The following is a 288,358-nucleotide window of genomic DNA, read 5'->3' as shown; positions in this document are numbered from 1 at the left end:
ACTGTTGATATCGTGATCATAGTGCAGTACCTCCAGGTTTAGGAGACTGTTGATATCGTGATCATAGTGCGGTACCTCCAGGTTTAGAAGACTGTTGATATCGTGATCATAACACGGGACCTCCCGGTGTAGGCAATGCCTTTATTGGGGAAACTAAATCATGGTTTGCGGTGTATAAGAGCAGCATGACCAGTATAGTGGAATTCCAGAAATATTTCACGGAGAAATTCTGGAGTGAATTTATACCAAGTGGGGATAGAGAACGCATTGTCTTTGGGAAATTTAGACCACACGAAGTGTTTTCTTTGACAGAATATTTTCTGGCCCACGTTATGATTTGTAAAAACGTAGATGGGATGTCAGCGGAGAGAGATATTCTGAAATTATTACTCAGACTTTGTTTCGTCCTCTTAGAAAGTTTATACAGAGCGCGCTCTTGTCCGTGTCTCTATTGAGTGACCAGAATGCATCTGGTTTCCGGCAACGAGAGAAGACATTAGAAACGACAACATGTCGGCGAGACATGCATTCACGGCCACATGGCCTCCAACTTAATCAATAGACATCCAGGCATTTCAGTTTATTGTTTAATGTGTAAATAGTTTCTATGCATTTTGTTAATCATGTACAATTGTAATAGAAGTTTTATTACGTGTAATATTGGTGAATGACTCGGCCCTATGGTCTTATCACGTGCTTAACCAAACTACAGTCCACTACCAGAGTAATCATCGCTGTTTAGTAATACAACATGTGTGCTACAGCATTCAATTCGTCATTCCAACATTTTTTGGTCCATTTCCGGGCCCGATATTACACTGTAAAAGTGAAACGCGTGTGAAATATCCGCAGGATTGAAAACATCATACAATGCAACGTGGGACTCTTCAGTTTACAAGGTCAGATTCCTTTTAATTACCTTTTCCTTGCATTATATACATTTGTGTGAGCCAGTGCTTTACGATGGATGAGAACGAAATCGCAAAGCTGATCAAGCAACGAGTTTGTCTGAAAGGTAGAATCACAAAAATCAAAACTTTCGTCGAAAAGTACGACACTACTCAAAACCTAGCAGACATTAGGGTTAGATATGATGCACTTATTGATTTAGAAAGCAAATACGATTTAGTTCAATCGCAGCTTGAGGTGGAGGATAGTAAACGAGATCGTGGTGTAGATAGAGATGAAGTAGATGACAATGTGTACAGTTTGAAGGCAATAATGCAGGTATTATTGTCGCCAGACCAACACGAAAATGCCGGTAGTACCATAAGTAACACTTCTAATTCGTCGCATGAAAATATCAACATCAAATTACCCGCGATTAAACTACCCATGTTTAGTGGTAACTATGAAGATTGGATGTCGTTTGAAGATAATTTCAAACTATTCGTGCATGAAAATTCCAGTCTAGCATCCATTCAGAAATTTCACTACTTACTAGGAGCAGTTCAGGGTTCAGCTAAAGCATTAATTCAGAACCTTCCAACTACTGAAACAAACTGTACGGTTGCTTGGAACCTATTATGTGAACGGTTTCAAAACAAGAGACTAATAGCAGCAAAGCATGTTAGAGAAATCTTAAACATTGCAACAGTGGAGAATGAAACCGCTGAATACCTCAGGCAGTTCATCGGCACATTCTCAAGCAACTTACAAGTACTTAAGGCATTGAAATTAGATACTCCTCTCGAAGAAGTAATATTGTCACAACTGTTGTAACCAAGGTTGAGATTTACAAAACACAACTTTATTATTCGCTTCAAATGCAAAATACACTATTTACACAAATAAAACTGAAATTTAACTTGAAGCAAAATGAATTAGGAATCTTGAGAAAGAGTCTATCTTTTGTACACTATATACAAGTTTGCAGTATTTACATCCACTACTATCTCGAAAAGATAATCCTTGATATGAAAAGTCGACAGTCGAAAACTATCAGAAGTACTGACATAAATGTTTTGGAAAGTCCTTCCTTGCTGAGTTCATAAAAGCAAATTCAATGTTGGAATAATTCTTACTTAGCGAAACTAAGGGAGCTTGCATTAATTAGGGAAATATGTAATAGTATGACTGGATATGGGCAGCGGAATAGGCAGAGGAGCGGTGACCAGAGGTGAGACCTCGTACTGCCAGAAATTCAGTCCACCTGGTCGAAGCACATTTTCAAGAGGAGTAGCCTCCGCGCTCGACGTAGGGTGTATTCTGGAGCTGGACACCGGGGCAAGTGGGCATCAGGACAGGCTGGGAGTTCCTCTTTATAGTACACACACGACTGTTCAGGCACGCGCACTGAGGGCTGCGCGTCGAAGCTAGAAGAATGACACCTGGCGCGCGTGTAGCTGGCTGGCGGAGCGAGAATGGAGCGCCGGACATACAACACCCTCCCCTCCTAAATACGCCGGTACGGCGTGAAACGGCGGCGGCGCTGGCGGCGGCTGCGATGCTGGGCCGGAGCTGCTGATGTCTCTGTTGGATTGTCCGGAGCTGGGACCGGGCGGAGTGGCGCTGTCTCGTCCTGAAAGGAACCCATGGTTATTAAATGGTCTAAAGCTCGTTCAGCAATAGATTTATCTGGCTGAGCAATAGAATCAATAGCTGGACATGGGCGGTAGCGCAGACGTATCTGGTCTTGATGGCGGCAGATACGTTTCTCCGTAGTCTGTATTTCGTAGAGACGATGACCCAAAGATCTGCAGATGACTCCAGGTATCCAGAGTGGGTTTGACCTGAATGTCCGGGTGTAGACCTTGTCGTTGACTGAGAACTTCGTTGGTGAGGTCTGAGATTGGGCCGGAAGAGGCTGCAACAGAGAAAGTAAAGTTCTGTGAGGTCGTCCATGGAGCTTCTGTGCAGGAGTGATATTATCAGCGCCGGGCAGAGTTCTGTAGTTGCTTAAGAGTTGGAGCAATGCTTGGTCTTTAGTTAAGCCTGAAGAGACAGCTTTTTTCATACTTCTCTTAAATGTTTGTACAAAGCGTTCAGCTTCACCATTAGATTGAGGGTGAAAAGGCGGTGCTAGGATATGACGAATGCCATTATATGTACAAAAGTTCTTAAAAGCAGTAGCTGTAAATTGAGGTCCGTTGTCCGAAATGAGTACTTGAGGTAAGCCTTCTGTAGTAAATATTTTCTGTAGAGCACGAATGGTAGCTTCGGTCGTAGTAGTCGAATGCATATCCACTACATATGGAAAGTGCGATAGTGAATCGATGACTATTAACCACATGGAATTGAGGAAAGGACCTGCGAAATCGATGTGAACTCGTTCCCATGGAGTAGTAGCAGGAGGCCATGAAGCTAGATCAGAAGACGGGGCATTCTGATTCAGTTGACATTGTTCACAATGACGGATGAGCTTTCCGATGGCGGCATCAATACCGGGCCAGTAGCAGTGTTGACGTGCTAGTTGCTTCGTTCGGGATATACCCCAATGGCTTTGGTGTAATAATTCGAGAACTTGTTTGTGTAGGCTAAGTGGGATAACCACTCGGAAGATGGTGCCTGCTTCTAGGAGTACGACTCCAGCACGAGTCGTGAGACGATGCTGCATACGATGATAAGGTGCAAGGTGGGCGGGAAGATTGCTCTGAAGAGGCCAACCGTTGCGGATGTAAGTACGCACAGTAGCAAGTGTACTGTCCTTATCCGTAGCTTTAGCTATGCAGGTAGCATCAATAGGAAAACTGGAGACAGTATCTTCAAGTTCTATGTCCAACTGAAGACATTCAGATTCTTGAGAATCGAAGGCAGTATCAGGACCAACTGGTAAGCGTGAGAGGGCATCAGCATTACAATGCTGGGATGTGGCTCGATAGACAATCTGATAGGAATAATCAGAAAGGAACATGGACCATCTTTGAAGCTTTCTGAGGGAATTCTCAGGGATCTTATTACCAGGATGGAATAAGTGTACGAGAGGCTTATGATCAGTAATGATCAGGAAATGGTTGCCATAGAGATATTCATTGAAACGGCGAATACCAAAGATGATGGCTAAAGCTTCTTTCTCTATCTGTGAGTATCGACGTTGATGGTCATTAAGTGTTTTCGAAGCGAAAGCGATGGGGCGTTCCCGTCCATGACGATCCTTCTGGGAGAGAACGGCACCGACACCGTAGTCTGAAGCGTCAGTAGCTAGCGTGATGAGCTTGTCGGGCTGAAAATGAGTGAGTTGTATAGCTTGAATTAAGGCGTTGTTGATGGTTTTCCATGCCTGTTGGCATTGCGGAGTCCATTGAAATTTAACAACTTTTTTACGCTTTGCCTATGAAGGACTGAAGCTGCTTGAGGTTCTGAGGTGCTGGCATGTTGACGATAGCTGAGACATTCTGTGCACTAGGGTGAATTCCAGTCTTATCAAGTATATGTCCTAGGTAGTGAACTTGAGGCTGAAAGAATGTACATTTAGCGAGATTCGCTCGTAGGCCATTGTCTTTCAATTTCTGGAGAAGGAGGCGTAGATTGTTTAGATGTTCCTGATGATCTTTTCCAGTAACAATAATATCATCCAGGTAGTTAGCACAACCGGGAATGGAGGCAGTGAGTTGAGCTAAATAGCGCTGAAAAATAGCCGCTGAGGATGAAACACCGAATGGGAGCCGCTGGAGCTGGAGCAGTCCGAGAGGAGTGTTGAGTGTTAGAAATTTCTTAGAGTCTTCGTCTAAAAGTAGCTGGAGATATGCTTCTTTAAGATCAACTCGAGAGAAGAATTGTCCACCAGCGAGACGACGGAATAAGTCTTCTGGACGTGGAATAGGAAAGATATCTGTGTCGAGTTGTGCGTTGACTGTAGATCGAAAATCGCCACAAAGTCGAACATTACCATCAGGTTTCTTGATTACCACTAGTGGAGTAGCCCATTGACTAGAAGTAACTGGTACCACAATGCCAGTTTGTATCCATCTTTCTAATTCTTTCGTGACCGGGTCTTGAAGTGCTAGGGGTACTGGACGTGCTTTGAGGAAGCGAGGCTTAGCTCCGGATTTCAGCTGTATGTGAGCTGTATAGTCTTTTGCTGTTCCGAGCTGAGAGTCGAAGACTTCAGGAAACTGCTTTAGGAGATCGGTAACGTCAGAAGTAGGATGCAATGTAGATACAACGTTAATGTTGTCATGTATCTGGAAACCAAATAAGTTAAATAGATCCATGCCCATAATGTTGGATGCAGTGTAGTTGTTAACTACGAGAAGAGGAATGGCCTTCTGAATTCCTTTATAACTAGCCTGAAGCTGGATTTGACCTTTAATGTCAATTTTCCTTTTGTTAAACGTCACAAGCTGGATGTCAGCTGGAGAGCATGAAGGGGAACCTAAGTCATGGTAGGTAGCCAAGTTAATAATAGAGACAGGTGATCCAGTGTCTAATTGAAAATCGACAGATCGAGTAGAGAATGAGAGAGGAACGATGATCTTGTGAGAATTCCTTGTGGGAAGAATAAGATTTATCTGATCAACTTCCATGTCTTGGCGGGGCTGTATATGCTTCGGGCGTGCTGCAGGAGTGTTAGCAGGGCGGAGCGAACTCTGACATACAGTCTTAATGTGTCCAAGTTTATTACATCGTTCACAAGTGGCTTTGAAAAAACGACAGTCACGACGTTCATGATGCTTGAAACAGCCTCGGCAGGAAGGCAGGAGTTTCGAGGTGCTTTTAGAAGTGGGCTTCCTTGTAGCATTACGAGAGAGAACCTGGCGAGAATGCTTGGTAGAGAGCGCCTTATCTGGACGGTTCACTGTAGCAGAGGACTTGCGGGCCTGAGTCGAGACTTGAGCAACTTCGTGTGGAGAAGCTATGGCTGCGGCAGTCTTGGTAGTAAGCTCATAAACCGTAGCAATACGCTGGACGTCTTCTAAAGAAGGGTTACTCTGCTTTACAGCGTCAAAACGTATCTTGTCCTCAGGAGTATGTAAAATTACCATGTCCCGAATGAGAGAATCAGTGTAGGGTGAACCACAACCGTCCTTGGAGCATATGAACTGGCAGGGTTTAGCTAGACCACGCAATTCAGTTATCCATTCAGTATGTGTCTGATGGGGTTGCTTTCTGCTCTGAAAAAATTTATAGCGAGCAGCCACTATGTGAGGAGCTTTGGCATAATGTTCAGTGAGACGGGCCAGGAGCTGTGCGAATGGTACCTCAGAAAGGTTTTCTTCTGGACCTAATTTACGTAGTAATTCACACGCAGCATTGCCAACTGAACTAAGAAATAGTGCGCGGCGGCGTTGATCATCTGTGACAGAATGGCAGATGAAATGCTGTTGTAAGCGTGCTAAATAAACTGACCAGTCTTCCTTAGCCGGATCAAAAGCAGAGAACGGAGGAATAGCTGATGGCTGTGTAGAGACAGAAATAGCTTGAATAGCCTGAATTAATGCTGCCTGTTGTTGTTGCATAAACTGTTGTTGTTGCTGCTGTAAGGCTTGGAATACCGTAGCGAGTTGCTCAGCTGTAGCCATGGCGAGATGCGGGCAATAAAGAGCAAGGAGAGCTGTGTGTCAGAACTGGTTGTAGGCGCGACCTTGACCGGTATATGCTGGGAGTGAGAGAGAGAGCAAGCAAACACGCTGGAGCGTGCCACACAGGTGGAGCGCACGACAGAGAGCTGTGGAATGTCTGTTGAGTGGGCGACACACTGAGCACTGATTGACTTCGTCGCCAATGTCTAAGTGTATGAGGGCACTGAGTTTGCTGTACCTCGTTGTGAAGGAGTGGATGAATTGCAAGTTATTATCCTGTCGCCACAGAGTTGGTAACTGGGGCCGATGAATTGGAGTGTTTGTTGCGTTCTGTTTTTTTTTTTTTACCTCGTCGCCATAGAGTTGTGTTGTAACCAAGGTTGAGATTTACAAAACACAACTTTATTATTCGCTTCAAATGCAAAATACACTATTTACACAAATAAAACTGAAATTTAACTTGAAGCAAAATGAATTAGGAATCTTGAGAAAGAGTCTATCTTTTGTACACTATATACAAGTTTGCAGTATTTACATCCACTACTATCTCGAAAAGATAGTCCTTGATATGAAAAGTCGACAGTCGAAAACTATCAGAAGTACTGACATAAATGTTTTGGAAAGTCCTTCCTTGCTGAGTTCATAAAAGCAAATTCAATGTTGGAATAATTCTTACTTAGCGAAACTAAGGGAGCTTGCATTAATTAGGGAAATATGTAATAGTATGACTGGATATGGGCAGCGGAATAGGCAGAGGAGCGGTGACCAGAGGTGAGACCTCGTACTGCCAGAAATTCAGTCCACCTGGTCGAAGCACATTTTCAAGAGGAGTAGCCTCCGTGCTCGACGTAGGGTGTATTCTGGAGCTGGACACCGGGGCAAGTGGGCATCAGGACAGGCTGGGAGTTCCTCTTTATAGTACACACACGACTGTTCAGGCACGCGCACTGAGGGCTGCGCGTCGAAGCTAGAAGAATGACACCTGGCGCGCGTGTAGCTGGCTGGCGGAGCGAGAAGGGAGCACCGGACATACAACAACAACATATTGGTGATCATCTTGATTATGAAACCAGGAGGGGCTGGGAACTAGAAGCAAACGCCAACAAAAATTCCTCCCTCAAACAATTAACATCTTACATTGAACATCTCTGCCAAGTCCTTGAAAGCATGCAAACATCTGTCAGCCACGTCAAGGTGCGCGGTAGTAAAGAAAGCTCACACAAGAAAAAAACCATCGTCCTATACACATGTTGCATGCATTAACAATCAGTGCTCTTATTGTAAACAAGGTCATACACCAGGACTTTTTGCATGTGAAGCATTTCTTAAGTTAACAGTGTCAAATCGCATTCAATATGCTCGTGACAACAAACTCTGTTTAAATTGTCTTAAAGGATCACAGAAAACGTCAGAGTGTACATCCAGTCACTGTCGCAAATGCAACAAGGCCCACAACACATTACTACATCTTGAAAATCACAAGTCTAGTGCAACTAACGAAACTACTTCTAACAACAAGGTGGTATTTTCCAGCGTTCACACAACCACCAAGAATGAACATTCATGCTCGAAACAAACCATATGTGTTGTTATCCACAGTTATTGTCAAAATCAAGGATCATAGTGGTAAATTTCGTAAGGTTCGAGGACTCTTGGACAGTGGCAGTCAAACTCATCCCATCACTAAAGACACTGTCAACAGACTAAATTTAAAATGTAAAGAAGACACCACTTCTATTGTAGGCATTAACAATTCTTCATCAACTCTGAAACACAATGTGGATATTCACCTCCAGTCCACAGCATCAGATTTTAACACTAACGTAAATTGTTTAGCGGTTCCTGCCATCACAGGAGAAATGCCTTCCATGGAGTTAGATTACAAATCGTGAAACCTACCTAATGACATCACACTAGCAGATCCTAAATTCTACAGTCCAGGCAAGGTAGATTTAATCATTGGTGCAGAGATGTTCTTTAACACTTTAAAGACAGATGGAAAAAAAGTGCAGGTGATTACCCGGTATTGCAGGACACTCATCTGGGTTGGATCATTTCTGGTAAATGTCCTCAGTCAAACAGCCATCCTGCATGCAACACAGTCACTTCTCTCTTTGTCAAAAAGGAAGATCAACTCAACATGCAACTTCGTAAATTTTGGGAAATAGAAGAATTGCACACCAAACCTAAAACTCAGGATGAACAACAGTGTTTACAGCACTTCAAGGAAAACACCACACGCACTCCTGAAGGAAGATTCGTTGTCAGGTTACCTCGTAAGGAAACTCGATCACCCTTGGGCAATTCTCGTGATATGGCAACACAACGATTTCAACAACTGGAAGCAAAATTCAAGAAAAATCCAGTATTGCATGAACAGTATGCGAACTTCATGTCCGAGTATGAACAGTTATCTCACATGAGGGAGGTAGGCCTACATGTAACAAATGATTCTGAACATTGTTACCACACCATGCAATATTTGAACAAAGCACAACTACATCAGTCAGAGTAGTTTTTGACGCATCAGCCAAAACCACTACTGGAGTGTCGCTTAATGATACATTGTTAGTAGGGCCTACTATACAACAAGAACTTTATTCCACTGTATTGAGATTCAGGACACACAGCATTGCATTTACGGGAGACATCACGAAAATATACAGACAACTTCAGGTTCATGAAAATGACACGCGGTTGCAAAGAATTATTTGGAGGGAATCGCCACAAACAGCTATCAAGATTTACGAATTATTGACTGTCATGTATGGCACAGCTTCAGCTCCATATTTGGCAACACAGTGCCTCAAACAATTGGCAGAAGATGAAGCAACTTCATTTCCACTGGCATCAACGGTTTTACAAAGGGATTTTTATGTTGACGATGCCCTGTGTGGTGCGTCCAACATCGCTGAAGCATTACAGTTGCAAAGTGAAATCATTGCCTTACTCAATAAAGGTGGTTTTCCCATCAGGAAATGGTGCTAAAGTCATTAAGCTATACTTGCCGCTGTTCCACCTGAAGACAGAGAAATTAACTTACCTTTCCAGTTTGATAATGATGACACCATACAAGTTCTAGGATTATCATGGCATCCTACGTCAGACTAATTCTTAGTAGCAAACAGAATCAAACACATTCCAGGGAACAGTAACATTACTAAACGCACAACTACGTCAACAGTAGCTTCAATTTTTGATCCATTAGGACTCATCAGCCCATTAGTAATGACCTACAAAAAGTTTCTCCAGAAATTGTGGTTACACAAACTTGATTGGGATCAACCATTACTTGAAGGCTTAGCCGCAGAATGGAAGGTGCTTCAGAACCATTTGATGCACATTGAAAAAATTCAGGTAGATAGACATGTCTTAGGAGCAGGTGTGTGTTGTAACATTCAAGTGCATGGTTTTTCAGACGCCTCTCAAACAGCATACGGAGCTTGCATCTACTTTCGGTCTGTAAATCAGCAGGGGGAAATAAGTGTCAAGTTGTTGTGCTCAACATCCATAGTGGCTCCAGTCAAACGAGTTACACTCCCTCGTCCTGAATTGCTTGCAGCCGCATTGCTGGCTCAATTACTTCAAAAATCCATTCCAATTTTAAATCTTGAAGTTAACGAAACTCATTTGTGGACAGATTCTACCAATGTTTTATCATGGTTGGCTTCTCTTTCATCGCGTTGGAAAACATTTGTAGCCAAAAGGGTGGCAGAAATTCAGCAGTTAACTAATGTCAAAGACTGGCATCATGTTTCATCTCATCAAAACCCTGCAGATTTAATTTCTCGAGGAGCTGAACCTCAAGAGTTACAACAGTCCACATTGTGGTGGTCAGGTCCATTGTGGTTGTCAGCACCTCGGCTCAACCTGCCGCAGCCCCTCGTCATCGATGAAAGTTGTCACACCACACTGGAACAGCGAACAGTAGCAACATTATTTGTCACTAAAGGCAATGACATCATCGAAAGATTTTCTTCGCTGACAAAACTACAAAGAGTTCTGGCATATTGCAGCAGATTCATTCACAACTCCAAACAGCCAAACAATAAACGATTGGGACCGTTATCAGTTCAAGAACTTCAGTCATCATTAATGTCATGCATTCACATAGCGCAGGCGGAGTTATTCAGTGAAGAAATCAAGGAATTGCAAAAGGAAGGCATTGTATCAAAGAAAGGTCAGCTGAAAAATCTCTGTCCATTTCTACATGATAATATACTTAGAGTCGGTGGTAGATTAAAGAACACGTCGCTCCCATTCTCAACAAAACACCAAATTTTATTATCATCAAAACATCACCTGACGACTCTAATTGTCAAACATGAACACTTACAACAAGCTCATGCAGGACCAGAATTGATGTTAGCAACCCTCCGTCAACGTTTTTGGATTCTGAATGGCAGAAATGTAGCCAGACAGCAAGTGCACAAATGCGTAACATGTTACAAATTGAAAGGCGTAACTAGTCATCAACTCATGGCTGACTATCCTGAGCATAGAGTTCAACCAGCACGCCCATTCAGTGTTTGTGGCATTGATTATGGAGGTCCTATTCTACTTTGCCCAGTTAACAAGAGGAGCAATGTACGCATCAAGGCATACATCGCACTATTTGTTTGCTTCAAGACAAAGGCTGTACATTTGGAAGTAGTCAGCAGTCTTACCACAGATGCCTTCTTAGCCGCACTTCGCCGTTTCATAGCCAGAAGAGGAAAGCCCGTAGATATATACAGTGACAATGCTACTACGTTTATTGGAGCCGATAGAGAATTAAAAGTTCTTCACCAATTCATGGCATCACAGCAGCATCAAGAGGAAGTTGTAAGCAATCCGGCAAACAAAGGTATCAACTGACATTACATTCCACCTCGTTCACCTCATTTTGGAGGATTATGGGAAGCTGGCATCAAGTCAGTTAAATATCATTTGCATCGAGTTGTTGGAAACTCATCGTTAACATTTGAAGAGCTTAGTACTGTGCTCACACAAATTGAAGCCTGTTTAAATTCTCGTCCACTTACAGTCCTATCCTCAGATCTGACTGACCCTCAACCCTTAACTCCAGGTCATTTTCTTACTGGAAACAGTTTGAATTCTATTCCTGAATCCAATCTGACACTTATACCCAGCAATAAACTTTCAGCATGGAAACGGTTGCAGCAAATGGTTCAATACTTTTAGTCCAGATTACATAAGGAATACTTAACCCAACTACAAAACAGGCCAGAGTGGGCCTCCCAGCAACCCAGTATACAACTTGGAGCAGTGGTGGTTATCAAGGAGGACAATTTACCCCCGCTTCAGTGGAGACTAGGTGTGGTTGAGGAACTTCACCCAGGTTTCGATGGACTTGTGCGAGCAGTCACCATAAAAACTGCTTATGGAAAACTCAAGAGACCAATAGTGAAGTTGTGTCCCCTTCCCATAGAGTAATGTTTGTTTAATGACAATATGATTCCTTACAGTGTCAGTGAGTTGATTGGTGTATAAAGTTGTATTTGTATTTATGTTGTACAGTCATTAAACAAGATGAACAATTCAAAAACTTTCATTGTGCAGCTATGAACAAAACAATCCATCAACCTGCACACCAGTGTACAGTTCTGCTTCATTTTATATATGTTAATTAGTGATTGAAGTTCATTTAAGTGCAACATTTATTACTATGTATTTGTATTCTGATGACATTTTTGTTTTATGTTATTTTCATTGAAACTGTATTTTGTCTTGATTGAATGCAATCGACAGAGGGGAGAATGTTTCGTCCTCTTAGAAAATTTATACAGAGCGCGCTCTTGTCCGTGTCTCTATTGAGTGACCAGAATGCATCTGGTTTCCGGCAACGAGAGAAGACATTAGAAACGACAACATGTCGGCGAGACATGCATTCTCGGCCACATGGCTTCCAACTTAATCAATAGACAACCAGGCATTTCAGTTTATTGTTTAACGTGTAAATAGTTTCTATGCATTTTGTTAATCATGTACAATTGTAATAAAAGTTTTATTACGTGTAATATTGGTGAATGACTCGGCCCTATTGTTTTATCGCGTGCTTAACCAAACTACAGTCCACTATCAGAGTAATCATCGCTGTTTAGTAATGCAACATGTGTGCTACAGCATTCAATTCGTCATTCCAACAGACTTTTTCCCCACAAAATCCGCGAAGCTAGCTGTATGCAACAGATAGAGTCTATTCAAGGAATGGAAAGATTTCTAGCAAGTATTGATGCGTTAGGAAATAGTAGTAGTACACGAGAGTACACAAACAATCAAACACCACCCAGAAGACAAGAACACGATCACCGTGGTCAATTTCAAGCGAGACAACAAAATATAAATAATCAGTCACACCAGCAAAATAGGAATGTTCAGAGGGAACGAAATGTTGAGGAAGGTACAAGCCTAAATCAGGATACAAGGGGACAGAGTAATTTGAACTGATAGTAGAGGGTAATGAGATATCAGATTATCAGTCTTCGGTACATGTTGCGAGAAATTGTGTAATGACGCACATAAATTATGATCTCGATGTCAGAGATGAGTTATTATGGGAGGTGGTAGTGGATCAAGTTGAAGTTGCTAGTAAAAGTGATAACCCCATCGTTACGATCGAAGTATGGAGGGCGCATTATCAGGCTTTACTAGATTCATGCAGTCAAAGGTCATGATAAGTTCGAAGTGGTATGAGGACAGAAAAAGGAGAATATTGAGATTGAATAAATGCCTGTGAAATACAAAATATATCGTCACTGCTGTAAGTAACCGATCCAAGCAAATATGTAAACAAGTTGCCATACCTATTTGTATCAACGAGAAGTCGAAAATTCAGATATGTCTTGTTATTCCGAAACTTATATTTGATGCTATCTTGGGATCCGACTGGCTAAGTTTATACTCAGCTCGGTTAGATTACAATGAGGCGATAGTATATTTAAGGTGGGATAATGAGGATATTTAAAGTCACGTGGGATGCCGAAGTTCGGACGAAAGTGGAGGTTTGTAACGTGTGGTGTGTCAATGAGGTTTCAAACGATGAAGAAGAAAGAACAAATTTTAAGTTATGTGAAGTGTGGTTAGAGGAGAACCAAGATGATGCTTTGAGAGAAGCAGTAGATAGTAGCAATTTGGAAGAAGGTCAGAGGGACCAATTGTATGTGTTGAGAAAACACAAGGAAGTATTTTCATTGAAACCTGGTAAAACACATGTGTATGGACATTCATTTTCAGTGCTGGATCAAAGTATATTCGCTGGACCGAGATAACCGATACCACATAAATATGCTAAAACAGTAGACAACCAAATAGAAGCCATGTTAGAGGATGTTATTATTGAAGTTTCGAGTAGTCGGTGTGTAGAGAAAATATTGAATGCAAAAAGGCCCAGGAATATAAAAGAATTCTTCTTCTTGCTAGTTGCTTTACGTCGCACCGACACAGATAGGTCTTATGGCGACGATGGGACGGGAAAGGCCTAGGAGTGGGAAGGGAGCGGCCCTGGCCTTAATTAAGGTACAGCCCCAGCATTTGCCTGGTTTGAAAATGGGAAACCACGGAAAACCATTTTCAGGGCTGCCGACAGTGGGGTTCGAACCTAATGTCTCCCGAATACTGGCTACTGGCCACACTTAAGCGACTGCAGCTATCGAGCACGGTATAAAAAATTGAGATCATACATTGGAGTATGTAACTTTTATAGAAGATTTGTAGTAAGATTTTCCTACTTATTAGAGCCATTTAGAGATATGCTGAAAGCTGGCAATAAGTGGAAGTGGGTAGAATACCATGAGAATTTGATTAAAGCGGCTGAGATGCGTAGCAAACAGCAGAAACGTCAGGTGTTAGACGAATTTCAGGTAGGAGATTCTGTTACGTGTTCCCATGCTCTCGTCCAGTGAAGAGACGGTGACGAAGAAATTCTTTTTTTTTTTGTATCAGGGTCCATTCGAGATTCATTGTCGGATTGGTCCTTGTGCATACAGATTGAAAGATGGTGATCGTGTCATGTTGGGCACTTATAATATTCGCTCTCTAAAACGGTATATTTTGGAGAATTAAGCGTAATGTCTCCCAGGTGTTGTTTTGATAACACTAAATGTACTTGAGTTAGAAAACGTGAATTCATGAATAGGTTGTGAACCTAGGCCTGACACTATTGTAGAAGCCATGAATAACTTGGGAATTTTTTGAAACTGCAGAAGAAAATTAATGCAATAATTTTCTAAGTAGTAATTTTTTGCAATGAAAACAAGAAATTGCTTGCTGCCATCTAAGAGAGGTAAGCCACGTGTGATGACGTGTGTGTGATGTATATAATTATAATAACCTGGCACTGCAGAACACTTTGACGGTGAAGTGCAAAGATAGTGTTATTTACCTGTTGTTATGTTGTAAATATTATGAGTGTTGCTGACAAACTTTCGGAAAATAATCGGCAGGAATTATTACTAATGTTATATGGTATCATTGAAACAGACACTCCAAAGTGAGATACAAGATTTGATTATGTATGTTTTATTAAGTGTTTGTAAGATGATGTATATATCAGCCGTATTGGTGTAGTGTGTTATTTTCATATATGTTATATCTGTAAATAACAGGAGGGCGTATGTAACCGTCCAGGCTTCTCCAGCCATACTTTTATGCAATATCACTTGATATCAAGATTATCCGCTATCGGCAATTATTTATATGACATATTTATTTTAACTTCAATCTTTTGTAAATAAGGCTTTTGGAATCATATTGTATATATTAGAACATCATTTATTGTTTAAATTTTTATATTACATAGGATAGGAATTCATTATGTATTGTAAATATGGTCAATGTTGAGACAGAGTTGTTATCATTTCATCTCATACTTGTGTACACGGAAAAGTTATTCTTGAAGCAGGAAAGTTGGGTGAGTCATTGGGTTAAACTCATGAGCAAAGGTATTACATAGCGCCCCGCGTGCAGATTTACTAATTTTAGGGATTTTAAAGGAGATCTTGATAATTACGATGGTTAGGAATTTACTGTTGGTTCAACATAACATATTATAAATATGTATCTTGGTGGAGATCATTACTATATAAGACTTGAATATTTAACTAAAATACGTGAATGTTCTATTTTAATATACCTTATTTCTCTTATCACTCTTAGAAAAAATATTTCGCAATTTTATTATATATAAAAGGATGAAAAATATACATTTTTGATAGATCTAATTGCTTGAGATACGATAAAAGAAAAGAATGAATTATCAGAAGATTTTATAAGAAAATTTCAAGATAAAGTTGATTTGAGAAAAATTTCTGAATATCAAAAACTATCAGAAAACTTTATAAGAGAATTTAAAAATGAATTTAATTGGAAAGTAATTTCTGAATATCAAAAATTATTAGAAAATTGTATAAGAGAGCATAATGATAACATGAATTGGAAATAATATCGATAAACAGTTGATTGGAGAATAATTTCTGAATATCAAAACTATCAGAAGGTTTTATAAGAGAATTTCAATATATGGCTAATTGGAGAAACATTTCTGAATATCAAAAGTTATCAGAAGATTTTATAGAAGAATATAAAGGTGAAATTGATTAGAGAATAATTTCTGAATATCGAGAAATATCAGAAGATTGTATAAGAAAATTTCAAGATAAAGTTGATTGGAGAAATATTTCTGAATATCAAAAATTATCAGTAGGTTTTATAAGAGAATTTAAAGATAAATTGAATTGGAAAATAATTTCTGATTATCAAACACTATCAGAAGTTTTTAAAAAATTGCTATGAGTTATTCACTTTTTATATTGATAATATGTAAATGGAAGCTGAACTGGACAAAATAACTGTTCCCGAATAGAGAAAGGATGAATGAATTATTCTAATACTAAAAAATTTAATCAAACAGAAGACAAATTAAGCGATAAAATAGGAGAATTAAGATGTTTGAGAGGTAAGTATATATTAAAAATTATTATGATATGAAAAATCTGATCTTATTGCAATAGAAGGGAAAATGAAAGAACCACCACAAATAGAACAAGAATAACATCCGGAAGTTCTATAAATATGTAATATCTGTAGAAACAATATTAAATTAAATAAAAGATGTTATATTTGTGATCGAGATTTAATGAATAGTAAGCATAATACAAAATTTTAGACTAAATCGTTTCCGTAAAATTTATTAAATTTATTCGAGGATGCTAACAATGGACATTAACTTGATCGAATATGTTCAACTTTTATTAATAATTATATGGGTAAATCTGTACCTTATAAATTTGTGATTAAAAAGATCGCCGAGTGTACAAAAATAATGAATAATATTGAATTTAAGGAACTAAAAGAAATTTTAAAATATGGAATAATTTTATACATAAAATTGAAATGGAGAGACGATTTCATGAAAATATTTTGAGACAGAAGAAATATATAAAAATCATTCTTCATAAATGGATAACGATTTTCAGTATTGACAGATCTATGGGAACTCCTGTATATTAGATAATTGTTATCCACCGAAAGGTAAACCCTCATAATAAGTATAACTATATACAGAAAGGTTTTCAAAAATACTTGGTACAGTTAATAGATAATCCTTATGATAGAATTAAAATTGAAGAAGTATTTGAAATTTTCAATGCTATTTGTAAGAAAAACTTTACCTCATACGTTTTTATTACAAAGAAGGCTCATTTATTAAATATTGAACATACTATTAATGTTATTAACTTTCAAGGGAGTATTAATTTATGGAATGATTTTTAGAGATGAAACGTTTTGAGAGAATTGAAAAGAAAAATCTCTTTAAGGAATATAATTATTTTAAATCAATTTCAATGAGACTACTGAATTTAGTAGAAATTATATTAAGACATTTTTAAATTTTATAATGGAAAAATGTACAGGATTTTAAAAATTTCGTTCCTAATGAATGGAGGTTGAAGTGAGAAATAAATCTGAAAAGTACTCTCAACTTAAGAAAGTTGATTTGATTAAAATCATAATACATAATTTCATTTTATAAAATAAAAAATGATAAACAAATACATGAAGAATATGAAAAGACATCTTTAATTTACGAAAGCTGATTTCATCGAATTCATTTTAGATAAAAATGGAACAAAACCTTCATTTTGAAAATTAATAATGAACAATCTACGGTACATTAGAAGGTAAGCAAGAACAAGAGAGAGAGTTTTAAAACGTTCAGGAATATAATTTCAGTAATAGGCACATAAAACATAATATAAAAGATACAGCATTCGAATCAAGAATACAAACATTTGAAATTAGTAATAATGATAATATTGTAGAACCGAGATTACTTTTAAATTAAATTAAAGATCTTGTTATTAATAAAATGATAAATACGTTAATACAAGATAAAAAAATGTAAAGTCTATATTGGATTTTATTGTAGTTCTATAAGACATGAAGAAACACTAAGGTTTAAAATTTAAAACAAAAAACGAAGTTATATTGCGATCAACTGTTTTAGAAGAATATTATCGTCGAAGATCTACAGATAAATTATTAATTTAAATGCAAGAATTTCAAGGAAAACAATCTGGATGGGATTAATATTCTATAAGTAATTTAGAACTATGTATTAATGAGCATACCCCAATTTATGGTTCTTCATATATTGATTTACCTAAAAGAATTAAGAATAAGAAAGTTATAAATAATGTTAAAAGTAAAGATCACAATGTTTTCTATATGCAGTAATGACTGCTTTAGATCAACCAAAAGATCATGTTAATAATTATAAAAATAAATTTTCAGAATTAGATGTCATTTGTGAAAAATTAACCATTGAGATTCCTGTAGAAATAACAAAACAGTGGAAAACATTGGAAATAGGCAAAATATTAAAATAATAACTAATCCAGTAATATATACAAATATGTTTCTAAACCGAATTATAATCATACAACAATATTTTCTAAAAATTTAGTTGCTGTTCATATAAAAAAATTGATAAACCAATTTATATTGGAATGAATAGTTTAGATATTTCAAAGATAAAAATGTATGATATTTGTGTTATATGAATACCGATTCATTTATATATAATATAAGAACTGATGATTTTACAGCGATATGAAAACAATTTTAATGAAATTGATGCAAGCGAATATAAAAAATATATTATTTATGGATTACCGCAAGTTAACAAAAAGGTTTTAGGAAAAATGAAAGATGAAAGATGAAAACTGTGGTAAGATAATGACGGAACACATTAGTTTGAAATCAAAATTGTACACTTATAGAGTAGAAGACAAAGAATATAAAAATCAAAAGGAGTTAAAAAATCAGTAGTTGAAAATGAAATTACTTTTGGTGATTATAAAAATGTTTAGACGAAACAATAAAATATTATAGAACGATGAATTTAATTACATCTTATAAACACGAATTATATTATGTTGGATGTAATAAAAATAGTTCTAAGTTCTGATGATGATAAGAGATATACATTAGAAAATGAAATGATACATTACCTTGTGGTCATTATAAATTAAAACAAATTGAATCTAAATAATAAAGAATATAGTTTTATTGTATAAAATGAGCCATCAATGTATTGAAAATCTAAAAGACAAACTTATTAAATTCATATAGGTAGGAGAAGCACCTCGCTATGCTTTCAACCACCCCAATTTCAACTACCTCAATTTTTGCAGGTGAATAAAAATATAATAGTCAAGAAAACAATTTTGTATTACTTCTTAGATTTTTATTTTATTTTTGTTATTTTTAATTTTATAGAAATATTAATTTTTGATATATTTTATTAACAATAAGGCTTTTTTGTCTTTTTTCAATTTTATTTAGTTTTGTAGAAATATTAACTTTTGATATTTTTCCCTAAATATGGGAGATTCTGAGAAAAAGTATGCAAAATTATGAAAAAGTTTAAAAAGTGGGGTTTGGTCCAGAGTCGGCAAATGGCATCTACTAGCTAGCCCGTTATGTATTAACTTAGCGTATGGCTTTTAGTATCGAGAGTGTCCGCCCATGAGTGGCCGCCGTTCTAGATGTGAGATGATCAAGATAATGAGTTAAGGAGAGGGCGGAATCCGGAATCGGCACATACCCTACGCTTACCGAATAATACCAAGGAATCTGCTCAAGGCTTAACGTCATCCGCCGACGAAGAGATCACCAGTAAAAATACATACCCCTTACTCTATAAAAATACTGCGGAGAGATTTTGAATGGTATCCAGGATTTTGGCACGCAATCTAGTAATTGTGTACCTTAAAATAATGTCCACTTCCCTCAGGAAGCATCCCAAGAAACAAAAAAACCTGGAGGTCCCCCATTGAATCCATTGGCGAATTTCAGATAAATCATGTAGGTATCTCATATCCGCTACAGAAAGACGTACACGATGTACAAGTGAGAAGACGAGTTAACATCGACTGTGATCACTGTCTGACAAGAGTTAAAGTAAAATTTACTCCAATAAAATACCACACAAAGAAAATCCAATAACAGAAATTTGACATAAAAAAGGATTCCTGTTAGCGATCTAAAGGAAGCATGGGAAAATCAACCAGCAAAAACATGGCAAGAATTCCACACCCAAATCACACAGAAGGCAAGAGAAGTGACACCCTTAAAAAGGAATACAAAACACCTCTCCTGAAACTCAACATGCGACCAAGCTCTAGAGATAAGAAAACCTGCATTTCAGAAATACAACAGCAGAAAATCCCAGAAAATTCAACAAGAATTTTATGAGACCAGAAAACAAATACCCCAAAACCATCAGGTAAGAAAACAGAAATCACCTGAAAGAACAACTGGACTCAATTGAAGAAAACTTTAGAAACCACAACACAAGGGATTTCTACAGAATATTCTCAGAAAATATATATTTCACAGAACAAAATACAGGAAACAAAACAAAAATTGAGGATTAATATTAAAGAAAACTGCCAAGATGTTGCACGATACTTCTCAGAACTTCTTAATTGCCCCGAACCCACTGACAGATTTCTTGAGGAAGCATCCAATTTCACTCACCCAGAATCACATCCACCAAACCAGGAAGAAATTCAGAGCTACATTAAAATAATGAAAAACAGAACCTCAGGAAGATACGGGATTGTTGCAGAATTACTTAAGAATCCTGGTCCAAATTCACTCAAGGAACTTACAGAAATCATAGACAATCCGGAAAAGCTAAAAACTCCCCGAAGACTTGAAATGTGCCTCGATTCACCCACTTCACAAAAAAGGAGACAAAACTGATGTCAACAACTATAGGTGAATCTCCCTCCTTGAAGTCGTCAACAAAATTTTCTCTGCATGCCTGTTGAAAATAATACAAGAACAACTCGAGCATCTTCTTCTTCTTCTTTTCTTCATGGGGCCTCTAAATATTAGTTCCTAATTAGCGTCGACCTCTAAGATCTTTTGATACCATGTTTTTCCTTCATTCCCATCTAGATATACCTACTCCCTTCATAAAACTTCAGGTTCACCTGGTAGTCCTAGAGTGGAGAGTCTGATTCTACCCAGCGCCTCACATTCGAAGAGTATGTGTTCAGCTGATTCCTCTGCTTCATTGCATTTCCTACATATGTTGTCTCTAATTACTCCAATTCTATGTAGGTGTTTTTTTCAGATGGCAGTGTCCTGTCAACAGTCCTACTACCCATCGTATCTTTCCTCTGCTGAGTTTCAACAGTTCTTTAGTATGCTTCTGTTTGGTACTTTTATCAGTTCCCTTGCAATCCTGCATCCTGGAGTATTTTTACAGATTTCCATTTGTTTCTTTTATCCCCATTTTTCTATGTAGTGTCGGGCTTGTCCATAGGAAATCCCGCTTACAGGTTTTGGGCCTGCAAAATGTGTTTCTTCCCCTTTCCTGGCCATTTTATTTGCCTTTTCATTTCCTTCTATACCTGCATGCCCTGATACCTATATTATTTTGACAATGTTGTACTTTGAGAGCTTCAGGAGATGTGAGTGGCAGTACCAGACAATTCTGGATATTATCCGGACTGCCTCTAGTGCCTTAATGGCTGCTTGGCTGTCCGTAAAAATGAAAATGTTTTTATTCCTATAGTTCATTTTCAGATGTTCTTCAAGACATGTTGTTATAGCTATCATTTTAGCTTGAAAGACTGTAGTGTTCTGCCCAGGCTCATCTGGATTGATCTCTCCGTTGATCCCTCCTCCTGTACCATCCACAGTCTTTGAGCCATCAGTCCATCACACTATATCTTCTTTTTCGGTATTCCATTTTTATATCCCAGTCTCTTTTTATTATCTTGGTCCCAAACGCTTCTTCAAAGTTGTACTTTGGTTTCGTATGATCAGAAGGCATGTGTAGAACTTCCTCTGTTATTACTCTGTTAATTTTACAGTGTCCTAAATTGGAACTTTGTGCATTCCAGCACTCTGTTTGTGCCAATCTACATGAACGTACTCTAGCCTGTCTTTTTAAGAAATTGCTTAATGGGAGGTCTAGTAAAGTATTCAAGGCTTCTGTCGGCGTAGTTCTCATAGCCCCAGTTATGGCTATGTATGCCATTCTCTGTAGGCTATCCAATCTACTGCCGACTTTTCCTTGACTTACTTTTCGCCACCAGATAATTGCAGCATAGGCCATCAACGGTCTAATGACCATTGTGTACATCCACAGTACCAATGATAGTCTTATATCCCATGTCTTCCCAACGGTTCTTTTACATGCATACAGCAAGTTCTTGGCCCACGTTATGTTCCTTTCTGTATGTGGATTCCAGGTTGGATTTTTATCTAACACTACACCTAGGTGCAGTGCCTGTTCTTCAATATATATACACATATCTTGCCCAAAGAGATTCAGTGATCTCTTTCCCTCTAATTTTCTCCTTCTTGTAAAAGGGACCAGAGTCATCTTGTTCGGGTCGACTGATAGTTGTTCTTCACGACACCAGTTCTCCACAAGGTTGAGTGATCTTTGCATGAAGTCCTGGATAACACCCATCACTTTAACTCGTACCACAATCACTAGGTCATCTGCGTATCCTTGTGTATAGAAACCGTGTTCGTTGAGCATAGTTATGATTTTATTCACCACAAGGTTCCACAGCAGAGGCGAAAGAACTCCTCCTCAGCCTCGGATGACCCTAACCGTCAGCGTTTCTTCAAACAGGGTTGCTTTTATCTTCCATCCGTCTAACATGGATTTAATCCATTTGACGGCGGTTTTACTCACCTTGCTCTTTTCCAATGCTTTGATCATAGAGTCATAGGTTGTATTGAGAAGGCTCCTTCTATATCTAAAAATGCCGCCAATGCAATTTCTTTATACTCTAGGCTTTCCTCTAGTTTACAAACTAACTGGTGGAGTACTACTACAGTGGATCTGCCAGGTCTATATGCAAACTGATTTTCATGTAACGTTGAGTTCAGTTGCACCGTTCTTCTGATATACTTATTCAGAATTTTCTCCATTGCTTTCAGCATGAAGGAGGTTAAACATAATGGTTTGTATGCTTTGGCTTGGGCATAGTTTGCCCTTCCAGGCTTAGGTATGAATACTGCTTTAGCCTCAGACCGTTTTTACGGCACGTACCCTAAAGCTAGACTAGTTCTAAAGAGGTCCGTCAGGGCATTGATGAGTATCTCCCGCCTTTCTTGCAGGAGTATCGGAAGTATCTCATCTGACCCCGGAGCCTTTACAAAGCGAAACGTGCCGATTGCCCATTTTACATGGTTGTGTTTTATTATTTTGTTGGCACAGTTACAGTCTGCTCTTCGAGCTCCGGTCACTGTTCCAACCATTTCTTCTTCTGGTCATCTCCTCAGCCTCAGGAAAGTGACATGCCATTAGCATCTCCACTTGTCCTTCCCCGCCTGAGTTTACGACCCATCTGGTTTCTCCAGTGTTCCCACCTGATTTATATGTGTTGCTTTAAGAACCTTCTGGAGCTTTGCTGTTTCAGTGTGTGATTCCACTTTCTCACAGAGCATTCTCCAAGATTTTATTTTTGCTTTCCGTATCTTTAGGCTATACTCCGTGAGTTTCCTATGATATACGTCCCACATAACATTGCTAGATGATATTCTATACAACATCCTAATCTCTTTTATTATCTTGGCTAGTTTGTTGTTCCACCACCTTACTTTTTTGGTGTTATTCTTTTCTTTGAGAAGACATTTGTGAAATAGGGAGGACGAAAGCGAGGAGACATGCACAAGTATTATTTGTCTGTCACAGATCTATGAAAATGAAACCACTTTCATAAATGAAGTTTAAACAAAGATGGATCGAGTGTAGATCTACTCTATGGTAGAGTGTTCAGCGTGTGTTAGCCACACGCTGTTGAACACGTGATTACTAAACAAGGAGCTTACTTTAATGAAGATTGTTTCTGGTTGGCTTGGCTCTAAAGCGAGAAATAGGATCATTATATCTCTTAATTATTTTAATCATGGAGCGGTAAATTTGAGTAAGGATATCACATATCCCCTGATCCTGAACCAGCTCATCTTCCCGTTTTGAGAGACGACAGAGAGCCGGAATTTTGCTCTGAAAATGCATTCTTTATAATGCCAATAATTCTGCATACATATTTTTAATTTTATATATTTAATCCGTACACCATCCATGGCTGGCCTTTCTCCTGTCTCAGCGACCGATCTTTACTGCCTCAAGGACAGTGTCCTGGAAGTTGAAACATTTAGTCGGGAATAAAATTGGGAGGGAGGACCAGTACCTCGCCCAGGCGGCCTCAACTGCTATGCTGAACAGTGGCCTTGGGGGGCGGGTATTGGAAGGGAAGAAAGCGGCCGTGGTTTAAGTTAGATACCATCTCGGCATTTGCCTGGAGAAGAAGTGGGAAAGCACGGAAAACCACTTCGAGGATGGCTCTACCCCTCTACTCAGTTGACCTCCTAAAGTCGAATGGACTCCGTTCCAGTTCTCGTACTACGTTTCAATTTTGTCGGCAGAGCCGGGAATCAAATTCGGGCCTCCGCAGGTGGCAGCTATTCACATTAACCACTACACCACACAGGCAAACTTCTATTGATATAACTTAACTGATAAAATGAATTGAAATAGATTTAATTTCCTCCTTACAATGACGGAATTGGAATATTTTTATGTTATTCATTTTACTCCATTGACTATTTTTTCACTTTTTCTGAGACGCCGAGGTAACGAATTTTTGTCCCGCAGGAGTTGCTTTGTGTGCTAGTAAATCTGGCAACAAGAAGCTGGTGAGAACCTTAAAATACCATCAGAGTGAGCAAAGATGGAATTGGTCAACTTGAACTCAGAAGGCCAGTGCTCTAACCTCTGAACTACTCAGGCCGGCGAAGGAATTTGATCTCGCGAATTACAGCATTGGAGACGAACACTTCATCAGCCGAACACCGAGTCAATCTATACAAAATTAATCATAGCTTTTAGTGGCGGTTCCTAGTACAATTTATAGGTGGTGGTAGTTTGTTTTATATATATATATAAGCGTACTTCTTAAACTCTGAAAATGAGATAAAGGAAGTTCCTCTAAAAATGAAATCGAGAATAGAACAACTGTCTAAAGGATAAAATGCATATACACTGACTTTCTCTATTCACTGTCCAACCGTTTATTAGTGTTCGATTTCCCAAACAATGTTAGGCTTAAAATATCTATCAAACTACCTGACTCAAAAGTAATTGTAGTTAATGTGCCACCCAGGTATGACCTTTTAGAGGACTCGTGTGTGAACAAAGCTGTACATTATGTAAATACAAAAATCAAGAGATTATGTAAGAGTTTTAGAAATGTCTATGTAGTAGATACTTTAGGTCTTGGCAGGCAAATGTTCACTAGGCATGGGTTACATCTGAATGGTAATGAAAAGGCAACTCTCTGTAGACAAATTGCTACAATTATCAACAGAGATTTGCAAACTAATATGCTCTTAAGAAAACCCATACCACTAAACTGGCATATACAGGGAAACTTGCCAGAAAACTCAGGTCCTTAAATCAAGATCTATGTACAAGGATCTAGGTTCCAGGGACGTTCTCAACTCATGAGTCAAATGTTACCCAATTGCAACAGTCAAGTTTTAGGGAGGAACGGGGTCTGAGATTGCTCTCGGTAAACTGTCAGAGTGTAGTAAATAAACAATTAAAATTCGGTACATTGATGGAATCTTATGAGACTGGTGTGGTGATAGGAGTGGAATCGTGGTTGATAGAAGGGGTGGGTAATACAGAAGTATTTCCAGAAGGGTATACAGTCTATTGAAGAGACCGAGGAGATAAAAATGGAGGGGGGGTGTTTATTCTGGTGAAGAAAACTTATTGTTCACATGAATAGTTTACCGATGAAAGGGATGAAATATTAGGGATAAAATTAGTTTGTGATAATATGAAGGAGGTGGGAATTATAGGAACATATAGGCCTGGAAGAGAGGAAAGAGACATGGAAATATTTGAGAAAATAATAGATTATACTCATAAAAACAATAATAATGATATGGTAATAATTGGGGGAGATCTCAACTTGCCTGAAGTTGAATGGAATGGAGCTGCAAGTGAAGCCCATGAACAGAAACTGGCAAATAAGTTAATTTGGGAGGGAGGATTTACACAAGTAGTACAAGAACTGACTCGTCTCAATAACTTGCTAGATGTATTCTTGATTAAACCATGGGAAATTGTTGATAAAACTGAGGTAATTGAAGGAATAGGTGACCATAAGGCTGTAATAATGGATGTAGGACTCTTACCAAAAATTCTTAATAAGAGGGTCACACAAGACAAGGAATTATACAGAAAAACTAAAGTTGATGAATTTGGGACTTACGTTAAATCACAATTCAGTTGTTGGATAAGTGAAGGGAGTAATGTGGATACACTTTGGGCTAAATTTAAAGGAATCATTTGGGAAGGAGAGAAGAGATTTGTACCTGTTAAGAAGGGTAAAATTACCTCAGACTCTGTTTATTTTACAAGGGAAATAAGAAAATTAAAATGAAAATGTATAATAGTAAACAGGAAAATCAAAGAGGGTAGGGAGAATAAATAAACTAGAAAACAGCTAATGAGGGAACTGAATAGAGTGAAAAGGGGGCAAAAGAGAAATATATGAATGGCATACTTCAAGAGGGTAATGACCACAAAGGGAAACGGAAAACTAGATGGACGAAAGTTACAAAGGTTACAAATATGAAACGATTACAAAGACATAATCACCTCAAAATCAAGTTGAGAGGGAATACAAGAGCGAAACGCACTCTCTATTCCCTAATTTCAGCTCAGTTCTTTTCGGCTAGTTTGAAATTTACATTAAAAGTAGAAATTTACATTTTTGGATATTAAAGGTTAGATTATTAAAGACTGGAAATCTTCCCCCTTTCAGAGGCTATCACGTAGTTATAAAATGGCTGCCATTACCTTAAGCTGAAGGAATACTCGATGATGGGCGAGACGCCCCCGCCTCCTCAATTAACACACACTCAGTAGACTGGACGATCAGTAAGACAGCCTGATCGAAAAATGTGCCAGCTTTTGTACCCGAAAGGAAGGTTCCAGAGAGCTCTGGGCTAAGGCCCGACACACCCCCAATTTTCATTGGGTATTTAAATAACTACAAGACGGATCTCTTTGGTTAAAAAATAAACATACAAAATTTTCTATTGGCCAGCCTCCAAAATTGGCGGGAAGAGGTCGAAATATTGGCAACTTTAACATACCAAAAACAAAGAATAATCAACTCACTGCAGTAAACCTTAAAATAAAAAATAACTTTAGGATTTTAATGGTTCCTCTTCACACTAGAAGGCATAACGTAAGTTGTAGTACAGACATCTGTTGACCAAAGTTCAAATTCCTTGCGCGAGTTGTTACAAGTTTTATAATGAAGATGGCATTCTTCAGGGCGCTTCATTTGAATGAACGGGGCAGGTGTACCTCGAGGTACACTATCAAACTGAAATAAAGGGAAGAAGTATTCACTGTTTGGAAGGACGTCACAAACACAAGTCAAAACAATCAACATACCCGAAAAATGATTAAATAAACGAGTGTATGTAGACTTCGGTATCCGGCTGTATTTTATGGCGAAGGGCATATGTCAGCCTATACAATGTTCACAGTGAAATTTGGCGGAGGTGGGTTGACAGTGTGGAGGAACTGTAGGCAGGTAGATAGACAGATCTATGAAAGAAACAAAGTTGCTCTAGCCTATACCAGAAGACATAGTGCACTGTGCACTGCTGTAAACACTAGGACCCGCCAGCAAAGGTCATTTTTTACATATTTCGGTGCATAATACATATTTTGCTAAATGTTACATATTTTAAATATTTTGAAGGATATTGCGCCTTTGAAAGAAAAGTTTTCTTTTCACTCATTTTACATCGATTTAAGTTTTTTGATTGAACACTTGGAAATAGTTCAAAAAGCCTGTAATTTAAACTGAAATGTTCCGTCAAAGAATCGTATCCCTTAGCTATATTGTTGGTTTGCACATCCCTTAAGTAGTAACGGTACAGTGCGAAGGGTTGATGAATGGCATGTCGCTGCTATTATGGAGAAAGATACAAAGTGAAAGTTACCCTGCAGTGGGACGACCGCTTGGTAAAAACAACCCCTGATAGAAAACACTTGTTCGAACCATATTCTGAGTTACAATTAGTGAACTGCTATGGCACCAGTCATAACCAAACTAACGTGAAAGTTAAAAGATTGGATTTCGATTGATGAAGCCTTTACAAGTGACGGTAAAACAGTGCTATGCAGAGTGTACGTCAAACGTAATGGGTGCTCCATGAAGTCATAATTAAAACAGCATTTAAACACTGATCCTCAGGTGAGAAATTAAAAAAATGTTCCGTCGAAGAAACAAGTTCTTCTTACACAGGGGTTGCTGGAACAGTCTTCGTCTTCTAGTAGTTTGTTGTTGTTGTGTGTGTGTGTGTGTGTGTGTGTGTGTGTGTGTGTGTGTGTGTGTGTGTGTGTGTGTGTGTGTGTGTGTGTGTGTGTGTGTGTGTGTGTGTGTGTGTGTGTGTGTGACAATGGTCGCTGCAAACATACCATGAATACTGCAACTTCAATATTCTGGATGAATCAACACTCCGGAAAAACTGTTTGAACTCCTGGTGCATTGACACGATTGGAACGATTAGAGCTGAACTTTGCGATTCATACATGTAGATTGCCGTTGACGAGTCGACCGGTGGCTTGGGTTGTTTCATTACAAATCTCGTAGCAAGTACATTGAATCCAGAGGCTCCGTATATGTCTTATTTCATTTACTGCAAACCACTGGAACAGTGAGATCATGATACAGTTTTGCGATTCATCAAACATGGACTTAAAGAGCTAGAGATTAAAGAAGAAATAGTGTTGGTGTTCTACTCAGATGCTGCATCCTGTATGCTAGAAGCTGCGGTTGCGTTGTCTGTGTTTCCACTTCACATGTTTGGCACATGGATTACATCGAGTAGCTGAGACCATATGAGAAAAATTTACTGAAGTGAATGGTTTAATATCAGCAACAAGAAAAGTTTTCCGAAAATCTCCCCATCTCGTGAAGTGCTACAATAAATTGTTACAAGATGTGCCTTTACCTCCACATCCTGTGGAGGAAACGTGGATAGAAGCTGTGAATTTCTTTAATGAACAATTTGAAGTAGTGAAGTCAGTGAAGTGCAGCGTCTGTGCGTGAGTGTACGAGTGCCTTTCAAGATTAGAAGGTGGCTTCATCGAGTGCATACAGCACAAGACATTATAGTTGGATTCCGAACAGCAATACAAAGCTGGAAACTTCTGGAGTGTCCCTCCATGAATCTATGTCTGTAGTGGAAGATGCAGTGAGTAAATTGAGTGTTGTGCTGGGAGCAATCGGTGAATGTGTTTCAGTAAAATTAAATGATAAGTTGAAAAAGAACCCAGGATACAAATTTTTTCAGTTGTATGCCAAATACGTAACGGTCAGTCCGTGCAGCTCCCTGAGAACGAGAACGTATATTCCAGTATCATTCCTCTTTTGAAATACGCGCCATTGATTTCATGTGAAGTTGAAAGGTCTCTTTCTATAATTTGTATAAGAACATCTTAACAGACAGAAGGCATTCGATGACCTCAGAAAATTTGGAAAAATTGTTTGTTATTAATTGGGCCTCCAAATGAAAATTTGAGGTTGAATAAAGTTCTGCACTTTTAACTTTTTCGGTTTTGTTTCATTTTCTGTGTACAAGAATACATCAAATAAAGCTTAGGTATAAGTTACATATTTTTTTTTTTGATTACATATTTGACTACATATTCTGTCAATTTTAGCTGCATATTTCTAAATTTTTATTACATATAATCCGGGCTCTAATGATGAGATGAGGCCTCTTTGATAACAGAGCCTTCTCTATGTCTCTGAGTATGGTCATCCATCAATAATTCACATCACACCCTTCAAGATCACTCTTTGATAACATGTCTCTCATGTAGAGCCATCGATAAATGCTTCACATCACATCCTGCAAGAGCATATCGATCATCAGTCATCTAACGCTCCTATTTAATAACATGTCTCCTAGTCATGAGCACCCATCAATATACTTCGCATCACAGTCTGCACGGTTGCTAGGTAACATTGCGTCACACACTATTATCGATAATTTCGTATCGCAAATTTTCAGGCCGTAGACTGTAGTAGTTCAACAACACATCAGCCAACAAAGATTAGCCATTAGATACTGGACTATAGACAACCCATCAACAATGTATAGCAGACAACTGATAATAGTCCGCAGACGATATACACCTGTCAACAGACAATAGTCGACTCATAACAGACAATAGATACTGTACAGTGGACAATATATACTGTACACTGGACAATAGATAGATAATGGACTCCGGATGAAGAACCCTTGCCAATGAACCCTTCATAACGGATCGTGAATCGCGTCCAACGCACTGTTAAATGAGTATCCAACTTCCCCGTCCAACTTGTCATGACGTACCCAACATGGATAAGGGCAGTCCATTGTCGAGAGAGAGAGAAAGAGAGAGAGACCCTGCACTTACAGATGACTCGCTATGGAGACAACATCCACCGACTTGCAAAGCACAAGATTCAGCGAATGGTTGCATTTTCCCCGATTATTCATGCAACTCACCATTTTATTAATATGTCCGATTTTCCCAAATACTGTACATAGACACGCAATATATACTATGAACAACTTTCCAGCTTCTATATTTAACATACAAAATTAATCATTTTATTCAACTTATGTCCGACTACTTGGCTGAACGGTCAGCGTTGAGGCCTTCGGTTCAGAGGGTCCCAGGTTCGATTTCCGAACGGATCGGAGATTTTAATCACGTCTGATTAATTCTTCAGGCTCGGGAGCTGTGTATTTGTGTTAGCTCAATCATTCTTATCTTCAGACGAGAAAACACACGACAACCACCACACAAACACGCAATAATTATTGCAACCCTCCACAACAAAGAATAAATTATGGGTGTGCCTGAGAAGTACAAGAACAATCATTTTACAACATGCCTGGCTGTTCGGGGATTGGTCAGCGCCGCGGTGATCGGTTCAGAGGGTCCCGTGTTTGATTCCCAGCCAGGTCGAGGGTTTTCAGTGTCTGGGTTAATTCATCTGGCTCGGAGACTGGGACTGTGTATTTGTGATAGCCTTATCACACACAACTCTTACTGCATAATACAACTAATTCGGTAGAAAAGTCTGCTACAGGACTGATAGTAATTTGACTGTTATTCATTCATTCAGCTGCTTTCAAAACGAATATTTTGCACTCTTCTGTCTTACATCGGAGCAACTACTATTAAGCAGTGCCATATAATAAACGCCAAAATAAATATACATTTACTAGCAAATTACGATATTCCTAAAATACTTCAAGCACAAGCATCCTTAGCTGTAGATAGTACATGTTTTGTATACCAGCCCGAAGATTTATCAGTATTGGTTCTTAGAGACGAGTGAAGCAACAGAGTGGAACCAATGACCATTGTTTCAAAAAGGAAGTAGATCTGGAACGAACATTATCTAAACACTAAGCGAGGAAAGAACAGAAAAATAGGGTAGATACAAGTGAGAAGAGTCTGACATAAGCAAGTGGAAGTAATGCCAGAGTCAGCTGGTGACCCCGTTGTTACGAACTACTTTCACGGGGTGAGGGTCCTTGAAAAATCCCATTTCAGTCCCACGGTATACCCTGCCAGTCGTAAGAGGCGACTGAATGGGAATAGTGGTGGCGGTGTCGGTGGTGGTGGCGGTGGTAGTGGTGATTATTGATTTAAGATGAAGTACAACCATCCTATTTTAATACGAATAAGAATAATAACAAGGGCAACGAATGGCGTGAAAATAAAAGACTCTCTAAGCCCCAATACTTTATACCATCGGGGTCGGAAAAGAACAAGAGTTGACCAAGAGAGGTCGGATAGGATAGATGAAACTGAGAAGCCTGGCACAGGTACAGTAAGTGCCATAACTCAGTTAATGGTCACTGTGATCATCAACCCACGCTCCCAGGTCAAGAGCTATTGAAACCTCTTTTATTCTCCTCTTACGACAGGCAAGGGATACTATGAGTGTTATTCTACCGCCCCCACCCACCTCTTAACTCGGGGGCGTGCGTCGGCGACCACGGGGCCCCCAGATGAGTCCTGGTATTGCTTCCACATACTTTTACCGATCTCGACAGTTTGGTTCACATAACTATCGCCTTGAATTCGGGAGGTTGGAATCCCACTGTCGGCAGGCCTGAAGATGGTTTTCCGTGATTTCCCATTTTCACTCCAGGCAAATGCTGGGGTTGTACTTTAATTAAAGCCACTGTCGCTTCTTCCCACTCCTAGCCCATTCCTATCCTGTCCTCACCATAAGACCTATCTGTGTCGCTGCGGTGTAAGGCACCTCTAGTCACTGGTTTCTCGCCGAAATGGCCGCATTTCAAATTCTGTGATGAAGCACATCTGGGCGAACATCTTCTAAACACCAATCAGAGAAAAGGAAAGAAAAGCGATTCTGATTCCACGTAAAGATGGGCGTCCTGTGGCTGTGATAGTGACATCGACAGTGATGTAAATCCAAGCTTATTCCTGTCTTCTTCTTCTTCTTCCCAGAGATTCATCTCAGTGCCCTGTTGTAATGTCAGTTGCGGGGTTCTGATCGCCATGTGTGTAAACATTGTTAAGGGGGGACGGGATGTGCTAAAGCTTTCTCTGAAGGAGTGGGAGAGTGTTCTGGCAAGGAGGGGGGCCTCACCTCGTACAAGAGAAGCTAGCACCTGGCTGCGGCGCTCAGTTGTGGTGGACACTTACTCCAGAGAGGATGATACGACACACGACGGCGTCTCTGCTGCTGGTGCTAGCCTTCACAGCATGTGAGTACCTGCCTTCGCCGCTTTAAACCGGTAGACTGCAAAAACGTTTCAGAGCGAACAGTCACATGGTTTGAAAAGATTTAGTTGAAAATATAACATTTGAAAAAATTCGTGTAATAGTTAAAAAAAATTAAGCTCAAATTGATAGCAATTAATTTATTTTCACCTAACGAATCGTTTTTTAGAGATACCTTATGGGATTTTGAGTCGACAAGTTAGGATTCAGTGTATCGAAGGGGCCTTATAAAATTACCATAATGAAAAAATAATTTCTCGATAGTATGATGAGATGTGGCCGAAGCCTCTTTGATATAAGAGCCTTCTATTATGTCTCTTAGTCATCTCAGCCTGCAAAATCACATCGACCATTTATTCTCTAACGCTCCTCTTCGGTAATTTGTCTCTCAGTCATGGTCATCCATCAACACTTCACATCACAGCCTGCATGGTTGCTAGGTAACATCGCTTTGTATCGCTAGTTCCATACGACCCCCAGTCAAAACGTGAATATGGATGTTTATTTCTCGCTCAATGACAGCTGAATTACTGGAATAGTTGAGTTCAGATATTCAGTTCAAGTACGTACAAGCCTGTTCTTATTTTTCAGTAATGAATCATTTCAAAATGGTGTTCATTAATATGTAGATATATACTACTGGGCTTGCACATATTTTATACGCTGCAGACCAAAATAATGGACAAATTATTACGGCGATAACAAAATAAAACCCAGCGTGTGCACTTAAAATTAAGTTATGTACGAAAATGATCACATGCATTTTCTTTGTAATTATAATGGTTTTCTAGAAATCACAATTTTATCTGTTAAAGCACGGGATTTAGAGACCTAAAAGTAACCAACAATAACACTGTCCTCGCTTATTGCTACCGCTCATCTCCGTTAGACGACAAAACTGCTGCAAGTGTAGAAAATTCGCCCGTCAGCCATATGTACAGCAGCTAATTATTAAACAGTTCTCAACTTTATGCATGGATGGTCATGCGGCAAAGAGAATGAAGTGACAGTAATATGATTAGAAAACTGAGAAAACTTTAGGGCATTCCTACAACTGAACCCATTGAAAGGCATTGGTGTAAACGATTTATTTACTTATCTTTTACACATAAAAGACGTTGTGGAACACCTAACTAATCTATATCGATACTCAACATCAAAAGTTCAAGAATGGTTTCCACTTTTCCCTTTGCGAAAATCAAATGATCATACATGTGTCTCCCGATCATGGCCACTCATCAACGGCTGCTAATTTCAGATTGCAATCAGCCAAAAGACATAACCTGCACGGTTGCTAGGTAACACTGTCTGACCATTCATCCATACCTTACATCACAGCCTACACGGTTGTTATGGTTACACTTCCGTCACACATTTTGTCGCGTTACGTTGCACAGATTTTCGGATCACCCCCAGCCATAAGACATATGTATGTCAAAAAGTATATGATAAAATAGGTCAGAAAATGCATAATTGCAGAGTAATCCAACCTCTTGGTTAGTTCGCCATCAACAGCAGTCAAATGCACAATAGACTTTACGTATTCCCAAAAGGAATGTAAGTGTGGTGAGGAGACTGTGGTAGCCAAGCAATTGATCCACCTGTTCCGTTCCAGAGTCTAGTACCTATAATACGCATTAAGGTATCTGCGGGCAAAAAGACTGAAATGTGCTGGAACACCATCATGCAAGAAGTACGGCTGTCGACGGGACACTAGTGCCAAGTATTCCGGCAATGTACTACACAAGAAATCTATGTAGTTCTCCCCAGTAAGCCAGCCCGAAAGAACGCAGGGTCCCAACTTGCAATCACCAAACACTGGAGAGGACAGCATATCATGTGCCGGGGCCTGAAGACAATATTAAATGTATTCACTACGTAATTAGTTGCGTAACAATTGTAAACGGTATCTGGCATTTTATTCTGGCAATCAGGACGTGTCGCCATGCACTCAGTAAATACACGCTCGGACAACTCTGTAATTAGGCATTTCCGGATCCACGTTGTCATACCACAATTATTATTATATTATTATATTATTATATTATTATTATTTAATCCGTTTATCATCCAAGGTTGATTTCTCCCTCGGACTCAGCGAGAGATCCTACCTCTACCGCCTCAAGGGCAGTGTCTTGGAGCGTGAGACTTTGGGTCGGGATACAACTAGAAAGGAGGACCAGTGCCCCGCCCAGGCGGCCTCTCTTGCTATGCTGAACAGAGCCTTATGGGGGAATGGGAATAGTAGGAGGGATAGACAAGGAAGGGGGAAGGAATTGGCTGTCGCTTTAAGTTAGGTACCATTTCGGCATTTGCCTGGAGGAGAAGTGGGAAACCAAGGAAAACCAGTTAACCTCCCAAGGCTGAGTAGACCCCGTTCCAGTCCTCGTACCACTCTTGAAATTTCGTGGCAGAGTCGGGAATCGAATCCGAGCCTGCAGCTCATCACACTAACCACTATACTACAGAGACACTTTTTATATATTTATGTAATCCATCAAACGGGTTTCCACTGTTCTATGGAGCAAGGTTTGAGTGCATGGAACATTAATCTACTCAGAAAAGAAGTGAAAGAAGTCAAAGAAGAAGTGGTCTTTCAAATGATCCCTTGACTTCCACTAACAATAGACCCCAAATATGTGTGAAATAATTGTCGAGGATAAAAAAAATGTATAAAAGTATCCCCGACAGTGCGCACTTATCTGTAAAGTGTAGCCCGGAATAAACGCTTTTGTGTTATAGTTTTCAGCAAAATATCGAACAAAGCTAGAAACCATATTTTCAGATTAATCACGTAAATCCTTTTCAAAATCAATTGTTTACTAACCTCAATAGCCTTACGTCCGTCTCTGTAGCGTAATGGTTAGCGCTATTAGTTGCTGTCCTCGGGTTCGATTCCCGGTAATGTCTGGGATTTAAGAATGACGGGTATGTTAAAGAAACAAATGCAGCTCGCCTCCATGTGCCTGAAAACAGCTGCAGCACCCCGGGACGAGGACACGAGTTTTGTTAATGAACAGTGCATTGCACGAATGGTGCAGCTGTTATCGTCCATTTAGTGAAAACGCAGAAGTCGTTTAAATATCGTATGGGAAGGAAGGACCGAGGGAACAGGTAGAAAAACGCCGCACTAATGTAGTCTGTCACCATAAATTCAAAACTGCTCCCGAGGGAAAACAGGCCGGGTCCTTAGTATCTGAAATAAAGTTTGCTTTTAATTATTTTATGGTGAATATATTAATGGGTTTAGACGTCAGCATTTCATATTTCTAACATGCAGTAGAGTAACCTCATATTAATAACGCTTTTAAGTGGAAAATGCGTGTTGATGCTGTTCTCATATCAATAAAATCAAACAATCCCCATGGTACTGTAGCCCGGATGGACCTTGGCCTATCAAGCGACTGCTGCTCAACCGAAGGCCTGCCGATTACGAGATGTCATATGGTCAGTTCGACGAATTCTCTCGGCCGTTATTCTTGTTTTTCTACACCAGGATCGTCATCGCATTGTCACAGACATGCCAAATTGTAATCACGTAGGTTGAGTGGACTGTGAACCATCCCTCACATACCTAACCTGGCCGGGAATCGAACCCGGAGCCTTCAGGTGAGTGATAGGCACACAAGCCTTCGATCGCGGGACCAGCACCTACATAAATGTGAAGAATAATTCAAATGATTACTGTTCAATTAACACATTAGCATTAGAGAATTTAGTCAGGCTTCATGACTAAATGGTTAGCGTGTTGGCCTTTGATCACCGGGATCCCAATTTTGAATCTAGGCAGGGTCGAGAATTTTAACCATAATTGGCTAATTCCGCTGGCACGGGGGGCTGGGTGCATGTGTCATCCTTATAATCATTTCACTTCTCTTCACGACGCGCGGGTCGCCTGCGGGTGTCAAATCAAAAGTCCTGTATTTGGCGAGCCGAACTTATCATCGGACATTCCTGGCACTAAAAGCCAAATACCGTTTCTTTAGAAAATTATGTTATGTGTTGTCACTGAACATAGTAAAAAAATACACTTCAGTTACACAACCTTAGGATAATTCTCATTACTGCCGCAATGTTCTTCCTTCTTTAATTCGCTTCTTTCTGGTGGAGTAAAAATACCGCGTGTTCCTCGCTGGCATGAGCACGCTATAAGCTGTCGTTCGGTGCCATTAGTTCTTTTAAGTCGACCTCCATGGCTAAATGCATCTTACCCGGAGGACCCGGGTTCGATTCCCGGCCAGGTCAGGGATTTTTACCTTTACCTGAGGGCTGGTTCGAGGTCCACTCAGCCTACGTGATTAGAATTGAGGAGCTATCTGACGGTGAGATAGCGGCCCCGGTCTAGAAAGCCAAGAATAACGGCCGAGAGTATTCGTCGTGCTGACCACACGACACCTCGTAATCTGCAGGCCTTCGGGCTGAGCAGCGGTCGCTTGGTAGGCCAAGACCCTTCAAGGGCTGTACTGCAATGGGGTTTGGTTCCATGGCTAAATGGTTAGTATGCTGGCCTTTTGGTCCAAGGATATCTCTGGTTCGATTCCCTGCGGGGTCCGTGATTTTAACTCTCATTAGTTAATTCCTTTGGATCGGGGGCTGGACGTTTGTGTCTTCTTCTGCATTAGAAATCATATTAAGTAGGACCCATCCTCAGAGACGCGCAGGTTGCCTGTAAGGTGTCAACTTCAGAGAACTTCACCAGAGCACACGTCATTCGAAAATACATTTATAACGCACACTTTCTCCGCTACACAGAAAAGTATAGAATCATGGATATGTTTGAGCGAACGAGAACAGATTCACAATATTATGTTTCCCCGTGTAAAGGAGAAAATTTACGAGTGTCTGTAATAGAGTGCAGGAGTGTAAAGGTTCAATTAAGTATTTTTCACGAAGAAAAAAGTAAAATACTGATGGAATGAAACATTGGACGATGATAGGAAAATAACTAAACGTACTATTGAGTTGTTAACTGGGGCCGGCAGATGCAGAGTGGGTCTCGGCTCATAAGGGGCTACGGCTGGTCCGTGGTGCAACAGCTCTGCACTCTGACCGGCAACCGAGCAGAGGAGGGGTGGCTCTACGCCTCTGCATTCGGGAGACGGGACAGGGCTGGACCTCACGGCTGGCCTCAACCGTCGGCTGTCCTGAGAATGGTTTTCCGTGGATTTCCATTCTCCTGCACTAAGGCGAATGCCGGAACAGTTCCTAGTATAGGTCAGCGTCGCCAACCCCCTCACCTTCTCCGACCATCTCTTTGACCGTAAGAAATCTTCCGGCCTGAGAGACGGCGTCACCGTATAAGAGGCCCGCCTCCCCCTTCAGGGGAGCAATGAAAACATTTCAGTTTTAGTAGTGTTAACTGGTTTGAGTGGCTACTGATCACCTACTACTTGTAGAAGTGGCTGGGCCATTGTTTAATTCGAGGGCGAACGTATTATGCATGAAGGAGAGAAACTCTTGACCGGGTGTTGACTACTGATCGATGTTCAAAAGACCACCAAGTACGACAACTAAATGGTACTCGTTCTTACGAAGCTTAGGATCTTATAGCAACTTATACAGGGTGGTCGGAAACAACGTGAACCGTGTGCATCAGCGTTAGAGTGTTGGTCCTGCTGATAAATAATTTGAAAAAAAAAGTAATTCGATATGTGGCATCTGCGTCATTTTATCAGCTGCTGAAGTTAGCAAATCAGATCAGTTCGCGGTCGAATTAAAACGGGTTTTGCGCTGCGGTGTTGCTAAATTGTGCGTGGCTTAAGACCGGGATGAGAGCTCCAGTCGAAGAATAAAACTTCGCAAGGAGAGGGGTCTGAACACGGACCTCCGAGCTGTCAGGATCGCGCCACGACAAGTACGTGACGGTGACACTGGCTGAAACCCACAAGTCTGATGGCTCTCAAGTCTCGTGCAGATTTAGCAACACTGCAGCGCAAAACCCATTTGAATTCGCCCGCGAAGCGATCTGATTGGCTAACTTCAGCAGCTGATTAAATGACAACGGTGCCAGATATCCAATTACAGTCGAACCTCGATATCTCGAATCTCTATTACTCGAATCTTGAGTATCTCGAAGTAACTTAAATTTCCCGGCCGTCTGTCTTATTCGAAGCAAACATTTCCTCCCTTGAAGCAAAACAATACTCTGCAACTCAAATTTTATGCAATATTAATATTAATAATAATCGTATGGCCTCAGCTACAGTGTGCAGACATTTCAATTTGACGCCATCTGGCTGTCTGCTCGTCAATTTCGACGTTCCGTTTTACTCTAGGTCCGCTAGATGGCAGACAGAGTAAACCGGATCTCTCTTGGGCGTCTATGGCTGAGATTTAATTAATTTCGTCGGGTAAACACCAAATGTATCATCAGAGATCGTTTTCATGCCGACATCGTACGACATGGAGTGTCGAATGGACTTTTTTCCGCCCTCCAAAAATCCGACTACCTCTGTAGGGTTTGAACCCGCTATCTTGGGATTCGGAGGCCGATACTCTACTACGGATCCACTGAGGCAGCTTATGCAACATTAACTGTGCAGTACTGCATTTGTGGTTTGTGAGGAACAGTTAACAAGTAAAGAAAGGGTTACAGTGATGCTGGGAGCTAATATGACGGGAACCGAAAAACTAAAACTTCCAGTGATCGAAAAATCGGTGAAGCTGTGCTGTTTCTCAGGTTTCAATTAATTTCCAGTCACGTACGAAAGCAACCCCCGAAGTCTAGGATGACAAGCTCCATTTATGAATCTCGACGAAAAGTTTCAACGTAAAGGACATGAGTGTCAGGCCCTTGGTACTGTTCAAACATGTTCCTCATGATCGTGGAATTTCGAGACGCATAAAATAATTTGAATGTTCTCTTAAACTCTCATCTTCGCCTATTGAAGTGTTCTCTGACAAACCCAAAATGTGAACTTGACGGTGCTTACTGCACAGTAACTTGATTTATTACCCGCTCTAGAGTATCCACTTTCTAGGCCGAGTTTGACGGATTCGATCTCGGCGCAGTCCAGTGGTCTTTGAAGGTACACAAATACCCCGGTCTCGTGCGATGAAAATCCCTACAACTAAACTTCTTAGAAAACCTTTACAATAATAAGTGAGACGTGAATCTTACATTATCATTATTATTATTGCCAGTGGTTCGACGTCACACTCATAGTGTTTGGCGACGATGAGTTAGGAAAATTCTATAACTGGGAGTGAGATATCTGACGCCTTCACATTTTTTTACAATTGGATTTATGCGGCACCGACAAAGATACACCTTATTGCAACGATGGGATAGGAAAGGGTAGGGGTGGGAAGGAAGAGGCCATGGCCTTAATTAAGGCACAATCCCAGCATTTTCCTGGTGTGAAAATGGGATACCACGAAGAAACACTCTCCAAGCTGTCAATAGAGGGGCACGAATCGAATCCAGTGTCTCATTCGTAATCTCGGCACTTGGTGGGGTAGAGTGCTTAGCTCTACGCCCAGCAGCGTGTGCCCACATGAATTAACCTCAGGTCCATTTGTCTGTGTTAAAGTTGATTGTGGCAACCGAAGAATGTCCACGAGAATGAAGCATTCTTCGCCCACTAATGGATCAAAGTACTATCTACATTTTAACAAATTATTTCATACTTAATAGGACAATCAGCACAGGGTGCTACAGGGTGTGAATATACAAAAATTACTGATTGCGAAAGAAGGAAAGTTACTGTCATAAATGTTATGTTTCCGAACACAAACCAGCCAGCTTTGTCATCTAAACATAACTGAACACATGAAGAATGGAGCAGGTGGGGTGCTTGATAGCTGAGTAGCCTTGTCACTGAATTCTCACCAGCATGATTGTAGCCTGAATCCCAGCAAATGCATGTAGGATTTTAGAAATGAAAATTTACGTACCTATAGTTCGCATTCGACGTAAAACAGGATATCCCGTGGGGTTTTTTATTTCACATCCAAACCCCTTTTACGCATAATGGAGGTAAGGTGCATGCACAATTTTAACCACATACCATCCTTCCTGCCATTCATAAATATCTGGCAATACCGGCAATCGAATCCGAGCCACCGAGGACGGCAGCCAATAGTTGCTAACCGTTGCGCTACGGAGGAACTCGGTGATAAACGTGAACTATTTTAGAACCAGAACAATTCTCTAAGTAGAAAGATGGCAATGAGATAAGCTCACAAAAGAGTATGCAGCAGCAGATGTTAGAACATCGGTTGTGAAAGTGTAGTACCTTCAATATCTGGATGTGCGCTATAATTTCTCCAGTGGACAAAAGAGACTATTCACAATATACAGTACCTAGTACGCCTTAAGGACAGATGGTTTTGAATGCAAAATGAAATTTTGCTGGAACTACAACAGCATTTCTCATTGCCATAATACTAAATATAGAAATGCACAAATTGTATTAAATGAAGCCTTACTGATTCCAATTAATTCATTGCCTTCAGACTTCTCGTTTACTCTAAGCACTTTTTAAATTGTGTATTTATTTTTTCTATTTGATAAAACATGTCAACACATAGGCACACACTCCTACTGAAGAGTTAGTTACCACTCATTAAATATATTCATAGCTACATGAAATTCGAGAATTTTGTCATTTGATAAATATTTACTACTTCACTTATTCATTAAAATTGTATATCAAATTGCATAATGTTTTTGAAAGAGCACAGTTAAAAAGATAATTGTGGAATTTTAGAGTTACAGTATAGTCATCAATGATTGCCCACACATTAATATTATTAAATAGAAAAGCACGCAGTGTGCAAGAATATAAACTTATTTACAACAAATTTTGTCAGAGAACAAGGCCTCTTCGGGCACTCCAGGGCGTAGTAACGACCACAAAACTTTTCACACCATCGCGCACACAAAATCATGGTTCGGTTCGTGAAAACTAAGTACAACTCATGTCTTATAATGGAAACCAAGGACCGCCGCACGAATCACTGTATGCCTGAGGTCGAATCAACTTTCGACCAATTGCCTGGTTGTCATTGCATCCGTTATATAAAAGTCACCCCATATTTCTGTCTTCATTGATTTTGATTCATATAAGAGCTCTTGATATTATTTTGAAGATGTATTAGTTCACCTCCCTAAATGAACCAACAGGTAGAAAAATGAATTGTTGGGAAACTACAATTAAATTTGTGTTACATCACCCATCTCAGTCCAAGGATTCATATTTGTTAAATTCCTTTGTGATATAGCATAACACTATTTGTAAATTAATATGCTCTTGTTTGAATTAGCAATTTTGTCTTAAAATAAACATTTACACTGTGGGTGAGTTTTCTTTCAGATAAATCATTTCGTCTCAGTCATTCCTTCAGTAGGCCTCTACAGTATAGTACGACACTTGGTTTCTTCTGGCGTAGTTGAATAACTCATCGAATGATGTTATATTTAGAACGTACATGCCGGTAGGCCTACGTGAATATTTTCCTCTCGCTGCCCACCTCTTGTAATGTTTATCATTGATCTCAAGTCCTTCTTCGTAGCATAACGGGTAGTGACATAAGCTACTGTCCTCGTGAGCCCGGTTTTGATTCCCGGTACTGCCAGGAATTTAAGAATGACAGGAGGAATGGCATGTGGTTGAAATGGTACGTGCAGCTCACCGCCTGAAAAGGTCTGCCCCACCTCGGGATGAGGACACGAGTTTATTATGCTATTGATCTCAAGACAAGTAGTTCTTCCAAGCTTGGAGTCCCAGTATCCACGCCCCTAGTAGAGTCATTTGTGGAGAGTTGATTGCAATTTTGTATTTCAGAAATAGATTTAATGTTTTACATTTCTTGATAGCTTGAAATATGTCATGAAGATTTTAATTAATGAGCTAAAAAAAAAAGTCGTATGGCTTTTAGTGCCGGCAGTGTCGGAGGACATGTTCGGCTCGCCAGGTGCAGGTCTTTCGATTTGACACCTGTAGGTGACCTGCGCGTCGTGATGAGGATGAAATGATGATGAAGACGACACATACACCCAGCCCCAGTGCCAGCGAAATTAACCAATGATGGTCAAAATTCCCGACCCTGCCGGGAATAGAACCCGGGACCCCTGTGACCAAAGGCCAGCACGCTAACCATTTAGCCATGGAGCCGGACAATTAATGAGCTGAAGTCCAGGGAGTCATTTTTAATAAGAAGTGCGCTATTATATAGTAGATAGTGCATGCTCTGTAGAGAGCACAATTCGCATGAGCAGATGTTCAAAATTTCTCGGTTTGAAATTTTAACTTTCTTCTACTATTGACCTTAGAAACTTCAAATTTTAAGATTATACGAAATCAGAGAAGTGGAATCCCTCGTTGAGTCCGCGGGAAAAGACAACCCTTCAGGGTAAACGGATTAAGAAAGAAAGAATTTTACGAAATCAGAATGATCAATTATCACACCATTTACAATTCTGTTCAGAAATGGCATGGCAATACCAAGTAACGTGAACATGCCTAAGAAGAAAAGCATGTCCGGCTTTCCGAAGAATTAGATGCGAATTTAACCCCGTAATCCATGAAAGAGCTAAGCTAGGAAAGCGAGGAGAGAACAATTTTCTGAAGTCAGACAAGCCAGCTCAACATAATGTTTGGCCATTGCCGGGCGTGTCCAAGGCCAACTGCTGCAGGTCTGCTTGCGGTGATCTGCATAGAGCGGTCTCGTCAGCGCACATTTAATATGAGCTTGACTCTGGTTTGCTTTCCCAGAAAACACGGAGCCCCAGAGAGTCGTCACTAACTGTAACTACGAATGATTCCAGTTATGTTCCTGGCTTCATTTTTCTTCTAGCAGGTCTTTTCTAGCGTATAACAACAGTCCATTAGTACACTCTTGAATATCAAACAATATTCTGAAGAATGAAGGTAACTTAAGATGCGCTGTTAATAAAGCCATCTTAGCTCGGAACTGATACACTTAGTTCTCAGTTAACTGAACAAGTGTTCATGTATGAATGATACGCGATTCAATTTGATACTGATAATTGAGTTATATGTACAATACAAAGGTATGCATTCTGGAGGCAGATAAAGACATATGTTAGTTAAGTGAAAACTAAGTAATGGGCATGTGAGCTTTAACTTGGATTTTTAAAAAATACGGTGGGTTATGAATAAGAAAGGGGTTACAATTCTTTTACCCATAGAAAGTAGATGCCTTTGCTGGCAGGACCTAGTGTTTACAGTGCACTATGTCTTCTGGTATAGGTTAGAGCAATTTTGTTACTTTCATAGATCTGTCGCTTCTTCCCACACCTGTGGGGTTGCGGGTGCGAACTGCGTCGCACATGTGGATCTGGCCCTGTTTTACGGCCGGATGTCCTTCCTGACGCCAACCCTAGATGGAGGGATGTAATCAATATTGCTTTTTTTCCTGTGGTGGTTGGTAGTGTGGTATGTTGTCTGAACATGATGAGGAGAGTGTTGGTACAGACAAATACACCCAGTCCCCAAGTCAGAAGAATTAATCAGAAGTGATTAAAATCCCTGAACAGGCCGGAAATGGAACCCGGGACCCTCTGAACCGAAGGCCAGTACGCCAAAGAGTCGGACGTAGCACTGACTGAGGTAACTGACAGAAATGTAAAGAAGAGAGGTAGTGGTCGTCAGGAAGATATGTGATCACCTGTAGCGACTGTAGGTGCACTGCAAAGATTTAAGTTAACGTCATATTTATCTAAGAACTGTATACTTCTGAAGCTCATCCCTGAAACTATATTTTTCCGCGAAACAATAAATGCTGATCGATATATAGACCTCATTCTCAGGCCATTCTTTCAAGAGCTGACGGAAGAAGAAAGGAGTAATGGTTACTTTATGCAAGATAATGCGACCGCACGCACTGCTAATCGGTCTATGGAGGTAATACGGGAAGTTTTCGAAGATCGTGTGGTTAATTGTCCCCATAGATCTCCTAATTTTAATCCCTGTGATTATTACCTGTGGGGGATGCTGAAGGGAAAAGCGTACAGTGACTCGCATAATTATTCGGACAGACATTTTCCTTTGTATTAGTGATTTCAGTAATAATAAATCACTGATATAAATTGAATACAAGTTTCTGTAAGGAATATAAAAACTAAACATCCATCATTCTTCTAATGAACACCGTCAATGACAAATGACTCGTGTCTTGCAGAAATGAGCATCATACACTCTAATGACTACCTGAATGAATTAATAAAGAGAAATGGGGTATTTTGTATCTGCTCACTGTGTCCTCGAGGTGATACAGCTCCTTTCAGTCATACCCCTACAAGCTAGCCCTCTTGCCAATCCTAAATCTATCGCCGTACCGAGAATCGAACCCGGGTTTCTAAGGACGCCGGCTAATATCTAACCGTTACGCTACGGAGGTGAACTTTGAGTAGGTTAGTTGGGACTTAACGTCTATCATTCATCATTCGTGCGCGTGACTTTGTCATTTACTTTCAAATAATGAAAGTTGATCTATCGAAGTGTAGAGGAGATGGTCTCATTTTAAAAATTAGAAATCAACAACAAGAAGAAGAGAAACTAATGGAGACAGGACAGAGGTCACTTCGCTAAAACACGGAGCCTTGTAATTTGAGTTCAATAGACCATACTCCAAGTGACATTAACGCACGAGTGGAACAGCTGCTGTAATGACATGTCGTGAGCTCGGTTTTCTCCTCATGCTCGTCTTGACCTCACGCCTTGTGTTATATAAAGCCGAAATCTACTCGTGGCTAAGTGAATCCCACTTCCCAGTACCGCACGTGTTTACGCTATTGTAGCCTTTCATTGGGATTGTATAGAGAAAATTTGATTATACATTCTAACAGTAGAGTCCCCATCTCCATTAGTTACGGCAGTTTTATGTACGTTTCCCTCGTAGCTTTATTTAGGGACAATTTAAGAGGCAGTAAAGCCGTGTCCTGTTCGGTGTATCGACATTTCGTTCCACTTGACTTTCTGGACATCTCGACCACCTAGGTCGTTAACTACCTGCGAAGAGTTCTCCCGTAATCCGTAAATATTTATGCGCGGTCAATCCGTACGTAACTTCTCCGGCTCGATGGCTAAATTGTTAGCGCCTTGGCCTTTGGTCACATGGGTCCCGGGTTCGATTCCCGGCAGGGTCGGGGATTTTAACCTTAATTGGTTAATTCCAATGGCTCAGGGGCTGGGTATGTATGGCGTATTCAACATTAGAAATCATCCTAGGCAGGTCCCTCATCTTTACAGACATGCAGGTCGCCTAATAGGCTGTCTACTAGAAAAAGACCTGCACTAGGCCTCTCCGGAGGCTATACGCCATTATTATTATTATTATTATTATTATTATTATTATTATTATTATTATTATTATTATTATTATTATTATTATTATTATTATTATTATTATTACAAATACAAAAGAGTTTCGCTAACACTCAACTAAATGTAACAGTATTTCTGTCCATTTCCGTGACCTCGGCAACGGTGAATCGTAATCGCACTCACTATGATGTATACTGTAGAATATTTTATCATGGAAATGACTATCGTAATGTGTATAAGCGCATGTTTAAGACCTAAATACGACCGCAAGGCACCCGCAATATTTATCATTATCTCAAGTGCTGGCTCGGTGCGACGTCAAGCAGGTTATAAAAAAGCAAAAAAAAATGAAGTATGAAGAACTTTCCGATGTGGTATTCTAAAATCAAAATTCTCTTGATGTTTGCATTAGTTAGTTCATATATCTGGACATTGTAGTAATTGCCTTATATTTCTGGCGTGAACCGTTTCAGAAATAGAATATTTTTACAGTTGGCTTTACAGTAGAACTGGCTGAGTCAGCAAAGAGGATGCATCTGGATGTGCTAGGAGTAAGTGATATTCGGATAAGGGGAGATAACGAGGAAGAGATAGGAGATTATAAAGTGTACTTGACGGGTGTTAGAAAGGGAAGGGCAGAGTCTGGGGTAGGGATTTTTATCAGCAATACCATTGCACGCAACGAATTATATGGGTAGATTTGTCAGTTGGAGGAATTAAGATTAGAATTGTCTCCGTGTATTCACCATGTGAGGGTGCAGATGACGATGAAGTTGACAAGCATTAAGTGACATCATGGTCAGGGTCAATAGCAAGGATAGAATAGTGCTAATAGGCGATTTCAATGCGAGAGTTGGGAATAGAACTGAAGGATACGAAAGGGTGATTGGTAAATGTGGGGAAGATACGGAAGCTAATGGGAATGGGAAGCGCTTGCTGGACTTCTGTGCTATTATGGGATTAGCAGTTACGAATACATTCTTCAAGCATAAGGCTATTCACCGCTACACATGGGAGGGTGGGGGTACCAGATCCATAATAGACTATATCTTAACTGACTTAAAATTCAGGAAATCTGTTAGGAATGTACGAATTTTCCAGGGATTTTTCGATGATGCAGACCACTATCTTATCTGTAGTGAAATAAGTATCTCTAGGCCTAGGATGGAGAAAGTAAAATCTGTCTGCAAACGTATAAGGGTAGAAAATCTCCAGGTGGAGGAAATTAGACAGAAGTACATGGATATGATTAGTGAGAAGTTTCAAACAGTAGACAGTAAGCAGGTTCAGGATATAGAAAGTGAATGGGTGGAATACAGGGATGCTGTAGTAGAAACAGGAAGGGAATGCCTAGGAACGACTGCGTGTAAAGATGGGAAAAGTGGCGAACATCTTGGTGGAATGATGAAGTGAGAGGAGCTTGTAAACGTAAAAAAAGGCTTATCAGAAATAGCTCCAAACAAGGCCCGAGTCAGACAGGGATTTGTACGTAGATGAAAGAAACAGAGCGAAACAAACAGTTGTTGAATCCAAAAATAAGTCATGGGAAGATTTTGGTAATAACCTGGAATGGCTAGGTCAAGCAGCAGGGAAACCTTTCTGGACAGTAATAAAGATTCTTAGGAAGGGAGGGAAAAAGGAAATGAACAGTGTTTTGAGTAATTCAGGTGAACTCATAATAGATCCCAGGGAATCACTGGAGAGGTGGAGGGATTATTTTGAACATCTTCTCAATGTAAAAGGAAATCATACTGGTGGTGTTGCGAACAGCCAAGCTCATGCGAAGGAGGAAAATTATATTGGTGAAATTACGCTTGAGGAAGTGGAAAGGATGGTAAATAAGCTCCATTGTATAAAGCAGTAGGAATAGATGAAATTAGACCTGAAATGGTGAAGTATAGTGGGAAGGCAGGGATGAAATTGCTTCATAGATTAGTAAGATTAGCAGGGAGTGTTGGTAAGGTACCTTCAGATTGGACAAAAGCAGTAATTGCACCTATCTATAAGCAAGGGAACAGGAAGGATTGCAACAACTATCGAGGTATCCAATTGATTAGTATACCAGGCAAAGTATTCACTGGCATCTTGGAAGGGAGGGTACGATCAGTCGTTAAGAGGAAGTTGGATGAAAACCAGTGTGGTTTCAGACCACAGAGAGGCTATCAGGATCAGATTTTCAGTATGCACCAATGCTACGAGAGGAATAGGCAGTTGTGTTTATGTTTCGTAGATCTAGAGAAAGCATATGGCAGGGTACCGAGGAAAAACATGTTCACTATTCTGGGGGACTATGGAATAAAAGGTAGATTATTAAAATCAATCAAAGGCATTTATGTTGACAATTGGGCTTCAGTGAGAATTGATGGTAGAATGAGTTCTTGGTTCAGGGTACTTAAAGGGGTTAAGGCTGTAATCTTTCACCTTTGCTGTTCGTTGTTTACATGGATCATCTGCTGAAAGGTGTAACATGGCAGGGAGGGATTCAGTTAGGTGGAAATGTAGTAAGCAGTTTGGCCTATGCTGACGACTTTGTCTTAATGGCAGACTGTGCCGAAAGCCTGCAGTTTAATATCTTGGAACTTGAAAATAGGTGCAATGAGTATGGTATGAAAATTAGCCTCTCGAAGACTAAATTGATGTCAGTAGGTAAGAAATTCAACAGAATTTAATGTCAGATTGGTGATAAAAAGCTAGAACAGGTTGATAATTTCAAGTATTTAGGTTGTGTGTTCTCCCAGAATGGTAATATAGTAAGTGAGATTGAATCAAGGTGTAGTAAAGCTAATGCAGTGAGCTCGCAGTTGCGATCAACAGTATTCTGTAAGAAGGAAGTCAGCTCCCGGACGATACTATCTTTACATTAGTCTGTTTTCAGACCAACTTAGCTTTACGGTAGTGAAAGCTGGGTGGACTCAGGATATCTTATTCATAAGTTAGAAGTAACAGACACGAAAGTAGCAAGAATGATTGCTGGTACAAACAGGTGGGAACAATGGAATGAGGGTACTCGGAATGAGGAGATAAAGGCTAATTTAGGGATGAACACGATGGATGAAATTGTGCCCATAAACCGGCTTCGGTGGTGGGGTCATGTGAGGCGAATGGAGGAGGATAGGTTACCTAGGCGAATAATGGACTCTGTTATAGGGGGTAAGAGAAGCAGAGGTAGACCAAGACGACAATGATTAGACACAGTTTCTAACGATTGAAAGATAAGAGGTATAGAACTAAATGATGCCACAACACTAGTAGCAAATCGAGGATTGTGGCGACGTTTAGTAAATTCACAGAGGCTTGCAGACTGAACGCTGAAAGGCATAACAGTCTATAATGATAATGTATGTATGTATGTATGTATGTATGTATGTATGTATGTATGTATGTATGTATGTATGTTGGCTTTACGTCGCACCGACAGAGATAGGTTTATGGCAACGATGGGATAGGAAAGGACTAGAAGTGTTAAGGAAGCGGTCGTGGCCTTAATTAAGGTACAGATCCAGCATTTGTCAGGTGTACAAAGGGAAAACTACGGGAAAGCATTTTCAGGGGTGCCATCTCCCGAATGCAGGTTGATAGCAACGCGACCCAAACCGTGCAGCCAACTTACTCGGTATAAATAGAATACCTGGCATTGATGGTGGTTATTCTGTCAACTGGAATTTCAACAAGGCAACCCTCTTCCCTTTACACTAATCAACAGAAAAATGGGAGAATTTCTACCCTTCAAAAAAGAAGTGTATTGGAGAAAAAGGGAAGGGCTGCGAAGGTGTGAAAATAAAAGACTCCCTAGACTTGGCAAACCTAATATATTTGGAGTCGGAGGAGAACAAGGGTTGACCAAGAGAGGTCGGGTAGGGAAGTTCAAAGTGAGGAGACTGACAAAAATAGAAGCAATGGTAGACTCAGCTAGAAGACCCGTGACCACCAATCCACTCTCGAGCGTTGAGAGCCAAGGGAGGTACCACTTGTAGTCGCAACAGATGACAATCAGGGGATACCGCCTCCAGCCGCACGAGAGAACACAGTGGTGTTACCTAGCAACAAATTACAGGAACGCCCTGAGTTGCTGAGAAATTTAGGAACTATTTCGATAGATCAAGTGAAAGGAATGTTGAGAAGTTTTGGAGAGCTGACGAGTAGATGTAGGTGATGTATCACTCCGTAGGTTCCGTTTGCTGCTCATGGTATCTGGACCGCTTTCATCTGCACGCGAGACGAGACCACAAGGAAAGCTGCGGCGTTCCAACATCAGGACATGTGGTACATCCACGGCCGAGAAAGTGTGGACGCTAAGTGGAAAATAAAATGTTTGCCTGCTTGCATGAACCTTTAATAACATTCCATTTAAGCGTTCGTCTTGACCAACATCACGATATTTCATTCCGGAAATAATTTGCGAATAACGCCGTGTGTAATTTATAATCTTCCTTGTGATTTAATACGCGGAGTATTTCCTGCATCGCTCAGGTCTGTATGTTACAAGCCTGTTTTAAGTTACCGACTTGAACGAAGAATTTTATTGCAGAATTCCTGTCGACAGGTTGGATGACCTAGGAGTAGAATTCTGAAAATAGCAGCTCCGGACTATAGCCCTTGATTACCAGGAAGTTTTGTAGAACCATAATAACTGGTAACAGAAAAACAGAGGTTGATGTTTCACAGCGATGTATCTGATAATATTAATAATTATAAATAATTAATTTCGTGTGGCTATTTCTAGCCGAATCGGTACCCTCCGAACCGAAGGCCAGTACAGTGACCATTCAGTCAACGAGTCGGACATAATAATAATAATAATAATAATAATAATAATAATAATAATAATGAAATATTTCAGAACACAGAAAATATAACAGAAACAATAAGTAAAATGAGATTGTGTATTTTCTTGGCCATATCTATAGAATACATGATAAAAGATCGACAAAACAGATATTCAAGTACCTCTGAGAGCAAAAGTCAACAACGAAAAGGATACAACAGGTCGAGAAAGATTTAGAGAGAATTAAAATAAGAGAAGAGGAAACTATAGAAAGAGAGATTTTAAAAAAGAAAGGTAGAATGACGAGGAAACCCGGTCCAAAGTGGTCTGAGAAGAGAAAAAATAAGCATAGTGCAATGATGAAGTAATACTGGAAAGAACGGAACAGGAAACAACAAGCAAGGATGAATGAAATTGACGTGTGGCCCCTAGCAGGTCTCCTGCTAAATAATGATACCGTATTTACGCGAATAATCCCCGCACCCTAACTTTAGGAAGGCTGATTTTGAAAAAAATGCCAACATTGACTCAAATAAAATCCGCGCCCCAATTTCATGCCTCAATTTTTTTTTTAAATATGCGGGTATTATTCGCGTAAATGCGGTAATAATATTGACAATAATAATAATAATAATTACAAGTTTAATTTATTTTAAGTGTTAATATGGTAATAATACTTCTTCTTCTTCTTAATCTGCTTACAGTCCAGGGTTGGTTTTCCCCTCGGACTCAGCAAGGGATCCCACCTCTACCGCCTCAAGGGCAGTGTCCTGGAGCGTGAAACATTGGGTCAGAGGATACAACTGGAATGAATGACCAGTACCTCGCCCAGGTGGCTTCAAGTGCTATGCTGAACAGGGGACTTGCGGGAGGATGGGAACATTGGAAAGGATAAACAAGGAAGAGGGAAGGAAGCGCCCATGGGCTTAAGTTAGGTAGCATTTGCCTGGAAGAGAAGTGGGAAACCACGGAAAACTACTTCCAGGATGTTTGAGGTGGGAATCGCACCCGCCTCTACTCATTTGACCTCCCGAGGCTAAGTGGACCCCGTTCCAGCCCCCGTACCACTTTTCAAATTTCGTGGCAGAGCAGGGAATCGAACCCGGTCTTCCAGGGGTGGCAGCTAATCACACTAACCACTACACCACAGAGGCGGACGGCAATAATACTATTACGCTAATATTTGGAAGAGTTAGTAACAAGATTTTTTTTCAGTATTAATATTATTAGAAGAGTTATGTATATAAGAAACAGAGTCCCGTAAATACCGTATGTAAACAACGTAATGAGTGAATAAATACTAATACTATTAATAATAATAATAATCTACAAGAGTCCGACCCCATGGCTGAATGGTCAGCGTTGAGGCCTTCGGTTTAAAGGTTTCCGAGTCCGATTCACGGTCGGGTCGAGAATTTTAATCGCGTCTGATTAATTCTTCTGGCTCGGGAACTGGTTGTTTGTGTTTGTCCCACCACTCCCCTCTTCGCATTCAGACAATACACCACACTACCAACCACCACAGAAACAGGCAATAGTTACTACGGCACATCCCTACACATACGGTTGGCGCCTGGAAGGGCATCCGACCGTAAAACAGGGCCAAATACACATGTGCAACACAATTCACATCTACCCCCCCCCCCACGGGCGTGGGAAAAATCGGTAGAAGAAGAAGCGTGATCTACAAGTAATTGGTATTACCGAATAAATCATTCAAGTTAGAACAAAATTTAGAAGCTTGGTTAGCAAATATAAATTTGCAGAGAAACCTGAAAGAAAATGTACAGGATGGACAGAAGAACACATAAACGCAGTGTGAACGAATGAAAAGATTTTGGGAAGGCAAGAAGGAACACTGCGCTAAATAAGTTCAAACGCGCCGCTTAGCGGGGCATAACGAATCAAAATCGTGATCGTATGGCCTGACCTACGGTGTGCCATTTAGGCCGCCTTTGTATCAATTTCTACTTTCCATTTTACTGCACCAGATGGAATAGTAAGCTGTGCTTTAACCAATTGTGTCATCAGAGGTATTTTACACGCAGACATCGTATGACATGATGTGACGTATCGACTTTATAACGCCTTTCAAAAATCCCACTACCTCTGCCGGGGTTGAACCTACGTTCTTGCGATCGAGTTGCCGACAGAAGGAACTCCATTATTTCAGTCACTGCTTCTACATTTGGGGAAGTCGTCCAGGTGGTTGTTTACCTAGTCCTTCCTTAAATAAGTGCAAAGAATTAGGAAATTTCTTAAACATCTCCCCTGGTAAATTATTCTAATCCCTAGCTCCTCTTCCTATAAACGACTATTTGCCCCAATTTGTCCTCTTGAATTCAAACTTTATTTTCATATCACTTACACGTATTCGTCTCTTAATATCATCTCTCCACTGACAGCTTGGAACATACCACTTAGTCGAGCTGCTTGTCTCTTTTCTTCCAAGCCTTCCCAGCCCAAACTTTGCAACATTTCCGTAATGCTACTCTTTTGTCGGAAAACACATGAAACAAATCGATGTGCCTTCCTTTGGACTTTTTCCAGTTCTCGATTCAAGTAATTCTAGTGAGGGTCCCGGACATCGGAACCATACTCTAGATTTCCATGCCCTCACTCCTAAATACGCCCATGACCAAGTGCAGAAATCTGTACCCTTTATTTACAATTCCATTTGTGTGATTATGCTAATGAAGTTCTTTCCTTGTGGTAACACCTAGGTACCACTAGCCTAACCAAAATGTGCTGCTGAACGACTGACCGTATACAGTAACATGAGCACTGCTCTTCACCATGCAGGCGCCTCACTGGATAAAAACTGCTAATGAAGCTGCTATATATCATGTATTCCTGTATCATGGACTGTGGCATGTGGACAAAATGTAAACAGAAACAAGTTATCTTGTTGGGAGGATTGTCCGCTCCATTTTCGGCTGTTGTCTACTGGGCTTTATAACAAAGCTTCACGCTTGCGCGGGCCAAGGGGGGCGTACTCGCACGCTCTGCATCTCAAGCATGTAAACTAGCCTAGTGGTCACTACAAGTACAGTTCGACACAAAACTCCCAGCATCATCAGCTTCATTATTGTCAGTTTCCTTCACCGAAACACTTACCAAACTTATTGTGCCATCATGACATTATCTAGAAACGTGAGAACCGCTCGAAATATTATTACCTTCAAGTGGATTTCATTAGGAATATTTTACTTGATTCTTAACATATTTTGAGCACAAATTTTATTTATAACGTTTATGTTGGCATGCATTATAGAATGTATTAATTACATCAGGAAATGTTACAATAACGCACGTTTTAATTAGAATTCTTGGGTACATATTTTTCAGAAAGAATTTCACTAAGCAGAAACCTGATTTCGCACTTTATACCACTGTGTGAACATCAGTTCGCTCCAACACTTTGATTGATTTAAAAGCATAAGTACCGGGCGAGTTGGCCGTACGGTTAGGAGCGCGCAGCTGTGAGCTCGCATCCGGAAGGTAGTGGGTTCGAACCCCACTGTCGGCAGTCCTGAAGATGGTTTTTCGTAGTTTCCCATTTTCACACCAGGGACTGTACCTTAATTAAGGCCACGGCCGCTCCCTTCCCATTACTAGACCTTTCCTATCCCATCGTCGCCATAAGACCTATCTGTGTCGGAGCGACGTAAAGCAACTAGCAAAAAAAAAAAAAAAAATGTAATGAAAATAGTTCGTTAAAATATTGCAATGTTGTTTGATAATATTTACAATATAATGTAATATATTCAACTAAATCAATTCATAAAATAGAAAATACCAATGTAAACCTCCCTGGAAAATTGTAGCAATTAATCAGGATGGTGTCACATAAAAATGCCTCAACACAGCAGCTGAGCCCGTACGATTATTATTATTATTATTATTATTATTATTATTATTATTATTATTATTATTATTATTATTATTATTATTATTATTATTATTATTATATGCCCTTGCTGGCAGGACCTAGTGTCTACAGTGCACTATGTCTGGTATGGGCTAGAGTAATTTTGTTACTTTCATAGATCTGTCTAAGTCTTATCTTTTTCTTTGATAATATGAAAGTGACTGAGGTATGAGCGATGTTAGTAATACCATTCCTTGTGCAGCCAATTCCTGCTATAAATGGTGTGAAAATGTTGCGCATAGGGTCAGTTGGTGCATGCACTTCAGTGGGCTTGGCAAACTGATATGTAATAGCAACTTCTGGATCGGTGAGGAAAGCAACGGGAAACTACCTGACTCCTCATTTCCCTAGTACGCCTCTTCAGTGATGCCTAGAGCATGTATGACAACTGATGTCAGAGTTGTTGAGGATCCAACCAGCCTTAGGTCTGAAAACTGAATATACATTATTATTATTATTATTATTATTATTATTATTATTATTATTATTATTATTATTATTATTGTTACGGAGATATCCGTGGTAGGTAGAGGTGAAAGAAGGTGCGGGTGTGAATGGGTTTCAAGCTACGAAATTAACGTGCAAAGTAAAATTAATTTAAAATTTAACTAGGTTATATTTTCTTTTCAAAAACAAGAGATAACAATCATAACAGGTACAGAGTAGCAAAAATGTAGGTACAATATTACTGGATTCGGGCTCAGTGCCCTTACTTCATAACTCTTGGGCAATCAGCCCCGCCTTACTCCAAAAAAAAATTTTAGCCAAGGGGCAGAAAACCCCATTCATGCCCAGGAGCACTGGCTCCAAACATTACACATAAAGCCTGCACGAGGCATACAGAAACAAATTTCAAAGAGCGATCCGCTCTCAAAATTGTAAGCCTATCACAAGGCCACACCAAACTCTACCTTCAAGCTGTCCTCTAAGGACGTATTCACAGGGGTAAAATACCCAACCTACGGAGGTCTATTACATGAAAAGAAGGTTGATTACATGACCTCTAAAATAACAATTTGAGAGGAGGCGATCTTGCACTCCTAATACACTTTGTTTTTAAAACCTAATCTGGCTCTGGGCCGCTAACGCAAGGGCTAATCCCATACTACAGAGGTGACTTAGAGAAGAACACTTTACATTACATAAACGAAGAATAGTTTGAGAAAATAAGTTCACCTCAAAACAAATGTGAGTGGGAGCTCGAGAGGGTTAGCACTCTCTATCCCAATATGTAGCTTTACAAGAAAAAGATGAAAAGAGTAATTACATTTTAGGAAAAGGTTACATGATGGAAATGCTTCGAACCCGCCGCGAGTGTTAAACTGCCGACCTAGCAAGAAAAGAAGTTATTAATAGGCCATTACCTGGTGTTGAACGGCTGAAGAAGAAAGAGGCGCTTCCCGCCTCCTGCTATGTACTTAATACACTGAAAGATGGAACAGAAGTGGCCTGGAGACCCTAAAATCAGCAGTTTATATCCTCTCGCGGAAGATTCTAGGCGTTAGGGGAAATAAAACACCCTCTCTCAAAGTTTTTATTGGCTAGGGAAAAGAAACCCCTACATAGAGGAGGAAGAAACACATAATTGGTGGAAAATTAATTAAAGAAATTCGGGATTGGCTAGATCCAAAATAAGGGGAAAAAGAGGGGTATACAGCCAACTTAAACCATGACAGAAAGAAATTTAACAAAGAACAAACTCTTGAAATAAAAATTTCTCCAACAAAATAGTTCTTTGACTCCGCACTAGGGTGCGCTATTGTTGATCTTCAGTAGTGTCCTCTAGAAGAGAAAGTTCACACTTCTTACTTCAAGCGAAACAAAAACACATCAAAAGTGACACAGTTCAAAAACTCAAAATTTTCCACGTGGAGACATCTTCTGAGAAAGTAGAGAATTAATAGAATAGATAAAGTTCAACCTTCCTCCAGAAGAGGAGTTTCAACTGGCGCAACTTTTAAATAAACGGTGTAGAGGTGTACCGCCCGGTACAGACCTCCCCCCCCAAAAGTTCCTCCAGGGGTGACACATGAAATCAGTTGGAAACAAAGTCCAAGTAATGATGTTGATACGAAGATAGATAGCAGAAGCATTTACAAGATTTCTTAATTCAGTTTCAAAATGTTGTTGTTGCAGGTGAATGAAAGTCTTTATGTTTGTAGAAGTTGAATTTCTGAAGATAAACTTTTAATACTTGAAAGTTATGAAAAATTTGGCAATGTCCACCAAATATTGTTGTTGAATTCCCAAGTGTAGTTATTGCTTATGGTGACTGTCCATGTAGTTGATGTAGATTGAGTCGGATGGCCAGACCGGCCGTTGCAGCTTGCGTCCAACGGAGGCCGCTCGGACCCCTCAAGTACCCTGAGATACCGCTCGCCCGCACTATGAGGGGAGCAGAGGTGTTGAAGTACGCCGCGCCCGCGGTGAACAGATACAGGCTGCGGGCATGTAGCAGGTCGTGCGCCGCACATCAGCCTTGGCCGGGAGGAGAGCTCCGGCTCGCCGTGCACATGTCGTCCTCGCTGGAGAGGAGGGGGCCCATCCCCCTCCCCAGTCGCTGCACGGCGCTGCGCGGCTGCGGGGGCGCTGAAACATTAAAGCTAGGCGGCAGAATTGTGTTGGAAAATCATCTTCTTTGAGGGTACAGGCTTGTGGAGAGGTTGAGGGGCCAGCGGCGTGTAGATATCCATGGCATTTACTATTATGAAGCCACAGTGTAAGGTGGAGCAGGAGACGGGAGCGTGGTAATGGCCGTGGCAAGAACAGGATGGCAGTTTAACGGGTCGGGGCAGGTTTTACACAAGGCTTACATCTAAAACCAAAATATTACAGAAGGGGCAGAATGCCTTAAAAGTGAAACTCAAAAAAAATATAACCTTCATATCCTTTCAAAATAATATGAAGCAAGTTAACACAGAAATTACACCGGTTTCACCTGGGACAGGTGAACTCTAAATATCCTCTCGGTGGCTGGATTACTTAGCAATAAGGTAACCGGCGTAAGAAAATCGAGAATGATACAAGGCCCATGAAATCTGGGGGCAAGCTTGCCCGCGGGAACAAAATTTTTGACCATAACCTGGTCACCTACCTTCATAGTGGTGGGTCTCCGTCCACGATCATACCTTTCCCTAACCTTTTCATGAGATACTTTAAGATTAGCTTTAGCCTTCTTCCAAAGATCTTTAATGTTGTCCGGATCTATTGTCTCGGGCAGAATGTCATTCAGAGACCAGAGGTTAGAGAGCGGCGTGTTGGGAACGAACTTAAACATCAAAGAAGCTGGAGTAAATTTGTGTGATTCATGAACCGCCGAATTCAAAGCAAAAGCTAACCAATGCAGGGACGTGTCCCACCTGGAAGGATCTTCATGATGATAGGCAATGAGTGCGGACCTGAGATTACGGTTAACCCGTTCAGCCAGAGATGGTTGAGGGTAATAAGCAGAAGTAGTTACATGAGAGATGGACAAGTCAAAACAGAATTTACGAAATAAATTTGATGTGAACGCCTTAGCATTATCAGATACAATATATTGGCACGGACCAAAAGAAGCAAAAATAGAATGTAGGCAAGTAATGGTGGACTGAGCGGTAGCCAGCTTAGTCGGAAATAACCAAGAAAATCTAGTAAAGCCATCTACGCACACAAAGATGAACTTGTTAGCATTACCCTTTGACTGGGGGAAGGGTCCTACATAATCGATATACAGGCGTTCCATGGGGCGCGACGCTTGATGCGAAGACAAAAGGCCTACCTTGGTGGACATGGTGGGTTTACTAAGCAAACAAGATTTACAAGCTTTTACAAGTTCACGGATTTCACCGTCCATACCTTTCCAAATGAACATTTCACGAATTTTTTCTCGGGTTTTAAAGATTCCAAGGTGCCCTCCTAATGGGGTCTCATGATAATACTTGAAGATCATAGGCACAAGAACCGCTGGCACGACAACCTTCATCATCTTATCATGCCTCGATGGGCAACATAAAACACCATTCCTCAGAACATAAGGGACGACATGTTCCCCAGAAGAAAGGGTTTCCATTATCGGACCCAGCGTCGGATCTTCACGTTGGTATTTCTCGATATCCCTAAAGAGCATGGGAGCATCTGTTAGGATGGCATTAACCTCAGATAGTATGGACTCGGAAGGTGATGAACTGTCGACAGGTTCATGGGTCTCGACGTCGTTAGAAAACATACGGCTGAGTCCATCAGCAACAACATTTTCAGTACCTCTGATATGTCGTACATCGAATTGGAAGGCAGAAATACGGATGGCCCAACGGGCTATACGACCAGTACGACGCGGCCTACCTAAGACCCAGCTTAAGGCTTGATTATCTGTCTCCAGGTCGAATTTAACGTGTTCCAGATAGAGACGGAACTTTTCTAAGGCAAATAAGACTGCCAAACCTTCGAGCTCATAGATGGAATACTTGGCTTCTTGAGCCGACAATGTCCTAGACGCATAGGCGATGGGTCGCCTCCCTAGTTCAGTCTCTTGAAGAAGGACTGCAGCTACAGCTGACGACGACGCATCCGTTTGGACGATGAATTTCTTCGAGAAATCAGGCATAGCGAGTACAGGGGCATTACAGAGAGCTAATTTAAGATCTTCGAAAGCGGCTTGTTGAGAAGGTCCCCACTCGAATTTGATGCCTTTCCTACGGAGAAGGTTTAAGGGCGCCGCTCTATTAGCAAAATTAGGAATGAACTTCCTGAAGAAATTCACCATGCCAATGAACCTGGCGATACCTTTAATGTCCTTGGGAGGTTTAAAATCACGGATGGCCTGTGTTCTAGAATGATCGACTGCTACACCATCAGGTGACACAATATGCCCTAGGAATGACATAGAGGGCTTAGCGAAGGCAACCTTGGACAACTTAACAGTTAACCCAGCCTTACGAAGGCGATTGAGAACTTCTCGCAAATGATCTAGATGTTCTTCAAAGGTTTCGGAAAATACGACGACATCATCCAAGTAGTGATATAAGTACTCAAATTTGATGTCGGAAAAGACCCTATCTAGTAGCCTAGTGAGCACAGCTGCCCCCGTGGGGAGCCCGAAAGGCACGCGGTTGTATTCATATAAATTCCAGTCCGTGGCAAACGCTGTAAGATGTTTAGACTCTTCGGCAAGGGGAATTTGATTATAGGCCTGATTCAAATCCAAGATCGTGAAGAACTTGGCCTTACGAAACCATGAAAAACAAGAATGAAGGTCGGGAAGGGGCACAGATTGCAACACCACCTTCCGATTGAGAGCCCTGTAATCAATGACAGGCCTGAAGCCTCCTTGGGGTTTCGGGACTAGAAAAATAGGCGAAGAATACGCTGACTTAGAGGGCCTAATAATACCATCCTTCAACATCTGATCGATGATTTCTTTCAGAGCCTTCATTTTAGGTGGAGATAGCCTATACGGTGGAAAACGGACAGGAATCGAATCCGTGACCTCAATTTTGTATTCAATAAGGTCAGTAACACCAAGAGTATCAGAGAACACCTCGGGAAACGACTGACACAGTTTCCGAATACTATCAGCCTGCTCCTCAGGTAGATGTCTAAGGTCTAACAACATCTCATCCTGGGTAGGCGAAATAGATGAACATGATACGGAATTACACTTTAACAAGGGAATTCTACAATTGGACGCAAATTTGAATGTGCACGACCTACTCTGGAGATCGAGCACAAGACCAGTGTGAGAAATGAAGTCCGCTCCCAATATGATGGGGCAAGACAAACGCTTGGCCACAAACAATTTGATCTTCCATGTAAATTTAAAAACCCGAATTTTGACATGTAAGGAACCTAGAATTTCTAATGGAGATGAATTAGCCGAAACATATTTAACAGGAGATGAGTCATAGTCAGGGAGTTTACAAACAGATTTCAATTTAGAATACCAATCAGCCGAAATAATGGAACAAACACTGCCTGAATCTAAGAGGGCTGTTATAGGCTCGTTATTTAACTCAATCTTAAGAAAAGGGACAGATGCGGGGGTATCCGCCGCAATCCTAAGACACTCTTTAGGGCATTCAAAAGATGAATTTGAAGGCTGGTCGTTCTCTGCATTTACAACCTGTTTATTAGGGGCTGAGTCTCGGGAAGATGGATTAGTCGGCTCAGCCGACGCCACTAGTCACTTTTTATTATTGGCATAGCTGGAATTTGCACCAGAAGTTGAGCAGGAGGGGGTGCTATTTGAGTTTGGGCAATTCTTGGCGATATGTGAGAAGGCCCCACACTTAAAACAGCCTTGTGATGACCCTGCTCCATTCCTTGTCCCACTTGACTTGATCAGAGGACACTTATTCCGCAGATGGTCAGGCGACCCGCAAGCATAACATTTACGGGGATTGACTGGTCGGCGAGGTGGAGGCCGAGTGTTACTAAAGGAAGGCGGGGGTTCTTTCGCGACACGCAAAGAATCGGCGTATCTAACTCCTTCCGCTGAGACGGCCAATGCTTCAAGTTCAGAGAAGGTTTGCGGACACGCCGCGAAACACAAATATGACCTGTAGGATGGCGAAATACCTTCTACAATAGCCTGCACAATCTGATCTTCAGGAAAGTGCAGAGCAAACACCCTAGTGTAGAATTTGATATCTTGAATGAAATCAGCCAAGTTTTCATCCAAGCGCTGTACACGGTAATAGTACTTCTGAATCAGGGAGGACCTGGCCCTAGCCAGGATGAAGTTAGCTAGCAAATGGGCATGGAAATCCTCAATAGATGATTGCTCGGCAATGGCTCTTACGATTTTATCAGAGAGAATACCAATAGCATACGGATAGATAATTTGCAAAATTTGACATGGCGAAAGAGAAAAAACCAGAGCATGATCCTGAAATTCCACTAGAAATCTTAAAAATGAAATTACATCACTGGTGGTGTTGACGGAAAACTTAGAGATACCTCTAAGCAACATTGCCAATGGATGAGGCAAGCTACTGAACCCAGGTGACATAGTCGTTAAAGGTTTCAATGGCAAAGAAGTTAATTCCGAGCGGATGTTACCCAATGACGCACGGCGTTCAGATTCGTTGTTCAATGGGGCAGAGATAGTTTGAGCAGCAACGGTTATCCTATTGACTTCTCCCTGAGGAGGCTCTTCATCACTACCTACGTTCACTGTGGCGGGTTGATCAGTTTTGGGAGGAACTTCGCCGGTTAGCAATTGAGTGACCTTATTAGACAATTCAGAAATAGTTTCAAGGAGCGTATTAGCGTCCTTCCTCTGAACGTCATTCACCTTTAGAGACAACAGATCATTAACTCTATTTGCAAAGTGATACAGCCTGCCTTGCACACGCTTAATTTGATTAGGAGACGGATCGTTTTCATCAAAAAAGCTGACTACAGATGCTAGCCCAGTAATATTCTCGACGATCGTGGAAAGAGAGTCATCAATTTCTTTCTCTCCCAAATTGGGGATGGAAATGGGCAAATCAAGGGACTCTCTAAGCTTGTTGGTGTCGATTGCAACCGTGCCTCCAGATTGCACATTTCTGATAGTTAACTCGTATATCAACTCCTCTTTGCGCAAGTAGTTAAGGAGGAGAACATCGCGAGGGCCGGGCATGATGACAGAACAATTTTGAAAAACTCAAAAAATTCCAGCAACTGATAAAATTGTTAGAGTTCGAATCAAAGCAATGTTTAGCCGTCAAAAGGGGCTAAATTGAGACCCATTCAACCACGCTCTGCTACCACTTGTTACGGAGATATCCGTGGTAGGTAGAGGTGAAAGAAGGTGCGGGTGTGAATGGGTTTCAAGCTACGAAATTAACGTGCAAAGTAAAATTAATTTAAAATTTAACTAGGTTATATTTTCTTTTCAAAAACAAGAGATAACAATCATAACAGGTACAGAGTAGCAAAAATGTAGGTACAATATTACTGGATTCGGGCTCAGTGCCCTTACTTCATAACTCTTGGGCAATCAGCCCCGCCTTACTCCAAAAAAAAATTTTAGCCAAGGGGCAGAAAACCCCATTCATGCCCAGGAGCACTGGCTCCAAACATTACACATAAAGCCTGCACGAGGCATACAGAAACAAATTTCAAAGAGCGATCCGCTCTCAAAATTGTAAGCCTATCACAAGGCCACACCAAACTCTACCTTCAAGCTGTCCTCTAAGGACGTATTCACAGGGGTAAAATACCCAACCTACGGAGGTCTATTACATGAAAAGAAGGTTGATTACATGACCTCTAAAATAACAATTTGAGAGGAGGCGATCTTGCACTCCTAATACACTTTGTTTTTAAAACCTAATCTGGCTCTGGGCCGCTAACGCAAGGGCTAATCCCATACTACAGAGGTGACTTAGAGAAGAACACTTTACATTACATAAACGAAGAATAGTTTGAGAAAATAAGTTCACCTCAAAACAAATGTGAGTGGGAGCTCGAGAGGGTTAGCACTCTCTATCCCAATATGTAGCTTTACAAGAAAAAGATGAAAAGAGTAATTACATTTTAGGAAAAGGTTACATGATGGAAATGCTTCGAACCCGCCGCGAGTGTTAAACTGCCGACCTAGCAAGAAAAGAAGTTATTAATAGGCCATTACCTGGTGTTGAACGGCTGAAGAAGAAAGAGGCGCTTCCCGCCTCCTGCTATGTACTTAATACACTGAAAGATGGAACAGAAGTGGCCTGGAGACCCTAAAATCAGCAGTTTATATCCTCTCGCGGAAGATTCTAGGCGTTAGGGGAAATAAAACACCCTCTCTCAAAGTTTTTATTGGCTAGGGAAAAGAAACCCCTACATAGAGGAGGAAGAAACACATAATTGGTGGAAAATTAATTAAAGAAATTCGGGATTGGCTAGATCCAAAATAAGGGGAAAAAGAGGGGTATACAGCCAACTTAAACCATGACAGAAAGAAATTTAACAAAGAACAAACTCTTGAAATAAAAATTTCTCCAACAAAATAGTTCTTTGACTCCGCACTAGGGTGCGCTATTGTTGATCTTCAGTAGTGTCCTCTAGAAGAGAAAGTTCACACTTCTTACTTCAAGCGAAACAAAAACACATCAAAAGTGACACAGTTCAAAAACTCAAAATTTTCCACGTGGAGACATCTTCTGAGAAAGTAGAGAATTAATAGAATAGATAAAGTTCAACCTTCCTCCAGAAGAGGAGTTTCAACTGGCGCAACTTTTAAATAAACGGTGTAGAGGTGTACCGCCCGGTACAATTATTATTAATGCGAAGTCATCTCCGTACAGGCCGCGAAGGCCCCCGGAGGAGTGGAAGGTAAAGGCTTCCACTATCCGTAACCTCGGCACTTGGTGGGGTAGAGTGGTTACCTCTACGCCCGGCCGCCTTTGCCCCCAGTAATTAACCTGGTACTCATTTTTGGTGTAGGCTGAGTGAACCTTAGGGCCACGTGCACCTCCGGAAGTGGAAATGTCGTTTCTTAAATGTTTCCACTTCCTGACGGGGAATCGAATGTACGTCCTTCCGAGTGAACCGAGCACGCCTTTGCGACCTAGCCTAGGCAGTTTCTTTATTATTATTATTATTATTATTATTATTATTATTATTATTATTATTATTATTATTATTATTATTATTATTATAAAATACTCCCTAGGCCTTGGATGATAGTGAGGAGGCTGACACAAGTAACTCGAAACAATCCCATACTCAGCAGGAGGACCCGTGGTATCCTCCTTTCAGTCCCCTGTTACGATAGGAGGAAATACCAGGGATGTATTCTCCCTCATCCAAGATGTCAGCACACGTTTACAGTAGTTTATGTTCTGGTCGTATCAAACGTAATAATAAACTTCCTTATTCCTTCTTCCGCTCACAACTACTACAAACTGGTAAAACAACATTAAATCGTGGAAAGTAACAGTAAGTCAACAGGGAAGTGATAATCATTTGACCTAGTCCGGATATGAACTTCTTACGCTCGAGAACTTTCACACCAGCTGGGCTCAGCTCTCGGCTCTAGATCTACCGTTCATATTCGCAGTTTTACGGGTAAACTTTGTACCCTTCCTTAAGTTGTGCCTCCCGCCATCACTAGCGGCACCAAGCGTTTTGCGGGACAGTCTCGAAATTGTGTAGAACCCCTAGCCACGGTATCCCCTGCTCAGTCCGGTGGTATCTGGAGGTGCTCAAAGACACCAAAAATTTCAGTATGTTTACTGGCGCGTAAAAGAACTGCCAGGGGACAAAAATCCCAGCACTTCTGCATTTCCGAAAACCGTAAAAAGTTATTTACGCAACAGCGACGGGAAGTAAATAAATGGCGTATGGCTTTTAGGGCCGGGAGTGTCGGAGGACATGTTCGGCTCGCTAGGTGCAGGTCTTTTGATTTGACTCCCTTAGGCGACCTGCGCGTCGTGATGAAGATGAAATGATGATGAAGACGACACACACAACCAGCCCCTGTGCCAGCGAAATTAACCAATTAAGGTTAAAATTCCCGACCGTGCCGGGAATCGAGCCGGACAGCGACGGAAAGTGATCTTTTACTTTACTTTACAACTGAGATGTTTACAGGGCCGGACAGAAACGAGTGGCGGAATCTTAATGTAGTGGAAGTTGTGTACTACATTTTATTTCATAATATGGAAAATGTATAAATTAAATATTGTTTCTTTCCTTCTTTCTTTCTTTCTTTCTTTCTTTCTTTCTTAATCCGTTCACCATCCAGGATTGCTTTTTCCCTCGGACTCAGCGAGGCATCACACCTCTACCGTCTCCGCGATAGTGTCCTGGAGGTGACACTTTGGGTCAGGAGGATACAATTGGAGAGGAGGATCAATACCTCCCCCAGGTGGCCTTACCTGCTATGCTGAACAGTTGTTTTGTGGAGATATCGGAAGGTTGGAAGGGATAGACAAAGAGGCAAAGAAGTGGGAAGAAAGCGACCGTGCCATCCCGGCAATGGAGGAGAATTTGGAAACCACGGAAAACCAGCCCTCGTACCACTTTTCAAATTTCATGGTAGAGGCGGGAATCGAACCCGGGCCTCTGGGAGCGGCAGCTTAAACTAAATATTAAATTATAAATAATGTTTACACATCATCACGCAAATGCCAACGGCCATAGCCGTGTTGAAACAGCGGATCCCGCAAGATCTCCGAAGTTAAGCAACATTGCGCGTGGTCAAGATTTGGATGGGATGCCACGCTTTGTTGTTGTTGTTGTTGTTGTTGTTGGTGGTGGTGGTGGTGGTGGGGGGGGGGGTAAGGGAATGGAGCAGCGGAAAGGAACTGGCCACCCTACCGTACGTCAACTCCGGCTCAGGCACACCTCTACAGAGGTTCGGACCTGCCTTCGGGCAGAATACACCCTTACTTTTATCACGCAAATCAAATATGTTTGTCTCGTGAAGTGACCTTTTTTTGTTTTGTTTTGTTTTGTTTTGTTTTGGGTGTGTGTTGCTATCAAAAAATAACGGGCGTGTATATGGAGTTATTTGGTAATTAAACATCAAAATTAATGTCATATAAATCAGTGAACAGTCCACTAAGCTACCAGAGTCGTAAACATGGTCATCGGTCCTAGATTAATGAAGGTAATACGAACTTTACCATATACTATGATATGTGCGGTATTTGTCTGCTGGAAATAAATTGGCCTATACATTAGTGATGAGAGCAGACAGTTTGGTGCACATGGGCACGAAACCACAGCGCTACAGTCAGACGGAGTAACAACTCAAGAAGGTTCAATTGATGTTCGCTAATTCATAATCTCTCTCACTATCCGTGTTTACATTAATGTGATGCCGACTTCTACCAAACGTTTAATAAAACAGTGGGGAATTAATTACCATACGGGAAAGGAGAGTACGGGAAGGAGGCAATTACGTCATAGTATGAAATAAGGAGCGGTTGGAGCCACGAATGTACCGTAGTCAACCGCTAATTACTCGAGGGGCAGGATTAATCAACAGTTGTTGAATGAATACTGCCAAGTTGTTCGTTAACACCGAGTTAAAAATTAAACAAAGTGGTAAGATTGTTGCGTTTCTCCAAACTTTTGCGAAGAAGTGTTGTTAACTCTCGCGAGAGTTTCCAACAATGGGAATCTAGGAGTCAGTGGGAGAACCAAGAGATGTTTGAGCGCGCTCCGATGCGATTTTGTTTGAATACAGCTGTAAAACTTGGCGCGTGAAGTCAACACAAACAGGTTGTCTGGCATTTGAGTCACAATCCCCAGCTAAGAACAAGAAACTGTCTTTCCCAGACTTTCATTATCCTTTCCATGTTGTTCTCTGTCCTGATGTGTGATATATTATGACGGTTTTGAAGTTTTCAGGATGAAAATATGGGGTTTAAATATACCTTCCTAAAAGGTAGCCGCAATCACCCGTCAGGATCCCTTCCTAACTTGTCACCAATTTAAACCGTGCTCTGATGTGGAAGTTATTAAATATCCTACTGTCTAGTAACTACATCCCTTATCTGGAGGCATTCCTTCCGATTGCGGGATATTTGAGCTCTATTGCCCCCATCGCCTGGCGGTAAAGGCGTGCTCGGTTCGCTCGGAAGAAGTGGGTTCGAATCCCCGCCAGGAAGTCGTAAAATTTAAAGAAAACGAGATTTCCACTTCCGAAGGTGCATATGGCCCTGAGGTTCACTCAGCCTACACGAAAAATGAGTACCAGGTTAATTCCTGGGGGCAAAGGCGACCGGGCGTAGAGCTAGCCACTCTACCACATCACGTGCCGAGGTTAACAATGGTGGGAGCCTTTACCTTCTACTCCTCCAAGGGCCTTCATGTCCTGTACGGAGGTGACTTTGCTTTGCTATTGCCTCCATGTGACTGGATTCTTGTTGCTTAAAACAACAGCCAAACGTCACATTTCATAGAGGTCGCGGATAATCTGCTGTCATTTTTCTACTGCAGGAAATGTTGCGTGCCGTCTTCTCATGCTGCAAAAACTCTGCTAACAATCCTACTACGGTAACTGTAGTTTTTAAAATTCTAGCATTGTCTCCAAACATTACATGAAAAGAGACAGTAGCATAAAATCTTAAAATGATCACATAGCTATCAGCTTGCATTCTGGAGATAGTGGGTTCGAACCCCGTGTTAGATACCCTAAAATAGTTTTCCTTGCTTTGTCATTTTACACCAGGCAAATGCTGTGGATGTACCTTAATTAAGGCCACTGTCTCTTCCTTCCGACTCCTGGCCCTTTCCTATCCCATCGTCGCGATAAGACCTACCTGTCTCAGTACGAAGTAAAGCACATTGTAAAAAAAACAGTAGTAATAATTAAATTATCAGTATATGAAGCAACTAACATACAAACGCGTGTTTTGGATAACCTCTATCTTTCTAGAAACTCTGCATTTATCATATCTTCAAAATCAAAAACACTCCTCTATTAGGCAAGCTGTTGAAAGATCTAGATACACATATTTCTTATCCAAAGCGCGATTCACACTAGTCATTTTGGAATAGTTTTTAGCGTTTTTTTTTACAATTTGCTTTACGTCGCACCGACACAGATAGGTCTAATGGCGACGATGGGATAGGAAAGGGCTAGGAGTTGGAAGGAAGCGGTCGTGGCCTTAATTAAGGTACAGCCCCAGCATTTGCCTGGTGTGAAAATGGAAAACTACGCAAAACCATCTTCTGGTCTCTCGACGGTGCAACCTAAGAACTACGTGACCCTAACCATACGGCCAACTCACTCGGTATTTTGGAATAGATACGAAATGTTAGACATTTAACACGAGGAGAACAGGATGTTAACACGTAGTTCAATTTTTTTTAAACATTAACGTTTGTTGGTGAAACGCATTCAGTACTTTCTAAATTCGAATGTTAAAACGATTTCGTAACTTGTAAAGTATTAACAAATATAAATATAACTGGGTCCAAGGGCGAGTGAAAGGAAGAAGGTTTGTTACACACATTAACGCGCACCGCTCAAGAATACGGAGAACAAGATATAAGGGGACCCAACTGTGGGAACTATACATCCACTATAGACAGGTCGTGGTGAGGTAAGGGATGCAGAATCTTCTGATCATTGAGTTCAGAGTGGATTACGCCAGGATCTTGAAAATCTGCAGGTAACATACTGAAGTGGCCGGGAACTCCAACGTTACGGTCGACGGCGTCGTACGTCACGCGTGTCCTAGTCACGAGCACGCACTTGGCACATTCGTGATCCCATCAGTTTTAATCTGCTGCGTTATTCAACACTGGGCTACTGAGGGAAAGGGAGATCACTGGCCGACCAAGGACGAAGCATTCTCTCTCACATCTTCATGCATCACCTCCCTAACAGACTTGATCTTAAAACGAAGACTTTCAAGACCACTATACGACATTATAGTATTTTGGGGATTTAGGTCGTGAACACACTATTGTAGGCTGACGCGTTTCCTTCTTAGTACCAAGATCGTCTTCAGAGCAATAAGAATGAAAAATGAAACCACTCAATGACAATTGTCACTTCATAGTAAAGGAGAAAGGTGTTGAAGACTTAACTATGCAGGGTAGCCATGATCTACTTAGTATATAACCGTCACCGTTCTTAAAATTATTCGCGTCTTTATCAGTTTTTATCGTTCCATGAATGTTGGCAATTTTTATCGCCTCCCGAATGATTCCAGGTGGGAAAGCATTTCTCCTTAAATAACAGACCTATCTGTGTCCGTGCGACGTAAAACAATTTGTAAAGGATGGTGATAATAATAATAATAATAATAATAATAATAATAATAATAATAATAATAATAATAATAATAATAATAATAATAATAATAATAATAATAACAACAGAAAGCAGCGACAGCAGCAGAAACCCACATCATCAAAAATAGATACAGTATACGAAGTTCTGAATAATCAACGTGTAGGTACAATAGGACCCAAGTTCAAAGGGGAGAACAAATTTTCTGAAGGATACCAAGAAGGTTTGAATTTTTCTTATCTCAAAGTATGTGAAATGTCTCCATTAATTTTTCTCAGCGTTCCCGCGTCTCAGAGCCAAGCATGGTTTCCGCACGTCACTAACGACTTCCTCGAAAATCGTTGCTTTAAAGAATGGAATGTTTATTCCAAATACGAATCATAGGCACTTAAGGTGTGCACTTCCTTTCCCATGTTCCATCCTTCTGAAGGAGTAAATTTGCGACTGACACTTACCTAACGACCGATAATGAGGTGTGTTAAAAACGCTCCGTTTTTCAGAGAACGGAGTATATTAAGCTTGACACAGCACCGTTTCCACTCTACCAATGTCGAGATTCGAACGTCAGATTGGATCTTCTCAGAGAGCAACGCGCCAAGCCTATGTCACAAATTAAGGAGAGTGAGTAAGCGTGATGTATTCTAGGAGTCAGAGAAACACTTTCCTGCCGTGGACTTCACCAAGGTTTGTTGTTACCAAGTAGGCTACTTCAGGCTATGAAACCTAACAGATGGAAAAAGCCTGAACATTTGAACAATAACATTCGACGTCATTGAGTAAATGTTTACAACCAGCGGTGGGGAAAGTACAAAATTAAAGCAATCGGGCTGAATTAGAGAAATATTTTATTCATTTATAATTACAAATTAATACTTCAACAAGTAATCTGTAAAATTATGATTATAATCAATTAACATATGGTATGTCAGTCTTAAGGTTCACTGACTTTTGTTATTGATATAAATATGTCTTAAAGCTGCGGACCATCCGAAAGTTTGTGTAACGAAATAGTGTGATGTGATGTTACCTAGCAACAGTACCTTGAGAGTGCTCACTCCGTGGATCCGTATGTCATGGCCATCCATCAGTACTTCACATCACAACCGGCACGGTTGCTAGGTAACAGTACCTTGAGAGTTGCACAGGCTATGAATCTGTATAGAGCTGCACAGGCCATGGATCTGTATAAAGAGAGCTGCACAGGCCAGGGATCTGTATAAAGAGAGCTGCACAGGCCAGGGATCTGTACATCATGGCCATCAATCAATACTTCACATCACAATCTGCACGGTTGCTAGGTAACATCGCGCCACACATTTTATTGAAATGCATATTTATGACCATTAAAACGGCCACCCAAGTGCGTCTTTCTTTTCCCCTGCCTAAACCGTTGACTATACAGTAGAGCGGGCTCTAAGGGCAGTGACGGTAACATCTGATGTGCACACGGAGAAATGCTCCGACTATAATCCCACCATTCCTGACTGCAAGTCAAAGTACCACCAACATGAAAATATTGATGATCGGTGCATGAGATGTGATTGCAGGCTTCTTAGCAAAGTTCTGATGGGACTTCAATCTGAACAATGCTTTTCTTCTAAGAATATTTCAATTAGTGCTCTAAAAGACTCAATTGCAATATTACGCAATCATTTCAACGGACTGTAAACTACAGTATTTTATTTCTAATTTTCCAAACTCTCTCATGAAATCATAGAGCATATTAACTTGTAATTATAACTTGTATCTTATAGCAGTCCTTCCATGGGGAAAGCATATCCTATAAAGCAAGCAATCCTAGAAAACAATACAAATAAAATAACACTGAATACTCTTATTAAAATTAAAATACTTCGCAGTTTGCAGTACCTACAGTATATCATTTTCATGAATAGCTTAGGAGTTATCAACGTTTTAGTTAAAGTGCTGGTGTTGTGGTTATTATTGCTTTAAAAGAAAAAACATCCTCTAATAAAACACATTGGTGACGTAAAACACATTGGTGACGTAAAACACATTGGTGACGTAAAACACATTGGTGACGTAAAACACATTGGTGACGTAAAACACATTGGTGACGTAAAACACATTGGTGACGTAAAACACATTGGTGACGTAAAACACATTGGTGACGTAAAACACATTGGTGACGTAAAAACACATTGGTGACGTAAAAACACATTGGTGACGTAAAACACATTGGTGACGAAAAAACACATTGGTGACGTAAAACACATTGGTGACGTAAAACACATTGGTGACGTAAAAACACATTGGTGACGTAAAACACATTGGTGACGTAAAACACATTGGTGACGTAAAACACATTGGTGACGTAAAACACATTGGTGACGTAAAACACATTGGTGACGTAAAACACATTGGTGACGTAAAACACATTGGTGACGTAAAACACATTGGTGACGTAAAACACATTGGTGACGTAAAACACATTGGTGACGTAAAACACATTGGTGACGTAAAACACATTGGTGACGTAAAACACATTGGTGACGTAAAACACATTGGTGACGTAAAACACATTGGTGACGTAAAACACATTGGTGACGTAAAACACATTGGTGACGTAAAAACACATTGGTGACGTAAAACACATTGGTGACGTAAAACACATTGGTGACGTAAAACACATTGGTGACGTAAAACACATTGGTGACGTAAAACACATTGGTGACGTAAAACACATTGGTGACGGGCTACGAGAATTCTCTTTTCTATAGATCTCGTGTTTCTGTGATCGCTGCTACAATCTGGTGGCGAAATTATAAGTTTCAAACGGTGTACTCATGGAATAAATAGTATAAGACAGCTATTGCTATATCATCTTATTTTCTTTAAACCTTCATCTAGTTAACAAAATAATATCGGTAATGTCGAGCTATTCCTTGGACTTTCAGGGCAGCTGTCAACATAGCGCGGCACATGCAGTAATTAATAGATATGGATATCTGTGATTAATTATGTGCCGACTGGTTATCAGCTGTACTTAGATACAGTGATTAGATATTTCTAATTACGTGAGTGATTCTTACAATGATTCTGTTCTATGTCAAAACGTAGGCAACAATCTCATGTTTTGGTATACTGCAGTGACTCAGATACACATAAGTCGAGTACAGATAGCACTTTTAGTATGTACAGATACAGTCGGCAGTTCCTCAAAAGATAATCCAGTTCGTAATATTGAAATTTGAGGTCGATATCTAGAATACTTTGCGCGCTACATGAGTTTTGAGTGTAGCAATGTAATTTTGTTCTTGCATGCTTGAACTATCCGGTCAACGGGGGTAGCAGCCTCCGGTCGGACCCGGTTACCAATATGTTTTTAACATTAGCCAGAAATGAAATGGAAGAGGTCCACCATTTCGAAAAATGAAGGTATCCGGCAAAGAAAGACAAGGGCCACGAAGAGTGTGAAAATGAAAGACTCCCTAGTTCTCGAGAATCTTCTACCGTCGAGGTCGGAAGAGAAGAAGAATTATCCAAGGCAGGTCGGAGAGGATAGGTGAAGATGAGGAGCTTGGCACAATTAAATGGAAGCGATGCCAGGACTCAGTTAAGAGCCCCGTAATCAACAACGCACGCTCCCAAGTGTCCCATTGGATCTTGTTTCATTGAAAGCACAGGAATGGTTTCAATATCTCATGCAAAGAAAGGAGCGAGCTAACAGATAGTGGTGGTGGTGGTGATTACTGTTTTAAGATGGAGTACAACAGGGCAACCATTCTCTATTAACACTAATCAGGGAGAATAAATGGATGGGATCCAACAATTCGAAAAATGAAGCTATCGGCGAAAGCAAGACAAGGGCCACGAAGGGCATGAACATGAAAAACTCCCTAGACCTCGAAAACTCTAATATCGTCAGGGACAGAAAAGAACAATAGTTGACCAAGGGAGGTCCGACAGGAAGGATGGAAGTGAGGAGCTTGACACGAGTAAGCGGAAGCAATGCCAGACTCAGCTAGGAGCCCCGTGGTCACCAACCCATGCTCCCAAGTTGAAATCTCTCCTCTGTTTAGTCACCTCTTACGACACGCAGGGGTGTATTCTATCTCCCCGACCTACAAGAGGTCCACTTGCAAGTTTTATTTACAGTATCCTTAAACATTCGTTTGAAATTGCCAAGTGGAGCGTAGCTCGTATACCATAAACATTGTCTTACTAATGAACATGTCGCTGCTCTCTTGAGAACGGCTGTGGAGGCAGATGGGCATTGACTGCTTCTCTGAAGACAAACCAGGCCAAGAAGTGGCCTCGTTAGAGTAGAATCACTCCACTCCTCCAAAGAATTCGACCAACATTTTGTTGATGACTTGGCCTCTGAGTGGGAGTTTGATCTCCTAGTAAACAAAGATGTACAGTTACGTAAACGTGACGTTGTCATTTGAACGGCTCCTTAAGATGTGAACGTAAGGATGAGACTGAAACTATTTATGAAATTAAACTTGTAATATAGGGTAAAGACGTCCGGGTCCTTACTTGAGTGGTCAGAGTTGGTTCTCTTTTTGGCTGAAGTTTATGAGAATCTGAGACAGAGGCTTCATTACATTATTGAGTGAGTCTCCTATATCAAGGAGATCCCATTGTCTGTATATTCCTACAGAACAGTTGTGAATTCACGAGATTCTAAGATTTTTCGTAAGCACTTTGACCTGTTATTGCACAAAAGTGATAATACAGGTGCGCTAAATGACACTGTAATGTTTGCAGATAGTTTAGAAAGTTTACAATATCTCATTGAAAGAGTAGCATTCACTAGCCATGAATACGGTCTTGACGTTAATATAAAGGAAACCAAATTTATGGTCATATGTAAAAACGTTATCCCTGCATGTCACCTAGTAATTGACCATAAACCTGTTGAACAAGTCCTGAAATAGACTTATTTCGGCACCATCGTTAATGATCAATGGGATAATTCGGTTCAAGTGAAGTCCCGCATTGGAAAAGCTAGTATTGTGCTCAAAAAAATGGGAAAACTGTTTAAAAGTCGTGACTGAACACTAGTTACAAAAATGAGACGCCTTCGCTGCTATGTATTTCCTGTTCTCTACTACGGTGATGAAACATTAACGAAGTCGCTCAGTAAAATATTAGAGGCCTTTGAGATGTGACTATACTGAAGGATGCTAAGAGTGTCATGGACAGATCATGTCACAGATACAGAGATCCTTCAAAGAATGAGAAAAGATAAAGAAGTGCTGACCACTGTAAAAACGAGAAAGCTACATTACCTCGGCTCACATCATGAGGAACAGAAGCAGGTACCATCCACTGCAAGTAATCCTGCAAGAATAGATACCTGGAAAGAGAGGTGTTGCCAGGAGACGAATCTCCTGGCTAAAACACCTCAGAGACTGGGCTCTGAAGACTTCGGAGGAGTTACTCCAAGCAGCTCACAACACAGATGACACCGCCAAGATGGTTGCCGACATCCTGAACGGTAGGGACTAGAAGAAGAGGAAGAAGAAGAAAGGAGTACGTCGAATCCTTGTGCCATGCAAATCACATGTGGAGAAGCCACCCAGCGGCACCATTGCACCTTACCGATTTTGCCAGCCCCTTCACAGTTCTAAAAGACTTGAATGTTCTATCAATCATTAATGATCTGCATTTAGGACAATCAGGTAGCAGATTCCCTGTCAATTTTTAACTAGTTTTTTATATGAATATGTCTTAGAGCTGGAGGTCATCCGAAAATTTGTCTGAAGTGACGTGACAAAATGTGTAACAGAAGTGACGTCACAAAATGTTACCTAGGAACAGTGACCTTGAGAGGTGCACGGGCTGTAGATTTGTATACTGTGTGTTGAAATACAGTAGAAGATACGTAGTGTAACACCACGGCCAACTAGATCTACGCTGCATCAAGTCAGCCGTGGTCTTACTGTACACACTGCAGAACTAATACGTCTGTCTAGGCTATGTCTTATGGTTGGCGGTCATCTGAGATTAGCAGCTGTTGAAAGATGGCCATGACCGAAAGTCATATTCATGATCATTTGGTTTTCACAAAGGGAAAGGTGTAGTACATTTTTATTTATTTCTCACATGATCGCAAAGAACTTGGAAATGCATCGAACATTTCCCTAATTCCTCTTCGTTTCCAGCTTTATCTCCCTACCTTTACAAGGTCCACTCAAGCTTATTCCTCTATTCATTTCACTCCAAGCAATTTCTCCACTGACAGCTCGGAACATCCCGCTCAGTCGAGCAGTTCGTATCCTTACTCCACCCAGTCAAAAATTTACAACATTTTCGGAAATCACCCAGAACAAACCGTGCTGCTTTTCGTTACATCTTTTCCACTCCTCATAACAATTAATCCTGGTGTGGGTCCCATACACTAGCCCGTACGCTAACTGGCGCCTTACCAGAGACTTACACACCTCCCCTTTACATCCTTAGTACAATCGCTAAACATCGCATAGCCATACGAACATCGTTAATGTGACTACCCCAGTGATGAGCACTTGTGTACTCAATATGATCTCCGTGAGATATTTTCACCCCATCAATACAATAATTAAAACTGGGAGGACTTCTCTTTTCTGTGAAATTTACAACCTGACATTTTACCCCGTTTAGCATCGTATCATTGTTTGCTGTCATCTCACAACATTGGCGAAGTCCTTTTGCAGTTGCTCACACTCATTTAACTTATTCTTACTCTGCACAGTGTATCGTCATCCACAAACAGCGTTATCCGTGATTCAAGTTCTTTATTCATATCATCTATATATAGGAAGGGGAGTTAGGGATTGGAATAACTTACCAAGGGAGATGTTCAATAAGTTTCCAATTTCTTTGCAATCATTTAAGAAAAGGCTAGGAAAACAACAGATAGGGAATGTGCCACGGGAGCGAGTGCCCTAAATGCGGAGCAGTATTGATTGATTGATTGATTGATTGATTGATTGATTGATTGATTGATTGATTGATTGATTGATTGGTTGATTGATTGATTGATTGATTGATTGATTGATTGATTGATCGATTGATTGATTGATTGATTGATTGATTGATTGATTGATTGATTGATTGATTGATTGATTGATTGATTGATTGATTGATTGATTGATTGATTGATTGATTGATTGATTGATTGATTGATTGATTGATTGATTGATTGATTGATTGATTGATTGATTGATTGATTGATTGATTGATTGATTGATTGATTGATTGATTGATTGATTGATTGATTGATTGATTGATTGATTGATTGATTGATTGATTGATATAAGAAAACATAAACGTCCAAGCACTGCCGTGTGCACACACTTCCTCCTTTGCACTGTACATTATCATTAGTGTCGTATAATAACGTTCATGGTGGCGATAAAACATTGCAAATAAGGCCTACCTTAAAAGGAGAAACGTTATAATGAAGCAAGTTAACCAGACCTTACGACCAAACCTACTCGTGTGTTAATATGAATATGTTCTGTGTAAATTGGGGCTGGGAACTTTACCCTATATCTTTTCTTTTCCTTCATCCTCGTGCAGTTGCAGGTGCAAACAGTATCGTAAATGTAGACATGCCCCTGTTTTACGGCCGGATGCCAGTGGTGATGGTAGTTATTTTTTAAAGAAGATGTACAACTAGCAACCATCCTCTATTAACACTAATCAGACGGAAAAATGGAAGGGGTCCGAAACTTCGAAAAATGAAGATATCGGCCAAAGAAAGGCAGGGGTCACCAAGGGCGTGAAAACGAAAAGATTTCCTAGGATTCGTGAACATAATTTTTAATACAAGTTGGTTTACGTCGCACCGTCACAGATTGGTCTTATAGTGACGATGGGATACGAAAGGGCTAGGAGTGGGAAGGAAGTGGCCGTGGCCTTAATTAAGGTACAGCCCCAGCATTTTCCTGCTGTAAAAATGGAAAACCATCTTCAGGGCTGCCGTCAGTGGGGATCGAACCCACTATCTCCCGAATACGAAACTGCTGCTACGTGCTCGGTCGCGAACTTAATACCGCCGGGGTCGGAAGAGAACAAGAATTGACCAAGTGAGGTCGGATAGGAAAGAAGAAAGTGAGGAGACTGGCACAAGTAAGTGAAAGTAATGCCAGGACTCAGGTAAGGGCCCTGTGGTCACGAACCTACGGTCCTTAGTTAAGAGCCCCTGGAGGTCCTCTCAGACGCCTCTTACGACAGGCAGGGGATACCGTGGGTGTTATTCTACTTCCCCAATGACAAGATGTTTTTAGGCAGCGGCCATGGCGTTAATTAAGGTACAACCCAGCATTTACTTGGTGTGCAAATGGAAAACCATCTTCAGGGCGTCCGACAGCGGGATTCCAACCCACCATCTCTTGAATGCAAAGTCACAGCTACGGAACTCTAACCGCACGGACAACTCCATCAGTTGTATTATTATTATTATTATTATTATTATTATTATTATTATTATTATTATTATTATTATTATTATTTGTACGAAAAGAAGTCAATTTAACCAGTCTTATGCAATATCACTCACAGGATCTCGAGTCCACAACATTAAATGCTGTCGTTAGTGGTTCTATTTATTTTCAAACACATTTCTGAGCCGAGGAAAGGAAGTGAATGTTTACGCGATTAAACATTTATGAGGGTTGCCAACTGCCAGGAGGTTGTGAAACACAGCGCTGTAGAGGAAGGATGTGTATCTCGGTCGGAAGGGACAGGCACATTAAGGGCAAAGCCCTCTGGCCACCAACTCAAGGTTTGCCCTGCGGTCAGGCTGCGAGTGGTACAAAATATTGCACACTGAATGTGAGGAAACGACTTTCTCCCCATTTGCTATTGTATTTAGACGAAAACACTATATTAACTTACATTGTGTAAAGTGATTACTTTCTAACTGCATGTTCCGGAGCTCGCCAAGGCCATCTCCATCTCGAAGGATCATGGTAGTTGAGTGGCATTTCGATTGTGTTAGGGAAAGCCGGGATGAGTAGCTCGGAGGATAGAGCGCTGGCCTTCTGAGCACAACTCGGCAGGTTCGATCCTGGCTCAGTTCGGTGGTATTTAAAGGTGCTTAAATACATCAGCATTGTGTCAGTAGATTAGCGGCTGCCTGGCCGAGGCTGTAAAGGCGTGCTCGATTCGTGGGTTCAAATCCCCGTCAGCAAGTCGTAAAATTTAAGAAACGAGATTTTCACTTCCGGAGGTGCATATGGCCCTGATGTTCACTCAGCCTACACCAAAAATGAGTACCAGATTAATTCCTGGGGGCAAAGACGGCCGGGCGTAGAGCTAACCACTCTACCCCATCACGTGCCGAGGTTAACAATAGTGGAAGCCTTTAACTTCCACTCCTCCAAGGGCCTTCATGGCCTGTATGGAGGTGACTTTGCTTTGCTTTTTTTCGCTTGTGTAGGTAGATTTACTGGCACGTTAAAGACCTAATGTGGGCAACGTTTCGGCACCTCGGCGTTTCCGAAAAGTAGTTAGTGAAAGGTAAATGCATTATTATTATTATTATTATTATTATTATTATTATTATTATTATTATTATTCTTTTCCTGCCGCTTTTCCCACACCTGTGGGGTCGCGGGTACGAATTGCGTCGCACATGTGGATTTGGCCCTGTTTTACGGCCGGATGCCCTTCCTGACGCCAACCCTCTATGGAGGGATGTAAGCACTATTGCGTGTTTCTGTGGTGGTTGGTAGTGTAGTATGTTGTGTGAATATGATGAGGAGAGTGTTGGGACGGACATATATACCCAGTCCCCGAGCCAGAAGAATTAATCAGAAGCGATTAAAATCCCCGACCCGGCCGGGAATCGAACCCGGGACCCTCTGAACCGAAGGCCAGTACGCTGACCATTCAGCCAACGAGTCGGACTATTATTATTATTATTATTATTATTATTATTATTATTATTATTATTCGATAAATTGGTACCTACTTTTATCAAAAAAAGCTTATATTTTCTGAAAATTAATGTTTTTTAAAATAAGCACTTATAACATTATTCTCTTTTTTACCTAAAATTTAGTTGTTTAAGGACATGATACAGTTTCCCGTCTGGTGGTCATGATCGCTAAGGCTGACACCGTGCTTAGCCGGTTCGAGTACCGTTGGTCGAAAGAATTGTCACCATCAGAATGTTGGCCGGTACAGTAGTGTAGGAGAGGTTGTGGCATACAATTTCTAATCACTAGATTGCGAACCAAAAGGATGGATTAAACCCCAAACCTCTCCGCAGTGCTCATATGGAGTGAGAGCATTTGACGCTGTTGATGGTGATTCGTTCGTCGGATGGGGACGTAAAGCCATGAACAGGCCCCGAGGTGCTGTTCGACAAAAGTAGGCTATGTGCCAGCACCGGGTTTCATCCTCTTCCTTCCTACTATCATAATATGGCACACCATTCATTTCATCTCGTTAACTCCCTTGATGAGGTTAACGTCAGGAAGGGCATCCGGTCGTAAAAACTCGCTACTTAGATTCATGTCACTTCATACCCTACCCCGTAGAGAAACGGGACAAGGGTTGGACAAACAACACAAGGACATGACACAATTATACTGCTCAAGTCTACAAAAAAAATATTCAAATGACCTCAAATCGAGAATTCCGCAACTTTGAACTTTTCCAATGGAATGTTTGCTTTTGCAAGGAAGTCATACTTCTCAACGTCGACTGTTAAATGTAACTTAAAAGCTTTTAGTCTGTTGAACAGACATGATCAATATAAATATTAAATTGTAACATACCTGTAAAAAAATACTATTAAGCAACGAATAATAATATACAATATTAAACAAAAAATTACATGTTTCCAAATATTGAGCAAACAGGCGTTTGGACACAATAAACATAAATATTTCTGAGTGTGACTTCATAGAACCTGATGATGCTCTTTCAAGAACGAAACATGTCATTGTTTAATAATGTGTTTTTTACAGGTATGTTATAGTGTAATATTTATATTGAAATTGTCTATTCGATAGACTAAAGAGCTTTTATTTTGCAAACACTTTAACTATTTTTTTTTTGGTGTGCTTTGTGAAATTTTCTGGCGGTTTGCAGTTGTCCAGCCGCTCCATGATAGAATTCTGTTTTGTTCGAAATGGAGGTTGATGAGGACCCCCGCCAACAGCGCACCGGCCTCTCACCGCTGGTTTTCGTGGTTCAAATCCCGGTCACTCCATGTGAGATGTAATTTTAAGCAACAACACATCTTGTATTGAAAAGGTGGATCTTGTACAATTTAACTTATTGTTTTGTAATCTCTATTCAATACGGAAACATGAAATGCTTGACTTTAAACAGATGTATGCTGGACAAAACAGAGACGGACAGGTTTTCGCTGTCACCATTCATTCCAGCAACACTCTCTAGTATCATTTCATTTTATCTGTCAGTAATTAACCATTGCCGCAGAGGAGTACGACAGGCTTCGGCAGCCGGCGGAGTTCTTATCCTCGCCGTTAGATGGGGCTTCATTCATTCCATTCCTGACCCGTTCAAATGACTGGAAACAGGCTATAGATTGTGGACCAGCGTCAGAGGTAGAATTTTCCCATCGCATCGTCAAGTGTTATTCATTCTTAAGATGTTTTACAATACTACTCTTCTTTTCCTGCACAACTCTACAATTTCAAAATTAGCAGTACACTATCATTGTATCCTTGGCATGTAATCCTTCATTTGAATATTGTCGATTACCTTTCACGGGCTTTTATAGCCGTGAGCACCATAACCTCAACGTTTTATGTAGATTTATTCTTTTCACCTTGCGCACAATAAAGGTCAAACTGGAATGAAGGGAAAAGAAAACACACATCTCACGTCTTGTCTCGTGCTGATCTCGTTTTTCATCAATAATCGATTTTAAAAAGCGTATGGATTACGCGTAAAACTGTACGTCCCGTAGTTTGAGATCAATCTATTTATTCATAAAAACGTTCAAGCTAGTTTCTTCTTTCTCTCTCCCGAACTTCGCTTTGAAGATTTTGGTTAACAAAAGAGTTGTGGAGGATAAATGACCATTTGGAGTCCACGTATATTTCCACTCGCACCCTCTGCAGGTCTTATTTAAAATCAAGCGAAAGTGCAGAAAATGTACAGACATTTATTTTATACCATTCATAATTTGAAATCAAATTTGTTTGTATTTTTCCCATGACGCAACAGCCCCGAAGGACTACAGATTATGAGGCGTTGTGTAGCACGGCGAGACCTCGCCGTTATTCTTGGCTTTCTAGAGCGGGGTCGCCATCTCACTGCAAATGGCTCCTCAACTGTAATCACGTAGGCTGAGTAGACCTCGAACCAGCCTTCAGATCCAGGTAAACATTCGTGACCTGGTCGGGAATCGAACCCGAGGGCTCTGGGTAAGAGTCAGGCACGCTACCCTTACACCGCGGGGCCAGCAAAAGCAAATATGTACATAATTTTATATTATCAACCATGCAACAACACTATTAGTAATATATTTTCATCGTTTGGTTCGGATGGAGTCCTAGGTTCCTTGGACAGGTATCGCAGAAAAATGACGTCTACCAGCCTTCATTTTGATGTCTGGACTTACAGCACAATCCTTTGTTTTCTTGTCTTCTCGGGCATCAGAGATGTGTGCTTTCGCTTGGAGAAGAAAAATCAAAGTAAAAATCACAAGTATCACATAATTGGTCGCCGGTTCATATCGTGGCCAGTAGGCCTAGATGCCGTATTGCTGCAGAACGTTGCTGCATAGACGATTCATTTCTGAAGATAACACTTCTAAAGCGAAACGAATGAACACAGGAATAGCTGTGCTATATAAAAAGTAAAGCATTCCGCCATTGTTCTGCTAATATACGAAAAACCTTAACCTTAAAGACCTGAACTGCATATCAGCAATGTTGGACTGAGCCCTGCATTGGACCCTAAAGTGTTGGAGGTTGGGGTGGGAGTGGGGTAGGGCGGAAAATACTGGAAAAATTTCTCCGCTACACAGAAAAGTACAAATTTATGGATATATTCTGGGGCTTAGAAGACGAGAGAGCGAGTGTAAGATCTTAGGACATGAAAGGGGGCGCAGATAATGCATCTTTTCACTCCAATCACTGAGGAGAAAAAGACTGTGTCAGTTCCTTGCTTAGTCATGTCAAAACTACTGAAGAAATTGAGCTGTAATGTTGTACAGATAGCTCTATATGTGGCTGGCTCCACAGCCTAGGGCAAGCAAGCATGTTGAAATATATAGCGTCAAGATCTAGTACGTCCAACAATATGTCAGTTGGTCAGAACACAACATTCCCGTACCATGACACAAGATAGCACCACCTATCAACATCTACGTCTAACAAAATGGCCGCTGATTTAGCACACGATTTAATGGCCATAAATATCCGCAAAATACGTATCATGAGAAAAATTCTGCTGCCTTCGGTGACGTTACTGTGTGTAAGGGGCTTTGCTGTGACCTAGACGAAACGCCAGCCGTTTAAAACACGGCGCCATTTGTATCTACTGTATATAGAAGGCAGTGTTCTGTCACGCGATAAAAACGTGAGAAAGAAGATGACAAAGTCTTAGTTTAGAGGGATCACGAATGCAAATTAGCTGGTTATTAGATATGCCCCAGCCCAAAAAGAAACTACTTTTCTCTTTGGAAAAATCAAATGATCATAAATATGTCTCCCGGTCATGGCCACCCATCAACTAGTTGTACTTCTTCTTAAAACAATAATCACCACCACCACCACCACCACCCATCAACGGCTGCTAATTTCAGACGGCCACCAGCCGTGTGCACAGTTGCTAGGTAACATTGTCTGACTATTCATCCATTCCTTTCATCACTGCCCACACGGTTGCTAGGTAACATTGTCTGACTATTCATCCATTCCTTTCATCACTGCCCGCACGGTTGCTAGGTAACATTGTCTGACTATTCATCCATTACTTACATCACTGCCCACACGGTTGCTAGGTAACGTTGTCTGACCATCCATTCATTCCTTACATCACTGCCCGTACGGTTGCTAGGTAACATTGTCTGACCATTCATCCATTCCTCACATCACTGCCCGCACGCTTGCTAGGTAACATTGTCTGACCATCCATACATACCTCACATCACTGCCCGCACGGTTGCTACGTAACATTGTCTAACCATTCATCCATTCCTTACATCACTGCCCGCACGATTGCTAGGGTTACACTTCCGATACACATTTTTTCCGGTTACGTTAGACAAATTTTCGGGTGACCCCCAGCTATAAGACATATTTTTGTCAAAACATGTCCATGTTACTACTCCAAATAAACAGCGTTGCTACATTTCCGCAAAGCTGTGAAGAGAGAGTTTTAGGACAGCCTGTACGTACATCTTCCTAGGTTGAGAGCTTTCACTACTCATATTATGCCATTGTAACCAAGGTGAACTCCACACTATGAGCAGAGGCTAGCTAACCCATGTAAAGGTCACAAGGAAGAGAATGTATGTCCCACACACGGAAGAAAAGGCAAAGTGTTATTCAAATAGAAGTGAAAGTTATTTAAATCTTGGCGCTATGTTACCAGAAGAAGAGCATCGGTGCACTCAATGACGTAACCGAGTCATTCATTGGAACGGACGAGTGCGACTGCCACTTACCTTCGTGTTACGTTGATTAATTTAAGGACCCAGGCTTTCACGACCTGGAATACCAGATGAGGTATTCGGAAGGGTTCATGTCAAATAACAGTTCAATTTTTACTTCGTTATTTATTAACTTAATGTCTGGATCATTGGATGAATGGTCATCACAGCGTCCAACGGTTCACACAGCGTTGGGTTTGATTCCCGGCCGGGACCGAGATTTTCACTTTTTTCGTACTTGTTTAACGTTGCACTAACACATCGAAGGTTTTTCGATCACGGAAGGATGGTAAAGGGCTATGATTGGAAAGGTAACGACCGTGGCCTTAATTAAGGTACAGCCCCAATATTTGCCACGTGCCAAAATGAGAAACCACTGTAAACCATCTTCAATCTGCCGACGGTGGGATTCGAACCTACTGCCTCCCGAATGCAAGCTGACAGGTACGTAAGGCAAACCGCGCGGCCAACTCACTCGGTGTACTAAACTTAATTCTGCATGAAACTAGACTACTGAGGGTAATGGAGTTGATACGAACAATAATAAGAGCAAGAACCTTTATAATATAACATGTACCATTTGTAGCAGACTCATTATCCGCATTACTTACTGCGTCGTATAACAATTATTATATAATTAATGAGAATACTTAAGTACTTCGTCATTTATTCTCACATTCACTCATGCATTCATACCGGCTGGCTACTGTCTTAGGAGGAAATCCCGGAAAGATCGCTTTTAAAAAAGGCTGATGTGAAGTTTCTAACATTCAGTGGGAGAGAATTCCAGCAGCAGCAGCAAACACGAAAAATGGACAGGCGAGGACTTAGATCGGGTATAACGCTCATGAGTAAAGAAGAGATAGCTAAGATCTGGGGAAAGGTATTACAGTGTTGCTTCATTCAAAGTGATGGTAGCAGTGTGTAAAAATATCTCATCTGCTATATCTTTAACCAGCCTAATGTCTCTTAATAGCAAGTGACATGAGTTGTATACTTATGAAAAGATAAAACGGGTGCAAGAGATCGTTGCCTTCATAATTAATTTTATTTTCTTATTGCGTGGAAGAAGTGATTGGTGAGTTTTGAGGGGGTGGAGCGAAGCATATGCTTTTCTGCAAGAATGTTACTTTTTTTAAATCTAAAGCATTTATAATCACTGAAGGATTTTCACAGACTTTTGTAATTATATTGCTAATCCGTTGATCTTGAGTGAAGTTGGAGGTCTCTTTTTCAGAATAGCTACAGTTTTTGCCTGTTCTGGCTTGTGTCTTAATTGGATTAATTGAAATAAAGTTCTCACTGCATAGTAGTTGATTAGGCTTATTTCGATACTCATTTGTTGAATAGCAGCATAAATATCTTGAATTTTGAAGTGGTTGTGGATATTTAGGTCATATGAATAAATGTTGGTAAGTAGGCGTAATTAGCTGTACCATTAAAATAATGATTAACTAGAAGAAGTCCAAGTACGGAACCTTGTGGACGCCTGTAATTTTAGTTTCTTTTACTGTGATTTTCTATCGCCCAGTATTTCATGACGACGTCTATTAACGGCAAATGAGAAGAAAATTCGTAGAGGAGATGAACTGAGATGAAGTTCTTGTAACTTAGATAATAACTTAATAATAATAACTTAGATAATAAGATGCTGAATTGTAGAGGGTTTATAAGAGTCGGTTTCCGTTCGTGCAAGGATTTTCTAACTAAGGTTATCGCTATGCTGTATTCTTTCCTAAAATATGTTCGAAGGGGATCTTATAGAGAATAATTCTCCAAAAATGGTACCAGTTCTTTATGGATTAGTTTTTCTCTGGCTCTAGTGAGGGCTGAAATTACGGATACAGGGCGATAATCTGATACAGATTTTTCAGGAGGTTTCTTTCGAATAGGAATAATAAGGACATCTTTCCATTTAACAGGAAAATGGTCTGTGGTAAGACAGACGTTAAATACATCTGTTATTATTGGTAATATATCAATGATATTGATCACTGAGCCATCATCGGCTGCCTCAACTGGAGACTTCATCGACATTGTCTCTTTCCTGACTTCGTATTCTGCAACAGTTAGAAATTTGAAAGAGGGGCGATCCGAAAGCTGTTTCCTTAGCAAACAATTGATGGTATTTTCCACTGATCGCTTTTCGGTTCTTATAATTTCCAAAGGAAAGTGATCGTTTATCTTATAAAGAGGAATTTCGGGACCGTCATGTCGTTCACGGGTTTCACCAATACCTGAAGATCGACATTATTTCCAAGTCATTCATTCATTTGTTTAAGTTATTGCTCAAAAGTCGGAAATTTTGAAATTTCTTGTTACGGATCAGTTTTTGATTCTATTTCGATAGTTCGATACTGTTCATACGCATCTGTCGGTGAGGTTTGTTTATAAAATTGATACTACGTATCGTGTTGCGCCATCATAGATTTAAGTTCAATTGTCAACCAAGGACAGGTTGGCCGGGAGAGCTTCACTCCTCTCTTAGGGGCATGTATGTCGTAAAGTCGATGGATAATAGCATTCTGTCAGAATTACAATATCCCCCGTTAAAAACATCGTATTTCAGTTGCTGTCAGTCAGGACTTTTAAAAAACTCTCTGTAAATCACGTATTTCGGTCGCAATTTAATAAAACGTAGCTAGTGAGCTAAGAAAATAAGGTCATGTGTAGAAATGTCAGGAACGAGTACTTGGTCATGTTTCAGCATTTTCTGTAGATGCTTGTTATCATGAAATCAACCAAAGTATTTACGTTAGTTGTTCAAGAGGACATGAAAGGGTTTATTAATTTTTCTTTATCAGTGGTCTGCACTGGAAAGACGTATTTTTAATTATTTCTTTATTTATATATAATTCGTTGGGGCCATCAAGGATCACGTTAAGTCTTGTTGCATTTGACACTGAACTTGGCCTTCTTTAGAGCCCAAATTTCCCTCATTCTTTGTGAGTGGGCCTGCTTACGCTCCTCTGTCCAAGGGGCACCGTGTCTTCTCTTCGGTTGCTCGTCTCGGTTTCGCCCGTTCGTCAATATTTTCTTGCGGAAGGGCGTCTTCAGCTGAGATATGTAGCATTTATTTATTTATTTATTTATTTATTTATTTATTTATTTATTTATTTATTTATTTATTTATTTATTTATTTATTTATTTATTTATTCATTCTTGTTTCGTTGAGACCCCTTGGACTACGTGGTTCCTAACTCCTAGCTCAGTATTCCTTCATCTTTGCGATGTGGTTGCTTTCTTTTCCTGAGTCCACTTCACCCCCACTCCAGGACACAGTATTTTCGCTGTCTCTGACTGGAGAATGTCGGATTTTCTGATCAGCATTCTAAATTTATCCCTGTTGAACATATCTTTCGGATCAATTTTTAAAATTCTAGGTCTTTTAGAACCATTTGTTCCCTTCCCTCTAGAAAAGGTGCTGAAGATTCTTGAGGTCCATTCTGACTCTGTCACTGTAGAAGATAGGTCTCTTCTTTCTCATGGCTGATATTGTGCTCTCTAAATGTTGGTAAAGCTCGTTATTATGCCTAATTCTGTATTCACCTCCTTCTTTAATGGGGCCCATGATTTTTCTCAGAATCTTTCCTTCTTTCAGTCCCAAATTTCTTATTTATTTATTTATTTATTTATTTATTTATTTATTTATTTATTTATTTATTTATTTATTTATTTATTTATTTATTTATTTATTTATTTATTTATTTATTTATTTATTTATTTATTTATTTATTTCATTTTTGGATATGTATTGTAAGCCGACTTCCTACCAATTCGCTCTCTCCACAGCTTCGTTCTACATATCTAAAAAGAGACAGGAGTCGCCACTGGTAAAAATTAATGAATTATCAAATATTAATATTTACTTTTGATAAAGTTTATCTTTATAGACCACCGGGCGAGTTGGCCGTGTGGTAAGGGTCGCGCGGCTGTGAGCTTGCATACGGGAGAAAGTGTGTTCGAATCCCACTGTCGGCAGCCCTAAAGATGGTTTCCTTGGTTTCCCATTTTCACACCAGACAAATGCTGGGGCTGTACCTACATTAAGGCCACGGCTGCTTCCTTCCAACTCCTAGGCTTTTCCTGTCCCATCGTCACCTTAAGACGTACCTGTGTCGGCGCGACGTAAAGCCACTAGCAAAAGAAATCTTTATAGGCCATAGTTTCCGCTCCTTCAATATAATTTCACCGTTTGAAACTACCCGGAACTTCAGTTTATTGACACTCCAGAATGGTCTCCTCAAGCAACAATGTTGTTCCTCCAACCTTCTCCCATCATTACCTAGCAACTTGGTCACGTTCTATGCAAGTAGTTCTTAGTAACATTACAACTAAGTAGCCGATATCCTGTTATTCAACCTCACTCCAATATACATCATCGGAAACGCGAGTTCGCTGCAGCTCTTGTGACGCAGGCGCACATACCTTCTTTCTGCAAGATACTACAGTATTTGCATTTACCTAGGTCACGCAACCAGCTACAATTGTGCTCTACAAACGAAACTTGTCATTAAATGGAGTGGGCTTTGATTCTTCCTGGACTGAGCATAACTAGAAAAGTTACTTTGTATCTAGAGAGGGTGGCCTCTGACATCATTAATGACTGGGAACTCTTGAATCTTACTAACTAAGGCAGAATTTCCATTTCAGTTTTATTTAAGCTTATTTCCGTGGAATAATATATAGAAAATATTTGTATTAGTATCACGCCATCCTTAGAAATCCTAACCTTTTCCAAAACTTAATTTTCTTAAAGTGAGTTACCTAAAAAATCCAATTCGTACCCAATTAATACACATTTTTGACATAATTATGACTTTCGGCTGTTGGTCATCTGAAAATTTGAGTTACGGAAGTTAGCGCGACGGATGTGTAGCCCTAGCAACAGTGCAGACTATGTCTTATGTCATCTGAAATTAGCAGTCGTAGATGGATGGTCATGAGCGGGAGACATATATATGGTCATTTAATTTTCGCAAAGTGAAAATTGGTTTCTTTTTTTTTTATCAATGAAATTTTTGAAAGCAATATGTATCTCCTTGAAAAGTTCTGGTAGTTAACAAATTCGAAGGGTAAAAAAATCAATCTGTAAGTTACAGATACAGTATGATTTATGATTTATCGAACCTTATAGGCCTTCGCCCAATACAGCGATCAAATCCATAACAGCCTAAGTAAGTACAAAATGTATAAACTCCCTTCATTAAGCACAATGACAAAAATAATTCAATTAGTAATTGGAAACAAATGGCTCACGGTCAACTTACTACCGGAAAGGCCCTAGCTCTGTAAATAAATCTAAACTACAGTTATTTGTAATGAACAAGCTATGACAAGTATAGTGGGCCTTCCCCGCAATGATCACCGCGCGTAGGAATCTGGTGATTACCAGATGTACTTACAGAGACAGTAACTCCCTTAAATCTCTCATCGCCCAGTATCATATAGGTACTTAAAGTTTACATTTAATGCAGTTCTGTTTTCACTGGCAGAGTGTTCTGAAGACATTTTCTTTCTTCTAATTATGACGGCAAACAAACTGATTTTCCCTTCATACTACGTCTAGAAACATACTTAGAATCTCCACACTGAGTGGCTCAGAACGGTTCAGGCGCTGGTCTTCTGAAGCGAACTTGGCAGGTTCGATCCTGGCTCAGTCTGGTGGTATTTGAAGGTGCGCAAATACGTCAGCCTCTTGTCGGTAGATCTACTGGCACGTAAAACACTGCTGTGGGACTAAATTCCGGCATCACGCGTCTCCAAAATACACTGACTGACAGTGACAATGCAACACCAAGGAGGAGTGGTTCGAAAGGGATGAAAGTTGGGGGAAAAACAGAGACGGCACGGACGAATAATTGATGTTTATTTCAAACCGATATGCAGGTTACACAATGCGCACGGCATCGACTCAGTAGGATGTAGGACCACCGCGAGCGGCGATGCACGCAGAAACACGTCGAGGTACAGAGTCAATAAGAGTGCGGATGGTGTCCTGAGGGATGGTTCTCCATTCTCTGTCAACCATTTGCCACAGTTGGTCGTCCGTACGAGGCTGGGGCAGAGTTTGCTAACGGCGTCCAATGAGATCCCACACGTGTTCGATTGGTGAGAGATCCGGAGAGTACGCTGGGCACGGAAGCATTTGTACACCTCGTAGAGCCTGTTGGGAGATGCGAGCAGTGTGTGGGCGGGCATTATCCTGCTGAAACAGAGCATTGGGCAGCCCCTGAAGGTACGGGAGGGGAGTGCCACCGGCCGCAGCACATGCTGCACGTAGCGCTGGGCATTTAACGTGCCTTGAATACGCACTAGAGGTGACGTGGAATCATACGCAATAGCGCCCCAAACCATGATGCCGCGTTGTCTAGCGGTAGGGCGCTCCACAGTTACTGCCGGATTTGACCTTTCTCCACGCCGACGCCACACTCGTCTGCGGTGACTATCACTGACAGAACAGAAGCGTGACTCATCGGAGAACACGACGTTCCGCCATTCCCTCATCCAAGTCGCTCTAGCCCGGCACCATGCCAGGCGTGCACGTCTATGCTGTGGAGTCAATGGTAGTCTTCTGAGCGGACGCCGGGAGTGCAGGCCTCCTTCAACCAATCGACGGGAAATTGTTCTGGTCGATATTGGAACAGCCAGGGTGTCTTGCACATGCTTAGAATGGCGGTTGACGTGGCGTGCGGGGCTGCCACCGCTTGGCGGCGGATGCGCCGATCCTCGCGTGCTGACGTCACTCGGGCTGCGCCTGGACCCCTCGCACGTGCCACATGTCCCTGCGCCAACCATCTTCGCCACAGGTGCTGCACCGTGGACACATCCCTATGGGTATCGGCTGCGATATGACGAAGCGACCAACCTGCCCTTTACCCCTCGTAAAGTCGTCTGTCTGCTGGAAATGCCTCCGTTGACGGCGGGCTGGCATTCTTAGCTATACACGTGTCCTGTGGCACACGACAACACGTTCTACAATGACTGTCGGCTGAGAAATCACGGTACGAAGTGGGCCATTCGCCAACGCCGTGTCCCATTTATCGTTCGCTACGTGCGCAGCACAGCGGCGCATTTCACATCATGAGCATACCTCAGTGACGTCAGTCTACCCTGCAATTGGCATAAAGTTCTGACCACTCCTTCTTGGTGTTGCATTTGCTCTGTCAGTCAGTGTACGTTAAAAATGTAGTTAGTGGTACGAAAAGCCAATAACATTATTATTACTAAACTTAGAATCATCCAAGGTTGGTCCCTAAAAAGCAAATATGACTGCCTTAAGTATAGCTCATCACTGCTGTCTACTAGCTACATTATTATTATTCCCGGCCAGGTCAGTGATTTTTACCTGGATCTCAGGGCTGTATCGAGGTCTACTTACCTTACATCATTACAATTGACGAGCCATCTGACGGAGAGATAGCACCCCCGGTCTAGAAGGCCAAGAATAATGACCGAGAGGATTCGTCATGTTGACCATATGACACCTCGCATTCAGTAGGCCTTCGGGCTGATCAGTCTCGTAGGCAATGACCTCTCGGAGCTATTACGCTATGGGGTTTAGTTTGAAACATTACGAAAACAAACTAACCTCAATATAAAACCGTTATAATGTAGATTCAATTACCTGTGCATGTCGTACATAAAGTTTATGATGTAGCAGTGGTCTTCATTTTGATATATGAAATAAATCACAATATTCATAATCAAGTCCTTTTTCAAGCTTATTGAGGAATTAAGAAAATAACACATAATTTCTCCCCCTCGCTCTTCCTGCAAACAGAACCATTATTGAGTCAAAAACAACACTTTAGCAATGTGCTAATCTTAAGTTAGGTTGATCATAAAATTTTAAATTTTCTTCAAATTCACATGGTTCTCATTATGTCAGAAATAATATTAAAATAAATTCTCGCCCTCGCTAAGTTATCAATTTAATATCATTGCTGTATCACTGCGGTTCACATCTTCCACTGTCCGACTCGTTCGCTGAATGGTCAGCGTACTGGCCTTCGGTTCAGAGGGTCCCGGGTTCGAATCCCGGCCGGGTCGCACATTTTAACTTTCATTGGTTAATTCCAATGGCCCGGGGGCTGGGTGTTCGTGCTGTCCTCAACATTCCTGCAACTCACACACCGCATATAACACTATCCTCCACCACAATAACACGCAGAGTCCCACAAATGGCAGATGCCGCCCACCCTTGTCGGAGGGTCTGCCTTACAAGGGCTGCACTCGGCTAGAAATAGCCACACGAAATTAAATTATTACATCTTCTACTTGGTCTTCCTGTTTCTATTCCTCGTACACGTTTACTATTGAGTTTTGCAGCGAACTTTACAGAGCAGATGACTTCGATTACCCTCTAGGAGTTCTTATGATTTATTTTTCTTGCATCCTACTGTAGATATCGCATTTAAAGTCTACGTAAGAAGTGGGCGAAATAAGACCATCGTTATGAAACTGCTCTTTCTGATGGAATTTACTACCCAATTCGAGCCCGAATCTCGATATGCCTGGTGTTCGGCAGAATATCTATATTATTATTATTATTATTATTATTATTATTATTATTATTATTATTATTATTATTATTTGCTAGTTGATTTACGTCGTACCGACACAGATAGGTTTTATGGCGACGATGGGACAGGGAAGGGCTAGGAATGGGAAGGAAGCAGCCGTGGCCTTAATTAAGGTAAAGCCCCAGCATTTGCCTGATGTGAAAATGGGAAACCACGGAAAACCATTTTCAGGACTGCCGACAGTGGGGTTCGAACATACTATCTCCCGAATACTGGATACTCTCCGCACTTAAGCGACTGCAGCTATCGAGCTTGCTATTATTATTATTATGATTATTATTATTATTTGGACATCTTATGAGAACACCTGACACAGGAATTAACAGAAGAAGAATTGAAAAAAATTATGGAATAGAAAGATCAAGATTAAATAGATTACGGAAATTAAGGATTATATTAAAAAAGTGTAAATAACAATAGATCATCTTAAGAACAAAACAGACGGAATTAAGATACGTCAAGACGCACACATCAGGCTACAGATCAAAATCAATTAAAGGTCTAATGGGAGGCTGTTTTCAGTTGAAGAAAGGAACGCAGTATCTCTCAATGAATAAATATCGGACTGATAGGAAATAAAAAATCCTTTGTATAATTGACTAGATTAGTCCAATGTAAACCATAAAATGTCAAATAAATGATATTATTATTATTATTATTATTATTATTATTATTATTATTATTATTATTAGCCGGCCCCGTGGTGTAGGGGTAGCGTGCCTGCCTCTTACCCGGAGGCCCCAAGTTCGATTCCCGGCAGGTCAGGGAGTTTTACCTGGACCTGAGGGCTGATTCGAGATCCACTCAGCCTACGTGGTTAGGACTAAGGAGCTGTCTGACGGTGAGATGGCGGCTCCGGTCTAGAAAGCCAAGAATAACGGCCGAGAGGATTCGTCGTGCTGACCACACGACACCTCGTATTCTGCAGGTCTTCAGGCTGAGCAGCGGTCGCTTTGTAGGCCAAGGCCCTACAAGGGCTGTAGTTCCATGAGGTTTGGTTTGGATTATTATTATTATTATTATTATTATTATTATTATTATTATTATTATTATTATTATTATTATTATTATCCCCAACCAAGGAACGCGTTCAGACTTATTAACACTGTTTTGGTTTTCCTTTTCTCTTCGCAAGATCTCATCCTCTCGCTGTGTTCCTTTTTACGTTGTTCAGTACATCCAGTGTTTAGTCGGATGGGCTTTAGAGAAAATTTGTGTTTGTGAATTAAGGTTGTGAATTTTATTCTGTCTCGATTGCTTTCTTCATTAATGCCAATTTCATTTAGGTCTTCACTGATTTCTTTTAGTCAATAATTATGATTTTCTTTGTGAGCCTATTATTATCCATTTTATATAAGAAACCACAAAATTGTAGTCGCCGCTTCCTAATTGTTTCCTGTAACTTGATAGATTTCATGTAATTTATTTTTCATCCAAATTCTATTTTCGCATTTTGGTCTTAAGATTTTCATGATGATTTTTCTTTTTTGTTTTTCGATCATCTTTATTCGGGACTTGCCACCAATTATAATAATTTCAGATGCATAAAATACTTCTGTTTTAACTATTATTAATATTATTAGTTTACCAAGAGCTAGGCTCTTTCAAACTCTGTCAAATTTACCTCTATCTTTTGCTACAAAAATGAAGATGTAGTTCTATTGCGTGTCTGTAAGTCTGTTGTTGGAAGTTTGAAGCAAAATGACCTATTTAGAGCAGTCCTCTTGCAACGGAAAATTAAGGATTTCTACGTACGTAATTGATATTTCACCCGTAATTGGCCTCGAAAAGTAACTACCAGCTGGCACTGAAACTCGTCTTACATTTGTACAGCTCAGATAAGTAGACCATAACTGAGAGATTTACTACATCTTCTTGCTACGGGTCGTATATCAACAGCTACAGTGCATCGTTACGTAACTCAAACACCCATCAGTACCACTAGCCGAATACAGCAATCAGTGAACTCATATTACATTACTTTATGAACCGTACTGGTCACATTTCAATAAATCCAGTGTTGAGCCTCGCTGATGGGTTGATTTTCGTACTATTGCAGTAGTACTGTCATCTAGCAGAAGCGAGTTACTCCAGTAGAGACAGAGACCATTTCAGCCAGAACCTGGACTAATAGGCAGGAATAGATTAGACTGCTAAGTAATTTGGTAAGTAGGAAATGTTGTCTAGCCTGTCCTTAGATAATGTAGCGTGGGTAACATACATACTAGGGGTTCTAGTGGGCTATACTCCTAAAGTTATGCAAATCTCATAACATAACCGTTGTGCGGCCTAGAGGATACTCGTTGCTCCCTTCAGTAAATTTGTATTCCAACATAGTACAGCCTACAAGTCCGGCTCCATGGCTAAATGGTTAGTGTGCCGGCCTTTGCTCACAGGGGTCCCGGGCTCGATTCCCGGCAGCGTCGGGAATTTTAACCTTCATTGGTTAATTTTGCTGGCACGGGGGCTGGGTGTATGTGTTGTCTTCATCATAATTTCATCCTTATTAGGACGCGCAGGTCGCCTACAGGAGTCAAGTCGAAAGACCTGCACCTGGCAAGCCAAACATGTCCTCGGACACTCCCGGCACTAAAAGCCATACGCCATTTCATTTCATCGTCCACAAATCCGGGCTCTGACGGAACCATCAACAGTCGGATTGTTGATTACCCTCACCAGTTAACTGAAGTTTGTTAAGAGAGTACTATCTCCGTTAGTATTCTTTGTACGGCAAAAACACATCAAACATAAAAAGCTCGGAAATTTTATTTTGCAAAAATGATATCATATATACTTTTTTTCACGCAGCTGATATTGAGAGGGAAATTTCACGCTTCGTGTCTTGCTCCCTTAAACATTGCTACGCCACAGCACAACACGACTGTGTCGAGTGTCGAGAAATTCTATTAAAACATCTTTTGAAGTTGTGATATCAACCAACCTAACAAACAAACAAACAAACGTAACATTTTTTTTTTATGTACAAAATCTGAGATAAAACTAAAATAGAGGCAAACATATGAACTGTACAGACAAAATTATAATTTTATTTAGATCGGTGGTCTTATGTAATAACATGAGTGTCCAATAAAATGATAATACGCGTTTCTTTATGAATTTTTCCTTGCATGAACACTGTTTCAGTCTCGATCATAAAGAACTAAGGTGGTAAAAATATGATTATCATATCGTGGAAGTGGATGACGATCATTCTTTCAAACTCCATCAACGATTTTTAAACACTTTACAGAAGAACGAGAAATGAATTCTTCCCCATTGTATTTACAGTGTAATTCGCTTTCATAATATCAGCATTCTTAAAGGAAATATATGTTTTAAGGTTTGGGTTTTCAGGACTTCCTAAAAATTTCTTCCTCTTCTTCTTCATGCTCGCTTTATTCCCGTTCAACAAGGGTGAACTTTCCTAATCAGGAGGCACAATTTATGTCAGTTCATTGCCATTAGTCCAAGATTATTCATTTTCCTCTGTACAGTCATCAATTAAGTAGCCAGCGGTCTTCCAGGGCGTCTTTTATTTGTAGTGAGAGAGTGGTACTTCTTGACTATGTAATCTGTTGACCGCCGTACCACATGCCCATACCACCTCATCTTGTGCCCAGCTAATTTTTCTATAATGGGCCTAAGTTTGAAACTTCCTCTTATCTACTGATTTTGCACTCATTCTTTCAGTGAAATTCCCCCTGACTACAGCAGCATCTGTATCTCCGTTTCTGATTATGAACGTTCTTGGGAACGCACCATTCACTGCAATAGAGCATGGCCAGTCAAATAAGAGTCTTGTACATCTTTCCCTTTGCTCTTCTATGACACAACACCCCACTAAAATTTATATGTTAAAAGAAAAGCCGGGCCCTCACCATGAAGACCCTTAGTTATTAGCCCAGTTTTCATTATTATTTTACGCTAAGTAAATCTCACAGCCGAGGGCCGTGCCAGAAGCGGGAATCTCGTTTCTTAATTTTTCAAACCCCTAACAAGGAATCGAACACACGCCTATCCAGATGAACTGCCTACAGCTAGGCAATCTGTTTAAAATATACTGCATCTGCAGTATTTGTAAGAAAGCTCTTGTTCCATAAAGGTGCACGATAATTAAACATTATGGGTGCACCATCAACAGTCTCAGGTTAGCAATTAAATTGACCAGTGAAGTATTTATAGGAACCTATATTTTGAGTGAGAAGGTAGTTAAGTGAGTGGTTGTCCGATATTTCTCAGTGCTCAATGCAAAACCATATCCGAAGGGCGATCTCCAGTATGATATTATTTAGAAAAGCAGTGTTAGTAGGCGAGGTCGCGGTTCCCCCGTTATGTTGGCATGCTGTGACCTGGCTCAGTCTTCGTTGGCCAGTAACACGGGAGGGAGATGCTCACAATAACTACTACTATCCTTCCCTTGACAGGTTCCTCACTTTCACATTGTTATTTTCCCACTCCGAACGTCCTTCATTTTCAAGCCATTCATAAGTAATAATGTCGTAAAAAAAATCTTCTTGTCCCTCTTCTTCTAGCGCTTTTATCACATTGATGAGATCGTGGATGTGAACTGTGTCGCACATGTGGATCTGATCCTGTTTTACAGCCGGGTGCTCTTCCTGACGCCAACCGTATGCGGAGGAGTGTATTCACTATTGCGTGATTCTGTGGTGTGTTGTCTGGATATAAAGGGAGAGAGTTGGGACTAAAACAAACCCCTAGTCTCAGAGCCGTAGGTATTAACCACACAGAATTAAAATCTCCGGCCCGGCCAGGAATCGAACTCGGGGCCTTCTCAAACGAAGGCCATTCATGCAAGGAGCTGGACTGTGGTGTTAATAGTTGTATGTCTCTCTAATGACTTTTACGGTTTTAAAGACAATGAAGTGCCAGTATTTTGTCCTGCAGGAGGTTTTTTGTTTCCTTTTTTTTTCACATGTTAGCGAGAAGGTGATGAATTTGAAAACCTTCAAATATCACCGAACTGAGCTGTGATTGAACCTACCAAGTGGTTTTTGTTTTAGGAGGAAGTGCACATGAGCATTCATCCTCCCTGAACGGCCCATTTTATTTCCATTTTAGCATGGTCTCCCTAGAGGCCTGGTGCAGGTCTTTCAGTTCGATACCTGTGTGTACGAAGATGAATTATAATGTTGAAGAAGACACTCATATACAGTCCCCGAGCCAGAGGAATTAACCAATTGAAGTCAAATTCTTCGACCCAGCCGAGAATCGAACTGGAAACCCCTTGGACCAGCAATCTAACCATTTAGTTAGAGCTGAACCCCTTAACAGTAATCAGAGGGGAAAACTGAAAGGCGCAATGCTTCAAAGAACGGAAATATCGACAATGGGTGGGAAAGTGAACTCTCTAAGTCTCGAATGTCGGGGTTGGAAAAGAACAAGAGGTCAGCTGAGAAAGGTGAAAATGAGCAGCCTAGCTCAAGCAGGTAGAAACAAAACTAGGCTTAGGTAGAGAATCCGTGATCACCAAACCACGCTCTGCAGATTACTCGTTTCATTCGTATCGTACGACAGGCAGGGGATACCGTGGTTGTATTCTACCACTCCCACCCACAGGGGGTACCTCAGTAGATTTCCCCAAATTGTTATTTTCTTACCTTCTCATCTCAATTTACATCCGATATACTCATTTCATTCCCCTGTGGATGAGGAGGTAGAATTTTATATCCCTGCCTCTCGTAAGAGAAGGCAGGACCACAGTTCTCGTGGCTGATTCTGGCATTACTTCCACTTACTTGTGTCACGCTCCTCACCTTCATATTTCCTATCGGACCTTACTTGGTCACTTCTTGTTCTCTTCCAACCCCCACGGTATTAGGTTTGCGAGGCCTTCGTGGTCCTTCCTTGTCTTAATTTCCTTACCTACCTTCTTCGAAATGACTTCCATTTTCCTCTTGGTTAACGTTAAAAGAAGATGGTTTTCACTTTTACTTCTTCTTAAAACAATAATCATCACCAACACCACTCACCTCATTTCGAGTTTATCTCAGACGGTATAGTTCAATTTAGTGGATTCGAACACAGCTCATTCCGATGATACTTGAAGGTGCTCAAATACGCCAGCCTGGTGTCACTATATTTATTGACCTGTAAAACACTCCTATGGGACAACATTCCGGCATCTCAGCGTCTCCTAAATCCATAACATGGATAGTGAACCGTAAAATCAATAACAGTATTTATTGCTGTCTCTGTCGACTGTTATTTCTTTATTTTTAAAAGGACTCTTTAACATAACTATTTAAAAGAAGATGAGGTGATAGTACCAGACTTGTCTCTGATATTTGAATCCCTTCTCTCTACGTCCTAGTTGTAAGTCGTTTCAGAATACAGAAACTTCACACACGAATCGTAGTGAGCTGATGAGCAGAGCGATCGTAATACATTCCAAAACAATTCAGTAATATATATATTTTCTCTTCTCCTATATGGATGTGAAAGCTGGACTCTGGATCCAATCACAGAAAAACGTATTGATGCCTTCGAAATGTTCCTGTATCGCCGTCTCTTGCGGATATCTTGGGTAATGAAAATCTCAAATGCCGAGGTCCTTCGTCGGATGAAAAAGCAAAAAGAATTACTGCTCACCATAAAACAGAGGAAAACGCAATATCTAGGACATATCATGAGAGGTGAGAGGTATCAGTTATTACAGCTTATTATCGAAGGGAAGATACAGGGGAAGAGATCTGTTGGGAGAAGAAGAAATTCATGGCTGAAAGACCTTCGAAGATGGCACTGCTGTACTTCAGAAATGGCATTCCATTCTGCGCTGTCAAGATCAGAGCTAGTTACGTGGATCGCCAACCTCCGCTCGGAGACGGCGTCTTTAGAAGAAGAAGAAGAAGAAGAAGAATACATCTTCAGAATAGTGAAGTGTCCCTCCTTAGAATAAATTACGTGCATCTCAAATGTTACTTCCTTCCAATGTACCACGGCATGGACGTCAGACATGTCTAGTAAATCGCATTTCAGCGTGACAATATAGAAATATTGCGAGTACATGGACGAACCATCTGGTTGTGATGTTGAAACCCTCCCCCTCCTATTTCATCATCCTTTCATGGCTCGTTTCCATTTTCTCTTCACCGCTACATTGAGGATGATATTTCGGTATCCTCTTGAAATTCTTATTTCCTTTTACTCAGTAAATTTACTTTACTTAGCTTAACTTACCGGCTCTGTGGTGTAGGAGCAGCATGGCTGCTTCTTACCCGGAAGACCCGGTTTCGATTCCCGACCAGGTCAGGATTTTTTACCTGGACCTGGGGGCTGCTTCTTGATCCACTCAGTCTACGGGATTAGAATTGAGGGACAATCTGGCGGTAAGATGGTGGGCCTGGTCTAGAAAGCCAAGAAAAACGGCCGAGAGGATTCCTCGTGCTGACCTTACGACACCTCGCAATCTGCAGACCTTCGGAATGAGCATCAGTCGCTTTGTAGGCCAAAGCCCTTCAGGACTGTAGTGTCATGGGGTTAGGTTATATTAACTTATTTTAGCATTACGACCATGTTTATCCCCCCTCTCCGTGATGCATGCCGGAGCGACAAATTCTCTCGCCCGTTGTTACTGTCTGACCGTGGCCGCTACCTCACCGTCAGATATCTCCTCAATTGATCTCATGTAGGTTGAGTGGAATTAAACCCAGCCCTCAGATTCCGATTATTTAAAACACTGATCTAGCCGGCAATCGAACCCAGAGCTTCCCAGTAACAGGAAGGCTCCCAATCCCAAGACCGCGGGGACAAGTAGATGTTGGCTCTGATTTAATATGATATATATATATATAGGGTGGGTACAAATTATACTGACAGGCAAAGAGGCGGATTTTTTCGTATCAGGGCAAAAAAAGAAGTATCGTTGCCGAGAAAATGAGACTGCAGGCCGTCTGATCCATTCCCTGGGAGCATGCTTCGAAATTGTATGATTCAACACGAACACAAAATACAATATGCTTGCTTTGTGACAGTGCAATATGCAACTCTATTTTTTCTTTCTTATCTTATCCCAGTTACCTGGAGTCGGCACTGTGTATCGATACAGCCTAGTTTTACGTGCGGATGCTTTTCCTGACGCTAACCATGTGTTGAGGTATGTATTCACTTCTGCGTGTTTATGTGGTAGTTTGAAGAGTAATATATTATGTGTAGATGAAGAAGTTTATTGAGACAAACGCGAACACAAACACCCAGTCCCTAAGCCAGAGGAATTAAACTTATGAGGTTAAAATCCCCAACCCGGTCTGTAGAGAACGCTGGTCCAAAGAACCAGTACGCTGACCATTCAGGCAAGGAGCTAGACCATTTGTAACTCTATCAAGGGTTACACGCTTATGGCTTTCGGAGACGCTGAGGTGCCGAAATTTTGCCCCGCATGAGTTCTTTTTCGCGCCAGTAAATCTATCGACAACCGAGCGAGCTGGCCGTGCGGTTAAGGTCGCGCAGCTCTAAACTTGCATTCAGGAGATAGTGGGGTGTGAAGCTCAGTGTCGGCAGCTCTAAAAAAGGTTTCCCGTGGATTCCCATTTTCACAGCTGCCAAATTCTGAGACTGTACCTTAATTAAGGCCACGACCACTTCCTTTCCTATCCCCATAAGACCTATCTTTGTCACTGCGACGTAAATCAAATCGTAAAAAAAGGTCAACTGACACGAGGCTGACATTTTAGCACCTTCAAATACCACTGGACGGAGCCAGAACCGAACCTGCCAAGTTGTACTCAGAAGGCCAGCGCTCTACGCCTGAGCTATTCAGGCCGGCCCAAGGGCTTCTAAATCATGAAAACATTGAGAGGATCATACCATGACTGCAGGTGATGTGTGGAAGGAATGAGTCAGAAGTTACTAAATTAACCAGTGTAACCGTTGACAGCACTAAGGCTGAAGTGTTGCTCTTTGCCTTGAGGTAATCTCTCCATGAAGCTGACCATACTCTGAGTTGCTATGATTTTTGGTCGCGGAGGAACATGAACAGCTGGTGACGAGCTCGCCTAATGCTATGGTGACAGCGTAGTACTGCCCAAACGGAAAACATCGCTCAAATGTTCACAAACAACACGCCGTACACCTGAACTCACTTCAAAACGTCATCCTTCTGAGTGAGTTGTAGATATAGACGTGACTCATAAAGTTCCAAATATTATCAGCAGGTCTGTAAATACAGTAGGTCTGCATTGTCCAAGTAGCCTACTGTACAAAATAAATTTCGTACATGATCCAGTATGGAGACCGTTCAAATTTTATACTTTACCATACAATTAAATGAATACACAAATAAAGAGAAAAATACAATGCGTTGTTCTAAATACAGTCCGGGATGAAAACCACTATGGTTTGCTAATGGCATCGCCAGAGCATTACGACAAGACATTACAATCATTATCTGCCTGTATATTGCTAGTGAAGACTGCATGGTAACCACGATGTCAAGAACTACTCATGTATTTTAATGAAGAACCCTAATATCCCGATGTCTCATTTATCACCCACGGAAAAGTATTAAGGAGTTAGTGCGCCACAGCGGTGACTTCAACGTAGGATAAAGACATAAGCTAATTTCAGGTGAGGTTATATAAAATACTGCTGTATTGTACCAATTCCAGTCAGTCACCACTTCTCAGACTTGAGTAGATTTTCTACATAGGAACTGTTTGGCAGTGGTCTTGGCATATATTTCAGTTAGTAAGGTGATTCAGCTAGGAATACCCAGCAGAAAAATAGAAACTAGACGATCTACAGTGAGATGGGAAGAACCAATGACAGATGGCACAGGGTCACGTGCCCTCCCAATAAATAGCCATACTTTATTTTTTACTTCTCACATTATACACAGTAGGATACAGGTTGTAAACTTATAAGGAAAGTAACTGTTACTTCTAAAGTGCGAAATCTAGCTTGATGCTAGAGCGTAAAATCCTATATATCAGTTCCTGGTCACAACTCTCGTGTGACCGTAGAGGACACGTTTAAAGCACAAAGTCTCCAAACGTTGCCACTGGCTATGTTTCATGGGTAAAATACCTGCTGTAATGAGACAGCCTCGGTCACAAGCAAATAATGAGCGGCTACACAGTTCACTGACTTGTAATTCCGAATATGCTATTGTTGGAAATAATGCTTCAACCACACCAATAACTACTGTGGAAAGAGAAATGTATTTCTCCATATTAGATAGAATACAGAGAGCCTCCGTGGCTCAGACGGCAGCGCGTCGGCCTCTCACCGCTGGATACCGTGGTTCAAATCCCGGTCACTCCATGTGAGATTTGTGCTGGACAAAGCGGAGGCGGGACAGGTTTTTCTCCGGGTACTCCGGTTTTCCCTGTCATCTTTCATTCCAGCAACACTCTCCATTCTCATTTCATAGCATATATCATTCATTAATAAATCACTTTGGGAGTGGCTAACAGCCACTAACAGCGTACTAACAGCCTATATCTGCTTCATTCATTACATCCCTGACCCAGTCAATGACTGGAAAACAGGTTGTAGGTTATCATTATCAGATAGAATACTGATATTCCTGAGAAGCACAACGACGACTGAGAGGTGAAGATGCGTGGAATATGATCGAGAGATTTGCTACAGCTAAAGAAAGGAAGGTGGATCTGATATAAGAATTATGGTAAAGTAAATCTAGATGTGTTTTGGCATATAATCTGTCATTGCGTATAGATGCATGTGTAAATATGTGTGTGTATTATAGTCTTATATTATCTGTGTCTCTACTTAAACCATAACGTGACCATCCTATATGAAATTTCACGAGCCGCCACTGGGAAGAAGCGAACAGCTACTCCACGTTTCTAGCCACAATCTGTTTTTTTTTTATGTCGTATGGCTTTTAGTGCCGGGATATCCCAGGACGGGTTCGGCTCGCCAGGTGCAGGTCTTTCTATTTGACACCCGTAGGTGACCTGCGCGTCGTGATGAGGATGAAATGATGATGAAGACAACACATACACCCAGCCCCCGTGCCATTGGAATTAACCAATTAAGGTTAAAATCCCCGACCCGGCCGGGAATCGAACCCGGGACCCTCTGAACCGAAGGCCAGTACGCTGACCGTTCAGCCAACGAGTCGGGCTCAATCTGTTTTTAGATATAGTAAACTTCATTTTATTATACCATCCAAATTGTAGATTTGGTTGAAGACTTATGACCATTCAGCGACAGTAATATATGTACCTCCTAATGGTCTAGGCAAATGAAAGCGAATGTCTCATTTCACCCATGGAAAAGTATCAAGGATTTGATACGACACAGTGGTGACTTCAACGTAGGATTAAGACATAAGCTAATGTCAGGTGAGTTTAAATCAAATGCTGCTGTATGGTACCAATTTCAGTCAATCACCGGTTCTCACACGTGTACAATGACCTTTGAGATTTGCCACATAGGAACTGTTCGGCTGTGGTCGTAGCATATATTTCAATTGTTAAGGCGATTCAGCTAGGAAGGTCACAGAGTTACGTGACCTCCCAATGAACATTCGTATTTTAATTTTTTACGTCTCACACAATAGGGTACGGTTGTAAACTCATCAGGAAAGTGTCTATTACTTATAAAGTGCAAAATATGGCTTCAGGATAGAGCGTAAAATCGTATATATCAGCTCCTGGTCAAAACCCCAGTGTGACCACTCTCACCAAGGTGGCTGTAGTTCGAATCGCCGCCAACGAATGTTTCTTTTTTTTAATCTCTCACACCTGTGGTTCGGACTGTGCGTAAAACCGAAGAACTGAAGGTTTTGATCAAAATATCGACAGTCAAAAGCTTAGTTTCTTCCTTACTTATTTTGTTTATAAATACAAGGGACCGGGTGTAGCTCCTTCGCATTTGGGTGCATCACAATACTCTTAACCCTATGCAGATGATCGTCTGCCATATCGCGACATCGTATCGTACTTCCCCGTGTGGCCGTTTGTCGGGATATACCCGTTTCTAACTGTGTACCTAGCGAGATGGCCGTGCTGTTATGGGTGCGCAGCCGTGAGCTTTTATTCGGGACATAGTGGGTTTGAGTCCTACTGTCGGCAGCCCTCAAGATGGTGTTCCGTATTTTCCCATTTTCACACCAGGCAAATGCTGGGCATGTAACTTAATTAACGGCACGGCCGCTTCCTTACCACTCCTAGCTTTTTCCTATCCCATCGTCGCCATAAGACCCATCAGTGTCATGCGACGAAAATCGATTTGCAAATATACCACGGACTGCAAGAATCACCAATAAGGCAGTTTTAGAGCGCATCAAGCCACGTTTTTCTTTGGTTGGTGTGATTATGAAGCTTATACTAAACATACTTTGGGCACGTTATGCGATCAGATGCATTGTGAAAAGCAATTATGCTAGGAATGATCAGCGCTACAAGAAGACCAGGTGGCCAGAGGTCTCACTGGTCAGACACCATTAAAATAGACACCACCCTCACTCTGGAACAACTAAAGGAGGCAGTGTGGAACAGGATAACTTGGAGAGCGCTAATTCATAGAATCGCCGATGGTCGGATAGGATTCGACAGAATGGATGACATCATCATCATCATATAGAAGACTGGCGGGAGAAATGGTCGGAGTTGTTTGAAACAGAAATGTTGACGAGAGAGTTCAACCGTCAGCAATAACGGAAACGAACGGCTAAAGGGGAAGAAACGCTTCACATGCTCCAACCACAATGGAAACAAAGATTGTGCTGTGTGTAGCAACAGGTACACAAATGTTGGAAGAAAAGAAACAGTGTATTTTTAGAACACCCGTGCCTGGAAAACTTAACTACGTCCTAGGATTTGTTTTGAAACCTACCACATTCTCTGTATTCACAAGATCGCTGCCGAATAGTTCCTATGTGGCAAATTTCAAAAGCCATTGTTCAAGTCTGAGAACGGGCGACTGACTTGAATTGGTACCATACAGCAACATTTGATTTAAATTTACCAGAAATTAAGCTAATGTTTCATCCTACGTGTCACATCAACCCCTTGATACTTTTCCGCGGGAGATAAATGAAATGCAAACAGGAAATTGACAGATTGACAATAGAACTAGCATAGTTGTTCCCTACAAAGTGCATATTCACAATGAACACAAATCATTCCGTTGTAGATCAACCTTCGTACGTCTATATCCTGTTCTCTGTAAACACAATCCATGTTATATACAAATCAGTAGAATAGTACTGGATGTCGTGAACGAAAAGTGTAACCACAGAGGATTAAATAAGTTGATTGTGAACCAGGATCCATCCCTCGACCATACCTTATTATTCAGGTCAAACATAATGAAGATGGAATGTTGTAGTAGCTAAGGCGCCACCGACAGATGAACCACTTACTCTTCCCAGAAATGCATTTGATAAATTTCAACCTTGAGAATGGGCTCAAGGTTGCAAGGACGTACAGTTAGAGAGAAAGACGTCTTGGCGGAGCTCCAGAGCCGCCGCCTGTCATGGACCACGCATGCCTTCTTCGTCCAGGTTCTGCTCACACACTTCTAGATACTGTAGCTCTTACACTATTTTGGTTCGCGGCACACTGTCTCACCTTGTGAAATATTGCGCGACATCATACCTACTTTCTTAACACCCCGCCTATTTGAACATTACACCAAATTGTTTAGAAAGAACATCTGTATTGTTACTGATAAATAGAACCCGAACTTTTAGCATGCAAACTTACCGAAGCCTGTAACAGTCAGCCTGTATAACGGTTATGCTATGAGTTTTGCATAAATGCTAGGGGTACGACCCTTTAGAACCCTCGCTACATCTTGGAAGACCCTGCTAGACGGCACTTGCTAATAACTAAATCAGTTTGCATCCTAATTTATTATTGCTGAAGAATCCGAAGTCCACTGATAGGGAATAAAACCAGCTAAGATCCTATTTTACTAAGAAAACAAATTTTCTGGAAAATTTAAGTCGAAGCGTGTTACAATTTTTCAGATTCAAACCTATGAGGATTACCTAATAAATTTACGCACTTACCTAAGTATGATATTATAGAATGTCTTATAATGTCGATTCGTAGTCAGATGTAAAAATCCGGGTTATTTCCTTATTACTACACACAGTGCAGCGTAAGTCCCGGAAGTTTTTCCAGTAGTGCTCTCAAAATATTCGGACTGTCGGATGTTGTGCTTTTCTGATATCCACAGTAGTAAATAAGTTACAGGATTGCGAGTGACTGAAAAAAGGCAAAGATATGAGATGGGCAGCAGACAATGGTATGGTGGTACACGGGGTAAAATGCCAGGCTGTAGGTTTCCCCAAGAGGAAAAGTCCTTTCACTGTTATTTATTGTGTTGATGGTGTTGAAAGTACCTCATGGGGGATCAATGTATATACCTAGATTTTAATTTGTGTCTCTTTTTACAATTGACTTTACGTCGCACCGACACAGATAGGTCTTACGGCGACGATAGGATAGGAAAGGGCTAGTTGTGGGAAGAAAACGGCCCTGTCATGAATAAATGTACAGCACCAGCATTTTCCTGGTGTGAACATGGGAAACCACGGGAAAAACACTTCAGGTCAGCCGATAATGGTGTTTGAACCCACTATCTCCCGAATGCATACTCACAGCTGTGTGGCCCTAACCGAAGTTTTAATATAAAGAAAGGTCTTCGATGGGGTAATCACATTAACGTAGTTTTAAATAAAGGATACAGATCTCTTTATTCGGTTTCGATGGCGTATAAGGGCGTATAAGTGACTAGTACGTAAGACCTTACTTAGAAAACAGTTCGAGTATATTCGACCCTCACCAGGATTACTCGATTCAACATCTGGAAAAGATCCTAGTGAAAGCAACACGATTTGGTCTTCACGATTTCCGACAAAAGAGTAGTGTTACGAAAATCCGGCAGCTCCGGTTACTAGCAGATCTACGGATAAAAGTTGTCTTTGAAAGAAAGAGCACAATTTTTGGTAGGCTAAGGACTTAACCAAAACAATCCCGCTGGGAGAAGCACGTATAAGATTTTATCTGAATACGTCACATTTCTTAATTTCCTTACTTAATGTATTTCACAACAATAACATGTTCTTCTTTCAGTGTATTCTAAGCCTTGGAATTGTTATGCTTCTACTTATAACTCATGGTTTCTTTTCCAGATGGCGCCCTGGGAGCACAAAGTAACTACTATGGTAAATACATCGGTAAGCTGAAGACCCTTCACCATGGAGTGACTGGAGAGGTCTACGCAGTAGATGCTCGAACTTTACACATACGGGACTTCAGCTACGACGGCGAGGGTCCAGGTGAGTTCATTTGTTCAAATATAATCCACCAAGTTCAATATATCAGTCATGGGACCAGGAAAGAACAGACGAAAATGACACAAAAGCAGACCGAAAGAGCAACTGAGTCTCAATGAGTTCCATGTTTTTGATGTTACCAAAAAATCCACAGTTATAGGCCTTCAGGCAAGAAACTCAATGTTGAAAATATCCTGGGGATATGAGCTACGATTTTAGGTAAATAAAATATAATAAAGCATGAGAACATATTCGTTATTTAGTCCTAAAATTAAAATAGTTTCTTAGTTAACATTGGCAGTTTGCAGTTTTCTACCACTACGAGCGTTAATGAGAGTCAATTCAGAGTTTCACTTAAGCCCTTATAACTAGAGCATTGCTCGGATATGCAAAATATTATCTGCACTCGCACTCCCTTCGTTCGCACCGCATCTGTGAATGGCTACCCGCATGCGCGAATATTATAAATATTTAACTATAGTATATTACACCCAAGGTATTGAAACGGATAGATCTGTTAGCATAATAAAATAGTTCTGATACCTGGCAACAAACCCCCTACACTGACAGGTTTACGAAAGATTTTCTCATGTGACAACTACCGACGTATTGACCTTTGTTCCTGCTTTCCATTAATTGCTAGAAGGAGCCAGTTAGTCTTAGGTCATATTTACGGCTCAAGGCACTTGCCACTGTTGCCACTGTCAAGGGTCACCCAACCACAAGTAAAAATAAGAGTACACCTCAGTGAAAATCATTAAACTTCATATTTTAGAAACTATCAGCAAAATTATCCACACTGCCATACAGTTTGCATCCGCCAAGACAGTAACTTCGCGGATATCCGCATCCGGGCAGGGCTATACTTATAACTATATTCGATGTGAACATTTAAAAAAATCAAACAAGGCCTCAGGGTATTGAACCAACTAACGCATTACAGAAATAATTACATAAATAATTTAATTTGGCTAGAATTGCATGAAAAAGAAATCGAGTAAAGAAACAAGTGTTTTCCCGAAACTTCGTTTAGGCCGAAAGTGATTTTCCAATTTTTTATTTTGATAGAGCTATCCAACGCACGCAATTTCAAACCTTTTCGGGCCCTCTACTCCTTCAATTTTCGGTACATTTGAGGAAATTGCTTAATTTTACGTTTTTCGTAGTATGGGGACCTCACATTATCTGCTGAGAAATGTTTCCACTCAGCCGTTGTTGAACCAGTCATTGACATATTATTGGTCCAGACCGAATGAACGAAATTCATTCAAAATCTCATTTACGGTTATTAAGTGTTGTATTATTATTATTATTATTATCATGTGTTTTTTCATTTCATGTCACTTTAAAGTAGTTAATTTTTACAGAGCATACGCCATCATTAACTAAGTGCTCCGAGGTTCCCCCTTCAGCGGTTATAACACTACCGTTGGTTTTACTGTAAGATAATTATCACTACAGACGAAATTTTGATGACATGTCTTCTTTTAACTGGTGCATCAGCCCTTCCTAACTTATATACAAATTCTCATCATGTGCAATGATTACGGAAATACGTATTATCTTTCATTCTGAATACGTTTACCGTCCAGAGTTGGTTTCTCACTCACTCCCACCTCTACTGCCTCAAGGGCAGTATCCTGTAGCTTAACACTTTGAGTCGGGGGATAAAACTGGGGAGGAGGACCAGTACCTCGCCCAGGCAGCTTCACCTGCTATGCTGAACAGGGGCCGTGTGGAGGGATGGGAAGATCGAAAGGGATAGACAAGGAGGAAGGAAGAGAGGAAGTGGCAGTATCATCCCGGCATTTGCCTGGAGGAGAAATGGGAAACCACGGAAAATCACTTCGAGGATGGCTGAGGTGGGAATCTAACATTTCTGTACTCAGTGGACCTCCCGAGGCTGACTGGATGTCGTTCCAGACATCATACCCCTTTTCAAATTTCGTGGCAGAACCGGGAATCGAACCCGGAGCTCCGCGGTGGCAGCTAATGACACTAACAACTACACCACAGAGGCCGACACAATTAATATTTCAGCCGACTAAATAGGAAAGAATATTGTAATTTTGTAATTTTTAATAAGTACAGTATAAATCCTCCGGCACACGTATTTAAATATATGATTTTATTACCATTCTATTTCATTGAATTTAAGTTCGGAAACGGGATAGATTCAGTATCATTTATTCAACCTTTCATACAGACGTATTTTTCTCGGTTCCCTAGAACAGAACATACATTTAAAACGCAACAGCATCACAAGAAGTTAAAAAATGGGGCCGATGACCGTAGATGTTGGGTCCCATTAAACAACAAGCAAGAAGTAAAAATGAACGAAAGAGCTTTGAAGCGAGCGATTTCTTTCAAGAAACAGGTCTGAATATTTTGGGAAACCAGTAGTTCCAGGTTTCTGTCTCCAAGGTTGTTGGCAATGAAGAAAACAGCTGAAGGTCGCTTAAATGGAAACTGGACGGAAATAAAACTAGATGTTGAAAGCATTAATTGTTTTCATGTCCGAGAACAGCCTGTAGCATTCTTTATATAATCAAGCAAAATCTTGAGTGACATAAATGATAGGGATGGCTTATTTTGACTACGCAACGTACATATTATTATTATTATTATTATTATTATTATTATTATTATTATTATTATTATTATTATTATTATTATTATTATTATTATTATTGCCCGGGTGTTTCGGCTTTTGTAGATTCATTTCCAACCTTACTAAAGCGAGTAGCAAGTTTACTCTAGCACGGACAATAGTTCTGCTATGAGATTTGCATAAACATTAGGGGTCAGGCGTATTAGAACCCCTAAATTTTATGTTACTCTTGCTACACTACGGAAGAGCGGGTAGCCGACACTTCATGCTAAGCAAATTGGTTCACATTCTAACCTGTTACAGCCTGAACATCGAGACATTAATAATTATTGTTATTGTGTCCAACTTTATGGCTGACTCGTCGGCGTCTTGTTCTTCAGACCGCGGCATCCCAAGTTCGATTTCTGACTGTTTTGAGAGATCTTAATTGTAAAACTTGGCTCGCAGACTGGATGCTTGTGCCGTCGACAAGATTACTGCAACTCCTACACAACAGCATCCTCTACCACCACACCAACACGCAGTTTCTCTTACACGGCAGATGCTGCCCACCGTCTTGGGAGGGTCTGTTTTACAAGGGCTTCACCGGGCTAGAAATAGTCATTTATTATTATTATTATTATTATTATTATTATTATTATTATTATTATTATTATTATTATTATTATTATTATTATTATTATTATTATTATTATTATTATTCGTAGTAATAGTAGTAGCATAGCTCCGTTTATAGATCAGTGAGAGAATTTCAGCCTCTGGACCTCAAGATCACAGGTTGATGCCCAGTAAGCCCGTAGTCCGATATTTTCAAAGGAAGGCAATGTCCAAAACTATTCTATTTAAAAATGATAAGTGCAGTTTTTGACATACAAAACCTCCGTCTTTCGTATTCAGATATATGATTTAATTCCTTTTCTCTTTCTTAATCAGTTTAAACTCCAGGGTTGGTGGTATTTCCCTCGGACTCAGCGAGAGATCCCACCTCTACCACCTCAAGGGCAGTGACCTAGTGCGTGCGACATTTGGGACGGGGGATACAACTGGGAAAGGGAACCAGTTCCGCGCCCAGGCGGCGTCACCTGCTATGCTGAACTGGGCCTTAATGGGGGATGGGAAAATTTGAAGGGATAGACAAGGAAGAGGGAAGGAAGCGGCCGTGGCCTTAAGTTAGGTATCATCCCGGCATTTGCCTGGAGGAGAAGTGGGAAAACATGGAAAACTACTTCGAGAATGGCTGAGGTGAGAATGGAACCCCCACTCTACTCAATTGACTTCCCTAGGCTGAGTAGACCCCGTCCCAGCCCTCGTACCGCTTTTCAAATTTCGTGACAGAGCCGGGAATCCTTTCTTATTCTTATTGTGAATAGCGGTACCGGTACTTAAGCTGTGGCAATCGAATGTACAGCATTTTCACGTGAGCAACCCACACTAAACAGTAAACAGATTGCGGCCTAAGAAACATCAAATAATGCTCTACAGAGAGCCCATAATAGCACGTAAGGAAGGATGTGAGTAGTTCTTCCTCTCCATCATTTATAAAAATACCGTCTAATTAGCATTTGCTGTTTACTCACTCTTTTTACTCTTACGTTAACTCTTTTGGATGTTCTGTTATTAAACTAACATTTTTTTTTTTTCTTTTCAGCCGCATATTTTTACGCAGGAGACTCAAAGAGTCCAAATGGCTTCGGCTTCCGAGTCAACGATGAAAATGGAACGTAAGTACATTTTATGTATTCGTTCGAAACTGATTTTGTACATGAAAATTATCGTAGTTCTCAGATTTATTTCACGGCTAACACTACCATTAGATAATTAAAGAGTGACACTTCAAATATTATTGCACCCAACGTCAGTGTCGTGTAACATTATTAGGAGGGAGTTTTCTCTTTTCCATCATTTCCTTAATTTCATTCTTTTAACAGTTTCAACGGAAAATACTTTCATTTCGACCTTAGTTTTTTTTTTTTTTTACATTTTGCTTTACGTCGCACCGACACAGATAGGTCTTATGGCGACAATGAGATAGGAGTAGGAAGGAAGCGACCGTCATCATAATTAAGGTACAGTCCCGCATTTTCCTGGCATGAAAATGGGACACCACAGAAAACCATTTTCGGGGCTGCCGGCAGTGGGGTTCGAACCCACCGTGTCCCGAATGCAAGCTCACAGATGCACACCCGTAAACTCTCGGCCAACTCGCTCGGTCGACCTTAATCTTAGTTTATTGATGGAGGATACCTGGTAAAGTTCTTGGTGGAACCATACAAATACCACTTCTCTTTTAGCCCTCAACTATTATCGTCAATTGTCGTGATTTTAAATTTTTGTGCAGTTCACTTCAACATTGTTGTGGCCGCAGACTTCCTCTATGATCGTTTTTTTCATCAGCCTACAAGTGGCCGCGGCGGGTCCGTGGTCCAACAGCTCCGCACTTCAACTGGCCAACCGAGCAGAGGAGGGATGGTCACGCTTCTACTTTGGCCCTACCCCTGTGTACTCAGACAAAGAGGGGGTGGTCTCCACGGTCGGCTGTCCTGAGAATGGTTTTTCGTGGTTTTCCATTCTCGTACACTAAGGCGACTGTCGGGACAGTTCCTAGTACAGACCACGGCCGCCAATCCCTTCACCTTCTCCGAGAATCTCCTTCATCGTAACAAATCTCCTGGCCACCTAGGGGGCCCGCCTCCCCATCCACGGGGGGAATGAAAACATTGAGTAGAAGTGGTAGAACTAATATAATTCAGTTTCAGGAATGTGTGATTTGAGCTGGAAAAGTACCTGTGAATTCCTTTTCTAGTTGGATGTTTAAGTGAAAGCTCAGAATACATGTTGTGCAATGAGTGAAAAGTATAATAGAAGAGGGAGTGTCATGGAATGCAGATGATTTTCACGATCGAATGCTGTTTACAAATTCTACTCTTACACTCACTACAGACTGAGGAGAGCTCGTTTTCATTAGAAGATGAACAAATGTAATAGCGTCTGCGTTTCTTCGTAAACTCTTCTTCATTCACCTCTTCCACTTCTTTTTTCTCAACAAGAATAGCCTGGTTTTCAGTTGCCGTGGGAGTCTATCCTGGAACATCCTACGTTTTCCTTATCAGTTCCAGGGCGATAATATTGATGACGGAAGAGTTTGGGTTTCATTGAATTGGATGTCTCTAGTTTTGTTGAAGGTAAGGTTTATTCTGCCCGAAGGCAGGTCCGAACCTCCGCAGAGGTGTTCCTGAGCCGGAGTTTACGTGCGGTAGGGTGGCCAGTTCCTTTCCGCTCCTCCATTCCCTTACCCCCACCAACAGTGCGTGGCAACCCATCCAACTCCTGACCACGCCCAATGTTGCTTAACTTTGGAGATCTCACGGGATCCGGTGTTTCAACACGGCTACGGCCGTTGGCTAGTTTTGTTGAAAGATCATGTAAATAATATTTTTGTAGGTCTTATTGGCAGACTAAGTACATTACTTCACAAACTGGTCTCACGGGATAATATGAGGATAATTTTTCAAAAATTTTTGCAGTTTCACAATAAATTTTAAAAAGTTGTATATATTTTCTTGCCAATTTACTTCAAGGGGAAGTGGCAAGTTTTCTACCTTACCATTTTGCTTTACGTCGCACCTCACAGATAGGTCTTATCGTGACGATGGAATAGAAATTGATAGGAGTGAGATGGAAAAGACGGTGGTCTTAATTAAGGTACAGCTGGTGTGAACATGGGAAACAATGGAAAACCACAATGAAAGCCGCCGAGAGGTGAGTTCGAACCCACTATCTCCCGAGTGCATGCTCAGAGCTACGTAATCCTAGATAATAGCACATATTTTGTGATTTAGAGAGTGAAAGTGTCGGGTCACACTACACCCGATGACTAAAGTATTCCTTGAGAGAAGTTAAGGATTAAATAAACTAATACATAAAGGTCCCCTGCGTTTTAAAGCTGCAGTTCACATTTCTCCGTTGACAAGTGAGTGGTATTTGCTAGAACTGTGAGACTACACTTCCAAAGAAACACAAGACCTCTAGGACAGTTGTTGATGTTGTTGTGACAGTTGTGGTGACTGGGACTCCTATTACAACACGAACGCTCCGCGCCTGATAAAGAGCATGCAGTAAGATCACTTCATTCTGCCCTCGGCTTCTACCACTTTCTCCGCGCCTCACTTTCACTGCGCACCATCCCTATTTATCTGCGAGCAAATTTCTAATCCCACTGCGAACAAATTCTCCTTTAGCTATCAAAAAGGGCAAAGCGCCTTTCTCCTCACAGAACATGTTGGGCGTAGAAGACGAAAGTGAAGTTGACTAAACTGAGCGGGTTTCGCCGACACCTCCTTACTTCAAGTCCCACATGTTGTGGACGATCTCGTCATCTGTAAGCCTAGAGACATATTAAGTCTTCTTAATGAGAGACACGACCAGGCGAGTTGGCCGTTCGGTTGGGGGTGCGCAGCTGTGAGCTTGCATTCGGGAGATAGTGTGTTCGAACCCCACTGTCGGCAGCCCTCAAGATGGTTTTCCATGGTTTCCCATTTTCATACTAGGCAAATGATGGAACTGTACCTTAATTAAGGCCATGGCCGCTGTCTTCCCACTCCAAGACCTTTCCTATCCCATTATCGCCATAAGACGTATCTGTGTCGGTGCGTCGTAAAACTTACATACATACATACATACATACATACATACATACATACATACATACATACATACATACATACATGCATAGATCGTTATGCCTTTCAGCGTAAAACAAATAGTTAGAAAAAGAGAGATACAATAGATGAAGGAGCATTCCGCATAGTGAAATACAGTACAATCCTAATAATTATTCCTGTTACCGCTATATGAGATTCCTTCCCCAATACCTACTGGGTTGAAAATGCTCCAGCATGTTCATTCATGTATCTTATAATACAATACTGAAGTTTAATTAATCCTTACAAACATATCCTCGTATCTTACCAAATCAATCTATGTCAGTAAGAAATACTGGAATGCGAGTGTTTTATGGGCGTGGTGTACACAAAGTTTTAGACAGTCAAATTATAATAGTTACATCATCAGAGAAAAATTACGATTTGCTTTACGTCGCACCGACATAGATAGTTCTTAGAACAACGGTGGGATAGGAAAGGGCTAGGAGTGGGAAGGAAGCGGCCGTGGGATTAATTAAGGTAGAGCCCCAGCATTTGCCTGGTGTGAAAATGGGAAACCACGGAAAACCATTTTCAGGGCTACCGACAGTGGGGTTCGAACCTACTATCTCCCGAATAGGCCTACTGGATACTGGCCGCACTGCAGCTATCGAGCTCGGTATTCACTTTATCAATGTTGGTTTCTTGCACATTTAGAAAACCTGCATCGTATTTATATCAGTGGGTGAAATGTGTATAACTACGTAGTTTGACTTAATTTACAAACCAAGTATGGAAACATGGAATCAGTCTTTCAGTTTTATAAAGAATATCCACAGCCTGTTTGTAGCTAACTGACAGGGTCAGGAATAGAATGAATGAAGAATGAAATACCGCTAAAGGAAGAAAATACTGCCGAATGCGAGATCTGACGTGCTTTTGCGGACAAAGATTAATGGATGGCAAATGAAATGTAGCGAATTTGTTGAATAAAGAATGACCAGTGAAAACAGAAAAAAACTGTCTCACCCTACGCTTCCCAGACATGCACCCCTTATGAAGTGATAGGGCTCAAGAATGAACCATAGCTACTGCCAAAGAAAGGAAATTGTGTGCCCTGGCGAGGCCTGTCGCATTCCCCTGAGCATAAAAGATTAATAAATTACAAATGAAATTGTTTCAAACAGTGATGCTGATATAAATATGAAGAAATCAGAAATAATATTTTGAACGCCAACCCTGATAAGGGGTAAGTAGGGAGTGGACACTGTCACATTCTGAAACACGAAACTTCCCTGTGGAATTCCCAAACAAGACTTCTAGTTCTTAGAATGATTAATGACCACGGCGCAAGTTTTACTGCTTTTAATACGGCGCAACTTTTACTCGGCGCAACTCATACGACACCCTCCGAAAGGATTAAAACCTGATGGGCCCGCAAGAAGACCAGTAGTTGAGATCTCGTGGCCCTTAGTTGCCCTAACGAATAATAATAATAATAATAATAATAATAATAATAATAATAATAATAATAATAATAATAATAATAATAATAATATCGATCAAGTGACTGCGCCATTTGGGTCACGTAGCTATCAGCTTGAATTCATAAGATAGTGGGTTCGAACCTTATTCTCGGTAGCAATGAAAATGGTTCCCATGGTTTCCCATTTTTAGATCAGGCAATTACTAGGGCTGTACTTTAATTAAGGTTAGGGCCGCTTCCTTCTCACTCCTATGCCTTCCCTATCCCATCCTCCCCGTAATACCTATTTGCGTCGGTGCGACGTAAAGCAAATTGTAAAAAAAAATTGTACAGCCCTAGAATATTCCCGGTGCAAAAAGGGAAACCACGGAAAACCATCTTAAGGGTTGCCGACCGTGAGATTCCAACCCATCGTCTCCCGAATGGAAGCTCACTGCTACGCGATCCTAACCACGCGGCCAACTCTCTCGGTCCAGGAAGATTTAGTAGTTCCAGTACCCATGATGCCGCGGCCGAATCTACTAAATCTAGCCTACTAGTTATGAACCAGTGCTATGTGTATAATCACGTCTCTTTCTAACTATGTGTCGCTGGGCTGAATGGCTCCCACGGTTGTGGCGCTGTGCTTCTGACCCCAAATTGGCAGGTTCAATCCTGGCTCAGTCCGGTGATATTTGGAGGTGCTCGCAATTATTGTCCATGTAGGCGTATGCCTCAGACACGCTACGTTAATAGCTTATAGGGGCAGGGTATAAGATCAAGTGTTCCACTACAACTAAAAAACTGCCAGCTGGGAATCCAATGGCCGTGGTGAATACGGGAGTGGAAACTCCTTTTCATCCTATGTAAGGTCGAAAATATCGTATTTTCAAATTGAAACACTCATTTTCCTTGGCATCAGATGTGTTCAAATATGCGTCCCTTACTATGTATAGATCTGAAGTGAGAAATATAGAAGCTAAGGTGTACGCCTTATCTAGTAGTCATAAAAATAGCACAGTCACAGTTAACCCCCGTGTGATGCCTCAAAATTTTGAACAGTTATAATTTACAAATATTTTTTTAAAAAAAGTTGTGTGATATTCTTGTGATAGGAAACAGGCGAGAAAAGGTTTTCGCTACTTCGCAAAATTCGAGAGGCTGTACTACACAGTTATTTTTACATTTTTTTCACAGTCCGGCCCTCACATTTATAAGCGAAACTAGTTCTGTTGTGATACTCCTTCCTGTATGTTTTGTAATGTCGGCCTAGGTTCTAGTCTGAGAAAGAAACTATCCCACTTCGAAATTGAAGAAACACAATGGTATTATCATTGGAAGTTCATACAATGTCTAGTCCACTTGCAAAACATAGCAAAACATTGCCCAAGGAATATTAGTTACATTTGAAAAAAATGGCCATCGTCAGAGTCACAAAATGCTGAAAGCGAACGTTTAATTTGTATCATCTTGTTTACCGAATTTGCTTTTATGTGTTAGATTTTTCTGGTTAAACTGACTGTATTTTTAACTGGAATTTTAGAGTCCATATTTGTGATGTCAAACGAATTTACGATACATGAACGTTGTAATTTGATATTTTAGCAGCATTAGAGAATTCTATGGAATTTTTAACTGACATATTATTCTGCAAAGTATAGTGTTTATTCAAAAATCGTGGATGAATTGAGATGTTTGTATGTGGGAATATTTCTGAAATTAATTATTGGTCTAATGGGAATTCTGTCTTTGTGTATTTTTGATTGAGCTATTGCTATTTGAGATAGCTTAAATATGTCATTACCGGGCAAGTTGACCGTCCGATTAAGGGCGCGCAGTTAGGAGCTTCTATCCGGCAGATAGTGGATTCGAACTCCACTGTTGGCAGCCCTGAAAATGGTTGTCCATGGTTTCCCATTTTCACACTTCCACTACTCTCGTATATGATTTCCACCTCCGCTAATCGTCTTTCAATATCCTCCTTAATCTAGTCCTCCTAAATCTCCGTCTCCCTTTGGCTATCTTTCCCTCACATCTCTGCTCCAGACTTACTCTTGGAATTCTTCCTGCTTTCATTATTTAGATATGCCCAAATCATCTAAAGCGAGGCTTGACCAAAATACGGCTTCCGATTGAGTGCTAGCCCGGCAGGGCAATATAGCAAGTGGAGATGCAATTCTCCCCTAGTACGTCGGCACTGCATTGTGCTTATCACATGTATGGCTTGCAGTGGTGTCGCTACCGGCGTGCTAGCCGGCCAGTGTCTTGGAAAAGGTGCCGTGTCCAACTGATGAGCCCATGCCACACTCTGGGCGAAACACTGGTAATTTTTAACGATTGAGCTTCCTGAATTTTATTTAAAGCGAGGCTTCACTATCTGATCTTCCAGTTTTTCAACATCAGCCTTCCACCTGAAGTCCTCATTTCTGATTTTGTCCCTCCTTGTTTTAGCTTTCAAACTTATGAGAAACTTCATTTCCAATGCCTGTATTCTACTCTACCCCTTGGTGGTTACTGTCCATGTCTCAGCGGCATTGGTCAATATCGGCATGTTATGCGAATCGTCGTGGGTTTCCTTACACTAAATTGGAACATCTTCTTTCCAAGTACAATTTACCAACTTCATCGTGTAGATCCGTATTGATACAGTTAAAACTAAGAAACAATGTTCGGTTTTGGTCCTCCCAATCAATACACATCATGTAGGTCCTCTATTAAGAGTGTCTAATGCTTGGTCTGTGAAATGGATTCTAGAAAGCTTTTTCACCGTATTGACGCAATTTAACTTGTCTTGTGCCGCTGAATGATTTACTCCGGATTTCCTATTATTAATTATATTGTTATGAACCTCCATATCATAATTCGCCTTCTTAAATTATCTATTTTCTTGTCCAGTATGGCCTGTTTCTTACTTAAGATGCATTCCATTTTATTTGCAACATGACATTGGAATGAATTCCATTCTAGAGGGACCAGCCATAGGGGGGGGGGCCTCGAGATGAGCTAAATATAACTTTTTATTTAAAAAGGATTTCTTTCTGTAAAGAAATTTAATCTCTTTTCTTAACTATAAATGGTTGACCTTGTTTTGCATCGAAAGGTGAAACTGAGATGATATATTTTTTTTATTTGGGAAGGTTTTAAGAATTTAGGAATTACTTTGCTTACTAGACATTCTTTTAAAAATGCCATGTCTTTTGAAATTCTCGCTAATCTGATTTTGAGATTCATGAACCTATTTAAAACTTTCTCGACCTGGTTGGCTTCATTAGTACAATTTACGAACTGCATCGTGTAGATCCGTATTGATACAGTTAAAACTAAGAAACAATGTGTATTGATTGGGTGGACCAAAACCTAACATTGTTTCTTAGTTTTATCTTCTTTCCAAACCTTACCCTTTGATGATGATGATGATGATGATGATGATGATGGTACTTGGTGTTTAAAGGGGCCAACATCTATGTCATCGGCCCTCACTTACCCTTTGGTAGAATCCACTATCTTGCTGTATTCTTTTACTTATTTCTCTTATAACAGTTCCACCATTCGCTATCATGCTTTCCTTTTACTTGAAGCTATCCATACCGGGCAAGTTGGCCGTGCGTGTAGAGGCGCGCGGCTGTGAGCTTGCATCCGGGAGATAGTAGGTTCGAATCCCACTACCGGCAGCCCTGAAAATGGTTTTCCGTGGTTTCCCATTTCCACACCAGGCAAATGCTGGGGCTGTACCTTAATTAAGGCCACGGCCGCTTCCTTCCAACTCCTAGGCCTTTCCTATCCCATCGTCGCCATAAGACCTATCTGTGTCGGTGCGACGTAAAGCCCCTACCAAAAAAAAAAAAGCTATCCACCACTTTCAGTACCTCCCCTTTCTGTTTGATTATCTCCCTTCCGCTCACGTTTCCTCTTGTCATGACCAGGGTCTTGCATTTGTCTCTTATTTACTTTAAGACGCTACTCCTCTAATGTCTATTTCTGGTATCCAGTTGAACCTGAACTTCCTTTTTATCATTTCCAAAGATGGCTATGTCATTCATAAACATCCATGCCTTTGTACCAGTGGGAATCTTTACTTTCACTTTCTTGTGGATCTCATCCGTTATGATGAAAAATAAGATAGGTTTTTATATGATTTCACTCTATCTAGATGAAAACCGAATTCCTTTGGTGTGGTAAACAAATTCAGGTCAGTCATATTTGTTTAACGCGGTGATTCAATGTGCAATTTTCAGGAATGGCTTCGGTCATGGTAGTCCTGGAAAGTTCGCTTATTTTGTCACGATGATCTATTTGTGAGGGGTAATTCATATCTCCTATATAACATAATCATACTCAGAGGCGTATATACTTTCCATGTACAAGGCTTTTCCATTACAAGCTAATATTGTTCATGTGATCTACATGTATCCTGACGTCAACCTCGAAGTAGGAGAGATTCCTTGTTTGGAAAAGTCGTGTGATTCAGTGTCACCAACATTCTAGCTAGGAAAGATTATCTAAAGTCGCTTTATACTTACAACTTGTTTCTTCCTTCACAGGCCGAACGTGTTGAGCCGCTACCGCAAGAAACACATCACCGTCACTCTGCCGGACAACAAGACATTGCGGGACATCAAGTGGTTCTCGGTGTGGTGCGACGAATTCTCTGTAAGTACCATTTCACCGAGCCTTACAAGAAAATCAACCAGACATACCTCCCCAACAAACTCTACATCCAAGCCTTCACAGACCCAAATAATAGGAGTAAGAATAGTATTAGACACTAGTATTAGTATTCAGAGGAACTGTATTCTATGACTGAGCGATTCTCCTCAGATGCACGGAAGAGGCGCATGAAATTTTACGGACACACAGCACGAATGCCAATGGCCGTAGCCGTGTTGACACACCGTATCCCGTGATATCTCTGAAGTTAAGCAACATCGGGCGTGGTCAAGAAGTGGATGGGTTGCTACGCGCTGTTGGTGAGGGGAGTAAGGTAATGGAGGAGCGGAAAGGAACTGGCCACCCTGCCGTACGTAAACTCCAGCTCAGGCACACCTGCCTTCGGGCTGAATACACCCTTACCTTATAGCACGAATGGACGACTGACCAAACAAATCTCTTTCATCATTAACGGAAGCCGACAAACCAAATTACGCTGGTTGATAGACACAGAAAGCGACCTTGGAGAAATTAATATTGACCCAATGGCAACTACACGGACTACATTCAGACAGAAAATAAATTCACATAAGTTCACATCCAAGAACCCAACAGCCAGGAACTTGAAACACAAAAAACCTGGCGTGTTGGCCGTGCGGTTAGGGGCGCGCAGCTGTGAGCTTGCATCCAGGAGATGGTGGGTTCAAGCCCCACTGTCGGCAGCCCTGAAGGTGGTTTCCGTAGTTTGCCATTTTCACATCAGGCAAATGCTGGGGCTGTACTTTAATTAAGACCACGGCCGCTTCATTCCCATTCCTAGGCGTTTCCTGTTCCAAAGCCGCCATATGACCTATCTGTGTCGGTACAACGTAACACAAATTGTAAAAAAAAAAAAAAAAGAAACTCAAAAATTCTAGGACACAAGAGAGAAGACAAGCCCATAGTGAACGGATGAGGAAGTTTTCGGAATATAAGAAGAACAAGAAGTCCAGTGCTAAATAATGGTTCTGCGTGCTCCTTAGAGAACAAAACTCTGAATTTATATATTAGATTTTCAAAAATTGGACCACAGCACACTATTTACTTCTCCCAAGACAACTGAATAAGTACATTCCGGTTTATTTCTCCCTAGATCATCTTCTTCTCTTCAAACGCTGTTCCTCGTCCCGCGGACTTTTTCAAAGCCTGCTCTAATACTTGTTTCGCCGTCATAACAGCATACAGGCTATCATGATTAGAGCCCCGATGTCTAGGCATCCATAGGTCAGAATGCAAACTAATTTGGCTTTTAGCATATTCCGCTCTTCCGCAATGTAGCGAGTAACATAAATTCTAGGAGTCCTAATAGACCGGGCACCTACTGTTTATACAAATCTCACAACGGAACTGTTTTTCGGGATAGGCTATACTGGTTATTCACATCAGTAAGTTTGCATTCTGATTTATTAATGCTTAAACATATGGGCACTAATCGTCATATATTTTGATAGAATTCAAGTAGGACGCATTTCTTCTCCCGGCACTGTTAACTTGGACACACTCAAAGGATTATAGCTGGGCAACCATCCTCTATATACACTAACAAGAGAGGAAAGATAAGAGGTCCAATAATTCGACAAATTAAAGAGCGTGAAAATGAATAACTCCTTAGCCCTAGTAAACCTAATATCTTCGGAATCGGAAAAGAATAAAAATTGAAGAAGGGGGGCCGAATATGACAGATGAAAGTGAGAAGGCTGGTAGAACTAAATTGAAACAATGCCAGGCTCAGAAGGAGACTCCTGGTTTCCACCAATGCTCCCAAGATTGGGGTCCCTGCACCCCCTTTTAGTCACCTCTTACGATAGGCAAGGGATACCGCGCGTGTATTCTACCACCCCCACCCTACAAGAGGTCACTCCCAGAGGAACTCCTACCAAAACAATAGAAAGTATACCATTTTCTGAAGTTCATCTTTGAAATAGACGCATCCGTCCGTAAAATGTTCAGTCCAGAGGTTGGTTGTATCCTCAAATGGCACCACCAAACTTACGAACTTATAGCGAAACGGCAGAAACCAACGGTGGCAGCATAACGAGCTGTACGAGGATGATGAGTGAGGTACTTTGCCGTTGCTTTCCTTACTGAGCCAGAAAGTGTTATTGCAGCACGATTGGCCCTATTAGTGATATCTTTGATAACATCTAGGTGCACTAGCCATCCGTATGTTATTACACTCATAAGGACTTCTAGGCATAAGAGGTTACAATACAAACGTATTTGAACAAGGAGGAAGCGTCATCTGGCCGCTCTACAGTTATGTCGGCGAGTTGCATAATTTTCAGGGATACTCATACAAGTATCCTCTAGCCGCTCTACAATTATTTCAGCGAGTTGCATAACTTTCAGGGGTTCTCATAGTTCAGATCGTTAATACGTATGCAAACCACACTGCAGAACTGTTGTGCAGGTAGAAACACTTACGTCTTTGTTAAGTACGTCTGCATTCTAACCTCCTATTAGTACCTAAAAATCCTTTCGCTACTCATTACCAGCATCACCTCACCAGCTTCCATACTGTCGTAATCGTAAAAGAAACTGACACTTTGGTGGAGGCTACATTTTGTTCTGGCGCGTCACAAGAGACAGATGCACAAAAAAATTACATCATCGAAGATATAGCGACAGGCTGGGACATGAAGCTATAAGAAATTAATTAATTAAGTTTAGGGAAAACAGAGAGAAAAACAGAGAAGACTACAGTCATTATGGAGTGTGCGGAACAAGGCCAAGAAATCAAGTGCGAGTAGCCAGGAAGAAACAACAACACTAGCTGTGGGAGAATCATCTCTGCTGTAAGATGTCGGATGAAGCGGTAGAAAGTAGTCTTTCTACATCTGAGAGAGAAAGCTTTACAGTGGGTTTTGATAACCTGCCAGCACTGGCTATTGTCTTATCTCATCAGCGAGATCTGCTGGCTTCCTTCTCGTCGCTCATTACCAATGGTGTACATAGCTGGGTTCTGTACTAGGATATATATCATTAGAGTAACAGCCTCTATCCGACCCTAAAATCATGCCCCCGTGTCAGGAAGCTCGTCTAAGGCGTAGACATGCATAAAAAGATTAAAGGGACTAAAACAGGAAATTTCACACTTCTACGTTAATATTAGCAGTATCAACAAAATTATAGGGTCTAAGATTAAACCTGGAATTTTGGGCTCTAAAAAAGTTAGTTTCAGGCACCTAAAATAGGCTTTTAAAACAAGTAAATAGGCATAAAGTAGACTAAAATACTACAATATGCACTTAAACTGTATTTTGTTTACTTTAAGCAACGTTGTTTACCTATTCTAAACAATAACTGCTAGATTAAGACAAAATTAAAAGTACATTTATCAATAACACTTAACGATTATATGAAAAATTATAATCGGTATTGAACTGAAACCTTAATACTAAAATCAATGAACACCATTACAGCACTGTTGGCATCCCAAAACGCGGTAAATGCGACAGGAGTAACTGTTTATTTGTTTGTGAGGAACATTCCTACAGCACTTTCATTCGCAATTTGCTTTACAGTACATAACAATAATCTTCTCCAAATTTGTCTCTAAAAATTATTTTGAAAGCAGAAAAGGAACACTCCACACTCACAGATGTTCGAAGGACAAAAGAAAATATAATTCAGTTTATCAGTTCAGTTGCACTACGTAAGTCTACATTTTCCCCATCCATTAACTGATGTAGCCTTTTCAGCACTGAATAACCTGGATCATCCCGCAGTAGATAACCCCCCTTGTCTGTTGTTTTATCCCCTAAAACTCAGCCTCTGCTGCTCTGCTCTTCATTCATGGACGTACATTAAATGATTGAAAACATTACAGATGTTGAATTTTATTTGAATGTAGAATATAGGCATTTTGACACTAAAATTGTAAAATAGGCTCTAAAGGTCCAAATAGGCATTTTGGGAACTATAAAAGTCTATAAATGTAAGGGATTCATCATGGAACGTCAACAAATTTGTTAATGTTATGTCTTAAGGAACAAAGAGACGTTTGCCTTAAAATCCCATGTCTAGTGATAAAATATGTGTAAAATAAAATTTCCGATCATTCATTCATGTCGTTTCGGTCAACCAAAGATCACGTGTCGTTCCTCGGGCTTTAACATTTGCCCAGTTCTCCCGCATTCGTTGCCTGTGTTCTTACTTTATATATTCGTCCCTGTTCTTAGCTTCGGCTTTCCTTGGAAACTTGTGGTCTTGACGTTTCTTCTTAAGGTGGTGGCGCTCCATGATATCATCGTGGGTGATGCCCACCTCTTGTTCCGTAGATCTGTTTCTACCTCACTAAACCAGGCCCCTTTAGCCTTCTTATGTTGGAAGTAGGAGAAGATCAACTTGGTTCACCTCATTCTTCTCACGTGAACATAGAAAGCAATCCTTCTCTTCTGCGGTGAATCTGTGATCTTTTCTACGCGGAAATAGAGCGCTTGTTGTGCCGTCTTCTATATTCACCTTTGTCTTCGATGGGTCCAAGATTTGCCTCGAACTCTTTCTTTGATCTCCCATCGTGAATGTTTCATTCGTCCTTACTGTGAACACCAACAACTAAAACAAGAGTTGACCAACGAAGGTTTTTTTTTTTGCTAGGGGCTTTACGTCGCACCGACACAGATAGGTCTTATGGCGACGATGGGATAGGAAAGGCCTAGGAGTTGGAAGGAAGCGGCCGTGGCCTTAATTAAGGTACAGCCCCAGCATTTGCCTGGTGTGAAAATGGGAAACCACGGAAAACCATCTTCAGGGCTGCCGATAGTGGGATTCGAACCTACTATCTCCCGGATGCAAGCTCACAGCCGCGCGCCTCTACGCGCACGGCCAACTCGCCCGGTACCAACGAAGGTAGGATAGCAAAGATGACAGTGAGGAGTCTGAAAGCAACGCCAGACAAAGGTAGGAGATCGCTGGTCGCCAACCCACGCTCCCAAGACGAAAGTCCTTGGCTCCCCTTTCAGCCAAAGGGTACAGTGGGTGTACTCTATCGCCCCCACCCACAAGCGGATCACATTAACGGGGACATCACGGAGGGATACAGCTGGTGCGCACTGCAACGGCAGGAATACATTTGTTCTTCCAAATTTGTGATGATGTTCATAACCAACCTCGGGTATATATTGCTGCCCTAGATTTAACACCCCTGTTTGTAGTTCAGTGCTAGAGTGTCGGTCTCTGGATTGCAGGGTCGTGGGTTAAATCCCAGAAGATGTACAGTAGTCGGGTTTTCAAAGGGTGGATGTACGATGTTCACACCTCAAAAGTCATTCAAACTAAGACATAGATGCCCGAGAAACAGACCGGTTTGCTCAGCCATCTAGCGGAATAAAAAGGAACGCCGAAATTGAAATTAATGCGCAGGCAGCTTAGATCCCTCACGGTATAGGGGTAGCGTGCCTGCCTCTTACCCGGAGGCCCCGGGTTCGATTCCAGGCTCAGCCACGAAAGTTAAAAAGTGGTAGGACGGCTGTAACGGAGTCCACTCATCCTCGGGAGGTCAGCTGAGTAGAGGGGTTCGATTCCCATCTCAGCAATCGTCGAAGTGGTTTTTCGTAGTCTCGCACCTCTCCTCCAGACAAATACCGGGATGGTCCGTAACTTAAGGCCGCGCTGCTTCCTTCCCTATCCCTTCCCATCCCCCGGCAAGGACCCTGTTCAGCACATCACGTGAGGCCGCCTGGGCGAGGTACTGCTCCTCCTCTCTAGTTTCATCCCCTGACCCAAAGTCTCGCACTCCGGGACACTGCCCTTGAGGCGCTAGAGGTGAGATTCCTCGCTGAATCCCAGGGAAAAACCAACCCTGGAGGGTAAACGGATTCAGAAGGAAGTTAACACAGATTGCGACATGTATGGCAACATCTTTCGACGGCTTAATTTAGAAGAATGCATATCCTTACAGCTCAGCAACTCAAATGCTACTTAAACCAAACTGGTGCAGGTTCTCCGGGTTGACGCCGTATAGGCGACCTGCACGTCTGGGAGGATGGCACCCTGCCTAAGATGAAATCTAATGCTAAATACGTCACATACACCCAAACCCCGAGCAAAAGGAATTACCTAATTAAAATCACCGATCTGATCGAGAATCGAACTCGGGACCGCTTGGATCACGGTCCAGCCACGGAGCCCGGCAGTTAGCAGTTAGCACGATATTTACTGTGTGATTTCTGACAAAAGAATAGTGGTTTACCTAACCTACTCTTAAAAGATTTCACCTCGTCACCTTACTCCTAAGTATTCCCAACCCAAAGGTTGCAACACTTTCGTAACACTATTCTTTTGTCAGAAATCACACAGTAAATATCGTGCTGCATTCCTTTGGATCTTTTCCAGTTCTCGAATCCTGGTGAGCGTCCAGTACACCAGGACCATAGTTTAATTGCTGTCCTAACAGTGGCGTGTACGCCCTCTTGTTCACAGGCTTACTTCTTCTTCTTCTTCTTCTTCTTCTTCTCCTTTATCTGTCTACCCTCCAGGGTCGGTTTTCCCTCGGACTCAGCGAGGGATCCCACCTCTACCACCTCAAGGGCAGTGTCCTGGAGCTTCAGACTCTGAATCGGGGGATACAACTGGGGAGGATGACGAGTACCTCACCCAGGCTGCCTCACGCGCTATGCTGAACAGGGGCCTTGCGGGGGGATGGGAAGATTTGATATAAAAGGAAGAGGGAAGGAAGCGGCCGTGGCCTTAAGTTAGGTACCATCCCGCCATTTGCCTGGAAGATAAGTGGGAAACCATGGAAAATCACTTCCAGAATGGCTGAGGTGGGAATCGAACCCACCTCTACTCATTTGACCTCCCGAGGCTGAGTGGACACCGTTGCAGCCCTCGAGGCCACTTTTCAAATTTTGTGGCAGAGCCGGGAATTGAACCCGGGCGGGTGGCAGCTAATCACACTAACCACTACACCACACAGAGGCGGACTCACAGGCTTACTACAACCACTAAATACCGTCATAACCAAGGGGAGAGATCTATTACCCTTAATTACAACTTCGTTAATGTGCTTACCCCAATGAAAAGCTTTCCTTAGGTTATTACCTCGGTCGAGGGTTCGTTGTGCTGACGACACAGCACCTCACAATCTGTAGGTCATCGGGCTGAGCAGCGTTCGCTTAATAGGCCATGGCCCATCGGGGCTGTTGAGCCATGGGGTTATATATTAACAGCTAGGTACTTACAGTGGAGTACTTTCACTCCATCAATACAGTACTTAAAAATGAGAGGTCTATTTCCTCTTGTTGAAACTTACAACCTGACTCTTCACCCCATTTACCATCACACCATTGTCTGCTGTGTCGAGGTCCTTTTGCAATCGCTCGTAATCTTGCGTCTTACTTAATAATTTACACAGCACGTCATCATCCGCCAAAATCTTTATCCATGATGTCACTTCTTTACTCATAGCACTCATAAATATCTGTAACTAAAGGAGGTTTTCACTATACATACTACATTGAATAGGTACATGGTGCTTTCGGTGACTTATATCAAGAAACTCAAGATGTGAGATGTCTGTTCGTCGCACCTTCAGCATCCTTCGGTAGAGCCACATCTCAAAGATTTCCAACCTTTTACAGAGTGAGTCTGCGCAGAATTGTACGAATTAAATGTTAATTCTCCGCAAATTATCCTTGGTTAAAGGGGATGCGAATCGATAGCTCCTCAGGCTGTGCACCGCCTGCGGAACATCTCTAACTGGTCCAAGTAGATTTGTCAGGTGAAAACAATTTGTGGTCATGGTTAATGACTGAAAACTTTTTCTTCGTATTTAGATTGATGCTTTCCTGGCTCGTGATTATAAACATAATAATAGGTTCTGCGAAGACAAGAGATTTTTATGTCTTCATCACGCTGCTTGACGTGACTCTCCTCCAATCTCTCAGCAAGAGCAGTGACACCGAAGAATCCTCGCATGTGCTCACTACACTTTCCGTTAGACAGAGTAATGCCCGCAGACCTCCGCAGTATTCGCATCTCCTTAATGTGCATTTGCTGATCCTGCTCATCGTCTGTCTTGCCCAACATGAGGGCAGATCTCACACCATCTTGTATCATCTGTCTGCCCCACAAAACACACATCAGCCATATCCATTTCATTCAGCCAACCTCACAGTCGATTGTGATATCAATGGTTGTAACAGACATGACATAACCTTCACCGACAGCCGTTACGACATTTTCTCACTAATGTCTTATTGGACGACCGGTCGATCTTGTTTCTTTAGAGAAGGAATTGAAAATTACTCTGGGAAATCTTCCTGTATCCATTCTTCGAACATGATCTTTCCAATTTTCGTGACAAAGATGTATAACCTACGTATATTGCAATGCTAATTCAATTTTAACTTCTTCAATTGCAACTAATTTCTGTTATATTTCGCTATTTTTCTTATGTACTTGTACCCATCAGTGGTAATTCTATTAAAATTAGTTTTATTTATGGCCATAATACAGCGCTATATCTATACATATGTATTACCAAAAATGGCTTCATAAACTTATTTATTTCTAGCAACGTTTTTATACATTTCATACTTTTATGTGGTAAGTCATCATCCGTCCGCCTCCGTGGTGTAGTGGTTAGTTTGATTAGCTGCCACGCCCGGGTTCGATTCCCGGCTCTGTCACCAAATTTGAAAAGTGGTGCGAAGAATGGAACGGGGTCCATTCAGCCTTCAGCCGAGTAGAAGGGGTTCGAATCCCACCTCAGCCATCCTAGAAGTGGTTTCCCGTGGATTTCCCAAGCAAATGCCAGGATGGTACCTAACTTAAGGCCACGGCTGCACCTTCCCTCTTCCTTGCGTATACCTTGCAATCTTCCCTCCCCCCCCCCCGCCACAAGGCCCCTGTTCAGCATAGCAGATGAAGTCACCTCTACCCCAGTTGTATCCGCGTCCAAATGCCTCACGCTCAAGGACACTGCCCTTGAGGTGGTAGACGTATGATCCTTCGCTGAGTCCGAGGGAAGAAACAACCCTGGAGGGTAAAGGGATTAAGCAAACAATAAATAAAATAAATAAATAAATAAATAAATTAAATAAATAAATAAATAAATAAAACCGAATTCCTCTCTGAAACATAAATTTTAGCTAAGATAATTCATTTACTCTTTCCAGTAATTCATGTTTTAAACAAGATTTGCCTGGTATGAGTTCTTTCCCTTGAAAAGTCGTCAGTTTTCTGTTTCGAAATACTCATGTTATACCTGTACGTAATTTTTTGCAATCTGTGGAACGATCGTTGCAGGTCATCTCTTGTACGGGAATATTGTTATTATTATTATTATTATTATTATTATTATTATTATTATTATTATTATTATTATTATTATTATTATTATTATTATTATTATTATTATTATTATTATTATTATTTTAATTTTCGAATTAAATAATCCTGGTGAGGGTCCTCCCATACACTGAAGCCATACTCCAGTTCGGGTCTTAGAAGATATTTACATGCCCTCTCCTTTACTTCCTTTCTACAACCCCTAAACACTCTCATAACTCTGCTATGGAGGGTAAGAGAAGTAGAGGGAGACCAAGACGACGATGGTTAGACTCGGTTTCTAACGATTTAAATATAAGAGGTATAGAACTAAATGAGGCCACAACACTAGCTGCAAATCGAGGATTGTGGCGACGTTTAGTAAATTCATAGAGCTTGCAGACTGAACGCTGAAAGGCATAACAGTCTATAATGATAATGTATGTATGTATGTTATTATTATTATTATTATTATTATTATTATTATTATTATTATTATTATTATTATTATTATTATTGTCATATTTACACATACCAAGTACAAAACTCTTTTCAACTTGCTTGTAGAAACTTGAAATTTTCGTTGGTATTTTTAAAAAGTGATACTGTTAAAAGTAAAATATTCCAGATTAAAAGGTCTGGAAGATGTAACAAGGTGTTCTATCTGTTTAGGTGAACTTTGGTGACGTAAGAATTCCCAAGAATCTGGATTTCCCTAAACCACAGAAAATTGATGCTCTGAACGGAGTCCATAAGGTGTCTTCAGATAACATCGTGGTGGTTGATGCGCAAACTCTACTCATACCACAATTCTCTTACGACGGAGAAGCCCCAGGTAAGGAACCTTTGGTCGTCTGTACGTCGTGCACTTCGCAGTTTATGACTGGATAGAAGCGCAACTAGATATACTGGATGTCCGACAGGAAAGTGGTGTTGGTGGTGGTGATTATTGTTTTAAGATAACGTGCAATTGGATAACTCTTTTCGTAAAATTTGTTGTACAATCAATTTTATAAAAATTTGATGAAAACAAGTTGTGTTGCTCACGGTAAAATTATTTTATAAAATCGGTGGAAGCATCAGGATGGCAATCTATGAACTCACTTCTGAACTAAGATGTGTATGTGCTGCCATCTATCGATAAACTTTTAAGCCAAGAATCAGCTGTTCAACTTACAGTGTGTTTGAGAGTATGGTTCCAACAAACAAAGCAAAACTAGCTGCTTTAACTGCAATTATATGTTGTACAGTGGTAAAAAGGAAGAAAAGGAATGCCAGGAAATCCTGGACTCGGGATTGGATAAAAAGAAGAGAAGAAGGTACAGGACTGCTGTCCTCGGTCGAAAATTAGTTGAGGTTAGAAGACCAGCATTCATCTAGGGATTCGGCGATTGTGTTTTCTGACTCTCTTCTTGCATTTCTATTGTGGTAAAGTGGCGTTTTAACTTCGTACAAACAAAGATATTTCTGGTATTCGTCCAGTAAAACACTAACAGCTTCCATAATTCACCCGGATCCTGCCATTTTAGAAAGAAGTGTTTGTTTACAATCGAGCTTCACGATCTTCTCACGACGTAGCGCCAGCATCGTCGTGATGTCAGCTTCGCTGATTGGTTCGTTTCGTAAAATTAATTTTACGGAATAGAACATGTCCTGTTTTATGAAAAGTTTTATGAAAGGTTTTATAAAACTTGAATTTGACCGTGAGCAATAGAAATTTTATAAAATTAAATTAATGTTCAATAAATTTGATAGAAAATTTTACCGTGAGCAACAGGCATAATAGTCGTTGTGCTGCCATTTATAATATCGTCCATCACAATGTAAAAAATCCCCGGAATAAGGACGGAACCAAGGGCGTACCCATGGGGGGGGGGTAGAACTCTCCCCACCTGGATTTTTTCAAAAAGAAAATAAACATAAAGTAAACACACATTCAGAGACATAATATAGTACAACCAACAGATTTGTTGGACCTATTTTCTGAGAAGCTTCGAAAATTCTATTTTGATTGTGAACTGAACATACAATTCGCTGTAATACTGTTGATCTTGGTCATATTGTTCTCGTTCTGTATTTTAATGTAAGACTATTTTGTAGTATAATGCAGTCTGTATATTAATATAATTCGCTTGTATCAATGCCCTTGTAGTGACAAAATATGCATGCGCGCACCTTCATTATGTTCTTTTTTTTTTTTTGCTATTGGCTTTACGTCGCACCGACACAGGTAGGTTTTATGGCGACGATGGGATAGGAAAGGGCTAGGACTGGGAAGGAAGCGGCCGTGGCCTCAGTTAAGGTGTGAAAATGGGAAACCACGGAAAACCATCTTCAGGGCTGCCGACAGTGGGATACGAACCTACTATCTCCCGAATACTGGATACTGCCCGCAGTTAAGTCATTATGTTCTATCAGCATTGTGTGACTCGTATACAACCCCCCCCCCTTCGGCTACGCTACTGGATGGAATCAACAAATCAGCAATTCTATTGGAGGGGGGGATTTCATGGTACACACTACTTGAACCAATTAAACATGCAAGTGTGCAAATAAATTCATCAATTAAAAACAATGTTTTATTGTTATAACTTCAGATTTTAAAAATAATATACGAACAAGGAAGATAATAATAATAATAATGTTATTTGTTTTACGTCCCACTAACTACTCCTTTACGGTTTTCGGAGACGCCGAGGTGACGGAATTTAGTCCCGCTGGAGTTCTTTTAAGTGCCAGTATATCTACCGATACGAGGCTGACGTATTTGAGCACCTTCAAATACCACCGGACTGAGCCAGGATAGAACCTGCCAAGTTGGGGTCAGAAGGCCAGCGCCTTAACCGTCTGAGTCACTCAGCCCGGAGAACAATGAAGTGATACAATATGCCCTACATGTGTATATAACAGAAGAGAAATCCTGCGCATGCACTTGGAACACAATAGCAAATAATATCAGTGTGTTAATAAAACATAACATAGATCTCAAAGAACCAACATGGACAATGAAGACCAAGTATGGTGACATAAAGAGAGTCCACAAATTCAAATATCCAGGGGAGATTCGGACTCCTAACAACAACGATAAGCCAGCTATCGAAGAAACTGCAAAGAATATGGAGATTGCATTCTGACTATGCCAGGAATCCCTCTCCTATCAATCCAAAACCGGGCGAGTTGGCCGTGCGGTTAGGGGCGCGCAGCTGTGAGCTCGCATCCGGGAGACAGTGGATTAGAATCCCACTGTCGGCAGCCCTGAAGATGGTTTTCCGTGGTTTCCCATTTCCCCACACAAGGCAAATGCTGGGGATGTACCTTAATTAAGGCCACGGCCGCTTGCTTCCTATTCCTAGGCCTTCCCCGTCCCATCCTCGCGATAAGGCCTATCTGTGTCCGTGCGACGTAAAGCAAATAGCTATCAATCCAAACTCAGACACTATAATACCGTGGTGAAACCTGAATGCCTCTATGTAGCAGGGACAATTGACAGAAAGGGAATTACCGAAATAGAACATAAAGAGCATAGTAAATTTCTGACGAAAATTCTGGGAACCAAGAAAGCAACGGGAAATGACTTTACCTTCCATTTGAGATCAAATCAAGAGCTGTATGAAAAATGCGAAAACATTTCAACCTCGATAACTCGATGACTTTCTATGGACACCTGAGAAGAATGGGACCGGAACGCCCAGTAAATAAGATCCTCATATTCCAGGAAAGAAGAAATATCCAAGTACCATGGCTGAAAGAATTCATCAGGTTCACAAAAAATGCCGCATTGAGAAGGGAGATACTACAAACACAATGGTGTTCAGAAGAAAAACTGCGGAGATGACGAATCTGTTCGTAGAGAAACACAGGAGAACAAGAAGGGTGTTCTCGGATGAGGAACGAGCAAAAGCGAGCCAGAGAACCGGCGTAAAAAGAAAGAACATCAACAGACAAGGAAGTTGTGTAATCGTAACCCATACGAGGTTTAAACGATCCTAAATAATAAAATCAGCAATAATAACAATAAAAATATCAAGAAAATATTTCAAAATATCGATGTGATTTCGTCTATGGCCTTTATTTAAGTGATCTATTACACCTGCCCATCACCTTGACTAACGTTCCATCCTCACACCAGGAAGGACGAACTTCTTGTAAACCAGCTTGAAGTTCAAATGTGAGACAAAAGCTGACACCACTACATAGAGGCGTGATTTCCACTGAAATCTCAATTTTCAAAAATTTTTGGTTACATCCTTATTCCACTGATTCTTAAATTATAAACAATAAAAGTGACCATACACTTAAGAGCTTCAGGACTAATTCAATAATGTGTAGACCAAAGATTTCAGCATTGGTGTGGAGTAAGAAATTAATACTTTTACATGTACATAAAGGATTCAACTATTTTGATTATGTGATCGACTTTTTCAACTAAAACACTATTTTTAATGATAATGAAATTATTATATTATATTATATTCAACGTAAAAAAAGCTGTAGAAATGTCCGACACTACAAAAATGATGGTATCGGCAAAATAAAAAGGAAGGGCCACGAATAAGGTGAGTAGGGCCTCGCAGACCAAGTTATCGCCAGTGTTTAAAGAGAACAAGAGATGGCTAAGCGAGGTCATACTGAAAAGATGAAAGAGAGGAGACTCGCACAAGTGAGACCCTGCTAGGGACCAGTAGTCGCTAATTGACGCTCTCAAGGTTACTAGTCTGATATTACGACTGGCAGATGATACCATGGATGTGTTCCATCAGCCTCATCCACTGAGTTCAAAGAATAAAGGTATCAGATAAAGAGATGGCAGGGCATTAAGTACTCGCTTGACCTCGAGAAACGTACACCGCTGAACACGAGATCATGACCAAAGAAGATCGAAAACGTGTCAGCAATCCCAGAGTCATCTCAAAAGTGGTGATCTTAATGACGGTAGAAGATTCTTGTGACTAGCTGATTAACGAAGAAAGTAAGGTGTCAATGAAGTTCAATTGCCGCAATGATTTGAAAGTTGTTGACAGTATCTCGAATCATGCATATTGTACTTACATGTGCTCCACGATTCCGAAATACCAACAAGATTCAAGCCTAAGGTGTATCGCACAGTCGTGAAACCAGCAGCACTGCAGTATATGTGAGTAAGTACGGTCTGGTTACGAAGATCTTGCATGCAGTGGATACAAATATACTGAGAAGGTCCTTGGGAATCATCCCAGAGGATAAAATACGAAGCGAATAGATCAGAGAGTGGCTCAGAACAAAGATAATGTGATAGAGAAGAGACTTTGCTGCTATGGATGTGTTAGAAGAGCACAACCAACCTCTGTGGTTTTCCAATCTGGAACTACATATCCAACAATCTCGTGGAAAATCAATGCAGCGTCATGACGGCAGCAGATCTGACGTCTGCCGACGTGAATGACAGATGGTAGTGGAAACATGAGACCCTGCGACTACGGCGGAAAACCTGCCAAGATGAACAAGAACAAGAACGAGAATCTCAAAATATATGCATGATTCAATTTGTGAAAGTAGTTTTGAAAGGGAGTTTGGACAGTCGGAACGACAGAGGATGACCAAGACATGAATACTGAGTAGATCTAGATTGCAACAGATGAAAACTGTTGCTTCAAACCAGTCAGTGGACTGATGATACGAACATCATTTGATGTGATGAGAAAGAGCACTCGTTTGTGAAGTAAGGTAGATGGATATTCTACAAGTAGAATCACTCACTGAGGAGAGTAAGGCTTGTCAGAGATTACAAAATACAAGCCTCTACTTGTGAAAGTATCTAGTTATTACCTTACTTCAGATATAAAGGCCACGACTTCGGAGAACGGCTCATCAAGCCTATTTGTAAGGAGATGCACGAGTAGCAGTGATATTGACCTCATTCTGTCTCAAATTACGTATAGTGGGGAGAATAACAGTCTTTCATGTCGGAGAACTGGTATGTCATGCAGAAAATATGTTAAACTTATTAACGTAAAGGGGTTTATATCAATAAATTTGGATCAATACAACCGGAAAATATATGTTTATATGTATCGTGATAATTTCACATGTAAGGGAAAATACGGTATGAAATTGTTTATTCCAAAAAGACCAATACATAGGGGTATCAGAAGCAAATACAACATGGCATACCTTTAGATATGAAGAAGGGAAGAAGAAAAATGTAGTTTAGAGGCAACTAAGAGTAAGAATAGTGAAAATTTTAGGGTAAGAAATTGAATTTAAAAATGTCCTTCGACAAATTTGTTTTACTGTCCAGGACTTCTGAAGGATTTGAAGGAGAAGAAAGTTCATGCCTGTGGAAATGTGAACAAGGAATCTGCCAACGTAGAAGAATTATGACGACATGAAACGCGGTAACTGTTACTGTATTACAAGCGACACAGGCCTGATGATTATGAGGTGGAAAGATAAGAAAAGTGTGCACCTACTCTCCAGTTTTCATAATGCTACTGTTACTACGGAAGTGACAAGGAAGGAGAAGGGTAGTAGTTTAACGAAGGTTCCCTCCCACATGGTTCTCTCTGACTATGACAGCCAGATGAACTGTGAGGACAGGCTCGATCAGCTCAAAGCCACTTACGAGATCAACAGAAAGTTTAAAAAGTAAGATTTTTACTTATTTGTTTGTTTTCCACCGCAGCGACTCAGATGGGCCTTATGGTGACTATGGGAAACGGAAGGGCTACGAGTGGGAAGTAAGAGGCTGTGTATGAAAATAGGATACCATAGAAAACCAACTTCAGGACTGATGACAGTGAGGTCCGAACCCACTACCTCCCGGATTCAAGCTCACCGCTATGTGACGCGAACCGCTTATCCAACTCGCTTGGTGCAAAATATTTCCTGGTATATCACTGGTGCGAGTGTTGTATCCTAAAATGAGCCTTAAGGTCTTCAGAAGATTATTTTTGTCGCAACTGGGTGTACGTCGCCCCGACTCAGCTGGGTCTTACGGCGACGATAGGACAGGAAAGGGATAGGATTGGGGAGGAAGTGACCGTGGCCTTATTGAAGGTATAGCCTGGTGTGTCTTCACAAGAGATATGTCTAGAGATTTTGTCAGTTCTATCAAGGAAGTTCTAGTAATGGTGCTGAGATTAAGGAAGAAAAGCCCCATGCCACGTACACGGCACGTCTCGAGTGTTCCGCCCACCAGCCACAAAGGTCCACAAAAAAGATGTGCAGCTTGTAGCAGACAGCAGAATCAAGTTCGTACAGAATGGATCTGCTTTCTGTATCTAGTTCTCTTGTGCCTTCAGAAGAGGAAAACATGCTTCCAAGACTTCTACACAACTCGAAGCGTCGTGATATAGAAAACGTATCTCCCCTGTCTACATAATTTGGACAGGGATTATTTTTAAGTGTAATAATAAGAATAACAAATTAATTTCTATTTTATTATGAACACAAATATCACAGTTGTAATGTTCATTTCTATATTATCAAAGTACTGCCCACCATGGTATTTTTACTTCTTAACGTCCTGGCCATGGAGGGGTTGATTGTAGTTCCTGCGGACTATCGTACCTTTGCCACGACGGAAGTGATTATTACAGGTTCCTTAATTCACAGTCGGAAGTTCTCCAGTTCGTAACAGATCCGAAAGGATCATTGGGCACTAAGAAGTTAGAAAGTAAACGTATTTTAGCAAGTCGCAAGTATCATCTAGCCCGTTCTACACATACGTAGGTGAGTTGCATACATATTAGGCGTTCTGATAGTCCATCTCCCTAACATGTATGCAAACCTCACTGCACAACAGCTGCGCGGGCAGATGACACTTGCTTACGGAACACGGTGTGTATTGCGGGTGACAGCTGAAGTTGCATTTGGCCCCTCAGTTAACTTTCTTCAATATTTATGGGTGATATTTGGAATAGCTCACAATTTCGTGAGTGAGAAACACTTGCAGCTGAAAATACTTTACCAGGAACAAAACATTTCCCCTATTAAAAAAAATCACAGGAATAGAACCAGCGTTTGGGTGGTTACGCCTTGTGCATCTGCAGAGTTACGTCCAGACGTGTTATTTGGTCTCATCGATTATACTGGCATGCTCCTTCAAGATTCTTCTTAGCAGTACCAGACTTTTTTTGAGGGCGAGTACCTGAGAGTCCCAGGACGAAAACTATGCCCCTTTACTCATCTGTTTCCGAGAAATGCTAATGACTCGGAAAACTCTCTGGTTCAACACTGGCGGGGAAAACGATCTGGCTGAGGGGTGGTATTCACCTCCCGTCAGAGAAGAAACAGCTTCTTTGCTGGAGAAATAGACTCTAATTTGGAGTCGAAGAACTACTTTCAACATGGGGGGGGGGGTGGACTTTCCTTCTTAACAAACGTCCCCTTACAAGGGTTTAATTGTGAAGTTATTTAGTGAGAGAAATGTACAGAAATTCGGAAAAAGCTGAAACATGTTTCTATTTCTTGTTAAAACAGGTAGTAAGTGAGCCAACGGCCACGATGTTTGAAACGTATGTTCCACTTCTTGGTTCTTACGACCTGTTTCAGAAGTAGGATGTCAGGGTCGGTTGAATGGTTTAGGAGGATTCTAGCTTTTGTCATCTTGACTATTTTATTAATCTGAGATCTCAGAGTCGGAATACGAAGTTCTGTTCGTATCTTCTAGTTAGATTTCAGTATTGGTGCTTTAGTCATCATTCTGAGTGTCATTTTGAAAAACGTGTAGTTTGCAAAGCGGAGTTTTAGAAATATAGCCCCAGGCCTCACAGCCATACAGCAGGATGGGCCTGATACATGCCAGGTAAATATGTCTCGTAATACTAGTTGAGATATATTTATTTTCCAGCAGAGGTCTCAAAGTTTTCAGCCGTGCGGTGGTACGCTGTAAGGCTTGTTCTATGTCGTATCTCCAGGACATACCACTATCCATAGTTAGGCCGAGGTATTTAATTTTCTTTGTCCAAGACAAGGGGACGCTTGATGAAAATAACTGTCTGAGTTTTTCTAGGATTTATTTTCACCTTGTTTCGGACGCACCACTCCCAGAAGGAGTGCAGCGCGTGGACTGTATGGACCCGCCGTGTTTCCAAATAGGGATTGCTAACCTGCTAAAGTAGAAGTGAATTCTCCGTTCCCAAAAATATCTTCACCCCATGCAGACATAATTCCAAAACGAAGGCTTTCACGGCCGCAAATCTAAAAATCACAGGAATAGAACCAGACTGTTGGAATTTCGCTTATCATGTCAGGATAATAAAGTGAACTGCCTGTAGAAGAGTCCCCGTGCTCAATCATAAGAGCCTCTCAGAGAGATATTATCAATTTTAGGGTGTGTTTTGATTACCTACAGTATCACAGGTATTTCAATGCCACATTCCCCATAGATGATCGTACTTCAAAAGCAACGATCAGTCTTATAATTAAGTATCAACTCTGAAAAGATTCTCCTTCGTAATGTCGGAGGTGTTCAAAATTCTTAAAATACAGTACAGTAGTTTAAATTTTCAAATGATCAGGAAATATTGAACTGGCTGTTACTCCGGTGTACTAATTCCTATCTTCCTCCAAAACAATGCAACTCCTTCGCTTGTAATATGTATCTCATTTCGCACACAGATGCCAAGTTCTGGGTCGGCCGCGGCAACAAGCCCAGTCCTCAAGGTGTACGAGTTCCCGACGAGAACGGAAAAGAGGAACCTCTGCGGAAATACGACCACAAGACCATCGTGCTGACATTGCCCAAGGACATGACCGTCTACGACATCGGCCACTTCGGAGTGTGGTGCGAGGCTTTCACTGTGGACTTCGGACACATCCGAATTCCACGCAACCTGAACGTGCCTCCTTCCCTCAAGATGCTTGGCGTCTCGCCACAGGTAAGGAACAAATGAACGCTCTATCCGGGTGTTCTTGCGTTAGGTGGATCAGTACTCAGGGTAGCGATCACAATTTTTCAGTAGCTCTAATGTAGATAACTATGTTTTACGTATTACATTCTGTTCCTAATCACTGCGCCACAGTCAAGGCAACAAGCAACACAAAACAGAGCTCATTTTCATTTGAACTGTATCATGTCACACATCTTGGTATTTTTCAGTGCCCGGCTATATCTCGGTTTGCTGATCTCATATAAAACCTAATAAAATATCATTGAGTGTTCATGACGAGAAACTTCCCTTTTATCCAATTATCGGGAAGAATTCTTCCAAACTTGGAGGCTTCACTAGCTCGGTGTCTCAGCTATTGGCTTCCCACCTGGAAGGCTGAAGTTTGAATGCCGGTCTATCTTGGGTTGATATTTTCATTTCTAAAATCGTGTGGCGTTCTGGAAGGGCATTCGGCTTTAAACAAAAACCGAAATGAGCCTAGGTTGCTCCAGATTTACACAAAACTTGTTAAGATGAGCAGCGACAAGCGTGCCTGGAACTCACTGGAAACCACTTGGTAAGCGACGTGGAATTCAGTGCGATATTATCGATTTCAGTTGGTCTGATGGAAGAAAAATTTAGAAATGGCTGAGACAGTAAAGAGGAGTAATTTACTAACGATATTTGAATAAGGGGAGATAACAAGGAAGAGGTAGGAGATTATAAAGAGTTCTCAACAGGTGTTCTAAGACGAGAATCAGCGTGTGGAGTGCCATTGCTCGTTAGGAAAACGACAACACAAAATCTAATTTCTGTAAGCACGTAAATGGACAAATCTAGCATTGCTGGCTGGAGTAGGACGCTTTTTACGTCGCACTGGAAGAGATAATGGATCATCTCAGGGTATGAAGGAGGGAATGAGGATGGGGTAAACAAATTTTCTGAGTCCAGAGTAATACACTAGTCAAGGTCAACAGCAGGTGCTTTCAATACAGTGAGGCTGCTGGGAATGCCAAAGAATATTAGAAGAAAATTACTTCAAAATAAAACACATTGTTCTAATGGATACAAACAAAGAAAAATCGAGCATATGAAAATCTTCATGTGAAACTGCAGGTAGAATTTGCAAAGGCGAAGTGTGTTCATCTAGAAAACTATGTGAAAGTAGCGTAGAGATGGTGTCTCAAAATTGAGGGGTATGACATCATAATAGGCAAATGTGTGGAACATATAAGAGCGAAAAGGAACGGGATGCGCTCACTGGGAATCTGTGTTAGTATTCTCCAGCAGTGAACTTTTAATAAATATTACTAGGCCTAGCCCACAGAACACGAAGTCTACAGATGAAAAATTTTCGGGTACAAAACTTTAGATTAAGAAAATTTGACAGAATTACAGTACTTTGTTACGGTTAGTGAATACTTCCGAACAATAGATAGTAAGTAGGTCCAGGACATGGAACAAAACGTTATAAGAAATGTCCCTTTGGGAAAATCGAATGATCGTAAACATGTCTTTCAATAAAATATGTGACGGGATGTTACCTAGCAACCGTGCAGGCTGTGATGTGAAGTATTGAAAGAAACAGAACCAATAATAATAATAATAATAATAATAATAATAATAATAATAATAATTGAAGAATCCCAAAGAAATGCATGGAAGCACAGTGGAAATAAGCTGGAACGACTTAATCATGAGCTAGAAGAATTTATTGGAATAAAATTAATAATCTTCGAAAGGGGGTAAACTCATTGCAGATCCTTAGGAATTACTGGATAAATGATGCGCTGAAAATGTACTCAATGTAAAAAAAAAAAACTTTCTATTATTTGAACAGTAGAAGTAGTATAGTAGCTGAATGGCCCTTCAGCAAGTGAAAAAGATGGTAAATAAATTACAGTGTCTGAACACAGTATGAAAATACAAAATATGTCCAGAACTGGTGAATACAGCGGCAAGGCAGGTGTAAATTACTTCACATAGTAATAACGGCGTATGGATTCCAGAGAAGCCCTCTGCAGGTATTTCCAAATGACGCCTGTAGGTGAACTTCTCGTCATTGAGGATGATGTATGCTAATGTTGAAGACAGCACAAACAGACAGTCCCGGCACCAAAGGAATTGCAAAATAAAGATTAAAACCAACCCTGTCGGGAAATGAACCAGCGACCCGTTGTCCCAAGGGCCAGCACCTAACCACTTAGCCATCGAGCAATCAGGATTACATTTGTGCTAGGTAGGCTATCTTTTGAACACACGGAAGCAGTTAATGGTATACAGTAGCTCCTTGGTGTGATGGGCAGTGTACTGGCCTTCGGTTCAGAGGGCCTCGGATTCGATTCCCAGCCAGACTGGGAATTTTACCTGCGCATCCAATTCTACAGTTTCTGGGACTGTGTGTCTGTGTTCATTTTAAGGGGTTATAGGCTCAAGCATAGGCTATTATAGGCAATCAAAGATAGGTGTGTTTACAATCGGGTTAAAGTCAGAATTTACGGTCGAAGAGCTCGTGGTTGAAGGTAGTTACAAACAGTCAAAACTGTTATATTTCACCCTAACAGTTTATATCAATCATTTCATGGAAGTCATAAAATAGTAGAGGAGGATCCAATAGATTGAAAATGCAGTAAACAGTTTGAATTATGCCGATGAGAGGCTGAAATCTGAAAAGAAATGCAACGAGTGTGATAAAAAGAAATATCATTTCCAAGACAAGTATATAATGTCGTACGCTATTGAATGCCAGGTTCAGAATATAAAACTGGAAGAGATGCTGTCCTTTTCATTACTTACTCTGTACGAGTATATTCTCCAAGGAGTGAGTGAAATGGAATCTGGAAGTAGAAATGCTAATGCGCTGAACTCGCAGTTGCGATCAGCAGTAAGAAGGAAGTGAGTTTGCAGAAGAAAGTATTCTATCATCGCTATGTATTTAGCACTTTCTTGTACGGCAGTGGAGGATTGGTATGTTTGTAATATCTTCATAAATTGGAGGCAATATACACTAAAATACGAGAATGACTGCTGAGACAAGCGGGTGGAAACAGTAGCAAGAGGGTACGCGTAATGACAACATAATGGCTATCTTAGGAAATGCGCTGGCTATGGTGGTGGGATCCTGTGAGGTGAATGGAAAAACCTACCATAATGATGGACTCAGCTATCGAAGTTAAAGTAAGTAGAAAGAGACGTAGGACGCAATGCTTAGACTTAATTTTCGATTATATGAAGTTAAGGGAGGCTGGGACTGAGTTTTTGGTGAAAAAAATAAAAATTATAGATTTTTCAATTTGTGCATATTATTGTACGCCGGACTCCTTCGGATCATTTGGCGGTGGTTTTCTTCGGGTTCCGCCATTTTTAAAGTACTATCGTAACATTTAAATGTCCGGTTGAATCCCCATCCACTAGCTTTTACTTAAAAAAAATGTGTTTTTTTCATATATACATTTTCAGATATTTAAAATGTTCCAGCTGAACCAATTTGGCTTCAAATTCCATGGGAATTTCATGGGTTGTTAACACCTGTATTTTCTTGATATTAACAGAAGGAGTTTTTTATACTGTTGATACTTTAAAAGATAGTAGCCTTCAAAGGGGTATTTTTAGCATAATTTTAGAAAAACACAAACACATAAAACACATTTTCCCTCACATTCATGGACTACATATGCAGACTTTCTCTCTGTTAAAATTCTTCTGATACCTTGAAGTGCCTGTACACCAGTTTTCGATGTGATATTTGAAGTAACTGTTCAGCTGGAGCATTTTTTATGCTTATCGATTTTTAAAAATTTTAAATTGTAAGTGTTAATTTCTCAGAAAGTTATGTTGCTATTTTTCTGAAAATTGGTATATGGTCTTATTTCAACATTAGGAGACCATAAACCAAATTTCATTCAATTCTATTAATAATTACTATTTTTTTATAAATTCAGTCCTAACTTCCCTTAAGAAATGTAGGCCTACACCTAGAAGGGGCTTCAGAGCTAGATCCAGAACGTACATAGTTCATTGATGGACACTAGGAGACTGAATACTTAAAGCTACGGTAAAGTTAAATAAATCAAAAATTAAGCGAAAACATAAATTTGATTTAGATTAGAATTGTTCTAAACAGAAAGTAAAATTTTATCATTTCCATTTGTTCCTCTGAGAAGTTTCAATGAGAGACTTGGGGCCGATGATCTAGATGTTAAGCCCCTTTAAACAACAAGCATCACCATGAATGAGAGATTTAAAATCTCGTTTGTTTTGTAAAGTTGTGATATTGTATAACTGTTTATCCTTATGATGAATCAGAAGGAGTAGTTTTAAAGAATCACGCTCGTACATGCATGTAGGCAAGAGAAGGAAGTTCTATTCCCATGACGATGAGCTCACATAATTAATTATTCTCCCATCTGTAAGAGCCGTAACAAACTAGCGGGCACCTCTTGGGGAGCTAACGCTGAGCTGATGAGACGTACTGCTCCTACAGTGCCCACGACACCAGGATTGATGCTCACCTAATCGAGGCAATGCACATCATTACTGGATGTGGTCTCTCCACTGTCTAGCGTAAGAAGGTTTGAAACACTGCTGAAGTTGCAGAGGGAAGTCATAATTCTAGTTGCCAGTACATCCAGTACGTCAAAATGACCATCATGGCGCTGGAGAAATCACACTTTTCCATTTCTACCACTTGGTTATTCTCACCTCATCAATATCGTGTCGCGTTACAGCATGTAAAGCCAGCTAGATTCCAAAACCGACCTATACGCTATTGAAGGATTTTGAACCGTGTAAGAACTAATCAAGGAAGATGTGCTTATGTTCTTCATAAATGGGGAAGGCTGAATTCACCAAGCTTTAACTGTAGAACTACACTCGACCATCCAACGTGTGGATGCGGACTGTCCTCAGCAAGCTCTCCACGTCTCCTTGACAAACATTTATTATGCAACTGACGAAGCTGTGCAGTGGATTGTTGGACTTGATCTAGGGATCTGAACTTCAGTGTATACATAGTTACTTTAGATCTGCCTTGTTATCATACTGTTCCTTTAGGTCTCATGTGCTAAATACATCTCCTTCGCACGGACGTTCTAATTAAAATGCTGAGATTCAAACACGATGTGAGATCTACAAGCAACGAATTAGAATGTATTGTATATTCACAATTTTTGTTGTTGCTACATCACAACTCTCTTTCTTATCGTTCCCTCAATACTGAGGATCGTGATCTCCGAGGAAGCTATTGGTCAATGGTCTCCATCTCTTGCGCTCCTCGGCCAGACGTGTTCAGCGCAGTTATACTCTTGATTACGTTCGGCTATCGAGTGGGAACTCGTCTCTTCTATGATCTCTCTTTCAGGGAACATTTTCAAGAATAATCATTTTGTCTATGGTGTCATTCTCACATCACATAGTGCATCCAAGGAATTGTAGAACTCCTTGTTTACATATTGATGAAAATCTGATTCTGAGATTGAGTTGGTTTATAATGGAATCATTGGTGCCAGCACCACATTTCAAAAATTGAAGAGTCCATGTCTCGGCTCCATAGAGGAAAACTGAACATACCACACAGGATACTACTCTCATTTTCAGTGGTAACGAAATAGAGCGATTGTTACATAACTGGGACAAATTCGCCATTAAATTTTTGGCCATAGCTGTTTTTCTCTTATCTCAGGAGGGATGGAAATGACTGAACCAAGATGTCAAATTTCTGAGACGTTCTTGAAGTCCTTGAAGATGTCAGTGCTGGCCAGTTTATAGGCTCTATTAACAATGTATTTATTTACTCACGAAGCACAAGATACAGCTACACTGATCATATTTCACTTGTAATGTCAACAGACCAATTAACAGCTGTAAACTTTCATCATAACATATAACAAACATAACAAAAGATAACAAGATCAGATCCACAGCCTACTAATAACAACTGTCCAAGTCGAAAACCATGAGAATGCCCATATACATAGTCAAGTCGTCGAGGGTCAAGATGACGTTACAGCCAGTTCACATCGACTTATCCTTAAGAGACTATTTACACCCCTTGGTCTTGTTCATGTTTATTCGTAGTCACATTTGAGCACTGACATTTTTGACGCAAGAAATGAGCTCTGTCATTTTCTCATCACCGGCAATGAGTGCAGTATAGCCTGCATATAGGAAGTTGCATAGTTATTTTCTTACCACTAACAGGAAATCCGCCATCACATTCCACAAGTACATCTCTCATTATGTACTCGGTATAGATTTTGAAGAGCACGGGTGACAGCATACAAACCTGCCGGACACCTACATCTACACCAAGCTAGATGTACAGGAACACCCATATCCAACAAAACTTGCCACACTTCATCCCACTCAAAACAGTCAAAGGCCCTCCGGTATTCTAAAAAGCATATGATGAGAGGAAGATGAAATTCCCGGTTTTTCAATGAACTGATGCATGTTTAATATCTGTTCTCTTGTGCATTTACGTCAGACAAATCCAGCTCGTTCAGTTGGGATCTCTGAAACAATGAAAGCTTGAAGCCTCTCTTTAATTATATATAGACCGGGCGAGTTGGGCGTGCGCGTAGAGGCGCGCGACTGTGAGCTTGCATCCGGGAGATAGTAGGTTCGAATCCCACTATCGGCAGCCCTGAAGATGGTTTTCCGTGGTTTCCCATTTTCACACCAGGCAAATGCTGGGGCTGTACCTTAATTAAGGCCACGGCCGCTTCCCTCCAACTCCTAGGCCTTTCCCATCCCATCGTCGCCATAAGACCTATCTGTGTCGGTGCGACGTAAAGCCCCTAGCAAATATATATATATATAGTAGGATCTTATTTGCATGTGAAATGAGGAGTAATGTTCTGCAATTGTCACATTTGGCTGTGGAACCCTTCTTGTTCAGAGGGACAAAATTGGATGCAACCCAATCAGCTGCCCAAATGCCATGTATCCAAATCTTACCGCAAATACCTGTGATGATCTGCACACCTGTGTCACTTGTCTCTTTTAGGAGCTCAGCTGCTACACGATATGGGACGAATCTATCACCCAGTTTTAATTATTCAATTGCGCGTTTCGTCTCTACCTTATAATAGAAGCGTAGAACAATGGGGTTAACATCTTCATGACCTAAATGCGTTTCAAGCCTGTGTGTTTACCCGTGTAACTGTTGCGTTTTTTCGTGAGTATGTATGTATCAATCATTAATTATACGCATTTAGGGCTGTGATTCCCTGCCAGTTGTTTACCTAGACATTTTTAAATGTTTCCAAAGAACTTCAAAATGTATGGAACACTTTCCGTGATAAATTATTCCAATCCATTATACCTCGTCCTATAAATTGATATTTGCCTCAATTTGTCTTCTTGGATTCCATATTTATCTTCATATTATGATTCTTCCTACTTTTAAAAGCTCCACGCAAGGTTATTCGTCTACTAATGCCATTCCACACCACATGCTCAGTGTCAGGTGGGAAAACACCACTTAGTCAAACTTCACGAATCCTTACTCCCAAGTCTTTACAAGCAATATTTTCGTAACATTTTTGCACGTTAGGTATCATTTTGAAATTTGTTCTCTGAAAGACGGAGAGCCTCCCGTACAGTGGCGCCCATGAGACCGAATATGTATCTTCCAAATCCGTGCGGGAAGCGCCATTACTCGTCTCTACTCGTAATTACGTGAAACGGACCATAACTATACACTCTCAAGTTTTCTTGAGCGCTCGGCTGCCTCGTTCTCACTCGGTATGTTTCGGTCAACTTCGTATGTGGAGCTAGCAACATTGAAATATGGAATGATCTTTAGCCGCCCCGACATCTCGTGGCTATTCCACAAAGCTTTCAGTCTTGTTGTGCTAGTACGTTGTATTCTGGGATAATTACTCGGTTCTTTGAAATGATTAAGTAAACTGGATACTTGCCGCTATGGCTGAGGCGAAACTAAGCACATCTCAAGAGCTGCAAACTTCTGGGAAAAGGTGAATGAATGCTGTGACTCTGAAAAAGGGGAGCTGCCGATCGAGAACTCCACTCACGTCAGCAAGTTTATAAAATGAGCTGTTGCTTGCATGGGAAGAAACTATGAACACTACAAGGGAAATCTAGTCATTTTGTGTGTCATATTCCAATAAATGTATTTGCATCTGAGAGAAGTACCAACATTCCCAGGAATATACTAAGTGAAAATGATTGAGCTATCATATCGCGTGGTAATTTTGCATTGCTGATTAACATCAGTCTCTCACCATCTCAGATATCCAGCGAAAGGTGTATGCAACGTAAACCAGCGTGAATTATAATGTTATCGTATTGGTACAAACATGGCATCACGTAGTAGAAGTTTCCTCATAATTAATTCGTCCTGTTTATGGCTAATATCTTGATTTGTTACTATTTTTGGGAGGTACATGTTATAAGCCCATAATTAAGAATCCCTACGTTTTTTTCTCACATTCTGTCTCTCAGAAAAAAAGGGCATGCATGGCAGGTACAAATATCGACAACTTCGGACATCTTTAATTTGCGTCTATTTACTTTTTTTCTGTTTCTTTTCCTCTCTTCAATAATACGTAGAAATTAAACACGCATGAGTGAATTAAATAATAACAATAATAATCATAAGACCTCAGCTGCAAGCATTTTCATTTGACACCATTCGGTTGTTTGTTCGTCCGTTTCGATATTCCGTTTGATTCTAGGCCTACTAGATAGCAGAGCAAGCCGAATCTCTCTTGAGTGTCTAAGGCTGAGTTTTAATTAATTTTGTCGGTTAAACACTAAATGTGTCACCACACATCTTTCACATGCCGACTTCGTACGACATGGAGTGTCGAATGGATACTTTTCCGCCCTTCAAAAAGAACCGACTACCTCTGCCGGGTTTGACCTCGCTATCCTGGGATCTGGAGGACAACACTCTACAACTGATTCACTATATTATTCAGACTGAACTTGATTTTATACTTTTCCTGATCTGTTCCATGCCTTTTGATTGATAGAACTGCAGAAATGAACGTCGAAGCCGAAATCTTCTTCCTCCCCTTTTCTCACTTCTCCATAAATCCAGTTCCCAACAAATCACGGACGTACAAGTAAATAGCTCGTACATGAATGATCTTTATCCCGCGTCTTTAAGACAAATTAGTGTATCAAATCTTAAGTCATCTTTTATTTCGATAACGTAAAAAATGTCTGTATATTCTTGTCTATCGCACTGGTATGAAAAGAACATTTTATATATTTTCGAGCATCCAGCATACAGCCTTCCAGACGTAGAGCGCAAATGTGTACCGATTAACACAACACCTCATTCGTAAGTCTGTATCGCCAATAAAATGATCGATGAATGCAATGGGAAGGCTCTGAGATGCTGTGCAGTTGAAAGAGGTGAGTATGTACATCAAGTAGCTGTACACTTCTCAAAACGTTATTTCCAGCATACCGCTATTGAAAATGAAAAGTAAGAACGCCTGAAATAAATCATAATATACTGTCATAAGTACGAAGAAGTATTGACAATCTGTTCTGTTTGTTACAGTTTACATCATCCATCATTCATCGAAAGTGTCGTAATGTTTGCTTCCCGTGTGATTCGATCACCTCGAAATAAGGAAAACATATATTCCACGAACGACTCACCGTACCATCAGTTTTTTAAGATCTTCCGTCACATTACTAGAAGACCATAGGTAATGGAAAGACTGATCATCAAAGCAAAAGTTGACGGCCAAAGAACCAGAGGACGTATACCATCGGGATGGGCATCGCTAACGTCCATCTTAATCGTCTACTATCTCGAAATCCATCGATGAGAACAACAATAGAATTGACGAATACCAACTTCAATGTAACTAAAGAATGGCAGGGAAGACTACGCCTGAGTCAACTCTGCCAAACATTTGTTCCTCGCTTCCACCTGGATTTGAGCTTCCTCAGGAAACCTGGTCTACTCTGAACAGGATATGATCTGGCCGTGTAACTACGCAGATTTCTACTGCAAATGGAAAATAATTTCTACACCTAACTGTGACGGTTCTGCATCTCAGCAGACCATCCTGCATATTATCACCCAATGTCCAAGAAAGAAAGCACAGGTGGCAACGTCAGTGATTTTGCTCATGCATTCCCAGAGCCAATTAAACAAGTTGGACATAAAAATATAGTTTGTTTTCGTAAAAAATGTACTGTATGTATTGTACTTGTAAAATAGGGGTGGGCAGAACAACTCAAGACCCCGACAGGAGAGAGCCTCCAATATGCGATCCACCATACCTAGGATAGGGAGCCCTGGAGGATAACGGTCAACTTGCTTTAGCACTATGATGTCACCACACCCTTACGTAGGTTAGAACATGAGAGAGAGTCAGTTCACAACCCCAGCAGTTTGGCTGCCTATTTGGACATCATGCTATACATAAACATTTTGGGACTGTTGCCATTGATGCTTTCACGGCACGTACTTATAGATTTTTGCGCTTATGTCGTGTCAAGAAAATAAGGTGAAATTCTTTACGTTTCGCAGAGAACTTTGCTCTGCGCCTTCAGAAGAAAATCTCGACCGTCCGCGAAAAAGGTCTCTCAAACAATGAGGTTTGAATTTAGACGCTATAATAGAAGTGGAAATGGTACGTTCATTCGTCACCAGATGGCTCCCCGTACGCCGTACAGCGCTAGCGTTCGAAGCGGAAGATGACGGAACTATCAGAATCAGTCTGAGAAGGGGGGACTGGTTTCAAAGAAGGAAAAGGACGTTGCTGTGTACTACGGGGTTGAAATTACGGTTTTAAGGGAAAGTACAAATACGCAGCCGCACTCTCTTTCACACTAGAAAACATTGAAAGAGATTCAACCTTTCTCAGAACGACTGTATCGCAAAAGGAATGCGAAGGACTACGGAGGGCGTGAACATGAAAAACCCCTTAAGTCACGCAAACCACATACCACCGAGGTCGGTAGAGAACAGGAGTTGACGAAAGAATGTGAAGAAACTGACACAATGCCAGACTGAGCTAGGAAACAAAGGTGTTCTCCCTTCATAAGGTGGGAACGGAAAGACTTCAGTGATTACTGTTATCTGTATCGTGTGAATGTTATCAGTGAACACTGGACACAACATTATTAGGCCTTACACTCAGATCAGTCTCCCACAAATACCATTTTCTGCTGCTCATGAAGAATCAGAATGTTCTTCGTACACTGAATTAAATTCTGAGATATCCCGTCTGATATAAGAGACAGTTTTATTCTCTAAATAAGACACCGAATTTAAATCTACGCCCTACTACCAGAATGCTGCGATGCTATGTGTTTTGCATCCTTTATACCGAAGAAGACGCAATTACTGTCACCAGTCAGATCTTCTGTGGTGTTCAATCCGAAGATTGGTTTGTAGCGGCTTTCCATGAACTCCGGTCTGTGGCTAGTCTCTTCAATTCCAAGTAATTATCACAACCTTTTTAGTGAATAATTTGTTTTATACAGGGTCTCTTTTTAGCTCGATCCGCAGCACAACTCAGAGCACGGCACGGCTGGCGCAAAGATACTCGGTCGCTAGCCGGTATAATGCGCGCTTTTCCTCCCCACTACCCACGGCAATTCACACTTCTAGAAATGCATTTCTACTGAAACTATTAGTTTAAAACCTACCTAGTATTACATTTGATGTTCAAAATGTTGTCCCTCAGCTGTCAAACACGCCTGACACCTCGTAAATAGGTTTGCAGGCACTCGGTGAATCTTAACCCGTGTGGTGTTCGAAATAACTTGTGTAATGTTCTCTTCTAGTTCTTCTCTTGTGTGAGGGTTGTTCACATACACTTTTCCCTTCAGTATTACCCACAGGTATTCATTAGATCCCTGCAAGGATATAAAAAACAATATCCACATCCGCACTTCCTTCATCCGCACCCGCGGTTAATTTAAATATTTTACTATAGTATATTGCACCCAATATATTGAAACAGATAGATCTTTTAACAATAGGTCTGACACCTGGCACCAGAACCCCTACAGTCACAGGTTAATGAGGGATTTTCTCTCGCGACAACTACCGACGTATTGACCTCTGTTCCTTCCTTCCAGGAGCCAGTTAGTGTTTATGGTCTACTACTCACTACTCTCCTACACCAAAGTCAAGGGTCGCCTAACAACAAGCAAAAACAAGAGTATACTTGAGTGAAAAATCAATAAACGTAATTATTTAGAAATTATGGGCAAAATTGCCCGCACTGCCATACAGTTTGTATCCGTCAAGACACTAACTTAGCGGATATCCACGGATTTGCAGGGCTTTAGTTTTAATCGCAGGGATTTAAATCAGGAGATCTAGGGAGATAATCAACCACACGATCTTCGAAAACCTCCATAGACCGCATTATCTTGCATGAAGTAACCATTAATCCTTTCTTCTTCCGTCAGCTCTTGAAAGAATGGTCTGAGAATGAGGTATATATATCGATCAGCATTTATTATTTCACGGAAAAATATATGCCCTATAATTCTGGGAGCACTTATTGCGCACCAAACTCCTATCTTTTCATTATGAAGTGGACGGACATACAGCTGGTGGGGATTTTATGCACACCAGTAGCGATTGTTTTGGCTATTTACATAGTCACTTTATCACTTTAAAATTAAAGTTCTGGGTCAACATACCCATCGTGAACTGACTGAAGCAACCAGTTACAATACCGAACCCTAGCGAAACTATCAGGTCCTCTTAAATATTGGGCAGAGGTGGGTTTGTACGGCTTGACTTCTAACAGTTTTGTTGCCCTGTGGGCGGAAGATAATGACACATTAGTTTGTACGGCGAGACGCGACAGGAATTTTGTTGGAGTTCTTTCCAAGGGAGCTCCTATTTCGTAAAGCATTTCCTCTGTTAAAACGGCTCGTCTCCTGCGTGGTTTCTTGTTAAGAATGGACCCGGTGGTGCGGAACTTCTTTCCTAATTTATGTACCGTACTCCTATGTAGAGGGAGGACACCAGGAAATTTGCGAATGAATCGAAAGTTTCACTCGACATAAGAAGAATGCTTCGCATAGCACAACACAATGAATGCACGCTGTTCTACTGTATACATCACTTGTTAAACACACGATTACTTTAATGTTCTTACAGAAACAACGCTATTTTAATTTACTTCTTAATTATTACGTCAAGCCCCCTGCCCTCGTCTTTGATTTGAAGAAATATAACAACATAAACTCAATATTAGAAGCAACCAAAGTCGGTATCCACGCCAGCAGTGGATATTTGCAAAGTGCTTCTTCTCTTTGTATCACATATAAAGCCCAAAGAAGAAAGAACATTACACCAGAAACAACCCCGGTGTACACAAGGTAGAAAATGTTCCACTAGCTGGAACAAATAAGATGCTATTAAAGACATGATTGCACAGTTATATTATTAACTTATATATGATGAGTATATTCATCAATTTTATTTGTTATTAATTATATAGAATAATTTAAAATCTGTAGATGATGGCTGAACATTGAATAAATTCAGTGAAAATCTATGCTATGAAGTTGCATGCCCAGTAATTAAAATTATTCTTCATGTTGACCACATCTAGCTGAGATCAGGCGATACAATTTGTTCCCTCGCTCAAGGAACTCCTGTATACCAATATTCCAACACCCAGCTGTCTATTAAAATCTCTGACAATTTAAGAAACGTTAAAATCAATAAAGTTAAGAATTATTAGACCTCAATAATGATTGCATTCTTCTTCTGTATATGGTAAATGTATTACGTATCCTCTGTGATTTAAAAAAATATTTCTTCTAATGTAAATATGCAAAGAAATCTAATTAATTAGGAACGACGGCACGGAGCAGTCTTGAAATTCATATTTTTAATTATAAAATTTCATATTCCAAAATTAAGAATCCGCTTTTTCTTCTTGGTTGCAAATTATGTCACCTCATATTTGGCTTTGAAACTTTTGGCACGATGGTTTCGTGTTTTTGGCATTTTTTTTATGTACACCTCCCGACAGACGTCGTGATCAGCATAGTAAAGTCCCGAGCGGCACATTATCATAGAAATTTCTTGGCTAGTACCATCGTTGGTACAAATATTATGTCGTTCTCAAAGACCGTCATGTACCACCAGTGGTACACGCTTTCAAACTGATTCGTATCTCTCTTCTCAGCAGATTTAGTGGAGAACTTCTAGGTACGGGACAATTTGAAATACACACCCGGTAGTAATAACGCAACCTAATTTTCTCGAAAGGAAAAATTTTTCTCCGCCAATCGAATTGCACTATTGTTCTTAATATAACATGAAAAGTATCCATGATTGTTTTCTGTTACATTCTGTATAGTATGATGTACAGCTCATCAAATGCTATTCAAATTATTGTAGGCTGTGGTTATTGAACCTCGTATTGCGGCGATAGCGATGTCGTGAAGTCGTGTCCGGTTGAGACCAAGACAATCCCACAGCTGTAAGAGAAATTTAAGGATTGGACGGAGATATTGTCTGGGTGATATTTGTCTTTATAGTAGTTTACAGTTCTCTGGTAAATCGACTTCTTCTCGGCGTCTACCTCTCCAGGCCGGTCAACTTGCAACTCGAAGCGGACTGTGAAATCTAAGATCAGTCCTTGTTTGCTAGCTGGTTGAAAAGCTATCACGTCAATACCCCTGTTACTCCTGTCGGCAGCCAGGCCAGAAACCTCTTCGTGCACTGTGAAATAGCGATCTCTCAGCGAGTTCGCGATCATGTGCCGTGTCGAATGATGGCGGGAATTTCTCCATGGGGACAGGCACCCAGGACAAAGGCAAGGGCTTCGTGCTCTCTCGGAAGTTCCCGGCACGGAGCGAACGGCGGATATATAATCAATCTTAAAAGTGTAAATTATTAAATAATTTTCCCAAAATAATTAATAATCTCTAGACGTGGTCTATATATGTATCTCAAAATGGTCGGATGTCAAATAAGACCAAGTTGACTTTTCTCCATCATCTTAAGTGATTTAAGGAAGATAACAATGTGAAGATTTAAAATTAAAAAGTGTGTCATGTTTATCATATTAACTTTTTAATTACAGAGCAGAAATTCATATGAAATTGTTAAAGTGAAGTGTTCTCTTTTTCTCTGGGGGTTTATTTCGCGCCAATAATTGTTAGAAAAATTGGTTATATGAGGACAATGTTATTGTAATATCTGAAGCCATTTCTTGTCAGTTTATTTTATAACTGTTAGGTTCTTCAATCTAGCGAAACTAATTTATGAACGAATAAACACATGTAGAAACTGCACAGTACCATACGATTTGCAGGCGATGTAGCACTGGTAACTGAAAAGGAAAGAGATGTGGAAAAGGCACATGAACGAATTGCTAAAAGGGAGGTGCGGTATGATAATAAACAAAAAAACCTGTACACAGGATAATGATCAAATTGCCAATGTGTTCATGGATGGAGAAAATCTAGATGAAGTAAAGGAATTCAGATATCTAGGAAGTCTGATCACATCTGACGGAAAATGAGAGTATACGAGAGAAGTAAACGCCCAGATTGCACAGGCGGAGGAAACTTTCTTAAAAAAGAAGTCCCTACTAACATCCAGGACCATCGGCACGGAGGTACGAAAGCACTTCATGAAAAGTTTTGTATGGATTGTTGTAGGCTATGGGTCAGAAGGATTGACCCTGCAAAAAGCGGAAATGCTGAAACTCAAGACCTTTGACGTGTGGTGCTGGCATCGAGTCTCAAAAATACTTTGAACTGATAGAGTCACAAGCGAGAACGTTGTCCAAAGAGCAAATAATACACGCTGCTTGGTTGGAACCTTAAACAGGAGAAGAAATAGCTTCGTCATACTGGCTGGTGCACCACACTGCTTGAAGGGAAACTGGAATGTAGGAGCAAACGAACATTTAGAGTGCAACTTACCTGTCTGGCCGAGGCGGTAAAGGCACGCTCGGTTCACGCAGAAGGACGTGGGTTCCTTTCCCCGTCAGGAAGTATAAAAATGTAAGAAACAGGATTTCCACTTCCGAAGGTGCACGTGGCCCTGAGGTTCACTCAGCCTGCATCAAAAATGAGTACCAGGTTAATTCCTGGGGGTAACGGTGGCCGGGTGTAGAGCTAACCACTCTACACCAACAAGTGCCGAATTTACGGATGGTAGAAGCCTTTACCTTCCACCACTCCAAGGGTGTGGTTGCCTGTACGGAGATGACTTTGCTTTTGGTTTGCTATCGAATGCAAGCATAACTATTGCCAAATATATGTTTATAAATTTCTAAGTATTTTTGGGTATTATTTGATAGACTCTGATTATGTTCTTTCAGGAACGAAATTTGCAATTATGTTTTAATTAAGCTGTTTTCTTTTTTCAGGCAGTTTATAAATGCTATTCATAAATTATTTGCGATAAACTGAAAATCCTAACATTTGTAAAAAAAGAAGACAATGTTAGATAGGTAATGGCATGTGAAGTACGTGTTGAAGACCTTGGCTTACTCCTATCTGATGGCCTTAAAGAACTCTGGCGTTGTTCCACTCTAATAAATACACCACTCTCACACGCATTCCGCCTCACAGAACCGGTCTAGTAACATAACATAGGGAAATACCTGTGAAATATGTAGCAAAGAAATTGCAACACCAAGTTGTGTTCCTTCGGTGACAGTCTGCCGTCATGCACTAGAGTGTCTTCATCTTGCTCGGTCAATATCTTCTCCTACAGCACCTGAAACACATACACACCATGCAGTTCATTCACTACTTGTAAGCATGATCCTGAATCGTTTTACAGTGCTCTTGATATGTACATTTTTCTCATTTTAATACTGCCTGGCCAGAAGGTTAAGTACTCTTTCACTGAGTTCCCGGTCCTGCTGAGGTCTGCTGAGTTCGTTTAATTTTTTTCTTAAAATAAGGGATTTAAAATACATAGTTCTGTTATTTCTTCCGGTCTTTGCCAAGAAATCAGCTTCGACTTCCAGTTTTTCATGGTTTAAATTGCTGTTGTTCTCAGTGTTCGGATAGAAAAGACAGAAAATTCCTCCATTTTCGGATACCGGTACATATATTTTCTCTTTCATTACTCCGGGGTAAACATGTTCCACACGCGTAAGAGTAAATACAAATTAAAACCCGAAGTAGACAGTAAAACTTTTGAATCACTAGAGCGCCATGAAAAATTAACTTTGCTCTCTCCTATCTACGAGCATCGTATTGGAATAAAATAGCTACACTAGCAAGCAGTAAGAATCAATTTGCATTCAGAGGAATTTTAAAGTTTTTCCATGTAATTAATAATATATCGGTTAATATTTTTATTTAGTTTGTTCTTATTAAAGGACTATATACAGAGATATTTTATATATATGGTACGAGAATTGAGACTTGCAAGAAAAAACAATCTAATACAATTTATACTTCTTAATTTCTATCTTTCTTCATCTTGCACTGTCCCAAATCTCCTATTCATTTATTTTCTGTTCTTCCCAACTCTTGTTGAGGTCGAGTAACATCATTTCGTTCAGTAAAATCAGAGTACCAAAAATGTTTAATAGGATTCCTAAACTTAAGTTTTAAGCTTCATTTAATTCATTTCCTTAGAAATGAAATAAGTGTTATAGTAGAGCTCTGAACGATCATGTGTCACAAGGTCTTTCCTCTCAGAGGGAGAAAAGTTTTCGTTCTATTTACGAAATACACTCCAGTGACAATACACTTTAATATTCTTTGTTTTACTGTTTCTAGTCTGGTGTCTTTTCAGTTTCAGTAAGGGCATTGTTAGGCCAAAAAGAAGCCCATGATAACTTGAACTTTAAAGAATGATTTAACATTTTTAAGGCGATGATCTCGCGAGATGAAACTGACTAAAGAACATCAACTTAATTAGTTATTAAATAACAGTCAACACTTCTACAATTTTCGTGTTCGACCGTCTTCGTTATCATCATCGAGATAATAGATAGTATTTCCCCTGTGATAGCGGATTTTAATTTCCAATCTTTTGAATGCACTGAACGAAATGAAGCACTCTTGTTTATAATCACACTCTTTCTCTTCCTTCAAAAGCACCTGCACGCTGTTGTATTTGTTTCCCTTTTTTCTGTCTGTTACAGAAAAGACCACGCTCTCTTCACCAATTTCAACTACCTTTAGAACAACAGCTTGCACCTCAAAACACGTTCAGCAGCGGGGTTGTGGCGGACGCACGCTCAAACTTTCCTCGAGGATACAACGAACAATCTAACCCAACATTAGACACTTCCTTTTACCAAGACGAAACTCAACCCACTTCTCACCTGGATGACCCTCGATACACTCAACAAGTCCGAGCGACTACCTACAAACCCACCGCATCCCACCGGAGGTTATCCGCACGAACCAGACAGACCACTACCAGTGCTACTACTAGCAACAATGACGATTCCTCTTACCAGATCATTCCATCCATTTCACTATCGGCTGACCAGTTTACAAATCAACAGGAACAATATCCATCTGAACAACTCCGCAACTATAACACTGACACTCTACAAAACTACCAAAACGGACAGACTCAACACTTTGACAGTACTTCCAGCCTGAATCCTTCTAACGAGAATTACTTTTCAAATTCAGGTTCTTTCCCCAGCAGACAATCAACAAATGACTACTATCGCGATCAAGGTGCTCAAAGACGCCAAGACAGCGGTGTCGACAGGCAGTCATATCGTGATCAAAGACGCCGGGATTATACCCTTGACAGACAATCAGACTATTACCGAGATAACTCTCGTGACAGACAAACGGTAAACAACGACTACTATTCAGAGCAACAAGCAGTAGAGAGGCACCGGAATGACGGCCAAAGATCCAGTAGAAGGTTCGGTCGCAGCAGAGGAACTCAGAATCATTAAAGTTCTTCGCCTAGGTGGAAGATGATCAGACTAAGGCAAGGGTAAGCGTATGCTCGATGAACATTTGCCTGTCAAACTGTTCGATTTTTAAAACATATCAAATGAAGTATGAAGAGCACGTAACTGAAGGATTTAAAAAATGTAAATTTCAAAGATTTTCAATGGTTTGCATAGTCTGAAATGTGTGGCAGTAACACGCTCTGGTAAGACAATTCAGTATTTCAATATTCGCCATTAAGTTGAAAAAATGGATATACTTTGTGCTACTGAAGAACTTCACTGATTTCACGAATTTCTTCAGCTCTTGTTTCACTAGAATATAATCGATCTGATTTCTGACAGGCGTGAGATTCTGAGATAAATAAACAATAAAATTCGCTATTAATAGCGACTTCTGAATTATTTAAAGTTATCCGCGGCAGTGAACCTTCTCAGACACTTGAAGAATATTACTGAATGACACAAAAATGAAATGAGAATTTCACTAATGAACTAATTCGAAAAGTTTCCTTTGTGCCTGTTTCATCGTTCCTTTCCAAGACGCTGGCGGCTGGTTTTATGTAAATAAGTTTGATCATTAAAGCCTGTAAGTAAGTAACAGGTATATACTATCCCGGGTAACAGTTCTGCTATGAGATTTGCATATACATGAGGGCCCGGCCTCTTAGAACCCCTGAAAGTCATGTTACCTCCCGTTCCATTGCAGAAGAACGGCTACACTACACTTCCTACTAGGCAAATTAGTTTCCATTCTCTCTGTAGATCTGTGGTACAGTCACTCGACTCTCCGTGCGAAAGATTTCCGGTGACACACTTCGCGCTTACCCCACAAAATTAACATAACCTCAGTCAGAGATAACCAACAGATCCGTTTCGTCGGCTGTCTCATGGAGTAAAACGAATCATAGGCGGCCTAAACGGCGTCAAATCAAAATGTCTCTATCATGGCAGCTGAGGCCATACGATTATTATTATTATTATTATTATTATTATTATTATTATTATTATTATTATTATTAACTCATCAAATATTGTGAACCTATAAATACTGCCATATTAAAAACAAATGTTTTGCGTTCATAAAACTAAACATAAACCCTACAAAATTATGTCATTCCACGCTGGTATATTTCTAAGTGTCTTCGTCTAAATTAGTACAGATATCTTTGTGACGTTTTGCCAAGGAATTCTTATTCTGGTCACTCATCTTCCATCTCGACGAATTAAATTATGCGAGAAGCAACTACTAGAGGCTATAAAGAGAGGTCCATACAAGCCATCAAACTGTAATCGAGGAGAATTTTAAAACAATGTTACCAAATTTTCATGACTTTGGGATGTTGGTAATGTTTGAAGAGACTTGAGAGAACTGATTTTTGACGGCAGCTCGTTTAAATCTGAAAAAGAATAGCATCCGTTTACGAATAATACTAACCACCAGTGAATTTTTATACTTCTAAGTCATCCCAGGGAGCCTTAAAAATACAGGAACAGGAATTTCTGCCATATTGAGTTCTATTTCATGATTAATAATGTTCAGTCGGCAAGAACAAAGAGAAACAAGTTTTATCTAAAAACATTTCAGCCCTTTACGCTTTTTCAATCGTTAAATTACCAGCGTTTCGCCCCAGTGTAGCAGTGGGCTCATCGGTTGGATTGTTACACCTTTCCAAGACGCTGGCGGCTAGTTTTACATGAATAAGTTTGATCACTACAGCCTGTAAGCAAGTAACAGGTGTACACTAGCCCGGATAACAGTTCTGCTATGAGATTTGCATATACATTAGGGGCCCGGCCTCTTAGAACCCCTGAAAGTCATGTTACCCCCGTTCCATTGCAGAAGAACGGCTAGACTACACTTCCTACTAGGCAAATAAATTATTTTCAATTCTAACGTATTATTGCCTAAACGTCCGGAAACTATTCATCACAGTCATCTAAATCGAATGTAGGCTACTTAACGACTTTACATTTTTTTCTTCACAGTGTGATGGCGTTTAGAAATGCTGATAATCTGTAAAGGAAGTTATATAAAATGTATAAATACGAAAAAGGGCACACTTATTAATATATGTATAATTTATAAACGCGACAGAAAATGTTTGCTTCCAAGTCTCAGTAAATGCTAAAATTTTGTAAATATGTTAAAAGTTAATGAATATTTTTGAAGCATATCATAAAAAATCATTGACTTCCGTCACTATAGTACAGTTCCGCTATGAAGTTCAGTTAGCAGTTCCTTGTATTTACATAGGCGATGGAGCTTATGTTCCATGGTCACTCTCAGATACTTACAAAACTCTTTGTAGACGTATTCGGTACCTCCTCGAAGTTCGTAATTAAGTGAGTATTGATGATTTGTAACTTCGCATTTATATTAGAAAAGTTCGTTTTTATAAAACTTTTCTATGCAAATGAATATTGTAACCTATTTCAGTGGCTTGTCAATGGCTTGACATTCTGACTTCTGTGATTTTACTTTGTTCTCGCACAAAGTTTGTATTTTATTACCGGTGATCTGGTTACCTAGCATTGCTATTATTTATAAATTCTATTTAAAGTATTAAACCTCGATCGACAAAAAGCACTGCCTAAATTATTGTTTTAAATTACATATTTAGTTATTTATTCTCTTTACTGCCCCGACTGACGAACGTGTTCACTTTTGTAAATAATTGCCATCTTAAAATAGGCTACGTGACATACGAAACAGTGGACAGTGTTTCAAGTGGATGGATGTTACTCTAGACCTACTACACCAAAACGACCGACATAAACCATTGTATTTATCAAAACTGCCCGGTGAGACAAAGAAAACGCTAACCCGACGTAGAGACATACCCTTCCTATTGACTAACCTAGATTATTATTTTTATACATATATATTGTAATTCTTTTATATTTTGTATAAAATATTTTAATACATTTTTATATCAAAGTAATTAATGGTTTCTTCGTTTTAATTCTCAAAAAAATATCCTCAAACTCCATTTAATTGTAATAAAACTATTTGGATACAAATTAAAGATAGTATGAATGAATCAATCTAATTAATGTCAATGAATGAATGAATGAATGAATGAATGAATGAATGAATGAATGAATGAATGAGTAAATTTACCAAAATCTTAGGGAATACACTGTACTTAATAGAAGCTACAGTACATGCATGGAAATATTTTAATTTTCATCCACACATTTATTACAAAACGTGCAACAATTATCGTGTAATTAAGAAAATGACTCATGGAATTCAAATAATGAAATGTTGCATAGAACGGAACGAACATAAAATGAAACAAGTACGAACAGTTTCTCCGTCAGTGTCTAATCTTTTCCCTCCCTCTGCATTCCGATACAAGCAGCTGACTTGTTTGGTAAAAGGATCATCATCATCATCATCATCATCATGTCCGACTCGTTGGCTGAACGGTCAGCGTACTGGCCTTCGGTTGAGAGGGTCCCGGGTTCGATTCCCGGCCGGGTCGGTGATTTTAAACCTTAATTGGTTAATTCCTACTGCCCGGGGGCTGGGTGTGTGTGTTGTCTTCATCATCATTTCATCCTCATCACGACGCGCAGGTCGCCTACGGGAGTCAAATAGAAAGATCTACATCTGGCGAGCTGAACCCGTCCTGGGATATCCCGGCACTAAAAGTCATACGACATTTCATTTTATCATCATCATCACCATTAGTTTGTTTGTTTCTTCATCAGAAAACTACTAAACATAAATCTTTATCCTATACATTTCTCGTCGCACTTAAGTGGACTATGCCAGCACAATCTTGATAATATCAAATTAACCATATTCAAAGTGTCTTTCCTCGTAATCCATGAGAGTTACTGCTCCGAGGCATGTACGGTCGTTTTAAAGATCTAGTTGGATTATACTGAACTGAATCCTGCTCCATGGCTAAATGGTTAGCATGCTGGCCTTAGGTCCGCAGTGTCTCGAGTTCGATTCCCGGACGCACAGGTCGCCTATGCGGCGTCATATCGAAATACCTGCGCCAGACCTATTAGGAGTCCACAACAAAAATATATCCTGAACTGGCAAATCTAATTGAAATGTAGAATTCTGTGAATGAGATGTTAAATTTTAAAGAAAAAAGATATAAATATGGTATTCATTTTCCAGTTTTTCATTATTTTTTTAGTTTAAAGTTTATGAGGTATTATTAGACTGCTCTAAAATATTTCTTCCAGAGATTAAGTTTTGAAAAGTATCAGTTTTCAGAGACACGAGTTATTTTTTCAATTTACTTTACGTCGCACCGTCCTTATGGCGAGAAGATTAGGAGTACGAAGGAAGGTACAGCCTCAGCATTTGCCTGGTTTGAAAATAGGAAATCACAGGAAACCATCTTCAGGCCTGCTGATAGTGGGGTTCGAACCCACTATCTCCCGTCTGTGCCTTAATTAAGTCCACAGCCACTTATCACTTTCCCGTACTTGTATCACCGTAAATCTTCCATGAGTTGGTGCGACGTTAGACCACTAGTAAAAAAGAAAATAATAATAACTTGGCGATTACCAGTAGACTGACTGAAAGCTTTCTGGTCTATTATTGCCACCACCACATTATGTATCGAGCAGTGGCGGCTTGTATTTTTGTTGGAGTTCAACAAACGCCACCTTCCCAGTTAAGAGATAGATACGTGCACACCAGACAGGGTAGTTCGGTCCTCTGTGGCAGCAAAATGGTTTATGACGCATTAAAGTGGAATGGGAAACAAATATTAGATTTGTTAAGTATATTCAGAAAGCATGAATGTTTGCAGAATCCCTCGCAAGATCTGCGTCTGAGGAAGAAGAAGAAGAAGAATGCAAAAGACGCGACCTTGCACGCTCAGAGAATTTCTTCAACAGCTGGGTTACCAGCCACATTTAGTAAACTGTAACTATCGTGTAGATTTCAAGGCATCTCCAACAAATGTAAATTCGCGTCCTCGCCCCGAGATGGTGCAGCTCTTTACAGGCTCAAGCCCCATGCATTTGTCACATAGCAGCCTTCCTACCAATGTTAACTTTCTGGCAGTACCGGAAACTGAAACTGGACGGTAGGTAATAACGCTAAACTTGGGCTGCAAAAGTGGATAATCTCCAGTAGAAAGGTACCTAAGACTAATTTCTAATTTGGCATTATCATTTACTCCTTCCCTCATCATAGGCTACTATTTTTCTTTCTTATTAAGAGTGACACAATCTGAAGGTACTTTTCAAATTTAGGCTCTGACATCCTTATAAATATTTCTGTGTCCTTTGGGATCTTCCTTTACCAGCTGTCTGATCAGATCTGCCAAACGTCACAACTTATTTGTTTTCCTAAACCAGTCTAAAACATTCTTCTTATTCTTATTCTTATTCTTATTCTTATTCTTCGTTATTCATTTCCACATATAACTGCCTCACACCCATGCACAATAAGTTGCACAGTGCACCATGCCTAATAGCTACAGAACACATTTTTAATAAATCTCATTCAGAGTATTTCTTCAACATCTCGCCTACTATCTGCTGATAAACTAGTCTAGTGTGACGCATCTTAAGAGTGACATTCACTTAACTGTTGAGTTGCATAAAATCTTAACTGTAAGAATTCTTTCAAGTTAGACAGAAAGCTCGATTACATACTTCTAGTACTGCTGAACTGGGACAAAAAGCTCCGGTCAGAGGAAGGACAAACAGATGATGAAGTGAAAAGCCTGTTTTTCAATTTATAGCTCCGGTAAGTAAACATCTCTCTATCTCTCTTATTGTTCCCCCAGTTCGTGATCTCCGAGGAAGCTATTGGTCAGTTTCTTGCAGTCCTCGGCCAGACGTGCTGCACCAAAGAGGTTTAACACAGTTATACTCTTGATAATGTTCGACCATCGAGCGGGTACTTGTCCACGATCTCTCTTGCCGGGAACATTTCCAAGAATGATCAGGTTTTCTTTGTTGTAATTTCCACGTCGCATAGTGTGTCCGAAACTTGTAAACTCTTTGTTTACATATTGATGATAATCTGATTTTCAGATTGAAGTGGTTTATAATGGAATCATTGCGCGAAATGATGTCCAAGATACGCGTAATATTCTTCGCCAACACCACATTTCAAATGAATCGATTTTTCTTGGGGTTTGTAGCACGAAGAAACTACGTCTCATTTCCATGCAGGAAAAGTGAAAATATCGGACTGGATACTACTATCATTTCCAGTGGTTACGAGATAGAGCTATTCTCCCATAAACGCGACTAATTCGTCATTAAATTTTTGGCCTTAGCGGTAAGTAAACATGTTAGTTCTATTCTGTGAATAATGAAGTATTCCTCTCCAGCATCACATTTCGAATTCGTCTATTATTTTATTTCATGCATTGATAGGTCACCAATCATTCCGAGGAGAGCACCTTCAGCGTTCAGCGCTTTATTGTTAACATAGTTATAAAAATGGCAATGCGCTGACTTCTTTCTTCAAGCAGAAGATACATCCCGGTAAGGCTCTAGACTATATTAATCCCCATATTATTTAACATTTACGAGGACAGGTCAATGAAGAATACTGGAAAGAGAATTAACAACTTGAAAAACGTAGACGACACTACATTTACGCTTTTTCAGAAGAAGAAACACTCAGCCTCCTCCAAAGTCGAAGATGTAAGCAAAGAGGTGGACCTGCAAATCAACAGGCAAAAATTCAAAGTAAGTACCTTGGCAGCTGGATTACTGAGGACTTAGGCCCGGATTTAGAGATTCATGTACTAATAGAAATGGCTCGTCCTAGCTGCCTGAAAATGAGGAATCTACTGTGTGACAGAGGACTGAGCTTGAAGACACGTCACAATTTCGTCAAATGCTATGCATATTCAGTGCTTCTGTACGGAGCTGAAACATGGACTCTGAAATGTAACACCATTAGGAGAGATGTGGGTGTTATGTTACGGATCTCGTGGACTGAGCGCGTCTCCAATGCGATCGTACTCAGACGCATGAGGACGGAACGAATATTGATGTGTACAATCAAGAAAAGAGAGGAAGCCTACTTTGGGCAGATTGTGAGGAATGAAAAGTGCAACTTACTTCAGGGACCCGGGAAGTGTGAAATGATAGAAAAAATGTAATTTCTGGTATTTAGTTCCATATCTCAGAAACTAAAAGAGGTATTTCCTTGAATGTTCCCTTGATACATTTAGAATACATTCATAATTATTTGGGTAGAATATGAAGCTTCTATGTTTAATCGTTTGTGTTAGAAATAACATTATAAAAGTAATATTAAAAATATTGTTAAAACTTCCCCTAACTGAGGTATCTTTTTCTGAGAAAATACTCCAACCAGAGCCAAGAAACGTTGCATGCAAAATATTTAAATATTTTTTGAGCTGTTGAAGTAAAATTATTAGCCTATTGATTACAGGAGTTGAGAAATTATTAGTTTTGTATATCCTAGTTGAAAACTTAAATTTTTGTAAAATTGTCAGTGCTCTTGAAGCTACCTTCCATGAACTAATCAATATATCTGATTAAATTTACTTCCACAAGCAGGTATAAGAGAGTGCTAAGTTTCAAGTACATAGTTTATGAGAAGAAGGTACAAATTTTCAAAAAATATGACTTACGGAAAATCCAAAAACAATGTTTGACTGGTAGCTGGCATCTAATGATGTGTGCAGAGTAATATTTAAACCTTATTTTATTGACTAAAATTTAACTTCAGCACAATAATTGATACACGAAATTCTTCAGGGAAATAGAGATTTTTGTGCTCAAAAACGAAAATTGCCATTTTTGAGCCTACCACACTTCCCGGTTCCCTTAAATTGATCGTGTAGGGTAGAATTGATGGAGGTAGAGGTCCCAGTCTTGGCCGAGAAACTTACAGGATTGGGCAGGACTAAATTCTAGTAGAGTGATGAGGACAACCGACTTCGCTGCCATTGTCTCCAGTAATGGAGAATGCGCTACACGAACAAGAATCATCATTAAAAAGCGAAATGGGACACAACATGAGGGTGATCAGCAGTAGGTGGATAAATATCGACGTAAATACAATAGCAAAAAAAAACAATTTATTTTCCTCTGTTTAGTTGTGCTCCGATTAAAATGCTTAAACCTTCAGATTTGAAACTTTTGTACATTAAAGTCTAAACATGTGACTATTCTTTACTGTATTTCATGATCGTTAAGGCTTGAAGTCCGACACCGCGGTTGGCCGGTTTGAGTCCCGTTGGTCGAAAAAATTCACCATCAAAATGTTGGCCGGCAGGGTAGGGGAGTTGGTATACAATTTTTAATGACTAAATTGCGTGCCAAAAGCCTGGATTAAATTACAAACCACCCCGCAGTGCTCACATAGAGCGAGGGTATATGACGCTGTTGATGGTGATTCGTCAGTCACAGGAGGAGATAAAGCCTTGAACAGAACCCTTGGTGCTATTCGACAGGAGTAGGCCACGTGTCGGCACCGGGTTTCAGCCTTTTCTTTCCTACTATCATATACCACTCACTGATTTCATTTCATTAACTCCTCTGAGGAGGTCCATGTTCGGAAGGGCATCCGGTCGTAAAAACTCGCAAAGAAGGTTTATCTCTCTTCATACCGACCCCGATCCCTTGGATGCTCTGCTATTTGCTTTACGCCGCACCGACACAGATAGGTCTTATGGCGACGATGGGACAGGAAAGGCCTAGGAGTTGGAAGGAAGCGGCCGTGGCCTTAATTAAGATACAGCCCCAGCATTTGCCTGGCGTAAAAATGGGGAAACCATGGAAAACCATCTTCAGGGCTGCCGACAGTGGGGTTCGAACCCACTACCTCCCGGATGCACGCTCACAGCTGCGCGACCCTAAGCGCACGGCCAACTCGCCCGGTATTCCTTGGATGAATGACCACTGTAGTGGTCTTCGTTTCAAAGGATCACAGGTTCGATTCCCGGTCCGTTCGCGGATTTAATTTGTATACAGTTAACTCCTATGGCTCGGCGACTGGGTGTTTGTGTTAATTCCGACACACATCTTCATTTACACGCGCTACTAACCACCATATAAACATGCAATAGTTATTACACCCCTTCATATAGGGTTGGCGTACGGAAGGGAGTCTAACCGTAAAACTGGACCAAATAACTAACTGAATTAATTAATTGTAATTAATTAATATACATTCCGACCTCAAAAATTGAGATTCTTCAGATGGTTCTTCAGATAGTGGTGTCATTCGTTTACTAACGAATTACGTTTAAAATACAGATATATTCATAGATATAGCATGGCCGGCAACTGATTCATCAAAGACTGAAATCCTGCTCGGTACCAGGATGGGGCGTGGCTTTTCTGGGTGGGAGGGGCATTGAAGAATGAACATTTAAGGCATTTGAAATGCGATTTTAATCAAATTAAAAAGCTGTGTTTTATGATACACGTAAACAACTTGTAAAAGGAAACTTGCAACTTTTCACGAAAATTGCGGTGCCCCTAAGAATGTAACATGCTTGTTGGAGATGAAACACATAGCAACGAGCACTTAAAGGTGTGGAGGACCTTTAACTTCGAGCTATTCAGGACCGTAACCCACTCGGCCAGAGGCAAAAAGAGAAGGAATCAACCAAGCAACACCTTGAAGAAGTATCAAGTTAAACAAATAAAAGCAACAAAAGGCATGTTCCCTGGAGTTATTCATCACGTTTCAAATATGCCCTACATCCCGTGAGTGTGACCTTGAACTGGTGTCTATGGGGCGCCAGGCTGGCTCCTTCCTACATTCCTAACTCACCGCCACTGTGTCAAACAGGTGCTCCTCTAACATGGCCTCCTACATTAGTAGAATATGCCATCATTTTCTCCCGCCCACAAGTCTCTTCTTACGATGGTCAACGTTCTTCGGTATGTGAGTATGGCGCCAGACATACTGAAACATTTTATAATGTGCACGACGAAGAGCTAATAAGTTGACAAAAAACATTGTCTTTAGATCAGTCACCACTGTTAGGACTCTCGCCCAGGTGGCAGATTCCTAATCAGTTGTCTACGTAGGTTTTTCTTAAATGATTTCAAGGAAGCTGGAATTTTATCAAGCATCTCCCTTGGTAAATTATTCCAATCCCTGAATCCTTTTCACATAACCGTATATTTTCCCTAGTTCGTCTTTTGAATTCGATCCTTATCTTCCTTCACTCCCATTTCTAAACCTCGTTCTAGTTTATTCGTCTGCTGAGTCATTCCAAGCCATCCCTGCACAGACAGCTCCGAACACACCCCGTAGCCGAACAGCTCGTCCCCTTACTCTCAAGTCTTTCCAGTCCAAAGTATGTGATATTTTTGTAACATTACTCTTTTGTCTGAAAAAAAAACAGAACAAATCGTCTTGCTTTCTTTGAATCTTTTCTAAATCTCGAGTCAAGTAATCATTACGAGGACCTCATACACTGGAACCATGAACTAATTGTGCTCTTACCAGCGACGTATATGGTCTTTCTTTTACATTGTTAATACAACCCCTAAATACCCTCATAACCTCATGAAGAGACCAGTGAACTTTATTTACAAACTCGTTCATGTTAAAATTACCCCAATGAAGTCCAGCTCCATGGCTAAGATGTTAGCGTACTGGCCTTTGGTCACAGGCGCCCAGGGTTCAATTCGCAGCAGGGTCAGGAATTTTAACCATAATTGGTTAATTTACCTGGCACGGGGACTGGGTGTATGTGCAGTCTTCATCATCATTTCATCCTCATCACGACGCGCAGGTCACCTAAGGGATTCAAATGGAAAGACCTGCACTAAGCCTCTCCGGAGGCCAAACGCCATTATTATTATTATTATTATTATTATTATTATTATTATTATTATTATTATTATTATTATTATTATTATTATTATTATTATTATTATTATTATTATTATCATTATTCCAATGAAGACCTGCCCTTATATTAACACCCAGACTTACAATGATCTCCTGGAAGTTAATCCCATTAACACAGTAATTAAAACCGAGAGGACGTTTTTTTCTTGGTCAAACGTGCAACCGGACTTTTATCCCCATTTACCATCACATTATCCAGGTCTCTTTGTAATCTCTTTCAATCCAATAACTTATTTACTAACATTTATAACATTATCCGCAAAATGCCTTATATGTGATTCCAGATGTATATAAGAAAATATAAAAGCCCAAAAATTCTGGTTTCCGGAACCCCCACTCTTAGTTACTCTAGAGTCAAATAATGCTCCACCTGCCCCAGGTCTCTCAGTTCTATTTTGTAGAAATGTAGCCGTCCATTCAATCACTCTTTTGTCTAGTCCAATATTACTTATTTTCGTCAGTAGTCTCTCACGATCTACCCTCTCAAAAGCCTTGCACAGGTCAACAGCGATACAGCCTCTTTGACTTCGTAAACCTAAAATATCTGCTGTGTATATCTTGCTGGAATCCTACAAGAATCCTGAATAACCTTTCCTAAACACGAAGTACCTTCTATTAAACCACTTACTAATTTCGTAAATGTGTCTCATAGAATCAGAAACAATGCTTTTCGAGAGATTACGTGGAAAACATATCAAGCTGACTGCCCTGTAATTATCCACTTCATATTCACCAGCCTCTCCTTTGTACACTGGGGCTACTATAGCAAGTCTCCATTCTTTTGGTATAGCTCCTTCATGCAAAGAGTGAAAAATGAAATGAAATGGCGTATGGCTTTTAGTGCTGGGAGTTTGTGAGGATATGTTCGGCTTGCCAGGTGCAGGTTTTTTATTTGACACCTGTAGGCGACCTGCGCGTCGTGATGAGGATGAAATGATGATTAAGACGACACACACACCCAGCCCCCGTGCCAGCGAAATTAACCAATGATGGTTAAAATTCCCGACCCTGCCGGGAATGGAACCCGGGACCCCTGTGACCAAAGGCCAGCACGCTAACCATTTAGCCATGGAGATGGACTATGCAAAGAGCAATAAAATACTGGTAAGTACTTTAGGTATGGTACTATATCCATACTCATACCCCTCAGTATATCCCCAGAAATATGAACATATCTAGCTGTTCTTTTAGCTTTCAACGTTCGTATCTTTTTAAAATGTATTTTTAATCACAGGTAAATTTCAGTATTTCACTACTATTAGTCGTGTCCAACTATCTTAACATACTGCTGACTGAATACTTTTGCTTTACGTAAATCCTCACTTGTAAAACAAAATTCGTGTAACTGCTTACGAAAATTGAGGTGCCGTTAAGATGAAATCATCTCGCACGTGCTTGTGGGAGATGAAACACATGGTAATGAGCACACCAGGATGTGGAGGTGTTACGCTTCCTTATAATCAAGAACGTAACACACTCAGGCGATCCCATCTCAAAACCGAACGTGCATAATGAAGCCCCATTTTGATGCTTTAGATTACTACAAGTCCGCCTCTGTGGTGCGGTGGTTAATGTGAATAACTGACACCTGGGTTCAATTCCAGGTTCTGCCACGAAATTTGAAAAGTGTTACGAGGGCTGGAACGGGGTCCACTAAGTGTCGGGAGGTCAACAAAGTAGAGGGTGGTTTGATTCCCACCTCAGCAATCCTCGAAGTGGTTTTCTGTGGTTTTCCAATTCTCCTCCAGACAAATTCAGGTATGCTACCTAACTTAAGGCCACGGCCGCTTCCTTCCCTCTTCCTTTTCCATCCCTTACAATCTTGCCATTACCACACAAGGTTCTTGTTCAGCATAGTAGGTGAGGCCACCTGAGCGAGATACTGGTCCTCTTCCCCAGTTGGATCCCCAGACCCAACGTCTCACGCTCCAGGACACTGCCCTTGAGGCGGTAGAAGTCTTATCCTTCTCTGACTCGAGGTAAAAACCAACCCTGGAGAATAAACGGAGTAAGAAATGGTAATTCAAGGATATGGTCGAAAAAGGGCATGTAAGGTTTATTTACGATCTCGGGGGTGTACACGTCGGTTATTCCAAACAAGGCACAATTCAAGTATACGTGTGACTTTAAGGTATGGTTGGTTTTTCTAGCGCGGTACACCTCTCATTACATATGACGTGACACATTGAATTTAATATGCAGTACTTTTAAAAAATAGCAAATAAATTTAAAGTTTTTCAAAGCAAGCACAGTTTACTCTCGTTAGTCTTAAGATATGAGTTCGGTGCCAAAATTTGACGTTATTCACGAGGTATGTAATCTATAGGGCCAATCTAAATTTAACTCCAAGGGTGGCCCAGCGAAATGAGGAAAAATATATTAGATTTCTCCGTAATTCTTTTACAGGACGTTAATATTGGATATACAATGTATTACCTGGAAAAAATTAGATTTCTGACAATACCGGATAAAGGCATAACAGTAGCATAATTATCGTTATTAAAATTTCACTAAACCTATCACAAACTACAGAATTTATATACATAGGAATTGTCTGGAGGACAGAGAAAACACTTGCTATAACTGTTTATTTGACATTTGAGAACTGTCTTAAGAAACCAGAGTTTTAATGTCGGACACTTGATTTTATGATGATACCACTTTCAGAATGAAAGATCAATTTTGTGCTGTCACTCTTGATCTTTGATAGACTTCATTACCGAGAGTAGCTCTTCACAGACAGAGGTAGATCAAAACAGTGTGAGAATTCTGGCTTGGCAAATAAGAATAAAACTTAGGAATCTGACCTGTATTTGAATACAGTGTTATATTGGTTAATTTGGACGTTGCTATTTGCCTTCTGAACATCAATGGACCCTTAACCAAAGAGAACCCATTTCTAGATTATATGAAATATTTATATTTTATGCATATTAAATAATTATTTATTAAATACAAAAGTGAGGCGAGGCTCGCAGTTCACAAATGTGCAGATCACATTCGACCCGCGGACCGCGTATCTGACATGTCTCTTGTACACAATATAAGCTGCTAGAAAAGCTGTTCTTAACATACATTGAAAATAAAAATTTTGAAAAGAAGATGAATATAAAGAGATTCCCAAAGTAATAATAATTTCGTGTGGCTGTTTCTAGACGGGTCCAGCCCTCGTAAGGCAGACCCTCCGATGAAGGTGGGCGGCATCTGCCATGTGCAGGTAACTGCGTGTTATTTTGGTAGAGGATAGTGTTATGTGTGATGTGTTAGTTGCAGGAATGTTGGTGACAGCACAAACGCCCAGCCCCGAGCCATTGGAATTAACCAATGAAGGTTAAAATCCCCGGCCCGGCCGGTGATCGAACCCGGGACCCTCTGAACCGAAGGTCAGTACGCTGACCGTTCAACCAACGAGTCGGACATTCCCAAAGTAGAGTCGGACGTAAGAACTGAGTCATGACGCTCAGTATAAGTCCTATGGAAAAAACTTAACGAGTTGAATCATCTTTAATTGGGGAAATAACCTGTTGATGATAAATAAATCTATTCTATTCTATTCTATTCTATTCTATTCTATTCTATTCTATTCTATTCTATTCTATTCTATTCTCTAGGTAGCTATTGGCATGCATTAGGGATACGGCGGGTTATACCCCATCTGTAACCAGCTTTGAAAATGGTTTTCCGTGTTTTTCTATTTTCATACCACACAAATGGTGGGGATGTGACTTAATTAAAGCCACGGCTGCTTCCTTCCTAATCCTAGCCTTGCCCCATTCCATTGTCGCCATAAGATCTGTTTGAGTCCATGTGACGTAAAGTAAATGGTCAAACATGAATAACAACAAATCACTTTTCCCTTTGCGAAAATCAAATGGTCATAAATATGCCTCCCAGTCATCGCCATCCATCAACAGCTACTCATCTCAGCCATAAGACATAGCCTGTACGGTTGCTAGGTAGCATTGTCTGACCATTCATCCATACCGTACATCACAGCATCTACAGTTGCTATGGTTACACTTCCGTCACACATTTTGTCGCGTAACGTTACAGAAATTTTCGGATGACCCGCAGCCGTATGTCAAAAATCGATTAGTAATGATTAATGGATTAATTATTCCTCAGGTAGAAAAGGTATACAAAGTTACGAATTAATTCGCGACAGGTCCAAAATATTACCAAACTGCAGAAAAACAGATGTAATTAAATGTCTATTTGTGATATATTTTCAACTGTTTGTTGATATTATATTACCACAAGCGTTCATGTGTATTTATCTCGAAACTTTGAAAGTACATCCGTGAGGACATTAATGAATAACTTGATGTACTGTGTTGCAAGTGGATCCCGCGGTCAAACTGCTAGTGCGGTATGATATCTGGAATTTCCGCTCACTAACATTTATCCCTAGCGCTTTATCCCTAAAATATTTTCTCTCCAGACCAATTTTTGCCTATTGCATTTCTACCCCAAAACTTCTCCGCCCTGAAATCTTCTCTCTAGCGTAATTCTGCATTTCCTTCCTTCGAAAATGATTATAAATTATATTAAGAAAAATCACATTTGTTTCTATGGAAATATTGTAAACCTTTTCAAGTATAAAGTCAAAGGAACTTTACCTCCGGGTGCCAAAAACTCGTTTACAATGGGCACGTGTATCACAGGGGAGATTCCATAGGGGAGAAGGAGTATTTTACGTGTAATAAGAATCTATGACAGCTCATGGAGGAACTGTTGAGGATCCAACCAGCCTTCGGGCTGATGACTAAACATACATACAAGAAGCAGAATGCAGAACAACTGCCATAAATGCAGGCCCTGGAAATACAATAAATATAGTGAAAGTAGGAATTCATGCTCATACTTCCTGTCAGGAGCAAGTCCAGACCTTACCACAGTTGATTCCAACAGAATTACGGAGAGTTCCACCCAGTATTTTAAGTTATTTACCGTAACGCAAAAACTTAAAAAAGAACTCTTAGGCGAGAAAGTAGGGGAGATCAATTACCTTAAAAGAAAGCATTGAGTGATTTAAGGGAAGTGCCCGACCGATATAGAAGAACATTGAACGTTCCATTGTTGTGGATCACACCGCTTACAAAGAGGAATGAAGGGTTTTAGAATAACTAAGGAAACTGGGTCGTCATTTCACAGTGTGATATATACATTTTGTAATGTCCGAGAGTGTTGGCCGTAGAGTTAGAGGCTCGCAACTGTGAGCTTGCATTCGGAAGGTAGTGGCTTCGAACCCCACTGTCGGCAGCCCTGAAGATGTACCTAATTAAGGCCACGAACGCTTCCTCCCCACTCCTAGCCCTTTCCTATCGCATCGTCGCCATAAGACCTATTTATATCGGTGCGACGTAAAACAAATTGTAGGGAGTGTTGTTGATAATGATGATGATTATGATGCTTGTTGTGTAAAAGGACCTGACATCCAGGTCATCTGCCCCGGTAGGAAGTGTTATTAGATGAACAAGAAATAAAGAGAAAATATACTGGGGAATTTCATTTCGCGTAAAATGGTTGTAGGGAAAAGGGGTCCGGGAGAAAATATTATTTTGGGAGTATGTATCTAGAGAAAAGTTGATAGGGAAGAATGACCATGAATGTGGAATTTCAATCAATCACGAGCAGTCTATCGCCTCATTATTATCGTTTTGGTAGTGTCGCACCTGCGTGCACTTGATTTTATATAAATTCAATACATTAGCACACTTAGACATCCATTCAACTTATTTGTTCTAATATCATGGTTCAACTCTCTTCAATAATATTTTTACATAACTGTTATTCTGATAAAGTTGACATGCGCAAAACAGTACATCTTCGTGCTGTTCTTTCTATACGTTATGAATAGAGGTCAGACCTTAAGCTCGTAATAGGATACAATACTAACTTACTGAAGTGTTTTGCTATGAGTATAGCATAAACAATAGGGGTACAGTCCACCAGAACCCCTAGAATGCATGTTACTCTCACTACATTACGGAAGAAGGGATCAGACGACTCTTCTTAATTAATTTACATTCTAACCTATTCCTGGCTACAAATCCAGGGTCTAGTTATCAATATACCGTATATGTATTAAATTTGATGTATATTTCTTTCTTTCTTTCTTTCTTTCTTTCTTTCTTTCTTAATCCATTTACGGTCCAGGGTTGGTTTTCCCTCGGACTCAGCGAGGGATCCCACCTCTACCACCTCAAGGGCAGTGCCCTGGAGCGTGAGACATTGGGCCAGGGGGATACAACGTGGAAGGAGGACCTGTACCTCGCCAGGGCGGCCTCACCTGCTATGCCGAACAGGGGCCTTGCAGGGGGATGAGAAGATCAGAAGGGATAGACAAGGAATAGGGAGGAAGCGGCCGTGGTCTGAAGTTAGGTACCATCCCGGAATTTGTCTGAAGGAGAATGGGAAACCACGGAAAACCACTTCGAAGATGGCTGAGGTGGGAATCGAACCCCTCTACTCAGTTAACCTCCCGAAACTGATTGGACAACCTTCCAGGCCTCGTACCACTTTTCAAATTTCATGACAGAGCCGGGAATGGAACCCGGGCCTCCAAGGGTGCCAGCTAATCAAACTAACCACTACACCACAGAGGCGGGCAGTTTTTTACTTACACACCTTTATTATAAATTATCATTAATAACTTAAAAATGTAGTTATTAACTAAATACTGAAGAGAAATAAAACCCTAGCTTCAGATTCTCTCTAGACAAATTCTCGAGCTACCCCTATATTACTACAGGTAAACTTAAGCTCTACAGTATACAGAGTGTAACAATAAAGCGTGTTCAAACTTGCAGGGCACATTCCTCACACGTAGGAGAAAAATATGGTATATGGACATAAGTGCGGAAATGCTTTATTTCCATGTTAGAACTCAGTTTCTACAGCTCTACATAGTACATTAATCATTAAAACACAGGGACAGAACGCACAAGCAAACTACGTGAAACTCTTTCTTACCTGAAATGTCCACCCGCCTTCGTACTGACGGCCGGTAAATGATGCAGATAATACTCGTGCCAGTCAAAAAAATTAAAAGCCACTTTGTCTTTTCGAGTGGGTCAAAAGTTCATTCAGCACATAACGATATGTATTGTAACGGATCGCTAGCCTCTAAACTACTGTACTATACTACAATGTCAAGGATTATCACTCACCAGTCATTTGTTAGTAACGTGTGATCTCATGCGTTATGATTTCATGCACCACATTGTAATTCATCAAAATCGGAATCAAAGAATTTAAATAAAAGTAATTAATCCGCATCCTGGCAAAAGTTTTTCATAGCATATTTCGATTCCTAATTATCCTAATTATGCCTGGCTAAATGATTAGCGTGCTGCCTTTGGTCCTAGCGTCCAAGGGTTCGATTCCCAACCTCCATTGGTTGATTCCGATGGTTAGGTAGCTGGATGTATATGTTGTCTTCAGAATTAGAGCATATCGTCCCTACTCTGGCAAACTAACGAATCTTCAAATTGTCAAAAGGTTAAGAGAGCAGAAAGAAGTTGTGATTGCTCATGTCAGATCAATGTTTATATTTAATGATTAGTTTTATGTGTTAGGCATACAGAGCGAGCTGCAGATGTAAGACTTTGACAGAGGGTAGACAATACATAAATAATAAAATATAGACCAAAACTTGAGAACTACAGATTCCCTAGTTTGTCACTTTCGCTAGTTTGCCAAAGTGGGGACGATATCATAGGTAGAGTCGAATTCTCACAGACGCGCAGGTCGCCCATCAAGCGTCACGATGCCTCTCCGGAGGCTACATGCTTCACAACTGCGAACATATATTGATCTCTATTTATTTTTGATTGACACTCATCATGTAGCCAACCATGTACACTGAGTGACCACAGGAAGGGGTGTCCCATTACAAAATACTCCGGCTAGCTGCGGTGTAGCTGAACAGTCTGTCACAGACACCAGTGTCGTGACAATAACAACACATCGCAAGTTAATCGACTTTGAATGTGGGGTGATCATCGGTGCACGGCGCATGCGTCATAGCATTGCGAAGATTAATGCGAATTCCGGTTTCTGAGGTCAACAGTGTCGAGGGTAGATCTTCAATATCGCAGAGAGAATGCTATCACCCGCGTAAACCTCCGCACGGGAAGACCATCTGTGTTCAACGAAGGGACATCCCGTTGCCTCTGCAGAATCATACGGGGCACTTGACGGGCTACTGTGAGTCAGATCACCGCCCAGTTGAATGCTGGGAGACAGGAGCGCATTTCTACCAGGACTGTAAGGCCGCAACTGCACCGCATAGGCTTCACCAACCGACGACCAACTCGTGTTCCTTTGATGACACCTCGACAGTGCATGCGAGCGCGAACTTCGGTAATGGACCATGGAACAGTGGCGACGTGTGGTATGGTCCGCTGAATCCCAGTTCCAATTTTATCGAGTTGATGGGCGCGTGAGAGTGTGGTGTGTGCCCCATGAAGCTATGGATCCTGCGTGGCTCAGTTCTCGTTTGGGCGGTATTCTTACGTCACAATTAGGCCTTATTGTCCGGTTGCAAGGAGCGCTGACAGATGTACGTTATATGGACATTTCTTCAGACCATCTGCATCCTTTTGTGGCCCCAGAGTACCCTGATGGAGATGACATGTTTCAACAGGACAATGTGCCATGTCACCCCTATGTAGTGGGATGCAAGTGGTTGGAGGAGCACTCCGGTGAAGTTACGACCATGGAATGGCCCTCCAGATCTCCTGATCTTAATCCAATCGAGCAGTTATGGGATGCTGTCGATGCTGGTGTACACTCCATGAACCCACACAAGAACAATTGTGGGTAGCACTGCAAGATGCGTGGGTTCGAAACCCTCCCGAACGATTCCAACATCTTGTAAAGTCGATGCCTCGCCGTATTGCCGCCGTTTTGAGACCCTCCGGAGGAGCAGTTCGTTATTAACATCACACTCAGCGTCTTCCCATGACTTCTGCCCACTCACTGTATATGAACATGCAAAGTAATAAAGTAAAATGCTGAATGTAACTGTGCAATGATTTCGTCAATCTCGTCCTTCACTGGCATGAATTTAAAACGGTATACTGTAAATGGGGCGTCCAAAGACTTCAGACAGCAGGTAAAACACACTACAGCCAATTAAGTTAAAAGATCTACAGTGACGCAGAACTCTTAATCACAGACTGCAATTCGCATGATCAGTATATTCACCAGGCCGGCCCCGTGATTTAGGGGTAACATGCGTACCACTTACCCGAAAGCACCTGGTTCGATTCCCGGCCAGGTCAGCGATTTTTACCTGAATCTGAGGGCTGGTTCGAGATCCACTGAGTCTACATGATTAGAATTGAGGAGCTACCTGACGGTGAGAAAGTGGCCCGGTGTAGTAAGCCAAGAATAACGGCCGAGAGGATCCGTCGTGCTGAGCACACGGCACCTCGTATTCTGCAGGTCTTCGGGCTGAGCAACGGTAGCTTGGTAGCCCAAGGCCCTTCAGGGCTGTAGTGCCATGTAGTTAGGTTAGGTTTAGTATATTCACCAGATTTCAACGAATATGAGCATCCTCTGTTATTACATATGGCAATAATAGCATATATTCCCAGGATAGAGGTCGTCGGTGGCTCAGGTGGCAGTGCACCGGTCTCTCACCGTTGGGTTCCGTTGTTCAAATCTCGGTCACTCAATATGAGATTTGCGTTGGGCAAAGCGGAGGCGAGACAGGTTTTCCTCCAGATACTCCGGTTTTTCCTGTCATCTTTCAATCCAGCAACACATTCCAATATAATTTCATTTCATCTGTGAGTCATTAATAATTGCCCCAGAGGAGTGCGTCAGGCTTCGACAGCTGGCACAATTCCTATCCTCGACGCTAGATGGGAGCTTCATCAAATCCATTCCCGATCCGGTTGAAAATGAAAACAGGCTGTGGATTTTTCACTCGCAGGGAAATCCCGAGGATCGTAGAAGGAAGAAGTGATAATCCTGTCAACAAGGGCGGTATTTACTATGGCATAAAGACGCTAGTATTGCAACATTCACTTGTTTAGCGTAATTAGAGCATGGGCGTCAGAAGCGATATTTTTTTCTCCATAAACGTGAAACATCTGTCTGACATCCCAGATCCAGAGTACAAATAAAAAGGTTACAATTTTCTGTGCATGAAACGAACAATAATTAAACAAAAGAGATTCGAAATGCGGTAATAATGTCGATAAAAAAAATTTAGCGGTAGATAATAATTCCGTGTGGCTGTTATTCTAGAGTGGTGTAGCACTTGTAAGGCAGACCCTCCGATGATGGTGGGCGGCAACTGTCAACCTTGTGTTATTGTAGTGGGGGATAGTGTTGTGTGTGAATTGCTGCAATGTAGCGGGAAGTCCCCAAACCAGCGGAAATAAATATCTCCGACATGGCCGGGAATCGAGCCTGGGGCCCTCCGTACGGAAGGCGACTACGCTGTCCACTCATCCAAGGAGTCGTACAGTGGTAAATATCGAGTAAAATGGTCAACGAGTCTGTTGAAATTTGCCGGAAAATTATTTTTATATAGCGTCCTGAAACGCCTCAAAATGGCAAATAACGGCTAATGAATCTGAAGCAACTTTCACGAACTCCAGAAAGTAGACTTTTGACCTCCCATTGAAGTTGTATCTCTCAGTAACGTGAGGAATCCATGGACGGTATATTTCCCACTTTGACGAATAAGATGGTCCATTCTGATGAGAGGGTGCAGAACAAGGGCTCTTCCCGTTTTTCCGTTGATTGCCACAATGACTGTCATCCTCTGATACTTCTTCATGTACTTCCCTACGGAGGGATGCAGTGACGGAAGACGGTACACGGTGATGAGCAGTGTTACGAAGAAATCCCCCTTTGGGTAAAATCCTAACGCATGACCAAGTGTCTCACTTGTTACACAAACGGGTTGTCGACAAATACAGCAGTTGTTCGGATACAGACCGTACTGCTGGTATACTGCATGCCATTTTAATAGCGTTTCTCCACTCGGAAGATGACAATATTTCTCTGTTACTCACACGTAGTTTGGTAATGGGATCATCTTGGTACAATTTGACCTCTTTCCCCTTACGGGATAACTTACTATTATGAACAAAACATAGTCTGTTTTATTGACCTAATTTAATGTAGGATGACGCACATATGTCCATTAATTTCTGTCTGTTTACAAAGTCTCTCACCCTCCTTGCAGTAGGTAGACCGGCTCAATGGTATTACCTGAAACAGCGATAATCCGGACTGACCGCTCGGTGACTTCTCCCAGCAGTTGCACGCAGACAGGTTGAAATATAGGGCGGTTGACTATCACAATATATGACTGCCGTTCACTTGGTTCTACTCCAGACGAATCCGATGACTCACACGGTCAATACAGACAATTCAAAAAAAAAAAAAGGAACGTATTACAAATTTCCAACTATTCAATGCTTAATATATTAGTCATCTTGCAAAAATTGTATGTGTCTTCGCCATTCGCACTCTTCTTTTTTTAATTCAGCAACTTCTTCAACATTTTCTTCAATTTTGAACTATTGTATTACAAACTTCATAGGTTCTTAATTTAAAATATATTGTAATACACAAGATAGACAGTATTTCAACGCTAGTGACATTTCTTCCAGCACCTTTTGAGTAGCATCCAACACAATAAATGTCTTATCGAATACTGACGTCTTCATAGGAACAAAAAATAATTTTTTACCAAAGACAATTAAAAGTCATTTTAAACTAACATTTTGCATAACGCTATATTAATGTGGCACATTTATTTTAATGTTCAGTTACGTTAATTTTTTCTACAACGTATCACTTTTCAAAAGAATTAAATACTTCCGATTCTAGATGAATATAGTCACAGAAAGGCCGAAACATGTACTACATTTTTAAGATGATTTTAACAAGATTATTACCTTTAAGTATTGAATAAGTGAAACTTTGTAATACATTCATTTTAATTAACTTAATTGAATTAATTTATTTTTAATTATGTTCATTAATATTAAATGTCACACGGAAGCCACAGTTAAATATTTACGCTGAAAACGGTCAAATCAATTAACTCACCCCCAACGTCATTACACCATACAGTGAACTACAGTGCTAACCCGTATTCATCTGCAACCCCACTCCAACATTACGATGACACTCACTGCACATAAGACCGCCAACACTGACGACTGAACACCGGCCACACAACAACTCAGACGACAGCCAGCACTCCTGCAATCTAACTCCAACTCAAACTCCCTTGTCCGCGACTAGGCTCCTTTTTATATACCTGCTGATGAACTATTGGAATCTTCGCAATGCGGCTTGTAAAAGGAATATTCCCGTTTCGACTTCGAGAAAGTCTGCGGAGAAACCGGGTGAAAACAATTCAAGGAGAGACCCGCCACGTTTTCGGGCCTGCTGGAAGGTTCCCGGCCTGATTTACTCATCCGCTGCAGGAAATACCGAACGGGGCTAGGACAGGGCTGAAGGTCACTTGATTATGAAACATTACATTAAGCCTCGTTAACATTTTATCCTCATCTGTTTACGGAGCCAATGTCTTGATTTCTTCACATTCCTTCTGTTGAAGGAAAATTCAGTAAGGAGTGTACTTCCCTCCTGGCATGGGTGTAGATGGTCTTTATGGATGCTAAGACTCTTCTGTGCAATGGTAAAATGCTGAGTGTGGGCTTCTTAGTCTCTTATAATCAGACCGAAACCTCATGTAGCTCTATTATTGCGGGGGGGGGTTAAATAGCTAAGCGGCTTAGCTGCCTGCTATCTAACCAGAATGCTGAGGCTCGAATCCCTGTCGATCCTAGGTTGAGGTGTTTATGTTACAAATCGCGTTGCGTTAGGAAGGGCGTCCGCCCTTAAACCACCGGCTGAATTCAAAATGAGCCTGGTATCTCCAGTTATCTCAAAAATAACTGGGATAATCTGAAGAAAGTAGCTAGATACACGATCTCTTCAACAGATATGTTTAATAATTTATCAGTATCTTCCATAAAAATGATAAGGATCTTATTAATATTAAGAGTCCCAGGAACGTTTTAATCAATTAAGGGATACGTTCATAACACTAGATGTGGCATCAAAAATTGAAGAAAGGTTATTAATCACTTTCAGTTTTTGTTCTAAGTGAGCGTTTGGCAGTTGGTGCAGGGTTGTTACAATTTCAAATAAGATGAGAGCAGCAGAGAACATAAGGAATAAGAATAATCGGTTTATAAGTATTATCTGAGTAATAAATAAATATTAAGCTTTAAATTTATTTAGTATGGCATACTAACGTTATGTATTAACTAATTTCTTCATCAGAAGGCGGTGTCAATTACTATAAAATGGTTTAATAGACGAGTACTTACTTTTAGTCATCTGGTGATGAATTTATAGCGTCATTAACTCACTTTTAAACGAGATGATGTTGATTCTTTCAATTACAAAAGGTATAAATCTGTGATTAGCTCAACAGATTTTCGAACATTGACCATAAAATAGCCCTAGTCGATTTATGAAGAAGCTTGATTGGTTGAATCGACCAGGAGTAGCGTCATTCTTTATTCCTACAGCTAGAACTGCTCATGAGTGAAGAACATCAACAGCAGTTACTAGCATTCGGATTTATTTATAGGGAGGACAGTACAGTGGTCAACATCTAGAAGACGGATTCGGTAAGAGAGTAAATTAATCTTGGCCATACATATGAATGAAATCTTCCAATCTACGTTTAGGAAACTAGAAACACCAGGCGAGTTTACCATGCGGTTAGGGGCGCGCAGCTGTGAGCTTGCATCCGGGGGATAGTGGGTTCGAACCCCACTGCCGGTAGTCCTGAAGATGGTTTTCCGTGGTTTCACATTTTCACACCAGGAAAATGCTGGGGCTGTTTCTTAGTTAAGGCCATGGCTGCTTCCTTCCCACTCCTAGCCCTTTCCTATCCCATCGTCGCCATAACAACTATCTGTGTCGATGCGACGTAAAGTAACTAGCAAAAAAAAAAACTAGAGATTCAGTCAGTGAGTTGAGAAAGTTCTTCCAATGTGTGACTATCTTATATTTGTCTAAAATTTTCTCGTCAGAGGAATTCATACCAAGATATTTTATAGTTTAATTGTACCTCAAGATGTGTAGAGTACTTTTACCCAGTCTGAGAGTATAAATTTCTTTGAAATTTCCATTTTTGATGTTTATTGCATTGCACTTTGATTCATTCATACGAAGACGTTTTGCAGCAGACTACTGCCGGCCAAGTCCAAGAACGACTGGGTAGATATTTCATCTTTCGCGACTAAAACAATGTCATCATGGTTATGTTTTCACGTTCAGGGCATAGCTTATTCCTGTACATTTCTGAATTTCCGTTACATCTTTAATAATGAAGTGTTTGTCAAGTTGAAGAAAGTGGCAGCGATATTGAAACCCTGAGGAGCACCTTTCTTGTGGGTCTTGTTATTTCCAAAATAAACTCCACGCTGTTAACCACATAAAAATAGCTTGTATAGTAATTTCTTATATACACTAGTTTCCAAAAGCTAAGCGTAATCACTAAACGAGGCTATACCGCCTGATAGGAATGTCAGACGGATTGCTGAACAAACGGAATCTGACTCTCACACCACATGTCACACAACTTGTCCAAAAAAGACAGTGTCAGAAAGGTTCTGATGGATAAGGTAGGCCTACACCTTTGACAACAACTAACAAATCTTAGCAATGTCTTCCACAATAAAATATGCTCTTAATAGGGTGCATGATTACCCCTAAAGGACACACATGCTTCGCAGCGACGTGGCATGCTCTCTACCAGATGGTCCAAGAGTTCTTGTGGCAGTCGATCCCATTCCTCCGAAAGGGCAATACGGAGGTCTTAGATGGTCCTTGGTGGAGGCTGACGGGATGCAATTCACCTCCCCAATGCATCCCAGGCACGTTCTATAGGATTCAGATCCGCAGACCTCGCTGGCCAGTCCATGCGATGAATGTCTTCACCAGCCAGAAATCCATCAACCAGAGCAGCGCGGTGCGGTCGGGCATTATCGTCCATTAAGAGAAAATCTGGACCAACCGCACCTCTGAATGTGGTCTCAGTATGAATGAATGAATTTATTGAACTGAACATAACAGGCTTTCGCCCAGTTACAATGTTCCAATAAAATAAACACTCACAGACTATTTATAGCTAGACACTAACTACTTACTACTTAACTACTTCTAAATCTATTTTGTAGCATCCTGCACATGGGCGGATCGCCAGCTCCACATGCAGCACACCACCTAACTAAACTAACTACTTTACTACATGAATATATACTAAATCTATCCTAAATCTGTCTGGCCGCGACATCACCCCTGGTGAGGAACTGCTACCACCCTTCCCTGGGATGTCACGGTGGTCTCAGTACCTCATCCCTGTATCTCCAAGCGTTAACGATGTTCCTCGGACCACCCATGAAGATGTGCAGGTCCATACGGCCATTCAACATGATGCAACCCCACACTATGACGCCACCACCACCATACTGGTCCCGTTCCACGATGTTCCTGTGGTTGTATCGGCTACCCGGTTCTCTCCAGATTAATGTGCGATGGGAATCGTTCTGCAAACTGAAGCGGGATTCATCTGTGAAGAGCAAATGCCTCCATTCATTCATGGTACAGTTTCGATGTTGACGGCTCCACAGTAAACGGGCCCATCTCTGTGCTGGAGTGAGCGGGACGCACACCGCTGGACGTCGGGCAAACAGCCCTGCTGTTCTGAGCCTCCGGTACACAGTTTGCCGGGAAACGGTAAACCCTGAAACGACTGCAAGCTCCGCCGACAACTGTCTTGCAGGTGCACTCCGATTTCGTCGGGCGGTTAAAGCCAGATATCGGTCCTTCTGTGGGGTGGTTTACCCTTGGTCGACCTGGTACTGGCCCACGACTAACATCTCCTGTCTCTCGAAATCGTCTCCAAAGCCTGGAAATGATACTTTGTGGCACATTCAAGTTTACGGCGACTTCGGTCTGTGTCTGGCCTGTTTCTAGGCGGACAAGTATTCGACCCTACAAAACGGGGTCCAAATGGCGTCGTTGCGGCATTATGTTGTCACGTTCACCACGAGGCTACACTCCGCACACTATAACAGGGCAAACACGAGTGAGGGAATATGGGGCGCAGGCACTGGCTGTGTTTACCTTGCGGTTACGCCGCTAGTCAAAGCAGGGAACACTCCTTTCCTATACAGAGCGAACACTTGAGGTTGGTAGGTGCATATGTCGTGCGATTAGCGGTCTATTTCCTATTGCCCTGCTTACTCGTTGCTTATGCTTAACTTTTGGACACTAGTGTAGTAATATTCTGTGATCCAGGTTGAACATTTCTCTTGTAAAAACACTCTTATGAGATGAAACTAGCTGCCTAATGATGTTTAAGATGGCCAAATGTCCGGGTGTTTTGGGCTCAATATTCCTCCTTCTGACGGCATTTTCCGCTCGATTGCTACCAGTCGTCCTTTCAGCAAGGATGTCGATCAAGATCGCAACCGCTAGATATTCGAATTTCCAGGCATGACCAGAAGAGTGTAAGTTCATGTACAAAATTTTCTAGACAATAATAACTTCCTGGGGGTAGTAAGGAAGGAAAAAAACATGCAGAAAGAAAAGATCGGGAAATAATAAGGAATAATTGAATTTTGTGAGTATTTTTTTTATCATACATTTTCCCAATAGACGGGTAACTTTCAAATCAGCCAGACCGTGTTGTAGGAGCAGCGTGCCTGCCTCTCACACGGAGACCTCTGCTTCTATTGCCGGCCAGTTCAGGGATTTTAATTCTGGACTAAGGGTTGGAACATGATTCACTTAACCTCACGAGACGAACAGAGGAGCTCTCTGACACGAGAGATAGCAGTCTGGTCACTAAAGCCAATCTTCACGCAGACCATGTGCACTACAAAACATAGCTGGACAGTGCCCATCCTGGCACAGGCCAAGGCCCACAATAGGCTATTGTGCAATGGCCTTTCATTGCTGTTTTGAAATTGGGTCAAATTTTTATTTATTTTAGGAAAATACCGATGAAAAGTATAAATAAAGTCGAGATATATTTTGATAGTGCTTACAATGAATTGCGTTCGATAACCTTCCTTTCTTACTTCCAAATGGCCATCGTGTCAGATGTATGCTCACCTAAGGTCCGGCTCCTGGACTGAATTGTTATCGTACTCTCCTTCAGTTTAGTGGGCCCCGGGATCGATTCCCGGCCGCGTCGGGCAATTTAACTGCGTAGGAATGAATTTATCTAGTTCAGGGGCTCGGTGTTTGTGTTTGTCTTAATACGCGGGAAATGAATACAAAGTGGATAAAGGCTACGAAGAAGAAGAAATGTTCACCGGTGCTTTTTCGGACGAAATACGAACTTCAAATTCGCGTCTTTGTTTATGGGAAGCAGTACATCTTCAGGGACATAAAATACCTTTTTTAATGTAGAGAACATTTCTTAGCAGGCAAAGAAGGGGTCCCCATACTACGAAAAACGTAAAATTAAGCAATTTCCTCAATTGTGCCGAATGTTGTTACTAAGTGTTGGATAGCTCTATCAAACTAAGAAAACCAATTTTGAAAATCACTTCCGGCGTAAATGCAGTTCCGGAAAAACAGCCTAAAATCGCTTGTTTCTTTACTCGTATCCTTTTTTATTCAAATCCTATCCAAATTAACTTATTTACATAAGTGTTTCTATAATGTGTTCCTTGGTTCAATACCCTTCGGCGTTTTTTGGATTTTAAAAAATGTCTACACCGAATGTAATTATAAGGGCTTAAGTGAAACTTTGCATTGACTCACGTTAGCGCTCGTAGTGGTGCTTAAGTGAAACAATATTCTGACACACATTAGCGCTCGTAGTGGTGCTTAAGTGAAACAATGTTCTGACATACATTAGCGCTCCTAGTGTGCTTAAGTGAAACAATCTATTGACACACATTAGCGCTCGTAGTGGTGCTTAAGTGAAACAATGTTCTGACACACATTAGCGCTCGTAGTAGTGCTTAAGTGAAACAATGTTCTGACACACATTAGCGCTCGTAGTGGTGCTTAAATGAAAGAATGTATTGACACACATTAGCGCCCGTAGTGGTGCTTAAGTGAAACAATGTTCTGACACACATTAGCGCTCGTAGTGGTGCTTAAATGAAAGAATGTATTGACACACATTAGCGCCCGTAGTGGTGCTTAAGTGAAACAATATTCTGACACACATTAGCGCTCGTAGTGGTGCTTAAATGAAACAATGTATTGACAAACATTAGCGCCCGTAGTGGTGCTTAAGTGAAACAATGTTCTGACACACATTAGCACTCGTAGTAGTGCTTAAGTGAAACAATGCTCTGACACACATTACCGCTCGTAGTAGTGCTTAAGTGAAACAATGTTCTGACACACATTAGCGCTCCTAGTGTGCTTAAGTGAAACAATCTATTTACTCACATTAGCGCTCGTAGTAGTGCTTAAGTGAAACAATCTATTGACTCACATTAGCGCTCGTAGTAGTGCTTAAGTGAAACAATGTTCTGACACACATTAGCACTCGTAATAGTGCTTAAGTGAAACAATGCTCTGACACACATTAGCGCTCCTAGTGTGCTTAAGTGAAACAATCTATTGACTCACATTAGCGCTCGTAGTAGTGCTTAAGTGAAACAATGTTCTGACACACATTAGCGCTCGTAGTAGTGCTTAAGTGAAACAATGTTCTGACACACATTAGCGCTCCTAGTGTGCTTAAGTGAAACAATCTATTGACTCACATTAGCGCTCGTAGTAGTGCTTAAGTGAAACAATGTTCTGACACACATTAGCGCTCCTAGTGTGCTTAAGTGAAACAATCTATTGACTCACATTAGCGCTCGTAGTAGTGCTTAAGTGAAACAATGTTCTGACACACATTAGCGCTCGTAGTAGTGCTTAAGTGAAACAATGTTCTGACACACATTAGCGTTCCTAATGTGCTTAAGTGAAACAATGTATTGACTCATATTAGCGCTCCTAGTGGTAGAAAAAGAAAAGTGCTAATCTAATCAACCAGATAACGATGACTAAGGAAAGAATTGTAATTTTTAGGAACAAATACAGAATATATTCTCATACTTTATTATATTTTATTTACGTAAATTTCGTAGCTCATATCCCTAGGATGTTTTCACCATAGATTTGCTTGCCTGAAAGGCTAGAACTGTGGATGTTTTGTGAAAGAAAGTCATCTCCGTACAGGGGTGGAAGGTAAAGGATTCCACTATCCGTAACTTCTACACTTGGAGGGTAGAATGGTTAGCTCTACGTCCAGCCACTCATATTCTGGTTAGGCTGAGTGAACCTCAGGACCATGTGGAAACTTGTTTCTGAAATGTTTCGACTTCCTGACGGAGAATCGTTCTGGGTGAACCGAGCACGCCTTTACCACCTCGGCCCCTGTGAAGGTGAAATATCCTCAGCTTGTTTCCAGTCATTCTACCAGGTCAGATATGGGATGAATGAAGCCTCATCTAGCGGCGAGGATAGGAATTGTGCCGGCTGCCGAAGCCTGTCGCACTCCTCCGGAGCAACGATTATTGACTGACAGATGAAATAAAATGTTAGTGGAGAGTGTTGCTGGAATGAAAGATGACAGGAAAAAACCGGAGTACCCGGAGGAAAACCTGTCCCGCCTCCGCCTTCTCCAGCACAAGTCTCACATGGAGTGACCGGGATTTGAACCACGGAACCCAGTGGTGAGAGGCCAGCGCGCTGCCGTCTAAGCCACGGACGCTCCTGTGAAAGTTATAAAGTAAATTAAATTCGAATCCTCATCCTGAGGTGATGCAGTTCTCTTCAGGCACACTCCAATGGAGGTGAAATGCGAGTAATTATTTAATCACATACCAGCCCTTCATTTCTGGCAGTATCGGGAATCGAACCCGGGGCCCTCGAATATGGCAGCTAATAGTCCTAACGTTTATGCTACGGAGGCGGACTATGAAAGTAATTATATAGGCTCATTGTATCCCTTGACTTTATTTTTATTTTTAATGTAGCCATCACATGGGCGTAGTAAATTCTGGCGGAGGAAAGCGCAAGTTTTTCAGTGTCTAACTTCACTGTGTGCACAAACTTCATAGATAATTTAAAAAATATATAACATTTTGCAAAAATAATGTCGTTTCGGACTTTCCCAGGCTTAGAGTTTTTTTTTTCCTTCTGCCACTTTTTCCAACATCTGTGGCGTCGCAGGTGCGGACTGTGTCAGACATATGGATTTAGCCCTGTTTTACGTCCGGATGCCCTTCCTGACGCCCACCATATGTGTATGGATGTGATAACTATTGCGTGATTCTTTGGTTGTGCTAGTGTGGTGTGTCGTTTGAACATGAAGAGGAAAGTGTTGGGACAAACACAAACACCCAGTCCCCGGGTCAGAAGAATTAATCAGACGCGATTGAAATCCCAACCCGGCTAGGAATCGAACCCGAGACCCTCAGAACCGAAGGCCTCAACGCTCACCATTCAGCCAAGGAGTCGGGCAAAGAGGTTTTATTTAATATACTTGTTAATAGCACAAATTTGCAATTTGTTTACCTAGTAATGAATTCGTATCTCTAAGTATGTCTCGATTACGACAGCATGCTGTATCTACGTAAAATATTAGTAAAAATATTAATTTCCTATGTGTTAATACAGTGAATTTCTATTCTCCTATTTTATCTCGTAATTAATTCGCGTCCTTATGAGTTTTGTTTGGATCTCATCAGCCTGACGTACATAAAATTACTATAAATTATTCTCGAAACAGTCCAAACTTGCATAAAGCTTTTAAGAATGTACGTGAGTATTGCATCTTCCAGTTGCTCAGCACAAAGATCGTTTCCTGTACTGAGATGGACAATGAGCTATTTAAAAACATCGGAATCAGAAGATCATCCAAGTCGTCTTCACATCCTTGCCATTGAATCTGACCTCACAGTGTAACTGAAGACCGGGTAAATTTATGTTTATAACTTCAGTTTTGGACAAGTTGTGTCAATTTTAGGCAGGCAGTTAAAGTAAAAATAGATAGCATTAACATAACAAAACGTAATAAACCAATGTAATATAGCGTTGCCAACTGGCAAGTATTTCACCAACAAGGACGAAATATTACCGCTATTTTTATTACGGCCAGTGACCGGTACAGAATTCTTAATGGCCCTCTGTACAACCGGTAATTTAATTTTTGCTCGCTAATAAGACAGCAAGTGAAATTTACTACCGCTTAATATACAACGAAAAACATGTGTCTACTACGTGAAGCAGGACCTTCTCTTTTGTTCAAGACAATACACCTACTAGTGCTGAAAAGTGGGGCAAATATCTACAAGAAAAGTGTGCATCAGGCAGCTCACCTCAAGTAAAAGCAACAAGACCGTTGAGCATGTTTTCAGTATCATAATGAACTGATAAATGTAATCGTTTCTAGAGAAAATTTTACATTTAGTTAATGTGAAATTTAATATATTTGTCGAAAATAAAAAAGGACTTCTCAAGCAATTTCCCCTAGTTTTTTATTATTTTTATTTTTATTCACAATTACAATATTTCAGTCTACATCTTAGTGAATCCCACGTAAGACAGCTTGAGTGTGGGCTTCTATATAATACTTGCATTAAATACATTGCATCATAAAATCATACAATCACTTGTAACAGGCTGTGGTGTGGTGAAAATTTATTAAATGATTAATATCTCTTTGATGAAGTTAAATGTTCAGGCATTTTTAGCTTTAGTCCTTTTCTTATCTGTACTTTTTTTTGTTAGTTGCTTTACGTCGCACCGACACAGATAGGTCTTACGGCGACGATGGGACAGGGAAGGGCTAGGAGTAGGAAGGAAGCGGCCGTGGCCTTAATCAAGGTACAGCCCCAGCATTTTCCTGGTGTGAAAATGGGAAACCACGGAAAACCATTTTCAGGGCTGCCGACAGTGGGGTCGAACCTACTATCTCCCGAATACTGGACACTGGCCGCACTTAAACGACTGCAGCTATCAATCTCGGTTCTTATCTATACTAATATTATAAAGAGGAAAAATGTGTATATTTGTTTGCAATGGATAGACTCAAAAACTACTGAACCGATTTTAAAAATTACTTCACCTATAGAAAGCTACATTGCCAGTGAGTAACAGAGTAACATGGGCTTTATTTTATTTTCAAAACAATTCGAGGGGGTGGCAACGGGGGGAGATATAAAAATAATAGGCTAATATAGGCGAAATCGAATTTGTCGTACAAGGACGATACAAAGCTCATTTTAAGCCCCTTGACGCAAAGAACAAAACTCGGTAAGCCCTACGGGCCCAAAAACCATGTTTTAAGGCCCTAAAACCAACCGTTATGGAGATATTGGAACCACACTACCCCTGCTCTAGGAATAGGATAAAGAAACGAAACGGCCGTAACCATGGCAACGTCAGCTCCAGGATTCTACAGCAGCGAGATTATGCATGTACGTTTGGGCATAGCTGCCAACCGAAATTGATACACGTATGACTTACTACCTGCAAAAAATAAACTGTTGTGTAAGACGCTCATAGCACTCCTTTGGGCGGGGATGGAAATGGAGTGAAGTATAAAAATAATAGCCCCGGAGATCTCCGTAGTACTGCGACCAGCGATTGCCGACGGGCCTCCGTTTTTACGTACTGGCTTAGGTTTCAGCATTTTTCGGAGTCCGTTACCTATAGTTTGAACTAATTGCTATCAAATCATGGAGTATGAATATCACTGATGTTATTAGTGCCGATATTTTGGTCCACTTTTACGATCATTGTAAGTAAGAAAACAACCTATATACACAATTGTCAAGATGGCGCGCCCATGACTTGACAAAATATTTCAACATATTTTTACTCAGATTCATTATATGATGTGCGATATGAGTGACAAGCCCTGAGAATTATAATTCTCGATAAGTAGAGTAGTTTCTTTTATGCATAGCGTATGTCCTTGATCATTTGTAATAGTTACGAAATGTTGGATCAAACAAATACATTCAACAACATTTATATTTGTGGTGCTATCTATCGGCAGTATACTTACACTATAATTTAAACACGACAAATAATTTATACGTACTTAAGTAAGTACACGAGTGATATAAATATCTAATGAAGTCACCCACACCAATAGTATGAGTAACTAAAGTCAGTTTCTGATAACCCTTACGAAGGACGGGTACTTCTGCTAGTCTTTAATATTTCTGAGGATATATATTATAGTATTAAAGATACGTGGTCCAAGCTATGCTCCATGTCTCTGCCCAAGAAGTATATTTCAGCTTGGGATTGTTAATGCAGATCTTAGTTGTAGTCTAGAGCCATGGCATGTACGTTTCTGGTCCTGGAATCAGAGATGTGTGTTCTGACAACTTATGCGTTTAACTATCTTATGCTTAAAACCTGAGCAAAAATGTTATCTGATGGAAAGAAAGAAGATTTCCCATGCATAGCTTTTAGTATCTGCATATGAGTAATGTATAACTGGATTATATACTTCTCCATGCCCCACCCCGTCCTATAATTGCGTACTGCAATACGGAAATGACAAGTGCATAATAAACATTTTGCATTATATTGAGAGAAACAATTCCTCTAAGCCGTCAGAAGATATATAGTAGAGTTTTCAGTTGCCTCTCTACACGGGAGGTATGATAGTTCCATTTCAGATGAATGTAAATCAGAATACCTAAGTATTTAATGTGGGTTGTTTTCTGTACCAAGTTGCAACTACATCATTGTCTGAACATTTGTCGCATGAATTTTGATTTTTAAATGGTCTGGGGGTTGCAATGTTCTATTGTATGAAAAGGCAATGCAATAGGTCTTATTTTCATTTAAAGTAAAAAAAGTTATCATTCCAGCCATACATGTTAAAATTCTGTTCTCAAGACTCTCGCTTAAAAACTATTACTGTGTCACCAGCATTTGAGAAAATGTTCCCGTCTATTTGTAAATTACAATGGTCGTTTATGCATAGCAGGAATAACACTGGTCCAAGTACTGTCCCCTGTGGTTTTCCGGTTTCAAGAATTTCTGATTTACTAATTTTATCCTTTATTTTACTAACTTTACTCTGTTTTGTATAAAATTGGCTAAGAGATTGTGTGGAATACTTCGAATGCCGATCGTATCACATTTCTGTATCAATATCTTATGATTTATTGCGTCTAAAGCTTTCTTTAGATCTTGAAATACTCTCATTATCCGCTTTCTGTTATCAAGTGACTTACACAAATGATCTGTTAGGGCATAAATAACATCTCCAGTTCCTAATACTGTTCTAAATCCATATTGATTTGGAGATAATATTTTTTATATTCCTCTGGAAAGTTTTTGATCCTAACTTTAATACATTTCTCTAATGATTTTGAAAAGTGTGAAGTTATAGATACTGATCTAGAATGTTCCATTTTTTCTTTGGATCAGGATTTATATAGGGGGGGAGGGGGGAATTGTTGAGATTTTGGAGCTGTCTGGGAATGTTCCAATCAACAGTGACAGGTTAAAGATATATGCTAGTGGTTTAAGTACGTATAGTCTTATTTCTTTAATTGTCCGAGCAGATACTCTATCATATCCACATGCTGATTTCATTCATATATTGGTGATTATTTATTTCATTTTCCGATACTTGTTGTGAAAACAATGATTTATTGATGAGGGGAACTGTACTGCCTCCCAGTTCATTTGTTGTTAAATGTGCGCTTTTGTTTTCTACGGCCATCGCTCATTTGTTCCAATTTCTGTAAAATAAACTGCAAATGCATCTGCAGTGAAAACTGGTTCTGTCAAAAGTGAATTATCTTGTTATATTAAATTAATGATTGGTGCAGAACTTTTATTTCTTCGTACTACTTCATTAATAATTGTCGACGTATCATTGGGACTAGAGACAACTGCAGCAATTTCCTTTGCTGCCTTAATTAGTCTGTTGATCCAGTTCTTATATTGTTTGTATCTATTAATTGATTCTGAATCAGGGTTTTGATTACGAATTGTTCGCTGCTTTACGAGACACTGATGTAATTTGTCTCTTACACGTATGCACATGAGGATACCTCTGGTTATCCAAGGAGTTAGTTTCTTAAATTCAGATCGAGTGCTAATTTGTTTGATGGTAGTGTTTTCTTCACTATACTTTGTTATGATTCCGATAGATTTGTCCGTGGCTATATTCACATTTGTTTACTGCATTATCGTAATCCACTGTACATCTTTTATGTTATTTCTTTTCATTTTTCATATTGGATGGTTGACACTAGCGTGTCATTCAATATTGGTTCCCTATTCTTTTTCTCATAACTCATAACCAAGGAGAAATACTGGACCGTGGTCACTCATAACTGCTGCAGAGAATGTTAGCTCAGTGGAGTGGATTTAACAAAAATGTGATCTATGTTTTGGAGTGACTTGTTATCCTTGTAAGGGATGTTTGCATATGGAAGGAATCCAGTTTTGCGCATTACATTAATGTAGTCTTTGCTAAATTTGCTACGTCCAGATGCATGGCTAAATGGTTGTTGTGCTGACTTGCCGTCACAGGGGTTTCGGGTTCAATTCCCAGCAGGGTCGGGAATTTTAACCACCATTGGTTAATTTCGCTGGCACGGGATCATCACTCCATCCTCATCACGACGCGCAGGTCACCCACGGGAGTCAAACCAAAATACCTGCACCTAGCTAGATGCCCTCGGCACTGCCGGCACTAATAGCCATACGCCATTTCATTTCATTTAGATTTGCTATATTCCGATCCAGGTGACAATAAGATGGTAATGTTTATACCAAAGTATATATATAAATAGGGGCTGCCTGGCCGAGGCGGCAAAGGCGTGCTCGGTTCTCCCGGAAGGACGAGGGTTAGAATCTCCGTCAGGAAGTCGTAAAATTTAAGGAACGAGATTTCCACTTTCGAAGGTGCATATGGCCCTGAGGTTCACTCAGCCTACACCAAAAATGAGTACCAGGTTAATTCCTGGGAGGAAAGGCGGCCGGGCGTAGAGCTAACCACTCTACCCCATCACGTGCCGAGGTTAACAATGGTGGAAGCCTTTACCTTCCACTCCTCCAAGGGCCTTCATATATCATCTAACTTTTTGTCACGTTCCACGAGATTTTAAGCATTAAATTGCATTTTTTTCATCTATTTTGAAAATGTTTAAGGAGTGTGTAGAGTAAATAACAGGTCTTGGAAACAGCAGTTTCACATTTCTTTCCCGATGTTGCTCTACCTATTAACATGATTAGTGAATTTAAAAAAAAAACTTTCCTTTTCCATGAACTTCAAGCTTTAAGCCGGGCCGCGGTCTAGGGGCAGCGAGTCTGCCTCTTATCCGGAGGCCCCGATTTCGATTCCCGGCCATGTCATCTGAGAGCTGGTTATTGGTCGTCTAAGCCCACGTAATTACTGTTGAGGAGCTGTGTGATGTTGAGATAGCTCGTCCGATCTATAAAGTCAAAGATAACGGCCGGGAGGATTCGTCGCGCTGATTACACGACACATCGTAATCTGCAGGCGGTCCAGCTGAGCAGCAGCAGCTTGGTAGGCCAATGCCTGCCAGAGCCGTAGTGTCATAGGGTTTGTTCTGTTTCGGACTTTGAACACTGAACTATCCATGGGCCGAACTGAAAACGTTTGTATCACAGAACATTTCTGAGGGGGCCTCGTGGTAATTTTGTTTTTTCAGAGTTGGCAACCGTAATGTAACGAAGCTCCGTGTACGTTCATTTCGAAGGGGTGTCAAAGTACGTTATGCCCACTGATATACTTAAAAATGCACTTCATTGCTTGAAGGTGAGGGAACCTAATGGCATTGTCTCCAGTGTCTTATTTAATAAGGCAATCAGAATGCTCTTGTGGTTTCGGAACCATTTGTTGCTTGGAGAAGGAAATAGTCCAGTTTGTTTCGGAATCCAAAGCCTTCCGGTTTCAATCATAAATTGCACGTTTTAACAGAGGACTAATTTGGTTTTACAAGATCGTTAAAATTAAACCTGATTCGTATTTTTTCTAATACTGTCTTTGGCGGTGCACATAATTTTCTCCGTGCCAGTTTTAAAATGCTTCGAGTGATCTGTTAGCCTATTTTTGTTCCAGCTCGCGAACAAATAGGAGGGTTATAAAAACCGCTTAAACTCTCGCAGCAGACAGGTAGTCAAAATGCAAGGCCATATAAATCTGACCGCAGCCTTTTTTCAGCCGGAGTGTGTGCTATTTCTGTCATTTGTAGGGGCCAAAGAACCGGTCCATGAACTGCTGTTGTTTTAGACTTCTCAAAGTCTCATGTTGCTATGCGACACCATTCGCCTCGACTTCAACACAACATACACAGCATTCAAAATAATATCGCAAGTCGCTGTGAGGAAATCGTTCCTTCTTGCACTATTGTTATCCCCTGCCATGGCAACGACCCCACTAGTGAACAGTTACATGAGTATAATGTGTCTGACGTACCTGAAGAAGTGATGTACACAGTCGTGATGTAATATCACATTCATACATTTCTTAGAGCACAAAAAAGGCAAGGCAGTCATCAAGTCACTCTAATGAGTTAGTTTTGTAACAATGACCTGCGTCCCGTGGAGCTTCAGAAGACCAGCTAATGATTTTAATATCTCTAATTGCGTCACCGTTATCTGCTAGGCTAGTAATGGCAGTTCAAGCGCTGATTATTGTTTTAAGGAGATCCGGCTGTCAGAAAATGATTACAATTTATTTTTTAAGCATTTTCACTAACGTTCAAGGGAAAATTTCCTGCGTTCGAAAAAATAACAAATTGTATGAAAACATGTTCCTTATAACAATGAAACTTCACGAAAAATTAAAATACCGAGCTAATTGACTGTGCGGTTAGGGCCAGCTTGCATTCGGGAGATAATGGATTCGAACTCCAATTCGGCAGCCCTAAAGATGGTTTTCTGTGGTTTCCCATCTTCACACCTGTACCTTAGAAAGCAATTTTCGGTAAATTTTTGCATTTTCGGATGTTTACTCCATGTTAAAATGTGCTCTTTCCTGAATGAAATGGTATATAAATCAGTTTAAAACTCGTATGGGATGTGTGATATTTGTATTTTTTTTAATATTGTGTGCATGGATCGAAAATATTAAACATAATGAATGCGTTACTTCAAGCTGAAATAAATTCTTTAATTCGATTTGTTGTATTAGAAAGGAGAATTTACGTAGTGCCTATTGGTAGCACTGTAGAAACCAATATGGATCTTGTTTAGAATAGAATATAAACATGTTTTTTTTTTTAAGTGCTACCTGTATTTTGAGTAAAAGTCAAGCTGCATTCGTCCAAAACAACGTTAAAATATGTCTCCAAGAAGGAGTGTTTTCAAGTTTCTTGTGCCTAGGATTTCCAAAATTTAACCGTACATTTCACTTTTCGGCTGTTAATTTTCTTTCCTTCTAGTTACAAGGTAGCAGTGCTGGATTAAGGTGTTTGGGGGCCCCGGGCTATTTAAAAATGTGGGGCCCCTTCTTCGTAACATCACGTAAGACTAGCATTCTGAAGTCGTTATAGAACTACTTCCACTTAAATTAATGAATGGGGAAGTGTTGAAATAGACTACATTTTTTCTCTATTTTTCATGTTAATATTGCATAATGCCAAAACATATTTTACATTTGTCTCATCATCACTATCAAATCGACATACAGAACAGAACTTACGTTTTTTTTTTGTTTTTTTTTTTTTTTTGCACCACTAGGATATTTTCTATCCGTTTTACAAGAACATTATAGTTATAACTTACGAATGGTTGAATAATCAGAGGTGAACTGGAAGTTCTCTTCCTGATGCAAAGATATAGTATAGCTTCCCCTGTTCCCTCCCGCTCACTTCCTAGACCTCTTCTCCCCTTCCCCCTCTGCCCGTACTCGCAAGCTGCCAGATTTAAATTTTCGTCAATACTTACCTTTACAATACTTACAGTGCGTAGGTAGCGAGGATTCGTGTCTCCGGACGGTAATTGATTCTAGCAGTGAAGAAATACTAACGCGGACAGCTGATAAGAAGGAAGGAAGAGCGCTGTTTGATATTTTGCGAGCGTAAATACTCATATACATGCACAGAGGTGGAGCAGCAGGCCTTTTTTAAATACAATTTTAGGTTCGGCCAAGGGCCGGGGCCCCTTGGCACGCGGGGCCCGGGGCTGCAGCCCCTTTAACCCCCCTTAATCCGGCCCTGCAAGGTAGTATGGGGTTATACTCGGCTTATCTGATCCCGTGTCCCATTAGGTTTATTCTTATGTAATGTTATGGGATCACATGGGTGGTTTTAGCATCCCTTTTCATTGTGTCGGCCTATATTTAAAATTTTCTTTCTGATCTGTTGAGTAAGTTAGAACTCAAAACAACCACATTTTTCACTAATTTTTAGTCATTTCAAACTTTAAATTCCGTTTCTGAACATTTACATTTTAGTTACATTTTCCTCATATCTTATGAGCCACTTGGAGTTGAGTATTACAATTATCAGGGAATAATGAGTCGACTGAACTAAAATGAATGCGTAATGTTATGTATAACCAAATTTATTTAGGAGAAAGTACAAAAAATAATTTAAAAAATTTCCGTATAGTTAAAAATCAGTATTCCCTAAACCGGTGGTTGTAGTCCAATAAATTTACTTAAGGTAAACTAAGAACATATTTGTAAAAAATTCATATCCGTATCTGTAGTGGCTTCTGAAATAATGGGAAGTGAATTAACAAAATTTAACATTGTCGATAGAGCGCTTTTCAACTCTCCTTAATTAAGGCCACCGCTGCTTCCTTCCCACTCAGAGCTCTTTTTGTCCCATCGTCGCCATTAGACCCATCTGTGTCGGTGCGACGTAAAGGCAATTGTAAAAAAATTAATAATAATTTTATTTATCATATTTTCCTGCCAGATTTCACTCGCTCCATTTTAGAATAACATTAAGAAAGGACTCTCGACGAGTGAATGAATACTAAGCCTGAAAAAATCAGCAAATTTAGCAGCGGTTCGTTCATTCCATCCCCGGACATGGAGACATGACTACCTGAAGATTGAAATTTGGAGACTTTTTGAACGTGGACTGCCCTTGAGGAACACTAGTACCACCTTATACGATCCAAAATCGCTGCCGCACTCACTTTTGTGTAATGTAACGTGTATGTTATGTTTACATATATAGAATAGAATAGAATAGAATAGAATAGAATAGAATAGAATAGAATAGAATAGAATAGAATAGAATAGATTTATTTATCATCAACAGGTTATTTTCCCAATTAAAGATGATTCAATAAAATATAATATACAACAAATACACCCTTAAGTAAATAACACTAATTTCCTAAAATAATAACCAAGTTCAAACTAAATCTAGAGACCTTTTTATATGCATATTTACAAAACCTTAAATAAATAAAATAAATAAATAAAACTAAATCTTCTTAAATAATTGACATTATTAAACTACATCTAGTAACATTTACATATTTACATATCTTACAGATAGGGCCTTACATTCATGAAGTAATTAGGGCATGTCCGATTTTAGACGGGGGTGAGTGGAAAAGGTCCACTGATTCACCAACGCTCTGACATGAAATAATAATAAACAGGGATTTCATTAGGTAATTTATTATTAGAAGCCCATTACGTAGTTTTCACATAATCCTATCGGTAACTGAAGTATTTGTTTAACATGGTCCAGTTTAAATCCCAAACATGAGTTTTTATTTGAAGTCTTAAAAAATACGATCTGTTATGAATGACAATAGTGTTAACTTTTTGCCCCTAGGGGGTAGTTTGCAATGGATTGTGAAGTGTGGAAAAAACTATTCATGAATTCACTGTTAGAAGCAACGGACGGAGAGACAGTTACATTGTTAGGGGTTTATTTAAGAGCAACACCTTATTTTATATCTATTAAATTTGTGAACTGTGACAAAGTAACTACTACGTTATTTTTCAGCCATCCCTACCGTGAGTGAGAAGGTTACTAACGCACTTCTTCTTCTTCTTCTTTCAGTCGAAGCTGAACTGCGAGGTACTACAGGATGAGAAGGCCTTCGAAGTGCGTTGGGCAGTCGCAGGAGACAGTGTGGTGTTTCAGCTGGTTGGAAAAGTTGGTGAGTCCCTTCCTTCCTCAAAATGTTTCATATGCTGTAACTGGGCGATCCTTATCAGAAAACATCACGATGGAACCGTTATCTAATATAGTCGGTGTAAGAAACCTCCTTTTTCTTAGGAAGTTGTAAACATGCGTGCAAAGGAATGGCGATTAAGTTGGTAATGAAATGCCGAACAGGTGGGGTGTTAGTAACAATTGCTTTAAGAGGGAGTACAACACTAATCAGAGGGAAAGTGCAAGTGGTCGGACACTTCGAAGAATGAAGGTATCGATAAAAGAAAGAGAAGAGGCATGATGAGCGTGAAAATGAAAGGCTCTCCACGCCTCGCAAATCTATTATTATTATTATTATTATTATTATTATTATTATTATTATTATTATTATTATTATTATTATTATTATGTGCGTATGGACCCAATGGATCACGCAAAGCTCTAACGATTCTGTTTTCTGAGTTGCCAAACAGCTCTCATCCTTTCTCCGTGGATCCTTTTTCGTTCTTCTGTCCACTTTGCTCCAGTCTTCTTTTTCACTTCGTTCTCTGGTTGCACTTTCCATCCATTAATTTTTTTCCTATAAAGGTTTCTGTCCGCGGTGTCATTTGGGTTTATCTGGGCTTTTTTCCAGATCCTTCTTCACTTCTAGTACCCATGGAATGTTTTTTAGATGTTCTATGTAAGTGAGAATCTTGTGTGTCAGTCTACATGCCGGCAATCTGTGGACGTGCCCATAGAATTTCAGACGTCTTTTGCGGATGTCTGCTGCAATGTTGGAATGCTCTTCTGTCTCTTTGCGTGACCTCATTCTATATCCATCTTCTGTTTTTCGGGGGCCGAGAATTTTCCTCAGGATTCTTCTTTCTTCTTTTAAAATGTTTTCTAGGTCACCTTTCCCGTTCAGTGTAAGGGTCTCGCTGGCATATAAGACTTCGGGCTTTATTACTGTATTATAGTGTCTGATCTTTGCATGGCGGGACAAGCACTTTTTATTGTATATGTTGTGAACCCTACCGTAGGCTTTCCGAAATTTTTGTAGGCGAATTTTCTGGGCAGCCTTCTCGCCTCCCGTTGGTTCAAGTATTTCTCCCAAGTACTTGAAGTGTGGTACTCGGTTGATTTGCCCATGTGTCGTGTTCAAATTTTGGATTATTATTATTATTATTATTATTATTATTATTATTATTATTATTATTATTATTATTATTATTATTATTATTAGCTGATGTACCCGTGCTTCGCTACGAAATTCTACATTGTATAGAGAATTCTAGGTCACGCAGTGTACACGTGAGCAAGATTGTATTAAACTGCATAGCTATTAACGTTACCCTAGAAACGCGACGGGGAAGTCACCAAACGTCTTTTCTCAAATGAAGACTGGGTTAAGGAATTTTCATTGTAATGGTAGGCCCGCTTGTCTACCATCAGTCACAATCAGGTTGGGGAGTTTTCATTATAATGACAGACACTCACTCTCCACCTGCCTTTTTACATCCTCAGAAAGACTGTCCTAGTGGTTTTCCCGACTGAAATGAACATAGGTCATTACAAGAACGTCAGTATGAATGGCGCGATTAAAAGCAATGCTTTCATATGAAATACTCGATCAAATGAGAAACCACACATTTTCTCACTTTCAACGAACGGTACTTCGCCGCCGATCTAACAGTCCAGAGATAAAATGACCAAGCCGCAGACAGCCGTGATCCGTGAACACTCATCATTTTTTTCGGCGGAGGAGGTGTTCTAATAGTGGAGAGTCCCAGGACAGAAAATACGCCCTTTTACTAATCTCTTTCCTAGGAAAACCCGATGAGTCAGATCACTACACTGACGGCGGAAAAATCTATCTGACTTGGAGGCAAATTTTTCCTCCAAGCCAGAGGAGGAAACCCCTCTTCACTGCTAATTTGGAACAAAATGAATATAGAATTTAATAAAAGTGAAGAGGAACAAGCTTTTCTTAAGAAACGGCTCTTTTCAGGCTTGAATTTTGAGTTATGTAGTGAATTACGGTGCTATAATTTATAATCGGCCTAAATTGTAATTCTAGACCAGGTCATCTACTACTAAGTGAGCTTCTGCCTTAAGTGTGCACACTGTTCATTCAAAACAGCGCGTCAGAATAGAGATCGAATAGCTGGTATACTATGATGAACCAGTGTGTTACGTACCAGGAACAGAAAGTGTATGAACCAGAGGAATGGCATGCTAAAGAACAAAGTTTCCAACTCCTCAGCTATTTCCCGCCAATATTCAGTCAGATTGTTATTCACGGTACGAAGCAGTAATCCCAATTATCGGAGTTGAGTGTTAGCATAAGAGACAAAGAACATCACAACAAACAATGGTCAATGTAATGTTATTGTTGATCAATGTTATGCGCTTTCGATGTTGTAGGCCTTCTCATTTACTTTCCCTCCGACTTTAAAATACCACTCGTATCATAGTCGCTACGGTTAAAGTGGATAAAACATAAACGATCGGAAATTGTATTCTCTATAACGTTTGTTACGTAGTACTTTTCGATAGGACCAATAACATAGGTATTTAAAAAATTAAATATTAGGCACCTTCCCTTAAACTACAATTTCATCCAGGGTTAATAAAATTGTTTATAGCATGTACTGTAGTTTCTTATTCTCCGACCCTATATACTGATTTTCATTAAATTATGTTAACCCTTTTTCTCGTGGCCCGGCGTTGATGTGGACTTAGCAACAAAAATACAAATCAATGAATATCTGTGTTATCATAGCCGGTACGGTAAAAATGTATAAGACAAAGATTATTGGAAATTTAATTCTATACGACTTTAGTTATGTAGTATTTATCGATAGGAAAACTAATAATATAAATATTTGAGAATTAGATTTTAGGCCTTCCTCTAAACTACCATTTCACTCAGCGTGAATAAAATTAGTTATGTCCTACATTGTAGTGGCTCATCCCCAGACTTTACATACCGGTACCGATTTTTATTCAATTCTCTTAATCCATTTTCTCGTGATGCGTGTACAAACATACATACAGGCAGACAGACATACAGATAGAGAGATAGACAGACATAAATTACGGAAAAATAAAACGTGCATTTAGAAAGCGGTCGTGGCCTCAATTAAGGTACAGCCCCAGCATTTGCCTGGTGTGAAAATGGGAAACCACGAAAAACCATCGTCAGGGCTGCCGAAAGTGATGTTCGAACCCACTATCTCCCGCATGCAAGCTCACAGCTGCGCGGCCATGTCCGCTCGGCCAACTCGCCCGGTATTATTATTATTATTATTATTATTATTATTATTATTATTATTATTATTATTATTATCCGACTCGTTGGCTGAACGGTCAGCGTACTGGCCTTCGGTTCAGAGGGTCCCGGGTTCGATTCCCGGCCGGGTCGGGGACTTTAACCTTAATTGGTTAATTCCAATGGCCCAGGGGCTGGGTGTTTGTGCTGTCCCCAACATCCCTGCAACTCACACACCACACATAACACTATCCTCCACCACAAGAACACGCAGTTACCTACACATGCCAGATGCCGCCCACCCTCATCGGAGGGTCTGCCTTACAAGGGCTGCACTAGGCTAGAAATAGCCACACGAAATTAAAAATATTTATTATTATTATTATTATTATTATTATTATTATTATTATTATTATTATGTCAGTCTCCGTAGTGTAACGATTAGTGTTGTTAGCCGCCATTCTCAGAGGCCAAGGTTCGATTCCCGGTGTGTGTATGTATGTTCAGTCTTCAGCCCTAAGGTTAGTTGGATCCTCAACAGTTCTGCCATCAGCTGTCATAGATGGCCTAGGCATCACTGAAGAGGTGTACTACGAAAATGAGGAGTAAGGTAGTTATCGTTGCTTTCCTCACCGAGCCAGAAGTTGCTATTACATATTAGTCTGCCAAGCCCACTGAAATGCATGCACCAACCGACCCTATCAGCAACATTTTCACACCAATCATAGCAGGGACTGGGTGCAGAAGGAATGTCATTACTAGCATCGCTCATACCTTAGTCACTTTCATATTGTCAAAGCGAAGGATAAGACAGAGACAGATCAAAATAATTGCTGTAGCCTATACCAGAAGACATATTGCACTGTAAACACTAGGTCCTGTCAGCAAAGGCAGCGATTCCCGGTACTGCCAGCAATTTAAGAATGGCAGGAGGGCTGGTTGAAATGGTACAGGCAGCTCGCCTCCATTGGGGGTGTGCCTGAAAAGAGCTGCACCACCTCGGGATGAGGACACGAGTTTACCTTTCTCCATGGCTAAATGGTTAGCGTGCTGGCCTTTGGTCAGGAGGGGGTTCGATTCCCGGCCAGGTCAGAGATTTTAACCTTAAATGATTAATTCCCCAACATCCCTGCAACTTACATAGTACACATAACACCACAATAACACGCAGTTACCTACACATGGCAGATGCCGCCCACCCTCATCGGAAGGTCTGCCTTACAAGGGTTAGACCCGGCTAGAAATAGCTACACGAAATTAAATTATTTAAATTATTAGTTATATTTTTGAATTGACCACGGAGGATTACTCTATAATTTCCGTTTTTCTTCGTCTGAAGTTTCCTCTTCTTCCAGTACTTCTTCATAAGGGCGCTATGCTGTTTCTTCTCTTCATCCGTCCAGGATCGTCCTGTCTTTGCAGTTCTTTCGACTTGAAACACTTCCAAATTTTCAATCATCATCCGAAATTTTTTCCTGCCTAACATCTGAACTTCCTGGATGCTAGACTTCTCTAGACCTTTGCGAACTTCCTCAATCCATGCCGTCGTTGTCTTCTTGTTCCACAGGTAGTCGAAACACTTTTTGGTTAGTCTGGTTTTGTCCATTCTGTACAAATGCCTGAGAAATGGTAACCTCCCCTTTTTCATGGTCTCTGAAATTTTCTCCACTTTTTTGTAGACTTCATTGTTGTTCCGAAGTTTCCAGCCGGTTTCAATCTGGATTGGATCCAAGATTTTCCATATGATTATTCTATCTAGGATCTCCAGCTTCTCCAACTTGTAATTTATTGAGAGGCATTCACTGGCATACCGACATTCTGTTTTTACTACAATGTTGCGATGTTGTAATATACCTTATGTTTTCATTCCATGAGAATTATCATTATTATTATTATTATTATTATTATTATTATTATTATTATTATTATTATTATTATTATTATTATTATTATTATTATTATTATTATTACGGTCTGTGTTACCTGCGCGTCGTCCACGTCTCCGCCTACCTTTGACTAATGTACATTAACATGCTAGACTACAATGGTGTATGGCCACAGGAATGGCAGCACATAGTGTTCTTGGACAAATCCAGGTTCTGTTTGTTTGAAAATGATGCCGCATTTTGGTTCGCCGCAGACAGGGGGAGAGGCGTCACCCTAACTGCATTCGCACAAGACATACTGTACAGCGTCAACTCAAGTGTTTATGGTGCGGGGTGCTATTGAGTACAACCACAAATCACAGATGGTGCGTATCCAGGGCACTGTGACGAGCTTGACCTACGTGAATGACATCCTGCGACCCGTAGCCATACAGTTTCTTTTTTTTTTTTTTTTTGGCTAGTGGCTTTACGTCGCACCGACACAGATAGGTCTTATGGCGACGGTGGGATAGGAAAGGCCTAGGAGCTGGAAAGAAGCGGCCGTGGCCTTAATTAAGGTACTACCGCAGCATTTGCCTGGTGTGAAAATGGGGAAACCACGGAAAACCATCTTCAGGGCTGCCGACAATGGGATTCGAACCCACTATCTCCCGGATGCAAGCTCACAGCCGGGCGCCTCTAACCGCACGGTCAACTCGCCCGGTATATACCATTTCTGGACGGCATCCCAGACGCCATACTCCAGCAGCACAACGCGCGACCACATGTTGCTGCACGAACACGTGCCTTCTTGTTGTCACAAGATGTCAGACTGTTGCCCTGGCCCGCCCGATCACCGGACTTGTCGCAATCGAAAACGTGTGGCATATGGTGAAACGACTGGTGCGGCGCTGTGACCCAATGCCAACCACCAAAGATGAACTGTGGAACCAGGTGAATGCAGCATGGATGGCTATACTCCAGGACACCATTCGCGCCTTATACGCGTCGAAGCCATCACGCATGGAACAAGTTATCGGTGCCCATGGAGGACCCAGTGCCTACTAGGCAACAGCACATATGCTGAATCTAGGTGACTGAAATGCTAATCGTTTCGGCAGAACATACTAATGAACATGTCCTGTGAATATGAACTTCCTATCTCTAGCCTTTCAAAGTGTTCTGTTTTTATGAACATGAGTGTACTTGAATCTTTCCATTTTCAAGATTCTACCGTGGGTAGTCAGAAGGAAGCATGTATAATCTATATATATAAAATTAGAGTTTTTTTCTGTACATTGCTCAGAATTTGAAAAGAATGGTATTTCTGGATCGGTCATGTCCATTGTAACAAGGAAATGCATTTTTTACTTGTCTGTCTGTCTGTCTGTCTGTCTGTCTGTCTGTCTGTCTGTCTGTCTGTCTGTCTGTCTGTCTGTCTGTCTGTCTGTCTGTCTGTCTGTCTGTCTGTCTGTCTGTCTGTCTGTCTGTCTGTCTGTCTGTCTGTCTGTCTGTCTGTCTGTCTGTCTGTCTGTCTGTCTGTCTGTACACGCATCACGAGAAAACGGCTGAAGAGAATTTAATGAAAATCGGCATGTGTAGTCGAGGGATGAGCCACTACAATCTAGGCTATACTGTAAATCATTAGGGGAAGGCCTAAAATTTAATTCTCAAATATTTATATTATTAGTTGTCCTATCGATACCGGTAAATATTACGTAACTAAAGTTATATAGAATTTCATTTCCGATCATTCATGTCATACATTGTTACCATACAGGCTTTGATAACACAGATATTCATGAATTTATATTTTTGTTGCCAAGTCCATATCGACGCCGAGTCACGAGAGAATGGGTTAACAGAATTTAATGAAAGTCGGTATATAGAGTCGGGGAATAAGAAACTACAGTCTAAGTTATAAACAATTGTATTCACCGTGGATGAAATTGTAGTTTAGGAGAAGGCGCCTAAAATTTAATTTTTAAATACCTATGTTATTGGTCCTATCGAAAAGTACTACATAACAAAAGTTATAGAGAATACAATTTCAGACCATTTATGTTTTATTCAGTTTTGCCGTACCGACTATGATAAGAGTGGTATTTCAGAGTCGGAAGAAAACTAAATGTGAAGGCCTACAATATTGAAAGCCCATAACATTAATCAACAATAACATTACATTGACCATCGTTTGTTGTGATGTTCATTGTCTCTTATGCTGCCGCTCATCTCCGATAGATGGGATTACTGCTGCGTACCAAGTAGGCTATAACAGCCTGACTGAATATTGGCGGGAAATAGCTCAGGAGTTAGAAAACTTTCTTCTTTAGCATGTCATTCCTCTGGTTCTTACATTTTCTGATACCGTACTGCTGGTACGTAACACACTGGTTCATTATAGTATTCCAGCTATTCGATCCCTACTCTGACGCGCTGTTCTGAACGAGCAGTGTGCACACTTAAGGCAGAGCCTCACTTAGTAGTAGTAGTAGTAGTAGTAGTAGTAGTAGTAGTAGTAGTAGTAGTAGTAGTATGACCTCGTCTAGAATTACAATTTAGGCATATTCCAAATTATAGCACCACACTTCACTAAATAACTCAAAATTCAACCCTGAAAAGAGCCATTTCTTAAAAAGAGCTTCGTCCTCTTCACCTTTATTAAATTCTACATTCTATTCAAAATTAGCAGTGAAGAGGGGGTTTCTCCTCTGGCTTGGAAGAAAAACTTGCCTCCAAATTAGTGTACTGAATTTAGATTCTTCGACTCGTCGGGTACTCCCAGGAAACAGATTAGTAAAAGGGCATAGTTTTTGCCCTAGACTCTCCACTATTCGAACCCCCCCCCCCCTCCCAGAAAAAAAGACTAAGAGTGTTCACGGATCACGGCTGTCTGAGGCCTGGTCATTCCAGTTCTGGAACTTTGGACTGTTAGATCGGCAGCGTAGTACTGTTTGTTAAAAGTGAGAAAATGTGTTGTTTTTCATTTGATCGAGTATTTCATGTGACATCATTGCAATTACTCGCGCCATTCCTACTGACGTCATTGCAATGACCTATGTTCATTTCAGTAGGGAAAACCACTAAAACAGTACTTTTGAGGACGTAAAAAAGAAGGTGGAGAGTGAGTGTCTGCCATTATAATGGAAACTCCCCAACCTGATTGTGACTGATGGTAGGCAAGTGGGCCTACCATTACAATGAAAATTCCCTAACCCAGTCTTCACATGAGAAAAGACGTTTGGTGATTTCTCCGTCGCGTTTCTAGGGTAACGTTAATAGCTAAGCAATTTAATACAGTCTTGCTCACAACGTGTACACTACCTAACCTACAATGCTCTATACAATGTAGAATTCCGTAGTGAAACACGGGTAAATCATCTAGGGTAGTGTTAGAAATAAAAATGGGTTTTGGTATAGGAGATTTTGACGCCAATCTTAACTGCGCATTCATGCAGGTATTATTATTATTATTATTATTATTATTATTATTATTATTATTATTATTATTATTATTATTATTATTATTATTATTATTATTATTATTATTATTATTATTATCATTATTATTATTATTATTATTATTCAATTTCCAATACAGGAAATAAACCTTTTTACAGGATATTAGGTCTATATTTAACAATTAAATAAGATTTAGCACAGATAAAACATTATTGTGAAAGCTTATTAAAAATTTGGTGGATGAATGTTAGAAAATGACAAGACCAACATAGTTTTTTAAATATATCATACAGATGTTTTCCCAATTCATTGTCGCAATAGTTCAAGTGAGTCTAGAACATATCTTGCTCTTCTAAAAACAGGAAATTCAAAAAGCAGGTGCTCTACAGTTTGAAGGGATCCACAAAAGCTTGAATAATCATCTGGAACATTGATATTAAATCGCTCGAAATATGAATTAAATTTACCACGCCCGGATAAGAATTGAGCAAGAACAAAGATTGGCACAAGTATTTTGCACTGAAGTCGATCTTGGGAAAGAATATTTCTCTCGTAACGGGTCCTTACAATGTTGCGGTCTAGACGTAATTCCACTGAAGAGTTGTGTGTTCTTTAATCTTTCTCCTCAGGCAACATATTGGAGGTCTGTTGAATCGCAGACTTTTCAGCTTCTCTTGGTAGTAGGTCTACTTTTTTCATTTCCAAGTCTCCCTATGGAGACACGAGGAAGCCCTACTGAGTTATGATCTTATGTCAGTGACTATTGGTTTCATATTGAATTTATCGTTAATGGGTTCGGTGCTGCCTGTGAATTGCTGTATAACTTGGTATTTTTGTTGTTATCTTTACTGTGGTGCAAACCTAACACCATCAAGATCGGAAGAGAACAAAGAGTTGACCAAGGGAGATCGGACAGGAAAGATGAAAATGAGGAGCCTGGCACAAGAAAGTGAAAGCAATGCCAAAGTCAGCTATAGGCTCCGTGCTCCCAAGCTTTTGGGGCCTCTTACGTCAGGCGGGATGTACTCTACCACACCCACTCTCGTTCTCTCCAGGAACAACTTTATCCGTCAGCATGTTCTTAGCTACATGATTTGCAAGTTAGCACCTCCTCTAAAAAGATGAGTGTAGCGTAACACTGCCGGCGAGTTATATGTTTTCAACTTCGGCTTTTCTTGGAATCGCTGATATGCTCAAAGTTTCTGCTGGATGTCTTTATGTGTGATCCCTATTTCTCGTAGGTCTTTTTCAACTTCGGTGAAACAGGGTCCTTTGGTTTTCTTGTTTACAAAGTAGGAAAAGATCCCGTTGCTCAATCTCTGCGAGCTCATACGTGTTATGTGGCCATAAAAATGCATCCTCATTTATCGAATGATGCCCGTTATCCCTTCCACATGCAGGTACAATTCAATATTATTATTATTATTATTATTATTTACAAGTTGCTTTAAGTCGCACCGACCAGATAGGTCTTATAGTGACGATGGAATAGGAAAGAGCTACGAATGGGAAACAAGTAGCCGTGGCCTTAACAAAGGCACAGCCCCATCATTTACCTGGTGTGAAAATGGCAAACCAAGGAAAACCATCTTCTGAGCAGCCGACAGTGGGTTTCGAACCCACTATCTCTCGAATGCAAGTTCACAGCTGCGCGCTTCTAACCGCTCAGCCAACTCGCTCGTACTATCTGTGTTAATAGTGTTTTACGTTCCATCACAGCACACTCTTAGAGTCCCGCGTAACGGGCTATGAAGACCGTAGATTTAACAAAATAGTCTGACGCCCGGCTATATCGGCAAGCATGCCCTTCCCAAAGCGAACCCAATGTTGATATCTGTGGTGAGCTAGTAGTTTGTTATGATGAGCGTGTATGAAGAGAAGTATATTAAGATGAACACTAACACTCAGGCCTGGAGCCAGTTGAATTAATCATACGCAGTTAAGATCCACGACCCGACCGCGAATCGAACCCGGGACTCTTCCGTACCGCGCTCTAAGAATGTATATTTGCAGGGCGTATTCACGCACTCCTACAGCGTAATGCATCTAAGGTTCATTTTCCTTTACACTTTAGCAAAGGAAAATGAACCCAACGAAAATTGTACTGGTGGACTGCATGTCCATATGCGGCTGGGAGGCGTGACCTGTCTTAAGGAGAATAATGGATTAAAAAGAGCATTGAGAGATACAAGGTTTTGATGTAACAGCGACGATATTTATATTACGCTTATATATTTAGGACTTCACATCCAAACGGTAACTAACATCTGGAAAGGTATTGATAACCTTATGTCCTACTAATGAGGGTTATTTTAAATGTGTTTGGCTTTCGGCAAGTAGCCATGCTGCCGGAGAAACATCATGTACAAATACATGAAGACATACCGTATATAAAATAATACTACATCTTAAAATGCATGCAACAGATAAAATATCTTAATACAAAGGAAATACAACTCATTTTATTCACTTCACAGCATACGCAAAAGAATATTCGGCGATAAATATCTCATTTAGATTTTCACATCAGTCATATGTAGAAATTGGGCAAGTGTTAGGTAAATGTTATCAGATTTGTTTAGTAAACATTATTATCCGTCCGTTCTTCTTAATCCGTTTACTCTCAAGGGTTGGTTTTTCCCCTCGGACTCAGCGAGGGATCCCACCTCTACCGCCTCAAGGACAGTGTCTTGGAGCGTGATACTTTGGTTTGCGGGGATGAACTGGAGAGGAGGATCAGTGCCTCGCCCAGGCGGCCTCACCTGCTATGCTGAACAGGGGCCTTGTGGGGGGATAGAAATATTGGAAGGGATAGACAAGGAAGAGGGAAGGAAGCGGCCGTGGCCTTAAATTAGGTACCATCCCGACATTTGCCTGGAGGAGAAGTGGGACACCACGGAAAACCACTTCGAAGATGGCTAAAGAGGGAATCGAACCCCGCTCTACTCAGTTGACCTCCCGAGGCTAAGTTGACTCCGTTCCAGCCCTTGCACCACTTTTCAAATTTCATGGCAGAGCCGGGAATTGGACCCGGTAATCCGGGGAGTGGCAGCCAATTACACTAACCACTACACGACAGAGGCGGACGTAAACATATTATACTGGTAGGAAAAGGGACATGAATAAGGGCCAATTTTACATATAATACACTTTGTGCCTGTCGATATTTACTACCAATGAGGGTTCTACCGCAACTCGTCAGCCTATGTGAGGAAGGCGAAGACGAGGTCCTTTATGACTTCTTGGAAACAGCGATGTCTTAACAAATCCAGAACTATACTCCTGGATACCTAAATAGTGTTGCCGCGACCAGCTGGTTAGTCTTGATTGGAACGCTGTAAAGACACTTGAATTGTTTCTTCATAAAGTTTGGGCCCGCTCAGACCAGTTCGTTCACTTCCCTTCTCTTAACAAACAGGACGAGTTTCTATTCGACTAGAGTCACATGCAACTCGCGAAAAGCTAGAGGGCGCGGTAATTAGATAAGAGAGAAAATTAAAGAAAGAAAAAGAAGGAAGACCCACGAGATTGCCATTTGCGAGTGAAAGGAATCTCCAAGATGCTTGAGAGTGAAAGTCAAATTATAAGCCGATGTTAAAAGTGAAAACAAGCGAAGTGCGTTTCTCATCAGACCCACCCACGGCGTTTTGTCGTCCACACATGCCAAGCTAACAGCAGCTTTCCGTCTTCGAACATAACCACGTTGGCAACGTCAGACGTCTCTCCCACCTGGTGACAAGTGACCTCCTCCCGAATTCACGACTTCAGTTTGGTTTTTAGACGTACAGTAGTCAACAAGCAAGGTTTAATGCAGAGATCTTTCTTTTTGTTAAGTATCGATGATAAAAACAAATCTCCAGCGACTAATTTAATAATGTATAATAATAATTAACCTTCAGAAAGAGCAGACCGCTTGTAAATGCCGGGAGAAGCTTCTGTGAAACTTTGGGAACCACTTATCCAATTTGAACACAGACTTCAAGCCCGGAAAATATCATCTTCAATAATCAATGAACTATTCAGTTCTTAAATTCCATTATTCAGGAAACAAAGTGTATTCTGAAAAGTACTCGGTGATATCACAGCTTTAGGACAACACTTGTCTCACGCGTCGAAGAAAGATAATAATAATAATAATAATAATAATAATAATAATAATAATAATAATAATAATGGCCGTCTCTGTGGTGTACTGGTTAGCGTGATTAACTGCCACCACCATCATGTACAGAATATTCTCAATTGTTCTGGCGACTATACCATTCTGGAAGTTACAGTGTGTTTCATAATTATGGATTACAATTTATATAGACAGGTAAGAATAAATTATAATATTAATTTACAGGTATTTACATTAACGGAACTGATATCAATGTCTATGTACAACACATGTTTCATAACCTCACACACAATACGATCATTCGACTACGTAAATAATGGCATAACCTCACACACAATGCGATCGTATCATAATAATAATAATACAAATACTATCATTATGTAACACTTCACAGCCATACATACAAGTAATAATAATAATAATAATAATAATAATAATAATAATAATAATAATAATAATAATAATAATAATAATAATAATAATAATAATAATAATAATTCGAGCTAGATATTTGTGTTAGTTACCCATGGGTGAGAGAATATTGTTTTCAAGTTATACCTGATATCGCACTTGCGTCAAGTCTTCAAAAATATATTTCTAATGCCTATATCAATGAACAAGCTTCTTTTCTTAACAAAGGCCTTCCTTGCTTGTACTAGTCTGCTTTGTATGTCCACATTACTTCTGCCATCGTTAGTTGTTTTACTACCCAAGTAACAATATTTATCTACTTGCTTTAAGATTTCGTTTCCTAATCTATATTTCCACCATCACCTGACTTCCCTCGACTGCACTCCATTACTTCTATTTTGGATGTATTTTCATCCTGTACTCCTTCTCCAAGACTGTGTCTACTGTTCCGCAGTTTTCTCCAGATCTTGTGGAGACTCAGATAATGATGCTAAATATAGTATTAATATTACATTATTATTATTATTATTATTATTATTATTATTATTATTATTATTATTAGTAGTAGTAGTAGTAGTAGTAGTAGTAGTAGTAGTAGTAGTAGTATGATTATAATAATAATTATTATTATTTAGCCTTTCGCGATAACCAGTGAAAAATATATGAAGAAGCGAACTGCTCAGCTGAAAATGGTAGCACGGGAAGAGTAGATATTCCAGCCATCTGAAACGGATACTGTACGAAAATTTCGCCAAGATAGTCAATGTACAGACACACGGTCGTTACGATTTTATGTATATATAAGATAAGGAATCTGCTCTACGTACAACACCTTTTGTGCTATGTCCGCTGGACTTAGCCTCCAAAACCGACCGTTCATGCATCTCCCTTATTATAAATCCTATAAAAAATGCACATGAGAAAAAAGTTTTATAAATGGATTTCCATCAAGGTTGGTCGATTTCCAGTCAGGTTGGTCTTGTATATATTGCGGGACAGTAAAATCACTCTTTGGGTTCCCTATAAACCACCGGTCCATTTCGGGATGATTGTAGACCGTTTTAATAACAACAGACCTGCCATAATAAGAATTGCGGATTATGAGGTTGTCAGTCGCTTCGAGTATCTAGGATCTATTGTCACAAATACTGGAGACTGTGAACCTGAGATCCGCAAGCGCATTGCAATTGCGAGAAATTCAACAGCAAAACTTACTCGCATCTGGAAGGACACCTCCAGCACTTCCAAGACAAAGCTCACCCTCATGCGAACTCTGATCTTCCCTATCGCGACCTACTGTATGCAGCAGAAACTTGGACGATGAAGACGGCGGATCGCCGCAGGATTCATGCTCTAGAAATGTGGTGCTATAGGAAATTACTGCGAATACCATGGACAGTACACCGTAGTAATGAATCGATCCTGCAACAGCTCGGCATCAGAACAAGACTGTCGACCCTTATCAACCAAAAACAACTCGGATATTTTGGTCATATTGCCAGAAGACAGGAGGCAATGGAAATACTTATCATAGAGGAAAAAGTCGAAGGCCGAAGACCTAGAGGACGTGCGCCGTTACGATGGATGGACCAGATCAAGAACTTAACCAGGATGAGCTTACAGCAAGCAAGTCACCATGCCCAAAGCAGAGACTCCTGGAGGAAGATCACCAAAAGGGTTGTCGCGTGATGCCACTACACCCTTACGAAGGGTTGGACTAAGAGAGAGGACCTAAAAAACCTACCTTTCGACAGGTGGATGCTAAGTATGAAGTTTGGTTGAAATATCTCCAGTAGTTTTCAGGTTATAACAAATACGCTTTGCACGCACCCGCTTTTGAGTTATGTCCAGTGGGACTTGTACCGAAAAACGGTCCGTTAATGATATCTCCCTTATTAATCCTCGTATCGAAAAAAGGTTTAGAAATTGATTTCGAGTAAGGCAGGAAGATTTCCATTTAGTTGTGTATATTTTGTGAGAGTGCAAAATCACGGTTTCGGCTGCTACCCTCTGAGGCCTGGTTCGATTCCCTGCTCTACCACGAAATTTGAAAAGTGGTACGAAGTCTGGCTGGAACGGGGTCCACTCAGTCTCGGGAGGGCAAGTGAGTAGAGGGGAGTTCGGTTCCCTCCTCAGTCATCCTCGAAGTGGTTTTCCGTGGTTTCCCACTTCTCCTCTAGGCAAATGCCGGGATGGTACCTAACTTAACGCCACGGCCGCTTCCTCCCCTCTTCCTTGCCTATACCTTCTAATCTTCCCATCCCCCACAAGGCATCTGTTTAGCATAGCAGGTGAGGCCGTCTGTATCCCCGTCCAAATGTCTCACGTTCCAGGACACAGACCTTGAAGCAGTAGAAGTGGGAGTCCTCACTAAGTCCGGGGAAAAAGAGTAAATGGATTAAATAATTAATTAATTAATTAATCAATTAATTAATTAATTAATTAAATGAAATAAATAAATAAATTACGAGTAAAATTGTAAAAAAAGATATTACAATAGAAGTGTTCGTAACAAACCAAACCAAACCCCATGGCACTACAGCCCTTGAAGGGCCTTGGCCTACCAAGCGACCGCTGCTCAGCCCGAAGGCCTGCAGATTACGAGGTGTCGTGTGGTCAACACGACGAATCCTCTCGGCCGTTATTCTTGGCTTTCTAGACCGGGTGTTCGTAACAAGTAATTCTATTACTTTCACACAATTACTTCCCAACTCTGATACTACTACTAATACTAAAATGTTTTCATTCCTCCCCTGAAAGGGGAGGCGGGACTCTTAGACAGTGACGCCGTCTCTCAGGCCGGGAGATTTGTTACGGTGAAAGAGATGTTCGCAGAAGGTGACGGGTTTGGCGGCCGTTGCCTATACTAGAAACTGTCCCGGCATTCGCCTCAGTCCAGGAGAATGGAAAACCACGGAAAACCATTCTCAGGACAGGCAACGGTTGCGGTCAGCCGTGAGGTCTAGCTCTGTCCCGTCTACCGAATGCAGAGGCGTAGAACCCCTCCATCTGCTCAGTTGGCCGGTCAGAGTGCAGAGCTGTTGGACCACGGACTAGCCGTGGCCGCTTGGGGGTCGAGAACAATGAATTGAGAATGCTCCCGGTTCAGTGTTCAGTAAGTAGTGTTAAGAAACGTTCCTGTGATATTTATTCTTGTATTAAATGCCCCATGTCTTTGTACTTACATGAGTGTATAAATTGTTTCAGATGAAGGGGATTATATGGCATTTGGATTATCTGGAGACAACAGCAGTAGTGCAATGATTGGGGGAGACGTGGTCGTGGCTTGGATAAACCATACTACTCTGGCAGGTTCTGCGGATGATTATCACCTGGCAGACAAGTCGCAGTGTTCGGGAAAGACAGGAAGTTGCCCAGACGTCAAGCTAGGGGTATGCTTAACTCAACACAGATATTATTAAAAAAATAAGTTCGACTGTAAATTGCACTGCATCTCTAACACAAGCGGGTGAACATTACAGTTTATTACTGTCACGCATTACGTGAAAACCTTTGTCTGACTCATTGGCTTAATGGTCAGCACTGGAGCCTTCAGTTCAGAGGAGGTGGTGGTGATTATTGTTTTAGGAGGAAGTAGGTAGATTAGATAATATTTATTTTCCTCGAGATCTACAGTACATGACCTTAATGATCTATAACGGAGAAAAATAACAATGTCTAACCTTATCAGGATATGATCAATCAATTTGCATTTGCTGAAAATATACAAACCAACAGACAAATCAGAATAAATTTCCATGAAATCATCGACAGACACGATTAACTCCTTTTCGGAGATCCGTTATCCGTGGGAGTACGACAACGGTGTGAACACAAAACAAAATGGCATACATGGCATAAAATAAGGTAAAATTTAAAAAATGCACGGCAGAACGGCGCAGGGCGCTTGGCCATCCATGTGGAAGGATAAAGTCCTCCCATTCCTTTCCTGACTGACACAGTAAGTCATTACACAATCCCCCCTCCTACATGTCAACACGCGAACAATTACAACTTGCTGAGCCAGTCCAACGTTACAATCTAACATTACACTCTTTGCCAACCATTGTAATCACCATCACTCTTAATCATACTAAATCTTCTATTCTAATTGTAAACAAACGTATCACGCCAAACTCCACATTAAAATATACTCACTACTTTCACTTCCGCCTCATAACAAGCCAAACTCCATCCAGTCAATACCTCTACATAATTCCCATCCATACAATTCAATTATCAAACCTGATCACCTTGCACTATCATCTACCAACTTAACTTAAGTACGAACACACTCTATTAAAATAACCATTCCTCAATTCACAATTCACTCCACTCACCTTCCAGCTTAATCCTTCTCTCCTTCGTCAGACCAGCTTTCTAACCATCATTTTTCCTCATAAACACATATTACCTCCCACCACTCCAATTACATCCACCCACCACTTCACTCCAGATAACACCCGTCCAACTCCACTCTCCTTGCAGCTTAATCCTTAAATTTGCTTAGCTTTAATCACCACTAACAAAATCACACTTAAAAACTAAATTCACTATATATTTTAAATCCAATTCACCCTACATATCAAATCCTCACAGATACTATAACACTCCTTTTTAACCAACCGAACCATCTAACGTTATATTGCCACCAAATATTCGTCCACTATTCCCTTACTTACTTACTACCTTTACTTGACTTTTTACTACTTGTTACTATGCCCTTGTCATTTTTTCATTCCCCACAGATCCCTTAAGCTCCTGCTCCTCCCTTTGTTCATAAATAGTTCTATTATCTCCCTGTCAGACCTTTCCTTTTCACTCTGCCTAACCATTTCTTCACTGTGTTCACCTCTCTGCCTTTCCTCCTCCCTGGCTATGTCCATAGCTGCTTCTCTAAACATTTGTATTCTCACACTATTGTCCTCTGCTCTTTCCTTACCACTATGCACGACCACTCTTTCACTATGTTCGTCCCTCTGCCTTTCCTCACTTGACTTCCTGTTTCCCTTTGGTCTTTCCTGGTCACCATGTCCGTCTTCTCCGACCTTGCTTTCTAAAACATGCCTTTCTTTCACGCTCTTCCCCACAACTCCTTCTTGCTTCCAGTTCTCTTCTAATTCCCGTAATTTCGTTACTGTCCAAAGTCTGGTCCATTGGCCATTGGTTACCACTAATTCCTGACCCCTAATGTGAGCTCTTAATCCTTGAAGTCTTGGCCCTTACTAAATGTTTCTTACGTGTTTTATATTCTTCATCCCTTCTCTTCCCATGTCCCTCTTAATCCAAATTGTTGCACTCTGTAGATTACCCACGTTTCTTATCGCTATTTCCGCCATTAGGGAAAATAACAACTTCACTTTTATCGGCCGGTTACCCTGTGCTTTACCTATCCTTTCCACATCGTCTACGTCCACTTCACAGAAGTTAATTTTCATTCGGTTTTGGATGAATTCTGTAACTTTGTAAATTGTCATCACTTTGTCCTCTCCTTTTTCTTCCGGCACTCCATATATAAATAACCATTTCTTCCTGCCTTTCTGGATACTGTCTTCTATTTCTGCCTTCATCATCTCTTCTTCCATATTCATTACTTTCTCTTTGAGTGACACAATTTCTCTCTCGTTGTTTCCCACTTTAGTCGTTATTTCGTCTGTTCTTCCCTGAATCCATTGCCTCATATTTTCAAACTCTTTCATTTGTTCCTGAATCATATTTTTTATCTGTTCAAATGGGCATACTTCTTCCACAACCTTTAGGAGGAAGTACAACTAGGCAACCATCCTCTATATAACACTAATCAGAGAGAAAAAATGGAAGGGCTCCGACACTTCGAAAAATGAAGATATCGGCCAAAGAAAGACAAGAGCCACGAAGGGCGTGAAAATGACTCCCTAGGCCTCGAGTGCTCCAATACCGTCGGGGTCGGAAAAGAACCAGTTGACCAAGGGAGGTCGGATAGGACAGATGAAAGTGAGGAGCCTGGCACAAGTAAGTGGAAGCAATTCCAGGCCTCAGCTAAGGGCCCCGTGGTCACCAACCCATGCTCCAAAGTTCAGAGCCCCTGGGTCCCCTTTTAGTCACGTCTTACGACAGGCAGGGGATACCGCGGGTGTTATTCTATCACCTCCACCCACAGGGGGGTTCAGTTCAGAGGGTTCAGGTTCGACTACCGACCGAGTCGGCGATTTTAATCGCTCAATCAATGAATATTCAAGATAAACTTAAATATTATAATTAAGCGGTCCACCTATTCAATACAATATATAATTTATTATATCTAGTACATTATTATAATTAAGCGGTCCGCCTATTCAATACAATATATAATTTATTATATCTAGTACATGTTTCGTCCCCTAAGGGACATCATCAGCTAATAATAAATTAACATTAATATATCAGAAATAAATATTATTAAAATTGGAAAGACACATTAAAATTTTTGACATTAAAAATAAGATCTTGGAAATTTTGTTAAAATTGTAAGTCATAAAACAGATAAAACAGTTAAATTGTCCATATTTCTCTTGTTGATATTCTTGGAAAATACCAGTTTTGCTTATAAAATCTTAAAATATCATTTGTTGTAAATAGCACACTTGATTTGTATCTCTTGGTGAAAGATTTGTTGAAACTTAATAAGCATTCCTTAGACGGTATAATAAATTTAAATGCTTCAGAATTTAAAATCAGCTCGGGGCCATGATCGTTAAGTTCTGTGTGGTAATTGATATAATTTTAAATGAAAAAATAAAAAAAAAATATAAGTGTAAGTAACGTGAAATGGAAGATGAAATAATTATAACGTAATGTAATAAAATCGTATTACTTATTCCTTATTATTGGCCAAGATCTTATTTTAAATGTCAAAAATTTTAATGTATCTTTCCAATTTTAATAATATTTATTTCTGATATATTAATGTTAATTTATTATTAGCTGATGATGTCCCTTAGGGGACGAAACATGTACTAGATATAATAAATTATATATTGTATTGAATAGGCAGACCACTTAATTATAATATTTAAGTTTATCTTGAATATTCATTGATGATTACAGTCAATACGGGATTAGTATTACTTGAAATGAAGCTGTTAAAGCTTATCACTTGTAATGATTTTAATCGCGTCTGATTAATTCTTATAGCTCGGGGACTGGGTGTTTGTCTTTGTCCAAATAGTTTCCTCTTCATATTCAAAATTCAGAATACTACACTACTGACCACCACAGGAACATGCAAGAATGATTACAACCCTCCATATAGGATTGGTGTCAGGGAGGCATCCGAACGTAAAACAGAGCCAAATCCCCATTTGCAATGCATTTCGCACCCGTGTCCTCACAAATGCGGAGAAAAAGTGGCAGTAGAGGAAGTAGAAGAAGAAAAAGAAGATCATGCGAACAGTTTTGACCAGACTGTACCATGCATAAGTCAGCATTGTTGATGATTTGATGCATCTACAACCCGAAGTGAGAAAGTAAGATTTTCTTCTTACTTGGTAGAAAATTATTTTTACGTAAACAACCTTTTTCCTTCCAGTATGCAGGCAGCCAAATAAGAGGAAACTGGATGAAATACGAATGCATGTGAATCTTTCTATTCCATTCGTATTTTAGTGTAAGCTTGAATTCCTATCATCCAGTCTGTATATGTTTTCGTGGAAGAGTTGACTTCCTTGATGGATATCTTTTTTTTCAAAATCAACAGTAGTAAAGACTCGCACTTAGGAAACAATTTTTACACATCAAACAAGAAAACATACCTTCAGAACCAAATAATACCTATGAGATCTGTTACCGGGGTTTCGTGGATCACAGAGAGGTGAAAGAAGGTGAGGGCTTGAATGGGTCTATCTACAATATCAAAAATTATTTTAAAACTTTTAAATAAAGGTTATATTTCTTTTCAGAAAATCAAACTTTACTACAGCGTATCAGGTACAATGACAATTTTGATATAAAAATAGAAAACCCCAGGATAGGGAATTTAACACTTTTGGGCTTCAAGCCCCTAATTCACAACTTTACAATGTCGCCAATATAGCGTTTACTTCGACACCAGATTCCAGAGCACTTTGCTCCAACCATTATAATTTTACGGCCTTCCAAAGGCACCACTAGTATCACACAAAAACCAGAAAGAGTTTACAAGCTCTCTGAATTCAACAAAGGAGACTGGCTCCCGATTTCTTACAGCCTACTCAAGGCAACATTACACAAAAAATCTTACAATTTCTGGCCTCTCTAGGCCCAACCTACAATTTACAATTTTGTACACAGGGGTGTCTATTACCCAAACTACTGGGCCTTCGTGGAAAGAAGAACAGGTTAAATTACTGGCCCAAACACAAAATGTGTGGAAGCGTACACTTGCGCTCCTGGAAAACCAAGTATAAAACCCTAATTGGGCTCGCGGCCCGATGATACAGAGGCTAATCCCAAGCTACTGAGGTGACTAGAAAGAAGGTTAATTAATGCTTTACAGAAAGAGAAATAGTTACAACATCGTAGTCACCCCGAGATAAATTGAAGGGGAACTCGAGAGGGTAACACACTCTCTATCCCCAATTTACAGTTTAAGACTTTATGAAATTCTACATGAAAAGGAAGAAGTTTACATTTTAGAAATCATACGGTTACATAGTTAAAGCTTAGAACCTTCCCCTCGGATGAGTTGGCGGAGATAGCTAGAGATATAGAAAACTGGTGGCCATTATATGGGCTGATGTACTGCCTGCCGAAGGACGAGGCACCCCGCCTCCTGACTTAACACACACACTCAGTAATTCGACGATCAGTACCGGTAAGAAAAGGTAGCTTGAAAAAGCCGCAGATTATATACCTGAGGGGATGGTTCGAGAAGGTTCTGGATTAAATACGGACACACCCTCTCACTTTTATTGGCCAAATTAAAATCTACAAGAAGCCTGTGATAGGCCAAAAAATAAATACACAAATTTCTAACTGGCCAGATTCAAAAGCTGGTGGGATGAGAAGAAAGTGTTGCAAACCTTGAAATAACAAAATAAATGAACATTGATTTAGTTATGAAAACCTAGAAACACAAAACTTCTTTAAATCACAAGTTCTTCCACCTTGCACCAGAGTGCATGACCTCAGTTTTTTGTAAGGACATCTATGGAGAAAAGTTCAGACTACTTGCTGTACACCAAAACAAAACAAATAAATCCAGTCAGTTTAGGAAACTTTAAAATAACACAATACTCTGATATTTATGAGTGACATCTTCTGATTAATGTCCCAACTTCATGCAGTAGCTGTTTCACGTTTCCTTAAGGTGCTTCTTTTAAATGTGCGGGGTTGGGGTGTACCTCCTGGTACAAGATCAACTGATTGCTTCGCGTTTATTATTATTCTTGAAGTAACAAAAAAGGAGGCAATGAACAATGAACAATGACATATGGACGATTTTTAATATTTGTTGCGATAGTGAAGTGAAATCAAATGAAGGTTATATTTCAAAGGTGCAATGAAAATCTACATTCAGTGGGAAAATTATCAACGTTTCTTCAGTGCAATTCTCATTTGGGACTCTACGCTTCCTAGTGCAATTTACATGGTAAGTCATTTCCCGCTTATATTTTTTCAGTGTGATTTCCTATTTATCAACAATTACAGTTAAGTCATAGTAATTTGACCTTCTCGGAACCGCATTCATGGAAAAGCCGAATTATTGCGATTTAACTTCTGGAGTTATAGAGGCCATACAGTTAGGGGCGCACAGCTCTGAGCTTGCATCCGGGAGATAGTGGGTTCGAATCCCACCGTCGGTAGCCCTGAAGATGGTTTTCTGTGGTTTCTCATTTTCACGCCAGGCAAATGCTGGGCTGTACCTTAATTATGGCCACGGCCACTTCCTTCCCATTCCTAGACCTCTCCCATCTTATCGTCATCACAAGACCTATCAGCGTCGGTGTGCCGTAAAACAAATTGTTAATTGGAGTTATAGAAAAAGGTACTGTGCATATCCATAGAGGTTAACGGGTGCATATTCCTTAATAAAACATGCATAGAGTGCTTCGTCAACTTTTGCGTTATCTCCTGTCTTCAAAGACTGCCTCTCCCCTGTTCCTATCATTGCCAACCCTGCTGATTTTTCAGTAGACCTCCCGCATGTTAAACATTCCTACTTAACTACAGATTAACTGACAGAAAATCAATAAATCTATTGAAATTTCAATTGTAAAGAAATCACTATATTTACCTGTAAAAAATTAATCTCTAACATAACACATGGTGTCAAGTCAGCATGGATCATGCATCTAAAACTAACAAAAGTGTACACTGTAACACATTTCTCACAATTATAGAATTTTTCTGACGTTCCCACCTACTCAATACTACCGGTATTTATGTTATAAAATGAATGTATTAACATCTAAATTACAAAACTACAACACTATGATTGTACTCCTCAAACTGACAGTGTAACAAATGTAAACTAATAGTTCACTAGATTTTAAGACAGTGAATTTGTAAAATTCAAGAAAACAAAAACCTACAACCTGTTTACCAGTCAGTGACTGGGTCAAGGATGGAATGAATGAAGCCCTCATCTTGCGGCAAGGATAGGAGTCGTGCCAGCTGCCGAGGCCTGTCACACTCCTCTGAGGCAATGATTAATGACTGACAGATGAAATGAAATTATATTGGAGAGTGTTGCTGGAATGAAAGATGACAGGGATAACCGGAGTACCCAGAAAAAAAACCTGTCCCGCCTTCGCTTTGTCCAGCACAAATTTCACATCGAGTGACCGGGATTTGAACCACAGAGCCCAGTGGTGAAAGGCCGATGTGCTGCCACCTGAGCCACTGACGCTACCCATAAAATTCAAGAAGAGTATTTTAATTCAACAGAAACATGGACGGTTATCAAATTTTAAGACATATTTTTGTCAAACTCAAGAAGTAGTTTTTAATGATTGTGTGTACTATTTTAATTGTTAATGTAGACAACTGAGGATGATCCATGGATCGAAACTAGTATTGTTTAGATGTTAATAAATTAATTTTATAACACAAATAGCATTGATTAGGTGGGAACGTCAGAAAACTCTGTAATTGTAGGTCAAAAACCTTCAATACAGAAAAATGAAACTGATCACACATGACACTTCTCATCTGATTTGGATATGGAAGAGAAGCAACTATCCAGAAAGGAGTGAGGCAGGATTGTAGTTTATGTAGAATATATATGATATTATAAATCAGACAAATTTGGAAAATGAATCAGAGTTCAACCTGAGAAAAAAATATCCAAGATTTTCAAATAATTTAGGTTTTTAACCGAGTCCACAGAAGATTTGGGGATATTGCTGAATGGCATGGACACAGTCCTAAAGAAAAAGTACAAGATGGAAATAAATAAATAAATAAGTAAATAAATAAATAAATACATAAATATATATATATATATAAATTAATTAATTAATTAATTAATTAATTAATTAAATAAATAAATAAATAAATAAATAAATGTAAAACAAAGGCAACAGAATGTAATCAAATGAAGTCAAGCAATGTAGAAAGTATCACATCAGGAAAAGAAGTCTTAAAGGAAGTAGGTGAATATTGTAACTTCAGTAGCAGAATAACTACAGTAACAATAGCAGAAGTAAGGAGGACGTGAAATGTAGACTAGCCTAACTAAAGAAGACCCAACCAAAGATACAGTAAATTAGCTCACATCAAAACACAACATTTCTGAAGACGTTTGTGTAAAAAGAAATAAATGGGAGCCTTTGACACACTGAAGAAAATGCTGGAGGTGAGATGGATATACTGAATCACAAATGAAGAGATAGTGAATTAATTTTGCAAGAGCAGAGTGATTTAATTGAATTTGACCAGGAGAAGAAAATGATGGGATGCATCATTTTGAGATAAGGCTTGTTCAGTTGGTTTTTATGTGAGGAAGGTGAAGACATGAATATAACAAACAGACTAGGGCAGACGTAGGATGTAGAGATGAAGAGGATAGGTTGACAAAGAAAACTGTGTGAAACTAGGCTGCGAGGTACTACCCAGAATTTCTGAGAACTTGAATATTTGGTGTGAACAGCACCAAGTTCAGATGTTAGGTGCCTCTTGGTGCATGTTTCAACCATTAGTCTGCCAACTGGCATCCTTGTAAGTGCACATGTTTCAGTGCTTTTCTTTACACCACATCAACCGTCAGTGAGAGGTTTTACAAATGGTTTTTGAGACAACTGAGGGAAGATGTGAGGCACAAACAGGGACTGCATCATGACAACGCACCTGCATACACTTCACTCATTGTGAGGGATTTCCTGACAGAAAACAACATGACCGCCATTCCACACCCCACCTACTCACCTGATCTGGTACCCAGTAACTTCTACCTCTTCCCTAATATGAAATTCCAATTGGAAAGACAGGCGCTTAGACCACACTGAAAGGATCTAAGCAGAATCGCACAAGATGTTGAACGAACTGAATCCAGAAGGCTTTTGTGAGTGTTTCCAAAACTAGGAAAAACACTGCAATTGCTATATTCAAGCTCAGAGTGACTTCTTTCAAGGTGATGGTGGAAATTAGGCATTAAACTAAGTATTAATTTTTTAATGTCGTAATGGTCCACCTTTTCAATACTATCTGTCTGTTAGGTTATGAGCCCAGAGGCTGGTTGGATCCTCAAATAGCACCACCAAAGGCTATGCAGTTATAGGAAAACCACAAAAATCAATGGCAGTACCAAAATGAGGCGTATTAGGCAAGTTGAGGAGTGCAGTAGTTTGCCATTGCTTTCCTCACTGGGCCAGGCAGTGCTATTGTAGCACGACTGACCCTATGAGCAACACGTTTCACTTGGTTGTGCTCTGAATGCCATTATTCAGCACAACCCATACCCCAGCAGCTTCCATTTGTCACAGTCATGGATGAGAATTGGACTTCAGTGGAAGCTACACTTTGCTCTGGCCTGTGCCAAGAAATGGATGCAAAAGTACTGCATCCATCAAGAAATGACAGCAGGCAGTTTCAGTACTATAATATGCAATATTTTTTAATTACATTACTACATTACTAACTAGGGACTAGTTTCAGCCTTGGCAGGCCATCCTCAGCCTTAATGTAATACATCTAATAAACTAAACAAATGTACAAACACACAATTGACATTAAAATCTGGGATGAACTATGATAAAATTTGAAGAAAAAAAAGGCTTGCATACCGCTAACACCATTCAAGTAGATTTGGTGATTGATGATTTGACTACAGAATCAACATTTACCAGTTCCCATTTTGCAATTGAAATTGTAATGATTATCAGTGATGGAACTAACAATTCTATGAATATTAATGCAAGAAAGAGTCTGGATGATGAGCATACTCCAGATGCCAAGAATTTAGAGCCTAATTTATTTTTCAAATTTTACACATAGTTCATCCCAGATTTTAATGTCAATTGTGTGTTTGTACATTTGTTTTTATGTCAATCATGTGTTTGTACATTTTTTTAGTTATTAGATGTATTACATTAAGGCTGAAGATGGCCAGCCAAGGCTGAAACTAGTCCCTAGTTTAGTAATGTACCGTAATTCAATAATATTGCATAATATAGTAATGAAAAGGTGGACCATTATGACATTAATTTAATAATTATTATTGTGATCACAATTCAATATGGATCAAAACCATGAAGTTTATATCCTATGATTAATTTTTTATCAACATAATCTTGCAAATTCTGGGTACCACCTCATATGAACTGATGACCATAACAGTTATTACATACATGACTTGATTTGTGACTTGTTCTTTTCCATTATTCACAACATTCAAGTGTAGAACTGAAATGAGTAATACATTTTCACCTGATAATATAATGTTGTTTTTTCATGTGTCTGCAGGGTGAGAATAATGTGAGGGTGCTTAATGTGGCAATGGTGAATGGATACTCCATCATTACCTATCAGCGACCTCTGCGAGCTAGTGACAAATTCGATCTCCCTATTTGGACCACTGGGAGTCAACCAGTCATCTGGGCCATTGGACCACTCAACTCTCGATATGAGGTGTCATACCACCACACTGTCCACAGAGGTAAGATCAATTCTGCTTATATCTCCTCAGCTAATTTCACCAACATGCATATATCTATTTAACCCAATGGACTAAAGAAGCAAAAGATAGTAATTGCCACGCATTCTAGGCCATAGGTCCAACAATTATTAAGATTAAATATCTATAAATGTCTTCTGCATTGTTAATTTTATTGTTAATCATTCACTTTGTGTTGCTAAAGTAAGATTTGAATCACTGAAATTTGGAAATTTGTGAAAATGCAAAGATTAATAATAATAATAATAATAATAATAATAATAATAATAATAATAATAATAATAATAATAATAATAATAATAATAATGAAGAAGGAGAAGAAGAAGAAGAAGAAGAAGAAGAAGAAGAAGAATAAGAAGGAGAAGAAGAAAACCTACAACCTGTTTTCCAGTCATTGACCGGGTCAGGCATGGAATGAATGAAGCAGATATAGGCTATTAGTATGATGAGGTCGCCACTCCCAAAGTGATTTATTAATGACTGATAGATGCTATGAAATGAGAATGGAGAGTGTTGCTGGAATGAAAGACGACAGGGAAAACCGGAGTACCCGGAGAAAAACCTGTCCCGCCTCCACTTTGTCCAGCACAAATCTCACATGGAGTGATCGGGATTTGAACCACGGTATCCAGCGGTGAGAGGCCGACGTGCTGCCATCTGAGCCACGGAGGCTCCGCAATAATAATAATACCATATTATTATATATTTCTTCCTCTTCTTTCTTCGTTATGCCCATTCAAAGAGCGCGTTTCAACTTGTTCGTTGACCTGATGGTTTGCACCTTATTATCCTCCCAAAATCTCTTTATGAATGCACTGTGTTGTATCTTACGTTCAGTGGACCACTTCCTACCAGTTTTCTTTTTAGACCGGGCGAGTTGGCTGTGCGGTTAGAGGCGCGCGGCTGTGAGCTTGCATCGGGGAGATAGTAGGTTCGAATCCCACTGTCGTCAGCCCTGAGATAGTTTTCCGTGGTTTCCCATTTTCACACCAGGCAAATGCTGGGGCTGTACCTTAATTAAGGCCATGGCCGCTTTCTTCCAACTCCTAGGCCTTTCCTATCCCATCGTCGCCATAAGACCTATCTGTGTCTGTGCAACGTAAAGCCAATAGCAAAAAAAAAAAAAAATTCCTTTTAGACTTCTCCTCGAATGTGTGCTTGGCTACTATTGTGCTAAAATCTCCACGATCTTCTATGATGTCGCCCGTGATGTTCATTTCTTGGAGGTCGGCCTTAGTTTCTTCTAGCCATTTTATTTTCATCTTCTTTGATTTGATTACTTGAAATAATCTTTTGGTGAGTCTGTTGCTATCCATTCTATAGATATGGCCATAGAATTCAGGGCATCTCTTGTGTACGGCATCAGTGAACCTGTCAGTTAATGAGTAGAGGTCCGCTGTTCTCCTCTTAATCCACATTACATTTTCTCTCATAGGATTATACATTTTCTGGATAATTTTCTTTTCTTGTTTTTATTTTCTTTAATTTTAGAGTGACCTCCAAGGGTTTTTGAGGCGTATAAAGCTTCTAACTGTCTTGTAATGTGGTAATTTTGCATTACGTGATATGACTCTCTTGTTGTAGTAATTCCACGTTAGTCTGTATGCCTTATGGAGTTTAGTGGCTCTTTCTATTTATTTATTTATTTATTTATTTATTTATTTATTTATTTATAACTTATCTAAAATACATTTGCAAATGAGTAGTGGGATATTATACGTTATCTTATTTACACCTGCAAAGCACTTAATGTGCTTGTCTATCGGTGTTGTTTCATATTTTAATACATTGTTGCAATCCTTGCTGTTTACAACATTAATAAGGTTTGTACATATACATTGGAATAATTAGCATGGTAACTTCATCCTGTGGTGTGGGTTTTTATCAATCCCTGAAAGTTGTTATGGTTACAGTATGTCGGGCAGAATATGTATCAATGCACAACAATTTGTAACGAGTTTGATTATATACCCAGGTGCGACTATTTAAAGATATAACAAAAGGCAATCCAATTGGAAGCAAACTGCGATTAATGAGGTGTCCGAGAAGGGAACAAGGAAAATAAGTGCAACATTTAAACAAAATAGTATATTCTTTCCACTAAAAACATAACCAAATAAACTCAATATTTCACAGTGTTGAAAATACAGCAACAACATTTGAATGAAAATGACATAATTACAACAGTGTCCTAGACAATTTACACAGGATTTACGTGAAACAATAAAAAAGGATCTTGCAAATTTCCAAACCTCAGCCTAACAAGGAGAGAGAACATCATATGAACAGAATAAAAGGGTAAAGCATGTAACAAAGAAGGTCAGGAAGGAATGGGGCAGGATCACAACACATAACCATGTGAAGAGCCAGAGATTTTTCAGAGTTCACTTGCTAAAGTCCTGGCCCACATTCGATCATTCAAGCATCACCACTCAATGCATAATTTGAATGCCTTTGTTTTGTTTAAAAAGATATACTGAAGTTAAAATACTCATATATAATTTAAACTGCCCATGCCATGAAGTTAAAGTTATGCCCGCATGATAAAGTCCACTGGGCAAATAATAATAATAATAATAATAATAGAGCCTATACAGTATCATGTCTATAAGTACGGGCTGTGAAAGCATTAATGGCAATAATAATAATAATAATAATAATAATAATAATAATAATAATAATAATAATAATAATAATAATAATAATAATAATAATGATAATAATAATAATAACAACACTCTGTTGCTCACCCAATATTGAAGAAAGAGAAGTAGAGTTTCCCAGGAAACTACTGGGAACTCGTAGGACGACCCTCCAACCTCACTCGGTGTCAGTGGTGGACAGAAGACCGATCAGTCAGGGGGAGAATTTATAGGGCGAAAGAAAGTTTGTGAAGCACACAGGTCTTCGAGAAACAACACATAGTGACGTGACGAGTGACGTAAGTCAGTGGTAGTTCAGTACGTAGCGACGTGTTGAGCAAGTCGGGTGATGTGCGAAGCAGCAGCGGGCATACAAGGCAAATACAGTAGAGACAATACGTGACACGTCCAGATTTAGCCTTGTTAAAATGGGAGACAAGTCACAAGTGGCACTCCTAGTGGCGTGACCTGAAAATTTGCGCTAAATTCAAATATCAATGGAAATATATATACAGAAATGGATAAATAAATTACTTCTAGAAAGAAAGTGTTACTAAGATATTAACTTCAAAGTTAATAAAGCAATTCTGGATAAATGAATGAAGAATTATTTAACAGGTTATTATTTAAAGACTGAAATTAGACATATAATCAAGATGTGAATTGGACTGCTGTGAAAGGGCTTGATCTTTCATTTATGCATTACTTTTTTAGCTTTAGCATTTCTGCCTGAATGTTCACGGCTAGATTTGTCTTTTTTCTCATTTAAAAGCATTGTATCATCACATTAAAACACTTGTCAACAAAATATCATCACATTTCTTACACACATGATTCAATGAATTTACATTTAAGAGCTGGACAATTTTCCTTTTAACTTGAAGCCTACTAACAGAAAGAAAATCTATAAATTTAGCTTCAAAAACATTCAAACTTTCCCTATAAGCAATACTTGCCATAATGCCATTACATTAGGGTAAAGCAAATTTGCCTCATCATATTTTTTCAAAAAAATATGTACATTTCTTAAATCACCCATATTTTCTTCAGTGCTAGATAACGCATTACGGCATTCCAAATGGGGTAACTTGGAACACAACCAGCCACACACATATGCATATGTATTTTCCTGAATTAAATCAAACCCACAGATCACACCTACAACACCATATTGGTATTGAAGGTTAACTGCTGCACTATACAATAAAATAAGCTTATTATATTTTAAGCCAGTTAAAATGTGGGTCGCGCAGGTCAGAAGTTTAGGAAGTACTATAAAAATCTCTTTGTAACTGGAAGAACATATATGCAAACACAATATTTACTTACGTTTTCCTATCACGAGACAAACGGAAGAAAGACCGCGAATCCTTCTGCACTTCATAGTTATTGCAGCCAAACACACCACATATCTTTCCACTCATATTGAGAGGAGATATAAAGGAATGAATCGCACTAGTATTTACTTACGTCAACTTAAAGCAAACGCATAAATAATGCCAAAAACTTCACAAACAAATAGACGTGCTCTTATGACAGAATCAGTAACTCTCAGGTCACTCCGCTAGATAGAGCTCTAATCGCTGTCCCTCGATATCTCGCAGAGTGCTGCATATTGTCTCTACTGGATTTGTACGAGGTCAAGTAAGTGAGTGCTAGTTACAAATTATCTTTCAAAATAGATAAGTCTATGGTACATTTTTCATTCATGAGCAAATATTTAAACTGTAATTTTATTTTCTGTAATCCATAGTTTCACATGTTTTTTTAATTGATATTTTGTTCTCAAGTGTGTCAATTCTGAAGGCAACTTCTTCAAAAATTTAGGAAGAACAAATTGTACTGTTCTGAATCCATATTTCCTTTTTATGACACAGAGAAAATCTTATTACATATCATAAGAGATTCTCTGCAAATTATACAGCTTCATTTATACTTGAAATCGTAATCTCTTTGTGACGAATTTTCGAGAAAAGATATGCTCACCCTCACTGGAGGACAGATGATTTATTTTTTAATAAATCTTACTGCCTTGTTATTGAAATGAATGAAAATCCACAGCTGGTTCAGGAATGGAATGAATGAAGCCCCATCTAGCGTGAGAATAGGAACTGTGCCGGCTGCTGAAGCCTGTTGCACTCCTCTGGGGCAATGATTATGACTGACAGATGAAATGAAATGATAATGGAGAGTGTTGCTGGAATGAAATATGACAGGAAAAATCAGATTACCCGGAAAAAGCTCTGTCCCTCCTCCGCTTTGTCCAACACAAATCTCACATGGAGTGACCGGGATTTGAATCACGGAACCCAGCGGTGAGGCCGGCGTGCTGCTGCCTGAGCCATGGAGGCTCACCACTTTATTATTATTATTATTATTATTATTATTATTATTATTATTATTATTATTATTATTATTATTATTATTATTATTATTATTATTCGTTTTACATTCTACTAACAACTTTATTGCTGAGAAAAATAATGTTCTGTCAAAACATCACATACCACATATTCACAAACATTTGTTTTATTTGTGCTCAATGAATATTTCTTCCATTCCTTATCTATAACCAACAGGACAATGGGAAAGTGCCTTAGAAACTGTCTATAACACTTTCAAATCGAATTTCAGATGATGTTTTTATCGACTTCACTCGGTCACCAAAGTGGAATTGTCCCCTGCCTGAAGTGGATAACGCTTACGAGGAGACATCTGTGCCCTCCACCCCAGCACCTGTTTCCAGGAGGAGACCAACCAGACCTTCTACAACTCTAAACTCTGAAGAAGTTACTGTTGCACCACAAAGAGTAAGCACTCTTGCACATGCTATGCTTCCATTGAATATGGTATAGCTTCTTCAAAGGTTGATTAAAAAGTAAGGTTACAAAGCCTGTAGTGAAACATGTACATTCTATTTCACACAACCAGTACAGCCAACTGATAGTGCAAACATCAGGTTATTTTTCAACATAGTCTCCATATCGGTTTATGCACTTGTCACTTCATGGGATGTGTCTGAATATTCCTTTCTGGTAAAAATCCTGTCCTTGCCACGTAGTCGCAAAGTGTTTCACCTCCTCATCATAAGCCGTGATGTGATCCTCCTGTCATCCTGAATCAGCTCCTCCACATGAGCTATGTTCAGATCTGTTGATGCCATGCTGGGTAGGCCACTGCGATGCTCGTCAGTGAGCAACAGGTAGAGCAACAGAGGGAAGATGTGGAACAGAGAACTGTTGCTGAGATGTGTGGAAGTAGGAGGAAGGAAAAAGGTAGGAAAGGGAATAGAGTAGAGGATAGGAACAGGTGGAACAGGATCAAGGGAGGAGGAAGTAGCTTCTGCAGCTATCAGGAAAGATAGGGCTGACCAGGAGGGGAGGGGATCAAATGATGTGGGTAGGGTTGAGGCTCCGGTCATGGGGAATTCCATCATTAAACATGTAGGGAAAGTGTATGGAGGAAAGGGAACCAGGGTAGAGTGTTATCCAGGAATTAGGTTGAGGCAGATGCTGAGAAAAGTAGAAGAGAAGGAGGAGGGGAAGGAGAAAGTGGTAGTGTTTCACATTGGTACCAACAACATAAGGCAAGCTGATATAAGTACCAACATAGTTGGAGATGTGTGGGATCTGGTAAATGCAGCACAGATGAAATTTAAGAAAGCGGAGATTGTTACCAGTGGAATTCTGTGTAGGAGGGATACTGACTGCAGGGTGATAGGGGATTTAAATGAGACTATGGAGAGGGTATGTGGGAAACTGGGTGTGAAATTTCTAGATCCTAATGGGTGGGTAAGAGATAGGGATCTGCGCTCAGATGGCTTTCACTTAAACCGCAGTGTTACATATAAGTTAGGAAATTTGTTTGGAAGGGTAATAGGGAGGCACATTCGGGGAAACGGGGTTGTCTAGGGAGCGCTGATAAGGGTACAGAGATTTGGAAGTCAAGTAGGGATGACATAAAAATGTTAGTGTTGAACTGTAGAAGTATTGTAAAGAAAGGAATAGAATTACATAATTTAATAGATATATATTTACCAGGTATTGTAATAGGAGTTGAATCATGGCTGAGAAATGTTATAATGGATGCAGAAATTTTCTCACAGAACTGGAGTGTGTTACATGCTATAAACCTCATTATTGGTCCGTATATAAAATTTACAGTTCAAAAATAATAAAGGTGTTCACTAATCCACCTATTCAATACTTTATTTCCACTTAAAGTGGTTAACACTAGGTGGATTAGTGAACACCTTTATTATTTTTGAACTGTAGTGTGTAGCGTAGAGATAGGATAGGAATGGTGGGAGGGGGGGTATTCATTTTGGTGAAAGAAGAATTTGTAAGCTACGAAAAAGTTAAAGATGAGAAACATGAAATTCTAGGTGTAAGGCTCATTTCTAAACATAATAGGCAACTTGATGTCTTTGGAGTGTACAGACCGGGAAAGGATAGCGCTGACATGGATTCAGAATTATTTGATAATAAGCTATGTGGGAAAAGACATGGAAAGGAATGTGACTGTAGCGGGAGATCTGAATTTAACTAATGTCAATTGAGAAAGAAATGCGAATGACAGTAAGCATGACCAACAAATGGCAAATAAGCTAATATGGGAAGGACAGCTGATTCAGAAAGTGACAGAACCAACTAGAGGGAAAAATATCCTGAACGTGGTGCTGATGAAACCAGATGAGCTCTACAGAGAAACCAAAGTAATAGTTGGTATTAGTGATCATGAAGATGTTTATGTCATAGTCAAAAATAAATGTGATAGAAAGGAAGGTCTTAAAAGTAGGACTAGTAGGCAGTACCATATGGCTGATAAAGCAGGCAAAAGGCAGTTTTTAAAAAGTAATTATGATCAGCGTAAAATGGTAATTAAGAATATAAACAGACTCTGGGATGGGTTTAAAGCAATTGTTGAGGAATAGGAATGTGAAAAAAGGTTTGTACATTTAAAGGTAGTAAGGAATGGTAAAGACCCGCCTTATTATAATAGAGAAATAAAGAGACTAAGAAGGAGGTGCAGACTGGAAAGAAATAGAGTTAGAAATGGCTGTGGAAGTAAGGAGAAATTGAAGGAACTTACTAGGAAATTGAATCTAGCAAAGAAGGCAGCTAAGGATAACATGATGGCAAGCATAGTTGGCAGTCATACAAATTTTAGTGAAAAATGGAAGGGTATGTATAGGTACTTTAAGGCTGAAACAAGTATCAAGAAGGACATTGCAGGAATAATTAATGAACAAGGAGAGTGTGTATGTGAGGATCTTCAAAAGGCAGAAGTATTCAGTCAGCAGTATGTAAAGATTGTTGTTTGTATGAAGGAGCCATACCAAATGAATGGAGAGTCGCTATAGTAGCCCCTGTGTATAAAGGGGTAATAGACATGAAGCTGAAAACTGCAGGCAAGCAAGTTTGACATGCATTGCATGTAAGCTTTGGGAAAGCATGCTTTTTGATTATATTAGACATGTTGGCAAAATGAATAACTGGTTTGATAGAAGGCAGTTTGGGTTTAGGAAAGGTTATTCCACTGAAGCTCAACTTGAAGGATTCCAGCAAGATATTGCAGGAGGTCAAATGGACTGTATCACGATTGACCTATCTGAGGAATTTGATAGGACAGATCAACGGAGACTTCTAGCAAAATTGAGTGACAAAAGAGTGACTGAATGGGTGGCTACATTTCTAGAAAATAGAACTCAGAGAATTTTTTTTTTTTTTTTTTTTTTTTGCTAGGGGCTTTACGTCGCGCCGACACAGATAGGTCTTATGGCGACGATCAGAGAATTAGTGTAGGAGAAACCTTATCTGAAAGCAAAGGTCAAAAGTGGAAGGTAAAGGCTTCCACCATTGTTAACCTCGGCACGTGATGGGGTAGAGTGGTTAGCTCTACGCCCGGCCGCCTTTGCCCCCAGGAATTAACCTGATATTCACTTTTGGTGTAGGCTGAGTGAACCTCAGGGCCATATGCACCTCCGGAAGTGGAAATCTCGTTTCTTAAATTTTATGACTTTCTGACGGGGATACGAACCCACGTCCTTTGGGGCAAACCGAGCACGCCTTTACCGCCTCGGCCAGGCAGCCCCTGAAGCCTTATCTGACCCTGTAATAATTAAGAGGGGAATTCCCCAAGGCAGTATTATTGGACCTTTATTTTTTTCTTATATATATATCAATGATATGAGTAGAGAAGTGGAATCAGAGATAAAGGCTTTTTGCAGATGATGTTATTCGGTACAGAATAATAAATAAGTTAAAAGATTGTGAGCAACCGGAAAATGACCTCAATAATATTGTTAGATGGACAGTAGGCAATGGCATGATGATAAACGGGGTTAAAAGTCAGGTTGTTATTATGGTTTTCCATGGTTTCCCATTTTCACACCAGGCAAATGCTGGGGCTGTACCTTAATTAAGGCCACGGCCGCTTCCTTCCAACTCCTAGGCCTTTCCTATCCTATCGTCGCCATAAGACCTATCTGTGTCGGTGCGACGTAAAGTCCCTAGCAAAAAAAAAGTCAGGTTGTGAGTTTCACAAATAGGAAAAGTCCTCTCAGTTTTAATTACTGCGTTGATGGGGTGAAAGTTCCTTTTGGGGATCATTGTAAGTATCTGGGTGTTAATATAAGGAAAGATCTTCATTGGGGTAATCACATAAATGGGATTGTAAATAAAGGTTACAGATCTCTGCACATGGTTATGAGGATGTTTAGGGGTTGTAGTAAGGATGTAAAGGAGAGGACATATAAGTCTCTGGTAAGACCCCAACTAGAGTATGGTTCCAGTATATGGGACCCTCACCAGGTTTACTTGATTCAAGAACTGGAAAAAATCCAAAGAAAAGCAGCTCGATTTGTTCTGGGTGATTTCCGACAAAAGAGTAGCGTTACAAAAATGTTGCAAAATTTGGGCTGGGAAGAACTGGGAGAAAGAAGACAAGCTGCTCAACTAATAGGTGGGGTAATAAATATACTCCTATTGTAAACTAAGTGAGATCGCTCTTTTCAATACAGAACAAAAATGAGAGTGATGGTTTGTAAGTGGTATGTTCCGAGCTGTCAGCGGAGAAATGGCGTGGAATGACACATTAGTAGACGAATAAGTTTGAGTGGCGTCTATAAAAGTAGAGGCGTGCGGCTGTGAGCTTGCATCCGGGAGATAGTAGGTTCGAATCCCACTATCGGCAACCCTGAAAATGGTTTTCCGTGGTTTCCCATTTTCACACCAGGCAAATGCTGGGGCTGTACCTTAATTAAGGCCATGGCCACTTCCTTCCAACTCCTAGGCCTTTCCTATCCCATCATAGCCATAAGACCTATCTGTGTCGGTGTGACGTAAAGCCCCTAGCAACAAAAATTTAAAAAAAAAAAAAAAGTAGGAAAGATCACAACATGAAGATAAAGTTGGAATTCAAAAGGACAAATTGGGGCAAATATTCATTTATGGGAAGGGGAGTTAGGGATTGGAATAACTTACCAAGGGAGATGTTCAATAAATTTCCAATGTCATTGAAATCATTTAAGAAAAGGCTAGGAAAGCAACAGATAGGGAAAAGTCATCCTTGTCTGATGCTATTTGGTATTGTTCTAGGTCTCCTTCTAAGTATTCTCCCTTCAACAGTCTGGCTCCATGGCTAAATGTTTAGCTTGCTGGCCTTTGGACATAGGGGTCCCGGGTTCGATTCCCGGCAGGGTCGGGAATTTTATCCATAATTTGTTAATTCCGCTGGTACGGGGGTTGTGTGTATGTGTCGTCCTCATCATCATTTATCCACATCATGACGTGCAGGTCACCTTTGGGCGTCAATTGAAAAGACCTGCACCTGGCGAGCCGAAGTCCTCGGACGCTCCCGTCACTTAAAGCCATACTGTACGTCATTTCATTCCCTTCATTACAATTGCACCAATTGGAGTTTCTCATCAGGCGGCTGATCTGATATCAACGAGGCCAAATCTCTTGTATTATAAAAAGTATTTCTTCATTCTTCCTCCTTTCTGTGCAAGATACTGTATTTGCAATGTTGCCAGCACCACATCTCAAATGCTCTTAACCTATCCTTCTCAGTCTTTCTGACGGTCCATGTTTCCGAGCTCCATACATATGTCTTAATAAAACTCTTCAGTGTTGTTAACAACATGGTTTTAGGTGTCAGTAGACTTTACATTTTATTAAATGGTTGTTTCACCTGTACTATCTGGGTACAATTTCCTTCTGACACCTTCCATCCAATGTAATGAGACTGCCTAGACAAGCAAATGATTTTACTTGCTCTGGCTTTTCACCTTCTAACCAGATATCAGCATTCTGATTATGATCATGATTTCATTTCACAACTTTGGTTTACTTTTTATTAATTTTCATATTAAAGATTTGCTTCAACTTCTCATTGATAAGTCCTAAGGCCATGTTCCTATTCTTCAATTAGAGCTATGTCATCAGCAAATATTAATGTGATCAACATCATCATCTGCCATGTTAATTTTTTATGACGGTGTAGTATAACAACATTTTGTGACAAAATACATACAGTTTTAGTGATTGTAACTCAAGATTTAATACTCTGCACTTAGCAAACAACTTCAAGCAGCAGACGTGGTACTCGTCCCCCTGCCACTCCAGCACCAGCTCCGAAGACCGGCGCCTGGGAAATTCCCCCCATACAGTGCTATGAACCAGAGGATGGAGTCTTCTATGCTCAAATGGGACCCACTGGTGGCAAGCATGGTTACTCAGCCATAACAGGTACGCATGCAGCAAGCAGAATTCTTATTTAGGAGTTTTAAGCCATTTTTTAATAACTGTCCTCCTCTACTTTGGTTATTTCTTTACCATTCATGGTAGTGTGGTTTCTTTATAACACTACTATTATATCACATACATGAACAATGAAAAAGTTAACTTCGTATCTCATTGTTCCAGCAAGCAAAAAGCCAAAAATATGTTTGAATCAATATTTTTTAAAGTCATCATTTTTACTATTTGTATGTTTCGAGGGTTTTAGTACCTACATCAATAGAGGTATTATTAATTCATAAAAGAGTGTTAATAATATTATTAGTTTGCTGGTAATGTGAAAACAAATACAGTTGGCAATGCTGTTTGACTGGGACTAGTTGCTGAGTTAAGAATAAAATACTGTCGTGTTGTGGTAAATTGAATTTCTTCTGGTTTGCATTCTAATACCAACTGGTAGATTCAATATTGTGAGAAGATGACTGTTTCTGTAAAAAAAACAAGGAATGAACCAAGAAATAAGAAAATCAATTTTGCAGTCAGTAGGTTTTTCTACTATCAGTACTGATTCTCTCATGTTAAACTTGACTACCTTAAAGCATTCAATATGATCAACAGGGTATATTGCCACAAAGTGTTTATGGCAATTCATCGAGAACCTGCCTCTTCATGAATAAGACTTAACTGCTCAGCAGGACATACACCAATAAAACAGAAATGGATGCGAGATGAAACGTGCCATTTTATGTAGAATTTTCCAGCTGACCTACAAACCGTTATGTGACTGACAGTGATTGAAAAAGACTAATTTCTCATTTCCATTCATAGAGTGAGTTGGCTGTGTGGTTAGAGTCGCGTAGCTGTGAGCTTGCTTTTTGGGAGATGGTGCATTCGAATCCCACTGTTGGCAGCCCTCAAGATGGATTTCTGTAGTTTCCCATTTTCACATCAGGCAAGTTCACCCCTGCATGACCCAAATTGCACAGCTAACTCACAGTTCAAACTTATCCAAATTCCTCTTTCCAATGATGCTGTTTCTGTAAAAACAAGGAACGAACCAAGAAATAAGAGAAACCATTTTGCAAACTATTTTGAAAACATTTGGTAATTTTTGAAATTTTGTACACATGTAACTTCTGCCCTAAGTGGTGGTGTTGGTGGTGATTATTGTTTTAAGAGGAAGTATAACTAGGCAACCATCCTCTGTATGGAAGGGAACCGACACTTTGAAGAATGACAAGGGCCACAAAGGATGTGAAAATGAAAGACTCTCTATCCCTCGAATGTTCTAATAGCATTGGTGTCAGAAAAGAACAAGAATTACCAAGCTTGATAGCTGCAGTTGCTTAAGTGCGGCCGGTATCCAGTATTCAGGAGATAGTAGGTTTGAACCCCACTGTCTGCAGCCCTGAAGATGGTTTTCCATGGTTTCCCATTTTCACACCAGGCAAATGCTGGGGCTGTACCTTAATTAAGGCCACGGCCGCTTCCCTCCCACTCCTAGCCCTTCCCTGTCCCATCGCCGCCATAAGACCTACCTGTGTCGGTACGACGTAAAGCAACTAGCAAAAAAAAAAAAAAAAATTGACCAAGGGAGGTCGGATAGAATAGATAAAAGTGAGGAGCCAGGCACAGGTAAGTGGAAGCAATGCCAACTAAGCTAAGGGCCCAATGGTCACCAACTTACACTCCCAAGTTCAGAACATCTGGGTCACCTTTTAGTCACCTCTGATGACAAGTAGGGGATACCGTGGGTGTTATTCTATCACCCCCACCCACAGAGGGTAATTGCCCTAAGTCTACCACTGGTACCATTTTGCAAACTATCCACTTCATGAAATGTATCAATAAATTAATCAATAAATCAAGCAGAGAAATTGCTCCACCTAATCGATACTTTTTATTTTGCCTTTGGCAAATTTAATTTACTAGTAGTGCATGTTTCATTTAGACTGACTAAACATCATCAGCTACACGTTTTGGTTTAGGCAGAAATTCATAAAAGTACTGAGACGTACAGTACATCACACCAGGTTAAAAGCTGAGGCTGTGGGTGGTAGTAAGAACGTGCAGCAATGCTCCTATATTTGGTGTTATTTCACAAACCAACTTGTTCAATGCCCAAACAGGTATTGCACAAACTTATGAATCTCTGAGTAACATTAAATTCCACCACAAACATCATTAGCCTCAAAATACAAGACACGATTAGGAATTTCCAGTTCAAACATGGTGCTATAAGAAGACAGTTCACATTTATATGTTCCATGTTATGAAAGCACAGAAAGAACAAAGACTTTTCTAGTCATCAACTATAACATGTTTTTTAGAAATGTTTACCAGCCATAAGTTTTAACCAAAACTGACATAGGTAAGTTCCTAATCTCCCCACTCCTCCCTCACCACCACCCACATTTTTAAAGGTTAGAGATTGTTTTAATATTCACATGGAATAATATGTCTCTATGTGAATTTCTACTTAAACCAAAAAGTGTAGCTGATGATGTTTAGTCAATCTAATTTCGATTATATGAAACATTTTTTCTGCGTGATTTATTGATGGTACCATTATGTTGAGAGTAAGCTTCTCTATTTAATGATCTGCACACCATGGGTAGGAATTTACATTCAGAAGATGATGAGGCAAATTAAAGTATTTTTGTGTTTTCGACCCTACATGACTTTGTTCAGAAAGGTTGTACGGCAACTCTTGTGGTACCATCATCTCAAAGTGAGAGAGAAATTTCTAACAGTAGCCCACATGAGGGGAAAAACTGATGTTTACAAGATCATCAAAACCAATTCCAATTTTAAATTTTTTGCTACTCCCTTGCCATGTTGTTCTTTTGGGATTCAGACTATTTTGTTATGCAATTGTCAGACATCTTACCAAATTTGTATATCTTTTGCTATCAGGGTAATAATCACAAACCAAATCATATACCTCAAAATTGTCACTCTTTCAAAGCCTTCCCACCACCCTGTGTATTTAACTGAGACCCACCATGTGCCACATTTTCTTCAACCCCTCAGATGGGATCTTTATCTCCAGAGCCATTTGCCCAAATGTGAGCAGATGATTTCGTTATACTAAGGCTCAAAAGTACACAGCATGATTTTATAAGCATTGTAACAACATAAGTAACATAGACATATGTTGGAGAAAAGATGGGAGTTTGGAAAAGACATAGTGATGACATTTATTGATATTGAGAAAGCTTATGACAGTGTGCCCAGACAGTTGGTATGGGACACATTAAGGAAAAAACAACAGGGTGGAAGTGCAAATGATAAAAGGTATGTACAAAATTTGTGTTAGTAGTGTGAAGACTAGTATAGCAAAAACAAAAGGGTTCAAAGTTGAAAATGGTCTCTGAAAGGGAAGTGTACTATCCCCCCATACTATTCATCATAGTCATGGATGAAATTCATAAGAACATTAAACAGAGATTCGGAAGACAGGCAACAAAAGCCATGTTGTTTGCAGATGATATAGTGATATGGGGTGAGGATGAAATGGAAGTTCAAAAACAAGTAGATGTATGGAATCAAGAAATTGAAAAATTTGGGATGAAAATAAGCACAGAGAAAAGTAAAACAATAGTGATTATAAGGGAAGGAAGGAAGAAAGGAAGCAATAAGATATATAAAACTGAATGGTAAAATTCTGGATGTGGTTAAAAGTTTCAAGTACTTGGGAAGTGTGATCAATGAGGATGGAAAAATAACCGAGGAAATTGGGAAAAGAATACAAGAAGCAAACAGCTTCTACCACAGTGTAAGGGGTATTTTGTGGAAGAATGTCCTGAAGAAATGTAAGAAAGTATTATACTCAACCTATTGTGAACCCATACTAACTTATGCAGCTGGATCGTGGACTACAACAAAACAAGAAGAGAGTAAAATACAAGCAGTGGAGATGAATTTCCTAAGAGTTATCAAGGGCAAGACCAGAAAGGATAGAATTAGAAATGAAGAGATAAGGAAAAGGACAGGAATCTTGAAATTTCAAGACAGGATAGAAACAAGAAAGCTAAAGTGGTATGGGCATATGATAAGAATGGGAGAAAAGAGAGTGCCAAAAGCAGTTTTTTCAGAGAAGTTAATGGGAAAGAGACCACGAGGAAGACCCCGAAAGAGATGGACAGATTCAGTGTGGGTGTGCATAGAGAAGTAGGGAGGAAAAGCAGATGATGTACTTAGAAAAGGAGAAGAGTGGTGGAGAGACAGGCAGCGATTGAGGTCCTTGATTCACAACCCGACCCGGGAAGCTGGAAAGAGGAAATGAAGATGATGATGATGTAACGTCATAAGCACTGGTGATTATGACATCCCAGAAACAGCCTGAGTTTTTATTGTATTGTAGGAAAATAACAATCATGATTTACTTCCAAAATGTGAAAGAAAACTACAAAATTTACATCATAATAAGAGTCTGATTAGTGCAATAAGAATAATAATCATATGGCTTCACCTACCGTGTGCAGACATTCTAATTTGATGGCATCTGGCTGTCTGTTCATCAATTTCATCAATTTCTGTGTTCTGTTTTACTTTATGTAATTTGGTTTGTGATTATTAACTTTGAAAACAAAAGTCACAAAATTGGTACGAGTAAACCAAATCTCTCTTGAGTGTCTATGGCTGAGTTTTTAATGAACTTTGTCAGATAAACACTAAATGTATCACCAGAGATATTTTTCATGTCGACATCATACAATATGGAGCACTGAATGGACTTTTTCCACCCTTCAAAAATCCAACTAGCTCTGCCAGGTTTGAACCTGCTATCTTGGGATGTGGAGGCCGACACTCTACCGCTGATCCACAGAGACAGCTATTAGTGTGATAATTTCCTCCATAAGCATTATGCAGGTTGTCTGACTTAAAGGTATAATACAAGGGAGTTTAATAACCGTAATGGGACCATCAAGCCACAATGGTAGAACTTTCATTGTCAATTCATTATTCTCACTAATCCTTTCCAATAACTTTCTAGATATATTAAGAGGAAAAGATCACTTAATATATGAAAGCTCTAATACTGTTATACTTTTTTCTCTACAGGTCATGTAGGATGGGGAATATCATGGTACATAAATGGCTTATTGATTCCGGAGATCAATGTTGTAAGAGGAAAGACTTACACCTTTGTTGTGGAAGGAGGTCTTGATCCTGAGACTCCAGCCAGGTATCATCCCTTCTACATTACTGATGACCCCATTGGAGGATATGAGTACAAGACCCCAGAGGAAAGAGCTGTAAGTATATTTCAAGTGCTAGCTCAGGTTCACCTGCCTGCATTACCTACTCTCTCTTGAATATATGCCTGAAGGCTTGTTGGATCCCTAACATCTCCACCACCAGCTATGACAGGTAGCCGAGGCATTAGAGAAGAGACGTATTAGGGAAATGAGAAGTGACGTGGTTTCCCATTGCCTTCCTCACTGACCCAGGAAAGTTATTCAATTCAAAGATACACTATACGTACTGTATTTGAGAAGATGTATAAAAATGACAACATAACCATGTTTTTATATCGGCCTTGTCCATGACTGTGAAATAATAATAATGGCGTGTGGCCTCTGAAGAGGCCTGGTGCATGTCTTTCAAGCTGACTCCTTATAGGCAACCTGTGCATCTGTGAGGAATTCTAATGTTGAAGACGGCACATGGATTCATGATGGTTGCCCGCACTTCTGAGTTTTGACTTTATTTTCTACCTCAAATTAACATAGAGAGAGATCCAGCAGTAACTGTGTGAACATCAATTTTTCAGAAATTATGAGGTTGCGGACCTGACGTGTTTAAGTAAAATGTGTTCACCTTTTAGTGTTCTATCACCTCCACTTCATCTGAAGCCAATCCTGTGTCATGACATTTGACCTCATTTTTCTCGAAAACCAAAGCGTAACCCTTATACAAGACTTACTGTTGAGTGTCCCCCCACAAGTACACTGAACCTCATTGAAATGGGTTGGATGCAGATGGCCTCTCCTTGTCAGACTGACCATATTCTGAGCTGTTGCTACAAAAAACAATCAGGCAGTGCTGCCACCTCTTGGCTGTCCCATCAGCAAGCCTTATACAAACCAGGCATTCATCACAGGCTATATAAGGAAAGGTGTTACTAGCATTGCTCACACCTCAGTCACTGAAGTGAACTGCAAATAGACCTGGTATTTTATTGAATATGAAGCGAGACAGTTGTCTACCTATGAAATGTTTCTAACTGTGGACCGAGTATGTTGAAATAGAGTTCAAATCTTTGCTAACTGGCTTTCATTGTGATTGACGCTTGGTATAAAACATAGCTCATTACATCTCATCTTTTGATACTCTAAGACAGGTCATTTCAGTTGGGTAGCCGCTGTGCTTGCCCAGGGCTGAGAGTGAACCCTGAAGGAGAGAAACAGCAAGTGAATGGGAGACAGACAAGAGGAGAGTGAAGTGCAAGAATGGCACATTTTATGAGATAAAAAAATAATTTAAGAATTACTAACACAATGTAACAAAAGAAAACTGCCCTCTTCCTCTGCATATAGGACAACTAAAATTTCTGCAATTTCACCAACTTAGTGATGTCAGGGAAAATTATTTGAACAGATTGAAAGCATAACCCTGCTTCCACACAACATCAGACAAACATGAGTTCTACGCTTATTCAGGTTCATGGCTGAGAATATTTGTTCGCAAAGTTGTGTAGAGCAAAAAAAAGTAACTAATTTGCATACACAGAAATTCTTTTTGTTCCAAATTCTTATAAAATGCTAGGAGGCTGCCTGGAATAATGCAATATCTCCTCCTCATCATCATCATCATCCTTTCCCCTCATCCAGCTCCTACCAGGTCAAGGCATTTATGGCCCTTCTCAACCTTCCCCTCTCCTTCCACCATTTCATCCCAGTCCAGGATTCTTCTTTTGCACTCCTCGTTATTGGATCCATCCACCTTGTTCTAGGTCTTCCTCCTGCTTTCTTTCCCTTGAACTTCATCTCCATCATCTGTTTTGATATTCTTTACTCATCCATCCTCTTTACATGTCCAGATCATCTTAGATTATTCCTGTCAATTCTCTCATTTAGGTTTTCTATTCCAACTTCTTTTCTAATATCTTCATTTCTCAATCTGTTTTTCCTTAGTTTTCCTATCATACCTATTAGGTAAGCTCACCGGACAAAATATCAGTCACCCCTGGAGAAATCATTACATTTAATACTGTGTAACTTTGCCTCTGGAATTGATAACCACCTGGATTTGATTAGGAAGTGAGTCCAGGTCGTGCAGGTACGTCTCATCCAAGTTAAGCCGCTGACAGAGGATTTGGTCATGCAATTCCACCAAATTGCAGGGATGCTGATGTTGGCGTTTTACCCGCTGTTCCAATATGTCCCACAGATTTTCAATGGTGTTTAAGTCAGGTGATTTTGCAAGCCAATTGAGATGTAATGGGGTGGGGGAGTGTTCATAAAACCAGTCACAATATGCATCCAGCTCAATGAACTTTGCTGCTGTCATCTTGAAAAATCAGGGTATCCATAGCATACACATCATGCAGGTGTTGCCTGAAAGGCAACCCCTGATCCTCCAGAATGTTTAAATAAACATACTGGTTCATATTAGTGTTCACCTCAGTGAGTGGGCCCAATCCATGATACAAAAAAAAAAAAACCCAAACCTGATCTTACCCACATCGAGGATAAAATGCTTCATTTGGCCTTCGGTGCAATCGATAATGTGCACCATTGGAATACAGGAAAAAAAGGTGATTCGTCAGACCATATTATGTTCCACCAGTCAGCTACTGTCCACATCTGATGATTTCTAGCCCGTTGAAGACACGCAGCTTTATGTACCTGTGTGAGCAATGGCCTCTTGCAAGGTGACTGACTCCAAATGTCGATTGCATACAGTTTGCATCACAATGCTCTCTCTTGCTAACAGGTTGAGATGGACCTTCATTGACTGACTGCAGCAATTCCTGACAGGTTTGGAAATGATTTTTTGATTCACAAGCCATGAAAGGCATCTCCGGTCCCTCTCAGTCACGATCTTTTTCCAACCACAATTCTGACTCTATTAAAGAAACTATTTAAAATAGTTTATGTTGGCTCCACCTTGTCAATACACTTTTAATGATTAAAAATTATTTATTCTATCATACACGTTTCAGGAACATGTATGGTAGAACAAATAAGTTGACTTCACTGATGAAGGGAATGCATATTGTTCCTGAAACATGTATGATAGAATAATTCTCAATCATTAAAAGTATATTCACAAGGTGGACCTAACATTTTAAATAGTTTTTTAATAGATTTAGACAAGTCAGTACAGGATCTAATAAAATACCTATTATGGTTAAGTTTATCAACACAATTCTGATGTCATGTTTTGTGACCATCTGTAGTACACCACTGCTTGTAGACACGTTAAACAATCTGCTGTGAAAACCAACAAATCCAGCAACTTCATGCACCATCCAGACATAGGCACAGCCAAACACGATTGCCCCTTCTGCTACTTTGTCATATCCTTACATCTACCCATGCTGACATACACTGTCCGCTTGAAACGTCAATGTCTCATTGATTGCTACTGCCTTATGCTCACGTAGAGGTAGTGCATGTGCGGGTGAGCACGGGACTCATACACTACACCCTGTACATGCTTAATGATCCATTAGAGCTTACTCAAAATTAACAGAAATGTATCATAAAAATGTTTAATTCAGGTGACATGTCTTCAGTATTTCTAAACCATTGTCAAATTATTTAAGGGCTTCACAGTATCTGTCAGTGTTACAGTCAGAGAATACATACAGGAATTCTTCAAAATCTTTCTTTTTCGAAAAATGAAACTTCCGTCTGTCTCACGCAGCACTAATCAACAAATCGCTTTAAATGTTTGTAATGTCAGTTAAAAATGCGAGGCCAGCAACCCAGCGCTAATGTTCTTACATCACCACAGCTGCAGTGATAGACAGTAGTGGAGATAAGCCCTGAGCAAACATGGAGCAACCTTCACATTTAAGTTGGGATGGCCTGCTCTAAGAAAATTACTTTAGTATATAAGTGATCATGATTCTAATATGCACATTTAATTTTAATGACAGAACGTACGAGTTTTTGCCGGAGTGCAGCAGAACCGACGAGGAGAAGTATATCCGACTGGAACTGGTCGACTATGCAACTGGACTCCCAATCCTGACCAGCCACCTGCAGATGAATTTGCTTCATTTGGTGCCTACCAACGAACTCTAACCCTTGAATGTGATGAAGGCGAGGCTGGCCTTGTACAGTGGACTCCAGATGAAAATACGCCTGACACAGTGTACTATCAGGTAAACTTAACCCTCTCTCTACTTCATCTCTTACATTATAGACAGCATAAAATTGTGTTACATTAGATGTGTTGATAACTAACAAATCATTATATATGCTGCAAGGGAGAAACTGATACTGTGATAACTAGAGATGGGAATTATAGGCATGAATAGGTTAGAATGCAAAATGTTTGAACAAGGCGCAAATGTTTTCTACTCGCATGACAGTCCTGCAATTAGATTTGCATGAATATTAGCGATCTGAACTATCAGAACCCCTAAAATTTATGTAACTCATCTTACGTAGGTGGTGAGCGGCTCAATGATACTTGCACCTTGTTCAAACACTTTGCATTCTAACCTATTCGTGCCTATAATTCCCATCTCTAGTGATAACCATGGCTCTTCTCTAAACATAAGTTTACTGCAACTCTACCATCTTGTTTCAAAACACAAGAAAATTGAATCAGGCCTTTGAAGCTCTTGTCCTTTTATATTTTACAAATAGATATTTTATATACAAGGGGGGATCAAAAATAAATGGGATTTTATTTTTTATTTAAATTAATTTATTGAAAAACACAAGCCAATTACAATTGATTTTTCCACATAGTTTCTTGCTTTGGAAATGCATTTGTCCCAGCGCCCGGGCAGCTTTTTGATGCCCTCATCGTAAAAAGAACAGGGTTGCATCACCAGCCATTTGCACAAGAAGTCTTCCACACTCTCGTCATCTTCAAATCGTTGCCCTCCTAGAGCTTCTTTAAGCGGTCCAAACAAATGGAAATCGCAGGGCGATAAGTCCGGGCTGTAAGGAGGATGATCAAGTGTAGTCCAGTGCATTTGCTTTTAGCTTGGAGACAGTTAGAGCTGCAGTATGGGGCCACTCATTGTCGCGTAGAAGCATGACCTGTCGAATCAGTTGGTCTCGTCTTTTGCGGCGATATGCAACCCTCGCTTTGTTCAACAGATCCTAGTAGTAAGCAGCACTGATTGTGCGTCACTCATACAAAAGGTCAATCAGCAAAATGCCTCACCAATCGCAATAAAGAGTTGCAAGAACCTTGCCAGCTGACGGTTGAGTCTTGGCTTTCACTGGTGCTGTCTTCCCTTTCCTCCGCCACTCCTTACTGGCTTGTTTGGATTTGGGAGAGTAGCGGTGGACCCACGTTTTGTCGCAGGTGACAATCCGACTCTAAAATGCAAATCTTGCTGTAAGCCTATGACAGACGTCCAAATGTCTCAACTTCAAATTTTCAGTCAAAAGGTGAGCGACCCATCTGAAAAACACTTTACAGAACTGTAGGTCGTTTGTGATGATTGCTTGACAGCTCCCATAACTGATTCCGACTTGTTCTGCAATTTCCAATACTCTTGCCCATCGATCATCGTCAATAATGTCTTTAACTGCATGAATGTAATGCTGTAATGCTGGTCTACGGACGGCGATCGTGTTGCTGATTTTCCACACGTTCTCATCCTTCCTTGAACATTTTATGTCAAGCAAACACACGCATCCTTGACAATGTTTGATCACCAAACTGTGCAATCAATCTACGCCAAATTTCCACCACTGTAACTCCTTCACGAGCAAGAAATTTTATAATTATGTGTTGCGCAGTGGTGGGGTGCACCTGTTGTTCTGACATTGTGAATGTTACTGACAAAACAGCGGGAAATATCTAACAGCATGCTCTCCCCACTCCTAACAGTCCCGCCTAAGCGTAGCAGAAGCGCGGGGCTAGTCCTACCAACTGTTGAAATGGCGTATGGCTTTCAGTGCCGGGACTGTCCGAGGACATGTTCAAACAAACTGTTGATGTTCAGGAACAAAAGTCCCATTTGTATTTGATCGACCTTTGTATATATGAAATGGAAATAAAATGTTTAACATTATTGCAAAAGCCAAAATGTTTTAAATTGCCTTAATTTTTCACAATTGCTTCCAAATTGTGCTCATTACACTAGTGTTGCTGTCTTCATGAGATTGTTCCTTACTGTTCATGTCTGTTGCTAGATGAGAACAGGAAATGACACGGTAAGAGTTGTGAAATACTCATAGGATGTGCAAGCATATTGATGAACATCAGTGTACTCACAATCTTCATTTGTATAGAAGCTTTTATTGGTGTGAAAATCATGTAAGAAAAGCCAAAATCATATTCAACAGTACAAATCAGAATGCTGTTGATAGAGTTTATTAACCGCAGTAGTGAAGCAGGCAGTTTCTTCTCCGGCAAGAATTCACAGAAACCTCTAACAACATGTCGTTCTGGAATTCATAGCATCTTACACTAACTCTTCTTTTCAGTCTGAATGGAAGTAACATTTCTTCATGTCTTTCCTGTCATACTTCTTAAGAATTTCATATCACTATTGTGGATTTTACTCTCCAGTCTTTCCATCAAGCAGTTAGTCTCTGCAGCATAAGCCAGTCATCATCATCATCAATTCTCCACTCCAGCGAGTCAGGTGCGGGTGTTTACAGGCCTTTTCCAGTTCACCATGTCCATCCACAGATAATATTCTATGTTTTTCTTCCAATTTACATCACACTTTGCAAGGTCCTTGAAAATTTTTATTTTCACAACCATCACAAGGTCTTCCTCTGGGCCTCTTACCAATAACATTCCTAATTGGTCCTTACTGGTGCCATCCTTTTCGTATGTCTTTACCATCTAAGGTTTCTGACAGACTCTTGTCCAATCTAAGTTGTTGCCAGATATTTTCATTCCTTTTTTTTGTCTCTCGTTGTCTTTTTGGGCAAGAATGAAGACTCTTTGCTGGTCTAGTCAATGTTGCTGCTTTCAGTCCAGAACTGATATAATATATGTTCTGTACAATGTGAGCTTGGAGAAATGAGCCATCCCAAAGTAGTTGATGAACGGATTGGTAGAATTTTGATGCAGCTTGTGTTCTAATAATGGATTGTAAGTTCAGTCAGTACAGAACAATAATACATCGTACAATATATATACAGTAATCTCTTTACCCTTCTTTGGTGCTTCCTTCTTTCAGATAACGTTCTTCACCCTCTGGTAAAATGCTTTTTCCTGCTGTATTCTTCTACTTTATGCATGTATAATTAGTTTCCTGAAACCATCATATTGTCTGCTGTTTGCAGTGCTACACACATCGATACCTGGGTTGGAAGATAAATGTTCACGACAGCTGTGACAGTTCAGACGGAGCCAGTGAGCCAGTTGCGGCACGTCTCCCTGCAGGTCAGAATGCTCACGAAGATGAAGACGGAGAGGATGAAGAACTTCAGTCGAGACCCAGTATAAGAGTATCAACACGAGTAAAACCTAATGGTGTCTTTTATACTGGAGATAAGGGTAATAGTCAAGATGTAAAGGAAAATATTTTTAAAGACTTCCAAAAGCTTCCTTCTAACACACAGGAAAACTTTCAGCAAGATTTCTCATTTTCTCTCATTAGCAATCCAGAATCCAATGAAAACACCAAAGAAGAATATAAAGATAATTCAGATCTATTAGTTCCACCCTCTGAGTTACAGCAATACCCTTCTACATTAGTGCAGTATATACCACTCTCAGATAACACAGAACCAAAATCAGAAACATATAAGGAAAAAGAAACATTTTTAATTTCTCAAAACAATTATAACACAAGTGATAGCATTCCTTTCAAACCATCCCCTCCCCTCCATAAAGATCCTGAACTTCCACTTTCATCCTCACACTCTCAGGATGGTTCTCAAGAGCAACCACAGGCTGAACTCCTACAAGCAACCACACCATCATCTCTCGGCCACGAGCAACCTTCCGACTTGATAGTCACTCCAAGTAGCCAACCTACACAGTATTCACAGGCTGACACAAGTCAACAACAATTTAATAATGTACTAAGTTCAGCAGATCCAATGAGGACACCAGTTATCCACGCCACGACACCACATTCTGTTCTCCCGCAGAACACAGAGCCTAATGATGTCAAGCTACTGTCAGACAGTCCAGTCCCGAGCCAGTCTCTTGATACAGATAATGACCCTAAGGAAACTGATAATGGAATGCAAGAAACACCAGATAAAAACATGACAGAAAGTGATGTACTGAAGTCAAACTCAGAAGTGCAGACAACCATCATGAATCCACCAGTTTTAGCATACAAAAGGCCATTATCTCACCGTCCACATGGATTAGCACCACACGGTTATGTAATGCCAAATGGAAGACCTGGTCCATACTCAGCTCATTCTCAAATGATGTTCATGCGTCCTCAGGGATATTCATTCCGACGTCCAATTCCCCATCGAGGCTACACACACATGCACAGACCGGTCACAGCGTCAACAATGTTTCGCCATACTTACATGTCAACACCCGTTCCTTCTACCTATGTTATGACATCAAAGAAACCTTTCTTTAGAGTAACTCACATGGGCCCTCCTCACAGAACAATGGTAAGTCCAGCTCCATACCACCGCCCTATGACAACAGTGGGCATGCGCACTACTCCAGCAATGATACCAACCCAGCAACAGTATGCTTCAACTTTCAAAAACATGCAGTACTCGCTGCCACCCCAAAGACTAAATCATGACAGATTACAAACCAGATTTATTTCCACAACATCAGAACCAGAAATTAAATACAGTGAAACAAAGAAATCTGAACTGACAAACAAGTCTGGTCTTGTGTCTCCTGCACCACTTGTTAGCACAAGTGAAGAACCATCAAGGCTGAACATGCCCATCGCAGTGAACACAGGATTCCATCCTGAATCAGTTGTAGTTGAAGGAGGATTCAAACCTATAGTCCCAAAAACTTTCGCTGCACAGGACAGATCATCTGTAGAAAGTGAGCCAGAATCTGATGTAGAAAATGCGACTCATGAATTGAAAGCACTTGAAGATATGGAAAGGGAAATTATTGCCGAACTAACAAAAGAAGGTACAGAAAAGGAAGAAAGAAAAGACAATCCATTTGAAGGTCAACAACCTGAATCATTTGAACCTATGTTCATCCCATCTCCACCCGATAGGATCGTAGGTCAGCAGAATGGATCAAAACTAGCCAATAAGAAGTCTGGTGTTATTGCTGAAGGCCTGATTCCTCCAGCAGCAAGTCTGAACCACAGAAATAGTATACAGACTTCAAGAGTACCAGGTCAGCCACTTGCAAGACCAAGACCAGGTGCAGTTCGAAGGCCAGCATATTCTGACAATGTTCCCCCTGCCTTCCGTGTTCCTATAAGAGCTGGATCTCCTTCATTCCGCCACAAGCAAATTGCAGATGATGCTCAAGACGAAACACCAATGGCTGCAGAAAGAATGGATACTTATTACCTTCCACCAGCAGATTACAGTCTTGATGAGCAACAAGGTAACCCACCAAATGTCGAAGCTCAAATTCCACCTGGAGCAGTAATCACCTACGATGGAAAGCCTGTGGTAGATGTCAGTTTAGCATCCTCAATTTCTGATCCATCAATGGGTAGTACAAGTTTCCAAAGCCCTTCAGGCACAGCTGACCTCATTAAAGGTACCCCACAGTTCGGACCCTATCGTGGAGAAGTACCACCTCCAGTGCCAAGTGTAGTACGACCGGAAAGTATTCCTCAACTCCAAAATCACAATAAACAGCATGCTCAGACTATACCACCGCAGTTTCCTCAACCTCTCAGGTCTTCAGTCCACCACACTCAACTGTCACTGGTTGGAAGGGATGACCTTGTACCTGCAGGCTCAGAAGTCAAAGAACTTGTTCACCCAATCAAAAGATCTAAAGTTAAAGGCTTTAGCACAAAAGATAAGCATAAGGCTGTAATACATCAAAGTGATGCTGATCGGAAAGAAAGTCTAGATGAAATTGAATTTATAGATCCAGTTAACATAAAGCGAGTTTTAACAGAGGAGGACAGTCAGACTAAATACCGCTCAGTAAGGGAGAAACGTTCACCATCTCCTCATCATGAACCTGGTCATGATGATCATGATCATAGTCATCATAATCACCATGATATGCATTCTTCAAACCATACGATGCTCGACAACGGAGTAGCAAGTCCTATTTCAGCTCTTTGTCTGCTTCTCTCTAGTACTGCAACATTGCTCACCCTCTATTAATCATTTCACTTTGAATGTGCACATCAAATTAAAGGCTCACTAGAAATAGAATTCAGAAAATGTTGACAATTTTAATATTAATTCCTCAGTTTGAAAACAACAAATACTTGACTGTTTGGCAGAATTCAAAGAACACTGGAATTCCAAATTTTGGGATTCATATTGATGATTACACATCCACAAAATTGTATAACAGTTAAAAAGACTGTCTTCAAGTACAAATACTAACTCAACATAATTTTCTGAACTAAGGTGGGAAGGCAGTTCATCCACCAGGGCCCGAAATGATACTCATTGTAGAATTGTTCATATCACATTGTAAATATTATTATTTTGTATTTATTAACACCTCCTCACATCTCACCTGCTTGTGATATCCAGCAATGACTCAAAACTGCTCTAAACTGGACCGTATTTCAAAGTTGTATGCTATCTTTTTATATATCCATTCATACATTAGATTCATGAGCAATATTCAATTACATTCATGCCACTCTGATTCTCAAAACAGATGTAGGATATATGAAATTAAGATCATGCTTTTTGGCATCAAATCACAAGGATCACCCTGTGAAATTCTTCATCACATCATTTATATGCTCTAAGTAATGAGCAACTGCATTGCACTATTACAATGGATGGACCTTACAACATGTTAAGCAATATTTATTATTTCCTAAAATCAGATTTAGAGATCCTTCATGCATGTACATTTTGTATAAATGAAATGTTGGTTTGTTATGTGAATATATTTTTGTACATAGATAACAAATAAAGTGTTGATTATATAACTGTTTCAACATTTATTGCCTTGGACAAGCACTGGTAACAGGCTTCTTAAACCCATTGGAAACTTAATTATTCACAAGTAGATCCAAATATCTCCTATTGATATCTTGGAGAAAGGAGAAAATATGTTTGGATAATGGAAGGAAATAAGTGCAAATCAAGACATGTATAGGAAGATGGGATCATCAAAAGTAAGCCATAACAGGATAAACGCAAGTAAGGTCTGTGTGGGAGGACAGAGAAATAGAAAGAAAACGCTAAAGGACTAAGACAGTGTCCACATCTTCATACACTGCCCTCTGCAACGAGATTGGTTCTCTTGTCAAAAATGCCAGTTTTTCTACATCCATTCCTTCTCAGCCCTTGAAGAATTTTGTTTTTACTTCCCAGCTTCATCAAGAGGGCAGGTGAAGATGGACCCCCAATACATATTGAAGCCTGCTCATATACTGTACTTACTGTATGTTCCTTTCAATGTTTCTATCTTTCTATATATCGCTTGATTTATACTCATACCGAGCTCAATAGCTGCAGTCGCTTAAGTGCGGTCAGTATCTAGTATTCGGGAGACAGTGGGTTCCAACCCCACTGTCGGCAACCTTGAAGATGGTTTTCCGTGGTTTCCCATTTTCACACCAGGCAAATGCTGGGGCTGTACCTTAATTAAGGCCATGGCCATCTCATTTGCACTCCTAGCCCTTTCCTGTCCCATCGTTGCCATATGACCTATCTGTGTCGGTGTGACGTAAAGCAACTTGTAAAAAATAAAATAAAAAAAGAATTATACACATACTTGTTTCTTTCTTTACAATACTTAGTTCCTTTTCCCCCTTTGTGTTTGCCCTGTGTTCCTAGTCATTTACTACCTTCATTCGTTCTTCCATTCATTTGTGTCTTTAAACGTGGCAAAGTCAGGGCTCATGGCCCTCTCTTACACTTAACCATGTTAATAACAGGAAAATATAAGCGATATAAAAATTCTATTATATAATAAAAGATACCTAAATTAATAAAACATAGAGAAAGCAAAGCTCAATAAACAAAAGAAAATAAATCTGAAGCATAAAAATAAGAGAAAGAGACAAACAATACATCATAATTAAAAAAAAGTAAAATACAAACTGAAAACATGAGCTATTGGATAAACAAAACATCATATATATATAAAATCCCTATTCTGCCTGTCATTCACAGTGATTGTGAAAAACATGAGACGGTTTCAACAGCTGAAATTCACACCAGATACATGTTGTTGCCTCTCCTTTAAAAGGAAAATACAACAAAACTGTCAAAACGTGTCTGAAGCATTGCTGAAGATGATTGTCAAAGAGCACAGAATAACATACAGATGGCGACTCATGAATTCACTCGCTGAAGCCAAGATTTCTTCCCATCACCATATTGGCAACATCGTCTATGCCAGCCAACGAGCACAGAATAAGATATGGTAGAGCACCTCATCAATGTGTAGCCAGAATTGATGCCAACAGACACGCATGACCACTATATTGTTTGGGCTACAACATTAGACCAGTTGCTGTCTGTTATTGATCAAGTTACTATACTTAAAGTAAGTACAAGGATTCAGTATTATTATTTGAGTTTACTGAAATGTTGAAAGGAGTTGCAACGAAAATGAAAGTTTCTGGACTTAGGGAAGAAATGAGAAATCTACATATAAATGGCATGATGAGTTTGACTGTGGTAAAGCTGCAAGTAATAAATTTCATAAGGTATAAGGGACATGTTAACGCGTCGAAATACAGCAGATTCTTGGCAATGGATTCTCATGTGGATGATATCACGTAAGCTTTGGGAAAGCATTCCTTCTGATTATATTAGACATGTTCGTGAAATTAATAACTGGTTCGATAGAACACAGTTCGGGTTTAAGAAAGGTTCTTTCACTGAAGCTCAACCTGTAGGATTCCAGCAAGATATAGCAGATATCTTGGATTCAGGAGGTCAAATGGACTGTATAGCGATTGACCTGTCTAAAGCATTTGATAGTGTAGATCATGGGAGACTACTGGAAAAAATTAGTGAAATTGGACTAGACAAGAGAGTGACTGAATGGGTAGCTATATTTCTAGGAAACAGATCTCAGAGAATTAGACTAGGCGAAGCTTTATCTGACGCTGTAATAATTAAGAGGGGAATTCCTCAAGGCTGTATTATTGAACCTTTATGTTTCTTTATATATACAAATGATACAAGAAAAGAACTGGAATCAGAGATAAGACTTTTTGCAGATGATGTTATTCTGTGTAGAGTAATAAATAAGTTACAAGATTGTGAGCAACTGCAAAATGACCTCGATAATGTAGAGAGATGGACAATAGGCAATGGTATGATGATAAATGGGGTTAAAAGTCAGGTTGTGAGTTTCACAAATAGGAAAAGACCTCTCAGTTTTAATTACTGTGTTGATGGGGTGAAAGTTCCTTATGGGGATGCATCCCATGTGTCTTGGTAGGTGTGCTAAGTACCAACTGATGAGCCCAGCTTAGCACACGGGGGCAAAATGCTGGCAACCAGGAATGAGTTAGCTGGAAAGTTTATAATGTCCAGTAACGGACCATTTATATTGGTATTATATATTTACTCATTCAGAACAAAATTTCAGATTCCCTATGGAAATCAACATCGATATCATCTGATGGCCAAGGAGGCATCAGGTTTTGGTAATGAGACAAAGTCTCTCATAGTGCATTGGCACTGCCGGTGGCTACAATTAGCCTACACAGTGGCCTCCACGGTATGCACTAGCCATGCATCTTGGTAGGTGTGCTACGAGGGCCATCCAGAAAGTAGTACCCGTTAGCGCCGCATGAAGCGCTGACGACTCGGGTAGCCGCTGGGCAAGGTCAGATCGCGTCGGTGGCTTGTCTACCTGCTCTGTGCAAGGTTGCGTGACATTGGCATTGCCTGTGTTGTGTCTGTGATCGTTTAAAATGTTTAAACAAATTGAGAACCCCGCCAGTTGTGAAGTGAAGGCCGTGATAACATTTCTTAATGCACGAAACGTTCGACCTTGTGATATTCATTGCCAATTAATGGAGGTGTATGGAGACAATGTGAGGGACGAGTCGTCTGTTCGGCACTGGTGTCACAATTTCAAGCTGGGGAGGGGGAATACACACGACGAGGAGCGTTCAGGGAGGCCATCTGTCATTACAGAACAACTGCTGAGCGCAGTAGACGAATGCGTGAGGAACGATTGGCGCGTCACAATTGATTAACTCTGTGAATAATTTCCTAATGTGTCTCAAACAATTGTTCATGAAATTGTCAAAGACCATCTGCATTATTCAAAAATCTGTGCAAGGTGGGTCCCTCACATGCTTACAGAGGAGCACAAAACCAAGCGTATGGCTGCAGCACTGACATTTCTGGGGCGTTATTCCGACGAAGGAGACTCTTTTCTGACTCGCATCATTACTGGGGACAAAACATGGGTTTGTTATGCATCACCTGAGAGTAAACGACAGTCAAGGGAGTGGCATCATGCTCATTCACCAATGAAACCAAAGAAATTCAAGACAGTTCTGTCCACCAGGAAACTCATGGCAACCGTTTCTTGGGATCGCCGAGCTGTATTGCTCATTGATTTTATGGCCCGTGGAGACACAATTAATGCTAAGGCATATTGTGAAACATTAAATAAATTACGGCGGGCAATACAAAATCGACGGCAAAGTCTATTGTCTACAGGCATCATTCTCCTTCATGACAATGCCAGGCCTCATGCAGCTGTGATAACACAACAACTTTTGCAGCAATTCAAGTGGAAAACCTTTGACCATCCCCCGTATAGCCCGGACTTGACCCCTTCGGATTTTCATCTCTTTACGAAGCTTAAAGACTTTCTGGCGGGAGAAAGATTTGACAGCAATGAAGAACTTAAACGAGCCGTGACTACGTATCTCAATACACTGGCGGCGGAAGACTATGACTCTGGAATACAAAATCTTGTCCCACATTATGACAAATGCCTAAATTTGCTTGGAGATTATGTGGAGAAGTAGTGTAAAGTATGCTATTTCCAATAAAAATGTGTATATTTGTTAATATTTACTCCTGTGTCTTTATTGCACAAACAGGTACCACTTTCCGGATGGTCTTCATATTTAAATCAAATCAAAATCTCTTTATTTGCAAATGAGGTGTCTACCTCGGTGGCAAATGGTAAACTAAAATACATTATTGTCAAGCACTAAATTTTAAATTAACAAGAGAAGAAAAAACAAAATTTTCTAGAATACAATAATATACAATTTATGCTAACAATTTTTTTCTATTAAACAAACAGATCATCCTTAATAAATGTATATTGTTTACAAAATACTACTTATAATATCTCCTGTACTTACAAACATAGTCAACTCATATACAGTATGTGGAATTACTTCAAATAATACTATGCAACTGGTATAAGATTAAAATTTACATTGCATTTATTTACTTTTTTTTTTTAACCCATTTTGGAACCTAAGTAGCATAACAACCTGCTGCGTCTTAACCAGAGCCCCCTTTTGCCACCACTTTTCAGAGTTCCTGAAGGGCCTTCACAGCTACCGTAGCGGTCCCAGGGCCCTCGAAGTCCCCACTGTACTTCACCCCTACAGGCAGTCCCCTTTGGCTGTCCAAACTCCATGGACCAGGGGATGGAATTAATTTTTTTTTAAACACACATTTTTTATTTACAATGCCTGCTCTGGTTGAATGCCCCTTAACATTTCATTTATTTTCCCTGTTGCTGTTTATTCTTTTCTTGAATACCTGTACAGATTTTGGAAAAGGATCAAACACTACCCCTGGTAAACTGTTCCACTCCTTCACGCCCTTCCCAATGAATGAAAATTTACCCCAGTTGCTTCTGCTAAAATTCCTTCTAATTTTATACTTGTGGTCAGTTCTGCCAATATAATTATTTTCCAACTGAAGCCTCTCATGTATATCTCCCCATGCTTCTTCTCCTGTATAGGCTCTATATAATCCTATAAGTCTAGTTTTCTCCCTTCTCTTACTTAAAGTTTCCCACCTAAGTTCCTCTAACATTTCTGATACACTACTGTTTCTCCTGAAATCCCCTGTTACAAATCTTGCTGCTTTCCTCTGAACACTATCTATTTCTTTTATTAGGTATTCTTGGTGAGGATCCCAAACACTGTTTGCATATTCCAATAATGGACGAACCATACTTAAGTAACTTTTTTCTTTTAATTCTTTGTTGCATCCTTTAAGTAGCCTCATTATGACACGAAACGATCTGTATGCTTTCCCAACAATGTCATCAACATGACCCTTCCAGTGCAAATTACTTTCAAATCTCACACCTAAGTATTTGCACTTGCCATCTTTTGGGATAACTACCTCATCCAAAGTATATTCAAATTCAGTTTTAAAGCTCCTGTTTGTAAAAGTTGTAACAGTTGATTTGCCTCCATTAACCTTCATATTATTTTCTTCTACCCACTGTTGGATACTTTCAAGGTCCCTTTGTAATTCTGAACAATCCTCAATGTTATATATTTCCCTATAAACAATTATATCATATATTTACCAACTGATGAGCCCAGCCTAGCACACCGGGGCGAAACGCTGGCAACCAGGAATGAGTTAGCTGGAAAATTTGTAATATCCAATAACAGACCATTTATATTGGTATTATAAGTGGTATGTTCCAAGCTGTCAGCGGAGAGATGGCATGGAATGACATTAGTAGATGAATAAGTTTGAGCGGTGTCTTTAAAAGTAGGAAAGATCACAATATGAAGATAGAGTTGGAATTCAAGAGAAATTGGGGCAAATATTCGTTTATAGGAAGGGGAGTTAGGAACTGGAATAACTTACCATAGGAGATGTTCAATATATTTCCAAATTTCTTTGAAAAGACTAGGAAAACAACAGATTGGGAATCTGCCACCTGGGCAACTGCCCTAAATGCAGATCAGTATTGATTGATTGATTGATTGATTGATTGATTGATTGATTGATTGATTGATTGATTGATTGATTGATTGATTGTGTTACACTTAGAGCAATTAAAGGCATAATTACCCCAAGTGACAGCACCAAGGGTCTGACCATGTACCAAAGGCACGGTTCAGATACGTGGAAACGTGCTAGACAAAGACAAATAAAAGGAAAAAAGGCACTTACCATTAGAAAATAAAACAGGGCCCCCAAAGGAGCGGATAAAATACACCTGGGCATATCAAATTATCACCCCTTTTAAAGGAAAACACCAACACCTTGGGGAACCAAAGGTATTTAATCAGCATAATTAAGTAATTAACAAATAGAAAGAAAATCCTCGCTGGAAAAAATAAAATTAAAAATTAAAAATTTTAAACTCAAACCAAAACCCTACGGTCGACCGTTTATAAAGAAAATAATTATTCAGTTCTAAAGGACTTAGTAAGATAATGTAGATTAATGAAACACCTCATCAACTCATAAGTTTTCTTACATCCAAAAGTTTTCTTTGTACAGTATCAAAGTTTTTTTTTTTTTAACATCCTTTCAACCGTGAGAAACAACCTTGACAGAAACAGTTTTTAATATTGATACTGAAAACCCCTTTTTAGGATGTGTCAAACGACCCCCTGCAAGGATGGGTAGGTATTACGTGCACTTTTCACGAAATAAAAATAATAATAATAATAATAATAATAATAATAATAATAATAATAAAAATAAGCTCCGAGACACCGGGAGGAAAAATGAGCAGAAAGAAAAATTAAAATCTCAAAGAAAAATAAAATGGACCAAGGTAATCCGCGCACAAGGCAGAATTCGTAACAGGCACATCAAACCCCAGTCATCAATACCATCACAACAACATCAACAACCTTAGCATTCCCATGGCAACGACCAACAATGGGTCAAGGGAAGGAAGGGGCCAATCACAGGCCGCAAACAACAATAGGCAAAAACTTACAAAGGACAAAAGAAAACGGACGCAGAAAATAACCCAAAAACCCAAAAAGAAGAATTACATTAATTTAAATAAATTTAACCAGAGAAGCAAGAAAGAAAAGGAACCGGGACAGAATGTACACGTAAAACCCACATCCCTGAAGCGACTCGCTTGTTAAATTATTCCAGTTAAATAATAGCCTTTTACCACAAAACTTTTAGGCCTAGAAAAGCCATTAATAAACACTAGGTTTCCCAATTACGATTTCGAAGAATCCAAAACATTCTTTCACATAGTACGCAAGTCCCAATTTAACAGACGTTATTACACATGCTATAAGTTCCAATTAACAGGCCAAAAATTTGAAATTCCACAAGGCAAGACTTAGTTTTTTTTTAGATGACGCAAGTACATCGTGTCGCACACACTTTCTTCACACAGGGAAATTTTCAGGTCTTTCACAATAAAACAGTAAAAGATTAGTTGTAACAACACTTACAGTTTCATCCAGATGAAGTTGTGAGGACGGCTTCGGTAGTATATTCTACTTACGTATTTTTGAAGAAAAACATAACATACAAAATCCAGGCGAGGAATATTAAACCAAAACAACAAGCAGTTTTCACCAGGGCAAAAGCCCTACGTATGTAACCTTAACCAGGCTCGAACATTTTTGGAGAAATCATCTCGCTAGGGAGAGAGAAGCCACACACGTCCATCTCTTCCTCCTCACCAAACAGCAATGGCGTCTTCCCGAGATTCCGCAGTGCACGGCCCCAACGATCACATGTGCACAGAGGGTAAGCGCCTGAGTGGTAACGTAGTTCGCGAGGTAGTACATACCTACGCCACTAGAGTGCAGGAGAATACAGTCAGGCACAGACAGGACGTGCATACGGACGGCTGGACAACCAATAACCTTTTCAGCGGCGAAGTTTCCAGCAATAAGTTTTGAAAAGAAGAAATAACGAAGCGGCGAACCACTTTTAAGAACACAGTTTTTCCACAGCCATGTGGCTAGTTCAAAAACATTTACCGAGAGGGAAAAATTGTTACGCAGGTAACAGTCTCCCTCCCCGAAACTTGACATGTCCAGCACATGTTAACCATCATAAGGCGGTGGTCTCGAAGCAAACAAAGTTTTTGGTAGAATAGTCCGAATGTGAAAATGACCACCAATCGCCAGCCTCAGTTTATGCACCACCAGCAGAACGAGTCCAACAGTCACAAGGAACCCAAACACATGTGATTTAAATTAAAGAAACAGTACAGTTCACTTAGACGACACCAAATGTCTAGCCACTTTCAGTTATAATGAAGTTCCATGCACCAAACTGTGCAACACACAAGTCGCAGGCAAATTATTAATGGTCCAGATCACAGGGAACACTTATTCTCTAGATTTCTTGCTAAACTTTAATGTGAACTATTAACTTCCACAAGTTTCGTATGCGTCATCTGATCGGAGGTTATGCTACCTTGTGGTACATACACACCTTAAGGTAAAGTTCATAACTATTTGCTTTTAGAACATTAGACCTTCTAGGTCTTAACTGCACCCGATCACATACCTAGACTTAAATCACTACATGTTTGTCAAATTTGTAATTTCATAGGACTTACGTTGGATAAGAAACGCCTTCATTTGGTTTCCACCCTTTGGTTTGGATGGTAACGACTACCCCAAAAAAGGAAAAACGCCCAGAAAGGGAAGGGAAGAGAGAAAACAACATTGGTGAGCGTAAAACACAATCACAAGATCCAACCGGAAAGTACTTAACCTAACCTTAAACTAGATTAACATGACTTAAGATTACGGTATGGCACAGGAACAGAATATGATAATTATTTAAACAATCCATACCCAAAAACCAAATTACATTACTTTTAAGGTATCATGCCAACTAAAATATATGGCCAAGGACACAATTTTCAATACACAAGGAAAACAATAACCTAGGAAACCAAGATAGTTATCTCCACAAAACACCTTTCACCTTTCAATACATACAACCAATCCTACCATCATACATATATTTATATATTTATCATACATATACGCTTCCATGATAAAATCAACGTGCATCAGGACGCATAATTTCAACACGTTCTGACAAATGTCACCAACTTAAAACATCACGACATACGGATGGAAAAACATGCTCCATTAATATATTCAAGATTTCTAATAACTCCAACATTAGTAGCTGCCTAAAATATCTCCAGATATATAACTAAGTATTACCTGATCTGCAAGCGGATTATTCAAATACTTACCTAACCGTTTTTTACATATAAATATTTTTACGGACCCATTTTATCGGAACACTATATCTAAGACTGTTGTGAAAAATTCGTCAACCCTATTTATTCCAAAACAATGTACATGTAGCACCATCTATCAATAACATTAATGCAATGTGTTTTTAACCAGGCATATATGGCATACATATACCACTGTTTTAGTTATATGTACATTTTAACAGCATTATTTAATGCCTATACTAAGCAAATAGTTTTTATTAAAAAAAATTTTAACCCTATTCCAAGACTCAATCAAGAATAACAGGCTTTATAAACTGATTTTAGCATCTAAGATATATGCCAGTAAGGTGTTACATTGATATTTCAGTCAAAAGTGTTCAAACCAATGTCCTACATTTTCATATGACTAATCAATAGCCAATTTGTGTAATTTATGAACCAACTTTAAATGTATATTGTTAAACTTGCCACTGTTGATTTGCACAAATGTATGTATATTCCACATTGTATAACCCAAAAAAATTGGATGGTAGTAGCATAAAGAATAACATGTGACTTCATGGATGATGCACACTAGTTAATCAACTACCTTCACACTGTGTGCTAAAAACTCAAAATTGACACATACAATAGCCCAAATGTACCAGACATACCAACATTTATGATCGGTTCAAATTAATTTAAGCTTTTACCATTACATGTGATGTTTTTGTAAAAAATACATTTTTAATGCATGTCAACTGAAGATGACCCCCTAGGGGTCGAAACTAGTCTTGACTATATTTACCAGCTTAATGTAAATTAATTTTGTATTGATAAGGTGGAGACTCATATTTATATTGTTTTTTGTAAAGAAACCACCTAGTTAACTGCCACTACCAGGAAGGAAACCCAAAGAAAAATCTACCAAATTAGGTTAGCCGGGGCAGGATTTTTCTCACCAGAAAATCATCGGTACAAGAATGATTAGGAATAGATACCTCAGTGAACCGGGAACTCACAACAGATAACAGAAATGCCCCAGAGAAGGACATCAGAGCACTCGCAACCAAGGGAAATGTGTCGCCAGAAGTTGGAGACAGAAAACAGTGAAGACTGTGAAGTCCATGCCGAAAAGACAAACAGCTAACCACCACCAATTCCGTACGACAGAGTTCCGCCATTGCCAATACCCACAGGCAAAACAAAACATACCCAACAGGACCTAATACCGGGGATATCCAGATCCTAGTCAATTTACACCAACAAAATAACCAAAAGATAACTCGTTTCAACAAATGCACACCTAACAAAACCACAATAGGAATAGATAACCGAAATATTACCCGCAAGGAATCAGATAACAAGAACTAGGACCAAAAACTAGAGCAGGGCAAGATAAATAGGGGTTAGGAGACAAACAGCTTTCCTACCGGATTAACAACAACGCACAGAGCAGAAATTGCCTAGATCTTTCCAAATGAGTACCAAACCAAGGCAACAGCAGTACAAGAGCCGATAAATAAATTTATGGTCAAAATTTTGCAAACGTAAAAGATCAGGATATAATCGAATTATGATAGACGGAGTGACCTGCACCCAGACCCAAAGAGTAGTTAGATATTAACAATTAAGAAATTGGGTACCAATAGAGCAAGAGAAAATACACACGCTTCTCGCAAACCACAATTACCTTTTCAAAATACAATATTTAGAACAAGTACACGCTAGAAGGTACTACATGGTCATGCCAAGAATCACCGGAGGCGTGAACGCAGCAGATAAGGTACCAAAGCTTTAACAAGTGGTAAAAATTCGCACCCAACTAAGCAACCATGGTTGACAGGAAAAGAAGTACAATAAGCAATACCAAACTCCTCAAAATAAATACAGTACATGAGAAAAGGAAGAAAAAAAAATTACATGATAAACTTCACACTAGACCAGAATAATTACATAATAACCCACGGAGACCTATCAAATTTGCTCACTGAAAGGTAGCTCTCATCCGCAAGTCCAAACGTGCGTTAACCTGTTTTTAACTGGGACAAATGAACCCGTCTAATCCTCTTGGCGATGGGGTCACTCACCAGTACAGACACCAGAGATAAAAACTGTAAAATAGTACAGGGACCATGATACCGAGGAGCAAGTTTGGCTGAAAACTTGTTAATAGCCTTGCTGACGGGATAGGTCTTGACAAAAACTTGATCTCCAACCTTCAGCCTAGGTGACTTTCTACCCTTGTTATACTTAACCCTGCCTTTCTCATAGGATAATGACAACTTCTTCTTGGCTTCATCCCAGATTTTCTGAACGTCATTTGGTTTAGACAAGTCTGGAAGAAGATCATCAATGCCCAGAACATTGGATATAGGGGAGTACGGGGTGTAGCAGAACATAAGTGACATGGGGGTTTTACCATGAGTTTCGTGTGTGGCAGAATTGAAGGCATGAGCCAACCAGTGCAGGCAAGAGTCCCACTTGGATTGGTTATTGTGATGATATGCAATTAGAGCAGATTTGAGGTTCCTGTTCATCCTCTCGGCGTAAGAAGGGTTAGGATAGTATGGGGTAGTGGTGACATGGGAAATGCTCAGCTCAAAAAGGTACTTCTTAAACAAGTGACCAGTGAAAGCACTGGCATTGTCAGAAACCAGAAACTTGGGGGGGGGGGGCGAAGGATGCGAAGATAGAATTAAGGCAACTTATAGTCGTACGAGCAGTCGTAGATCTAGTGGGGAAAATCCAAGAGAATCTAGAAAACGCATCAATAGCAACGAAGATATGAGTGTTTCCCAAGGTAGAGCGAGGGAGCGGACCTACGAAATCGATGAATAACCGTTCCATAGGGCGAGAGGCTTGTGAAGAAGATAATAGACCTACACGGTTGTTCAAACTAGGTTTGCTGATAGAACAAATTTTACAGGACCTAATCATGTTTCGGATATCACCATCCATTCTTTTCCAAACAAAGAACTGTCTAATTTTCTGCCTAGTTTTAAAGGTGCCTAAATGGCCACCAATGGGACAAGAGTGATAGTACTTGAAGATGATTGGCACTAAAACCTTGGGTACAACAATTTTGAAATTAGTGTCCCTTTGACCTTTACAGCATAAGACACCCTTCACCAGAGAATAAGGTTTAACCACAATACCATCACTAATTTTGTCGATGATTTCTCTCAAATCAGGATCAGCCTTTTGATGATCTGCATACTCATGGTACAACAAAGGTAGGTCCGAAAGAATGGCACCCACACTAGCAACATTAGTTTCATCATTTTCTTCAACCTTAAATTTTTCATCAAGACCAAAACTCCCGTCAAACATTCTACTAAGGCTGTCAGCGATGACATTTTCCGACCCCCTAATATGCTTTACTTGAAAACTGAAGGCTGAGATCCTAAGCGCCCATCTAGTGATTCTGCCCGTTCTTTTGGGACGGTTCAAGACCCAAGACAGAGCCTGATTATCTGTTTCCAGATCGAAATTTACATGTTCAATGAAAGGTCTGAATTTTTCAAGAGCAAACAGCACGGCCAAACATTCTAATTCATACATGGAGTACTTACTCTCCAGATCATTGAGGATCCTAGACACATAGGCAACTGGTCTACGACCATCCTCATATTCCTGCAAGAGTACACCAGCAACTGCTTTTCCAGAGGCATCGGTTTGTACAATAAAACGTTTACTAAAGTCGGGTATAGCCAAGACAGGAGCATTGGACAAGGCAAGCTTCAGGGTCTCAAAGGCTTCTTGCTGGGAGGGGCTCCAGATGAACTTGACATCCTTACGTCTGAGATGATTTAGAGGAGCTGCTATCTCTGCAAAATTTGGAATGAACTTCCTGAAGAAGTTCACCATGCCCACGAACCGTGCGATGCCTTTGACATCTTTAGGGGGTTGAAAGTCCCTAATAGCCTGAGTCCTAGAGTGGTCGATGGAGACACCATCAGAGGAAACCACATGTCCAAGGAAAGACATACTCGGCTTAGCAAACGCTACCTTAGACAACTTAACAGTTAGTCCAGCTTTTCGCAAGCGATCCAGGACTTCTCTAACGTGTTCGACATGTTCTTCAAAGGAATTTGAGAAAATTACCAGGTCGTCCAGGTAATGAAAAACGAAATTGAATTTAATACCCAAGAGTATCGAATCTAACAGCCTCGTAAGAACGGCCGCACCACAAGAGATCCCGAACAGTAGCCTCAGAAATTTGTAAAGGTTCCAATGAGTAATGAAAGCAGTCAGTGGAATAGATGACTTAGACAACGGGACTTGGTAATACGCCTGATTGAGATCTAACACAGTGAAAAACTTGGCTCCTGAGAACCACCCAAAACAAGTGTGCAAATCCGGTAAAGGGATTGATTGCAAGATGATCTTGCGGTTCAAAGCCCTGTAGTCAATTACAGCACGATAGCCCCCAGAGGGTTTAGGTACTAGAAAAACAGGAGATGCATAGGGAGAAGTGGACGGTCTGATGACCCCATCGGCAAGCATCTGATCAATAATCTTTTTGAGTTCTAACATCTTAGGTGGTGAAAGACGGTAAGGAGGAGATCTAACAGGGGTGTTATCAGATAGCTCAATCTGATACTCAAGAACATCAGTAACTCCTAACTTGCTAGTGAACACATCGGGAAATTGGTGGCACAAGTCACGCACACGATTAGCTTGCTGATAATCCAAATGACTAAGATCCAACTGATCTATTTCGTTGTTCTCCCTAGGTAGCGGCCTACCTACACAAGAAACACTGAAGGTACCCAAAGGACCATCAATCATATCAAATTTACAATTTGGAGAAAATTTAAAGTGAAATTTCCTAGCCTGGAGGTCCAAAATTAAACCAGTTCTTGACAAGAAGTCTGTACCTAAAATCATGCTACACGCTAGCTTTGGAGTTACCAAGCAAAGAACCTTCCAAGTAAAATTACCAATACGCAATTTTACATCAACGGACCCTAAAATTTTCATATTATGTTTATTAGCCGTGACACATGCAACATTGACCTTCTTCAGCTCAGGCAGTTTACAAGGGGACCTCATTTCATCATACCAATTAGCATCAATTAAGGTGACAACGCTACCCGAGTCCATAAGAGCAACAATGGGTTCATTATTCAGTTCCACCTTCGCGAAGGTACTTTTAGACTCAACCAAAGCAGAAATCTTATTGCATTCCCGCGGGCAAATAACCTTTTCGGAATCCACGTAAAATTCTGGCACAAGCGATTCACCAGAATTACCATTAGGCTTTAGTCATTGACTGCGTTTTCGGAACGAAGTAGGGCAATTGTTTTTAAGGTGCTGCCTCGAGCCACACAAATAACAACAAGGACCAGAGCCACGCTTGACTGAGGGGCAAGCATTCCTAAGGTGATCACGTGACCCGCAATTATAACATTTTTTTGGAGACCCACAATCCCTAGTTTGAGGCGAAACAGGGTTCACAGTAGGAGGAGGGTGGCAGATAGGTCTTGCAGCATCTCCGTGCTTTATATCTTCAGCAAAGGTACACGCAGCTTCCAATTCAAGAAAATTAGTCGGACTCTTTGTGAGGGAGAGGTATGAACGATAGGCAGGGGAAATACCTTTCAGAATACGGGCCACCATTTCCACTTCTGGCACCGAAATTCTAAATACCTTGCAATAAAACTGCAAGTCTAGTACATAGTTTAAAAGGTTTTCATGGAGCAATTGAGTCCGAAAGCAATACTGAGGAATCAAACTTTGCAATGCCAAGGAAGGAATAAACTTAGACAATACAAGTTCATGAAATTCCATTATGGTTAAATTATTTGAAATTGCTTCAGAAATTTCACGTTTCAAAATTCCCTCACAATGAGAGAATAGGGCTTGGAAAATTCCCAAGTCATCAACAGAATACACACTACCTGACTCTGTCATTTCTACCAGGAACCTCAGAAACCTGGTACTTTCTTCAATAGAATTGACGGAGAAATTTTTAACTCCGTTGAAAAGATCCTTTAGCGAAGAGTGAGAGGGAGCACAATTTAAACGGGCTAACAAATTTTCAAGAACTGGGGAGGCAGCACAACATGAAGCTTGATTATTAAGTGAGGCATCAGCTTGACTAGAAGGAAATGAGGTTTCCCTCTCAACAACTGATAAATTCTCCATATCCTTACTTGCTAGCATTATATCTAGTTCAGCAGAAATACTAGAAGCAATGGTTAACAGCTTAGTACTTTCAGAAACAAGACTAGGTTGGGGACACATAGTAATCAAATCTTGGATGCGACCCAAATAATGCCACACCCTAGCCTTAAGTATGTTAATCTGCCCCTTAGTGGGGGAAGTTTCAATGAATTCTTGTCTGACAACCTCTATCTCAGTAAGACAGTCGGTAATTAAATTTAAGGACTCACCAAAGTTGCAGCACATCTTTACAGAATCTAGATTAATAGGAACCTGGACATGCGATGTCAGCAAAGTAGCGCACTTGGCAACAGTGTTAGCAGGATTGATACCCCTGATAGTGAGCTCATAAACTAGCTCTGATTTCCTGAGTTGGAATGGGAACAGCACAGCCCTCGCCATAGTTGATGTACATGAAACAGAAATTAAAAAAAATTAATCCAAATAAAAGCGTTCCTTTCACAGTAAGATACTTTACAAGTTTCAGTTTTTACACTCTTTGAAACCTCAAATAATTTAAAGTTCCCCAATGACCAGGTTTTTTAAAGGGACAATGCAAAAAACCCAGGTGGTTGGCACAAACAAAATAGAAAAGCTTAATGAAAGGGAGATTAAGCATATAGTTCACAATGCAAAATAAATTTAATGAGGATGCAACAGACCTACGGGTAGATCCAAGTAAGAGGCACACAAATCAATTAACTAGAGCTCTGCTGCCACGAACTGTTACACTTAGAGCAATTAAAGGCATAATTACCCCAAGTGACAGCACCAAGGGTCTGACCATGTACCAAAGGCACGGTTCAGATACGTGGAAACGTGCTAGACAAAGACAAATAAAAGGAAAAAAGGCACTTACCATTAGAAAATAAAACAGGGCCCCCAAAGGAGCAGATAAAATACACCTGGGCATATCAAATTATCACCCCTTTTAAAGGAAAACACCAACACCTTGGGGAACCAAAGGTATTTAATCAGCATAATTAAGTAATTAACAAATAGAAAGAAAATCCTCGCTGGAAAAAATAAAATTAAAAATTAAAAATTTTAAACTCAAACCAAAACCCTACGGTCGACCGTTTATAAAGAAAATATTTATTTAGTTCTAAAAGACTTAGTAAGATAATGTAGATTAATGAAACACCTCATCAACTCATAAGTTTTCTTACAACCAAAAGTTTTCTTTGTACAGTATCAAAGTTTTTTTTTTTAACATCCTTTCAACCGTGAGAAACAACCTTGACAGAAACAGTTTTTAATATTGATACTGAAAACCCCTTTTTAGGATGTGTCAAACGACCCCCTGCAAGGATGGGTAGGTATTACGTGCACTTTTCACGAAATAAAAATAATAATAATAATAATAAAAATAAGCTCCGAGACACCGGGAGGAAAAATGAGCAGAAAGAAAAATTAAAATCTCAAAGAAAAATAAAATGGACCAAGGTAATCCGCGCACAAGGCAGAATTCGTAACAGGCACATCAAACCCCAGTCATCAATACCATCACAACAACATCAACAACCTTAGCATTCCCATGGCAACGACCAACAATGGGTCAAGGGAAGGAAGGGGCCAATCACAGGCCGCAAACAACAATAGGCAAAAACTTACAAAGGACAAAAGAAAACGGACGCAGAAAATAACCCAAAAACCCAAAAAGAAGAATTACATTAATTTAAATAAAATAAATTTAACCAGAGAAGCAAGAAAGAAAAGGAACCGGGACAGAATGTACACGTAAAACCCACATCCCTGAAGCGACTTGCTTGTTAAATTATTCCAGTTAAATAATAGCCTTTTACCACAAAACTTCTAGGCCTAGAAAAGCCATTAATAAACACTAGGTTTCCCAATTACGATTTCGAAGAATCCAAAACGTTCTTTCACATAGTACGCAAGTCCCAATTTAACAGACGTTATTACACATGCTATAAGTTCCAATTAACAGACCAAAAATTTGAAATTCCACAAGGCAAGACTTAGTTTTTTTTTAGATGATGCAAGTACATCGTGTCGCACACACTTTCTTCACACAGGGAAATTTTCAGGTCTTTCACAATAAAACAGTAAAAGATTAGTTGTAACAACACTTACAGTTTCATCCAGATGAAGTTGTGAGGACGGCTTCGGTAGTATATTCTACTTACGTATTTTTGAAGAAAAACATAACATACAAAATCCAGGCAAGGAATATTAAACCAAAACAACAAGCAGTTTTCACCAGGGCAAAAGCCCTACGTATGTAACCTTAACCAGGCTCGAACATTTTTGGAGAAATCATCTCGCTAGGGAGAGAGAAGCCACACACGTCCATCTCTTCCTCCTCACCAAACAGCAATGGCGTCTTCCCGAGATTCCGCAGTGCACGGCCCCAACGATCACATGTGCACAGAGGGTAAGCACCTGAGTGGTAACGTAGTTCGCGAGGTAGTACATACCTACGCCACTAGAGTGCAGGAGAATACAGTCAGGCACAGACAGGACGTGCATACGGACGGCTGGACAACCAATAACCTTTTCAGCGGCGAAGTTTCCAGCAATAAGTTTTGAAAAGAAGAAATAACGAAGCGGCGAACCACTTTTAAGAACACAGTTTTTCCACAGCCATGTGGCTAGTTCAAAAACATTTACCGAGAGGGAAAAATTGTTACGCAGGTAACAATTGATTCATTCATTCATTCATTCATTCATTCATTCATTCATTCATTCACTGACCAATCATACATTCACGGACATAAAGCAAGACCTTCAAATTCTCCAGTTAAGTAAGAAATGGAATCGAATGAATATTTTTGAAAACCTTTTTATAGACATTGATATAAAATGCAGCCCGAATTATAATCTGAATGAAATATCGGAAGAAATCAATATACTTTTCGAAAAGACAATCTTTGAATGCTTTACATGAAGGTGCGTAAGTAATGCATTACCCCACACTTCTCCCCTCACACCAAACTCCCCACAACCTCCCCTCCAAGTCAGTTCTCAACGACCTTTGAGGACAGCAGTCAGTTAGCTTCAACACTTAATGTGAAGTGGACGGCACAGGACAGGCAAGGAGGTGAGTGACCAGATGGGCACCCAGTTTACATTTCATATCAAATTTTTTCATTAGTTCATTCATATTTCTTTCCTTTTTAGGCCCATATTTTCAACAAAATAGCCAAGTTCAACTTGCATCATTCAACATAAGTCCACCTTTCTTCAACTCATCACAAGAAGCTATTTTAACATTGCATTTACACTATTCATGTACACATGCAAGAACATGTACAATATGTTCACAATGTCAGTATAACTATATGATTAATTTAATTCACATAGCCACTCATGTTGTATTTTACTTGTGCAATTCCACGCGTGTAACGACATTTTAACCTGTGCAATAACTGTACTTCATGGTTCACATCATGTTCATGTTTGTGTAATTTTAAGATTCTAGACTGACAAGACGCTAATATGCCACATCACAAGATTCGTAGACTTATTATTCACTAATTTTAATGTGTCCTTACCATATTTCCAATGATTTTATGTGTGACTGAAGATGTCCCATAAGAGGACGAAACATGTATCACCAACATAGTTTAATGTAGTCTTATTAACAAAGACGATTACAGTATTGTAAAGGTGGAATATTTGTTGTTAAGATTTTCACAAGGTGGTAAAATGTGGTAAAGCTAGACAAAAATATTGTTCATGCAAAATTTTGATGGGCTCAGCTTATGGATGAATGTGTTTTATTCCAAGCATAGATTTGGAAATTTTGACATAACTTACCATTGATTCTTAAGCAGAGACAATTTGCACAAAATTTAGCCTTCTCCGCCAAAGGCAACTAGGCACAGGGACAAACTTAACAAAACTTTAAATAGATTTTGGATGAATCTCTCCACTCCAATGTTTACCCGTGGGTAATTATAGGCCTATGGAGTAACTCAAGAGTTCACAGATCCATAAACGTCAAAGTGCAACTCCCACTTACAACTAAAGTCAACATGTTCCATGAGGAAATTTCATAATTCCTGTTACGATTCTCTACAACTGATATATACGTAACATGGGAAGAGTAACTTTTGTTCCTAAGATATATTAGCATATTAATTTCATATTTCATTTTACATACTAATTTTTACTGTCCAAGACAGGCAGGCTTACATACTAGTAACACATAATAACTAATAGGGAAACAAGTATGACAGTCTTCAAAATAAACTGAAGATCTGCTACATTGTCAATCCTATGATTTTTTATTGTGTTAGAACAGGGTTTGAATCTGTAATTTTTCTCCGTAACACAATATGATGTAGGACAAAGGTATCCCCTATCAAGTAGTAAAATAATTTTATCTGCACAGTAGTATGATTTTTTATTCTGTTGTGGTAACTAAACAGATTTTTTTCCTGTTGCATGTGTTCGAATACCGCAAAATCCATCTCCGTAGAACAAAGGTATCCTCTGCTAAGTAGTAACTAAAATAATTTTATCTGCAGTGATTAAGAAGTATGTCGGATAGAGATATACAACATTTGCAATTCTATGTATGCAAGCTGATTGCATAGAAGTGCGGTTGTATCAACAGAGAGATTAATCTTATAATGTTTTGCGTTACAAGTTTTTCTGTTCTGAACACTAATAGCCAACATGTTATGTCTTGTTCTACAATCAATTCTAGTGTGTGCTAATTGTAACAGTATTAAACCTGTTTTGTCTTGTCAAATAGAGACATACAGCACAGTAGCGATAAAAGTTTTCTGTTAAATAAACAACATGTTTTGTCTTGTCAGATAAAGACATACAGCATGTCAATTCTAAATTTTTGCAATTGCATTCTGTAACTAGATTCAACATGTTTTGTCTTGTCGGATACAGCATTTGCTTGTCCTACACTATTTTTGCATGTTGATTGTAATAAAAAAGTATTACCTTCTCTTACCGCCTCCTCCTCCTACCGCTCCCTGCTCAATCAGAAAACTTATGCGACGAGGGCAACACTACATAACGTAAGTATATTTCATTGTGATGTGACGTTCAATGCAGGAAGGCATCTGTCCGTAGGAGGAGAGATTGAGCTAACCTCGATAACTGTAAGGAGGAGTCCTTTTACCAGGAAGAGGAGCCCTTTTGCCAGGAAGAGGAGCTCTTTTGCCAGGAGGAGGAGCCCTTTTGGCATACGGATAAGGAGAAACCCTTTTGCCCAGAAGAGGAGCCCTTTTGCTCTTTTGCTAGGACGAGGTGTCCTTTTGCCAAACAGATAAGGAGGAACCCTTTTGCCCGTTTGCCAAGAAGAGGACCCTTTTGCCCTACAGATGAGGAGGAGGTGTCCTTTTGCCCATTTGCCCTTTTGCCAGGAAGAGGAGCCCTTTTGCTATACAGATGAGGAGGAGGAGGAGGAGGGCAATTGTGTCCTGTCAGAGGGGGAAGAGGCCATAAGAGCCTATGTATAGTAGCCATCTTGCACAGTAGCCCCTGGGCTAGCTTTCTCCATAAGAGCCTGTGTATAGCCGCTATCTTTTGCAAGCGCTCTTAGGCCGTCTCCTTAAATCCTATGTCTCCTCTAGACAGGTTTTCTCCATAAAAGTCTATGTATAGCTGCCATCTTGCGCAGTAGTCCCTGGGCCAGCTTTCTTTATAAGAGCTTGTTTATAGCCGCCATCTTGCACAAGCACCCCTAGTCCGTCTCATAAGAGCTTATGTATAGCAGCCATCTCGCACAGTAACCTCTGACCCAAGTTCTAGAAGTTAGTCTCATAAGGGCTTGTGTATAGATGCCATCTTGTGCAATCGCCCATGCCCGTCATCTTTCTCCATAAGAGCCCATGTATAGCCACCATCTTGTGCACTCTCCCATAGCCGTCATCTTTCACTATAAGAGTCTATGTATAGCAACCATCTTGTGCAATTGCCCATGGCCATCTTCTTTCTCCATAAGAGCCTGTGTAGAGCCACCATCTTGCACAAGCGCCCCTAGGCCATGTCATAAGAGCCTGTGTATAGCTGGCATCTTGCGCAGTAGGCCCCTCAGCTAGCTTTCTCCATAAGAGTTTGTGTATAGCTGCCATCTTGTGCAAGCGCCCTTAGGCCGTCTCATATGAGCCTATGTATAGCTGCCATCTTGCGCGGTAGGCCCCTGGGCCAGCTTTCGCCATAAGAGCCTGTGTATAGTCGCCATCTTGTGCAACCGCCCTTAGGCCTTCTTATAAGAGCCTGTGTATAGCCGCCATCTTGCGCAGTAGGCCCCTAGGTCATCTCATGAGAGCGTATGTATAGCCGCCATCTTACACAAGCACCACTAGGTGGCCTCATAAGATTTTTTTTATTTATTTATTTATCGTATGGCATATACATGAACAGTACAATAAATTACAGGTTTATATCTACATTATTTACATAGGTAATCGCCTGTGGTGTCGCCAGGAAAAATTCACTTGTTTCTCCACTGAAACGTCTCAGTGGGCATTCTTGTGTGATGTGCTTCACAGTTTGCCTCTCAGCACCACAGTCGCAGCAGGATGACGATTTTTCTTCCATTTATACAGAAGATCTGCACACACACCATGGTTAGTCCGGATCCGGTTTAACTTGGACCATACTTTCCGGGGTTGTTCAAAGCCAGGTAACTTCTGTGTAATGCATGGCATATTTAAGGATTCTGCTGAAGCAAATGGTCTCCATTCATTAGACCATCTCTCAGTCAGATTGAAATGACTGGCTACAAGGTTCTCCGCCGTACAGATGGGTGGACGTCTTGACTTAAGTCTGTCTATATGTAGGTGGGGGATATCCTCATGAATAGGCAATCTTTGATTATTCTGGATCTTATTGTATTCATTCATCAGAGCAATGCTTCTACGGAGGTGGGGTGGAGGAATATGGCTTAGTATGGGCAACCATTGAATTGGAGTTGATCTGATCGTGCCAGTGATCATTCTCATTGTGTCGTTTAACTTAACGTCTATTCTCTTCACATGAGGACTGTTCATCCAGACGGGGGCACAATACTCTGCAGTAGAGTAAACTAGACTTAGAGCTGAGCAGCGTAGAGTAGTTGCACTTGCACCCCAAGAAGAACCACACAGTTTTCGAATTATATTGTTACGTGTCTGAATCTTGGCAGCGCTCTTTCTCAGATGTTCTTGGAATGACAGCGTTCTGTCGAGTGTAACACCTAGATATCTGGGGTGTCTATTGTGGCGGAGGAGAGTGTTATCGAAGTATACTTTGAGGTCCCTTGAAGCCATTCGGTTGTTCAGATGAAAACAAGAAACTTCTGTTTTACTCATACTTGGTTGAAGTCTCCATTTTCGAAAGTATTTTCCTAAAACAGAGAGATCTTTTGTCAACGTTTCCTCTGTCTGCTCGAAGCATAGGTCTTTAGTGGCAAGAGCCCAGTCATCTGCATACCCAGATTTCCTGGATCTTGTGAATGGTATATCTGAGATATATAAACTGAACAAGAGTGGGGCAAGCACTGAACCTTGCGGGAGTCCATTATTTAGTTTGCTGGGTTTGCTGATTTCTTCCCCCAAGACTACACGAAATGTTCTGTCACTCAGCATGTTATTTATAAGATGAGCCAGACTCCTGCATGGAATCACTTTAAGGAGTTTGCTGATTACACCTTCTCTCCATACTGTGTCGTAAGCTGCCTTTAACGCAATCTATAATTTTCATTTCCGTATTGACAATTGCACAATTAAAAATAGGAGAGGATTTCCACCAATCAATACTTATTTATTGTATATATTAAATTACAGGACCAGTTTCGACCTCATATTCAAGGTCATCTTCAGCTGAACCATACATACATATTTATATAATGAAGCTTTGATTAAGATTGTGGTGTTGAAGGAATGCCATATGATGATGATGTACATTTAGTTACATACAAATGGGGCACGTCTTAGCGTGAACTGGCGTATATGTCATTCTGTACAATATCGCAACTGTATGTCTAAAATGTTGAAGGTCTTAAAACTAGTGTATAAAACACGTCTTTTCCTAAACTAACTTATATATATGTACAAGATAAAAACAATATATAAAAACACTTCATGCATATGAACATTCGTTCTTGCTTGGTGGTCAATACATCGACTAACTTCCGTATTTAAGTCTTATTCACAGTTGTGCACTTCAGCTGCTATTCTTAGAGTTTGTAAAATTGGATAAAAGTTTTGTCTTCCTGTGCGTATGTGAGATAAAACACTTTCAATTTAAAATAGGTGCCAAATGTATGGATGAAATTCAAGTAAAATATGTTCAGCTCTGCTGTGTGTGTTGCCCTTTTATTAGAACCAATTCATGTTGTCTTTTTGGCGTCCGTAAATTTGGATGACATTGGTTTCAAAGTAGTGGCTCCTTTCCCATTTGTAGCTGTGCAATGATGTTATGTTTATTGTTGTTGGTGTAGCTGAGTTGTGTTTGACATGCGAGCTTGTAATGTAATGTACTTGTAATGTAAAGTACATTACAAGCTCGCACGTCAAACACAACTCAGCTACACCAACAACAATAAACATAACATCATTGCACAGCTACAAATGGGAAAGGAGCCACTACTTTGAAACCAATGTCATCCAAATTTACGGACGCCAAAAAGACAACATGAATTGGTTCTAATAAAAGGGCAACACACACAGCAGAGCTGAACATATTTTACTTGAATTTCATCCATACATTTGGCACCTATTTTAAATTGAAAGTGTTTTATCTCACATACGCACAGGAAGACAAAACTTTTATCCAATTTTACAAACTCTAAGAATAGCAGCTGAAGTGCACAACTGTGAATAAGACTTAAATACGGAAGTTAGTCGATGTATTGACCACCAAGCAAGAACGAATGCTCATATGCATGAAGTGTTTTTATATATTGTTTTTATCTTGCACATATATATAAGTTAGTTTAGGAAAAGACGTGTTTTATACACTAGTTTTAAGACCTTCAACATTTTAGACATACAGTTGCAATATTGTACAGAATGACATATACGCCAGTTCACGCTAAGACGTGCCCCATTTGTATGTAACTAAATGTACATCATCATCATATGGCATTCCTTCAACACCACAATCTTAATCAAAGCTTCATTATATAAATATGTATGTATGGTTCAGCTGAAGATGACCTTGAATATGAGGTCGAAACCGGTCCTGTAATTTAATATATACAATAAATAAGTATTGATTGGTGGAAATCCTCTCCTATTTTTAATTAAAGCTGCCTTTAAGTCAATAAAAGCTAGTGAAGTCTTTAGTCCTTGCTGGAATCCTGCTTCAATGAAGGTAGTTAGTGACAACACTTGGTCAGTACAGCTTCTTTGTGGCCTGAATCCTGCTTGTTCAATAGGGACCGTTTCCAACACTTTTGTAGCAATTCTATTCAAGATTAGCCTTTCAAGTAATTTATAGCATACACTAAGCAATGCTATTGGTCTATAGCTCTCTGGTGCATCACTAGGCTTTCCTGGCTTTAGGATTGCAATTATCTTACTCGTTTTAAATAAGCGAGGTACTATCCGCACACTTTATCTTGGTGCATTTACATCCTAGTGCTGAATCGGTCGACCTCGGCGATCTTCGAGATTCATACTGGCAACCTTTGAAACACAAACTATGAATCGCTTAAGCATCGTTGTGCGACATCTGGCGTAAACTTTACGTACTGGTACTGTTGTTGTTTACACATCAAAGTCAAAGTATAGAATTCATGCTAGGAACAAGATTCGCATCGAGAGATATGTTTTATAATGTTATATAATGTGTATGTGACATAGTTGTTGGCTTAAGATGATAACGGTTTAGAAATTTCATATCGATCGATCATATTCTCGATTCAATTCAGATTTAATTTTCATTCAGTTGGCAGCACCAGGCAGCACTATCGATACCGGGACAGCTCCCTCCTTACTCCTCACCCCGTACACAAATGCATCAAGATAAAGTGTGCAGACAGTAGATTACCTGTTCTTAGAATGTAGGTTAGAAACCTAGATAACCATAATCTCGTATTTGCTCCACAATTAATTAGAAACTCAGGACGAATCCCATCAAATCCTGGTGCTTTACCAGTTTTTATGCCTTTTAAAGCTGCCTCAATATCTTGCACACTAAATGGTCTAGTATATTCTGAATCATGGGGGCTTGTGGACTTAAGACTGGTTAATTGTTTTTTGATGTTCTTTGTATGATTTCTGTCTCTCGGTGATCTAAACATATCAACTATATGAGCTGCAATTTTGTTTGGAGTGACTGCAGAACTTTTACGAAAGATGGGAGTGGCCCCACCAAGCTTCCGTAACAATGACCATGCCTTTCTGCTCGATTCTCTGAAATTCATAGATGTTACAGTTTCGGTCCATCTTTCTCTTTGAGCATTATCTAGGTTATGAAGCAGTTCATCCCCGATTTCTTGTTCACCGCTAGCAAGGAATTCTTGGTATAACTTTTCAGTTGCATCAGTCCAGCCAGGAATATATTCCTTCCTATAGCCTCTAGGAATGAATTTTTTTGCTGTGGCAATTACAGCACCCACAAATCTCTCATAATTGTTACCTGTTGGTGGTATCCATCTAACATATTTATCAAGATGGTTATGAATTTCATGTTTTTGGTCCGTATTGAACTGAGAATAATATATAAGTAATAATAATAATAACGTAAATGTTTCCACCTTTTCAATACAATATATTCACAAAATTACAAAATTATACGGTACTAGTTTCGACCCATCTAGGGGTCATCATCAGCCGTATTGGAGCAAAGATCATTTGTGTCTTAGGATTTCGCCACAAATGATCTTTGCTCCAATACGGCTGATGATGACCCCTAGATGGGTCGAAACTAGTACCGTATAATTTTGTAATTTTGTGAATATATTGTATTGAAAAGGTGGAAACATTTACGTTATTATTATTATTATTACTTATATATTTATCAAGGTCACACGAGAATGCTTTCCAGTCTGCTTTCCTGAAGTTCCATCGTGGACGAGGATAAGAAGTTACCAGAGGTATTTGCATTCCAACCTCAAGACATATAGGTTGATGTTGACTATGTGGGAAATCTTGAAGTACTTTCCGTGATGTGAGCAGAGGTTGATTATTCTGATCACTGGAAACAAAACATAGGTCTGGGTTGTATTCCTGTTTCCATACAGCGGATCTAAATGTTCCTCTATCTTTTGCATCAAATACAAGATGAATATTATGTTCCTCAGCCCAGTTCATGAGAGTTTCTCCATTAGAATCAGTGGCACTATATTTCCATTCTTCATGGTGACTGTTGAAGTCACCCACATAGATGGCTGGATGGTCCTGTACCTGAATCATCTGGGAGGGCCATGGTGAAGGTGGAGGCTTGTAGACGTTTATGATGGTGTCATCTCCAACTTTGATGACAACTGTATGTATGTCGTCTTTTGAGCTAGCTGCGAGCAATGAGGCATTTTCAATAGTACTACGAACATACATAGCTGTACCATATGCATGGTGATATGTTGCACCTACGATATCATATCCCGATATTAGCCCTCTCATTTGTAATTGGTGTTCATCCGCAGCATGTGTTTCCTGAATGGCAACCACATCGATTTTTTCATCTCGTAGGATTCTTGACAAGTATTGGCATTTGGATTTGCTTATGCCTTCTATATTTAGATGAAGGACTTTAAGTGTAGGCCCGAAAGTCATTGCCTGTTGGTTCTGAAAAGAACCGTTTGAATGATATTTCATTTTCATGTAAAATAGCCAGGAGATTACTAGGATAGTATGGCAGCCTGATTGCTGTTGCTCGCTTAGCACCACCCAGGGAGCCCATGGAGGGTACTTTTAGAGCCTATGTATAACCGGCATCTTGAGCAAGCACCCCTGAGCCGTCTCATAAGAGTCTATGTATAGCCGCCATCTTGTGCAAGCATTCTTAGGCTGTCTCATAAGAGCAGCTACCATCTTGCACAAGCACCCCTAAGCCGTCTCATAAGAGCAGCCGCCACCTTGCGCAAACGCCCCTAGGCCATCTCATAAGAGCCTATGTATAGCCGCCATCTTGCACAATTGGCATCGGTAAGGGCATCTTGCCGTAAAACTAAGGATAGGCCTTCAAGATGGCAGCTGTAAGGTTAGGCTCGCTCTCTTGCACGTCGGGAAGGGCATCTATTCATTAAAGTAAGGTTAGGCTCCTCAAGATGGTGACTGTGAGGTTAGGCTTGCTCTCTTACGCAAATCCGCCATTGTACACCTACTATGCTAGGGGTCAATGACCTCGGAATTAGAACCCGCCTAGGTATACTACTAGGGGTCAATGACCTCTAGTCGTGACAACTCAGTAGGCAAACCCACCGTGGCTGTGGGAACCCCTTTGCTCCTCTACTGATGTATGCGCGCTGCTCAACACAGGTTACTTCCATCTCACACGACGCTCACCACACAACTGATTTCACAGCACTGTCTGCACTACTATCAGCAATCACAGAGCCATCTGCTATTGTGAATACACACTATTCCTGCATAGCTTGCGTGATCTGCTCACATATCTGTAAGGAAAATAATAATTGTAATGACTTTTGCCCCAACCCTCGTATCTGTAAAAGAATGTTCCTCTTGTGTTACAAAAGACAGCCTTCTTAGACTCACCATAACAGCAATTTGAAGGGGGATGCAACCATCTGCCAAGTACTCTACATACGCAGTGCACTGTAGGAACAAATTTTTTCAACTCATTCTACAAACACATCAAGGTGTCACCTCTCCCATACAGAATTGCATTTTGGGTAAAGTTGTGTGTTCATTTATTTACTTTTTCTGGGGAAGTCTGGGACCCCTTAAGCCCTAAGGCCCTAACATTACAAAACTGTGTCAAGCCCAATACGTTTCAGTTGAAGTACAAGGATATCACATTTATCATTGTCCTTTTGTAACCAATGACACAGGTGAAGACAGGAATATGATTAGGTGTAGAAGTTTAATTAATAAGTCTGTTTGACTTTAACCTTCCGTCGGTCGCAACTGATCTGACAGGCACAGGCTGAAGTCATCGGTCGCTACTGCTCCAATACGAGGACCTACAATTCTCATCCTCTGACTAGCCTCGTTCCTTGCCGTGTTCGTTAGTCATGTGACAGGCAGTCCGTGTTCGCTGGCTCCATAAGCCGGAAGTGTTCCATCTGATCTGGTAGATCATTGCGACTGTTCCCGTTGCGATTGGTGTTTCAAAGAGATGCAAACAATTGCTGTTCTGTAAGTAGTTAAATTATTTGTTTACCCTAAAGTTGGTGTAATTTCCCATGTAAGCACGTAGATAGTGCAATATAAGCCCGGTGCCTCACAGGCACATTGCGACTACTTACGTCCCAATTTCTCTTTATTTTAGATTTACCATACATTATGGCTAGTAGGAAGGAACATTTTAACTTAGACAGAGCAGAAGATGTGGAGGATGTCCAACGACTGTTGCTAGATGAAGGTGATGATGTGTTGCATGAGAAATTTGAAGACGAAAGTGACACAAACAGTGACGAAATTCTGGAATCAAAAGAGATGGTGACTCGGAAACAGAACAAGATGATGACAACGGTGATGCTGATGAACAAGGAGCATTAGAGGACAATGCTAATTATTATGAAGGGAAAGACAAGACAAAATGGTGTACGGTGCCGCCATCCCAACCGGTCCTCGCCAGGAAGCACAATCACATACGATATCTACCTGGAATTATAGGACTAGCAAGGCAAGCTAAATCACCGCTTGACTCCTGGCAGTGTTTATTTACGGAGGAAATAATAGACACTATTGTAACTTACACAAATCAATACGTGGACTATGTGAAACAAAATTTTACTCGTGAAAGGGATGCTGAGCTTATAGACCAGATAGTGATAAAAACATTCTTTGGCCTATTGTACTTGGCAGGATCTTACAGAGGGAATAGGCAGAGCCTTGAAGATCTCTGGGGAACTGATGGATGTGGTATAGAAAAGATTGCACACGTAATGAGCCTCAGGGGATTTAAGTTCTTGATTCGTTTTTAAGATTTGACAATCGCCAAACCCGTGAAGAAAGAAAGGAACATGATCGACTAGCGCCTGTGCGAAATATTTTTACGTGGTTTGTGGAGAACTGCATGAAATCATATAGTTTGGGTGAAAATGTACCTTTAAATGACAAATTGGAAGAAAATGTTTTTATTTCATGTGCTGTCACCATGTGTAATATCACACTCTGATTACTGCTCACTTAAACAACACAGGTTTCCTTTTGTGTCGAAAATGTTAGTGTTTTTGTAGAATCCTTACTGAAGAATATATGACCTGTTCAGCCCTGTTTATGATATTTCCCATGTTCGCTGTTATTACTGCGATGTATGGACATAGTTTCCGCCAACATAAGATTTTCTCTGCGATTGAAATTGTAAATACTGGAAGGATACCTAAAATTTTGAAGAAAATAGTTGCTTACAAAATGCGGCATATTTTGGGATCAAAATTTTGCTAAACCATTTTTAACTGGCTCAAACACACCTATCAAACATAAGGAGTACTTCCTAACTGCCAACGTGAACTTCCCGAAACTTATACGTGGGGGGGATCTCTCGGGCTCATTGCGACCTGTCTTGAAACTTTATATATTGCGACCAATGGAAGGTTAAATCCTTACATGATCTGCATAAACCAGGTTGGTTTCTATCTTTATACCAAGCTTGATAGTTGCAGTCGCTTAAGTGCGGCCAGTATCCAGTACATGTAACAACTCTCATTATTGTTCCGTATTGAAGATGACGTTAGGCATAGATATCAAGGATAATTTAATAAATAATTTAAATAAATAATTTAATAAAAAACCAATTCAGTATTGAATAGGTGGTTTTTTATTAAATTATCCTTGATATTTATGCCTAACAGTATCCAGTATTCGGAAGATAGTGGGTTCGCACATCACTGTCAGCAGCCCTGAAGATGATAATCCGTGGCTTCCCATTTTCACACCAGGCAAATGCTGGGGCTGTACCTTAATTAAGGCCACGGCCGCTTCCTTCCAACTCCTAGCCCTTTCCTGTCCCATCGTCACCGTAAGACCTATCTGTGTCGGTGCGATGTAAAACAACCATCACCTGTGGTGGAAAGTTATACCGAGCTCGATAGCTGCAGTCGCTTAAGTGCGGCCAGTATCCAGTATTTGGGAGATAGTAGGTTCGAACCCCACTGTCAGCAGCCCTGAAAATGGTTTTCCGTGGTTTCCCATTTTCACACCAGGCAAATGCTGGGGCTGTACCTTAATTAAGGCCACGGCTGCTTCCTTCCCACTCCTAGCCCTTTCCTGTCCCATCGTCACCGTAAGACCTATCTGTGTCGGTGCATGTAAAACAACTATTAAAAAAAAAAAAACTAAGTAATGTCCAATGATTTGTACATGTTTTATCTCATGTTCTTAATGTAGCTAAGGATGATCACTACAGATCAAAACCAGTACTGCAAATAGTGTATTTTTAAGCATAAATACATTGTACTTTTAATAAGCAATATTGATTAGGTTGAATTATTCCTATTTTACAATCGTGAACTTTATCAATACAGACATGAAAATAATAATAATAAAATCATCGTGTGCAATATCACCATCGTTTTGAGGTACTAAAATAGCATTGCTGCATGTTTAACAATTGAGGTGCTGAAATTAAAAACAGGACTAGTCACCATTTTGGTGGTATATGCTAGTTGCTTTACGTCGCACCGACACAGATAGGTCTTATGGCGACGATGGGACAGGGAAGAACTAGGAATGGGAAGGAAGCAGCCGTGGCCTTAATTAAGGTACAGCCCCAGCATTTGCCTGGCGTGAAAACGGAAAACCATCTTCAGGGCTGCTGACAGTGGGGTTCGAACCCACTATCTCCCGAATACTGGATACTGGCCGCACTTAAGTGACTGCAGCTATCAAGCTTGGTTGGTGGTATATGAGTTATTACTGCAGTTCTTATCTTTATATGGTTCTGCATCTGTTGATGCTAAAATGGGACTTGTTCAGTAAATCTTTCCCTGTCTAAACCAGTGTTGAAATTTTGTGTCATGCGAAAGTGAAGTTTGGAACAGTGATCAGGAGTGAAATCTGGCATCCAAATCAGATATGAATATAGTTGTCTGACTAAATAACTTGGGTTGCTTAGTAAGAAAATACTTTTGTATTATCCCTTCCATGTCACAAGCCAAGATACTGATAGGTTTTTGTCTTGTCTTTCCATGACAATGTCGATTTTTATATGTATGTTTCATTTCATGGTTCATATTCATACACTTGTTTGGATGCGTATTAATATGCTCAAATGATTAAAAACACATTTTGTTAGAAAACTGCATGAATTTTTGAGTTAAACTTTATTTTCAGCAAAACGAGTGTTGTTTAACCCATTAACGCCTGAATTATTTTTTTCCAAATTTTTATTTGTTTTTTACATTATGACTCTAAGTAACACAAACACACTGAAAAAGAAATTTTTAATGTTATTCATCACTCAGTTTTGAAAATATTTGCCGTTACCATATGGCAACGCTAGGCGCTTCTACTACCTACTTATTCTGGGTATCACTTTGATTTAAAATTTTCACTCTAAATCATCAGCAGGCTACTATTCTACATTATTATTATTATTATTATTATTATTATTATTATTATTATTATTATTATTATTAAATGTAATACTACTAAAATGCAATAACAATTAGAACTTTACATTTGATATATTACACACATCACTTCTTTCTGTGTTTGTA

The 288,358-nt window shown here is 40.3% G+C and overlaps 1 protein-coding gene across 1 annotated transcript; it reads left to right on the top strand.

Annotated features, from left to right (window-relative positions):
- Positions 1–104,062: 104,062 nt before the first annotated feature.
- Positions 104,063–256,232, top strand: LOC136877674 (protein Skeletor, isoforms D/E-like). Its single transcript, XM_068228700.1, has 15 exons — positions 104,063–104,069; positions 107,873–108,019; positions 112,276–112,348; positions 121,274–121,382; positions 131,364–131,526; positions 140,292–140,551; positions 201,346–201,445; positions 217,760–217,932; positions 226,555–226,575; positions 228,458–228,644; positions 233,939–234,114; positions 239,883–240,054; positions 245,113–245,306; positions 249,161–249,388; positions 252,495–256,232. The coding sequence occupies exons 1-15, from the start codon at positions 104,063–104,065 to the stop codon at positions 255,459–255,461; spliced, it is 4,977 nt and encodes a 1,658-aa protein (XP_068084801.1). The 3' UTR covers positions 255,462–256,232.
- Positions 256,233–288,358: the final 32,126 nt, after the last annotated feature.

Source organism: Anabrus simplex, chromosome 7 (genome assembly GCF_040414725.1).
Source record: "Anabrus simplex isolate iqAnaSimp1 chromosome 7, ASM4041472v1, whole genome shotgun sequence".
Classification (NCBI taxonomy): domain Eukaryota; kingdom Metazoa; phylum Arthropoda; class Insecta; order Orthoptera; family Tettigoniidae; genus Anabrus; species Anabrus simplex.
This window is presented reverse-complemented; position numbering and strand designations above follow the sequence as displayed.

Bases quoted from the DNA above. Each gene is read 5' to 3' on its own strand.
- LOC136877674 (XM_068228700.1), top strand. The intron at 112,349-121,273 runs GTAAGTACATTT...CTTCCTTCACAG, and splicing joins GTCAACGATGAAAATGGAAC to GCCGAACGTGTTGAGCCGCT. The intron at 121,383-131,363 runs GTAAGTACCATT...CTATCTGTTTAG, and splicing joins TGTGGTGCGACGAATTCTCT to GTGAACTTTGGTGACGTAAG.